The following is a 260,437-nucleotide window of genomic DNA, read 5'->3' as shown; positions in this document are numbered from 1 at the left end:
TATTAAGAATTCAGTTATATTAAACAGCTTGTCTTCAGAAAGCATACATCCAAGAACATAGAAACATTTTGTGAGTCATAAGGAATATATATATATATAATGTTATTAAGTCCGAGGCCAACACGTTTATTAGATTAAGGTATTTATGTTTTTATCACTAGACTTGGTATATGACTTCATATTGGAATATGATAACTTCTTTAATGAAAAGGTGTCAGTCAAGATTCTAATAGAGGAAAGGCAGTGATGGGACATATCTACATATTCTAGTTTATGAAGGTTTGTCTCAGATACAGTCAGACAGACAGACAGACAGACATGTTTATTAAGTAAAAGGCCAATGGCCCAAAATACAGACATGTGAGCATGACATTTACAGGGCACAGAATTTACCATCATTATTTTGTGAGCATAATATAAGAATTTACAAACTAGAAATAATGTTTGCTCATTATAATTACTAAGAATATTTATTACATGAGAATTACGGTAATGAGTAGGCATAGGAAGATTAACAAGGTATTTTTGTCTTAGGGCATAATATAAATTACAATTAAAGAGTACATGGAATTCATCCTCAATGACATTTACTCCCTTACTACTACAATAGTTACAGAATCTGAGTGAACGGTCTGTTTTACTATATCTGCCAGTTTCTAAAGCTATTTCAAAATTTGAACATCTGAATTTAGTAAAAACAATTCTTAAATGGGTAGGGAGTGGACATGACAAGTACCTTTCAACATTTAACATGGATTTAAAATGCTTATAAAGATCACATTTTGGAGAAGAGTTTACAGAAGCACTCCAGAATTGCTGTTAATTATCTTTGAGCCTTTGCTTAAAATGGAGAATAAAAGCTTTAGAGTCACCCACCTCTTGATTGAGCCATACAAAACCAACCCCAAATTGGAATAATATATTTCTAACTTTAGTCGCCCAAGTTACCCGCCCAACATCATCTAAAGATGATCAAACTGTTACATTAACACCATGTTAATAACTGTTAAAGAACATAATCGATAATCCTTAATACTATCAAGGAAGGACTTCCTTTCTATTAACAGAAAGTATTTGAGGCACGTGGAATTAATACAATGTGGATTCTCAAAAACTCAAGAATCAAGAATGTTTGCAACCTCAGAAAAGAACCAAGAATTAGCATGTTATTAACTGTTAATCAACACCATGCCACCAAGATGTGTTGCATGTACATACATGTTGTACATGTATGTACAATATCCTCAAACTGTGTGTCGATGTTTGTTACCATATTTTGGTTATGTTAATAAAATGCATCAACATCTAAGGTTTATCCTTTGTAAAACCTTTTGAAGAAGTCATAAACAGAATCTCTGTTGAAACAACAAGTGTATATGTAGCGTAAATGTTATTGTACAGTATTTTTACAGTTATTAACCGCAAGTAACACATTATTACGTCATCCAGTGATTGGATGTGTGGCAGCTGGCTATCTCTTCCACCTCCATAAGTATTTGACTTTCGTTTCATTGATAGATTCGTTTATTCACAAGGTATCCCTCGTGCTTAGTATCGCAAAGTTGAGCAAACTGTACTTTCTGTATATACATGTAGTCTTTTAGTTCATTCCCATATTCTTTGTTTCTTATGCTACATGTTATTAGTTTCTTTTTGTTCTTAAATAAATTTGTTCCCGTTATCTTTTCATAGTAAGGTTTTCCTGTACATTTACAAACAGTTATATTGAAAAATTCCGAAGAACAACTGTTTATTGTTCAAGCTATTTATATAATTACCTTACAGAATACAACCATTTTTTTCTTTAATGTACTATAGGTACAATACAAAAAAGTAACACTCTCTACAGTACTATCATCTTTGACTTGACTTAACTTCAAGACCTGAAGACATGTCCATTCCTCTTTGGTACTGGATTTCAAAACGCCATAACACCTAATACAAAGAGAGATATATTGCTGGATCCAGCTAATGTACCACCAAATCCCAGTCTCAAAGATTAACCATAATCCTTAATACTATCAAGGAAGGACTTCCTTTCTATTAACAGAACGTATTTGAGGCACGTGGAATTAATACAATGTGGATTCTCAAAAACTCAAGAATCAAGAATGTTTGCAATCTCAGAAAAGAACCAAGAATTAGCATGTTATTAACTGTTAATCAACACCATGCCACCAAGATGTGTTGCATGTACATACATGTTGTACATGTATGTACAATATCCTCAAACTGTGTGTCGATGTTTGTCACCATATTTTGGTTATGTTAATAAAATGCTTCAACATCCAAGGTTTATCCTTTGTAAAACCTTTTGAAGAAGTCATAAACAGAATCTGTGTTGAAACAACAAGTGTATATGTAGCGTAAATGTTATTGTACAGTATTTTTACAGTTATTAACCGCAAGTAACACCAGATATTGATCTTCACGCCCGAAATTAATTTTTCAGACATTTTCACAATTATTTCTTCAGTTCCCTTATTTTATGTCGGAAGTAAAGCTTTTGGTTATTATTTGCAAGCGACATGTGTTATTTCTACTTACAGAATAAACGAGAATGTGTCCCACTCAAAGCAACAGTGCATGCAATGGTAGCCTTCAATATTTGGTCGCAATTAAATATCAAAGTTAATTTATATCTCACTGTTCTTTTCATTTGCCTTGTGTTTTTTTCAGTCTAAAGACAAGAGCACTATGTTAACGCAACAGTGTCCTATTACATTTGTCAGACCCCCGTGGAGATTTCAGGTTAGAATATTGTCCCCAGGAACATATACTTGGTGGCCAAATGGAACAATCGTTATTTGTTGATTGTGTGGGCCTTTGCTAAAAATATCGCAGTGTCCCAGTATTTCAGTGTTAGCCTGATGATGGGGGAAAACCAAAAGATGCAGGGTGAAGCCAATGAAACCGAGTAACGAGTAATAAGCATTTTCAATTATGATTATCTTTTCCAAAGAAACAGTTCTTCTGTGTCAAGGAACTAACGTTACCGGTGCCAAAAAGATATTTGTATTGCATCAATAATATCCTCTGTATTACTATGGAAAGCTACGATATTCAGATTGTTCCTCAGTAAGGTTTTGCTCAATGACGTCAGTTGTGCTTGATGTAGATGGAACAGTGTACCGTAGTTCAAGGATTTGTACCACTGACAAGAGCTCATGACTGTCTATGGATCGTAATAGTCTATTTCCCCTTCAAGAGCAAGATTCTTTATCGTAAGGATTCGACCATTTTATATTCGGGGATAGGGGATGTTTTTTCGAAAAAATACATTGTACCATAAAATTCTCGATAAAAATATTTATGCCTCCGACTGCTAAAAAGTAATTTTCTGCCATAAAAAATACATTTTTTCAATTTAGTTATCAAATGTGGTTTTGCAGCTGAAGCGGGGGAAGATCTAGTCTCCATACAAATCCCATGCAGCATGCTGGTATTACATGTTGAAGACGTCAATTTTGATTCTTTCAATCCCTCTTTGCAAATACATTTTCAGGATAAGTATCATGACATTCAGAATAAGCTCATTTTTAAACCCCTTTGTACTAGATATTCTCAAAATATCGACAGTAAGAATTTCACAATTATGATAAAAATGACGTTATTAGAAATAATCTTTTGAAGAGTATACTCCTATGAACTGTTTGTTTGTTCGAGTCTTCTTTTAGCCGATATTATGTCAGCCACAGAAACTTCTTGTCCTGTAGTACATCTGCCAAATCCCGATTGTATCTGCCGTAAAAAGTGTCCAGTAAGACACGGGTTTTTTCAAGCATGGGTTCTATACTTCTCTTCTTCTTACTGACATTGCGTTTAGGCGCACTGGCGATGTAAGACAACCACTCTTCAGTTTAATCTGAAATACAATGTGCCTTTGTATGAGTTATCCTAAAGTCGGAATATGTGTATGTCAGTAGCTGAGTTGGTCTGGGGAATTATGTTGACATATCCCAAACACGTAATTATGACAATGTTATCTTTCCTTTCATACTTGTATATATTTCATGAAACTGAGCATCGTTCATCTGCGTCACTAATCGAAAGGAAACTTACGCAGCCGGAAAGAAAAAGATAAAAACTCACTTAGTTTCAAATAGTTGTACACTTTTCTCAGCCGAGCTTTTGGGTCTTGATCGTGGTCCTCTGTTCGCAAGATAAGGAATTGCTCTCTTGGAAAAACCTTCAGCCATTCTCGCATGTAAACTGAATAGCACCCTAAGAAAATCCGAGTCTGTGAAAGAAGAATAGACATTGTAATATGCGATAACATTTCGTCAGTTGTGAGAATGTGCTTCAGACTTATGTAATAACAAACTTTTCCTACCCGAAGTGTTCGTGCTATGTCCAGGCTGTACAGACATTGTTCCACCGTGTGGTTCTTCATGCAGGTCTCCTCGGTCTGAATATCTCTTGTCACGGCTTCATGGAAATCCTCCGCTGATCTTCCGGCCCGCATAATATAGTCAGAATATAACCTGAAATTATGTCATCTGGCATACACGCAAACGTAAATAATTTATATATATATGTCATGTTTAGATAGTTAGCCAAATCTGTTTTACTGTCTCAATTCTTAAGTTATAATATAATACTTATTTAAATTTCAAAGGACTGATATTTGTTGAATAAATACAAACATGTCTATGTATATTGATTGCACTTGGTATGTTCATGCAATGCAAAGTTATTTAAGTATGTTTAGGAAATGTACAGGTACCTTCAAAGTAGTAATAATTTGAAAAATAGTCAATATTTGTTTGTAGCCTTCAAATCAAAACAAGATCAAATGTTGAATTTCCACAAAATGAGGTAAGTTTTCAATAGTGAGTGAGTGAGTTTAGATTTATAGTCACATCGGCAATATTTCAGCCATATCGTGACTAAATCAAGTTGTTGAGTAATAATACATATTTATCGATTATAAAATCTGTCGATAAAGGAGAGTAAAAGTACTAGATTATCACAGGTATAGACTTTAAACTAGTATGTAACCATAAAAATTAACTATTTCAAACGATACATCATAAAAATGGGCTCGAGATCACCAGCAACCAAAGTTAGGCCACCATACTAGGGACAATGGGGACGTACGGTACATCTGCTTCCTGCATGGAACCCAAGCAGGATTAACACTATCCCCCAGGCCACTTGGGATTGTTAGAAAGTTTAAGCCCAAACATTTACAACCTACAATCATTCTACGATTAAAACTATGGATAATGAAAAATACTTTGAATGAAAAGGGACTCATAGGGGACACAATTAATTTACGTTACTTCAACCCCCTTTGAAGATTCTGTCAAAATACCATTGGATACGACCCGTGATTATCCGGATAGTTAAGGTCTTCAGCAACCCATGCTTGCCTTAAAAGGCGACTATGCTTGTCGTAAGAGGCGACTAACGGGATCGGGTGGTCAGGCTTGCTGATTTGGTTGATACATGTCAAAGATCCCAATTGTGTGGATCGATGCTCATGATGTCAATCACTGGCTTGTCTGGTGTAGTCTCGATAAGTTACAGACCGTGCGGCGTTAAACAACAAACAAACAAACAACCATTGTATAGCCCTTCTTAGAGGTCATGTATGCCTACAGATTATGCTGTAATAAGCTGTTTGTGTGCTAATTTCATACGTAGTGACCATGTCCTTTAAAGTCTTTAGATCATATGCCTAAGGGTCACCGTTATTCACACACCCTTTTTCAAATAAGTATAAATCCAGCCATTTCTCAAATAAAAGCGAAAAAAAGCAATTTTTTTAAAGATCTGAAATTTCTGCTTAAACAATCCTTTCTGTGATTCCGACCATATCATAAGCATGTGTTTATGAATCACTATCATATAGCGATATACCTTAACATTATTTACAATCTTTACAGAGGCCTTGAATTGTGTAAACCTGATAAGAACGGTTTTAACAAAATGATATGACGCACTGAAATTTTGGTATAAAGAGCATGCTCGATTGAATCTGAAAAGTTGTGAAATGTGGGCTGGAGCTGTTAGAATACTGCTCGAAATAAAGGAAAAGTTGACAATTGGAAGGTCGAAGTCATCTCTTGCATACAGTCTCACGAAGAGGTTTTTTGTCACTTTGAATCTAAGCATAGATCTAACTATGAAACATACGAGGCGTTCTCACTTTTCTCTTTTGTTTCTTGTTCATGTTGGTAAGTCAGTGGAAGGGAACTGGCTGTTTGAAGGTTATTGAACGACGTGCATATCAGATCATCACTATAACTGACTAAAGTTAAACGTCTTGGCCAGAATACCTTGTTTTGAAATTCAGATTCATGTGCATAAAGAAACAGATCAGCAGGAAGGGGAGCACAATTGATGCCTATTTCTGGTCAAGATGCCTAACCCCCAAATTTTACCAGATTTTATCAATGAGGAAGTCTCAACATTTCATATATATTTTTTCTCAGTAAACTTTCATTTTTGACAAATTGTCCTGAACCTTTGGAGATAGAGATTTCACTAGATCTATGGTCACCACGTATTGGAGCCTCATGGATCAAGAAATTATGCGTTTCCTTAAGTTTCTCGTTTGGTGTGCATAAAGTTGAAACATCAAATATTTTGACAAAATTGAATTGTCTAAAACACATTCTGTGATTATACAGAAAACCCCTCATACATTGTATTTAAGAATATGGTTAATCTTCGAGACAGGTGTGAGTGAGTGAGTTTGGTTTTACGCCGCTTTTAGCAATATTCCAGCAATATCACGGCGGGGGACACCAGAAATGGGCTTCACACATTGTACCCATGTCGGGATTCGAACCCGGGTCCTCGGCGTGACGAGCGAAAGCTTTAACCACTAGGCTACCCGACCGCCCCTCGAGACGGGTGGTACAGTTGATGGACCCATCAATACATATATCTATGTGCTAATATTTTTAGCTTTGGAATCAAGTACAAAAGTGGACTTTTCTTTGGAATTCAGCATCGGGCCAAAAGTACTAATTGTACTGATGCGTTGTTTTTGCAGATATTTCTTTCTCAGTAAACATACTGGTCTTATTTGACATGTCATTTATACCAAGTTCTCTGATCAAACAATTAATGCTGTGATGCTTAACTATAATGGTTATATTACTTGAAGCCTTGTCAAAGCTAAAATCTAACGTCCTTATAAAGAAAGGTGTTATGAACAGTTTCTTAACATGTGAAAACGACACAGTGGAGATTGAGATAGCAATTATAGCTATCAAACCCTTACAAAAAAATGTAATATTATTATTCATTTTATTTGACCAATAACATACATATCTGCAGCGTAATGTATACACAACAAGAAAAAAAGACATGCATATGTTCACATTTCAATATTCCTTTTCCTAAAAGACACAATCTCTGCTTGCAGGGATCAGTACACTAGTAGGTCAGTCCCTGTAACTAAGCTGTTTTGAAGGCACGGCATGCATATTTGATCTGGGGATAAGTTAGTCCCTACATGAGGCTTACTTCTTTTAGAGGCATTTAGAAGTTGGAGTATTAGTAAGGATAAGATACAAGGATGAACAACGTCTTTGTTACAGTTAGGAGCTACGTTTCGGTGTAGGTTCTAACACCGTTATCAAGCAACTGGTGTACAGAGTATGGTTGACAAATATATATACAGTTATGAGGGAAGTGGTTAAAAGCGTTCGCTCGTCACGCCGAAGACCCGGGTTCGATTCCCCACATGGGTACAGTGTGTGAAGCCCATTTCTGGTGTCCTCCGCCGTGATATTGCTGGAATATTGCTAAAAGCGGCGTAAAACCATACTCACTCACTCACTCACTCACTCCAGGTAGGAGGCAGCGTTTAGAGAGTAGAGATATTACTGACTTCAGCATTAAACGTCATACTCTAACTCATTTACCTTACAGTATGCGAGTGTTAAAAAAATAACCATATGTCTCCAAACACAAAACATGTACCTACCTATTAGTTGGATTTCTGAAGAGGACAATGAACTTCGGATCTGTATACACTCGTCTCATGAGATGGGGTGTCATAACCACTGGTTTCTCTAAACCTGCATTTTGTGGTATTTTGGGCCATCCTCGGAAATCACTAAAATCTGAAGGACTTGCATCACCTAGACGAATAGGGAGAGTGATGGAGTGAGTGATGGAGTGAGGGAGTTTGTTTTAACGCCGCTGAGCACAATATTTCAGTTATATTACGGCGTGTTAGCTTCATGTTGGAGGACGCCTGAAGCTTAAATGATGCAAGTCTTAGACATTTGCCAGTTTGTTGAAACCCATGTATATAATGCAGACAAACCTAGAAATATAACCGTACTGCGAACAGGGAATGTTTAAATATGTCAAAATATTCATGCGTGAGTGAGTTAAAATTTACCGTCGCATCGGCATTATTTCAGCCATATAACGACTCAAATTATTCATAAAATATATTCATCAGGTATATTTACCTGTAATCATGTTGTGGTAGCCTGTGTCTGTAGTTGTATGTTTTATCCGGAGCGCAGCAGTATCGAACTTTTGTTGAAAGCAGCTGAAGTTGCATGGTGTCTGTGCTCGCATGCTATGGTCATAACCTGTGTAAATGTCAGATGATTTATACTCTACTGTTCATGGGCTGCAACGAAATCTTTCGTCATGAACAAACATGTTCTACCTTTTTTTTTTATATTGGGTCAATAACTTTGACGGTACTGTTCCCACTTTTTCCTGTATATACCTTTTCTAATAAATTATAGCAAATCAAATTAACAAAGATAACACGATAGGTGTTAGGGTACAGACAAATACATTATTCACGGGCTCCAACTCCCTCAACACCATGCTTACTACTTACTTACTTACTTTGGAGATTTAACGTGCGCTTTCCGACTGATGCGTATTTCGCACACGGGCCCGGCCAGGCCATTTAATGTGTTTCCGAAAGGGGCGAAAGTGGTCTGTGCAACCCAAGAGGGGGGTTTTAGGGGTTGCTTATATAGAATTTGGGAATTTTGAGATTTGGAATAGATGCCGATGAAATTGGGGAGGAAAACTAAGGGAGCTGGGTATGGTGGATGTTTGTTTGTTTATGTGATTTTGATTTGGTAGGTTATTGTGTTTTTAGATGCGTTTTATTAGTTCCGTTTTGATTAAGAATACGCCTAAGGCCTTGAAGTTTTCTAGTTTATTTTGTGGGTTTAGTATTGCTTCTAGAGTTAGAGCCTTGTTTAGATTGAGGGTGGTTTGTAATGCGGTTCGATGTGTTAGGTAGTGTGTGCAGTGGATGAGTGCGTGTTCTGGGGTTTCTGGTTGTTTGCAGTGTGGGCAGTTACCTGTAGTGTGGTTTTTTTAAAAATTTAAGTGGTTATTTAGGTTGGTGTGTCCTGTTTGGAGTTTAGTGATTACTCTGTCGATTGTTTTGGATGGATGGATAATTTTTGGTTTGGTTAGTGGTTTGCTGAGCACTTTTTTGATTTGGCTATTTGAGTTTAGATATAGGTTATGCCATTTTTTTGTGATTTTTTGCTTGTTTACACTTTTAATTTCTGGGATTTTGAGGGATAGTTTAGCTGCTTTATCGGCGTTTTCATTACCGTATATTCCTACGTGGGCAGGTATCCACAAGAAGGTTATTTGTTTGCCTGCCTTAGTTAGGTCGTTGGAGCTTTTAAGTATTTGATTTATTAATTTAGGTCGGTTTTTTGGTATTTTTGTTTTGGAGGGCTTGCAGTCCACTTAGGGAGTCGGTAAGTATTAGGATTTTTTTTGTGTTTTTTGGATTCTTGATTATGGAGGGCTGAGGCCATGCCCATTAGTTCTGCCGTGAATATTGATTGGTTGTTTGGGAGTCGGAAGGATTGTGTGGTTTTAGTTGGTTGTGTGGTATGGACTCCGGAACCTGTGTGTTTGGAGGTCGGATCTGAGGATCCGTCCGTGTAAATGTGACACCAATTTGGCCAATTTTCGTGTATGTATGCTAGTGTGGTAGTTTTAGCTATGTTTGGGTCGGTTTGTTTATTTATTTGGCTAGCTAGTGTTGTGTCTATTTTGGGTATTTTAAGTTTAGGAGTGAAGATATTTGATTGTTTGCAGTTTTGTTTAAGATTTTTAATTTGGTGTTCATTTAGGTAGTTTGTTATTCTTTGGGATATTGGGGTAAGTAAGGGGTGTTTACGAGCTAGAGCTTGGTTTTGGGGGCTGATGTTTTGGTTTATTAAGTTTTGGATGAGAGGGTTTGATTGGGACGCGGCCCAGAAATTTAAGCTTAGCTGTTCCCTGCGTAGACTTAGTGGCATTTCTCCTGTTAAGGCCTGAAGTGAGGTGTAGGAGGTGCCATGTTGGGTGCGTGTAATTAGTTTGAGAGCCTGATATTGTATTGAGTCAAGTTTTTTAGATAGAGAGTTGTTTAGGGTGTTGTATATGGCGCAGCCGTAGTCTAGTTTTGATCTAATTAGTGATATGTAGAGAGAGAGGAGGGTATCTTTGGATGCTCCCCAGTTAGAGCCAGTTAGGCATCTTAGGGTGTTTAGGTCTTTACTGCATTTAGTTGTTAGGTTTTGGATGTGAGCATCCCAGGTGAGATGTTCATCGATTTTGAAATTTGATTGTTTGATTGTTTAGCTGGAGGATTGGGGAGGCGGGTTTCATGTTTTTATGTTTGAATACTATTCCTGTTGTTTTTTCTGAGTTAAGGGAGAAGCCCCATTTGTCAGCCCATTGTTGTATTTTATTAAGAGATTTTTGGAGTAAATTTTGGACCATGTTCATGCTTTTAGTGCGGATCCAGATGGCTCCATCATCCGCGAGGTTTGATGTGTTTACTTTAGGGGATAGGCCCTCGAATAGATCGTTTATCATTATATTGAAGAGGGTGGGGCTGAGGATACTGCCCTGTGGAGTGCCATTTTCTAGGGGACATTGGTCCGATAGAGTTTGGTCTGTACCCACGGTTATTTTACGATTGTTTAGGAAGTTCTGGATGTAGTTTATTATCTGACCTTTGAGTCCTATTTTTTTAAGTTTTTGAATTAGCCCATCGTGCCATACCATGTCGAAAGCTTTAGAGAAGTCTAAGAAGATGCCTGTGGTATATTGTTTATTTAGTTGTCCTGTCTTAATATCTTGTTCTAGTCGGGCGAGGTTATCTAGGGTTGAGCGGCCAGGAGTGAAACCGCTTTGATCTGGGTTTATGATGTTATTTTGGGTTAAGTAATGTTGTAATCTATTTTAAGCCATTGATTCCATTACTTTACATAAGTTTGAAGTTAGGGATATTGGTCTATATGAGTTAGCTTGATTAGCTGGTTTATTAGGTTTAGGGATTGGTATGACTAGGGCCTGTTTCCAGGGAGTAGGAACCTGTCCGTTTAGGTAGATGAGATTGTATAGTTTGAGTAGTGCTTGGAGTAGTTTTAGGGGGAGTTTTTTAATTATTTGGTAAGAAGTTAGGTCTAATCCTGGGGCTGTGCCCTTTTTCCTGTTTTGGATTACGTAGAGGAGCTCCTTCATTGTGTAGGGTTGATTTATTTCTAGATTGATATTGTTTGGTTCTTTTGTGGGTTTGTTTTCTGTTTTAAGTTTATCTTGGAATTTTTTACTGAAGTTGGTGTTACTGCTAACGGCCGAAAAGTGGTTGGCGAGATTATTTGCATTTTGGGCGGGGTTGGTTGAGTTGTCAATGTTAAGGTTTTTTATGTCGTTTTAAGCCTCTGATGGCGTGTATTTTGCGCCAGACCATTCTGGCATCTGTACGGTTTTTTATACCTTCGCAGAATTTTTTCCAGTCTCTACTTTTGGCTATTTGGACTAGTTTTTGAACCTGGTGGTTTAGTTCGTGGGCTATGTTTAAATATTTGTAGTCGCGTTTTGCTTTATTGAAGGCTGATTTACGTTTTCGTCTAGTCTGTTCTATTTCCTCATTCCACCATGGTACCGTCGGTTTGCCTGTCTTAGATGTTTTGAAGGGGATGGAGGTTTTGGCTGCGTTTATTATATAGTCTGTTAGGTTTTTACAATAGGTTTCTGGATCATTATTTTCTATTTCGTTTAAGTTAGCTTCGTTGCAGATATCTTGGAATTGGTCCCAGTTACTTTGTTGTAATGGAATTTTGGTTCTTGGTTTTCTGTTTGGATTGGTACGTTTGTATTTCCTATGGTTATGTTTATGGGGAAGTGGTCACTACCTAGCGGGACGTCGTGCACTTCCCATTGAGTACTTTGGGCTAGATCTGCGGTGCATATGGTTAGGTCGATAGCCGACATTTTTGGGTTTATCTTATCGTACCTCGTGGGTTGGTTGCTATTAAGGAGTACTAGGTCGTTTGTTTCTATCCATTCGGAGATTAATTTGCCATCATTATCTATTTTATCATCTATGCTCCATGTAGGATGGTGAGCATATAGGAATATAGTAGATTTATCGCTTATTTGGAGTAGTTTGTTTAGATCCTCAGGTTGGACTTTTTGTTCCGCCCAGTGGTAAATATTTATGATGTTTATGTTTCGGTTATTTAATGTGATTTTAATGCCGTTGGCTTCTAGGTTTGGCGTGTCTATTTTTATTTCTTCGTAATTTATATCTTCCCTGATAAATATGATTAGTCCTCTTGCGGCTCTTCTTGTTTTCGGTTTAGCTCTGTCAGTTCTAACTGAGTTGTTGTTAGGTAGTGTGAATTTGGATTTTTTTAAGAATTTGGTTTCCTGTATACAAGCAATGTGAGGGCCTTTATTTAGTTTAAATTTAGTTTTTAGTTCATGGCCGTGGGAGGTGAGTCCGTTGGCGTTCCACTGAAAAATGTTTAGTCCTTCGAATATTGGGTTCGGGTGATTGGTGATTTAGTTTTTAGTTTTTAGTATATTCGGTGAGTTCTTTTAGAGTGAGGTTAAAGAGGAAGAAGGGAAGATCGGTTAATTTTAGATTGAAAGCTACTTTTATGGAAGGATTTCATGCTAGCTTTTGCTGAGTTTTGACTATGCATGTATGCTAGGAGTAAGGTGAGGTTATTTAGGTTTTGGGTGTTGGCTGGTTGGGGAGATTGGTTTGTTTTAGTTTGAGTAGTGTCTATTGTTTCCTCAGTAGTGGAGAAATCTTCGTCATCGGTTAGATTAGGTTTAGCTGATTGAGTTTCCATGGGGGAGGCATGTGATGTGGAGGATTGTGAAGGTGTTTGCGGGATGGGTGTAGCTGATGATTCCTTAGTGTTTGTGTTTTGTTGTTGTGCTTGCTTGTGGGAGAGTGTTGTTGCCATATGGGCTGTAGGGTGCTTGGATGAGGGTCGTGTTGTGGTGGTCATTTTGAGGTTTGTTTTGCATGCGGGGGTTGATGTTTTGGCTATGTGAGATGTGGGAGGGTTCGTGGTTGGTTGTGTGGCTGCTTGTGTGTGTGAGGTGGGTGCGGTTTCTCGGTAGGGGGCCCAGACAGAGCTGTCGGTTATGGGTGTGGTGTTTGTTTGTGGGATGGTGTTTGGGTGTGGTGTAGGGAGGAGTGGTTAAGATGCAGGTGTAGCAAATTTTCGTGTTTTAGCCGTGTCTATGTTTATGTGTTTGTTGGCCTGCTGGGTGAGTGTGTGTCTGTATGGGCATTGGTTTGAAAGTGAAGTGTGTTGGGTGGATTTGCAGTGGATGCACCAGGGTGTGCATGTGCCTGGGCAGTCTGTTTGTGCGCATTTTTTACATTTAGTTTTACGGTATGTGCATTGGGAAGCAGTGTGGTTGTATTTGAGGCACTTTGTACATTGCTTAACCTGCTTTATATAGGGTTTGACTTCTAAGTTGGTGTGGGCTCCGAAGGATATGTGTTTGGGGGCTTCAGGGAATTTAGCGGTCTTTTTGAAGTTGATTATGACAATGGAGGTTGGGACCGTTTTTCCGTTTCTAGTTGAGGTTTTTCTACTCGTGCTGGTGATTAGGGGTTGAGGGTTTTGGTCTTGGTTTATGTTAGCTTCTAGAGAGTATAATTGTAAGTCCTCAGTTGTTTCCCTTGGGTTAACCCTAATTACGCCTCGTGTATATTGTTGCCAATTAGGTGTTTGTTTGATTACCGTGACGTGGAATATTTGAGTTATTTTATTTGCTGCGTTGTAAGATTCTCCGTTAGGGAAGATTATCTGGTATCCTTTGTTGGCTTTTTTAATATTGTTGTAATTTATTTTTTCTCTTTTAAACCAAAGTCCTATTTTATCTGCCGAAAGTTCTAGTGAGAGAGTGGTGCCTGAGCCTGCTGAGAAGAAGTAGAGGGCGAAGGTGGTGAGGAAGGCGGCCGGGGAGGGTGTGGGCGATGGAGGTGGAGTGGATGTGTCGAGTTTGCGTTTTTTGGTATCCCTGCTTACTTTGGAGATTTAACGTGCGCTTTCCTACTGATGCGTATTTCGCACACGGGCCCGGCCAGGCCATTTAATGGGTTTCCGAAAGAGGCGAAGGTGGTCTGTGCAACCCAAGAGGGGGGTTTTAGGGGTTGCTTATATAGAATTTGGGAATTTTGAGATTTGGAATAGATGCCGATGGGATTGGGGAGGAGAACTAAGGGAGCTGGGTATGGTGGATGTTTGTTTGTTTATGTGATTTTGATTTGGTGAGTTATTGTGTTTTTAGATGCGTTTTATTAGTTCCGTTTTGATTAAGAATACGCCTAAGGCCTTGAAGTTTTCTAGTTTATTTTGTGGGTTTAGTATTGCTTCTAGAGTTAGAGCCTTGTTTAGATTGAGGGTGGTTTGTAATGCGGTTCGATGTGTTAGGTAGTGTGTGCAGTGGATGAGTGCGTGTTCTGGGGTTTCTGGTTGTTTGCAGTGTGGGAAGTTACCTGTAGTGTGGGTTTTTTTAAATTTTTTAGGTGGTTATTTAGGTTGGTGTGTCCTGTTTGGAGTTTAGTGATTACTCTGTCGATTGTTTTGGATGGATGGAGAATTTTTGGTTTGGTTAGTGGTTTGCTGAGCACTTTTTGATTTGGCTATTTGAGTTTAGATATAGGTTATGCCATTTTTTTGTGATTTTTTGCTTGTTTACACTTTAAATTTCTGATTTTGAGATGGGTAAGTTTAAGCTTATTTCTGGGATTTTGAGGGATAGTTTAGCTGCTTTATCGGCGTTTTCATTACCGTATATTCCTACGTGGGCGGGTATCCACAAGAAGGTTATTTGTTTGCCTGCCTTAGTTAGGTCGTTGGAGCTTTTAACTATTTGATTTATTAATTTAGGTCGGTTTTTGGTATTTTTGTTTTGGTATCCCTGCTGACTGACTGATATAGAAGAATTAACGTGCGCTTTCCGACTGCAGCGTATTTCGCACACGGGCCTGGCCAGACCATTTAGTGTATTCCGAGAAGGGTGAAAGTGGTGTGTGCAACACAAGAGGGGGCTTTTAGGGGTTGCTTACATCGATTTTTTGAAATTTTAAAATTTGGAATAAATGCCGAGGTGGGTGGAGGAGGGAACTAAGGGAGCCGGGTGAGGTGGGTGTATGTATGTTTATTGGATTTTGGATTGGTAGATTAATTAGTTTTTAGATGCGCTTGATTAGGCCTGTTTTAATTAGGAATACGCCTAGGGCCTTGAAGTTTTCTAGTTTATTTTGAGGGTTTAGTATTTCATCTAGAGTAGGAACCTTATTTAGATTGAGGTTGGTTTGTAGTGTGGTTCTGTGTGTTTGGTAGTGGGTGCAGTGGATGAGTGCGTGTTCTGTGGTTTCGGGTTGTTTGCAGTGGGGGCAGTTGCCTGTGGTGTGTCTTTTAAGTTGTTTTAGGTGGTTATTTAGGTTCGTGTGTCCTGTTTGGAGTTTTGTAATTAATCTGTCAATTTTTTTTGAGGGGTGTAGGATTTTAGGTTTCGCTAGTGGTTTTCTGAGCACTTTTTGGATTTGGCTATTTGAGTTTTGATATTGATTATGCCATTTTTTGGTTATTTTTTGTTTGTTTACACTTTTAATTTCTGGTTTTGAGATGGGTAGGTTTAGGCTTATTTCTGGTATTTTGAGAGATAATTTAGCTGCTTTATCGGCGCTTTCGTTGCCGTAAATTCCTACGTGGGCGGGGATCCACAAGAAGGTTATTTGTTTGCCTGCTTTTGTTAGGTCGTTGGAGCTTTTAAGTATTTGGTTTATTAATTTAGGTCGTTTTTTGGTATTTTTGTTTTGGAGGGCTTGTAGCCCACTAAGCGAGTCAGTGAGAATTAGGATTTTTTTGTTGTTTTTTGATTGTTGGTTATGCAGGGCTGAGGCCATGCCCATAAGTTCGGCCGTGAATATAGATTGGTTGTTAGGGAGTCGGTAAGATTGGGTGGATATAACTGGTTGTGTGGTATGGACTCCGAAACCTGTGTGGTTGGAGATCGGGTCTGAAGATCCGTCAGTGTATATGTGACACCAATTTGGCCAATTTTCGTGTATGTATGAAAGTGTGGTGGTTTTAGCTATGTTTGGGTCGGTTTGTTTATTTATTTGGTTAGTTAGCGTTGTGTCTATTTGGGGTATTTTGAGTTTAGGGGTGAAGATATTTGATTTTTTGCAGTTTTGTTTAAGATTTTGAGTTTGGTGTTCATTGAGGTAGTTAGTTATTCTTTGGGATATTGGGGTGAGTAAGGGGTGTTTGCGAGCTAGAGCTTGGTTTCTTGGGCTAATGTTTTGGTTAATTAGGTTTTGGATGAGAGGGTTTGTTTGGGACGCGGCCCAGAAATTAAGGCTTAGATGTTCCCTGCGTAGATTTAGTGGCATTTCTCCTGTAAGGGCCTGAAGTGAGGTGTAGGAGGTGCCATGTTGGGTGCGTGTAATTAGTTTAAGGGCTTGGTATTGTATTGAGTCAAGTTTTTTAGTTAGAGAGTTGTTTAGGGTATTGTATATGGCGCAGCCGTAGTCTAGTTTTGATCTAATTAGTGTTGTATATAGTGAGAGGAGGGTATCTTTGGAGGCTCCCCAGTTGGAGCCGGTGAGACATCTTAATGTGTTAAGGTCTTTGCTGCATCTAGTTTTTAGGTTTTGGACGTGAGCCTCCCAGGTGAGGTGTTGATCGAACATAAGTCCTAAGAATTTGGTTTGTTTTTGGAATTTGATTGTTTGGTTGTTTAGCTGGAGGATTGGGTAGGCAGGTTTCATGTTTTTATGTTTGAATACTACTCCTGTTGTTTTATCTGAGTTAAGGGAGAAGCCCCATTTGTCTGCCCATTGTTGTATTTTATTTAGAGATTTTTGGATTAAGTTGTCTGCCATTTTAATGCTTTTAGTGCGGATCCATAGGGCTCCATCATCCGCGAATTTTGAAGTGTTTAGTTTAGGGGATAAGCCCTCGAATAGATCATTTATCATTATATTGAAGAGGGTTGGGCTGAGAATGCTGCCCTGGGGAGTGCCATTTTCTAGGGGACACTGGTCCGATAGCGTATGGTCTATACCCACGGTAATTTTGCGATTGTTTAGGAAATCTTGGATGAAGTTTATTATTTGGCCTTTTGGTCCTATTTTTTTTAGTTTTTGTATTAGCCCGTGGTGCCATACCATATCGAAAGCTTTAGAGAAGTCGAGGAATATGCCTATGGTGTATTGCTTGTTTAGCTGTCCTGTTTTTATATCCTGTTCTAGTCGGGCAAGGTTATCGAGAGTTGATCGGCCAGGAGTGAAGCCGCTTTGGTCGGGGTTTATGATGTTGGTTTGGTCTAGGTAGTGCTGTAGCCTATTTTTAGTCATAAGTTCCATTATTTTGCAGAGATTTGAGGTTAGGGATATGGGCCTATAGGAGTTTGCCTGATCTGCTGGTTTATTTGGTTTAGGTATTGGGATTACTAGAGCTTCCTTCCATGAGGATGGGACCTGTCCGTTTAGGTAAACTAGGTTGTATAGTTTAAGTAAAGTTTGGAGTAGTTTGGAGTAGTTTGGTAGGTAAGTGTTTGATTATTTGGTAAGAGGTGAGGTCCAGGCCAGGGGCTGTTCCTTTTTTTTCTATTGTTTAGTACGTGATTTAGTTCTTCTATGGTGTAAGGTTGATTTATTTCTAGGTTGTCTTGTCTGATTTCTTTGGAGAATTTTATTTCTTTATTTAGTTTATCCCTGCTAATAGTACAGAATATATATAGTAGGTGGAGAATTAACAGTAACAACAATTGCATACATGAGTGAGATAACATGAGTAAGTGTTGACAACAGAAGGATAATACTGTCACAACACCATGGACAGATAGCACATAGGTGGAAGCCAATGGGACACGAAGCCAATAAAACAGAATAATTGGTTGTTGTTTGATGAGTTCATAGTAGGCAGATGGGATGAAATCGCCTTGATCTCTGTTGATTGATGGCTTGTGGCGGTGAATGTGGACTACTTCTGTTGTCAACACCCTGCTAAGAGCCAACGGCAGAACACCACCAAACCCCAAGAACCTAAAGGTGTAGTTTATAAAATTGACTGCAACTGTGGACAATCTTACGTAGGTGAAACATCCCGCCCAATCAACACCAGAAGGAAAGAGCACAAAACCTCCACCATTAAATCCGACAGCAAATCAGCCATCTCGGACCATATCAGTAACTGTCCCAATCACAACATCAACTGGGACAACGTCCAAATCCTCGCCAACAACCTCCATGATTTCACTAAAAGAAAACTAAGAGAAGCACAGAAGCCACCAGCCATCAATCAACAGAGATCAAGGCTATTTCATCTCACCCGCCTACTATGGACTCAACAAACAATAATCACTTATCCTGTTTATTGACTTCATGTCCCTATTGGCTTCCACCTATGTGTTCTCTGTCCATCGTGTTGTGACAGCATTATCCCTTTGTTGTCAACACCTACCAATGTTATCCCACTCATGTATGCAATTTGTGTTACTGTTAATCCTCTACTGTTAATCCTCCACCTACTATATATATTCTGTACTATGTCCCTCATCCAATATTTTGGAGTATTTTTCAAACAAGTCTATGTCACAGTTTCAGTGTCACAGGAGCTTTCGTTGTTCAGTATATTTTCAAATTGAGTCGTCGTAACTGTGACCCTTTGGGCACTACACTATACCAACATTTGTCTGAGAGGTATGTCTAAAGTGAAACAAATAAATTGTAAAGACCGATCCTACTGGTGTATATGTACTAATACACTTTGATGGTCAGTGTTCTTAAAACCCTTGTCAATCACTCACCATTCCATACACAGAAGTATTAATATAATGCTTGCATTACCATATCTTCTACGGCACCAGTAAAAGATTTCCTTCTGATTGAAACAATCATTGCATCCGAGGACGTCTTCATGGGCCCTTATGCGGTAGGCGAGGTCGGTGGTTCCCGCCTTGCACACGCCCAGAATAGGTAGTAAGGCATGCACTTGAGACGTAACTTCCCATCCGCCTTTGTGTACCAGCAGGGGTTCTTAAATTCCGGCAGGTATTTGGGTCTCTCCTATGATTTAAAACAGAGTATTACAAAACGGTGATCATTCATGTGTTTATTTTCAATTGGTAACTTTAAAGTCATCATGGATGCTATCAAACCATATGCCAGAAAATGGGCCAAAATAGAAGAGGAGCCTGTTGAATGTCTTCAAGTGTGGGTTAAGTAAATGGTAGAATGATCTTGTAAATGTTAGAATGCACAAACTGAAAAAGAAGAAACAGAATTGGAATAAACCCATTCTGTCCCAGCTAGCTGTTATACAAAGTCTGGCTGCCCTACACGGAATCTTGGTAGTTGTTGCCACTGACAAGAACTCAAATAGCATGACCATCATATGTAAACATCACAACATGAATCGTTTGATCAAACAACTCGACATACGTGACATATCAAACAAGCATGAAATATTCATACTAGTATCCCCCGCCAATATGACATGCAATGCATTAGCTCCTGTAAACTATGTTCACTGGGCCTTTTTTGTAAATGGCCTAATTACAGCGCTAAAAAAAGTTATTACTGGTGTTGTTTTGCCATCTGCAGTTTATGATAGAATATGTATTTGTAATGAGTAAGGATGAGACATATGGACGAACGACTTCTTTATTACAATTAGGAGCGATGGTTTCGGTGTAGGTTCTAACACCGTTATCAAGCAAGTACAGAGTATAGTTGACAAGAATATATACAGGATAGGAGGTAGTGTTAATACAGTTGAGTAGGTTTAAGATCAGTTACACTGTTGTATTTGTAATTAGTTGTGTTTCTGCATGAAGTTAGTCAGTGAATGCAACAACCGTGTCCATGACACTTTTGGAGGAACATACGCACAAGCGATGCAGAATTCGAACTTACCAACAAGAAAGGAAATGTATTCACTACTGCGAGATGACATTATGTTCCACGTTTGGTGAAGAAATTATTTTTTTCAAATCCCAAACTATCAAAAGGTCCGGTTCACCACTAGACCTATCTATGTGCCAAGTTTGGTGAAGAAATATGGTACGGTTTTCAAGATCTGCTCCGGAAACGAGGACTATCACCATTTTCAGTCCAAGTCAAAGTCGTTGCCATGGAAACTCGCAAAAAAAAATGTTTAAATCCAAAACTATCAAAAGGCACCAATTCACCACTAGACCTATCTATGTGCCAAGTTTGGTGAAGAAATGTGGTACTGTTTTCAAGATCTGCTCCGGAAACGAGGACCACCGCCATTTTCAGTCTAAGTCAAAGTCGTTGCCATGGAAACTCGAAATGTGTTTTTTTAAATCCCAAACTATCAAAAGGCACCAGCTCACCACTAGACCTATCTATGTGCCAAGTTTGGTGAAGAAATATGGTACTGTTTTCGAAATCTGCTCCGGAAACGAAATTTGACGGACGGACGGTACCCATTCCTATTTCCCCCTTCCACTTCGTGGCGGGGGATAATAATGTCACATTTAAGGCCTGCATCTTAACTGAGAGAGAAACCTGACAAAACCATGCATCAGTACTATAATCGTTTGCTTGACTCCAAACCCTGAAGATAAGTCCATTCCTCTTTTGTACTGGATTCCAAAGCTCTACAAAAACACACACGCATATGTACCAACTCCCTGTCTCAAAGGAAGGACAAAGGAAGTGGAATTAATACCATATGGAGTCTCAAAAGCTCCCAGGATTTGCTTTAATTTAATTAAACGCCTGAGTTTCATCTTTGTACACCACTATCCCACATAACACACTTAAGGAAACAATCCATGCCTTGATCCATGGGGCAGTTGTTACTAAACATGGGGATGATAGATATAGTTACATATCTCTCTTCAAGGGTTCAGGACAATTTGTCAGGAATTAAAGCAAATGTCATCAGGAAGTTTACTGAGAAAACAATATGTGAAATGTTGAACTTTCTCATTGATAACATCTGTGTCATGATTTGGGAGCAAGACATTCAGGCAATAAGTTGGCATCTGCATGGGCACCAACTAGGATCCCCTTCGTGGAGACAAGAGGGGTCACTTCTTCTTTCCAATAGTCAACTATCCCTATATATATTTCATTAATCAAGCAGTCTAGCCTAACATACGATTTCTGATGAATTTGAAAAGAATTGTGTATGGTAACAAATATGTGAAACCATCATTGCATTTGTTTTATATTTCATTTAGACAATAACAGCCAAAGCGAACGAGGTAAGTTTTAGCTTGATCACTGTGATTTTCTTTAGACACGGACATTCTTTTCAGTTATAGGAAAAAAAGATGAAGATTTTAAATCTAAATGTCGTTTTGAAAATTTAAGATAGTAATTATCATGGTAAAAAGCATAAAGCACCTCTTGTAAAATACTAGATAGCGTTTGATTAGTGAACACACAATTCTTTGTCATGAATCTCCTCAATAGAAACTTATGATATATTTTCTCCAGGTGGTTGTAGCAACGAAGCAAACTCTTTACATACCATAAAGAACAGATCTTCTGCCTCATGTGGCCCTGCTCCCAAACACTGAATGTCAAGTTTCACTGATGTGCCGTTTACTCTGTTTGCTTCTGGTACATATCCATGTGAAAGCATGTGTGGGCTGATTACACGGTCCATTCGACTGCCATACCGTGTCACAAGATACAATGAAACACACAGACCCAGCATCAATAACACGGTTCGTTTTGATTCCAACCTCATCGTGACTTGCTGGAAAGAGATACATGTTGTGAATTTACTAATATGTTGAAATATGTTTCCCCACCTACGATACTAGTACTAGGGGGCAACGTTAATATTATATAACCGGATACAGACGTTGTGGGTAAAGGTTCACTTTAGGCAACATTTCCGACCGGATGGTTAACACATGTTTGTATTATCACTATTTGTTAGTGATAGCTAAATGAGGCGAACAGGGTCATTTACTCAATATTTATATTACACAGCATGTACAGAGCTAAATGAGGCGAACAGGGTCATTTACTCAACATTTATATTACACAGCATGTACAAAGCTAAATGAGGCGAACCGGATCGTTCACTCAACATTTATATTTCACAGTATGTACAAAGCTAAATGAGGCGAACAAGGTCATTTACTCAACATTTATATTACATAGCATGTACAGAGCTAAATGAGACGAACAGGGTCATTTACTCAACATTTATATTACACAGCATGTACAGAGCTAAATGAGGCGAACAGGGTCATTTACTCAACATTTATATTACACAGCATTTACAGAGCTAAATGAGGCGAACAGGGTCATTTACTCAACATTTATATTACACAGCATGTACAAAGCTAAATGAGGCGAACCGGATCGTTCACTCAACATTCATATTTCACAGCATGTACAAAGCTAAATAAGGGGAACCGGATCATTCACTCAACATTCATATTACACAGTGTACAAAGCTAAATGAGGCGAACAGGGTCATTTACTCAACATTTATATTACACAGCATGTACAGAGCTAAATGAGGCGAACAGGGTCATTTACTCAACATTTATATTACACAGCATGTACAAAGCTAAATGAGGCGAACCGGATCGTTCACTCAACATTCATATTTCACAGCATGTACAAAGCTAAATGAGGCGAACCGGATCATTCACTCAACATTCATATTACACAGCGTGTACAAAGCTAAATGAGGCGAACAGGATCATTTACTCAACATTTATATTACACAGCATTTACAGAGCTAAATGAGGCGAACAGGGTCGTTCACTCAACATTCATATTTCACAGCATGTACAAAGCTAAATGAGGCGAACCGGATCATTCACTCAACATTCCTATTACACAGCGTGTATATAGCTAAATGAGGCGAACAGGGTCATTTACTCAACATTCATATTACACAGCGTGTACAGAGCTAAATGAGGCGAACAGGGTCATTTACTCAATATTCATATTACACAGCATTTACAGAGCTAAATGAGGCGAACAGGGTCATTTACTCAACATTTATATTACACAGCATTTACAGAGCTAAATGAGGCCAACAGGGTCATTTACTCAACATTTATATTACACAGCATTTACAGAGCTAAATGAGGCGAACAGGGTCATTTACTCAACATTTATGTTTCACAGCATGTACAAAGCTAAATGAGGCGAACCGGATCATTCACTTAACATTCATATTACACAGCGTGTACAAAGCTAAATGAGGCGAACCGGATCATTCACTCAACATTCCTATTACACAGCGTGTTTATAGCTAAATGAGGCGAACAGGGTCATTTACTCAACATTCATATTACACAGCGTGTACAGAGCTAAATGAGGCGAACAGGGTCATTTACTCAACATTCATATTACACAGCGTGTATATAGCTAAATGAGGCGAACCGGATCATTCACTCAACATTCCTATTACACAGCGTGTATATAGCTAAATGAGGCGAACCGGATCATTCACTCAACATTCATATTACACAGCGTGTATATAGCTAAATGAGGCGAACCAGAACATTCACTGATCATGCAGATTGTGTAGTCGTTTAAGTAAAAATATAATAAGAGAGTGATGTACATACTTCCAAATAACAATGTGACATGGAACTTTTTATTTATGGTTTTAATACACATTGTGTTGTTCTTGTGTTACCCATTCCACGCGCATGCTGAAATGTTAACTAGCTAGATAGTGATCAATATGATGTGAACTCCAATGTCAGCATTCAATAACGGATTTTCAAAAGGTGAAGTTATGAATCACTAACTGTCAAGAACATCGTCTGATGTGAATGATAGAGATGCATGATCGACACAGGTCATCGGATGTCTTGGCGTTCCAAGCAGTGCTTGTCAATACATCTATTACATGGAACATGTTATATTGACAGATTTATCAATATGATTTGAACTGAAATGTCAGCATTAATAGTGAGTGAGTGAGTTGGGTTTAACGCCGCTTTTAACAGGATTCCAGTTATATCGCGGCGTGTCAGCTTCATGTGGGAGGAACGCCCGAAGTGATGCAGGTCTCAGACGTTTACCACTTCGGTGAAACCCACGAGCACGGTTATGGTGCTGACAAACCTAGAAACATAATTGGGGCGAACCGGCATTCGAACCCACAATCATAGGTTTCTGGCGTGCCCAAGGGACGCAACTCTGCACAGCGAATCGCGGCGCCTAAGACGACTGGGCCACCCGTGCCCCCGTCAGCATTAATAAAGGAGCACTGATCTAAAGCAATTCCCCGGGACTGGTTGTTGCCTTTGTTATTGTTTTTTTTCCCGTGAGTACCCGGATGATACGCAACGCAACTGAGCGTGACAAGAGTCTGGGCTACCGTCTGCAAGGACAGCTAAATAAACTTGGAGGCAATATTTGTTTTACGCATTTTGGATCACTGATTGGTTGACCGTGATCTATAAAGATTTCGAAAAAGGGCGCATGTTAATTAATTTCTTCAGCCTTAACAAACAGACAAAAAGAACGGCGGAGCTCATCGGTTGTCGTCATTTGGAAATACCCCTGATTGTTCTAGTTTAAAAAAAGTATCAATGCAGTGAAAGCATTTTCGGATTTCGGATTGCGTCGACAATACGATTACTACTCCCTTGTTGTCATCCATGTTTTCTGGTATAACCTTACACTTGTGTATTTGTCGTCATTCACTTGATGCTCAGTTAATGAATTTATTACAGGTATAATTAGTGGTAGCACCACTCCGAATACCTGACGAAGGTTCCCATTTAGGATTTATTGTGTCTGGTGTAATTATTCAATCTAAATCCAGGTTTGAAGTGAGGTGAAATGTGTGTTATGTAATATGCACGTGGCAACCCAGCAAGAGTGAATGATCAGTTGATTTACTTTTTTTGTAAATCAGCGGATCATTCGTAGTCATCAAAGGATTAACAGAAAATACATTGATTGATTAATCACTGTTATCTTGCACTGTTATCTTGCACGGTGGATATGTGAGTGTTTACATGTCTAGGTTTACTAAAACAAAGGGAATACACTCATGTCCTTGCGTGAGGTGCCGATGTAAAAACAACATACTTTGTTCAAATACGTTGATTGATTGCTCATTGTTATCTAACTCAATGGATTTTTTTAGGAACCGTGGACGTTATGAAAACAGTCGTCACGTGGGCTTTCTCAGCCGACCTTTGAGACTTGACACCTATGTGAAACAGCTGAAACAATCTAAGTGATCAGTTGAGAAACGAACACGGGTGATAATATCCCGAAACGATATATATATTTAAAAATATTTGATTGTTACAGAGACACGTGACATCGAATACGTTTCTTTGTACAGCTACAGACGTTTGGGATATTGTTCCTTTGTGTGGATATTCACGGATATATTCCTCGAACAAGGAAGCCGCCTAAAATTATACACATACATTTGGTAGGTTGTAATTATGATATTCGCATTTTGTTTTCCTTCATTTGCAGTAGTTTTGTTCGTTAAGAGTTGGCGAGTTGCCATTGATGGTAAATTTAGGTAGAGGATGCGGTATAGAGTACTGTAATAGGCAATGCAGATTTTGTAATTTACAGGAAATTGAAGATGAGTTTCATTTTATGCTTGTCTGCCCATGATACAGATATTTAAGAAATAAGTATTTACCTATTTATTACTCTTCCAATCCTACTTTATTTAAATATAATACACTATTATCTTGTAACCGCACTAGTATTGTAACTAATTGTGTTAAGTATATACTGGAAGCACTTGCAATCCGAAATACTGTCACTTAACACCCTCTGTCATCTGCCTCATACTGTAGTTTTCAATGAGTATTTGTACGTGGGCCTATGGCCTTTATACTGAAATAAAGAATTGAATTTGCAGTAGTATGGGACAGATTCATTCTTGTTCCTCTACGTCTTGGTTGGGAAATTCTTCAATGCGCGATAGACGTTGTTTTCACAAGTCTTTTTGGGGGGGAAGCGTGTATATATTACAGTCAATTTGTAAAATGTGATTCTCTCAGGCAATTTATAAAAATGTGTAAATATTTCAGTCATTTTGACTGAAAAATCTGTCCATTTCTCTAACAGATTGACCAAAATTGATTAAGACGATAAATGGGACCTAAAAACATCACATTAGATTATGTAGGATTAGAAGCCAAACAATATAGAAATGTACTTTTCATCGTAACATTTTCAGTCTCTTGGTGATGATATTAACCATAAAAATGTTTTGAATTCGTTGTCATAATAATACAGTTTGACATATTTTTCAGTCAATTTGTAAAATAATTGAATATTCAGGCGTTTAATTAATTTCCTAAGTGAACATTTTGCGCATTTTAACTGTAAAAATATAAACACGATAAAATAAGCAATGCTCAGGAGAAATATTTACTTTATTTTGCAAGTCAAAATAGTGTAAACGAAAATCGCACAATTACCAAGCAAGTGACTTCGTCACCATTACCGATGCTACCCACAAAGATACCTACATTCCTCATTATCTCCAAAACTGTATTTCATTTTGTTGTTCAATGTGACAATACGCCCTTATACTATCAATAAAAATGACAAATGCGCTTACAAATTGCGCAGCACGGGTTGCTAACTTGTCTACGGTTCTGCTACATCATCCGGGTACTCACGGGAAAAACAATAACAAAGGCAACAACCATGTGCCCCTTTAAGTATTGGTTTTTAAAATGCTTAACAACGAATATCAGTGTACCCCGGGTATACAGGAGGGTACCCTGTTATTGCAGTAAGTCACTAGAATACCATTGTGACAGTCTTGTGTACAGGAGGGTACCTAGTTAATACAATACGCCACTAGAGTAACATGGTGACAGTATTGTGTATAGGAGGGTACCTAGTTAATACAATATGTCACTAGAGTAACATGGTGAGAGTCTTTTGTACAGGAGGGTACCTAGTTAATACAATACGTCACTAGAGTAACATGGTGACAGTCTTTTGTACAGGAGGGTACCTAGTTAATACGATACGTCACTAGAGTAACATTGTGACAGTCTTGTAAACAGGAGGGTACCTAGTTAATACAATACGTCACTAGAGTACCATGGTGAGAGTCTTTTGTACAGGAGGGTACCTAGTTAATACAATACGTCACTAGAGTAACATGGTGACAGTCTTGTGTTCAGGAGGGTCCCTAGTTAATACAATACGTCACTAGAGTACCCCGGGGACGGTTCTATATGCATGAAGTGACTTGTTAACGGCGTTGGTATCTGCACCGAAACGTCGCATTCGTTGTAAAAAAAGAAGTCGTATATCCATAGAACTATCTCCCTTCTTCATCTTTAACAGGAGCCTATAAAAACTATTCAAATACATACCCATGAAATCCGAAGTGAACAATTAAAAAGTGTTTCTCCGCCTAAGAAAATGCTCATATTTCAAACCTTACGGAAAGCCGTAACAAATTTTCGAACATATCACAAAAAAACTGCATTTGAAATACGCTTTGAGTAAGTATTTACTTGGGTTCTAACTTCGGAAGCCATGCTTGGATTTCTTTTGTAAATACGATCACAGCATTCATGACAATAGTGTTTATGAATACGACCATTCACGACGATAATATGTCTCATAGGTCAAGCTTCCGACCAAGACCGACAACTGCAGCTGAACTGCGTCAGGCGTTCCTCAGAGTGTGGGCTCAAGTGCCTATGGCCTTCACCAACCGCCTCATCAATTCCATGTATCGACCTTGCACGGCAGTCATCAATGCACGTGGCGGACACACGAGATACTGACTTGTAATGCCATTTTCCCAGAGACTAGTGTTGTGTTTCACTTTAAGTACATTTGACATTATAATTTCAACCTTGATGATCAGCTCTGCCAAGCTTCATCTTTTTAATATGTCTCAAAGTATGTTTACAGTGTTTGGACAAATAAGGTTTCTCATATATCTATCCATGCTGACGTTTCTTTCGCGGTTCAGTATATAAATCGTGTATCTGCAAACATTTTGCAAATACTCCCAGACTTTAATTTTTCAACTTGAAAATGTATACACCTTATCTTGTGCTACAAAGTACCTTTACCAGATTGAATGAAAAGCTTTACTTAATTTAAAGCATTGAATAGATATTGAAACTTACCTGTCAGTCAGCACGCATGAAATGCAACAAGTGTCCGTGAACAGGATGTGTCTGTGTTGCTCCAAGACGGTGTCCTCCCATTAGTTAGACGTCCCAATAGTTAGACAGCTTATAACAACACTTTAAACGGTTGAGTTGAGTTGAGTCTTGACGACACATCTCAAATGTAAATATATCCATCTAATATCAACAGCTCACTTACTTACTTACTTACTTACTTTGGAGATTTAACGTGCGCTTTCCGACTGATGCGTATTTCGCACACGGGCCCGGCCAGGCCATTTAATGTGTTTCCGAAAGGGGCGAAAGTGGTCTGTGCAACCCAAGAGGGGGGTTTTAGGGGTTGCTTATATAGAATTTGGGAATTTTGAGATTTGGAATAGATGCCGATGGGATTGGGGAGGAGAACTAAGGGAGCTGGGTATGGTGGATGTTTGTTTGTTTATGTGATTTTGATTTGGTAGGTTATAGTGTTTTTAGATGCGTTTTATTAGTTCCGTTTTTATTAAGAATACGCCTAAGGCCTTGAAGTTTTCTAGTTTATTTTGTGGGTTTAGTATTGCTTCTAGAGTTAGAGCCTTGTTTAGATTGAGGGTGGTTTGTAATGCGGTTCGATGCGTTAGGTAGTGTGTTTAGTGGATGAGTGCGTGTTCTGGGGTTTCTGGTTGTTTGCAGTGTGGGCAGTTACCTGTAGTGTGTTTTTTAAATTTTTTAGGTGGTTATTTAGGTTGGTGTGTCCTGTTTGGAGTTTAGTGATTACTCTGTCGATATTTTTGAATGGATGGAGAATTTTTGGTTTGGTTAGTGGTTTGCTGAGCACTTTTTTGATTTGGCTATTTGAGTTTAGATATAGGTTATGCCATTTTTTGGTGATTTTTTGCTTGTTTACACTTTTAATTTCTGATTTTGAGATGGGTAAGTTTAAGCTTATTTCTGGGATTTTGAGGGATAGTTTAGCTGCTTTATCGGCGTTTTCATTACCGTATATTCCTACGTTGGCGGGTATCCACAAGAAGGTTATTTGTATGCCTGCCTTAGTTAGGTCGTTGGAGCTTTTAAGTAAACAGCTCACTTCCATGCCGAGAGGTGATGTACTCTACTTTCCTTAAACCAGCCATACCGATACTGATAATGATAAAGACCCCAAGATCATTTTTATTTGTTTGATGAGTAGATAATCTAAACTCAACTCCTTCAACTAATCATACAGTAAGACAATTAAGCTACTCCATAGATTACATTGTTAATCTCATGCCTATTGAACCTGTGCTGAGAGTAAGGTAATTTAGGTTAATTTAACGAAATTATAACATATAAACTCCCTAAACTGTGAGTCCCCTATCCCTACTCAGTACTTTAATCTAATTAGGACTGATCCATTACACCTGTAGGTACATTCCCTCTTTGCCAAAATAAACATGTCTAACAATTGGGACGTCTAACTAATGGGACGTCTAACTAATGGGATATAACCTCCAAGACTTTATCACTTCATGATCACTTGGTGACAGATTGACTGTATGCTGCTGTACAAGGTAGCGGCATTCAGATCAGCTAGAGTCTTGGTCTTCCCCTGCTGTTGCCACATCTCTGACAACTAAATATGTGCATAACTCTGATTGAACGTTTTAGTTATTGTCGCTCGATGCACAAAGTACAGGGGGCAAACCCAGAGCACAAATATCAGCAGGGACAGTCAGGGATGAGAAAAGACATAAATCGTGCTTAAGATATATTATTTATTTCAGGAAATAACAGTGTCAGAAACACCTTCAGTCGAACCTTTTGATGGTCGATGATGCGGCTCTTGGAATAGATAGGGAAAATTAGGGAAGTGTTTTTATTATAAGCAAACAAATGAGTCTGTGTGTATATTATTGCTTCGTCGTTCTTTGAGAGTTCAACAAGAACCCCTGAATACGTGTTTTGCATGCTTACAATTGTAACTTTGATTTCTGCGATAATGACAGGCATTAAAACAAATTCCCCTACAAATTTTCAAAGTTTTTTTGAGAAATAACGAAAGGACTGGCACCAGAAAATGTCATTTAAAAGGGTAACCATGGCCAAAGATTTATCTGTTGCGCTTACCGAGAAATTGGCGGTATTGTGCACCTTGTTAAAAAAAATTAAGGGCCATAACTCTGTATTCCATTAATCTTTATTACTGTAGGGATATTCGAACTCGATCAACATATTTATCCCTTTATGATGTGTGCTTAATGCCATCTTTGTGTCCATAGCTGTTTTCGCTTTTGATTGTGCTTGTGTGTTTTTTGGAAAAATACCACTCCACTCCACTCCACTCCACTCCACTCCACTCCACAAATCGGCCGTCATCAATCCATCAAGCAACAGAAATGGTTTGGCGTTATAGTTCCATATACATGTATACGGCTAACATGATCTTCTCGCAAACCATTTAGGTACTTTGAACTACATCAAGGCAATATTCAAAACAATCAAAGAAGCAGGCCTCACTTCACAGCAGGCCTAAACCCGCACATGTACAGATCCTTCAAACATAGATACAGTCAATCAAATCCCATTCCCTGAACAGGTCCATGATGGGCTTCATTGCTTAGGTTTAGCAACTTATTATCTCAAATTTGGGAATACTTTTGTGGCATCGCCCACCCTTCTACACAACATGTTAAAACAAGACGCATCTTCCGAAGGGTCTGACATTTGTGAACAGGTATTAGAAAACCTAAAGCAAGTCATTACAATTTCCCCCACTCTTGTATAGCCTGACCAAAACAAACCCTTCATCCTCACAACCGATGCATCTCAAACTGCACTATTGTGTAATTTAGGCCAACCAAATTCGTATCATTTAAACAAATGGATTGCTTATTCAGAATGCAAATTTGAAAGTCCATGACCTTCTGGTCCTCATGTCCTAACATAGGTAAGATTTATCCAGTATCCAATGTTTACACTGCAAAATTGATATGTACATGTACGTTACGTAATTAAATTGTCCCTCAAAATGTATCTTTTCAAACAAGTCAATACCCAAAGGTTTTGCCTATACCCAAGTGAATGTGTTTTTAAATATTCGAGGAGATTGTAAAATACTTGAAGCGTTTTTGAAATGCATGTAAAAGAATAACCTTCAATCATCTGCTGGCCTGAGCAAATGAAATTTTTATTTATTTTGTTCTGGGCCGAAGCTTAATCAATAAACTTGATTGGTTAAATGAACAATGTTCCAAGTGGCCTCAGGATACTCCAGTAGGTCACTGTCTTTGCTGCATCATCATCCACGCAAGCTGCTGGTAGGTGGACTGTTTCAAGTACGCCCCTAACGGAGAGGCTAAGATATCCTGTTGTGAATACCAGATTACCAGGCCCGGGTCCGTTTGCTTGTATTGGCTGTAAAAATGTTTATTCCACCATTACGATAAAACGAATTAGTAATAATTGTTTTACGGGTGTATTCCTTTGAACTGCTTTTTTGAATGTTATATCATTTAAACTATGTCAACCACAGAAATCTCTTATCCTGTAGCAGATTTGCCAAATCCTGCTTGTATCTGCTGTAAAAATTGTCCAGCAAGACACGGGTCTTTTCAAGCATAGGTCCTTCACTAATGCTCTTCGAACTGACCCGCATATGGGGCATATTGGCGATGGACGTCAGCCAGTCTTCTGTATAATCTGAAATACAATGGCTCTTTGAATGAGTTGTCCTGACGAAGGGATATGTGTATGATAGTATTGATAGAGTTGATCCGCCGATCCAGGATGTTGATGTATCCGAAACATAAAATGAAGATTGTGTTATCATGAAACTCAGCATCGCCCTTCTGGGTCAATAGTTGGAAAGATTTTACTTACGGAAAGGGAAAAAAAAGATAAAAACTCACTCAGTTTCAAATAGTTATACACTTTTCTCAGCTGAGCTTTTGGATCTTCATCGTGGTCCTCTGTTCGCAAGATAAGGAATTGCTCTCTAGGAAAAACCTTCAGCCATTCTCGCATGTAAACTGAATAGAACCCTAAGAAAATCCGAGTCTGTGAAAGAAGAATAGACATTGTAATATGCGATAACATTTCGTCAGTTGTGAGAATGTGCTTCAGACTTATGTAATACCAAACTTGTCCTACCCGAAGTGTTCGTGCTATGTCCAGGCTGTACAGACATTGTTCCACCGTGTGGTTCTTCATGCAGGTCTCCTCGGTCTGAATATCTTTTCTCACAGTTTTGTCGAAATCCTCAGCTGATCTTCCGCCCATCATCATGTAGTCAGAATATAACCTGCAATCATATCACATGGCACACGCGTACGTAAACGATCAATACGGAAGCCGACTTGAGAGGTCAGGATGTTATGAACAAGTATTTTTGGTGTTCAAACCATTCTTCCAGAAACATAAATATCGTATTTCATTGACATTTTTAAGGTCATATTTTACGCATTTGAACATATGAAGTATTTGAACAGATATATTGTGTATTCGTATTAATGCCATCATATTTACAATTTCCTTTTCGCATTCTGTCACAGTACAGTAATTATACCCGTGTATATCGTTTTTGGCATATGGCCTATGAAATAAACGTTTGTCATATTCAAGCCTAAGAGGTCATGTTTTCCTTCTGACTAAACTTTAATGAAATCTCGAGTGTGCTTATTTCATCAGTAATTGTCGTGACCTGGAAAGTACAGTTAGTACCTCATATGCCACCTTGATTTCACAAACCCGATTTCAGGAAGCTATCGATGCAGCCGCCGCAATTTTGATTTCTCTTTAAACTTAACACTTGCTTCTTTGTTATGATAAAGAAAGGTGTAATGGCCATTCTCTAAACATGTTAAAACGATGCAGGAAAAGGCATTGGCGATGTCAAGGTTGGTTCAAATTGTATCTATCAATATGTACAAGGTTTTTTTTAAAGTGAGTGTGTGAGTGAGTATGGCTTTGCGCCGCTTTTCGCAATATTCCAGGAATATCACGGCGGGGGGCACCAGAAATGGGCTTCACACATTGTACTCATGTCGGGAATCAAACCCGGGTCTTCGGCGTGACGAGCGAACGCTTTAACCACAAGGCTACCCGACCGCCTCGTTTATGAATATAAGGAATATAAATTGTCTTTGTTCCATGACAGGTAAGTTATAGTTACAGTCTCAACGCATACGTCACAAGAAAAATAGGCATGCTTAGGTCACATTTCAATATTTGTTTCCAATGTTTGCATACAGTTTCCCTTTGTGGATTCCGGTTCAGAATAAATCCTGATGCTTGTAAGAGTCAACTCAAATCAGGATCAGATACCTGATTAGAAGTCATGGCGTGCATATTTCCTCTGAGGGCCAGTCCCTGTGACTTGGCTAATTAGAAATCTTGGCGTGCATATTTGCACTGGGGGTCAGTTTGTCAGTCCCTGTGACTTCGCAGATTAGAAGCCATGGCTTGTATATTTGCTCTGAGAGTCAGTCCCTGTGACTTCGCTGATTAGAAGCCATGGCGTGTATATTTGCTCTGAGAGTCAGTCCCTGTGACTTCTCTGATTAGAAGCCATGGCGTGTATATTTGCTCTGAGAGTCAGTCCCTATGAGTTCACTGATTGGATGTCTATGTATATTTGCTCTGGGAGTCAGTCCCTATGAGTTCACTGATTAGAAGCCTATGTATACGTTTTTGCTCTGGGAGTCAGTCCCTGTTGAGTTCACTGATAAGAGGTCATATTTGCTCTGAGAGGCAGTCCCGGTGAGTTCACTGATTAGAAGCCATGGCGTGTATATTTGCTCTGGGAGTCAGTCCCTGTTGAGATCACTGATTAGAAGTCATATTTGCTCTGAGAGTCAGTCCCTGTGACTTCGCTGATTAGAAGCCATGGCGTGTATATTTGCTCTGAGAGTCAGTCCCGGTGAGTTCTCTGATTAGATGTCTATGTATACGTATTTGCTCTGGGAGTCAGTCCCTGTTGAGTTCACTGATTCGAAGTCATTGCGTGCATATTTGCTCTGAGAGGCAGTCCCTGTGAGTTGTCTGATTAGAAGCCATGGCTTGTATATTTGCTCTGAGAGGCAGTCCCGGTGAGTTCACTGATTAGATGACTTGGTATGCGTATTTGCTATGAGAGGCAGTCCCGGTGAGTTCACTGATTAGAAGTCATGGCGTGCGTATTTGCTCTGGGGTTCATGTGGTGAGTCTCTGTGACTTCGCTGATTAGAAGCCATGGCTGGCTTGCATATTTGCTCATGCTTCCGGACACTAGTTAGCCTTGCCGTGATTCGATTATTAAACAACCCATTCCTGCCGTAAAGGCGACTATGCTTGTCGTAACAGGCGACTAACGGGATAGGATGGTCAGCCTCGCTGACTTGCTCAATTCATGTCATCGATCCCATTTGCGTGGATCGATGCTCATGATATTAATCACTGGATTGTCTTGTCCAGACTCGATTATTTACAGACCGCCGTCATATAGCTGGAATATTGCTGAGTGCGACGTTGAACAACAAACCAACCAACCAATCGATTATTAACAGGTAATCGCATTTCAACAGAGAATATTACTAACTTCAGCATTAAACATCATACACTAACTCATTTACACTACAGTATGCGACTGTACAAAATAGACCTGTGTCTGCAAACAAAAAACAGGTACCTACCTATCAGTTGGATTTCTGAAGATGAGAATAAACTTCGGATCTGTATACACGTGTCTCATAAGATGGGGTGTCAAAACCGCTGGTTTCTCTAAACCTGCATTTTGTGGTATTTTTGGCCATCCTCGGAAATCACTAAAATCTGAAGGAGTTGCATCACCTAGACGAATAGGGAGAGTGATGGAGTGAGTGATGGAGTGAGTGAGTTTGTTTTAACGCCGCTGAGCACAATATTTTAGTTATATTATGGCGTGTTAGCTACATGTTGGAGGCCGCCCGATCTTAGTGCGATGCAAGTCCAAGGCATTTACGAGTTTGTTGAAATCAAGTTATATCACAGCGTGTCAGTTTGTCAGTTTTGATTGGGGGGGGGGGGGGGGGGGGGCTAAAGTGATGCAAGTCTTAGACTTTTACCACTAAACCACTTAACCCAGGTGAACAATGCTGACAAACGGAGAAACATAATCGTCACAAGAACCGGGATTCGATCCTGGAACCATAGGTTTCTGGCATGCGATTTCCGTAGCTGTCGACGACTGGACCCCGATCAGAGACAACAAAAGGTGAAAAATAACGCTTTTTTAAAAACATCTTTACCTTTGACAGACGTACATGGCTTTGATAAGTACAATATTGATACAACAGATTTTTTTCGCAAACAACTGGTGTCATCACTCAGCTCTTTCAGTCATCCATTCATAAGATTTTCACCGCTGATTTTATATTCCGTTGGTTAATCGAAACTTGTTATTCTCTGGAGTTGACGCTTTATGTTTATTTGAACTGGGTCGATTTTTTTGCTGGTGGTCTAACCCTGAGCATTTATCAGTTATGCTGAGACAACTATAAAAGAAATGTTTCGGCCGACACTTTAAAACTTCTCTATCGTGTGACTGGAGTGTGGGTCCATCACTTGATTATCGGGTTTGTTTACCTGCCACCGTCGCATGGCTTGAGTACTGCGGTGCGGTGTCGGGCAGCACGCATATACTTTTTAGAGCAAATTTGGAGAATGGCGGGAGCTAATGGTAGGGCGGGGTAGGCTTACCCTTTTCGCGAACACCTGGTGTCATCACGTATTTTAAGTGATCCGCTTATATAAGTTTGACCGCTGTATTTTCCCTTTAATTTATTCCAAATTTAAAAATTCCAAAAATTCAATGTAAGCAACCCCTAAAAGCCCCCTCTTGAGTTGCACACACCACTTTCACCCTTTTCGCAATACACTAAATGGTCCGGCCAGGCCCGTGTGCGAAATAAGCTACAGTCGGAAAGCGCACGTTAAATCTCCTATATCAGTCAGTCAGTCATTTTCCCTTTACGCCCAATTGATTTTTTGTTCAGATATCTGAGACTGGTTATTCTCTGGCCTTGACGTTATAAATTTATATGTATCAAGTTAAATGTAGAAGAATATATAATCGATGGGATGTGGAATTCTATACATAAGCAGAATGGTTTCAGACCGTCTTTGGTGTCCTCTGTCAAATGTCTTGATTATGGGAGAATTTTCAAAGTGTCAAATAATTCGGAAATATATTCAGGGGCACCTACCTGTAATCATATTGTGATAGCCTGTTTCCGTAGTTGTCTGTTCTATCTTTTGCGCAGCGTCAGCAAACATATGTTGAAAGCAGCTGAAGTTGCAGGGTATCCTCTCTTTCATGGAAAATTCATAACCTGTGGAAACGTCAGCGATTTGAAATATCGATGGTTTGTACCATGTTAGTACATTGTTTAATAAATAGAGGATTCATCACGAGTGTTTTTTAATATGGGAAATATCAACCGAGTCTTAGTTAATCGGTATTTGCCGAGCCTTTGGCGAGGCAAATACCGATAAACGGGACGAGGTTGATATTTCCAATATTAAAAAACACGAGTGGTGAATTCTATTTATCATTTTCACATTTTTGCTTCCAAATTAAGGAATAATTGCATTAAACATTAACATCAGCAACTTGTCGAAATCTTACGTATAGATCGTGCGTAGTGAAACATGTTTTCCATAGCCATGTAAACCAAAATAAACAATTCGCTGAGAAAAAAAGGTTCCTCGGACTATTTTAAACAAAATACTTGAACAGACTTTTGCAGAATAATTGAAACTTTAATAACCGTAACAACAACGATTCTGTGTAATCTGATTATATCTCTGGTGTAACTTCACTTATAATATATAGTTTCAAATCAAACCGCTCGCTCTTCCGGTTATCTAATTTGCATATCTAATTTGCATACTTATGTCATTGGGGTATGACATACATGTTTTTATGTCATAAGCTTATGTCATGGATAAATGCTTAAGTTAAATGATAAATATTTGTTTGTGCTGCAATGACATATTTTTCTCATGACAAACATGTCCGCTGCATTTTCGAGGTGGGGGTAGGGGTGTGGGTGTTGCAACGCAACGAAGGCCGCCATCGTGGTCAAGTGGTAGAGCGTCCGCCCGGAGAGCGGAAGGTCCGGGGTTCGATCCCCGGCCGCGTCATACCAAAAGACGTTAAAAGATGGTACTTGTTGTTACCCTGTCTGGCGCTCGGCATTAAGGAGCTAAAACAAGGACTGGTCGGCTCGGAGTCAGTATACTGTGTCTGAGTGGGGTATTCATGTTAAACTGCTGCATGGTATCTCAGTGAGCTAGCACTATAAATCGGCATCAGTCCGGACTAGTACAAGCAGCCACACAAACACACACACGTACATGCACGTCGCTATATAAGTGCAACCCCATTTCACCTCACCTCCAACGCAACGGTTTATATTAGTTGTTTTGCCCTTCTTAATGTCTGGGCAATTCAGTTTGACGTCATATGTTTTCTAACGGGTGTTCTGTGAAACTCCTTATCCCCAAGACTTGTAATCGTACAGTATTGCAATGGTTTCAGTACTGTTCCAACTTTTTCCTGGACACCTACAACCTTTTCTAACACACATTTCCGCGAACACTTAATATCATCATTAATTGATAGTGATTCATAAAACTTATAGGGGCGGTCGGGTAGCCTAGTGGTTAAAGCGTTCGCTTGTCACGCCGAAGACCCGGGTTCGATTCCCGACATGGGTACATTGTGTGAAGCCCATTTCTGGTGTCCCCCGCCGTGATATTGCTGGAATATTGCTAAAAGCGGCGTAAAACCATACTCACTCACTCATAAAACTTATACGTATCTTAGAGTCGGAATGTTTTAACAGATTCTGCTTTGAGCAAATAATTCATATGGTTCTGGGGAAAGCTTGTCACTTATATTTATGTTATTCCAGATAAAGTAACCGTTACTGTTACTATTTGTGCACTACCAACATTTGCCGGAGAGGTATGTTTATTGTGAAACAACCTGTTCTGGCATGGGGGGGCATGGGGGGCCCAGTCGTCTAAGGCGCCGCGATTCGATGTGCAGAGTTGCGTCCCTTGAACACGCCCAAAACCTATGATTGTGGGTTCGAATCCCGGTTCGCCCCGATTATGTTTCTAGGTTTGTCAGCACCATACCCGTGCTCGTGGGTTTCACCGAAGTGGTAATCGTCTGAGACTTGCATCACTTCGGGCTTTCCTCCCACATTGAGCTGACACGCCGTGATATAACTGGAATACTGTTAAAAGCGGCGTTAAACCCAACTCACTCACTCACTCAATGTTCTGGCATATATGCTCCAATACACTTTGAAAATCAATGTGCTTAAAATCCTTTCCAGTCATACACCCGTCTATACATCTATACACAGCCGTATTAATGTAATGATAGAATTACCATATCTTCTACGGCACCAGTAAAAACTTTCCTTCTTTCCGAGACAATTATTGCATCCGAGGACGTCTTCATGGGCCCTTATGCGGTAGGCGAGGTCGGTGGTCCCCGATTTGCACACACCCAGAATATGGTAGTAAGGGATGCACTTGAGACGTAACTTTCCCTCCTCCTTTGTGTACCAGCAGGGGTTCTTAAAGTCCGGCAGATGTCGTGGTCTTTCCTATGATATAAGACAGTATTACCAAAAACATATCATTAATGGTATTTATATGGCATGATTCGTAAAGGAGGCATCCACTTCATGGACGCTTAGGGCCCGTGAAGATCCGGGGTAGAATAGGTCTTCAGCAACCCATGCTTGCCGTTAAAGGCGACTTTGCTTGTCGTAAGAGGCGACTAACGGGATCGGGTGGTCAGGCTCGCTGACTTGCTTGAGGCATGTCATAGATCCCAATTGCGTGGATCGATGCTGATGTTGTCAATCAGTGGATTGTCTGGTCCAGACTCGATTATTTACAGACCGCCGTCATATAGCTGGAATATTGCTGAGTGCGGCGTTAAACATCAAACAAACAAACAAACACACATGGACGCTTAGCATATAACAATTTTGGTTCCAGGTGAAAATTGAAAACATCACAACGCTGTAAATCTGAAAACACATGCTGTTCTTATTCTTCGGAGGTTTAACAAGTGTGCAACACACTTCTTCTAAATTACCAACTTATCTTTAGTCTAGGTACAAAAAAATGAACAAAGAATATGTACTCTTACAACCACAAACAGCGATTTGATGACCGCAATTAAATGTCCTCTATATGTGTATCTACCTCACCTCTTCAGTTAGTGTTCTGTGTTTGTGCAGTCATGGTCCGGAAACAAAGATCGTGATGTTTTCTGAGGCTCTTTTACAAACCTGGTTAATTTGATGTGGTCGTTAAATCTTAATTGAGTTAATTGAGTGTCTAATGTGGACTGTGTGGTGTGAGAGACAGTATGGTCTCAATGTAATATCCTTGACGAAAGTGTATGCTCACAAAAATTCATGTGAAACATCACCGCATTTGATAAAGTAGATCTAGTTTCTAATGAACAATATTTCATTATTTCGGTAAGTATTGCCAATAATAGCGAATGTGCACAGAGTGGTGTCAAACACAACTCAAAGAATCTTAGGCGTTTAACACAACTTATTATTATTGTTATAATTATTATAATTATAATTATTATTATCTACACAAAGTTTCAGCGTGATCACTGTTCTATTGTTCACAGCCTACGTGGTCTAATGGTAGAGCGTCCGCCCGGAGAACCGAAAGTCGGGGATTCGATCCCCAACCGCGTCATTCCAAAAAGATGGTACTTGTTTTTACCTTGCATGGCGCTCGGCATTAATTGGCCAAAACAAGAACTGGTCAGTATACTGTGTCTGAGTGGGGTTTTCATACTAAACTGCGGCATGGTATCTTGGTGGGCTAGCACTATAAAATCGGCATTAGTCCAGACTAGTACAAGCATCCACACTTACGCTATAAAAAATGCATTAAGCCCAATTTCACCTCACCTAACATGTTATATTGTTGGAAATCGGACTCGATTATAAAAAAATCAAATAGAAGCTTATTTCTAAATCTGAATGAAATGATTAAAACAATATTGGCCTTTTAAATAAAGTGTGAAAAGCATAAAGCACTTTTAGAGCAAGTGATAGATATATTTGCAAAGTTTAATGAATATATTATTAGGGGTTTTGAACAATTCTTTGGAATGGAATCGCTATCAGCCATCAATCTCCTTAAAGGGGAAGTGTACACGCAAAAGTTACTTTCTTTCTTTTTCTAAACAAAACGCAATTTTAGAATTAGTTAGTATCTGTGTTTGAAAATATGCACTCATTGTTTCACAATGAAAGTAGGAAGCTCACAATAGTGTGAAAATGATATGCCGTTATGAGTCCTTCGTTTTTCGAGCTAAACAGGCCTGAGTTATCCCCCTTAGATTATGACGTAATTGGTGCCAATTCAACTGGGTCCCTGTCTATTCTCAACGCAAAAGAAATCAAGTACCAGTTTGCGGTAAAACAACATGGCCTACGACACACTCCGGCGCAATGGTGACTCAGCAAAACACTATGCTGGCTGGCATCTGAGACGCAAGAATCACACACATGTACCTACACCACGTGAAGCGGCTCTAACAAAGCATGATGACGTCATTATGTTTATCAATTGGCACCAATGACGTCATATTGCAAGGGGCATAAGTCATGGTGTTTTTGTTATGGAAATAGAACACTTGGTAAATGTGAAAAATATAAATAGCTTTAATGCGAAAAATATGTTGATTAATTATGATATTTTTATATTTTTGTCTATGACACTTCTAGGTTAACACTTTTAATGTGGAAAAAGTACAAGAAAAATAGGTTCATTTCCGTGTGAACTTGCCCTTTAATAGAAAGTGTAGACTTTCTTCCCCGATATGATTGCAGAAATAAACCAAACCCTTTACATACCATACAGAACAGATCTTCTACCTCATGTGGTCCTGCTCCCACACACCGAATGCCAAGTTTCGCTGTATTGGATCCCGACACGTATCCATGTGAACGCATGCTAATTTCATAATGGTCCGTTCGACTGCCATACCGTGTCACAAGCCAAAGGCACACACACAGACCCAGCATCAATAACACCAATCGTCCTGATGCCAACCTCATACTGACTTGCTGGAAAGAGATCCATGTTAGAGTGAGTGAGTGAGTGAATGAGTTGGGTTTAACGTCGCTTTTAACATTATTCCAGCTATATCGCGGCGTGTCAGCTTGATGTGGGAGGAAAGCCCGAAGTGATGCAGTGTAGGCTACCACTTGTGAGGATAAGTCATTTTAGTTCTTTTATGAGAGCTTCATTTAAGTTCTCTAATTTTTTGGTTTGTCCTGGTTAATCATCCGGGTTATAGTCAGTGCATGGACAAGCACGTGGACGTAAGCAGAATGACATGAACTTGTGTAGGGTGTAAATGGCCCATAAAATTTGTAAGTATTAACAATATATATAAGGAACAACATGTAAATCATAACTAGCAATGCTATAACAAATGTAAATGGTGTAAAAGGGTAAATTGCATGTTGAGAAGGTTGAAGTGTGTATCACAGATGTTTCGTTTAAAATCCGGAAAATAATGTTGAAAATAACATAACATGTACTTACTACCTTAGTTACAAGTTGTAATATTTCCCATTTGTTTTTATTATAGCTTGTACCTGTCAACAATAGGCCTTACAATTAAAGGGCCAGTAAAGGAATTTGAAGGAAAGACATAATACAAAATATCTGTCAATGATTCAAGACTGAATCAAAATGTATTCATCAATCTATGCTGAAGTTATAAAATAAACCATTCAAGACAGTGTACTGGATTATGTGTCAATGGCCAAAGCGTATCACCTACATGCAGGTCTCAGACGTTTACCACTTCGGTGAAACCCACGAGCACGGGTATGGTGCTGACAAACCTAGAAACATAATCGGGGCGAATCGGGATTCGAACCAACAATCATAGGTTTCTGGCGTGCCCAAGGGACGCAACTCTGCACATCGAATCGCGGCGCCTTAGGCGACTGGGCCACCCATGCCCCCTTCACAATTATTGAAACATCCCGGTCTGTGATTGGAAATGCGTCAAGTAAGCAATCTTCTTTCATTCCCAAAGTGTGGTGGACCAATGAAGTTGAAAATGCAATCAAAACGAGGAAACAAGACTGTAACGGGGGTTTTCATACTTCTCTTCCTTGTGGCTGTTGCAACATTTCAAGTCGAAATAGATTTACTCCTCTATCTCCTATTTGGTCCAGAATTAAAAGTATCAGCGGTACTTATATCCGGTGTCCTATACCCGTTATAGGCGTAGACGGCAGCATAGTGACCAACTTTCAAAAGGCTAAAAGAATAGTCGAACAATTAAAACAGTTAGTTGCTCTGACAACTTCCTGGGGGATTTCAAAGAACTCAAAGAATCTTATAAAACCACGTTTGTACCTGACTGACTGAAACTCTCATTTAAACACCACTTTCTCATACGATAAATTTAAAGGTGCCAAGTCGAAAACAAACAATTCCTCTCCTGGTGCAGATGATCTATGTTACGAGTATGATCTATGTTTTAATAAAAGCGACGAAACCCTTTCAATATTCAATTAAAAAGATTCGATTGTACAATTCGGACTAAATCATGATCATGTGGTTATAAATCACTATCAAATAGTAATGATACCAGGTGTTCGCGAAAAGGTGAGTGTATCCTGCCCCCTCTGTTGCACCCGTCACAAACACTTGGCGGATATTAAAGCTATTGAATCTGGTATCAATAGTTCACAAAATGTTTGAAATTTTTTCATGAGTTTGTTAAGATTGATAACAGGTTGAAGTATATTATTTATGATAGTGTCTGAGTTCCAGCTCACGTTGGGCTGCCTGGAATGAGGCAACAGATTTCAGCTTCATTTTATCAATATCATTCACCGCAAGCTGTCAACAGTCGTGGGATGCTGGGACAACTGGCCGGCATATGAATTCGATTTGTCATTCTGTAAAAACCAATAGGACAATTCGTCGACGAAAGAAACGTGAGGACGTCCCAATAGCATCAAGGTACACAAGCATATTAAAGGCTTTTGGGGCCAAACGATATCCAGGCATACATAATAGCATCAGCCAGAAGCGTAGTCATCTAGTATAACAAAGTATGGTGTAAACCTCACACTTTCACCATAAACCATAGTATTGGAGTTGACATGCCCACAGTAAGAAATATTTTACAGGCGAACAGTTGAACCTTTCAACACAATAACACTTTCGACAGCCCCAAATGTATGCCTCATGCAATAAGATCGGTTGTATTTGACAATCAAAAGGTTTAAAGAAAATGTGAAATGTAACAACCCCATGTTAACGCAAAAGAGACTGCAATTGACAGAAAACTTGCTTTGCTCCTTTTGATAAATTTATTTATATATTTATTAAATTGATTATGTAACCCTGATCTGGTGCCTGACATAAGAATTACATCATCCGCAAACAGCAACATCAATAGTTCTGTTATGTCAGAAATTAATTGGAATTCATGTGTTCCAAAAAGTGCAATGCCATTGAATAGTTTAATGATGAAGAATGAAAATAGTATAAGACTCAATACACAACCTTGGATTATGTTGATTGGACAGTCGAAAAGGTCAGTCACAGCGTCGTCACAACTAACACATGGTTTAACATTTTGGTAAACTGATTTCAGTATTCTATACATTTTTCCATCCACGTTGTGTTTTTGTAAACATTTCCAAAATCGCTGTCTGTCTACAGAATAGGTTGCCTTTTTCAATTGAAGTCCACAAAGGCAACATATAATTTACGCTCATTATATGCTAGGTATTTTTCAATAACTGCTTACCTTGCCTGAACTAGTAGTTAGAGAAATACCTCGATAGCTGTTTGGGTTAGGGTTAAACATTTCCATCTTTAAATATGGGGACGATAATTGATTTCGTCCACGTGGAAGGCAAAGCACCCACATCAAATATTTGGTTGAAACATCTCACAAGAAGTTAGGTAGAGAATATTTGATCATTTCAAATATAATTTGGTCGACACAAGCAGTTGTCTCAGTCTTAAGATGGAAATTGCATCTTGAATTTCTGTAGCTGTGATAGGTAATTCTAGAATAAAAATGTCTACATCTTCTTTGGTGGAAGGCTGGTTGTCAACATCTTCAGAATATAAGCAGTCAGAATCACATGGTGCTTCAACAGATGAAAATATAGCCTCAAAATGTGCTTGCCTCAATTTGCCTCTATTTGTACACTATTAGATTTATATATTCTATGTTGTCAACATCTTCAGAATATAAGCAGTCAGAATCACATGGTGCTTCAACAGATGAAAATATAGCCTCAAAATGTGCTTGCCTCAATTTGCCTCTATTTGTACACTATTAGATTGATATATTCTATGCTGTCAAGATCTTCAGAATATAAGCAGTCAGAATCACATGGTGCTTCAACAGATGAAAATATAGCCTCAAAATGTGCTTGCCTCAATTTGCCTCTATTTGTACACTACTAGATTTATATATTCTATCTAAATATTAACTGAATATTTTCTGCGTATACTCTAGCTATGTAGATGTATTTGTTGCAGATTAAATTAAATACGAGATATGTCGTTTTACAATTCACAGAGATACTTAACAAGCAATATATCCAATTAGGACGCAAAATAACACATTTTTTGTCATTCTTAATTTCCACACAATTTCTCAAAATCAGGAAAATAAAATGGCGGATTGTTAAGACGGTGGCATAAGTGTGAAAATTATAAACCAATTGTTTAGCCGACATGTGTACAAACGCGTAAACGTTGATTCACATGGTACTTTTGTGCAGCGGTAAAACTCTTCACCTACAAGAACCGATAAAACTTACACGTACCTTAACAGTTTTAGTGAAAACCTGTAAAAGAATTTTGCAAAGAATGCCGGTGTCCCGGTATAAACTCTCCCCCGTACAAATTCTCCCCCCGGAGATTTTATACCGGTACAGATTCTCCCCCGGCGAATCTGTTCTGAAATAAAATCTCCCCCGGGCGGATATATTTCGCGCCCCCCTCAGTATAAAGTCTCCCCCCTGATTATTCGGTTTGTTGCAATGTCTTTAAGTACTATATTCTTTAAATAGTTATCTTTAATGTAAGGAGGGTTACTTTAAAAAATAGATTATGAAATATGGTCATAATGAATTGATATTTCAGAATATTTTATTTGGTAACTGTACCTTCCATCCTAAAATAATTATAAGACATAATCATACCAAACAAAGGATGGGAGACATGAGTCTCTACAGAACTTGTTGTTTCTAATACAGTTGTTGTTGTCTGTATACATTTTTTTAATATACCAGTTTGAGTCTACATGTGAACACAATCGATGGTTGAAATGTTAGTCTAAGAACAAAACATGAACTAATTCTAAAGAACTCTGATGTATAAAGTTACCTTCATCTTTGATTGACTGATGTATTTTCAATCTTTATTCAGCACTGAAGAGGCCACAGGCCTATAGTACGAAGCATTAAGTTTATGAATAAACTGTTATAAAGTATTCATAAAGTATCAGGGGTCATTTCAACTTGCAAAATGATTGACATAGTCCTTTATAGAGCGAGGATTGGGCTGTTTTCTCACCCGATTGACTGACATACAACATTCACATGGTTTAGAATGGTACAATGAATGGTAAAGCATGCAAATTACTCTAATACGCGATATTTCATAAGAAAATATCATATCTCCGTTAAAACATAAAACCAATATTTATGAGTCTACATATTGATATAAGACTTTATCACTGTATCCAATTCCAACATTTTAGATATAAACTTTCGGACAGTTCAGTTCAAAATTCTTCAACCTTTAATACATCACAGGGATTTGTAGCTAGACGACGGGAATCTACAGTCTTGACTGTGTGTGTGTTTTTTTATGAGAATGTTTCTCACCGACCTTAGCGTGTAGGGGTGTGATGTCCTGGGCAGGAAATGACAGTGTTTTGACTACTCGTCTTTCATTAATTAACGTTATGGGCATCCCTAATTAACATTTACTAATTCATGTTAAACCAACACAGGATGTTTTCTGGAAGTGGACAATCGCGAATGTAATAGGGCTGACACGACATGTGTTAATAACTGTCCTAGAACTTCTTAAGTTACTAAACATTCTTTATATCTAACGACTAATATTATATCCACCTATATACCACTTTATTGTCTCATACTGCGGTAGTAAAGAAAACACAGTGCTCAAAGTGAAGCCCTTTTCACTCCACATTCTCAACATCGTCTCTATCAGAAGTGTTTGGCAACTATTGAACTGCATGGCAAGTATTTATAAAACGACCGGACTCCAAGTAAAGAATGATTTGACAAGTCTAGATTGCCTAAGTTCTGGTCCTGAAATCAAGCATCGTTCTGGGACCCATTTGTATTCTATTGAGTAGATTTATAATTTTAACTACGTGAAATTGTATTTCAGGGATGTTGGTTGATTTTAGATGTGGGTATTTATAGATAACAAAAAAATATGAAATATATATTATTTATGATGTTGCTAAGGTATGTGCACGTGTAAAAACTGTAGTTTGCAGTCAACCAAAGAAGATAATCAACACTTCAGATTGTATATTGTTTTGAAATGTCTCGCCTCATGAACACGTTCCTTATTTCAATATTGTATTCAATTCCACCCATGACTGTACACAACATTTATATATTTACATGTATACGACGGCTACATGGGCAAGTATAACGGTAAACACAAACGTGTGTTTGTTTAACATTTTTGTGTGTTGAAACACTGTTATATTAAAGGGAAATATAACCATTTAGTCTGTTCGGGTAACCAATTCTAGCTATTATTTCCTGAATAAAATATTATCTACTTCAGGCATACACATATTGTTTTGTGTCATGTGACACCAGATGTTGTTATGAACCAATACTCATAACGTAAACAACCATAGAAATGTGAAACATCAATAATAGAGAATAACCAAGTTCGATTTTCCAACGAAAAAATTCCTTTTGGCGTGAACGTTGACAATAGCGGTACAAATATATTAATGGATCACTGAAAATCTGTTGCCTCCGATGAAAAGATGAAGTTATGCCGCAACAGTAAGCTCTTAGAAGTCTTGTTTGCCAGCTGGGACCATGTCAATATATATATCAGGTATGAAATGCATTTACACGTTGAACGCATTTGACAGAGAGTATTAGTTATCTTGAACGGTTGGTGAAACCGCGCAAATCGAAACAGTTCATTTATGGTGTAGTATTTCCATTGGCAAATCGAAACAGTTCATTTATGGTGTAGTGTTGTCCACATGTTGATATAAGACTTTATCACTGTCTTCAATTCAAAAATGTTAGATATAAACTTTCGGACCCAACACAAGCCAGATTTTATTTCGTAGGGTGGGGGAGAGTTTATTTCGAGAGGGGCTGAACTGTACCGGTATAAATTCGCCGGGAGGGGTGGGGGGGGTGGGGGGGGTGGGGGGGTGGGGGGGGGGGGTGGGGGGGGGGGGGGGAGTATTCTGGGGGCGAATATATTTCGTGACACCGGAACTACTGATGTAACTGATTTCAGAGATCTTATTAATCCTCGCAAACATTCGGTTTTAACACTAACTACGTAAAAACTGTCAACATATCCACGCCGTTATACTCTGATTAAAGATCTAAAATATATTCCTTAATACAGGCTACCATTTGAAAATGGTATCAGTGTAATACCAGGGGCTAGAATATCATGGTGCAACCAGGTTTCTGTTAAACATACAACATCATAACTATCTAATTCAGCATTGATTAAATCTACTTTAAAATCTACTAAGACTGCGTACGTTTACATGTTTAATCTTTATAAGCAAAGTAACCCAAAATATAGATAATGTGTATCATCTTCCCGAAATGATTAGCATGTAGAATAGATTCAAAAACACCTGTATTGAACAACATCAACCGGCATCGTCAAAGCAAAGTGTACATGTAATTGTTACAATGGGGCTGGCGGTGAATATTAATGAAGAACATCTTGTTAAAAAGACACACCGAAACTGATTTGCATAACTGATGACCACAACATATTGCAAAATATCAAAATAGTAAAAATGATACAGTTTAACCTCACACTGAAGAGAAAACAAGAACGACACAGAAAAGTAAAATAGTACGTCATATAGAACTGAGATAAAGTAATCTGAGAAGGGATTCATACGTTATATACAACTTAAAAATATAATATTATGAAAAACGAAAGGAAAGGTGGGACACCCCCCACCCCCCACCACACACCCCACACCCCACACAAGTAACTAAATGTATAATTCAGAAAAAATAAAGGAGATAAAAAAAAATGAATAAAAAAACACATAAACAAATTAACATTAAAACTATTGGCAACTGCATGGCAAGTATTTATAAAACGACCGGGGGAGGAAATATTCTGGGGGGAGATTTTATTTCGTAGGGTGGGGGAGAGTTTATTTCGAGAGGGGCGGAACTGTACCGGTATAAATTCGCCGGGGGGAGATTTTATTCTGGGGGCGAATATATTTCGTGACACCGGAATCAAGATCCCACCTTAAAAAAGCACATGTGCTAAAAATTAGCTCAACAGTTTTAGTGAAAACCTGTAAAAGCATAAACATTTTGCAAAGAATGCCGGAATCAAGATCCCACCTTAAAAAAGCACATGTGCTAAAATTTAGCTCAACAGTTTTAGTGAAAACCTGTAAAAGCATAAACATTTTGCAAAGAATGCCGGAATCAAGATCCAACCTTAAAAATGCACATCTGCTAAACATTAGCTCAACAGTTTTAGTGAAAACCTGTAAAAGCATAAACATTTTGCAAAGAATGCCGGAATCAAGATCCCACCTTAAAAATGCACATGTGCTAAAAATTAGCTCAACGGTTTTAGTGAAAACCTGTAAAAGCATAAACATTTTGCAAAATTCCGGAATCAAGATCGTACTTTACATGTACATAGGCTAAAAATTACCTGAACAGTTTACGTGAAAATAGATAGATGTTGAATTTTACCTGGCCGAACGTCTGAAATAGTATAACTGTCTGTGATGTGGATGTGTCAGTGATGCTCAATACAACCTTGGGCATAATCAATTGCTGACAGATTGCCGCAGTTTATATACACGCCTGTATCGGGCAGCAGCATCCAGATGAAGGAGAGTCACGATGTGACTCTGCCCCTTTAACACTATAAGTCTCTCGCATGTTGTCAAAGTAAATTCGCCTGGAGCCGATGTAAATAAGTTAATGATGTCCATTTTAATAGGCTACTACTCGCGCTCGTTTTAACTGCGGTTCAAGTATGTCCAGAAATAAATAGTTGACATTTCAGCCAACTTTTATGTCAATTATAGCATTGCCAGTTTTAATAGCTGCTGTCACTCCCGAAAGTTCACAGCCAAGATAGAAAGATAGATAGATAGGTGAAGTGAAATTGGGTTTTACGTCGCGTCCAAGATTATTGCACTTATATTGCGACGTGCATGCACGTGTGTGTGGCTGCTTGTGCTAGTCCGGACTGATGCCGATTTATAGTGCTAGCCCACTGAGATACCATGCCGCAGTTTAACATGAATACCCCACTCAAACACAGTATACTGACTCCGAGCCGACCAGTCCTTGTTTTAGCCCCTTAATGCCGAGCGCCAGACAAGGTAACAACAAGTACCATCTTTAATTTTAACGTCTTTTGGTATGACGCGGCCGGGGATCGAACCCCGGACCTTGCGCTCTCCGGGCGGAGGCTCTACCTCTAGACCACGGAGGCGGTCATAGATAGATAGACAGACAGACAGACAGACAGACAGATAGACCCCGTGCTGCTGGCCATGCATATAATATCAAAGCTGTTGTTGTAACTTTTATTGGGCAGCACTGTGACTATTTATATATACCTTTAACTCAGCGAATAGATAAGACGTACTTAAACTCCCTGTTAAAACCTATACCCTTGGCAAACCGCCTACCATAATTGCGTGGTCCTTTCTGTGTTTGTATAACCTTAGTCAATGTTTGAGCTTTTCGTGTTCGGTGCACAAGGTACTGCGGAGGAACAAACCCAGAGCACGAATATCAACAGTGTCAGACAGTCAGTCAGTAATTAATATATCATATATTTTAGGTGAGGTGAGATTAAATTGGGTTTAACTTCGCGTCCAAGATTATTGCTATTATATAGTGACGTGCATGCGCACGTGTGTGTGCGTGTATGTGTGGCTGCTTGTACTTGTCCGGACTGTATTTCCGGGTTCTGGTCTTCTTTGACGTAGAAAACATGAACTGGTTGAGTGACTTTCCGCCATTAACGTGAGAGGATTACCCACACATATACCCATAATCCTTTGACAAAGAGAAAGAAAGGATATAAATCCTACAGATATCATATCTACCTGGTACTAAAAGTTCACTATCAATCTCCTCTGATAACAAACTGTTACATTTTATATCCCCAAGCACCAATACTCAGTATGCTTATGGAGTAATTGTCAAAATCAGAAACCCAAATGAAATCCTGTCTACATGATCACACCAGGTGATAGATACATACATATTATAAAACATAAAACATATATATATTAAACAGAACACAAACGAGTGGCCAACAGTTTGGTGCGGTTGATGGAAAGGTATTCAATTATTAAGAAAAGCTATTTAACTCTTTAATACTTAATACATATCTTAAAATATGAATTAATTCTTAAGAACGTAGGATGTACATATGGACTAAATTCAAAATAGCTAAATTGACAGATTTTGTTTCCCATAAAGCACTGAATTCAAACTCTAACCTTTAGAATAGAAAGATTAATCTTTTCTTAAAATATTGTAATTAGGTCATGTGAAAAAAAATGCAGTATATGGGTCATTCTCTAAAAAAGTAACATTTCCTGTCCAAATGAATTTTCTTGAAAACAACTCATAATTCTGTTTTCAGATTACTTGACAATGAAGATACCTATCAGATGTATACAATGTTTTGATAAAATTACTGCTATAACCTTATGTTAGCCGGCAAAATACCTTAAATGTGCAGAAATGTGCAGAAACTTGTTGTCCACAAATAAAAAATCAAACTTTCTCAAATTATCTTAAGTCTCTGGGAATAAATACTTTCCAAAGCCCTGGTGATTTATGTAGCATGACATCATGAAAGGCTGATAACAGCAGAAAAGCTGTTGGTTTTCCACTTGGATTCATTATTTTTGGAAACAGTGATCTTGTCCAGAGTAAAAGTCTTTGCAGGTCTCTTCCTTTCCAGTACTATCATGGCACCATATGCTCAAGCAATTTATATTGGTGCAGTGTCTTCAAAATAAGTGGTAAATGTTGTCTTTTGATGTGTACTTTTTGTAGGTGCCTGTGCTGTCACCATGCATTTTGGGTTCCGAAATTGTTATTAAAAAAATCAAATATAATGAGTATATTTGACTGTCAGAATGGAACTCAACCAGTGTGCTTTTTTTCAGTGCAAGAGAGAAGCTATTGTCCTAAGCTGGCATTATGTCATAGTTTGTCTCTCCTGTTATTGTCTCTGCTGTCACCTTAAAAAAAGTGACAGGACAGACATATTTAGGCGACAGCACAGACATATAGTGTTCAATAAATGTTTCAACATATATATATTAAAAGACAAAGAAAACATGAATGGTAATGTATTTTGTATGTTTGCTTGTTGCATGGAAATCTGAATATTATTAACATTTGGGTCAATAAACACTGATTACACTGCACAGTAGATCTTTGGTAACAGCACAGACTTTTAATAGTGACAGCACAGACACATTTCAGTGACAGCAAAGCCATTTTAGGATTTTTTTTATCATGTTGACACAAATAATGAATAATTATTCATTTACTCGCATTACTGTTGTACATGATTAAGAAATGTAACATATTTAGCAAATTTAAATGAAAGTAATGTTACCTGATCACTTCAAACACCGTGTCTATGAGTGACTGTGACAGCACAGACACTTAACAGTAACAGCACAGACATTTAGTGTTTAATAGAGATTTTGAGAAAGTTTTGTTCAATGTTTCAGTGTCTTTAAAACTCTATCTCTTAGGCTTTTGTTAGTTACAGGAAAAATTGAATTTCCATTAATATTTGGGTCAATAAACACTAATTACACTGCACAGTAGAACTTTGGTAACAGCACAGACATTTAATAGTAACAGCACAGACACTTTTCAGTGACAGCAAAGACATTTTAGGATTTTTTTACCAAGTTGACACAAATAATGAACAATTATTCAATTTGCTCGCCCTACTGTTGTACATAATTAAGAAATGTAACATATTTAGCAACTTTAAATTAAAGTAATTTTACATGATCACTTCAAACACCGTGTCTATGCGTGAGGGAAAGAGAGAAGTGGAGGTGTTTGCTGACAGAATGGAGTGTATGAGTCGGGAAAAGAGAGAAGTGGAGGTGTGTGCTGACAGAATGGAGTGTATGAGTCGGGAAAAGAGAGAAGTGGAGGTGTGTGCTGACAGAATGGAGTGTATGAGTGGGGGAAAGGGAGAAGTGGAGGTGTGTGCTGACAGAATGGAGTGTATGAGTGGGGGAAAGAGAGAAGTGGAGGTGTGTGCTGACAGAATGGAGTGTATGAGTGGGGGAAAGGGAGAAGTGGAGGTGTGTGCTGACAGAATGGAGTGTATGAGTGGGGAAAAGAGAGAAGTGGAGGTGTGTGCTGACAGAATGGAGTGTATGAGTGGGGGAAAGAGAGAAGTGGAGGTGTGTGCTGACAGAATGGAGTGTATGATTGGGGGAAAGGGAGAAGTGGAGGTGTGTGCTGACAGAATGGAGTGTATGAGTGGGGAAAAGAGAGAAGTGGAGGTGTGTGCTGACAGAATGGAGTGTATGAGTGGGGGAAGAGAGAAGTGGAGGTGTGTGCTGACAGAATGAAGTGTATGAGTGGGGGAATGAGAGAAGTGGAGGTGTGTGCTGACAGAATGGAGTGTTTGAGTGGGGGAACATATCCTGGTTATGTTGAAGATATAGAGCTAGGTGAAGTTTTTGTGGAATATATGCATAAAGCGGGAAAGCACGGGAATGCAAATTGTTTCTTCTGGCCACGCAAACTTAAAGACAAATGATGGTACCAATTTGAGGACATAGTTAGCTTTGTACCAGAGCCTTCCAAAATATCACTGTCCTCCGACTATTGTGTTGAGTCTTCTTTGTGGGAAGATATGTTGGTAATAATTCATGGCAAACAATAACCTGTGTTTATATGTGCACGTGAATGAGGTCAAGAATGATTTACTGAATGTTATCTCAAATGCTATCATTTGGTAAAAGTGCAAATATGTTATCAGACTTTGTCTGTGCTGTTACTGTTGAAGTTTTGAAAGTTGACTATTCTCGTTTCCTTACAGCTTTTTGCTTGGAATAAGCAGCAATAACCTCAAAAAGTGCCATTAAGGTTGTTGGTAGAGTTTCTGATCAAGTTCTGTTTTTGAGATGAGCAATTCCACATAAGATTGGTTTATGAATTTTTGCTTGTCTGTGCTGTTACCAAACCTCACATTTTTATCTAATTAATGTCACATACAAAATACACCTAGCACTTTGATATGCACATTCATTGAGTTTCCCTTTTTTTTGACTACCTTTACTTCTGAAACACAGAACACAGAAATAGTTATTATAGTTTTGGCAATTGCAAAATATTTTGTCTTTCCTGTTACCGTGTTGTCTGTCCTGTTACCATGAATGTCTTTCCTGCCACCAGATTTCTGCCATCTCAAAAGTTATAATTGGTTCAACTCTGCAGACAAAAATATATATAATTCATAAAATGAGTGTAATAACTATTATTACCTTATAGAATAATGGTAGTTCCTTTTCAGTGTAAGCAGTAGACAAGTTTATCGTACATCTTTTTGCAAATAATTCCATTGTATGCATATATTTACAGTCTAATAATTTATTAAAGCCAATAAATGAAATTTTAAAGCTGTTGGTATTTGAACTATGCCAAAATGCAACAAAATGCAACAACCATATCATAAAATTAATTACTTGTATTCAGTATTTGTTATGTTGTTTATCTGCTCAACAAAAACATTTCAAAAATGAATTCTGATTTGTTGATTTTTCATAGGCCAAAATGTTACTTTTTTAGAGAATGACCCATATGGGATAGCAACAAGAGCATGCATGATGCGTTATCTGAGATGTGTCTTTCAAGCCGATGGAAGTTTATCACTACAACCGAGTCCGGGGCGATAAAAGATTATGTGACAAAATCTGGTATAACTGAATATTAGTAACATTGTCCAATTATAATAATAGTTTAATAATCCTCTATATCAGGTGACTATTCCAATTATTCATGGTATCAGAAAGGGATGACTTGGCATAGCATTCTGTTCAGCAACTTGTAGCCTGTAAATTGGTTCGATTTCTTTAAAAACTAACAGAAGAGATGTTTTCAATCTTGTGAAATAGTGTTTTCTTTTGGCGATGTTAGTTTCTCTATAAAGTTCCTCATGACTTGTACCCCTTGTCGCCCCACAAATAGTCCGTAATGAATCTAAGTGTAAACTTTCTAGGATTGATTCTTCTTCTTTGATACAATTATCCCAGATATGGGAGCAAATATATGGGCAATATATGCTTGTACATTATATGCTTGTTTGTTGGCTCGACATGCTAAGCTCCATAGTTTTAGTTATAATGTAAAAATAATAGTGATTTTGAATTATATTAAAACATTTTTATACATTTATGTATTTGACGTGAGAGGGGTAGCGACACACATATATAAACATGCTGCATTTTATAATAATGATTGTACAATTTGGATTGCTTTAAACCTATTTCATCAAACAAACATATATGTTGTCATATCGTGAATCAATTTGTTTAATATTCACAAAATGACTTTGTTGTGTACTAGTCTTGTAAGTAAATTTCATTTCTTCCAAATGTTCTATTGCGAACACATATAGAGCCAGCGCACATGATTGCCATATCTATTGCACGAATGAATGAACATATCATCATTAATAAACTTACCTGAGCTCACTTTGTGTTCTGAAGTCAAATCTCTGTAAGGCATCCTGCACGGCTTCGTTCACGTTTACCCCCAAATGTACGATAGAAAAATCTGCGAATTTGTGATAGGTGTTCGTTCATTTATTTAAATTACACAAATTCATAAATCACATTGAGTTGCTTGCCTCTTCTCCAGTTGCTCACACTCTCCACTGATGCTAACTGTCTTGGTTAACTGGAGTCCGCATATAACTAAGTACAAACCCTGTTCTAATTATGCTCATCGAGGAAGTGAATTATACCAGATGACAAACTTAGTTATCCTGTCACACTAATCCTTGTTTTCAATGAACGCATGTCAATTGACTAACCAAACATCCTTCTTTATATACTTAAGTAGAAGTATCACGATGGACAGTGCATACAACTGTTTGTCCAACAATATCAAGCAATATTTTAGATTCAGAATCACCATACCATGACATAACAGAAAAATATATATTAAAATGTATATATTCATATTTGCCGCTATTCACGATAAATCTATTTTACCGTCACTGTTTAAAACTTCTCTGAACTACTTGTATGTATAGATCATCTTATTTGTAAACAGTATGCAAACGTATTATATATCTAACTGTTACAAACGTTTGCTGAAATCTTCTATTTCTTTATTATGTAAAATGCTGTCAACATGAATAAATGCCAATTATTTCATAACACTCCAAAAATAGTTGTCATAATGAACATAGTTTTAAAGTATATTTGTCACATGCAATAATACTGTCCGGTATTATTAGTAATATTTTCAATATCAACCACATATTGTGAGAATCCTGTAAGGAGAACCTGAGTGAAGCAGTGGTAAAATCTATCCATATATACAAAATTGTATATTTTTGGATATACCATATACACAAATTGTATATTTTGTATATATTGGAATTTTCCCTTGTGTCACTGTCGCAGTTGTACTAGCATATATATATATCATTATGCAAAACAATATGTAACGCGCCCCAAATTACTGGCATTAGTCTGTTATATTCTGATTTCTAAAAAGCACGTATGTTTACAAACAAGAGAAAAGTCCGGTCACGTGATATGCTAATTAGCCTGTGGCAGTGGTGTTATGCTAACTCGTGTTCAAGATGTCGTGTATAGCTTCCTAAACTGCTAACAAAGGAAATTTATGAATTCCGGTGGGACGATAAATTAATATCGAATTTAGTAACACACACGCCAGAAAAACAAGAATAGAATTCTCCGTTCGTTTTCGATACTTGAGTTTGCATTAAAGAGGCGAGTAATATGATACAAAACGACCCTCTGTGTAATACTATGTATTATTAACCTCGCGAAACATTGAGTTGATACCAAACTGTTCACTCGTTTCCTAAAAATGGTACGACACGGGAGGTCATTCAGTATTCTAAACTAAGCGGCAAAAGAAAGTATAGGTTGGCAATTTGTAATTTTCCTAAAAACAGCGATAACTAGTGGAAATTGGGTATTGGGAATATGACTGCCCAGGAAAAGGTACCAAAAACACCTCACCCGAACGCGCCACCTTTGACGGTGCTCGAGAGAGAGGGAGCGAGAGAGATAGAGAGAGAAAGAGAGAGAGAGAGAGAGAGAGAGAGAGAGAGAGAGAGAGAGCCATCGGTATGGCCGAAATGGGGGCAACACAGGTCCAAATTGCCAGAAGGTTTGGTTGTACACCATTGTCAGTAGCCAGGCTGATTCAATGGTACAGGCAGACAGGGAGGACATGGGATAGGCCTAGAACCGGACGACCCCGAGTGACAACACCACTGGAACAAGGTCAGATAAGGCTCATTCACCTGCGAAACAGATTCGTAACGGCGACGGCAGCAACAGCGTTCCGAGGAATGGTACTGACTGCTCAACATCGACGCCTGAGACTGCGATGGACGAGGCAGGTTCGACGCTGGCAAGTGAGAAATTGGCGTCGAGTGCTGTTTACTGATGAAAGTCGGTTTAACTTGTTTCGAAATGACGGCAGAGAACGAGTTTATCGACACAGAGATCAAGTGTTGCAGCCAGTTGTGCTTCCGTTCTCACAAAACCAACAGCAGGGGACATTGTTTCAACACGACAATGCCAGGCCCTATGCCGCAAGACTGACTCGGAACTTTCTAAACCAGCAGAACGTTGTCGTTTTTCCCTGGCCTGCAGGCCTATTGAATATGAATCCTATTGAACATCTGTGGGACCATCTTGACAGACAGATTAGAGCACGCCATCAGCCGTCAACATCCCGTCAATAGACAAGAAGTGCAGCAGGCCCTGAGAGACGAGTGGCAACGGATTCCAGTCCACGTCATCAGAAGACAGACGTCATCAATGAGGCGGCGTATCACAGCATGCATTGAGGCAGCTGGAGGTCATACACGCTATTGAAGGCAACTGTGTCGATAATGAACTTGTAGTGTGTCTGACAATTTGTTGGGGACATTTCAGACAACTTTTGAAAATGAAATTTCTTACCCCACCATTGTTTACCTTGAGCTTACATTACCTGTGATTGCACAATTTCATTCAAACTGTGGTTGATCAATCATTTGTTATCCCTCCCTAGATTATATTATAGATCACAACAAAACGTCTTCTTGTTATTTTTCTATCGATCATGGAACTCGACCTATACTTTCTTTTGCCGCCCAGTTTATATATGCACGAAATGAGCGACACTGTTCTCTCATATATTTTAATCGTATACAATATATCTCATTCAATATCTTGATGCTGCCAATGAAAGCATGAACTCAATTACTGTGCAAATTTAACAATTCCTTAGTATGAGTAGGAAGTTTTTGATCTTCAAATACCACGATGTGCCAACTGACATCGTCGTTATGTTGACAAACAGCCTGATTTTTAACGACTATCAGTTGCGACATATCATATGATTGCTTTGTATAAAATTGGGTCAGTTTTAATGTTTTTGATCCCATACTGTTCCCTTTGATTAGTACTGGATTCTTCTTTGCGCAATAAACAGTGTATCTCACTAGAGTGATTGAATATTTGTTTTACTTTTAAGCAAGTTTTGTTCCTTGTGGAGTTGTAGATAAGGAAACACAAAACAACAATCTGCATAAGTAAATAAATATCAGTAACATCTTAATACGTCAATGTGTCAATTTCTTGTTCTGAAAGTGTCCATGTACAGGTTTGTTTGTTTGTTGTTTTCGGCCGCACTCAGCAATATTCCAGCTATATGACGGCGGTCTGTAAATAATCGAGTCTGGACCAGACAATCCAGTGATTAATATCATGAGCATCGATCCACGCAATTGGAACGATGACATGCATCAACTATGTCAGCGAGCCTGACCACCCGATCCCGTTAGTCGCCTCTTACGACAAGCATAGTCGCCTTTTACGGCAAGCATGGGTGGCTGTTACGACGTAAATTGTAATAAAAATGTAAATTGTAATACTTGCAGCAAATTGTAATAATTTTGACGTAAATTGTAATAACAACGTAAATTGTAATACAATTTGACGTAAATTGTAATACGCAAATTGTAATAAAAATTGACGTAAATTGTAATAATCTCAACTTGCGGTAAAATGTAATAACTTTTTACGTAAATTGTAATAACCTTATGAGTTTAGTGTCAAAGGCGTTAAATGACTAGAACCTATCCTTGTCAGGGTTGGTACAGGGTTTATCGTACAATCGTCATTAAAGTATGGGTGTGGGGGAGGATTGAGGTCGTTATCGTACATAGTTGTATAATTATTTGTATATATAAACGCATTGGAATTTCATTTCTATAGTTGTCCAGAAGAGGATTAATTACTAGAATGAACTTAGTTTTCTTATTTATTTGAGAAATACTCTGTGTGTTTTGTACTTAAATGTAATATATCCTATTGACGATTTTCATCATAATTGTTCATATTTAATCTAATGGAATCATATTTCAATTGGTAAAGTAGGTAGTAATATACACAATGGAATAATTATAACGTAACAGACTTACACAAATATATTGATGTGTAAATGTGGAAAGTCTGACATTTATTGACTGAAGCAAATTTATTTATTTTGCAACTGTATATTTGTACATATCTTATGCGGAGAGGGGTTTACTAAGTTGCAAGAACTTGTCCCCAATACAATTCTCATTTTGTTCTGTGAATAAAATATGTTTAAACTAAACTAAACTAGCAAATGAATGACATGTCATTCTGCAGTAGTCTGTGTGCAAGCTGATTTATACATGTTCATATACATAATATCAATTTATTTAAACTTGAATAAAGTTTCAATTTTTTAACGTTGCTCGGAGGATGTAAAGCAAATAATGACAATGTCCAGGGCGATGTACATGTAGGTATGTGAACCCGCAAGGACTACCTTTATCAATTATTTTACGTGCAGCTTGTGTCATGTCTGTATTGTTAGAATGATACTCTAACAACTGTACACATCGAAATTTATGTCTGAAAGATCCATCCTCGGGTTAAAAATGATGGATTACATTAGGTACGTCTATTCGACAAATAGGTTAATTGATTTATCATCCAATAGTAGCTTAGCTAGGAGTCCATTGCAATAACATTGAGTTACGAGTTACCGAAGAGAGCTCTGTGCAACCGGACCCTGAAATTATGTCGATTTGCATTGGAGGTTTACTTAATTTGATAAGGAGCACATGACCGTTTCCTTGAAACAAACGAGACAATTCAATCGTATTTATACATTATATTTTGACGAAGAATTCAAATACATTGTACAACAAATGAGTGACAGATCTCCTGTGCAATGTCAAAGGAAAAAAAACAGTCGTCAGCAAATGCAGCATAGATTTCCCATGCATGGGAAAGGAGAATACTTAATACATAACATTATATACAATGTTTTTATTAATATCAAAAGAGGGGCGTGGATATTCTTTACCTACATTGCATATACTATTAAATGAAATAAATGAATAAATGTAACTGTCTGGATTCCTTTCATATGTCATGAAGAACTAACAACAACTTACTGACAACTTTTGCTGGGATAATAACTCCTTGCCCCAACAACAAAAACAGAATCCATCATGATAACGGCACGAAATCATAATTCAAAGCATACACAATAATATCCGGTATCTTCGGGCATGTCTTGTTGAGTTTCAAAGAGCATCAGAATGTATAATAAATTTGTTGCAATCAATTATTGCTGAAATATATCTGTTTTTATCAAAATTGAAAGGATGGAAAATCTATAATGAAAAGGGTTTTGTCACTAACGTAAATATTCTCTTTGACCTTATACGAAGAGTATTCTAAAATCATTAAACTCGGCAATCGTTGGTGGATTGCGCTAAGCAACCTTGATACCAAATTTGGTACCTCACGTATAATGTGGTTCATAATTTTCGAAACAGATAATTACGTTTTTCATAAGTTATCACTAATTTGTGACATATATACGGACAAAAATTACCTCAGAGGATAATCTTCTCTGGGGGTTTAAGAGGATTAAAATAATTCCAGCTAACATAAGGCACTGTAATAAAATATTGAAATTATAGCATACCTTCTTAACATTCCAATGAAAAGAATAGTGACTAACTAAGAAACCAAATTATATTTATCTCCGATACTATGCCCTCATCAGTATACACACACACACACACACACATACATACACATACACACAAACACACATATACACACCAACACACACACATACATACATACAAACACATACACACATAGGTATGTATGTGTGTGTGTGTGTGTGTGTGTGTGTGTGTGTGTGTGTGTGTGTGTGTGTGTGTGTGTGTGTGTGTGTGTGTGTGTGTGTGTGTGTGTGTGTGTATGTATGTGTGTGTGTGCGCGCATGTAGGTGTGTATGTAATGACAGTAAATATGAGCTCTATGTCATTGGTATAATAATCAGAAAGAAAAGCATTTTGCACTGGTGAACACATAAAAGCAAACATTCAACTGACTTGACATGTCCCCAACAAGTAACGGATTAAGTAAAGATGTATATATCAAAGTTTACTATTCAAGGTCCCTTTACATATCAATAGTTGTATAAGGATTACTGTTCACAAATATAATAACTGTGTGTGTCAAACATGCATGTTTTCTCACTGCATGACAAAAGTATCTCGAGCTATATTCGTACCGAACAATTATATATATAATTTTACGGTACGAATATAGCTCGATATATATAATTTTTCGGTACGAATATAGCATTTATCGTACAATCGTCATTAAATATGACTTAGTGGGGGGTGTGAGAACTTGAAACTTGATATATCGAACATTGTTGTATATATATAAACTCACTGGAATGTTATTTCTGTAGGTTAAGTACGTGGTTATCAACACAATGTATTTATATATAAAAATATATGTTTGGGATGCTTTCCTTGCATTTAAAGTGTGTTAGCAGTAGTTGAAAAGAGCGATTCAGCATGAAACCAAATTTGAACTGGGGTAAAACAGTTGTTAGATAGTGTATGAAATACCCTCTGAAGACATATATTGCAGTCTCAAATTTAGAAGTTTTACCTCAATTTCAGAAAAAAAAGTGATAAGGGTAGGCAATTAGAACTAGGTAAAAAAAAAATCGGAGCAAAATATAATTTGACTTTTTGGTAAGTCACCAGTCATTTTATTGGAAGTTTAAGAGGGTATGTTATTACAGTGCTTGATGTTAGCCCAAATTACTTTAATCCTCTTAATCTTTCAGAGGAGGTTATGTTTTCAGGGGATTATTGTACGTATATATTTCGTATCAAGGTTTCTTGGCGCAATCCACCAACGATTTACGAGTTTAATGATCTTCAAGTACGTTTCAAGGTCAAAGAGAAAATTTACTTTAGTGACAAACATATTTTCATTATAAATTTTCAATTCCTTTCTATTTGGATACAAGCAGATATATTTCAGCAATTGATTGCAAGAAATTTATGATAATTCGTATACTCTTTGAAACTGTACAAGAGTTATCCGAAGATACCGAATGTTATTTGTGTATGCACGGGATCTGTCAACTCATTTGTTGTATTTGAATTCTTCGTCAAAATAAAATGAATTGTATAAATATGATGAAATTCCCTCGTTGTTTCAAGAAAAGGATCATGTACTCCTTATCAACTTGTATAGCATTTCTACTGCAAATCGACACACTGGTTGACCAGCCTGTGTTTGTACCCTTCGTCATCACTCGTTCAGCCGTGTCGAACTGGTCAACGTACTGTTGAAGCAAGTCATGCAAAAAACATCTTGAATAGCCTTATAAGAGTATTGAACAATATGTCACAATTAAGTTATTTGTCGAATATACGGTTGTGTAACCCATCATTTTGAACCCGTGGATGGACCTTTCAGTCATTTAAATTTATCGATGTAGACACCACCCTTTAATGACGATTGTACGATAAAGCCTATACCAACCATCCCTAACTTAACAGTTTTGTACGTTTGTCATCATACACAGTATTTCTCGAATTGTACATGTGAAACGCAAGCTCAACTAGCAAGGATCATTTCTAGTCAATTGGCGTCTTGGACACTACGGTAGTAAGGTTTTTACCATTTACGTAATAATTTATTACATTTTACCGCAAGTAGAGATTATTACAATTTACGTCAATTTTTATTACAATTTGCGTATTACGATTTACGTCAAATATTATTACAATTAACGTTGTTATTACAATTTACGTCAAAATTATTACAATTTGCTGCAAGTATTACAATTTTCCTTTTTATTACAATTTACGTCGTAACAGTGGCTGAAGACCTATTCTACCCCGGATCTTCACGGGCCCTATGTACAGGTATAATTAGGATTCATATTCTCCTTGTTAATCATTTGTATTTGTAGCATTTGTTAAATTTCTTGCGTCTGTTGTACAATGCATTTACAGTCGTAGTTTGTTGACTTTGTAAACGATATTAAGTTGGGTTCAACTTGCACTTAATATAGTTAAGAATAAGCAAAATTTCACCATGATGACCACATGCAATGTATACCGTACAAATTAAACCGACAGCTCAGCACAAATCTGTTTCAACACTTTCAAGTGATCATAATATAGAAGTCACCGTCAATGCAATCACCTCCGACTGCTAATCCGCTGTGTGCATTTGACCATAATGTCAACTCACATACCAAGCACCGCGCCAGGAAAGGTACCAGACGCCTCAATCTCTTACCTGTCAATATCATTGCAAGGAGATTACGTACTCCCATTAACAGTGTGGAGTACTAATTAAACATTACAGTAATGTTACACGCCACTATATCAGTTTTATTTGAAACTTGCTAATAATATTAATCGACTTAAAAACACTGCATTTTGCACATACAGAACAATTCTATAACAATACATATTAATTATCCCACTTTACCAACACATACAAAGAAACACAGTGATCAACTTAACACTGAAGTTTGCACAAACATAATAATTATAAACGAATACATAACAGTTATCTCCCTTTACCAATGTTTACAAAGAAAAACAATTTAGGATATATCATATATACAAAATTGTATATTTCTGGATATAGCATATATCCAAAATTGTATATTTTTGGATATATCATCTATCCAAAATTGTTTAGGCTTTGGATATATTATCTATCAAAATTGTTTAGGCTTTGAATATATAATCTATCCAAAACTGTTTAGGCTTTGGCTATATCATCTATCCAAAGCATATACAAGCTTGTATATCTGGATTTTATTTTTGCAGTGTAAACACGGAGTGACTATGGTTTTACACCGCTTTTAGCAATATTCCAGCAATACCACTGATCAGGTAACCAAATCATTTTCTGTGTTTCATTGTTGGTTTCATAATCCATGAAGTAGACGACACCGGCTCCATAGCTCCACATGAAGACTTCACCCTGGCTCCCAACACCGCGTGGTGGGAGGTCGTTGTCAGGAGAGAGACAGAAGATTGAGTGAGTTTGATTTTCCGCCATTTTTAGCAATATTCCAGCAATATCACGGCGGGGGACACCAGAAATGGGCTTCACACATTGTACCCATGTCGTTCGCTCGTCACGCCGAAAACCCGGGTTCGATTCCTGACATTGGTACAATGTGTGAAGCCCATTTCTGGTGTCCCTCGCCGTGATATTGCTGGAATATTGCTAAAAGCCATACTCACTCACTACACGGCTGATGACATATTGTTCCAGTGACACCTGAGTGCCGCATGCTACCCTCGAGTATCTCTAAAAGCAGTATATCCAAACGATAAAATTGCTTTCTTAAGCTTGGTTTTAAACAGTTATTCCATGACATTGTGTGACCATGGCACGAAGGCGATTATCAAACGCCACAAGATGGCAAATGATCGGCATGCATAACGCAGGAATGTCTTGTAATGCCATTGGTCGGAATTCGGGGTATCATCACACTGTTGTAAACCGTTTAGTCGAGAAACATGCTCAGACCGGTGATATACAGGACCGTCCCAGATCCGAAAGACCTTCTTTGACGACACATCGCGAAGTCAGGGACTTTCTTCGTCTCACACGCCGAGAACCCTTTTTAACAAGTACTCGTCTGAAACAGCTGTAGTTGCCCAATCGTCGTTTCAGCACCAGAACCGTCAGCAACACTAAGGGCTAGACGAGTCATTAAGCGTCCCTTGTTGAGAGATCACCGCAAAGCTGCTAGTTTAGCATGGTGTATTGCGCGACAGAACTGGAATCTGAGAACTTGCAGACGGATCCATTGGTCAGGCGATAGTCGCTTTCTGCTCCACGTCACTGATAGAAGAACGAGAGTTTGGAGGCACCGGAACACGGCATTCGTGACCAACTCGTGTTATTCCGAGGCAAGCCGAATAGCGACTCGAGCCCCTCTCGTGGCCATTTTTGCGGGCATACCTAAAACAATTGTCAACTCGTTGCGTAATGGTTCACATATATTTTCCCCATATATTATATATATTTCAGATGCAATTTAAAGCACATCGGGACGTGCGGAATGACACAGTATGATTGAACACATTTAACTGTGTCTTGGGTATAATTTTAGATGCAGGACATATGTAAAATCAAAAATTATTTCTGAGGGATTATTTGACAAAGAACTCAAAATCATACGCGCATTCTGATTGGTTTGTCGTATTTTCGCACATAACATTCATCGATAGGGGGACGAGTCTTCTTGCAGGTCACGGAAAGGGGCGAGTGGTTACGAATGCGGAACACGGCCTACACCCCCAGGAACATTAAACCGACTATTGAATACGGCGGGGGCTCGGTAATGGTTTGGGGATGTATCTCTCATGATTGCAGGTTGGATTTGGTCACCGTAGGGGGCAACTTAACAGGGGCACAGTCGATCCTGGACGTTTTGAGGCCAAGTCGTTCCTCATTTTGACAACCACCCTCTTGCTACTCGATCTCAGTGCCAGGCCTCATCGTTCGCACGCATTCGTGGATTACATGATTGCCAATGCAATAACGACTCTACCCTGGCCAGCAATGAGCCAAGATTTGAACCCCCTTGAACATGTTTGGGATATTCTGGGGCGGCGCATACAGGCAGGAGATCCTCCTGTACAAGATTTACGCCAATTGGAAGCAGCATTGCATCAGGAGTGGTTGTTGTTGACCCATCAACAGATCCAACGTCTGACTGGAGGCATGAGGTTAGGGTGGTCAACTTGCAATATGACAGAAGTCATTTAGGTGTTCATTCATTCAGACCTCCATTCCACCAAGCTATCTCAACGCTTGGACTGTCGTAACTATATGTTAAAATATCAAACAATAGTTATCATTGTGAATAATTCTAAGAATACCACCTCTATCACATCAGTGCCATAAATTCCTGTTTATGCTGAGAACCACACTATAAATTTTTTATAAATTTTCAACAGACGTCCACTACACTGCCAACATATCCATAGTTGTGAGGGAAACCCTATCCCTTGCCAGAGGCGCCACTGCGCATGCGCAAGGCGGGAATCTAGTCACTTCTTTCAACCCATACTCTCATCAACTAGATGCAGATATTTGGGGAGGTGGGAGGGATTAATTCCTGATGTGATAGAGGTGGTATTCTTAGAATTATTCACAATGATAACTATTGTTTGATAATTCTTGTGAATACCTCACCTCTATCACATCAGTGCCCGTATACACCAGAGGGACCGGCGGGTTCTGGTATCTAGCATCCCATAGATATTTGGCTAGTGAAGTGGTAAAACCAAGGATAATATGCCAAAAGGGGTCTTAAACGGATGTGTCTAATAGTCTACTTACAAGACTTAGACGTATAGAATTTTCAAGGCGTCATGTGAAGGGTATATGTATATTCCCTTGTGATACTTAGACTTTTTAGTGACGTCGTTTCCTGTGATGACGTCATCTGTGGCGTCACTTCCGGTGATGACGTCATCTGTGACGTCACTTCCGGTGTCACTATTCTCCCGTATCACTTATGACGTGGTTTACCGTTATGCCCTTTTGGATAGTGATATTTAACGTATCTTAACGTTTCTCCGGTGTGATGACTCCTATGACGTCACTTCCGGTGGTAGTACATCAACCTTCCTATCATGTAGATTACCGTATATCACTTAATCCTTCGATCTCTCATTTCAGTGTTGACATTTGCCCTGTTTTACTAACTCAATAGCGCAGTCCAGTAACAAAGTACAACTTACCCTGAGTTCCTGAGGTACTTCTGAAATCTTCACACACACCCCCCCCCCCCTCTTTTTTCCCTTTCCTGGAAGAGGGAGGGAACAGGTTACTTTACTTGGTAACTATCACCTGGGCGGCCACCAAAGGCCCCCCCCCCCCCCCCCCCCCCCCCCCACCCCTCTTTTTTCCCTTTCCTGGAAGAGGGAGGGAACAGGTTACTTTACTTGGTAACTATCACCTGGGCGGCCACCAAAGGCCCCAGAGTGTATAGTCCATTTAGATCGGTCTGTATGTCTCGTAAGTAAAAGTTTGAAAAAGTGTTGTGGGACTTCCACTGGCAGCTGGCCACGATTTGTTCGATGGATGCAGTATTCCATGTGGCTAGGCTTGTTGCCAGTGTTCTGATTTCGTGGGGTCTGCAGCTACCCCAAATCGGAGTGGAGATTTGTGCCGTTTTATAGCTATCTGTGATAACTGTTTTTAGCCATCCCGCTACAGTGCCCTTTGCGATGTCCTTTTCTGACGAGGGCTTGCAAGAGATAAATAGGGGTTTTCTCTGCTTTCTGTGGGGTTGAGTCGCTGTGATAAAATATCTCAAGGCTCTTATGGGGCAAAGCAATCTATCCGGGAAGTCCACACTTTTACTTAGAGCTGGTATTGTGTATTGCCGATGTCCGAGTGGGCCGAAGGTTGACGACTGGTTTTTGGCAATAAATTCAGGGAGCGATCTGAACGACACTGCTTTCCATTCTTTGGTATGGGTTATAGTGGAGATATCAATAGCGTGTAGTTCTGACACGCGAGCCGCCGTAGCCATGGCTAAGAGAAAAGCAGTTTTCTTGGAGACTGATAGTAATGTCGCACTACTCATGGGTTCATACGGTGCTTTCATCAATGCCGACAATACTATAGATAGATCCCATTTAGGAAAAGTACGTGGTACTTTTATATCTTCCAGGGCAAAAGACTTCATAAGTCGATTTAGTACTGGATGGGTACCTATAGATAGGTCATCGTGTTGTAATACTGATGACAGGGCTGATCTATATCCTTCGATAGTGCCGTGTCGTAATTTCTTGTCGTTTCTGAGATGGGTCAAGAATTCGGCTACCATAGGTATCGTTATATCTCCAGGTAACTGTTTCCCTCTTCTCCATTCGACGAACTTGTCCCATCTGTTATTATATAAGGCAGATGAGGCTGGTCTCCATGAGCTAGCCACTCTTCGTGCAGCTGATTTAGAGTAACCGGCGGCTTGCATCTTATGCGAGATAATTTCCAAGCGTGAAGATGGAGGTTGTCGAGGCGGCCGTAAAATATGTCCGTCTTTGGTTGTCTCAATAGGTCGGGACGTACTGGGAGTTTCAGAGGTACTTCTAGCAGGAGTTGTAGAAGTCTCGGAAACCAAGCCCTTTTGGGCCAAGCCGGGGCTATGAGGATTATGACACAATCCGTTTCCTCTATTTTCTTCAGTACTCTGTCTAGGAGAGCCCATGGGGGAATGCATAAGCAAACATTCCCTTCCATTCCATGGAGAGCGCATCGACTTGGAGTGCTAGTGGGTCTGGTACTGGGCTGACGTAGACTGGTAGTTTGTTGTTGAGACATGTGGCGAATAGATCTATGTTTGGAGTGTCCCATATCTGGGTTATCCACTTGAACACCTCGGGATGTAGTGACCATTCTGTGGGTACTATCTTGTTTTTCCGGGATAGGTAATCTGCTAGTATATTTAGCTTCCCCGGAATGTGTCTTACTTCGATCTTGCAACTCACTGAGTCCACCAAGGCATATAAACATGTAACCTCCTTCAGTAAAGGCTGAGACCTTGTGCCTCTGTAGGTTAAATCTTGGATAGATGTGAGCGGGCATAGGCGAGACATCCACCAGCGTCTCGACTTGACGGCCTGATCGAGTGGGCTTTGTTATCATGTGCTCTACTCTTGCATATCTGTCCTCTGGGGGTGCTGCTATGCCCTTGTTGAGTAGAATCTTGCGCCTATGTAGGTGATGCCTGTGTGGGTACTAGCTCTGTTTTAGAGGGTGAACCAGGAAACCTAAGAGTGTTAGTAGTGAGGCAAACTGTGTTTAAACTAATTGCGCTTGTCCTGATCGGCCAATAGGAAATCGTCTATATACAAGAAGCCTTATGAGCTTATATGGGCGCAAACCGATGATGGGATTGGTGATCCTGGTGAATAACCATGGGGCTAAGGATATGCCGAATGGTAGTACCCTGAACTGGTATCTCTGACCGTTGACTGCAAAGCGTAGGTACCTGGAATACTGGGGAGTAGAACCCGTGAGTGGTCTCTGACTCTTTTAAGGTGCTGATAGCCCCTTGCTGAACTTGTGTAATCTTGGGTCGATGTCTGTGAGATCGGCTAGTTCGACTGGATTCGATGTGGTCGTATCTTTGATCTTCTGTAGTTCTAAATCGTTGTCCATTGGGCAAGCGATGTCGGTAGGTTCTGAAGGCATTTCCGGTGGTATCCCCTTCGGGGACTGCTTCTGCTTCCTCCTCTGCGAAGTGGGATGATCATCTTTAGCAGGAACTGTGCTTCTTGACGTTAGTCCGGTTGCTGATTGAAGATCTTCCTGCATCTTCAGTATGTGTTCCAGTGAGCTGTTGATGAATCCGGTCTGCTGTAGTGTCATCTCCGTGGGGTGTCTAAGTGTAGGCCTACGTTCTGATTGTTCGGGGTATGACGTTAGTAGAAAAGTTCAACGATGCTCGGCTGTCGGCAACTTGTGTAATCACTCTTATTAATGGCAGGCATACCCAGTCTAACATTAAGTGCCGAAAGTAGCATTTAATGAATATTCGATTCTTGATGACGTCATCAATATATGACGAACAGGGGAGGGTAATGAATTCTAGAATCAACTGACCGGTACCTCCTACCCGTCACGTTCTAACAAGGTCATCTTGGCATTTTGTCCTTGTATCTGTTTTAAAGGGCGGGCATTAGATTTATAGAGTTCTGCAATGATATGTTAATGGCATAATTATTTGGTCTATAATTAACCTCCGTAGTAGAATCCCCACTGTATAAAAAACAGTATTAGCAATAGATCCGCACCCCCTACTCGGGCTGTGCTGAGACTGGGTCATATGGCTGAGGGTAGCGTAATCCCGGTCGTCTGATCTACGGCTGGCCGTGCGGGAATTACGTGTTCTATAACTGTGTGATAGTGACGTAACATCTCCCTCGCTTCTCCGCCCGTGTAACTGGACTGTGTTGCAGTATGAGATGGCGCATGCTTAGGAATTCTATCCTGATTAGCACGAGCTTTGTCAGTTCGTCTATCTTATGGCTAGAGGGTGAATGGTGTGTATTTCTGAGCATACTGCGATGCAATGTCCGTGATTCACTATGGTGTACGTGGTAGGGAGGTAATCTATCTATTTTTGTTCTCCTGTGTCCTCATAATAATCAGATACAGCGTTGGCTTGCATTGTCTGCTGTATGAGGAAGTACTGCCATATTCAGCCTTATATCTCACTTAATCTCGTGCTTATCAATCCCCGTTTGGTCATGCCGGGTTTGTGCAATCAATTCTTTTAGAGTTTATTCCTGAGCCCTTGATTGCGTGTGCTTTTATCAATTATTACAACACTGAGTTGGTTAATTTCTCCGAATCCCTTTAGTTAAAAACCTGTGAGGTACATCTGCTCCTCAACATAATTGGGAGATCCTTAGGTCTCTTGAATCTCGTGATCGACCCCTGTTGGCCAAGCCCGGGTTGTGCGACAGATTCTTTTGGATATGAGATTTCCGGAGACATTGATTGCATGCGCTTTTATCAATCTGATCGACCCCTGTATGGCCAAGCTGGGTCATAGATTGCATGCGTGCGTCAATCATAACAGACATTGAATTTTGTTATTCTTTCCGTGAACTCATTTAAGTTAAATGGGGAACGCGGCAGAGGGTGAAAATCGTTAGTTTCTGTCCAAACTCGATGATCGACCGTACCAGACGTTGCCGGATGCAAGTTAGAGGCACTTTCTGTTTGACCGGTAAAATGCATCTGCTCCTCAACATTATTGGGAGAGTGGGATGAGCGACGGGGTCTCTTCTCCTCATAAGGTGAGACGGCGCCCTCGCGCGACACTCGCGCATTTACGCTTTATACATCATTACAGACATTGAATTCCGAACTCAATTAAGTTAAAAGGGGGAACGCGGCAGAGGGTGAAGATCGTTAGTTTCTGGACAAACTCGATGATCGACCGTACCATACGTTGCCGGATGCAAGTTAGAGGCACTTTCTTTTTGACCGGTAAAATGCATCTGCTCCTCAACTTTTGGGAGAGTGGGATGAGCGACGGGTTCTCTTCTCCTCATAAGGTGAGACGGCGCCCTCGCGCGACACTCGCTTGTAACCCACGTGATTAATATGGCCACCAAGAGCTTAATCACTTGTTTTTACTTGATGCGCTAGTAATCTTTGTAATCAGGATTGTTGATACATGCCTTGTAGAGCTTGTCAATTTTCTCCGTTGACAGAGGCTCGCAATAGCTGCACCTTGACTTTTGTGTGCAGTTGCTTGCATGATAGACATCTAGGGTGAGGGTCATCAGGTATCTGGTGTTGCCCACAGCCTGAACAGACGGGTGTCTGTCCTTGAGATGAAGATCTCATCCCACAAAACGTTTCTAACTAATTACTTACTAGAACTTCCGATCTTCTTATACCCCCGTTCTCTGCTTGTAGACTGCTCACTGCTTGTAGCCTATGAAGCTTGAGAAGATCTAATGTGCTTTGTAAGTGTGGAACTCAATCACGTGTACGGATGTGCAACAAAATATTTTCCTTGTTGTCATCTGGACACACAGGAAAGAAGTGACTAGATTCCCGCCTTGCGCATGCGCAGTGGCGCCTCTGGCAAGGGATAGGGTTTCCCTCACAACTATGGATATGTTGGCAGTGTAGTGGACGTCTGTTGAAAATTTATAAAAAAATTATAGTGTGGTTCTCAGCATAAACAGGAATTTATGGCACTGATGTGATAGAGGTGAGGTATTCACAAGAATTATGGAAGTTACGATAACCTTGGGGATACATTCGCTTTGTGGAACAGGCCCCTGGTTTACTCCATGTACAGGAGATATATTGCAGTTGTGCATGCAAATGGTAGCCACACGAGGAACTGATGTGGATTTGCTGGGGATATAACAAACACAAACACCTAATATAAATGAACTCTGCACAGCGAATTGCAGCGCCTTTGACTACAGGGCCACTCGTGGCCCCCATACCTCCCCTGCCAAGTGAATGTTGGAAAGTGGAATCACCAATTTTTCAGATACAATGGAAGTCGATGTATATTTTGTGGACCAGCTAAGCAAGTGACTATAGAAGCCATATGCCGTCAGGATATAATGACACCCAATGGACAAAATCACAGAGCTTGGCCACCCAGTCAATTTAGTTGCCTCGTTGTATTTCTTTGAACAAATTCTCTCCTGGAATTCCAAGGGCGTTTGATGTAAGTGGAGTAAACCCACAAAAGTAATTCTCAGGCACTCCTCATTTCGGGCACGGGTGGCCCAGTCGTCTAAGCCGCCATGATTCGCTGTGCAGAGTTGTGTCCCTTGGGTACGCCGGAAACCTATGATTATGGGTTCGAATCCTGGTTCCCCCCGATTATGTTTCAAGGTTTGTCAGCTCCATACCTGTGCTCATGGGTTTCACCGAAGTGGAGACCTACATCACTTCGGGCTTTCCTCCCAGATTTAACTGACACACCGCGATGTAACTGGAATACTGTTAAAAGCAGCGTTAAACCAAACTCACTCATACATTTCATGTCAATTCTTCATGTTTGTTGTTTGTTTAATGCCGCACACAGTAATATGACGGCAATCTGTTGATGACAGAGTCAGGACCAGACAATCCAATGATGGTCATCATGACATCAATAAGCAATGGGAATACAATGACATCAACCAAGTCAGACAGTCTGAACACCTGTTCTCGTTCGTCACTTCTTACAAGCAAGGTTGCTGCAGACCAATTCTCATCCAGACACCATGATGAAATCAAGATAACAATAATCACTACAAGACACACTTTTAAGTTCAAATTGTTTATTGTGTGATATTTTTCTACAGCTTTGTACATATTATGTTTAAGGTATTATTTTCAATTGTGACACAATCAAACACAATAGCACTGGACAGAAGGAAGAAAATCACAAGGGTTAAAGCATCTAGACTGGACAGTTAAAGTGAAAGGGGTTAACACTAGCAGTCACTGTCCATCACTTGCAGCCTTAACCCTTTAACACTTGCTACAAGTGCAATGGTTTTAATGTCAAACATGTAATACCAGTCAGCAGCAGAAGGGTTAAGGTGGGTGACGACACGAGTCCAGCATCGAAGAGCTTCAACATTTTCAGGATTTCCATTAAATACCTATTCTCATCTCACAGAAACGGTCATTAAAGAGACTGATCCAGGATTTGTAAGGTGGAATTAAAATTTTAAATAACTTCAGTTTCAGATTTGTTTGAAGGGGTTTCACATTTTCTAAATTTTACCTTCAATTCAGTGAGTGAAGGGCACGTCACAAGATAATTATTCAAAAAGAACAAAAATATTTTCTTTTGTCATAAGGGTCCATGATATTATTACGTGTTATTTTCAAAAGAAGGCTTCAATTCAAACCCCTTGACCATCTTTCAATCCACCACTGTTAAATACATTATCCTTGATAAGTGGTCTTGTTAATTGGCCCTGCTTAGGAAAATAACATAAAGCCTGTTACTCATTAAAAGAAACTGTGGGTCATTTAAAGTTACAAGTTCGTTCTGATTTGCTCTCTGTTCTGGCTTCCTATTGCAATTTCTTTCAGTCCCGGACAGCTGGTCATATACTACAATAGTCAACCACTGACACCATGCTATGTATTTATCTAAACCTCCGTTATTTTCTCCAATAAAAACAACATAATGCTTGAGAGAGAAAATGTTAATGAAATATCAACCTTTTTATCTCCATATAAAGAAAGTTTCATCCAAAGTTTGAAACCATTAGCTGCTGTCCTGTGTCCTCAAAATCAGTACATAATATGCAAAAGTGCAATACTGACTTCAACACGTGACTACATTAAACCCCTAGAATTTTGTTTGGACTCTCCCATGAAAACATCTCAAAGAATCCATTTTGAAAATATAGGGTTGAAAGAATTCATGAATATGACAAAGCCAGTGCAAAGTTCAAAAGTCCATCACAATTTTGAATTCATTGGAAATATATTACACAGTGTCCCTTGCTAAAGTGATACAGACAAAAAACAAACCAATTGCCTTGTCTTGGACTTGGTGATCTATGTACAGTTGACCATTCACTTATAACAAGCCATTGTCTCTCAGTAATGTCCAGTCTCAATCTTATCTTTGGGATTCGAATACATACATTTTTTTTACATACAGCTACAGATATTCTAACAAACTTTCAGGGCATAATTTCTTTAAAGACCAACACTTCCTAAGTCTTCGTAAATTCTGACATCATAAAGGCTCACTTAACAGTCATGAATTTCACTCCACTGATGCAAATTGTATAGAAAATTTATTTTTCAGACATGTGAAATAATCCATATAATATATTCATAATACTGTGGGTTCCTCTGCATCCTAGTGTTTTCATGAAAAATGGCAGAAAATCTTTTAATAACATTGATGCCATATGACGTCTTCAGTTAAATCATTTAGAAAATTTAACACTCAACATATATTGATAAGAATTTGTATGAATTAATCAACATGCAACATGGAAATTAGTCACTTTACATACAATTACATACTAATTTTCATTTAATCAAATTGAACTTGAACAATTAAACTTCATTCATGCCAGATTTTCAAGACAGCATTACCCTAGCCAGAACAGCGATACCAGGATCCATGTCAAAGTTCAGTTGCTAGTCTACAGAAACGCTATAAAAACATACAAAAGGTATCACATTCCGTTATGGTGTCCAAGGTAATTATAAGAAGAATTATGCAATAAAATGGACCATAGTATGTTGGTAACAATTCATTAACATCCCAATAATCAATAACAATAAGGAAACAATACAGAAACAAGGAAACAAAACCATTCCACACATAGGACGTTGGTGTCAACATTTGCATTCAAGTTGCTGAGATGAATCGAAGACTTGCGATTGATGGACGTGAAACTGACGTGACGCGTCGATATTGACGTCGTCAGTATCAGTGTCGATTTCATCAAGTGCTTGTCACTCTTTGCAATTGATTGACGTGAAACTGACGTGACATGTCGATATTGACTTCGTCAGTGTCAGTGCCGATTTCATCAAGTGCTTGTCACTCTTCTACAGCTGAAACAGCTCAGCTTGACTACGTCATGACTCAAATAGGTAATAAAATATCTAATTCTATTACTACCCCAGCCATTTATTGATGATTATGCAAATCTAACATCCAAACTTTAGAAAGTTTCTCATAAACATAACATGAATTTTCAACATTTCAATATATTATCTGGACAATAAAATAAATAAATCTTGCTGCATGGTTTAATGCACTAAACAACAGACAAAACAACAACACGTTCATTGTTTAACAGTCTCACTCGTAAGTACCCCTTAGGTCTGTATTTGTAATTACTTGGTTTACATATTTTTCCAAAGCTACATGGTTGATTGTTGAAATATAGGAAGTTAATAAACAAAATTTAAAACATATTTCAAGAAACTATTGGACACTCGGAACAAAAAAAGACTTGAAAAAGATGTTTTTCTTCCTATTTTGATCAACTCCTGTTAAATATTAAAGAAACTTGTTAAATGAATATGGAAGTAGAAAAATTATCATCATTTGTGAAATTTTGGATCAGAGGATCCGTAAACCAAATATATACAAAAAGACTTAAGCAAATTAGGTTTCTCACAGGTACATAAATAATGATCGCATCAATTATGCTACCGCACTGTTTAAAGGATTGTCAAAATACCCAAGTATAAATCGACTTCATGTTATGTCATAAATATAAATGACTTTTCAACTGGACTGCCAAAAGATCATTTCTATCTTTGGAATGTATAAACTTGACCGAGAATGTTCAAGACACAATTACACATGATAATACATCAAAATTCTTTTCAGTGTAAAATGACTCATAGAATTTTTCCAAGAACATTTCCCCAGATGCATTATTGCTGTTGAGATTACAATGAGAAAGCAGTGTATGAAGTAAAACTTTAAAATAAGAAATAAAGTTGACACTAACAAAATAACTAAATAATTAATAAGATTTTTTTTTTTAATTAACTTAATAAACTCTAAAGAATTATAAATATTGCATCCATATGACAATATGTGACATCACAAGTAACACTTCCAACAGTACCATGAGGATTCAAACACAGACCCTGAGTGATCAAACTAACAACAGGGTTAGATATATATGATCCAATATTTGATACCTCTTGTTCCGTTTGAAACCTAACACTAACATGCTTTTCAAACTAGTTTCAAAACAATAAAATTGAACTCACTGGCAATATTCATAAACCAAGGTTCACAAAACTTAAATAACAAATCAAATCCTTCAATGTCAGTTCACTATGATACAAATAACAGATAAAATCCACAGCCTGCTTTCTCAGTGAATGCCAACATCTCAATTAATCCCTCTGGCCATTATCAATTCATGCAGACAAATGTATCCACGCAACATGATTTGGAGAAATCTCAGCATAGTTTTTCGACACATGAAAATTAAAAAGATAATGCAATCACTGATTTGTTAGCAAACAAACAAATCAAATATTTAATGAATAAAGAAATCATAAATATGTAGGTATTATTCCGCAAATCGAATATTCACATCTGTTACTTTATCAGCAGTGCTTTATTGTCAAATTGCTATACTGGAGTTTAAAGCCTAAGAGCTGCTAAAATGTACAAACATCTAGCTCTGTCCTATTGTAACTGCACAGATAACAGCTCACACCTACTGCCCAAGCCCTGAGATTACACATAACAGACACATACCCTGTCAAAGACCTATATTCAACACATTATATTTTCTCAGAAACCTCTTTTGTAATTGAACTGCAATTTGTTTCATATTACATAATATATTACCTTATTTACCTTGAAGACAGGCCAGTTAATGTTTAGTTCTATACATAATCGCTTACAGATCAGTATGTCAATGGCTCTTGAATTCCAGTCCAAACTCAGCTTCATTTAATGTTTTTTTGTGATATCCTTTCGACAATATTTGTTCCTAGTACCATAAGTCTCCCTGATCAAAAAGAAAATCACATAAGACTGTTTCTAAAATCACCATGTTATGTTCCTGTTTTATCTCTCAGATGGCAGAAATTTCTCCGATTCCATCAGCAGCCATACACATGGCAAGAGAAGTATCAAAGATAAGTCTGTCCACTCTTGAAATTCACACAACTTCTATTAAAATACGATTTTTTTTACCAGAAAAAAAATCACGAAAATGATTGATCGCCTGATAAAAATTCATTCAACATGATGATAAGAAACATACAAAACAAATATCATAGCTTAACATTATTTATGTTTTTATTAAACACTTAAGGTTGTGTAGTATATATTATGTATACAATAAGTGTAAATCACCTGAAAGGTCCCTCGAGTCAAATGGCTAAATTACAAAATGGCTTTACAAGACCACACAACATTTCACCACAGCCATGTACAACCCTAGACAAATGGTATATGCAAACTGAAATTTATTAACAATTAAAACAAAGTCAAAATTTCACGCTCTTGCTTCTACATCCCAACAAATAAACCACTCATCTAACATTACAACTACTTCCTAAGTTTAGCCCTGAAATACTGTGCAAGTCAATAGATTATTGTTTTTACTCCCAGGACAAAATATCTGCAAAGGCAAACAATTCTTAAGTAGTTTCAGAGATAAAGCCAACTTACTATTCATACTGTTATTTTTCCCAAATATGTAAATAAACACACTTGAAATGCCAAGTATGGCCTACCCATTATATGAACCAGCGTTCGAAATTGGCACTAGTCCTGCAGTCCTTGCCAATCTGCCCAATAGTTAAGGTATCATAAGGACTAGTAAAAATTTGCCATTTTTAAGGGTTTCTGTGTATGTTATCATTTTTTAGGACTAGTGGACTAAAAATGTTAGTTTCCACCCATGTGAACAATAGAATATACTCCTTAAGTGAACATGTCCACATGTGCTGATAGAGTACCATCCTCAACAGCCGAGGGAAAGGTGTCTTCACTGTTCCAATACCCCTGGACAAGAGATTGTCGATGAAGAATGAAAAACTTGGCCATATGTTGCAAAGTTTCAGAGGCTACCAAAATAATAATCTTGGTTCTCAGGCACTGCCCACATCATCACAAAGTTTTTATTTCAATTTTATTTTAAATAAAAAAAAATCCTCAAATATTCCAACAAACAAGTCCAACAGCAGTCAAATACTGTATTCCAGTATTTTACTCATCAAGGAATACATTTCCCAGGTTGATTGTACACACCTTTTTATTTGGTTACACAACTGTTTATTTGGTTACATACTATTTTGAACAACCAAAAAAAGGAAAGAAAGAAAGACACCGCCCACCCACACATTATTTTTCAAAAACCATTGCCTGAGAACCAATTCTTTTATTTTATTAAGCCTCATAAATCAGTGAAAGCATTTCCATCTTTTCACAGATTACAGTGTATGAGTGATTTTGTTTGTACTGCCAATGATTCATCTAAACAAGGCCAGACTTTATTTCAAACTTGGTTTACAAAACCCACTCCAAAAAATTGGAATGAGGAAAAAAATAGAGTTATGTTTTCTTTATGTCAAACAGAAATAAGTCAAACGTAAAAAAACCACATTTACTGTTACGATAAATATTATATTATTTCAAATACTATAATTAAATACTGTTGAAAATTTACTTCAAAACTTCAAAACACCACAAATTATGAAGAATCAGTATTCCTAGTGCTACACTACCTATTAAGCATTTTGGGGAAATCCAAACAAATATTAGAAATTGGAAATTTTATTTTCGTATTTTTTCAACCTACTAGCTGAGTGTTTGGGTAAAAAATCCATAAACCAAAAAAAAAAGAGCCTGGCCTAATTTAATGCTTGGACTTAGTGGGCAAATGGTTGAGAGTGCATGTAATGATTTCTACAGTACTGCGGTATGGGTCAGATGCTACACTCATCAAACAGCTACTACAATTGGTCTTCAATTTTTCTCTTTTTTTTCATACATACCCTGGTTCTACTGTAGCCACCCCATCCTCATTTGAGGTACCTCTTATTAAAAGCATGGCAGATTCAGGGAACAGTTTTTAAGTATCTTCCATCGAAAACATGCAATGAGTATGATAGATTGTCATTCTTGTGTATGTACAGTCCATGGGTGTTATAAAACAACATGGAGACTTGACTACCACATGTAATCTAAGAGTAATCAGGTAATATGAAAGAACTCTTTTAATATTATTTAATATGCTTTGGATTGGGAATGTGAGTACAGTGTTCAACCAAGGAATGAAACACCATTGGAAAGGTTTTGTAAATATGCATACATTCAGATAATGTGAACTTACTTTCTTGGAAGGAAAAAATAAGTAAACATCCACTTTGATTCCAATCCCATTGAACTCTGACAAAGTTCCCTTTAAAAGTGACACCATCTTCTGACATACAGACTATGATCTCACAGATTCCACGCCATAGAATGTCAAAAGTATTGCCGAAAAAACATGATAGAGAAAGATGAAAAGACATGTCATCCATAGGCAATCCCTTTCCTCATAATGGAATGTCTTCCACAACAGAATTTACAAAACTAGAAGCATCTATATACAACATAAATAATTTAAATCAGCTCCATAAGTTATGTCATTGCTGTACATGTGGCAAATTATACATATTTAAATAGAGAACAGCGTTCCCTGCCAAGGTCATGGCTACCTGGGTCACTGCGACCCAGGTCTTGGCTACACAGGTCATCGCGACCTTTCTCTCCTTCCTAATATTGCACTGACGTGTTCACCCTTCACCTTAGAACAACCAAACACCAGGATTTCTAGGGCCACTATCGGATGATGGAGGCAAATGAGCACACAACCAATTCATGTAATACAACACAGTAGAGTTACGTCCCTTGCCAGGGTAATATTAATACTACGTCTACACCTACTATTGCACTGGGGATGCAAACCGAGATAGAAATATAGTATTATAAAAGTAAACTTAACATATGGTACATAGTTTACATCTGTGTTGATTAGGGAATGGAATAAATAAGTCAAAAATAGGTCAGCAAGGTGTACGACCGAATCACATTGTGCCGATTCCGTGGTCTCAACATACTCCAACCAGAACTCCGAACTGACGAGTGTGAAATGTTGAGCAGCATTGGGCCCAGATCCTAGAGGTATTTGTCCATAGACAGCCTGCAAGCATGCCGTCACACTACTCCAAGCTCATCAACACATGCAGCTCTCCCAATCGTTAATCAATCGTTATCCAATCATTGATCAATCATTGCACAAGGGCTGTCCTGTATCTCCCGTATCTTCGACTGCCACAGCTCTGACAGTGGCAGTGTGGCATGTGTATGTGCTTGACTGCAGCCTACGAATTAATGTACGGGGTACCACAGTGCCCGTTTCCATGGTAACATGGTGCGAGTATCCACAGTAACAATCTCTAGCCTGGGTTGGCGGGCGGGGCAAGGTCTGTGTCACTCTGTCTAGAACTGGTACCACTTTTTGTCCTTGTATCTGCTCATGATCTGGTGTGCTGCTTGAGCGAAACTCTCCGCCTGGGACAACATTTGGGCTGACTTGTCATCTAAGTCGCCAATCTTCTCTCCTCTCTCCACCAAAGCCTGTACAGATAAATATAGTTTGGTTCAGAACAAAATGTTGGACAAAAAAAGGAATCATGGTGTTCTTGAAGTGTTCAGCTATTGCAGCTGAATCAAGGAACAAACCAAGACTGATCCTCCTATTTATTTAATGACCCCTGAATCGCGATATCTTTGTATGTCTGAAAGTGAAAACCCATCCTCATAGTTCCAGTAGTTGAACTTCAAAAACAGCCTATCGGTAATGACACTTCTAAATTCTCAGTACGATTGAGTGCGAGTGAAATAATTAGAAAAGCATACAATATCTGATTTCTGAATCTTGAAGAAAATGAATGTAAACAGGCAGTTCAGAGGGTTGAATGGTTGGTTTGTTGTTTTACGCCGCAGCCAGCAATATTCCAGCTATATGACGGCGGTCTGTAAATAATTGAATCTGGACCAGACAATCCAGTGATTAATATCATGAGCATCGATCCACGCAATTGGGATTGATGACATTCATCAACCAAGTCAGCAAGTCTGACCACCCTATCCCTTTAGTCTCCTCTTGCGACAGGCATAGCATAGTCGTAAGAGGCGACTAATGGGATCGGGAATCATGGGGGTCACCAAAGTAATACACATATTATTGGAGGAAGGTCACAAAAATAAATAAACAGCCGATGCCTAATGTAGACTCACCATCCTGGCCCGAGCGATCTCTCCCCCGATGGCCCCACTCTGTGCCTGCAGGTGCTGCAGCCCACTCCCAGGCACATGCTTAGCCAGGCCCTTCGATGCCTTCCCACTGTTCTCCCCGACTGAAACACAAACACAGCTTGGTCATCCACAGATTTATCTAGACCTGCTCAGAGGCAGGTTTTCTGCAGCAAATGTCATTAAATAATAATGTTTTAAGATTTAGTTTTAAAAATCCGAGTTTTGAACAAAATAATGATTTTTCCCCCAATTTTCCTGCCTCGGGCAGCTTAGCAAGTTGGATAAATCCATGTTCTCAAACAACTGGGGTCATGTGGAGTACACGTCCATTTAGATCATAAGTCATCCTAAGCCTTCGAAATTCATGCTAGTCAGTTAGCCCAAGACTATGTCCACGTCATCCTGGAAGCGTCTTCCATGTAGGGCAGATTTCATTTGCCAGAACAGGAAATAGACACTGGGGGCTAAGTCTGGGCTGTACAGTTAAATCACCCACCCTACAGCCCAAACTTAGCCGCCAGTGACTATTTCCTCTTCCGGCCAATCTGCGGATTTCTATAAAAGTGGTATTAAAAGCTTGAAAGACAAAGGGAGTAAGTGTATTGAAGTGAATGGAGATTATATTGAAAAATAAAATTCCAAAGGATATTCTGCGACTTGGTCTTATATTTAAGTTGAAAAACTTAATGAACGCCCCTCGTATATCGTGACACCTACATAGCTCCTCCCTGTCTAGTGTCGAAGGCCCTCCACTGAACAGGTTCTTGAAGAACCCCTGCTTCGGTGCATCAGGAGTCTCACAGGCCAGGAACAAGTCCCCGAGCATGTCATTTAATGTTTCACTGAAAGAAGAAATACACACTCAGGTCAAAGAGGGTAAACAACAATAACATTATTTTTTTTAAACAACTCACATTTAACTTTCTCATGTTAGACTTGAGACAAACATACTGTGCTTTCAATGTACAACTGTGAGTTCGGTTCTACAGATAACTTAACCTAGCTGAACACTGAGACAGAATCCTTATTTCCTAATCAATCCAAACAGCACTCTCGGCTTAAGATATAAGGCTAAGCAGATGTGGTCAGATGGAGCTCAAAAGTGATGGTGATGTACAATGTCAAGTGCTAGAAAAAGACCCTTTTATGGATTTCAAACGACAGGTTCAAATACCGTATTCGACGTAATAAGCGCCCCGCTCTAATAAGCGCCCATGGCGATATTTGCTAATATATTGGCAAGTGAACAATCCCAATTAGCACCCCTTCCGATTGATCAATGTACACAAGACTTATTTATTCGTTTATAATACGCACTCGTGTGTTACATGCACCCTTAATTATGGGCAATTATACAGTATATATACAGTTCAGGCTGTCAGCATAAACCACAAAATTTAACTTTCCACTCTTTTTTTTCCTACCAAAATAATATTCTAATAAGAGCCCCTTATTTCTAATTTTGAGAGCGCCATGGGCGCTTATTACGTCGAATACGGTACGTGTAATTTATTCACTCTGGACAGGGAAACCGGTGACTGAAAACATGAACCATGATCTACACCATCTGCACACAATGACACAGTGAGCAAAGCGTGACGACCCAAACCTATTTAGTCGCCTCCTATGATCAGTGATTCCATGTGCTAGGACCCATTCTAACTTGGACCTCCTTAACATAATATATCCCAGGAATGGGCTTCCCTCCTGTCATGTTCTGTTCATTTGGTTTATCACAACAGTTTAGTATCTTCTGCAAAACTTATATTCCCTCATCAGGATTTTACACAACGCAGAAATGTGCATTCTGTATGCACAAATGTATATTGCATCCTTGTGGAATTGCACAATAATATTCACTGTACCCAATTCTTGACAAGAGTGAGTGAGTTGGGTTTAACGCTGCTTTTAACAGTATTCCAGTTATATCACGGCATGTCAGCTTCATGTGGGAGGAAAGCCCGAAGTGATGCAAGTCTCAGACATTTACCACTTCGGTGAAAGGAAAGGTTTGATCTTAGCTTTTGCAAAATGTATTTAGAAACACGAATAAAACAATCTGGTCATGCATACACTGAAGTTGCCTGAAGTTTCATCTTCATTCAAACATGTAAAAGTCAGAAGAAATGGGTGCATAGTCAGAAAGAAATGCGAACATTAATTACTTGAAGTGTAACCATGGAGTCCTAGATAATTTTTGTCATTAAGCAATATATCAAGTGATTAACCACAGGTCCTCTGTACCCACCCGACCCGATTACCCGTCCCAGCCCTAAACTATGTACTGTCCACACAGAAAGTCAATGCGATCATAGAAATCAATTCGAAATATGCAAAATTCAAACACTACTCTACTGAAGTCGAGTGTTACCTAATATCAGCAGAATAGGTTATTTTCTGAACCTCCGTGGGGGAACACAGATACAAGGCATGACCACTGTTGCTAAAGCAGAATGTTCTGGCTACCCTGAAAACAAACAAAAACACATGAGAACCATATCATAAGACTGGTCAGGGTTAGAAACTAACAGTTTTTGTCCACTAGTCCTTATAATGATAACATATAGCAAAACCCTTAAAACAGGCCAATTTCTACTTGTCCTTAGGATACCTTTACTATTGGGCAGTTTGGTAAGGACTATAGGACAAGTGCCAATTTCTAACACTGCTGGTGGTGTCACAAGTGTTACAACTATTTATGTCCATGACACGATGGCAATATTGAAGGCAGGTCAGACAGTTAACAGTTAACATCAATGCTATCCAGAGCCAAGTCCTGGGAACCTTGAGATTAGCTGTTCTAGTATTAGAATATTGCCAGCATTTAAATCTTACTTTGTAACATTAAGGTTATGGTGAGGTGAGGTGAAATGGGGTTTAACGACTCGTGCAAGATTATTGCATTTATAGTGCGTGCGTGCACTTTCCGGACTAATGCCGATTTTATAGTGCTAGCCAACAGAGATACCATGCCACGGTTTCACATGAATACCCCACTCAGACACAGTATACTGACTCCGAGCCAACCAGCCTTTGTTTTAGCACTTAATGCAGGGCGCCAGGCAGGGTAACAACAAGTTCCATCTTTTAAAGTTTGTTCACGCTCTCAGGCAAGATGTTCTAGCCACTAGGCCATGGAGGGGGTCACAATTAAATTATGACATGGAACCTCAACTGTGAACTGAACCACACTCTCTCTCAACATCCAGTGAAGTAAATGTAATGTATCGAGTTATACAATGGAGTTAAAACAATCAAGTTTAAGGAATGGTGTTTATGTAGTGGACTGTGTGAAATGGTTCAATGGAGGTTATGTAGTGGACTGTGTGCAATGGTTCAATGGAGGTTATGTAGTGGAGGTTGCATAGTGGACTGTGTGAAATGGTTCAATGGAGGCTATGCAGTGGAGGTTGCATAGTGGACTGTGTGCGATGGTTCAATGGAGGCTATGCAGTGGAGGTTGCATAGTGGACTGTGTGAAATGGTTCAATGGAGGTTATGTATTGGAGGTTGCATAGTGGACTGTGTGCGATGGTTCAATGGTGTTTATGTAGTGGACTGTGTGAAATGGTTAAATGGAGGTTATGTAGTGGACTGTGTGAAATGGTTCAATGGAGGTTATGTATTGGAGGTTGCATAGTGGACTGTGTGCAATGGTTCAATGGAGGTTATGTAGTGGAGGTTTCACAGTGTACTGTATGCAATTGTTCGATGGAGGTTAGGCAGTGGACTGTGTGCAATGGTTCAATGGAGGTTATGTAGTGGAGGTTTCACAGTGTACTGTATGCAATTGTTCGATGGAGGTTAGGCAGTGGACTGTGTGCAATGGTTCAATGGAGGTTATGTATCGGAGGTTGCGTAGTGGACTGTATGCAATGGTTCAATGGTGGCTATGCAGTGGAGGTTGCATAGTAGACTGTGTGCAATGGTTCAATTGAGGCTATGTAGTGGAGGTTTCACAGTGGACTGTATGAAATGGTTCAATGTAAGTTATGCAGTGGACTGTATGCAATGGTTCAATGGAGGTTATGTAGTGGAGGTTTTCACAGTGGACTGTATGCAATGGTTCAATGGAGGCAATGTAGTGGAGGTTTCACAGTGTACTGTATGCAATGGTTCAATGGAGGTTATGTAGTGGAGGTTGCATAGTGGACTGTATGCAATGGTTCAATGGAGGTTATGTAGTGGAGGTTTCACAGTGTACTGTATGCATTGGTTCAATGGAGGTTATGTAGTGGAGGTTTTCACAGTGGACTGTATGCAATGGTTCAATGGAGGTTATGTAGTGGAGGTTTCACAGTGGACTGTATGCAATGGTTCAATGGAGGTTATGTAGTGGAGGTTTCACAGTGTACTGTATGCAATGGTTCAATGGAGGTTATGTAGTGGAGGTTTCACAGTGTACTGTATGCAATGGTTCAGTGGAGGTTATGTAGTGGAGGTTTTCACAGTGGACTGTATGCAATGGTTCAATGGAGGCTATGTAGTGTAGGTTTCACAGTGTACTGTATGCAATGGTTCAATGGAGGTTATGTAGTGGAGGTTGCATAGTGGACTGTGTGCAATGGTTCAATGGAGGTTATGTATTGGAGGTTGCATAATGGACTGTGTGCAATGGTTCAATGGAGGTTGCACAGTGGACTTCATGCAATGGTTCAATGGAGGTTATGTAGTGGAGGTTTCACAGTGTACTGTATGCAATTGTTCGATGGAGGTTAGGCAGTGGACTGTGCGCAATGGTTCAATGGAGGTTATGTAGTGGAAGTTTCACAGTGTACTGTATGCAATTGTTCGATGGAGGTTAGGCAGTGGACTGTGTGCAATGGTTCAATGGAGGCTATGTAGTGGAGGTTTCACAGTGGACTGTATGCAATTGTTCAATGTAAGTTATGCAGTGGACTGTATGCAATGGTTCAATGGAGGCTATGTAGTGGAGGATTTCACAGTGGACTGTATGCAATGGTTCAATGGAGGCTATGTAGTGGAGGTTTCACAGTGTACTGTATGCAGTGGTTCAATGGAGGTTATGTAGTGGAGGTTTCACAGTGTACTGTATGCAATGGTTCAATGGAGGCTATGTAGTGGAGGTTTCACAGTGTACTGTATGCAACGGTTCAATGGAGGCTATGTAGTGGAGGTTTCACAGTGTACTGTGTGCAATGGTTCAATGGAGGCTATGTAGTGGAGGTTATTAGCAAGGTGTACCTGTAGTCTGTGAGGGGCAGGAAGTCCACGTCTAGGATCGGCTTCAGACTTGGGAGACTGAATGCCATAATATGACCATTTGCTACATAACACATCAGGCACACGCTATCTGTAACACAGGATAACATGCAATGTACATTCTGTCCAGTTCATACATTAATATTTAAAGTCACAAATAAACAAACTCTTAAAATAAAGCTTACAAGAGACAATTCCCACAAATGATGATTACGTCTGCACTTCTGAAGAAGGTAATGGACAGAGACAGGTTTGTTCCAGTAATCAGGGAGAGAATGTCTTTGCATTTGTAATGAATTATCTCGCATCCATTGCTGCTTTTGGCTTGAAATGTAATGCAGGTGGTCTTTTTTTTAATTCAACTTCCTTATTTAGAATATTCCATATAAATAAATAAATCCACCCCACTTTTAGTTTTAGATATTCTTCACATATTTTGCAAGTTTGATTATGAACTAACATCTTGTCTCTGGAACGAAAATATTTTACAACAAATAACAGTTGTTCAATTATCTTAATAAAATATAATGAAAAAAGGAGCCCACAGACACTCTTCATTTTCAGAAGTGCAGTAATCTACAAATACAAACTACAAATAATATAGACTTGCATGGTTTCTATTGGATATATTTGTTTTAGTTTCAATATGACTAAATATGAACCATAGGAGGATGACTCAACTGTGAAGTCCATAATGAGGAGACATGTATACACAATGCTCAATAAGTATGTGGGTCCAGATTTGGGGTATTGGTCACGGACATGGGGAGGCGCACCCACTTTTTGAAACAAACATAACAAAAAACAAACACAAAACACAATCATTTCATGAATGATTAGCATTCTTCTGGCATGATTAATGTTAAGTGCAATCCCTATGAACAAAATGCTGTATCTCCACTTAATAGTTTCTGTTCTCTGACCCATAATTAGCCCCTGATCTCGACAAATTTAAAAACCTATCAAAATTGCACTTAATTTGACAAAGCACTGTCAGGGCACCAAACTTGGTAAAAATCCATCACAAGTTGTTCCAGATACTATCTGGTTGGTTGGTTTGTTGTTTAACGCCGCACTCAGCAATATTCCAGGTATATGACAGCAGTCTGTAAATAATCGAGTCTGGACCAGACAATCAAGTGATTGATTTCATAAGCATCGAACCACGTAATTGGGATCGATGACATGCATCAACCAAGTCAGTGAGCCTGACCATCCGATCCCTTTAGTCGCCTTTTACGACAAGCATAATCACCTTTTATGGCAAGCATGGGTTGCTAAAGACCTATTCTACGCCGGAATCTTCACGGGTCCGCGATACTGTCTCGAAACTACAAATGACTATAACTGCTACTTTCAAAACAACTGATTCCAGCATACTAGGACAATATACAAAGCATACCTCTAACAGCCACCACTTCAGCTCGCACAACAAAAGAAGTCTCTGTAATTTTCACTTTGTAAGCACATGTTTGTGATGGAAGGGACATAACTCTTCCCTGCTTCTCAGAACAGATGATGACAAACTGGCGATCGCTCATCTCTGTTGATGATGTTGGAGATATTCGTGGTTTATTTGATAATGACATTTGCCCTGGAAATAAAAAATGTTTGATTATTTATTTGAAAATTCCAAAGTACCTGGGAAGAAAACTTATATTTTGTCACAAATCACTATATGGTTGATTTATTTCTTTAAGTTCAACTCTAACATACATGCTGATAAAGCAACAATGAAAAAAGCAACTGATAACCAACCCTCAATCTAAGATGGGGTGAGTGAGTGACTATGGTTTTACGCCGCTTTTAGCAATTTTCCAGCAATATCACGGCGGGGGACACCAGAAATGGGCTTCACACATTGTACCCATGTTGGGAATCGAACCCGGGTCTTCGGCATGACGAGCAGCGCTTTAACCTATAGGATACCCGACCGCCCCAATCTAAGATGGAACAGAAACGAAGCACCTAGGGCAGTGCCCAGACGAAAATAGGGCACTCAAGGAGGCTTGTTTTGTTTGTCAGTTTATTGTTTAACGCCGCACTCAGCAATATTCCAGCTATATGAAGGAGGTCTGTAAATAACCAAGTCAGAACCAGACAATTCAGTGACTGACATCATGAGCATCGATCCACACAATCAGGTCGATGACATGCATCAACCAAGTTAGCAAGCCTGGCCAACCGATCCCGTTAGTCGCCTCTTATGACAAATATAATCGCCTTTAATTGCAAGCCTGGGTTGCTGAAAACCTATTCTACCCCGGATCTTCACGGGTCGGATTTGAGTAATATAAATGTAAATTTGAGCATCATATTAGTGCTGAGTAATACAAATCACACACACACAAAAAAATTTGGGAAGTGTAAATTTGGAATTATTTTTGTTCCAAGTTTTGTTGAAAATAGGATCACTGGATCCAGGATAAAATAAATTAAAATAATGGACTTGGCAGTTTAAATTGTGATTGGTACCAATTCTAAGCAAGCATGGAGCCCGTTTAATGAGGCTCAACACCTACAGATCATTATTTCAGTAACATGACAACACAAAGATTTTAATTTGGGAGGAATTTCAATAATATTCCCAGTATAGACATCTACCAACAAGCATGGGTATAGTGTTGACAGAACATGGTTCATAATCACGGATTCAAACCCGCAACCAGCGGATCCTGGAACACAACTCTGCCAAGCGAAACGCCATGCCTCAGACCACTGGGCCCCTAGTGTCTCCCTAACGGGGGACATAGCAGGACATCAAATTTACTATAAACTAAAAGACAGCAACATAAGTTACTTTGTATGCCAATATTACTATTTTTGAGAGCCTTCTCATTGCTATCTCGGTTCTCTCTCTGCGGTGACTCTTTCCAGGTCTCGGACACTGATGGTATCAACACGCCATTACAGTCCAGAAACGACATCGCTAATATTGCTCCTTTTAAGCGGAAGATTGTCCCTGAAATGATCAAATAAGTTTAAGTATTATGTGTCACTACAACATTATACAGTGACAAGATTGAAGTACTGTCAACCCATTTTTCAACGTATGCTTAATTCTCAGAAAGTTGTTATATCATCATCAATTCTTCATGGTTCATTGTTTGGACAAGACAATCTAGTGATTGATATCAAGAGCATCATTCAACACAATTAGTATATGATGACATGCATCAACAGAGTCAGCACCTACTCCAAGACTAGACACTCGGTATGCACTATCACTAGACGGGACAGTCAGTATGCTCCACCCTAGACCAGACAGTCAGTATGCCCCACGCTAGACCATACAGTCAGTATGCCCCACGCTAGACCAGACAGTCAGTATGCTCAACCCTAGACCAGACAGTCAGTATGCCCCACGCTAGACCAGACAGTCAGTAAGACCCACGCTAGACCAGACAGTCAGTATGCCCCACCCTAGACCAGACAGTCAGTATGCACCACCCTAGACTAGACAGTCAGTAAGACCCACGCTAGACCAGACAGTCAGTAAGACCCACGCTAGACCAGACAGTCAGTATGCCCCACCCTAGACCAGACAGTCAGTATGCACCACCCTAGACCAGACAGTCAGTAAGACCCACGCTAGACCAGACAGTCAGTATGCCCCACGCTAGACCAGACAGTCAGTAAGACCCACGCTAGACCAGACAGTCAGTATGCTCCATCCTAGACCAGACAGTCAGTATGCTCCACCCTAGACCAGACAGTCAGTATGCCCCATGCTAGACCAGACAGTCAGTAAGACCCACGCTAGACCAGACAGTCAGTATGCCCCACCCTAGACCAGACAGTCAGTATGCCCCACCCTAGACTAGACAGTCAGTATGCCCAACCCTAGACCAGACAGTCAGTATGCTCCACCCTAGACCAGACAGTCAGTATGCTCCACCCTAGACCAGACAGTTAGTATGCTCCACCCTAGACTAGACAGTCAGTATGCCTCACCCTAGGCCAGACAGTCAGTTTGACCCACGCTAGACTAGACAGTAAGTATGACCCACGCTAGACCAGACAGTCAGTATGCACCACTCTAGACCAGACAGTCAGTATGCCCGACCCTAGAGTAGACAGTCAGTATGCCCCACCCTAGGCCAGACAGTCAGTATGACCCACGCTAGACCAGACAGTCAGTATGCCCCACCCTAGACTAGACAGTCAGTATGCCCCACCCTAGGCCAGACAGTCAGTATGACCCACGCTAGACTAGACAGTAAGTATGACCCACGCTAGACCAGACAGTCAGTATGCCCCACCCTAGACTAGACAGTCAGTATGCCCCACCCTTGGCCAGACAGTCAGTATGACCCACGCTAGACCAGACAGTAAGTATGACCCACGCTAGACCAGACAGCCAGTATGCTCGACCCTAGACCAGACAGTCAGTATGCCCCACCCTAGACCAGACAGTCAGTATGCCCCACCCTAGACCAGACAGTCAGTATGCCCCAGCCTAGACCAGACAGTCAGTATGCCCCACCCTAGACCAGACAGTCAGTATGCCCCAACCTAGAATATACAGTCAGTATGCCCCAGCCTAGACCAGACAGTCAGTATGCCCCACCCTAGAATATACAGTCAGTATGCACTCTCACTAGACCAGTCAGTATCACTATCACTAGACTAGATCAATAGTATGCCCCATCCTAGACTAGACAGTCAGTATGCACTATCACGAGACCAGATAGTCAGTATGAACTATCACGAGACCAGATAGTCAGTATTCACTATCACGAGACCAGATAGTCAGTATGCACTATCACGAGACCAGAGAGTCAGTATGCACTATCACGAGACCAGATAGTCAGTATGCACTATCACGAGACCAGATAGTCAGTATTCACTATCACGAGACCAGATAGTCAGTATGCACTATCACGAGACCAGATAGTCAGTATGCACTATCACGAGACCAGATAGTCAGTATGCACCTACCACTTGGGGACACAATGACTGGCTGTGTCAGCCTCTGTTCCCCTGTGGGGGGCAGATTCAACACTATCACAATGACTGAGCCCAGGCTTGTTCCCACCCACAGGCATGGGCACGTGAAGTTGTCTGCAAGAAACACATACATGTGAAACAAAATGTCAAACACATCCAATTCATTTCTATGAACCTAAACCAAGAGCAAGTAACTAAAGATTCATAGTTACTCAAAGAAATCATTTAGTTTCATTGGTAAACAAAACGTTAAAAGAAGGCTTTATTGAAACCAAAGTCATATTTATTTTATAAAGTGTACAGAAAGAGACACCTTATCAAACAAATCAATCTTCAGTTGAATTTCTTTTGCTTTGAGAAAATAAACAATACCAACAATTACAAATATACTTTTGAATTATGAAAAAAATTCAGAGCTGCAGAAACAACATGGAATGTAGTGAGAAAATAAGGAAATTGGAGTATCCAAAATGGTTTGTTTTCTTTGTTTGTTGTTTAACGCCGCACTCAGCAATATCCCAGCTATAAGACGGCGGTCTGTAAATAATCGAGTCTGGACTAGACAATCCACTGATTGATATCATGAGCATCGATCCACGTAATTGGGATACGATGATGTGCATCAAACAAGTCAGGAGCCTGATCACCCAATCCCGAAAATCTCCTCTTACCACAAGTATAGTCACCTTTTACGGCAAGCATGGGTTGCTGAAGACCTATTCCACCCCGGATCTTCATGGGTCATTTTGACAAAATTGAGAGGTGCAGAAACAACATGTAGGACGTAGTGAGGAAATTGAGGAAATTTGAGTATCCAAAATGATAATCACTTCCATGCTTTCAAATAGACAAAATAGAACTTAAAACAACACACAAAGCTTTAGATATGTATGGCAACACAAAATATTAGCTCACAATCATTCAAGCACCGAAAAAAGGAAATAATCCCAAACTAGGGCTGCAGGCCACCTGTGAATCTTCTCCCTCAGCTCATAGTTGAACCATTAAAGAGTTCAGTCAGCTAATCACATAAGGAATCAGAACCCTGACAGTATTAAGTCGAGAAGATATCCATTGTAGATGAAGTAGGTAAAAAGAGAATTTGTACAGTGACAGTCTCCACACACAAGGCACTGTCTTGTGTCAACCAGATTTCAACAGCCAGTGAGCGATCAAATGTTATTTTAAGCAAAACGGTATTATTCCAGCTGTATCGTGTACAATCACAATAAAATACTGGGGACCGGTTATACTCTGGGCACCACATAGGGGTGACAAGCATGGGGTACTGGGGATTGGTTATTCTCTGGGCCCCACATAGGGGTGACAAGCATGGGGCACTGGGGACCAGTTATACTCTGGGCACCACATAGGGGTGACAAGCATGGGGCACTGGGGACCGGTTATACTCTGGTGCACCACATAGGGGTGACAAGCTTTGGGTACTTGGGACAGGATATACTCTGGGCACCACATAGGGGTGACAAGCATGGGGCACTGGGGACAGGTTATACTCTGGGCACCACATAGGGGTGACAAGCATGGGGTAATGGGGACCAGTTATACTCTGGGCACCACATAGGGGTGACAAGCATGGGGCACTGGGGACCGGATATACTCTGGGCACCACATAGGGGTGACAAGCATGGGGCACTGGGGACCGGATATACTCTGGGCACCACATAGTGGTGACAAGCATGGGGCACTGGGGACAGGTTATACTCTGGGCACCACATAGGGGTGACAAGCATGGGGTATTTGGGACCAGTTATACTCTGGGCACCACATAGGGGTGACAAGCATGGGGCACTGGGGACCGGATATACTCTGGGCACCACATAGGGGTGACAAGCATGGGGCACTGGGGACCGGATATACTCTGGGCACCACATAGGGTAGACAAGCATGGGGCACTGGGGACCGGATATCCTCTGGGCACCACATAGGGGTGACAAGCATGGGGCACTGGGGACCGGATATACTCTGGGCACCACATAGGGGTGACAAGCATGGGGTACTGGGGACTGGTAATACTCTCGGTACGACATAGGGGTGACAAACATGGGGCACTTGGGACAGATTCTACCTGAAATGTCCACGGATTAAGTATTTGATCAGAGACTATAAGGCAGTCATGACATCAAAAGAAATTTAACCAATCCATAAAACCTCTCTCAGTTCCTGAAGTCAGGATGGTGTTTCTGCAGTTGATCACGCCACTGCTCAACCTACAGTACCCGTAATCCTTGAAATTCAAAGTTGTTACATCAGCCCATTTGCTCACCAAACCCACCGAGCTCCACTGGCATGGCGATAACATTGAAAGATCTAAAACTCAAAATGATAATTTCCAAAGATGCAAATCAGCCACAACTTTGATAGTTTCCGTGTGGAGACTGACATACAATACCTGAAGCCGAGCCCAACACATACAGCCACACAAGCAGTGAGCGACACAGGCACCAGCCACAGAACACATTCAGATTAGTAATCCTGATAGCGACCTTCTCTACCTGTTTTCCGGGTATACGAGTCAGCAAACATCAAGGACTGGATGGCTTCTTTCGAAACATTCTCTAGGCTAGACATGCTGGAACTCCGAGATCGTGAAAACGAAACGCCGTCCGATTTATCTGTCGAACAAAATCAACATGGTGATGCATAGAGGAAATTGGTTTTAAGAATGCGTATTTCAGCTGGAAGGGGTCTCAAAGTTGTAGCATTTATTAAGCAAGTCAATGTGATTATATTGTCATATTACAAGTAATAGTATTTGTGGTAGTGTTTAAAATAGAAGATCACCAGCTTAAAATTGCCATCGAAAGACATTCAAGAGCTGATATTTTTGTAAATGTTACTGAATGAATATATTGACAGATTATGCATTAGGGAAGCAGTTTACACTAATTTGAAGATGCTGGTATTGAAGTGCAAAGATGAAAATGGAGAAAAAATCAACACATCACAACATTTTCAAAATGTGGACATAGGACAAATATTTTGAAACCCCTTGTCATATACATGTCACACAAAAATCAGCCACATAAAATTAATTCCACCAACTTGCAGTAATTTCATAATCCCATAAGTAACACAATTTCAAAAAGAATTTAAAGGATGTTTTTAATCAAATTTGCATTGCAAATGGAATGAGAATATATTTCACTTTAAAGTAATTTAAAGTGACATTTTAAATCAAGTTTGCATTGCAAATGGAAATAGAATACTTACAAAAGATTTAAAGATTTTATCAGCCAAAAATACATTTTAAAACCATAATATTATAAATTTCATTTGAATTATATGGAACATTAAACGAGACATATTTCAGTACTAAGTAGAAAGCAGTATCTTGGATGACACTGACATGTTGAAACTAGGTGTACAAATTGATAAACAGGATATGACCCTCCAAGTGTAGTGTTGATCAGAATATGTTGGCTGGATTTCCATCTTATAGACACTGTTGTCTGAGAAACATCTTCATTTAATTGCTGCAGTTTCATAATGTATTTTTGTGAGGGGAGAAAACAATTGGTTTTAACCACTGACTTTGAAAGAACCAGTTGTACTCAATTAATTAGTGGGTTCCCAGTATACACAAGTGACAGAGTTATCCCCCTTTGACAAGTTTGGCTCCTGATTTTAAATTGTGGTTGCTTCAAATGAACACCACACTGAAGATCATTTCTGGAATGAAAGGTTTCTAATTGTTGCCTTGTTTAGTGACCATGTCTTAAATTGGGCAATACAGCTGTTTTGTTTACACGCCATGTTGGATTTGATCCCACTGTTCTGTAGGCTATCATTACAGGGTTAGAAAGAAGGCATGGAAACCAATGATTTCCTGTCATTACCCTCATGCTAAGTCTCCAGATTCAAACACCTTAGCAGCAAATCAGGGTAGTGAAGGTTTTCATTCTATCTTATATTTCTTTAGTATGTTACAATTAACATACTATAAAGGTAAACTTAATCGGATATGCCACATGCCCATGGCTTGAAGTATGCAAAGATGGGGCGGAGGCCATGGGGACAGGGGGTAGGTTCTGTGAACCTATCACTGATTGACTTTCATCTGATAGTGAAGTTAACAAATCCAAACAATTACTTTTCAAAAGGCAAGTGAGTGAGTGAGTGAGTGAGTTTGGTTTTACACCGCTTTTAGCAATATCTCAGCAATATCACGACAGGGGACACTAGAAATGGGCTTCACACATTTGTAACCATGTCGGGAATCGAACCCGGGCCTTCGGCATGATGAGCAAACGCTTTAACCACAAAGCTACCCGACCGCCCCTCAAAGGCAAGTATGATGCACATGGAAGAACTTGCATATAAACTTCCTGTCGTGTAAATACTATCGGAACAATATTTTAAGACAAAAACAATTTTTAAAGATGGTTTCAAACGCAACAACTGAACAAAATTCTAAAAATAGGTAAATTTGGTAGAAATGATTAAAATTTGCACAAATTTAATTCAGTGTATTAGAAGTATCTCACAATTTAGGAAATGCTAAAATAATGAACAAAGCTTGAATTAGTGAGGAGAGAGCTTTACTTTATTGACCTGCTGTACTTTACTTTATGACGTACCCTCTTCAGCTTAACTTGGACATACCAACTATCAGTTCATCCCACATAATTCTGGCCAATTGCATACATAAATGCCCCCAAAACAAGTATATTTATTTTTTTCAGCCATAATTATTAATGCTGGTAATTTCATGAGTGTCTTCCAAAGTCAATACACTTATGAGAACATTTCCTGAAATTAGAATCTTTTGTATTATGAAACTGCAGCATAACAACCATATATAATGACACATCACCTCTATGAAACGACAAGTGCCATTGCATCACACCTGTAATCAACAGGTGCATCCAGGTAAACAACAGGTAATGAGAGCTATCAACATGCTTGGAGGAGGTGATATGAGTTTTACAACTTCTGGTGGTCCATCAAGTTCATTCCACTTTCTTGTCAACAATATCAAGAGGATCTGTTAGGGTTTTTCCAGATGACTGGGCCTGGATGTACTGCGATTTACCAAATGACATTAATGAGCACCCTAACAGGTCCTCGAAACTACCACGTGCAACTTTAAGAGATTTTAGTATGCACAAATGCAACAGAGAATTGTTTTCAGGAGAAAAACAAATTGTACTGTACAGGTAGGCAAATTTCAATTTCTTTTTTCTATTTTTCTAGTCTGTACCGTACCTAGACATACAACATGAAATACATGCAATGAAAACAAGAATTCTACCCTGGTTAAATCTATAGGTTACATCTATGATCGATGACTGAAGTGATGGGGAGGGGAATGACTTTTCTTCGATCTTTTAACCCAAATACAGAGTACCTTTTAAGAGTTTATTCATCTGATGAATTTAAAGATTCAAATATTCAAATATATATCCTAATCTCTAAAACTGGAGTTGACTGATATTATTTATTAAATAACATATTCAACCAATCGCCCTATTATTGATTCTTTAGTTCGACTAATGATGTCTCTGCCCAATGACTCACAGCATTATGATTTGTGTGTTTGTTGTTTAACGCCACACTCAGCAATATTTCAGCTCTGTGACGGCGGTCTGTATATAATCAAGTCTGGGCCAGACAATCCAGTGATTAATATCCTGAGCAACTGACCATGCAATTGGAATCGGTGACCTGCATCAACCAAGTCAGCGAGCCTGACCTCCCGATCCCGTTAGTCGCCTCTTACAACAAGCATTGTTGCCTTTTACAGCAAGCATTGGTTGCTGAAGACCTACTGTACCCAGGATCTTCACGGGTCCAGTTAATCATGTGTTAGTGTACTACTATCAATGGGGGTCACCTATTTTAAATGGAATTTAGCAGGGTTTTACGTGCCACACAAATGTACCAAATGGACGCAGAAAAAGAATATACTGCATCCCGGGGGACACACAATAATATTCATTGTACCTACAGTGCATCAAGAACAGTAATGGGTGTCTGTCATTTCATACATCAGTTATGACCACTGTCCACATGATCATTGATTCATTCCAGGCTCCCAAGTAATTTTCTAAACGTACAGTACACTACACCATTTCATCAGCTTACAGGACCCTCGTGTTACCTGCAAAGACCCTTAAAATTAATTATTGGGGGTCCTAGTTCCCTGGACCCCTAGTTTTGTGAGCCAAGGCAAAAACCTGATTCAGTATACAAGAAGCTTATCACTAAAGTATATGAACATTATTGGTTGCTGGGAACCAAGTCTAACCTGGAATTCACATGGGTGTGTGTGTGTGTGTGTGTGTGTGTGTGTGTGTGTGTGTGTGTGTGTGTGTGTGTGTGTGTGTGTGTGTGTGTGTGTGTGTGTGTGTGTGTGGAAGGGGGGGGGGGGGGGGGGGGGCAAGAATATGATCTTCAACTGGAGACCAAGAAGTGATATGATCTTGTTATGTGTGATCATATAATAATGTTGCTCTTGCAACAAGATCGCTATCAGATGACAGATTACTTGAAGACAGAAGCCTGCAATAATGACTGATATAAATTCTTTTTAATAGAAATGACTGTCACTCCATCAAGTTTGTAAATTAATACATCTTATTCTACATTTAAATGCTGTAATAGTGTTGTCCTCATTGTTTATTAACATATTGTATTTATAATGACATTGTTTCTCATTTGTTTTGTTATTATTGTTTGTCATCACTGTTTGTCATTGCAGTACATGATTGTTCTCTGTCATTAATGTTGGTCATTATAGTTTATCACCGTTTGTTATTGCTGGTCATTACTGGTCATCACTGTTTGTAATTATTGTTGTACATATTATGTCATTGTTTATCATTATTGTTTGTCATTAAAGTTTATTATTGTTGTTTGTCATTGTGTCATCATTGTTTGTCATTATTGTTTGTCATTGTGTGTCATCATTGTTTGTCATTGTGTGTCATCATTGTTTGTCATTGTGAGTCATTACTGTTTGTAATCATTGTTGTACATATTATGTCATTGTTCATCATTATTGTTTGTCATTAAAGTATATTATTGTTGTTTGTCATTGTGTCATTATTGTTTGACATTGTGTGTCATCATTGTTTGTCATTGTGTCATTATTGTTTGTCATTGTGTGTAATCATTGTTTGTCATTATTGTTTGTCATTATTGTTTGTCATTGTGTGTCATCATTGTTTGTCAATGTGTGTCATCATTGTTTGTCATTGTGTGTCATCATTGTTTGTCATTGTGTGTCATTACTGTTTGTCATTATAGTTCATCACTGTAATTTGTCACGATTGTTTGCCATCCTCTCTTAATGTTTGTCATTATTGTTTGTAATTGTTCATTGTCATCGCCATCATAATTTCTCATCTTTTTTCATCCTTATTTGTCATGTTTGTTAGCTAAAAATGTTTGTCACAATAATTAGCATAATGAGATCATTTTTCATTAATGTTTATAATTGTTATGTTCACCAATGGAAATCATTGAATGTATGAGGCTAGGGGACACTAACACTGGCTCTCAATCTAGAACTCTTCCAACAGGGCAATCATACTCCAGGGTACAATTTCGGTTGAATATGTCTATTTCTTTTCATTAAAACCAACCCTTCAACAATGTTAACGAAGGTTCAACAGACGTAGGGAGATGACAGTTGTGCGTGTGAAGAGATTGTGATGACAAGGCAATGCCTGGAGATGTGAGGAGAGCATACGCAGACTGAATGTGTTAGTGACATTTCCGGGCTTTGGGCCACACGCAGGTGAGGAGGAGGAGGCTACATATTAAAACCAAAACATGAACCGAACATGGAGCTAGTTTACATATCAATCACCATTTCACCAATAATCCAAAAATACTGAAGTGCTCAAATAGACCATTTGTAACATGTTTGTGTTCAAAAGAGTGAAAAGTTTCATGGAGTTGTTCCATACATATTTTTTTATACAAAATACATAGCCTTTTTTTAAAATAGTTTTATGCACAATGCAGGAATGGCACAAAATTTCATAAAATCTTTTCCGAGAGCATGAGCTATTTGATTTCATGATTAACGATAAATGTGCGATGAATATGTAAATATCAATTTTCCATGCTCAATGAAATTATGAGGAATGCTAACTTGATAAATCCACTGATAGATATGTCACTGCAAAACCAATGGAGTTATTATCAAACAAAAGTCATCAAAACTGTGTATCTCAGTGATAGAAATCTATTAAGCATCTAGAAATGTACAAATAAATACTAGAGGTGGCTTAACATCTGAAACCAAATAAATGTGATTTGCAGAATATTAACTAACTGGTCTGTTGTATTGTTAATGATAAATTAATATTAAAATAGTTAGAGTTCTAATCATGATCTACAATGTGCATGCTTTAACAATAAACATCACGTCTTGATAACAACCACACACATAAAATTGATTGGCAATTAACAAATGGTAAAAATGGTAAAGATATCTTCAATATTTGTTATTGCTTGTTTCGTATAATTTCTCTCAAACAACAGACATGTGACAAACATTAAGAACAAATTCAAAGATATGATATGAACTACCATTTCAAACAATGAAACTGTTGTCATGTAGTGTTGTCAACACAGAAAAGTAGAAACTCAAAATATAAATAGAAAATTAAATATTCATTATCAATCAATTTGTATATCAAAACATCTTTGTATAAGTTACTTATACAATGTATAATTTTAAAACATTTTTCAAAACTTTGATTCCGTTTTTATTTACCGTATTCGACGTAATAAGCACCCCGCTCTAATAAGCGCCCACAGCGATATTTGCTAATATACTGGCTAGTGAACAATCCCAATAAGCACCCCTTCGGATCGTTCAATGTACACAAGACTTATTTATTCGTGTATAATACGCACTCGTGTGTCATATGCACCCTTAATTATAGTCAATAAAATTCTGGAAAAATATATATGTCGTATATAAACATTTCAGGCGGTCAGCATAAACCACCAAATTTATTGTTCAACTCTGTTTTTTCCACTGAAATAATATTCTAATAAGAGCCTCATGTTTCTAATTTTGAGAGCGCCCTGGGCACTTATTACGTCGAATACGGTAATTCTAAATTCTGTTTTATGTATCTTCATTGTTTGAAACCATGTAGTTAACATAGAAATAATTCTAGTCTACTCAAGCACCACGTACAATTGTGTCACCTCTTTATGTGATATCAAACTATCTAAGACACAGATGAAGTCAGTCACCCAGTGAGAATGCTAAGCATGGACACGCCTACCCCGATACCTGACCAATTTCCAACTTTAAGAGTGAAACAAAATGTTTAGAATATTGTCAATTTTGTTAATTTCCAAGCTGGGTTCATCAACAGTATGTTGATGGTTCATATTTAATATCCTTTTCAAATTTTCAGCTGAAAAAGACGTTCATGTTTGGAATCATGATATTTTACACAATAAAAGTGACTTGTTCATTTTACTTGGGGATCATCAAACTTTCAAAGGCAAAATTTCAAAATTTTGAAACATCAGTCAAAATCTACTATCATATGTCAGACTAAAAGGACCTATGGCCATAACAGTCACTTGTTTAGGCATGTACATGCACCCAAAACAGTGTTACGCCAGGCTTTTTTTATTTTTAGGATTACGGATTTTTCAGGGTCCAGGGTTGGAGGAGGGGAAAAAAAGAAAAGAAAAGCCAGATGCATTTTTTTTTAATGCAGAATGCCTCTGGTATATGTTATGAACATATTCTGTAATCAAAATACTGCCATTTGTGACAAGAAAGCCCCTTGTAACAATAAAAATTCTACCACTTACAACACGGGACAACTGTCAAGGGAGGCTATTCATGTTCGGCTTCGAGATCAACAAAGATTGATTATGTATCTCTTTACAACGGTAAATTCATGTTTTTCTTTTAAAAGGTGATGATAACATATAAAATAACTGACTATGTGGCACCGGGGGGGGGGGGGGGGGGGGAAATGGAAATCTGATTTTTTTTTTTTTTTACATTTTCTCAAAAATAAGGGTCGGCGGGTCCGTAATCCGAAAAACATAAAACGCCTGGCCTTACATAAGAAAATTGAATTTTCCATTTTGTTTTTTCAGTGTACAAGAAGGTTCATTCCAACCATTTAAATCACAATGAAAACTGAATTTTTTTAAATGTTACGGCTAAAAATAGGTACATATTCATTTTTAAAAACAAATAATTAGCAAGGGAGATCACTCTTTAAGAAGTGTTCGTAGGTGTTGTCAAATTCTATATAGGTTAAACACTCACCCCCGCACAGACAGGCATGCAAACTCAACATATCTACTCTAAACACATATTTAGTCTACTGATTTAGTGGAATAAACCGGGTTTTTGTGGCCAGGTCATGACGCAACACAATAGGGGAAATTCTGTGGGATGACTCCATTTAGCTGATAATTTGATGTTCTTGTGCTCAAACACCGACCGGACAACAGCATGTTAAAAATTGTCTTCAGTGTTAGCAAAGTCCCAAGATGAAGAAAACACAACCAGAAATATTAAGACTACAATGTGCATATTTGGTGCAAATATATATTTCGATGTGGTTATTGAAAGTGCAAATGTTTAATAAAAGATGCCATGGTTAATGAAGATCAACAAGCCTTCAAAATGCAGATAAAATTCACTGTTACATAGCATTCTTAGAGTGAACAAAAAGTGTTGTATTAAATAAATGGAAACTGCCAAACACAACTACAACACAATTTTCTTCTCAATAATAATATTAAAGAATTATAAAATGCAAAAATTCAGAAAATTAACAATAAAAACTTCATGATGCATCAAGGAAAAGAATGTATTCCAAATGGTACCACTCTATCTTACATATTAAACTCAATACTTCTGTCGCATTGAAACAGATTGTCCACAGTATTGACAAAATATGTAATTAATGTCCAAAATACTAATCTAAATTCTAGGCATTCGATAAATTGCAATCATAAAACTCTCAAAATCCATAAATCAACACCATGCACAGAACAAACAAAAAAATCACTAATTCATTTTGTTTCCACTTCTATCTAAAACAATTATCAATCAAAAAAGATTCTTCCTTTTTTTTTCGCTACGGTCTACATCCAACTGAATGTTCAAAAGAAAAAATTGTACAAATCCTAGTACAGTTAAGACATTCATCTTGGGAACGTTTGCAGAGACTGAAAGAGTTAGTTCATTTAGCACCTCCTCCATTTGCGTGTTCCTCCATTGACGCGAAGCTCTGCGCCTTCTGTATTTTGGCCCTAGTGGTACCTTGTGACTTGGTCCGTTTCAACTCGGGATGAGGTTTCTTTTGCTTTAAGCTTGTAGGACTCATACAAACACCATTAATCTAGAAATTAATTAAAAACCAGGCACTAGTTATTCTTGGTGGCTTTTGCTCCCATTTGGAATAAAAGAAACCACAAAATTGTAAAAACTACAGAAACAAAACAACTTAAGTTCATCAACATGGCAAAACCGGAATTTGGGTTGTTTTTGCCAAGCATGACAAACCTTTGAATAAAAATCAAACAAATTGAAGGAAAACCTCATGCAGTTACAACAACACATGCTATTGCAAAACGAAACAAATCAGGCCGAAAAAATAACATTGTTAAACCTATATGGTCAAGGATTTGCTTGTATGCTTTCAGTACAAGTAGTCTTGTGCAACACTTTTCAAATTTTTAGACAAATTGAAAAAATTAATTGAACTCTATTAAAGCAAAATATCTGGTTTTACTACTAGACAAGTTAATTTAACTCAATGTTATATCTAAGTTTCGGTTGGAATCTCTACAGACAATCAGTCTTAATCCTTATTTACTTCAAATAATTAAAACTTAAAATTACATTCGTATTCCTTGGGATACAATTCTTGTCACGAGTCGAAAAGTTGCCATAGACAGAAAAGGTCTCCATAGCTTCCAAGTATATCCTTGACCACTCAATAACTTGTGCAGTGTTGTAAAAAGCCAAAGCAAGAAAGAGTGGAAGCCACTTATCACTGGCCATGAGCGCCTCAGTGCAGTTACGAAGCTAACAATAGTGGTCATACCCTGAAAAGGCAGGAGAGGGAGAAATCACGTCAAGGTTAGCAGACAATGTGATGAGACGACAAAATCATCAGGTCAAAACAGTGCATTTATCAATCTCCTCCAGAAAACTTCTAGTGAATAAAAATTCTCAAAATGAACAAAAGGCGTAAAAACATGACAAAACTCGCTCAAAAAAAAAAATCAGTCACAGAGTTACCTAATTTTTTGCCTTGGAAAAGGTCTACTAAGCTTATTCGCCGGGAAAGGGGCTTTTTTCCGTTTTCCCGTAAGTCAATGACATCTGCTCTAGCCTGGTCTCTCCATCCCCTTGTCCTATCCCGCTCCACATGAAAAGCGTCGTCATCACCGTCAGCTTCACTGGAGCGTGGTTTGGCACCCATTGAACGTATTTTGGTACTCATTTTCCGCAAGAAACCCTTCCCGCTGGCATCCACAGAATCACATTCCTTCCCCTCCGCCGTCGGTGACTGTTCCACACCCAAACTCATCTCAGTCTCATCTGCCAAAAACACTGTGACCTGATTCTCATGACTATCAGCGACCTCCAAACGTACAGTTTCTCGTGGACTGTCACTATCAGATTTGTTATGATGACTACAAGAATCCTTTTCCTTCGTCCCCCTTCCTTTGTAGGAATTCCGGATCCTTTTGATAAATGACTTCTTATTTCCTTGGTTGCTAGGCAAAGCACTAAGGTCAGGGTCTGAAGATGACCTTCGGACCAGTTTGCGGGTTTTTAATAATACTTGATCATCTCGAATTTTCGTTGTGTCTGACATACACTTCTTCATAGCTGGTTTCTGACTTTCCAGCAGTGGATCAGGGCCACTTGAATCAGGGTCATGAATTGGTGGTGTCGTGTCACCATCATCTAAACCTTCAGAAGCCGAGGTGTTACTGACAACGTTTTGAGATGGTTCCTGTTTAGGCTCTCTCCTACCAGACTGACTGTGTGCTTTAGGTCTGAATGGGGCAAGAGTGGCCCCTGTTTTATCAGAATTCAAACTATTGTTAAACAGCGGGTCGCCTGGTTGGACAACAATTTCATACGGAGAAAATGGCTCATTTTGTAACGGAAACACATTTGAGTCGATTGAACACTCCGAGATGACCTTAAGGTCGCCTGAAGTTGCTCGATGTTTGGGTGGAGGGGGTCGTGGGGGAGGGGGGTTGGCCCCTCCTTTAGAATCATCTTTTTTCTTTGATCTCGGAGCTGGTACTGGGGAGGTTACAAACATCGAGGGAGGCGAGGACTGAAATTAACATCACAACGAAAACACAATAAAATTAAACAAAAGAACAAGGAAAACGATGTTCATGCAAAAGAAACAATAACCAAAGCTCTGCCGATTCAACCTATGTGCTGGTCACAACTGTTTACATGACAAAGTGAACACGAAAGAGAATTCACCATCAAGTATTCAAATTGTTAAATCATAAGTGTTAAAACACAAACGTCTAGGAACAACATATAACTATAACATATTATTAATGAATTAAAATATTCTCTAAAATTAAAATTATTTTCATTCAGCTTTATCGAAATAATTTTATTCTCTAAAACATGCCAATTTGACAAAAGAATTTGTTTTGATATAGAACCAGCATTTAAAGGCTGAAATTTAACAAAAGTGTTCATATCGACTTTCAAAATATCTAAAGAGTCAAATTGAAGCTCAAAAAAATCCAATTTTCCATATTTGAAAGTTTTTGTATGAAACAGTTAAAACAGCACAAGGCTGCAAAGGCAATTAACCCTGCCTCCAAAATAATAATAAGCTACAGCAGACTGTTAGGACATAGAAAGATGGGAACTGAAACTAACAAATTAAAATCAGCCTTACACTAGGAATCACAACATAGTCAGTGAGTGCAAAAGCATGAAATGACTATCAATTAATTTCATAAACAATACAAACTCATCATAGGAAAAAACCAAAACAAGTCTGCAAAACTAAGAATCAAATACTGTCATTAGTAGCAACATTACTAAATTATTCATCAACTAAACAATATTCCAAATCAATGTCTCTTCCATAAATGGAATTATTATAATATATATATATAGTAAAAATCAGTATCCATTCATCAAGCAGATAAACTTACAAATGTAAAACTATGATTTCAGAAAAAATTCAATATGCAACTTCATGAAGGAGACTTTCTGTTCTTAAGATGTTATTCAGAATTATGATATTAATATTGAGAAGAATGTTCAGACATTTCTTTTACAATAATGCTTCATATATCTAACATCCATAAGCGTACCGTTCTACAAGTACTGCCATTCGCTGTGAGAGTTTGTTAGTTCTTAAGCATTTTAGCAATGCTGATGTAATGTTTTGCAAATCCAGAAAAAGATGAAATATTAAATTAGATATTAAAAATTAAAATTTAAAATTAGATCCAGTTTGGTCCTTCTCGATGACACACCTGATCTGTTGTTGGCGATTTTGATTCCTCAGAATTCTGACCAACACCTTCAGCATTCTGTGGCTTTTTTCCACGTGGAGATCGAGGCGCCCTCTGGTAGGGGTCCATGGAACCTGGAGAAAATATTACATTTTCATCACCACCTTTGTCAAAAGTACTTAGTTCATGGCAACTAGGTGCTACTGTCATCCATAATGTTTAACACTATCATGACATTAGGTAATATCTCACAGCATTAACTAATAAAGTCTAAAATACCTCACACATTGATTTTTCTAGATTTCTACATTTATTATCACATGTGTGAGTGTGCAATCAACACTAAATTTTAATTTCAATTTTTTAATGGTATTGCCGAGTCAAAATTGTTTGGTCGCTTCTTTCACATACATGTATACTGCACACAGTGAAAATGCATAATCGACTCGAAATCAGAAAGATGTTTTTCTGCTAATATCCATCTCCAAATACATCAAATATGATACAAACCCATATGACTTAGTTGTGTTTAATTCAGAAAACTTAATTTGACATTTTGCCAAATATTACAAAAAATCGAATATGCATTTTCAAAATGTTTCAGATTATCTATTAAAAAAATGTTATCTCTAAGCTATTTACTTATATTTATAATACAACTTAACAAAAATAGAAAACAAAACACATGCAATTAAGTAAACAGTGTGCTCCCATCATCTCGAAGTTTGAAGAAATCTTTAGCATGACTACGAATGAGAGGGTGTTTTACACAGACTTGGTGACATCCCGGCTATATCACCGCAGCCTATACATAAACAAGTCAGGGCCAGACAAATCAGTGGTTGATACCACGATCATCAGTCAGTTCCTCCCTGGTACTGTTACACACAGCCAGCAAGGGAAGAGTGAGTGAGAGAGTTGGGTTTAACGCCGCTTTAACAGTATTCCAGTTATATCACGGCGTGTCAGCTTAACGTTTACCACTTCGGTGAAACCCACGAGCATGGGTATGGTGCTGACAAACCTAGAAACATAATTGGGCCGAACCGGGATTCGAACCCACAATCATAGGTTTCTGGCGTGCCCAAGGGACGCAACTCTGCACAGCGAATCGCGGCGCCTTAGACGACTGGGCCACCCGTGCCCCCAGCAAGGGAAGACATTGTGGTCAACAAATTCCCATGTCAGAGCCAGGTGCCTGTTTCATTAAGTGACTGTAGTGCTACAACTGCCATCAGTGTATGATACAAGTAGAGCTGGTATGATAGTCTTAGCACTAAGATCGCTTTGTGACACGTGACTCTGGGTCTACTCTGCCCCATGATCTCCTGCAGGATTACAGTTTGGAGACTGAGGGGTCAGTATGAATGTGTGACTCTAGGAATTTTCTGACATGGGCCCTTTATGCGAAAATTTCAAATATTCCAGAGGTAAATCCACACTTGCCCACACACCACAATGTTAAAATATCCCAGTGTATTTGAAAATGTCAGCCTTTTTTCAAATTTAGCGTCTTAAAGCACAAGGCCCCAGCCTAGTATTATCCCTGGTGATGTATCAATGGGACAATCAGTTAATTCCAATGAACATTTCTAGATGAGGCTGCATAGGATCACCCTAACAGAAAAGCACAAACTGGTTTTTTTGCACAAATATTCAGATTCATATTGAGAACTGTACAAAAGAAACAAGATCATGGGTCCCCCCCAAACCACTTCGAGATGAAAGGTCATCTGCCATGAAAATGCTACTATTAAATATTGATTATGATATGTCAAGATGAGTGGATGAATGACCCTAACCTTTGAGTGAGTGAAAGTAGGGAACTGGCTTGTGAGAGGGGTAGAGACGGAAGGGAGGTACTGACAGACAGTTGGAAAGACAGATGGACACCAGACTGGACATACATACAGAAGGGTCAAGCAAGCGATTAGTTCTAGGCATACGACCTGGGGAGGAAATATGGAAAAGATTCAGCATCAACCGAATCTTGTATGTTACAGCTTCAAACAGCTGCCATCTTATTTATCTCATGTTCATCACAACAGACATACAAGAATATTTGTCATTTCAAGTTATCGCAGCTTACACATAAGTGTTCAAAATTAAGCATGAAAGAGGGGTTCTTGTCATTACCTGAAGGTAGAAAAGTACAGATAGAGGCATTCCTACATTCAAATATAGCATTCCTACATTCCTACAGCAAACCTCAAGGACTCCAGGACCTCCCTAAATTTAAACACTGCATATATAGAGGTGGATCAAGGATTTCAAAAAGGATTGGTACACACTATACCCAAGTCAGGAAGTCAACATAAGATGTCTATCCACCAGCGGTTTACATGTCCCAAGCTGTTCAAAGATGGAAATTGGGCAGAGTCTTGTTTTGATCCTTACATAATGAAAATTATCTGAATAATTGTTCACTAAATGTTTACAGCCTAAAAATGTTTGAATCCCAAGTCTAACAAAATTTCTTACTGTCTAGTAAGACAGTACATTGGTAAACCTTTAGTTGATCGCAAAATGATGCCAGATATGTTTGGGCTACGAGACCCAAAAGTCTTTTTGCACAGACAAGTTTTATGTATTTTCAAGTCAGATGTGTACCATACACAAAGTATAACACTAGACTGAATGAATTAGGATTAACATTGCTGTGAACAGCATTTCAGTTACAAAACAGCAGAACAACTTCCCTTCGAAAACTATTTTGGTCAAATTTATAAGTGAGGAGTATGGTTTTACGCCGCTTTTAGCAATATTCCAGCAATATCACGGCGGGGGACACCAGAAATGGGCTTCACACATTGTACCCATGTCGGGAATTGAACCCGGGTCTTCGGCGTGACGAGCGAACGCTTTAACCACCAGGCTACCCGACCGCTCCATCAAATTCATGAGCACAGTTTGGTGCTGACCGACCAAGGACATTATTTGGGATTAGAATCCACGATCATGGCATGGCTTAAGGATGCATCTCATACACACAAATGTCCGCTCCATGGGCCACTGGACTCCCAAGATCTACAAGAGGTAGGAAGGGTTATTTGAGTCTCACACAGAGGGTAAGATAGGATCACAGGGAATGTGCAATACCATTGCTGATCTTACAAGGGAAACAATAACACCAAAGAGTACATAGACATGTTTGCCTTAATGGATGTTGTTAGATGACTGTAAAACTGGTATTCAGAAACATTATAAACTGTAAGATGATAGGATGTGAGTAATATTTGAAAATATGAATATGATGACAAATCTTAACGTTGATAGTGCAATAATGTAAGAGAATATCGATAGAATAAACACGATGACATTTCTAAAACTCTAGTGTAATGTTAGCTGTCAATAACAAAATATTATCATAAAATTTCTTTTACTGCAAATGATATGAATTCTAAATCAAAATTATTATTATACTTCTCTAGCATTGTAGATGATATTATTTTATATGTGAGGGAAAGTATCTAAAAAAGCCAGAGGGATCAAGCAGCAAATATTTATTTTTCAAATTTCTTGTTCCTATTCAGACTTCATTAGTCAAATGTTTTCAAGAATATCTGGCGATTTTTCACTGGCTGCTTTCACCTACAACATGTCTGAATGTGAATTTTCAATGTTTCAAAATGCTAATGTTTTTTGTTCTAAGGTCAAGGTCAAGCATGACATCAAGGTAAAATTTGAGAACAAGGTCAAACTTGATAATGTGGTCAGGTATGATATAAAGATTAGACTTGAAATCAAGGTCTGACTTGAGATCAAGGTCAGACATGAGGTCCAGATCAGATCTGAAATCAAGGTTTGACTTGAGATCAAGGTCAGATTTGACATATAGGTCAGTTATGAGGTCGAGATCAGATCTGAAATCAAGGTCTGACTTGAGATCAGGGTCATATTTGACATATAGGTCAGACATGAGGTCGAGATCAGATTTGAGATCAAGGTAAAGAAATGTCATCATACCATGCAGTATTTCATGCAGAAGTAATGGTAAATTTTGTTATAGATTATTATGCCACTACTCTCAGCAACTACCCAAGAGAGGACCTTGATCATGACCTTGACCTTCCTCCATGGAGGACTCACCATAGAGATCAGGGGTGCCCAGGTTCAGGAGACACGTCCTCTGCATGAAGTCGATGATTGCCAGGCCAGACTCATTCCCGAAGGCCATCCTGAAGAATAAGCATGAGTAAGTGAATTTGCACGAGTAGGTGAAACACATTTTGGTCTTTAAACATGTAGGTCTTTACACATTGCAACTATGAGGCCAATCAAATCCGGGCCTTCAGCCATAAGAGAAAACCACAACTCTACCCCACTGCCCAAAAGACTCCTGTTGCAGAGTGAGTGAGTGAGTATGGTTTTACGCCGCTTTTAGCAATATTCCAGCAATATCACGGCGGGTGACACAGAAAATGGGCTTCACACATTGTACCCATGTCGGGTATCGAACCCGTGTCTTCAGCATGACGAGCGAACGCTTTACCACTAGGCTACCCATATCTAAATACATTTTGTCCAGGGCTACGGTCAAACTATTCCCAATCAGACATTTTGTACCTATCTCTTGAGTGAGTGAGTTTGGTTTAACGCCGCTTTTAACAGTATTCCAGATATATCAAGGCGTGTCAGCTCAATGTGGGAGGAAAGCCCGAAGTGATGCAGGTCTCAGACGTTTACCACTTCGGTGAAACCTACGAGCACAGGTATGGTACTGACAAACCTAGAAACATAATTGGGGCGAACTGGGATTTGAACCCACAATCATAGGTTTCTGGCATGCCCAAGGGACGCAACTCTGCATTGTGTATGCTCAACGTAAAAATTAACTCATCAAGTTTAAGTTTATCATACTGTGATTTATTAGAAGCATGTAATTAAAATTTTCTTGAACCTTGAAGATGTTACGTGTGCAGTTTAATTGGACTCGATTGAATCCAAATATTAAGGCCATAATAATAAGGTAGTACTTGTTTGATTGGGGGTAATGGATTTTTGGCCCAAAACTTCAGGTTGGTAGGTCAAACAATTTTTTTGGTAAATTGCAATTTCAAATATATTTTTTTATTTTCTCCCACTGTTTGTCATCAATAATTGTGCTTTGAAGTTTTTAAGAGATAAATTTTCAGCATTGATTTATTTATATTAAAAGCAACTGTAAATGAGGTTGGGTTTTTTAACATTTTACTGAGCTCTGGTTGGTGGAATAAAAACAAATTGCTTTTCCTTTCCTTCTTTTTTCACATTTCAAAATTTGGGGAATCTGCATATTCATAAACCAAATTCTAATAAAGGTCTGGCAACAAATAAAAAAAATTAAAAGTAAAATTCTGACAGAAGCAATTGTGTTCTTTCCACAAGCTAAGGTGAAATGTCTTGGTATTTTCATTAACAGTAGCTTGAAAGTAAAGAATTTGTGGTGTGACTTTCTTTTGACCTAACATGCACCAAAACGGCCTCAAGCTGCATGACAAGTAGGTAGCATACAGTAAGAAAATGAATCATCTGTAAAGCCATTTAGTCCATATCATTGTAAGTAGTATCAATTTCAGTTATCAATAAACCTTCTGATCACAGTTACTTCGCCTTTGTGTATACATGTGGCCCCATGAAATCAGTGAGGGCAATGTTAGTGTTGATGCATGGGTCTCCCCAGGCAGGTCCACTCAGCATCTGGAACATGCTCCCAGGGAACGAGAGGAAGCACGTTTTTTTACAGCCCTTGCCCATCTTGACGTGTTAACATAGTGCTGTAGGTTACAAGTGAGACTGCCCAAGTGTGGACCAGCAGTCTCCTGGCAGTACACAATTAGTATGGACCGTGACCAAGCAGAGCCTCAGGGGGCTGGCCTGGTTGTGAGTACAGTGAACTTACAAGCCGTATGTGGAGTTGACGAGAATGCTGGTGATGTTGCCCGGGGGCTCGCCATCCACCCACGTCAGAACGCAGACCAGGTCAGGCTGGTAGCCTGCACTCCACTTCCTACTGCCGGTCTTCACCTTCACGGACGTCGTGTGGTCGGACTGCTGGAACATACGGTCTCATGCAATACACTGAAATGGTCCCTACATCTAGTGGTGTGTCTTGTGGTTTATCTGTTATTACTAGTCCAAGATATGGTCAGTACTAACCCATGGTTGAGGTATTACTAGTCCAAGAGTCACTCAGTACTAGTCCTTGACGGAGGTATTACTAGTCCATGGGGGAGGTATTACTAGTTCATGGTTGAGGTATTACTAGTTCATGGGGGAGGTATTACTAGTCCAAGAGTCACTCAGTACTAGTCCTTGACGGAGGTATTACTAGTCCATGGGGGAGGTATTACTAGTTCATGGTTGAGGTATTACTAGTTCATGGGGGAGGTATTACTAGTCTATGACGGAGGTATTACTAGTTCATGGTTGAGGTATTACTAGTTCATGGGTGAGGTATTACCAGTCCATGGTTGAGGCATTACTAGTCCATGGGTGAGGTATTACTAGTCCATGGGTGAGGTATTACTTGTTTAAGACTGGGACAATACTCTCCTTGATTGAGGTATTATAATTTAACTGTCCCAGACTGGGACACTACTGGTCCAAGATTGAGGTATTGCTAATCCAAGACTGTGATAGTACTGGTCCAAGATTGCAGTATTACTTGTCTCATGACAAAGGTATTACTAGTCCAAACTTTGGTCAGAACTAGTCCACAATTGAGGTATTACAGGTCAAGGAGTGGGACAGTACTAGTCCAAGGGTCAGACAGTACGAGTGGTACCTGACAGAGTTCCACGTCCATAAGTGGGTATTTTACTCAAGGGTTTGACTAGGGCCATGTTTTCTTAAAAATCTGTCCAGCAATGCCGTGACAAATTGTTTGATAGGCATTTCTAAGAAGTTGATGGATGACAACTAGATAAAAAATGTCTTCCTTGACAACAGTATAACTAGTTATCCATATTTTTTGTCTACTTTGTAATGTTATTTCTGGCTATCGGTACCTATGTCCAGTAGATATAATAGGGTACATCTATGAAATGCCTGCAGTATCTCACCCCTCAGTATATGTATTCCACTTGATGTTGAGTGGCATCACAAAAGTAACCATGGGAAAGTGAAATAACAGGTTAGGACTTCCATTCTACAAATAACCATCAGTCAGACCGATGAAAAATATTATTTGTTTGAAGGAATGCAACTTGGTACTAGCATCAGCGCTTTTAGTCCACTAGTCCTTATAATGATAACATATAGCAAAACCCTTAAAAATGGCAAATTTCTACTAGTCCTTATGATACCTTAACTATTGGGCAGATTGACAAGGACTACAGGACAAGGGCCAATTTCTGACACTGAGCATGCTAGCCAGACACAGTCTGTCTCATGTTAATGGTGTGCTGAGGACTGGTGTACGTTTAGGCTTTCCAATAGTGTCCTCGCATATCTCTTTTTGGATCGTAAATCTTTCAGATTAAGCTGAATTCCTGTACATGTGACAATGCTCGCAGCGAGGTCAATAACAATAAAAAACAACTGTAATAAATTTCCCTTAATTATATTGAAATCGGTTAAAAATATCAATATCATTCTGACAAAATCCTAATAGTGTGCAACTCAGCAGATATGAAATCCAGGGGAATCCCTGGTCGGCACCCACCTTGGCACTGTCGGAGGTATTACTGGAGTAGGAGCCCATGCTACCACTGGTCTGTGTCACCAGGCCCAAACTCGGCTTGGGGTAGTCATACTCAGGAGAATCAAGGTCATCATAGATTTCATATACAATAGACGTCTCTAAAAACTGAAAAAGATGAAGCAGTGAATGAGTGAGTGAATTGGACGTGATGCCTCTTTGAACATTATATCTGTTATCACACAAAACAAATGTCAAATTTGGGATATCACTTTCTTAGTCATTTCTGGTCATCTTGTTGGAAAGTTCGAAGTGATGCATGTCTCAGATGTTTACCACTTTGGTGAAACCCACAGGCACAGGTTGGTGCTGACAAACCTTGAAGCATACACTGAGATTCGAACCCACAATCAGGTCTCTGGCATGCCAATTCTGCATAGCGAATTAAGGCACCTAAGACAACTGGGCCACCTGTGACCCCAAAAGAACAAGCAATTCAAAATGAACCAAGTCCCAGAACAAGCTATTTCTATCTATCAATTCAGTAACACCAGTTTAAGGAAATTTCCAAGCAAGTTATAGACAATGATGTGCTAGGAAGTCTCAAATTGGTCTGCAAATTAAGTTTACTTACGAGCTGTGCTAAAACAGGGCTCGATTTAGCTCTATAAATTATGCACAAAGTGCAACCTACTATTGAAAAATACCACCTAATATTTATGTCTACATGCCGAAAGTACATACAAAAAAATTCAAATAACCCTTAAGAACCCTTCCTTGTCCACACAAATTATATCTTTGAACACACTCAATACTTCAAATTTTAATTGACCATACTACATCACTAATCCCTGCGTTACGTGTAATTTGTCAAGCTTTCTTTGGCGTAACATCATCAAACTGGGGGAACTTCAAGATTAAGTGTACTTGCTCCTGTTAACTGTTTTACAGCAATGCGTCATTAATTCATGTGACACTGGCAGCAGACCTGCCTATGTTTCAACTCTGAGTGTTAGTGAGTTTGGTTTTAGGCTGGTTTTATGCCACTTTTACTAGTTTTAGCAATATTCCAGCAGTATCACAGAGGGGAAAACCAGAAATTTGCTTCACATGTTTTAACTTTGATAATTTATGGGACTGAGGGCAGGCTGGTTTTGTTTGGTGCAACTTGGTTTTCATGTCAACATGCACCTGGTACAAGTTAAATCAAGTTCCTTAAATCGAGCCCCGTAAAAACAGAAAATTGTCACCTGAAGTCTGGTAACTTTTCAGAATGTTTTCCAATATTTTCAAAACATTAGCTTTCTACCATTAATCATAAGAAGGCTTCATCAAGGCTGATTACAGATTTACAAAATGATACGAGGCCATCCATAAATGAAGTCACCAGTACTGGATTCGCCTTGATCTCAAAACAACTCGGAACCTCTTTTCCCTCCTCTAAATACTCAAAAAAAATAATATTTTCCAGCTAAATTCATAACATCTAGGGTCCACAGGATTTTCATTTCATATCGGAGATGTAGTACCTCGGATCATCAACGCTGCTAACAATACAGAGCACTAGGAATCTATTCTATCAAATCATTGGGCTGGGAGAATTTATGGCGATTAAACTTACAGGGATATCGAGATTTGCCTCTTGTTTGCTGAACTTGAAGAGCATGCAATGACTTGCACCTGCCACACACAGCAGACGACTCTCACTGCACATGTAGATCATCTGGATTGCAAAAGGGTCATCGTCTTGACTTTCCGGCGTCTTTTTTGGTTTTTCGAAGATTTTGGCAGTTTTTAGCTTGTACAACACTTGCAATGTCACTGAAATGTGGAAAATGATTGGCATGAAAAAACTGAAAGCATTGATTCTATATGGTGTTTATTTGTTGTTTAATGCTGCATTCAGCAATATTCCAGCTGAAAGACATCAGTCTGTAAATAATCAAGTCTAGATCAGACAATCCTGTGTTTGACATCATGAGCATCAATCTATACAATTGAGACAATTATCAACAAAGTCAGCAAGCCTGATCACCTAATCCATGCAGTCACCTCTTACGACAAGCATGGCTTTCTGAAGACCAGTTCTAACCAGCATCTTATCTGGAAACATTTCAATTCTGCAATAAGGACTTGGATGTTTTTTGTGTTGGAATCGTCCTCGAATACCGACTGTGATGTACTGGGAACATTCAACCCAAAACAAGGTCTTCCTCAAAAAATGATGAGTGAGTGAGTGATGGAGTTGGTTTAAGGCTGACAGAATACCTTAGCACATCAGCTTACGGCAGGCATAATGAGAGCATTAGGAAATTACTGTGCCCTGCAATTTGCCTGATAACTTGCTAGCTGTTTTATGATAATTGTTTCCATTTCAGCAGAAATGCTGTTTGAATGTGACTCACCAGCAGATGCGTCCCAGAACTTGAGCGATCCATCAGCATGTCTAAAAAGACAATAACAAACTTGCAATCAATCAGTCAGTTATTCACTCAGTCGGTGAGCAAGTGCTCGTTATTTAACATTGCTGCCTGCAATAGTCCAGCTATATCAAAGCAGAATTTAAATAATCAAACCAGTGGTTGATAGCATGAACATGACCCTTGCTACCCTAAAACTGAGTCAATCCTAGGCTTGAAAAAAGGGTTATGTCTCTGGTCTTTTGGTTGGCCAAAAATGATGAGATGCAAATCAAACTTTTCTTCTTCTTTCTATTTAAGATCATTATGTATTATAATTTGTTTTTCAAACGAAACCATAGTTTCATGATTCATGTGTCAGTATCTCATAAGAGTGGAAAAATGGAATTCATCCACTCAAGCTATTCCATGTTTTATCTGCCTTCTTCATCATCAAATCAACATCCAGAATTGTGTGCAGAAGACGCAATTATCTAAAAATAAAATCAAGACACAGCTATGTCTTTGAATAAACATTAACAGGTTTCTCCTCGACTAAAAGCCTATAGCCACATCCCAAAGGATGCTCTCTTCATATTGGCCATGGAATTGACACTTTCAAGTACATACTTCATAAAAGATTGATTACTTCAAACTCTTTGTTTTAAATCATCACAACACAACCTGTAAAGGTTAAGCATGTCCCATGTGCATCTACCAGAAACACTTAACACATGGGTTGCCCACTTTCCGACTGCATGGCTTAACCCTTTATTGTGTCTAGTGCCTATGGTTATATTTTTTAACCATTATTTTAGTTATAATGTTAGTGGCCTCATAAGTTTGTTTGTTTGTTTGTTGTTTAACACCTCACTCAGCAATATTCCAGCTATATGACGGCGGTCTGTAAAAAAGATCAAGTCTGGACCAGACAATCCAGTGATTGACATCATCAGCATCAATCTATGCAATTGGAATACAATGTCATGTATCAACCTAGTCAGCGAGTCTGACCACGTGATCTCGTTCGTCACCTCTTACTACAAGCTGAGTCGCCTTTTAGGGCAAGCATGGGTGGCTGAAGACCTATTCTATTCCAGATCTTCACGAGTAGAAACAATAACGGAACTTGCTATAAGAAACATTATGTGCGCATAGTGCTTGAGGCAAATGTCTTGTGATCAGATATACTTATTTTTTTCGAATTGTTCATCTACTCATTTTCTATCAACTGGATGAGTGGGTTTTAAAAAGCTTTCACACGAATATTCCACACATATCACAGCAACTCCAAGAATGTTTGTTTGTTTGTTGTTTAACGCCGCACTCAGCAATATTCCAGCTATATGACAGTGATCTGTAAATAATTGAGTCCACGCAATTTGGATAAAATGACATGCATCAACCCAGTCAGCGAACCTGACCACCCGATCTCGTTATTTGCCTCTTACAAAAAGCATGGGTTGCTGAAGACCTATTCTACCACGGATCTTCACGGGTCCACACCAAGAATGGAATTGACACATTGTGGGAAATTGAACCCAGGTCTATGGGTGAAATAAGACAACCACTTGGCTACCCAACTGTCAAGATCAGCATCATGGAAACATTATTAAAACATCAAGAATTTGTTATCAGCCACATAATTTTACTTCCCATTTCAAGTCGAATATTGTTTTTGATTCAACATGTACATGTTCACATCTCTGTACTGTACTTACCCGGTGATGATGATTTCTGGATAACTGCAAGCCAGTGTGGGCCACTCTCCTCCCTGTACTGGCCAGCCCTGCTGAAACATCACCAACACACACACTGTCACCACCAGTCCTCAGACACAGACATGACCACACGGGAAGATCCATCAATGACTGCCCAGACTAGCGGTCAGAGAGTAACAGACATGCCACACTACTCTAGGAGATCCATCAATGATTGACCAGACTAGCGGTCAGAGAGTAACAGACATGCCACACTACTCTAGGAGATCCATCAATGATTGCCCAGACTAGCGGTCAGAGAGTAACAGACAGGCCACACTACTCTAGGAGATCCATCAATGATTGCCCAGACTAGCGGTCAGAGAGTAACAGACAGGCCACACTACTCTAGGAGATCCATCAATGATTGACCAGACATATGGTCAGACAGTAACAGACATAACCACACCTCTGGGAGATCCATCAATGATTGCTCAGACACATGGTCAGACAGTAACAGACATGCCACACTGCTCTAGGAGATCCATCAATGATTGCCCAGACTAGCGGTCAGAGAGTAACAGACATGCCACACTACTCTAGGAGATCCATCAATGATTGCCCAGACTAGCGGTCAGAGAGTAACAGACAGGCCACACTACTCTAGGAGATCCATCAATGATTGCCCAGACTAGCGGTCAGAGAGTAACAGACAGGCCACACTACTCTAGGAGATCCATCAATGATTGACCAGATATATGGTCAGACAGTAACAGACATAACCACACCTCTGGGAGATCCATCAATGATTGCTCAGACACATGGTCAGACAGTAACAGACATGCCACACTGCTCTAGGAGATCCATCAATGATTGACCAGACATGTGGTCAGACAGTAACAGACATAACCACACCTCTGGGAGATCCATCAATGATTGCTCAGACACATGGTCAGACAGTAACAGACATGCCACACTACTCTAGGAGATCCATCAATGATTGACAAGACATATGGTCAGACAGTAACAGACATGACGCCCACCTCTGGGAGATCCATCAATGATTGATCCCAAACAAAACATGCCACCACAAATGTGATTCCCCCCGGTGGGGTTAAAACGCCTTCCCGCTGCTTGACGTGCTGAGTAATTTCAACGATCGGGCCGGGACAAGGCCGGCTACCTTGTGTCTACCAGTGTAGCTATTGTTATGGGTACAGATTCACCCAAGCATGGGGATGGGTAAGACAACAGGGGGTGGGGGGGGGTGGGGGTGGGGGGGGGGAGAGATATCACGTAAGACAAGTAATTGGTGAATATCTCACAAAATATAATGGCACAACTAACTGGTTAGCTCTATTCACATGAGTACTGTAACTGTACTGAGTGAAAATGTTTAAAATATATCCTGACATAGCCTATTTTCGAACAGTTAAGATGGCATTGCTGATATTTGAAGGGATGAGTGAATCAAAACTCAAATTCTGCTTCATACCAGTAGGTATGATGTCCTCAACAATAGATTTCAGCTACATTCCAAAAGAAAAAAACTCCTCAATAAAAGGTGCGCCCTCCAAACCGTCTGTAAACTTCTGCTGTACTCAAGTGACGTCACCTATTGTCAAACACCTGATTGGTTTCGTACTTAACGGGTTTTCTTAAAGAGACATGTTTTGGCGCACGGTTCTCAACATAATACTTGCAGGTCTGCATTTATACTCAATAAGTAATTGATAGTTTGAAACCTATTCACAAAATATGAACATTTGTCACATTATAGTGTCCCCACTAATTTACTCTTCCTTTTCATCATGACACAGGCACCAAAAGCCTGCATGACGACGGAGTTTTCTGACAGGTGTTCAGTACTTCACATGAACTCAATGTTGACAGGCCGAATGCATGCATTCTCAAGTTGGCAGCTTTGATGAAATCACACCTCTCCCTATAATGCCACAAATCAATATCAAACACGGCTGTTCGAAAATAGGGTACTCGACGATATATCAATGACTGTGTGAAGATATTAATCATTCAGTACGATTTGGGCTATAAAAGGGATTACAGACAAGAAACAGAATTCCACAGAGGCAAATGTGCAGGCTGATTTACAGTTTATTCCCAATTCTAAGAGGGATCGGCACTTGTTTTTTGCCAGATAAAAGTTCACGAACAAGACCAGACATCAAACTGCCATTCATTGAAAACATTCCCAAAAAGGATGCTCAACCAACATTAACACAAAGATGGCTTTGTCAGGAAGCACAATGATATGTCTCTGAGCAGTGGGACGATGCCAGAAATGATCTTGAGGGATGGCATCCAAATATGTACAAATTCACTGAGATACTACAGGTGGAGCTGGATAATACTGCGACACATCCAGTTAGTTTGATGCCACCCAAGAAGAAGTATCAAAACCTAGACATGCCCATAAGAGGGAGAAGAGACAACCAGAAACCAGAGAACATTATCACAATGCTGTTTCACCTCTTGACTGTGAATTATGGAAATGAAAAATTCAGCGATGGAAACTGACCGTTTTAGCCCTCTAGTCCTTATAATGATAACATATAGCAAAACACCTAAAAAGTGAGGTGAGGAGAGGAGAGGAGAGGAGAGGAGAGGAGAGGAGAGGAGAGGAGAGGTGAGGTGAGGTGAGGTGAGGTGAGGAGAGGAGAGGAGAGGAGAGGAGAGGAGAGGAGAGGAGAGGAGAGGAGAGGTGAGGTGAGGAGAGGAGAGGAGAGGAGAGGAGAGGAGAGGAGAGGAGAGGTGAGGTGAGGTGAGGTGAGGTGCAATGAGTGAGTGAGTGAGTGAATATGGTTTTACGCCGCTTTTAGCAATATTCCAGCAATATCACGGCGGGGGACACCAGAAATGGGCTTCACACATTGTACCCATGTCGGGAATCGAACCCGGGTCTTCGGCGTGACGAGCGAACGCCTTAACCACTAGGCTACCCGACCGCCCCTGAGGTGCAATGGAGTTTAACGCTGTGTCCAAGATTATTGCACTTATATGCACATGTGTTTATGTGAGGCTGCTTGTGCTAGTCCTAACTAATGCCTATCTTATAGTGATAGCCCACTGAGATACCATGCCCCAGTTTAATGTTAATACCCCACTCAGACACAGTATATTGACTCCGAGCCGACCAGTCCTTGTTTTAGGCCCTTAATGCCAAGCACCAAGCAGGGGAACATCTTTTGGTTTTTCGTGGCCAGGGATCGAACCCCAGGCCTTCCGCTCTCTAGGGGGACACTCTACCACTAGACCATGGAGGCAGTCACTCTTAAAGAGAGATAATTTAGTCCTTAGGATACCTTAACCATTGGACTTGTTTCGAACACTGGAAATATTAAATGTGAAATTGGACAAATAAGACAAATAATACAGTGCTCAGTCTTTTTATCACAATGGGGATTATCCCTTGGCCAGCTGCTGGACAAGTAAGAAGTCACCGTTTATGGTACCCAAACAGGTTGTTAGTCATGAAAAGCTTCTGACAGACATTAATTGTTATTTTAATTATTCACAATGTAAAGATCGAAGGGCGTTTCACAAAATCAGCAATATATGCAATGTTATTTTTGTAGGATTAACAGAAATAGCAACACTTTTACATTGACCGCTTCCTGACGTATCCGTACATAAATAGCTGCCAAGCAACACAAAACATTGTCATGCATCGCTGCACCATTGCCCTGGTAGTTTTAGTCCTCTCCCCAAAATATTTTGTCTTGTAATCCAATTGTGGGGCATGTGATTTCAGCACTGTCACTTGGACATTGAAATACTTTCAAAGAAGAATATGATACTTTTTCTCTTGGGAATTGACTTTATATATCTGGGACAATTTATATGCGCAACTAAATGGCAATCATTTTTTTAACTTTACTTGCCCATTAAAACAGATCTTTCCATTTATGCCCTCATTCCACAAAACTGTCTTAGCACTATGACTTCTTAGAGTCGTTGTTTAAATATGAGACTTGCAGCTATAGAAGCAATCAGATCCTTTCTGTGGAATGAGCGAGTTGGGTTTAACGCCGCTTTTAACAGTATTCCAGTTATATCACAGCATTTCAGCTTAATGTGGGAGGAAAGCCCGAAGTGATGCAGGTCTGAGACATTTACCACTTTGGTGAAACCCACGAGCATGAGTATGGTGCTGACAAACCTAGAAACATAATCGTGGCAAACCGGGATTCGAACCCACTATCACAGGTTTCTGGCATGCCAAAGGGACACAACTCTGCACAGCCAATCGCAGCGCCTTGGACGACTGGGCCACCCGTGTCCCCCTTTCTGTGGATCAGGGTCCAGATCCTATACACTGCCAACTGCATGGGTCACTGAATTCAATTTGTTTTCAATACATGCATCCCAATTTCAAAACCAGCCTTGGTAGTTTTATACCCACCTTTTCTGTGAAGCCAGTTTTCTTCTGTTTTGAGCCGACAGAGTAGAACGCAGGTATGAGGTCTGGGGGACAGTCAGCGTAATACTGACAGGCCGTCACCGGAGACTCATGGAGGTCCATTGGGTATGGGTTCTCGAAACATGGGTATCTGCAACAGGGTGTACGGTGTCACTTGAACACATTGAAAATTGATATATTTTCTTTCCTTGATCACATGCTGATTTACGCTACAGCCAACACACCTCTAGCTGTAAATAATCAAGTCTCTGTATGAGAAAGCTGTGCCAAATATTTTTCGGTCTACACGCCCAAACTTGTATTTTGACATTATCGTCAGCGGATATTAACCATAGTGCATGTATAGGGTAAAACACTCCTTGGGGGTTTTGGTTTAAAAGGGATTCAAATTAAGCGTGCGAGAGAAAAGATATGTGCAGCATGGATCAGTCGGAGTCATGACATGTAAAACTGAACAAGTTTTCATCGCCTGCCCCAGTGGCTCAGTGGGAAAACAGTGGGTTTACTAAAGATAACACGATACATGAGGTTGCAGGTTTGATTCACATCATGTGAAAACAATTGTGACATTTAACCAATCAAAACAGAATCTTGTGTTCATATCAAGAGGCCAGTTTATAAAACCTCAATTGTAAAACCGTGCAGGTTTAGAAGTGACCCATTTCAAATCCTGGTTTGGAAGAGAACCGCTTTAAAACCGTGGTTTGGAAGATGGGCTGGTTACTAGGTGAAACCGAGGTTGTCAGGAACCTAATGCATTATATGGGGTAACTCGGGCATAGGTTACAAGTACACACTGATGAAACAAGACCAAAAGAAAATTTACCAGATAGGGGCTTAGGACGATAAAGTCGCAGTCTAGTTGTGGCTTAATACACACATACTTCTCAAAACTAGTTAAAGAACATCCACAATTAGAAGGCTGTGTGGTGCAATACCCACCCGCTATGACAGATTAACAGGAGTCATTTGAAAAATTCGGGTCTTGTTTAACTTCTTATGAGTAATCTACAATAATCAAGAGCTATTAAATAGTCAAGTCAGGCACACCAGTGCTTTCACTGAACGAGCATGATCTACACAGTCAGGTCACAATGACACAACATCAGCTTCAGGTTCCAACCATAACCACCTGGGTGCCGTTGTACAAAGCGATCTTACCGCTAAGGTGATCGTAACTCCCATACCTTAACATAGACTTATGACAGTCGTAGTGCTAAGGTTGCTTTGAACAACCAGGTTCTTACTCGTTAGCGCTTACATCAAGCACTGGACCTATTCTGCAGCACATAAGGTAAGGTAGGGTGAAATGGGGTTTAACGTTGTGTTCTACATGTAAAGCGATGTGTATGCATGTGCTTGTCTGCTAGTCCTAGTCCTGATGTATGCTGGTTTTATAGTGTCAGCCCACTGAGATGCCATGACACAGTTTAACATGGATCAGAGCTCCAGATAAGCTGCGTATCTGCGTAAAATATGCATCAGAAATGCAGAAATACGCAGTAAAATAAAATCCGCAACGGACATTACATATACGCTACAAAAATAAAACTTGTGCATATCATCAAAATATTGTGAAGTAACCCTGCGTATTCGATTAGCAAATCAGCAACTTATTTTGAAATTATAAACGGGCATTACGACAACCTTGCCAAACTCCACGATGACAGTTACATCATGATCATTTGCCATCACACTTTCTTATGGAAGTATTGTGGTATTTTTGAGTTCTATAAAGCTCTCGAACACACACGACACCAGTTTGCAGGGACAAGATGAATAGTGTTTTTAAATATTTAACTTAAATACCCACGTGTGAAAAAACTAGTGGGTAACAGAAATTTGAATACCCAGATAGAATTACTGATACCCAATGATTTTAAAATGCATGGGTAAAATGCCCACAACACCAAAAGCTTATCTGGAGCTCTGATGGATACCCCACTCTGACACATCATACTGACTCTGTGCCTGTTTTATCCCTTAATGTCGAGCACCATGACAAGAAGTAACAACAAGTACCACCCTTTAATGTCTTTTGATATGACATGGGCAGGCCATACTGAGCAATATTCCAGCAAGATCTGGCATCTGGCATCTGTGAAACATGGTGTAACGCCATTGGCGCTCAACGCATCACTAGTGCCAAGCCCACCCCAATCTTTGTAGCCTATGGTAAGCTGTAGACATGTCTGAAAATAATCGAGTATGGCCAGACAATCCAATGACTGACAACATGAGCATCGATCGACACAATTGGGATGTGATATATTGAGTAGAACCTTCCACTATTTCAACACGTTCAAAAAGTTACACTTCATTGCATGATGAATTGGTAACCTTGTAATTTATATACAGACGTGTCTTTATTAGTTGGTGAGTCTGTTAATGTTGTTTTATGCCACAGTCAGCAATATTCCACCTTATATTTCAATACACCAATGTGACCATGATGACAAAGAGATTATTAGCACTATCCATGATATGATATATTCAACTACATGTATATGATCTTACCCGGGCGACGTAAGATCCACAACAACAAGATCATTTTGCAGCAGCACGACAATAGCATAGGGGTCTTGGAAATCTGGAACAAACATATACAATAGCCATCAGTCTAGAAGTGTCTTTTACCTGCCTAAAGATCACAAATAATGCAACTATTTGACAATTTCAAGCAGTTTTTTCAAGGAGGACGGAAGGGGTTTGGGGATAGAGGCTCAGTGTCGAACGATGTCATTCACACGCTAATAAACATTAGTTTCAGTTTACGATACTGAATCCTCATTCAATGATAAAGCCAAATCTTAGATCAGACCTCTAAGTAGCGACCAAAGGTGGCCAAATGCAACTTAGATCTATGATTGGCAACCTAAATTTATCTACTGCTCGCCACTTGACTACCTTAAAGTTAACATAACTGGCAACAATATCTGTTTAAGATATCTGTTGGCTCCTAAAAACTTTGGTTTGGCTCCTTACATATTCATGTTAGGAGCCGCTTGGCTCCCTAATAAATAAACGAACTGAAGATGACATTCATTTGTGTGAGTGAGTGGATGCTATTAAAGCCACAGCAATCAATATTGCAATATATCTCATATCAGCCTGTTAATATGTAAATCTGGCCAAAGTGGTTAACAGCATGAGCAATGATCAGGTCACAACCTAAAACCATCCAACCCTAATTTGTTGGCTCTAATGGTTTACTGGAGATATAGTCTGCCCCAGGCTTCCCATAGAAGACAAGCAAAGGAGGACTGGGGACCTATTCTTCATCAGACTTCCCTTCAGGAGACAAGCATGGGGTACTTGGGACCTATTCTTCATCGGGATTCCCACAGAAGATAAGCAAAGGAGGACTGGGGACCTATTCTTCATCAGACTTCCCTTCAGGAGACAAGCATGGGGTACTTGGGACCTATTCTTCATCGGGATTCCCACAGAAGACAAGCAAAGGAGGACTGGGGACCTATTCTTCATCAGACTTCCCTTCAGGAGACAAGCATGGGGTACTTGGGACCTATTGTTCATCGGGATTCCCACAGAAGACAAGCAAAGGAGGACTGGGGACCTATTCTTCATCAGACTTCCCTTCAGGAGACAAGCATGGGGTACTTGGGACCTATTCTTCATCGGAATTCCAACAGGAGACAAGCATGGGGTACTTGGGACCTATTCTTCATCGGAATTCCCACAGGAGACAAGCAAAGGAAGACTGGGGACCTATTCTTCATCAGACTTCCCTTCAGGAGACAAGCATGGGGTACTTGGGACCTGTTCTTCATCGGAAATCCCACAGAAGAAAAGCAAGGAGCACTGCAGATCTATTCCGCCCAAGAATTCCCTTCAGGAGATAATCAAGGAGTACTTGGGACCTATTCCTCCCCTTCAGGAAACAAGCAAGGAGTGCTGAGATCCTATTCTGCCCCAGAATTTCCACGGGAGACAATCAAGGAATACTGGGGACCTATTCTGCCCAAGACTTCCCACAAAGTAAAGACTGTCACCCTCACCATTTGACCATGGAGTCTCACAAAGCACCACAAAGTCCACCACGTTGTGCTCCATCTCTAACACTGTGGTGCTCCTTCCATTCATCACTGTAATACTTGGAGTCCGGCCAGCTCGGTCGTATGACATCCCACCTGAGAAGATCACTAGCGGCTCACTGAAACAAACAATCAGGGTGATTATCTCACATGTGCATGTGGACCACTCAGACCTGACAAGCACTTTGAGGTAGGTACAGGCAGTACACAAAGACATACGTAAGATACAGCAAAACCTTGTTAATCTGGAACCTGTTAATCCAGAATCATAGCCTACTGGATAAGTACTGCTAGGACCATATACAATGGAACATCACGCCATACTCATGCAGGGATTCACCAAGGACTTTAGACCAAGTCCTGGCATTATTTTGTCTGATATGGGATTTTTTACAGTTCTATTTTGTTTCATTCAGAGGTAGGCCAATCTTAACATTGTATTTTGAGATTGCATTCATAATAATATATAACTAAGGCTTAAAAAAATAAAAGAATTTGTTCTCAGGCAATGTTTTTTGAAAATATAGTGCGGGCGGGTGGTGTCTTTTTGGGGGGGGTTGTTCAAACTAGTATGCAACCAATAAACAGTTGTGTAATCAATAAACAATTGTGTACAATCAACCCGGGAAAGGGCCTCCCTACATAAATGTATTCCTTGATAGTAAAATACTGGAATACAGTATTTTTCCACCATTGGACTTGAAGTATTTGAGGATTTTTTTGATTTTTTTTTAAATGGAAATAAAAACAAAACGTGCGGCGCACTTTATCATGATGTGGGCGGTGCCTGAGAACCAAGACTATTTTTTTTTTAGCCTAAGCATAACAACCACTTCCTAAAGCTATTTGAAATATATCCACATGTTATGGGTTTTCGGACGCTTAAGAAACAGTCGTAGTTTTCTCTCTAATTGCATGAACAACTGTAAAACATCTCATTCGCTGATAAAAGACTTTCTCTTTCAAACAATCCATCATCTGAGTATTTACAATGTCTGTGTGATGCTACACCCCCCGTGATAGCAGGAGTAAAAGGATCAAAGGATGTATGCATACCATAAATTAAAGTTATACTATTTGGTCATTTTTAACCGAATCACGGTAGGTTGCGAGAAACGTGTGCACAGTTGATGGTTGCTTCCAGTTTAATTTACAAAACATACACATGGTAATCTTAATCTCTGCATATAAAACAATGCCCAGCAGAACAGGAAATACAATTTAATTGCTAAGCCATCGTGTCTAGTGATGTTTTATCTCAAATTTCAAATTATTGACCGAGTTTAATTGTTATAATCTGTTTGTTTCCCTGAATTGCAAATATAGGGATTGTGTATGAGCTGGTGACATGTTTCATTCCGATTCGCTTTATAGACGGGGTATATAAATTAACATCGATTTTGAAGGCTTGAACAGCGGGGGTCACCTTACACATGGGGTCGCTTTATAGATGGCGACATACGGTACCAGTACACATGATTTTATTAGGTAGGCCTCATTGTATGTTTACACTGACAGCCATATAACAACCAGCTGTATGGCAGAAAAAATAGTTCCTCAAGATGAAAAGATGCCATGAGCGTATGTATGACAGTATTCTCAAATTGCTTGACAGTAACATATTTAAAGTTTGGTCACAACAATTAGATTTAAATAATATCATCATTAGATGAGAAATATCTGTTAAGAACTACTGTAAATCTTGCATTGATTTTGAGTCGGATTTTTGGCTAGGGGTCAGCAGTCATATTTATTTGGAGATTTACAGTACCTGAGTAAATCATTAAGTCGGTCACTGTGACCTTTACATTTACTTTAAGAGCAGAACATCAAAATGGCCAACGGGATCAACGTGACGGGCGATATATATCCATAGTTGACATTGAACCTGTGGCCATTAGTTCCACTGACCAATTAATCAAAGGTGATTATAACAATTTGCCAAATAGATACTTAAAGTATTTCATGGATAGAAATTCATCTTTTTGACTGCTACTGTCAATCTAGGCACAGATCGAGTTCATATTTCGATCTGCATTTCTTCGAAAGGTCAAAAAATGGATATTGGATTACAAACAGTTTTTACAAAGTATGCAAAAACTCAGAGTTCAAGGTTAAAGTATTTGAATGATCAAAAGTTTTAAATCCATAAACATTAAAATGTATCATTCATACACCTATGAATGTCAGTTTCGTGTTCATTCAACCAGCCTCAGGTCTAACCAGCCATATCTCCTGTAATCTTCACATTCCAGTGTTTGCCTTTACGGCGTCCCATAAAAACAAATACGCACTGAAAAAAACTGGGATGCAAAAAAAGAAACCTACATGCATTCCCTTATGCATTTCTCAGTTTGATAAAACTTTACTTCATGCATAACTTATCATTTTGTTTTGAGTTCTTTTCGCCCAACAAGAACCATGATACACACATAAAAAAAGACACAAATTTTATTTGTGCTCAAGAATGGCCTAAAACACATCATTTCAGGTCTACATTTGAAAAATGTACATGAATGGGGTCATGCACCCAAACCCCCGCAAGATAGATTCGCACCTGCGCCTGTGCCTCTTGCAGCTAACGCATCCAAGTCGACCCCATTTTTTCAAAGACCAATGCAAACACTGCATTCTAAATAATAATGAAATGGGGAGTGAGTGAGTATGGTTTTACGCCATCCGTAATTCTCTTCCTTGTGAACTATAAAGTTTCTAAAAACTATTGTTTTTTTAATCAAGATTAGACAATTTTAAACTTTCCAATTCTGTGTAGCAGTGGGTTTTTTCTGTACAAACATTATGGTGAAATATCTGGTCAACTTCTTTATATTGAGGAACACTACAGAGTTTATTTTATCTTCACACAAATTAAACCAGTCAAATGAAAAGAGTCTTTAGTTTTGAGGCTTCTTAAAAATAACAATGCAATGAATAAGAACATGACCACAGTTACCATTTCATTAAAAAAAAACAATACCTGTTCTACCCAAAATAATTTTTTTTAAACAAAACAAAAAACACACAATATTCATGGCTCTCCAGCACCGACCTTTCGCTCCCACTCATTCTTCAAGTGTCTTCCAACACTTTTTGTCCGTGAAGCAATTATTTTTTTAAAAATAGGCTTTATCCGAGTGAAAGCAAGAAGTGAACATCACTCATGGCAATATTGACCAAGATGCATATTATACCACACACTAACCTTCCTTGAAGGAGGTAAAATGTATGTAAAAAATATATCAGAACCAGGGATTTAAGTGTTTGTGATGACAATTTGTTGGAGGATGAAAACTGAACAATGTGCCAAAAATATAACATAATTTATTAAGTATTAGAAAACATAATATCTAAATATCTCACTTAAATGAAATGACATGTTATGCCAGAGCCACGTTCCACAAAGCGATCTTAGTGCTAAGTTGGTCGTAACTCCCATACTTTATCATAGGCTTACGATCAACGTAGCACTAAGATCGCTTTGTGGAACGGGGCCCAGAACTACTTTCAGAAGGCCTCAGTGCCGCTATGTATATCAGAGATGGATCATGAACATCAGTTAGTGAAAATTAGTAAGAAAATACATAATAAATAGACCATGTGTCTTTTCTGGTTAAATAAAACATTCATCTCATCTAGTGAACAGACAAGGCTGAATCTGCCACAAATGAAAATATCAGCTTTGTCTGATCACTCAATGAGATAGAAATGTTATCTGACAAGCAAATACAGGTATCTTCTATATCAATGTCACTATACAATATTTACAACAAACTTTAAAAATGTCTCCCAAATACGAATTAGGCATGTATACCAAATGAGTTCATCACACAGACTCATATTAAATTCTATATTTTAATATATGCATCACCAAGAGCATCATATTCTTTTTCATAAAATTCCAAATAATTCTTCCCTCCTCAAGCCATACTGAGTAGACTGACATTCTGAAACCTAGCCAGCTAATATGAACAACTCTATTAAGTCTGTGAAAGTAATAAACAGAGACTGACAAACAGCTTACCCATTTCGGATTGATTTCCAGTCGACCTTGGTTATAGGCTTGCACGGGTCTGGTTTGCCATCCTTGCCAAGTTTGGCTGAAACAAAAAGCATCACTGAAATATATGAAGGCACACTGGGAATTTGGGTTTTTAAGAGGTCCCCAGCACTCCTGCATGTCACGTGGTGCCTACTTAGGCAAGTGACTTTGTTCAAAATATGCCTCGGTTCACCCAGCTGTGAATGGGTACCCTTCGGATGAGATGGTTACGTGACTGTTAATCTTCCAGCGCCTCAGTGGTAGCTTAGGGTGTACCCTCCTAATGGGAGCTTAGAATGATAACTGCAAGAGACTAGTGTAGCGGCCATAAAATTTCTGAGTCCCGTGATGGGATTCGAACCACGGACCTTCTGATCAGAGGACGGACGCCTTGTCCATATGACCAAAGAGGTTAACCCTGTCAGCAATCTGACAAGGTAAGGATGTCATCTGTGGGATGACCCCTCGCCCTGCTACATACTCCCCCGTCAACAGAAGGCACGTCCCGGGCCGCATAGTAGGGTACTGAGGCTTATTTTGCTCAAATTCAATATGAACGTGCTCAGACCCACGTTGGGCGCCAATGTAGGGGCCATAAAATTTCCGAATTTTTCCATAGACTAAATTGTCCACCTCACCATCACAAATAAAATAAAAGATTTAGTCATTCAGAAGTATTTTATAAAAACATCAGAAGTGGTTGGTATAATTACCTTATTTATTAAACTTAATGTAATGGAATTTCCTATAAAATAGATTTGGTACAAGACAATGAATAAACATTGTGGCTGACATTGGAAGAAAAAGAGGAAATTCCATATCTGTCTATCTTTTCTTGCAGAAAGGAGCAAGAGTACTACACAAAGTTCCTGTGAAACAACGTGAGTTGGCTAGGACTGCCTTGTGCCGTGGGCCTGCTGTGTAAGATTACCATGGGGGAACATGCTGTTCATGGGTTTGGGCGTCGGCTTGAGTCCCCATGTTGTCAGGCTTCCGTCTGAATGACTGCACATGAACTGCTTCCCTTCGTGGTGCCAGGCGATTGACCGTAGAGCCTGCAACAAACACCAGGTCACACGGGTAGATTTCAGGAATGTAGTATGTATTCTCTCATGCAGTCTCTCATGCAGTCATGCATTCTCGTATGTATTCTTTCTCATATTAATCCATGATTTTGCACAAAACTACAGAAGATTAACGCAGGTGTTTAGTTGGTACTAAGACATTCATCGGCAACACTTTTAGTTTATAACAACAAGCAATTGATCATTCAGATCAAGAAGTCAACAAATTCATACATGAAGGTATCTAGATAATAAAGCATGTAACATGTAAAATGACCAATTTTTAATTATTAATTGTTTTCAATATCAGCATGTTTAGAGTTGTTTCTAACTATAATTGCAATATGCATTATCATCAGAAAGATATGTATTCATAACCTCAATGAGAATATTAATGAGAAGGAAATGCCAAACAAAACATAATTTTGTATCAGGTGACATGGACCCAACAGGTATGGGTTGGTAGGTTGAATTCTTTTTTCAAATTTAGTAATATGGCTAGCATAGGACAGAAGTTACTTGCAATATTTCTCGAAATTGTTGGTCAAAATAGCTACAGCAACAATAATATATGAAACATCTGATGATTTTTTTTCAAAATGTTAAATATGGGCTTCTTGATGACTGCTTTCAGGTGTGATAAAAAACATTTGGGTTGAAGTAAAACAATGGGACAGTCCTGAAAACACAACCATTATATTTTGTGCCTAATATATCCTTGTCTAATCCCATCAACATCAAAGTGAAAACCTTATGTCAGCACCACATAAACCAACAGACAAATACAACAAAGATTCTTTACGCAACATCCAAAATTAAATTTTACATCAAAAACATTTCAATAAATATCTGTTTGTGTTTAAAATTTGTACAAACTGTGAAAAATAATTTAACTAGGAAAAGAAATGTGAAGTTTCAATTGAATTAGATCTACTTTTTTAATAAATGTACATAAGTATTTTGCAGGCAGCTGTTCATTTGATGCACAAGCTTGAGTCTCACCTCCGGGGAGCTGTATCTTGTCTCAGCTATCTTGTTCTTAAGATCCCAGAGCACAATGGTACCAGATTCAAAACCTATTAAAAGCTGCGAAAAGACAGTGAGAAAGTAGAAATCAATGCACTCGTACACTCGGACAGTCAGTGAAATGGCTTGTAGACCTTAACAACATGTAATGCCTTCCAGCCTGGCAAAATCTCCACATTTAAGTCACTCTCATGTTGATGAGGCTGTTGTAAGGCTTCCTTGTTAAAACTGATGGCATGGATCTCAAGGTTTTTGTAAAGCAGATTTTTTTGCAGTACAAAAAGCCTCCAGCATATCTTTCCTTGGAAATGAGGACTGCTTCACCAGTTACAATTTTTTGGGCAAGATCATGCATTTTTAGATAGTTATGTTACGTGGGAATATACATATATATAATGTGAAATATTGTAAATGAAAACGCCTTCAGTGATTATTTAGAATCAGTGTTTAACACTGTGTTTTGAAAAGATATTGCTGGTATATTGTTTCAAGCAACAAACCAGGCCTCAAAGTTTAAATTTTTAACAAGTAGCCATATGGCTACGAGCATTTGTTTCCCGGAAGCCAGTGGTAAAATCAAGAAGTAAAGTCAATATTGTAGGTAGCCAAAAGCATTTGAAATTATCTTTTATCAAATAACTATTCTAATATGTACAAGTCATAGCACTAGTCTTGAAATTGTATATTAGTGGATACTGTACTTGATGTTTGTTATCTGTGACTCAAACAATGATGCAATTTATGTTACTAGATTATTTAGGTATATCCTTGCTTATCCAATGAGCATTGTCAACTGAAATAAAATAATTACATTAATATTTATGTATTTCCGTTCATTGTCAACTTTAGGATGCATTATACGCAAGTACAATTATTAGCAGACATGTTTTCGACAATCAGCTATTATTGATTTTTGTGTCTTCAAATGTGAAGCAATTGAATTTAGTTGCCACAAGATATTTTTCAAGGTAGTCATTTGGCTACCTCTGAATTTTAGACAGTAGACAAATTGAAATTTAAGTCGAATTGGCAACCGTTTAGTCACAACTTTGAGGCCTGCAGACCTGTTGAACAACGTTTGAAATAGCCTGCCTTCTAATCCATGGCAGTTTATATTTTTGACAAGAAATCCTTTAACTTATACTGGTCTGCTGAAATGTTTCAAGAATTAAACATTGTTGAACTGTCAAAGGCATAAAAACAAATATACTAAAGTAAAGAAAGATTTCTTCCCATTTTAATCATTGACAACCTTGGGCGACAAGTAATTAATTAATTGGGGAGTGCACATATTCGAGTTGCAAACATAAAAAAGCAGTTAATAATCTTTTTCCTGTTTTTGCCTGACCGGGCTGTCAGTCCGATGATTATAATCAGGGTGAATCTAGAAATCAAACCCACGATCATAGGATTCAGGGACACCAAAGGGAAGCAACTCTGCACAGTGAATTACTGCACCTAAGACTAGTAGTGGGTCAACTGTGACCTTACTAGTCTACTGTGTTACAGTGATAATGCAGAGCTACTGTTCTATCGGGTCAGTTACAGATTCTATTTATCTCACACACTGAATGAAAATTGATGTTAGTAATAAATTGCTGAAATTTGAAATGACTAATCCATTGTCAATATTAAAGAGAACACACCCTTTGTACTGTTTGAATCATTACATGCTGGTGCAAACAACTGGATAAAACAAAATCTTACTAAACAAGAGTCATCAGGAGATGACAAGTCCCCCAGTCTGGTGCAATTCTGAAATGGAGTTTGGCTACTTTTACCCCACTTATGGTTCATTGCCATTGGATACTTTCAGTTCAGTGACAAAAACAATATCGCTGTTCAGTAATTTTCAAAATCCCAAATTATCAAAAGGCACCAGTTCACCACTAGACTAATCTGTACACCAAGTTTCATCCAGAAATATTCAACGGTTTTGGAGTTCTGCTCTGGAAACAAACACTACCCTCATTTTGTCGTCATGAAAAGAAACAAAAAAAATATATCTGAAATCATCAAAAGGCACCAGTTAACACCTAGACTGATCTGAATAGCAAGTTTCAAAAAGAAATATACAACAGTTTAGGAGTTAAGGAAAAGGGACAGCATCCAGACAAATGGATGGACGGACAGATAGACGGACGGATGGATGGAAGGATGGATGGAAGGATGGACATGCTGATCTCCATATCCCCCCGGTTTGGGGGATAAAACTTTGAACAATTTACATCCATAGTTTTAGTAAAAGTCTTCAAAAGAGATTCTGAACCAACTTTGTCCTGGGTCACAATGACAACTGATATTTTCACTTCCAACAAAACCCGATAAGTCTTAGTTAACAGTGTACACAGTCTGTGTAATACAATACTCATTAACATATACAACAGTAGCATCTGGTGCAATGACAAATACACAGATAACATATAATCGATAGGATGCAACAGATATCAGTCAGCAAAATACAGGCAAATGTAACAAGCCGAGCGAAGTCTGCTCCATCAGCGATATTCACATCTGTATATAATGATACTGCAACAGACTCCAGACTTTTGAGCTGTTGAGTATTTACACAAGTTAATATTCACTGGGTATTGACAGTGTTCTTTGGGTAGTCATCCTATTTTAACTCTCTTGGGCCTAGTCAATAGGGTTTTGTAAACAGAATCTATTTGGAAAATATTTCTACTTCCATGCTGTTTCAGGTAACTTCTAAAATGCATGTCTAAATGCTGACCCAAGTGATTTGTATGTCACCCAAAGCAGGTCACATGTCACCCAAAGCAGGTCACATGTCGCCCCAAGCAGGTCACATGTCACCCGAAGTGGGTTATATATCACCCGAAGTGGGTTATATGTCACCTGAAGTGGGTTACATGTCGCCCCAAACAGGTCACATGTCACCCGAAGTGGGTTATATATCACTCGAAGTGGGTTATATGTCACCCCAAGCAGGTCACATGTCACCTGAAGTGGGTTATATATCACCCGAACTGGGTTATATGTCACCCCAAGTGGGTCACATGTCACCAGAAGTGGGTTATATGTCACCTGAAGTGGGTTACATGTCGCCCCAAGCAGGTCACATGTCACCCAAAGTGGGTTATATGTTGCCCCAAGTGGTTACATGTCACCCCAAGTGGGTTACATGTCGCACCAAGTGGGTTATATGTCGCCCCAAGCAGGTCACATGTCGCCGCAAGCAGGTCACATGTCGCCCAAAGCGGGTCATATGTCACCCCAAGCAGGTCACATGTCGCCCCAAGCAGGTCACATGTCACCCCAAGTGGGCCACATGTCGCTCCAATCGGGTCACATGTCGTATAACCTAACAACAGTGATACATGTCTGAGATACAATGTGCTAGATATTGAACATCTGTGCATTATTCACTGCACTCGAGTTCATGTACACGTGAAGCCTGCAATCATAACAAAAGATCAGTAGCGACATATGCGAAGGCAAGCTGAAAATGCTACATCGGATAAAATTACGCACAATGTTATACTAGTGGGTTATCAAATTTCCTCATGCGTACTTCAACTCAAAATTAATTGGGTTTTTGTGATTTACGTCTTAGTATGAAAAATCAATATCCCTAATGTAAACACACTATACTGACTCTGAGCCGACCAGTCCTTGTTTTAGACCCTTAATGGCGGGCACCAGGCAGGGTAACAACACACTGTACCATGTTTTAACGTTTTTTGGGAATTATGTGGCTGGGGATCAAACCCCCGCCCTTCGGCTTTACTACAAGCAGAGGCGGTTGATTGGGGGATGGTTGCCAGTGGTAGTGGAAGACACTGTGGCAATGTACTGGGTCAAAATAGATGTCATACATGTTGATACTTACATAAATTACTACAAAGTGAGGGAGTGAGTGATATGACAGTGGTCTGTAAATTATCAAGTCTAGACCAGACAATCCAGTAATTGACATCATGAGCATCAATCTACGCTATTGGGATACGATGACATGCGCCAACCAAGTCAGCGAGTCTGACCACCCGATCCTGTTAGTCGCCTCTTACGACAAGCAGTCACCTTTTACGACAAGCATGGGTTGCTGAAGACCCATTCTAACCCGAATCTTCACTGGTCGCTTGTCATAAGAGACGAGTGGTATTGATGTATGTCATTGTATCCCAATTGTGTAGATTGATGCTCATGATGTCAATCACTCGATTGTTGGGTCCAGAATCGATTAGTTACAGACCCCTGTCATCTAGCTGGAATATTGCTGAGTGTGGCGTTAATCAATAAACAAACAACTTGAACAGTATTTCAGCAATATTATCATGTGCCAGATTTAAGCAGGAAAGCCTGAAGTGAAGCAGGTCATAGCCATTTACCACTTGAGTAAAACCAACGAACATGGGTATTGTGCAGACAAACCAAGAAACAAACTTCCATACCACTACGTAAAATGGCTCAGTAATGGCACCAAATAACCAGATCGGTTTAAATTACATCACTCCTGCAAAGTCACAATCCAAGCTTCCCAGAGCGTGCAGTTAGGGATGAAATTAAAAATTTGCTATCTACACCTTAACAACATTTATTCATAAAAAGAACACAAGTGGTTTCTTGGGTAAAAGAGATATTACTAGCATGAAACTGTTGAAAAGAATTAAAAACATGTCCTCAATTTCACAAAGTTTTATCCACAAAGTTAAAATAATTACATTCAGATTATTACACCAAATATTCAAATTAATTCCCTTGTAGAAAACACCGAAAATATGTTTGCAGCAAGACCAAAAAACCCAGCTCAGCCCTGTCATAATCTGAGAAATCAAATTTGAAATTCTAACATTATTAAACAGCTTTTTCCCTTTTGAAACTGCGTTCCAAAGGAAAACCTGACCCATTACCACCAACAAAACACACATATTCTCCAAACGTAATTAAGTCGCTTTTTTGTTTCCCAAGCTCTTTCTAAGTCGTTTGAATAATTTCCACCACTAATACTCAGCTTGCAATCTCCTGAAGAGGTACGACAGAAAGCCTAGGAACGGCCCTACAAAAACATTGCCTCCATGCTTCATCTTGGTAATCTGATTTTAAGGTATGCTGGAGTCAAGTGAGAATATTTTTAGGTCTGTTAAGCTGTCCTGGAGAATTCCAACTGCGTAAACCGTCTCTAACTCGGACTTTTTTTCTTGACATGTGAGGGATATTCTGAGTTTTACATTTAGTGTCGTGACAGAAGTGGAGGTTTTCATCTGTTTGCCGGCTCAGAGACGATGTAATGCTCTCATCCTGTATAAAGGAATATTCTGAATAATGCAAACAAATATTCATGTTCCGCGGGAGAAAATTTGGAATTTGTTTCTGACATGCCAATGTATCAATGTCAAGAAAACACAAGATACTTTTTGCTCTGTTGTAAATGTATTGCCTTTGACTTTTGAAGATGGCTGAAAATGGAATATTCTCTTGGACTCTGACACCAATGTTCCAATGGCAGCTCAAGTTTCAGATACCACTACATGTGTGAGATGAAATGGGGTTTAACATAGCTTTCATGATTATTGCACTTACATTGTGACAGGACATGATGTGTGAGGTCTGGGGTTGGGAGAATTGGGGTATAATGTCGCAGTCCAAGATTATTGTTTTGTAGTGCCATGATGTGTGAGGTGTAGAGGAGTGAGGTGAAATGGGGATTAACGTCGCGTCCAAGATTATTGTTATATAGTGATCTGACAATGTGTGAGGTGTGGAGGAGTGAGGTGAAATGGGGATTAACGTCGCGTCCAAGATTATTGTTATATAGTGACGTGACAATGTGTGAGGTGTGGAGGAGTGAGGTGAAATGGGGATTAACGTCGCGTCCAAGATTATTGTTATATAGTGATCTGACAATGTGTGAGGTGTGGAGGAGTGAGGTGAAATGGGGATTAACGTCGCGTCCAAGATTATTGTTATATAGTGACGTGACAATGTGTGAGGTGTGGAGGAGTGAGGTGAAATGGGGATTAACGTAGTGTTCAAGATTATTGTTATATAGTGATCTGACAATGTGTGAGGTGTGGAGGAGTGAGGTGAAATGGGGATTAACGTCGCGTCCAAGATTATTGTTATATAGTGATCTGACAATGTGTGAGGTGTGGAGGAGTGAGGTGAAATGGGGATTAACGTCGCAGTCCAAGATTATTCAGTGTTCGCGGTGGGGTTTTGTACAGTGCGTGCAGAAATGAAATAATAAATTTTCAAATAAATATTTCGCGTGTGACGTTTTTATTTCAATAAAATCAATACTAGTACAGCTAATAATTATAAATAAGTTTTAACTTACGGTCCAGTTTTGATAAAATGAATGTTCAATCATTAATAAAATAAATATGACTGTTGTTAGCACATGCCCATGTGTGGAAGTTTTCTTCCGTCGCTCTGTTTATGATCGTTCGTATTACCGACTATTACTTGTAAGCTGGGCTCTGATTGGATGAAATGAACAACTTCCGGGGAATTCCATCGATAGTAACGAATGACGTCCTGTGTGTGAGATTAGTTATTCCGTTGCCCAAAGACCATATATGGAAATATAAAGGACGCGATTCAAAGCACCATCTGGCGACATTCTATTTTTAGCAATGGGAATTTCCAGGTTTTGATTTATTTTCGTCTGAACATCATGCAGGCTATCAGCTTTGAATAGTTTTTTTATTTTATGGTATTAATACAAAATTAAGTATATAACAATCTGTGTGTGCAAAACATGCATGCAAAATATTTTTTGCGTGTTTATATGATCTTAATGCGTGAAAAACGCAGGCTTCTGCATTAACGCGAATACTGTTATTATTATATAGTGACGTGACAATGTGTGAGGTGTGGAGGAGTGAGGTGAAATAGGGATTAACGTCGCGTCCAAGATTATTGTTATATAGTGACGTGACAATGTGTGAGGTGTGGAGAAGTGAGGTGAAACAGGGATTAACGTCACGTCTAAGATTATTGTTATATAGTGACGTGACAATGTGTGAGGTGTGGAGGAGTGAGGTGAAACAGGGATTAACGTAGTGTTCAAGATTATTGTTATATAGTGACGTGACAATGTGTGAGGTGTGGGGGAGTGAGGTGAAACAGGGATTAACGTCACGTTCAAGATTATTGTTATATAGTGACGTGACAATGTGTGAGGTGTGGAGGAGTGAGGTGAAACAGGGATTAATGTCACGTTCAAGATTATTGTTATATAGTGACGTGACAATGTGTAAGGTGTGGAGGAGTGAAGTGAAACAGGGATTAACGTCGCAGTCCAAGATTATTCTTATATAGTGGCGTGACAATGTGTGAGGTGTGGGGGAGTGAGGTGAAACAGGGATTAACGTCACGTTCAAGATTATTGTTATATAGTGACGTGACAATGTGTGAGGTGTGGGGGAGTGAGGTGAAACAGGGATTAACGTCACGTTCAAGATTATTGTTATATAGTGATGTGACAATGTGTGAGGTGTGGAGGAGTGAGGTGAAACAGGGATTAATGTCACGTTCAAGATTATTGTTATATAGTGACGTGACAATGTGTGACGTGTGGAGGAGTGAGGTGAAACAGGGATTAACGTAGTGTTCAAGATTATTGTTATATAGTGACGTGACAATGTGTGAGGTGTGGAGGAGTGAAGTGAAACAGGGATTAGCGTCGCGTCCAAGATTATTCTTATATAGTGACATGACAATGTGTGAGGTGTGGAGGAGTGAGGTGAAACAGGGATTAACGTAGTGTTCAAGATTATTGTTATATAGTGACGTGACAATGTGTGAGGTGTGGAGGAGTGAGGTGAAACAGGGATTAACGTAGTGTTCAAGATTATTGTTATATAGTGACGTGACAATGTGTAAGGTGTGGAGGAGTGAGGTAAAACAGGGATTAACGTCACGTCCAAGATTATTGTTATATAGTGACGTGACAATGTGTGAGGTGTGGAGGAGTGAAGTGAAACAGGGATTAGCGTCGCGTCTAAGATTATTGTTATATAGTGACGTGACAATGTGTGAGGTGTGGAGGAGTGAGGTGAAACAGGGATTAACGTCACGTTCAAGATTATTGTTATATAGTGACGTGACAATGTGTGATGTGTGGGGGAGTGAGGTAAAAGAGGGATTAACGTCACGTCCAAGATTATTGTTATATAGTGACGTGACAATGTGTGAGGTGTGGAGGAGTGAGGTGAAACAGGGATTAACGTCACGTTCAAGATTATTGTTATATAGTGACGTGACAATGTGTGATGTGTGGGGGAGTGAGGTAAAAGAGGGATTAACGTCACGTCCAAGATTATTGTTATATAGTGACGTGACAATGTGTGAGGTGTGGAGGAGTGAGGTGAAACAGGGATTAACGTAGTGTTCAAGATTATTGTTATATAGTGACATGACAATGTGTGAGGTGTGGAGGAGTGAGGTGAAACAGGGATTAACGTAGTGTTCAAGATTATTGTTATATAGTGACGTGACAATGTGTAAGGTGTGGAGGAGTGAAGTGAAACAGGGATTAGCGTCGCGTCTAAGATTATAGTTATATAGTGACGTGACAATGTGTGAGGTGTGGAGGAGTGAGGTGAAACAGGGATTAACATAGCATTCAAGATTGTTGTTATATAGTGACGTGACAATGTGTGAGGTGTGGAGGACTGAGGTGAAATGGGGATTAACATAGCATTCAAGATTATTGCATGCACATAGCAATGTGACATGATCTATGAACCATATGAACCTCATAAACAACTCTGTAGCACAAGGGCTAGTGTCTTGCAACTTTTGTATTCTTTAAGTTCTGAGCCAAATAAATTGAACCATGTATATACAAGAGTACAAATTTGAGAAAATAATTAATTTCAAATAATTTCCAATTTTAAAATAATAACTAAAAATGTGGAACTTTTAACATTCTTTATTTCAGAGCAACTTTAATGGCATTGCTCCAAAACCAGTTAAGCATGTTTCCGTTTTTCACAAAACTGATGCAGGTCGTCAGTTTCAACAAAGGGTGACAGACAGCTCAATTTTAGCGAATTCGAAGTGACAGAAGATGCTCGTTTCTAACCTCTGCATTATTGATTTGAATCCACAGACAGCTTACTGCTGCGGAGTGTTTATTCCGAGTGCTATTTTACCATTGTTAATCTGCTACAACATATCAAAGCCTTTCACTAGATTGATGTGACAGCTATTTGCTAATTTTTCTTCCAGCATGTCTCATCAAAGAAATGTTTTATTCTTCTAATATGAGAGTTCATTGAAAAGTAGGAGAAGGGTGGAATTATTTTGAGATTTATTCCCGGTCAACACAGCTGATGGCGTCCTCGCTCGACACGGTTTAGTCCATCAACATGTTATGAAGTTTTCTCAATGTTCCTGGACACAATAACTGTGATTAAATTGGAGTGTAAACAGTTCTTATCTGCAGATTATGTGTAAATTGGGACCATGTTGACAAAATAATAATCTCAAGGACTTGATACAAAGACAGTTTGGTGAGCTTCTTATGGAACACCATGGTCCCTTGGATGTCTTTAAGGTAATTGAGTTGCAAATGTCAGTTTTATATTTGCAGTGATGTTTTAGATACAAAAAATCCATAACGACCACTTTTAATCTACATAATAACTTTATTAAACTATGACCCTTTCGGAAATTAAACTTACCCCTTTGATTAAGTGAGTGAGCAATGTCTTACACCTGAGTCAGGAAATTGTCACAGTGGCTTCATTAGGACTGGGCCTGGGGACAGCCTGCTACTGTAATTAAATTTAACTGGGCCTGGGGTGGCCTGTTTTTTTCATCAGGGCAACAAGTCTGACCCTTTTGCTATCAAACCAAAACCTGATCTGGTAGATGTTTTGTCTCGTAAACTTAGCTACTGATAACCAATATATTGAAAAACTTAGACCCTCAGTGATGGACTAAAGACATTAAGTGTGGTGCAAATAAGGGTCTACTAAACTTGAATACTGGTCAATTTTAACAAGCTCTAGGCCACAGTACTGCTTCACATTTTCATTTCCTTATCTACAATACGGCTTCACATTCACATTTCCTTATCCACAGCAGTTTTCAAAGTGAAGCAAATGAAAGTCACTGGGTACTTGTCACAGCCCAAATGTTAAAACTTCAAGATTTAGGGGGTGCCTAGATTCAAAGACTAAAAGAGCAAGCATTAAGGGTCCCAGGAACGCCTTAACTTCAAACACTGCTCTCAGCTGCTTCCCAGGGCCATTATCAGTTCCTTATCAGTAATACTGCTTCCCATTTTCAGTTCCTCATCAGTAATACTGCTTCCCATTTTAGTTCCTCATCAGTAATACTGCTTCCCATTTTCAGTTCCTTAACAATAATACTGCTTCCCATTTTCAGTTCCTCATCAGTAATACTGCCTACCATTTTCAGTTCCTTAACAATAATACTGCTTCCCATTTTCAGTTCCTCATCAGTAATACTGCTTCCCATTTTAGTTCCTCATCAGTAATACTGCTTCCCATTTTCAGTTCCTTATCAGTAATACTGCTTCCCATTTTAGTTCCTCATCAGTAATAATACTGCTTCCCATTTTCAGTTCCTCATCAGTAATACTGCTTCCCATTTTCAGTTCCTTATCAGTAATACTGCTTCCAATTGTCAGTTCCTCATCAGTAATTCTGCTTCCCATTTTAGTTCCTCATCAGTAATACTGCTTACCATTTTCAGTTCCTTAACAATAATACTGCTTCCCATTTTCAGTTCCTCATCAGTAATACTGCTTCCTATTTTAGTTCCTCATCAGTAATACTGCTTCCCATTTTCAGTTCCTTATCAGTAATACTGCTTCCCATTTCCAGTTCCTTGTCAGTAATACTGCTTCCCATTTCCAGTTCCTTGTCAGTAACACTGCTTCCCATTTTCAGTTCCTCATCAGTAATACTGCTTCCCATTTTCAGTTCCTTGTCAGTAATACTGCTTCCCAGTTTTGATCCTCATCAGTAATACTGCTTCCAGTTTTTAGTTCCAATCCATATCTTTCTTCAATTTTCATTTCTTTTATCCACAATACTACTTGACATAATCATGCAAGAATGCAGAGACAGTCACATAAATCTTAGGCAAAAAAACTCCATACATGAAAAATCTTGCATACAAACTTCCAGACGAGGGCGATACCAGCTTTAAACATGATCTCAGCTAAAGAGTAACCTGCATGTACTTGCTGTAAAATCTGCGAGTGAGTCAGTCGGCCAGACTGTGACTCATGGTGATCTCCTACAAGTCTAGCCCATCACTGCACATCAATACCAAAGCAGCAAATGTCATCTTAAGCCATAAGCAAAATTACACCTTCCTAAAAGCAGGCTGTCCTGGACACACAAACCAGTGATTGATAGCGTGAGCATCAAACCAGGTGTTTGGGTCCTATTGAACACAAACAGCCTGGTCACACCTGTGAGTTTAAAGAGTTCTACTAAAAAGTAAAAAATATATTCAGAAGCAATTTTGACCACCCAAACCCCATTTCAAGTGGCTCTGAAACCAGGCATAGGGTGCCATTCTGATAACTATCAAACGGAAAATGTTATATGTGTTGTACACAACTTACCTTGCTAGCATCTATTGGGTTATCACTGAGATGCACTACTGGCCCTGGGTGTGTTTTTCGAGACCTGGAATGGTATGTGAATTGATCACTACAACTGTACATACAGGTTCTGATTTAACCATGTTTCAAATTTGAATATAGGGACAAATTAAGTATACTGCAATCTCAGTAAAATTAGATCTTAGTTCTCGCTTCCGCTTAACAAAGATCTGAGGACATACCATTATGGGTCACATCAGAACGACCGTAATGTGATGTCCTCAGATCTTTGTTTAGCGATAGCGAGGACTAAGATCTGATTTTAATGAGATTGAGTATACTGGTATTTTTTTGTATTTTTTTAAAAATGATAAAATCTGTGCAAGCACGAGACATGTGAGAAGTAAGTCAGCTGTTTCCCACCAATATATGAGGCACATGATTCAGTTTTAGCTAAGTCACAGATATATCACAGCTACATGTCAGCTATATCACAGATATATCACAGCTACATGTCAGCTATATCATAGATATATCACAGCTCCATGTCAGATATATCACAGATATATCACAGCTACATGTCAGCTATATCATAGATATATCACAGCTCCATGTCAGATATATCACAGATATATCACAGCTACATGTCAGATATATCACAGATATATCACAGCTACATGTCAGCTATATCATAGATATATCACAGCTCCATGTCAGCTATATCACAGCTCCATGTCAGATATATCACAGCTACATGTCAGCTATATCACAGATATATCACAGCTACATGTCAGCTATATCACAGATATATCACAGCTCCATGTCAGCTATATCAGATATATCACAGCTACATGTCAGCTATATCACAGATATATCACAGCTCCATGTCAGCTATATCATAGATATATCACAGCTCCATGTCAGCTATATCACAGATATATCACAGCTCCATGTCAGCTATATCACAGATATATCATAGCTCCATGTCAGCTATATCACAGATATATCATAGCTCCATGTCTGCTATATCACAGATATATCATAGCTCCATGTCAGATATATCACAGATATATCATAGCTCCATGTCAGATATATCACAGCTCCATGGTAGCTATATCCCAGATATAACACAGCTGCATCTCAGATATGTCATAGCTGCATCCCAGCCATTTGTCATCTTTTGAACAGTTACTTTTCAACAACTGAAACTTTACGTCACCTACTGACCAGTTACATGTAGGAAATAGATGAATAAGAAAATTGCATAAAAAATGATCACTTTAGCCACTAACCCCAATCAAGTACATTTTCCAATAGACTAGTATAAAAGAAACTAGTTCACTCAGGAAGACATGATCTCCCCTTCAAGAGAAAGTGAACATCCAACTTTCCAAACAACAAAAAATAGTGTCTCTTGAAAAAATAATGGAATTATCTTAAAATTTACCATCTTTAGTTTCTATCTGTTTCAACTTTCAGAAAGCTATCTGGATGTTGTTTTTCTTGACACGTTTTCTCTATCTCTCTTTTCTGTCTCTGAACAACAAGATTAGCTACAAGGAATCTCACATTTTAACTTGCTATAGAGTGACTGAGTGAGTATGGTTTTACGCCGCTTTTAGCAATATTCCAGCAATATCACGGCGGGGGAAACCAGGAAATGGGCTTCACACATTGTACCCATGTGGGGAATAGAACCCGTGCCTTCGGCATGACCAGAGAACAATATAACCACTAGGCTACCCGACCGCCGAGATACAAGCCATACACAAAAGGATTCTTCCTCAAATCATCCAATAACAGTACACCAACACACTCCTTTCACAAAGTCAGAAATTCAAAGAACTTCTGTTTATTCAAACCCATAAGAGAAGTCAAAGAAATGTCCACAGCTGTGACACACATGTCAGAAAAAGTCCAAATCAAGTCTTGAAATGAATTTTAGTAAAGGGCAAAGGTCTTTCAATTGGTTATTCTGAGCGAAATTTCCATTCAAAAGTCATCAGGAAGAGCCAAGCCAAGGCACATGACCAAGTTGCTCAGACACCGGTACTGATTGAAGAGATTGGAACTCTTGTGGTGTTTGTGAATAGGAAGAAGACAAAATATCATTAGCATGATCAATGTTTCCAATGACATGCTGAGACCAAAGAATATTTTCACAAATTCTGTTTTTCATTAGAGCCAATAATCCTAATCGAAAATGGTAGCAATGGGAACAGTCTTTTGGTGTCTTCACTTACACTGAATCTTGGCCATGAATGAAATAAGTGACGGTATTTAATCTAATGATGATCTTGCAGGTTTCTGATCGCCCCAAAGACCTATCCAGTCGTCATTTGCAAAGTGAAATCTACGATTAGGGAATAGGTTGCTAAATGAAATCTGCGATTAATGAATCGGAATTAGTCGCGTCTTATTCACACCGGGTTGTCAATTACCATGACTTATGATAGTAATTTCAGACAAAAATCTCATATGGATGAAATCTACAGTCGAAAAACTGATTACCAGAACCCATTATTGATGTCATTTTTCAGTGAATCGCTACTGAGGAATTCCTGTAGAAGACCGTGAACAATAATGCTTTCCGATCTGAACAATGACCTTGCCTAACTTGGGGAGATTTAGCTTCTCACAAATCAATCTCTACTATCATGTTAAAGGTATCCTTTGGTGGGGCAAGAAGCACTGGATACTTACACATGGAAAGCAATTTACTCTAGAAAATACTCTCAGGCATACAGCAATTACGCTGGATTGAAACAAAATTACGACATTTCCATATTTTAAACTATAGATCGAACATTCCTCTATGTCAGTATTATCACTACCAAATAGGAAATAAAAATGACAAAACCCTTTCCATATTTCACAAGAAACCTCTGCAAAACGAAGAGTCCATTGTATGATTCCGACTGCATCATGAGTATGTGTTTACCAATCACTATCAAATAGTGATGATACCAGGTGTTTCCGAAAACTGGAGAGCATAACCTGCCCCACCAGTGGCACCCATCACAAACACAAGCAAAGGCAAGTCTATTGTTCACCTTAAAAATACGGGAACAATCGTACTAGTCAAAATAAGGAATTGCATCAGACATAATTTTGGTCACTGATGCATCAAATTTGGAAATGTCCACCACATGTCTACCATATCTTCAGGACAGTATGGATAACAATCAGTCAATGTCCTAGAAAATGAACCGATCTGAAACATCTGAGGTAATTGGGTCTCACAAAACAGGTGTACACAACGATAACAGTGACAGAGATCATCTGTCCACTGATTACATGTCTCCCTGTTGCCCTCTAAGCAGAACAAATGGCCAGTTGTTCACTGGTCAAGGAGGCATCCACGTCCATCCTCTAGATCACTCAACTCATGACCTCAAGGATAAGCCACCCAAACAATACTTCTTCGGAAAATAAGCTGAACAAACAACACTTCCAACGTCAAAACACAGGCTAATGTTCGGAACGTCTGCTGCATACGAAGAAAATACCCTGTTGAACCAATCAGACACAGACACTAATTCGTTCGTCCAAGACGGTTAATAATCAAGACGGATTAGTTGTGTTGTCCCAAAATTCTAGTTATTTTACATAGACCACGAGTCTGAAATGGGCTGTGGACTATAGGATATGACTAATGGTGTCTACCCCTGCCCATAATTTTCAAAGCAAGATGGTGGTCATATTGTTCCAATATTAGTCTATTAGTGAACCAACTCTCTTCAAATTTTACTCCTAAGTGTCCTTAGTAAGTGTTATCCCATCAGTAATAATCTGGGCATGTCATCACTTAGCTCGGACTGTGTTATACCGGAATTGATGGGATCTTTAATGAGTGGATCTACATAAAAAAAGTTCCTTATGGATGACACTGGGATGTTTCAGAGGTTTCTGAGAAGCCATAATTCTTAAAGAACAAGATTGAATCATTGGATAAAAAACAAACATTAAAGGTACTCACAGTTCAATTGCTTTGTTCCAGTTAATAACATACCCCGAGAGAATGAAAGACTCAATATTAACTATATGCACATTGCCTCGCTCTGTGCCTATGTACAACCACTTGCTTTGGAAAGGCCGATGGCAAAAAGTAATCCTGAAAAAGAGAATAACCGAATTAGTACATCATCAAAAACAACATTACAAAACCGTGCTGCAAGTACATAACTAGTGAGAGTGAAAACCCTGCCTTGGAATTCAGCCTTGTGCAGGAGTACAAGTCACCCTCGTTAATTGGCAGCAATCCAGCAATATCACGATGGAGGTGTCCCCAAGAATCGGCTTCACATATTGTACCCATGTGGGAGAATCAAACCTGAGTCTGGGGCAATACAAGTGGACACCTTAACCCCTGTCCTTCAGCACTGATGGTGGCAAGCCATGGACTGGACTGGGGTTCTGATTAGGACTGGGTTTCTGTTTTGACACAGCAAACCATGGAGGATCACGATTGAGATAGGGATAGGGATTGAGAAAGGGATAGGGACAGATTAGGACTAGGACTGGGATAAAAACTGTGATTGCGATTGTGACTGGGATTCAGATTGGGATTGGGACTTGGACTGGGATTGAGATTGAGATTGGGATTGGGACAGATTGGGACTAGGACTGGGATTGAGACTGGGGTTGGGTCTGAGATTGGGATAGGGATAGGGATAGGGATTGGGACTGGGATTGAGTTTGAGATTGAGATTGAGATAGGGATAGGGACTGGGACTGGGATTGAGTTTGAGATTGAGATTGAGATAGGGATAGGGATAGAGATTGGGATAGGGACTGGGACTGGGACTGGGGTTGGGAAAGAGATTGAGATTGGGACTGATTTGGACTACGACTGGGATTTCTACTTGGACTGCGATTTGGAGTAGGATTGAGATTGGGATTGGGATTGGGATTGAGATTGAGATTAGGACTGGCTGCACGGTATTACCGGTATACCGCAATATGAAAATGAAACAATTACGTATCGCGATATGTTTGTGATGTACTGGAATATTAACAATGATTTTGTGTTTTCAAATTTAACACTGTAGGCCAGTATACTGGCCAAGAAGCATCAAGTCCCCAGAAACCGTAGGCCGGTAGACCAGACAAGAAGCATCAAGTCCCCAGACACCGTAGGCTGGTAGACCGGCCAAGCCGTAGTCGCGTCAAAATACTATATAAATTTTTAAACCTACCAGTCATATCATTCATTTATTAAATCTATCACATTTCACAATGTCGGAAATATGTATTCCATTTCAATTTATCATTTTTTATCAACAGATTAAGAAATTATTCACTATTTCCCATAATGTTATTGAAAATAAAATTCTCGGACATGCACTTCGAGAACGGGTCCACATCGAACATGTCAAAGAGCAAAATAAAGATGTTTCAGGCAAATCTTTAAATATAGTATACAAAGTAATAAATAAAATCAACAAAAATATAAATTTTAAAGTTGTCAAACTTACAGCTAAGTAATTATATCCATCTTTTCGTGCGATCGCTTGTAATGTAAATCAAATGACATCTCGCCATTCATCGCCTCAAATTCTCGGCTCGGACACGATGTTTAATGCCAAAATATATGCATGAAAAATCTTTGTCACAGCTCGTTACCTAGCCTGATACATCCACGAAGCACCATATTTTTAATATAAATCGCAATTTCCTGCTTTAAATGTTCAGAATAGCACGATTTAACAAAAATTTGGTCAAAATCTGAAATTCATACCATAGCTGTAATTTGATTGGCTGCCTTAGGTCACATGCTCAAATTTGACCAATCACGAACCTTGTAGCAGATTTCGGCAAGAAAGCGCCATTAGAAACCAATTTTTATCCAATGAAATCGCTTGTTATAACTACGAAAGATTCCAGGCAATGTTACGAGCATGTAGATGAAAGAATAAGCTTTCTAGCAATGGTCATATGCCAGTCTTTGACAAACGTGTTATTCATACGGCTGTTATCGGGAAATGCGTGATGACAGATACTATTTATAATTCTTTTTAAAATGCTTTTCCAATTATGTAAACAATAAAAATAAAAAAGAAATAGGTACTGTTTTTTTATGAAATCGTATATTTGCCGAAAATCATCAAATTTTCGCTTCCTTGGTCCTTAATCTAGACGTCATGAATGTGTTAGCTTACATCTTTTTATTTATAACGAACATAATTAAGTGGTAAATGCATTATTTAAATAATGTGATAAACATAACTCTGTGTCACAGCAGTAAACGCTTCTGGCTTCAACTCTGTTGAAAGAGTTTAAACAACTGATACTGTCCATCTTTTTACCTGCGATGTCATTGTGATGAAATTGCGCGAACAGCTCTTTGATAAACCATTACAAGCTTACGTTACCACAAACACTGGACCCATATACATAAATACCTCCAACATTTCTTCCTGAACCTATGAGCTAAACACACCCATGATGTCACTGAGTCTAGAGTAATGATGCCATTATTATTTACTGCATGTTGGACTTTACCATCATGGTGCCTTAAACATCTATTCTTGAGTCAAATAGCACAGCCAGTCAGACACAAATACAATTGTGAATTTTGTCAGAACGTTCTGGTTTTTCCTTTTTTTTATTCTGAATAAAGCTAAACTTTGTATGATTGGACTGTGATACAATTTGGAGGTAAAACAATCTTAAACAGTGGACAGACCTCAATAAGTTTTCTTCCACAATATATTGCAGTACGTATTGTAATACAGAGGAATGTATCGCACTATATCGCAATACGAAATTTGGGGCAATTCACAGCCTTACGTTATACAAAAACAAACTACAACTCTGACAGCAAAACCACCACCACCACCACAAGAGTAGCTGGCGACGCAAGCTCCCTGCCCTGTCACTGTAGTATGGAGCTTAACACAGATGAGAGCAGACCCACGATTCTGAGTCTAACCGCTCACCACTCATAGCAGTAACCTTGTTACGATCACGTTGATAGAGAATAGTCCTCTCCACTACAAACACCTAAAGGCCTTCAATTTTTTTTATTTGAGAGCAAGCTCATTGGTCAATTATCAACTTATTGGATTGAAGCAGTCTATTTTGGAGGCCCCATTGGGTGAGGATCATCCATCCCATGTCACATGCAGAGATGATTCTTATGGCTCGAGTTGGTCTTGCTGCCTCGGCGAGCTCTCTCGACCTGCCTACTTTCCTGCTACAGTAAATTTGATCAGCACAAGATGTATTGTTAATTGCCTCAAACTTTGGCGGGATCCAAATAACCAGCTAACAATGGAAGCGCATAAAGAATTTTGATTGTGACATGTCTGATAAGATGTGGTGTCAGTGGCGAGGTCAGAGCTGTGAGGTGATGGGAAGGGTTTGGTAGTGTGGAGTGTTTCAGCTGACAGTGTTGTCAGAACGACACACAACTTTGATAAAGGTATCCTGTTGGGAGAGATATTTTCTTAATTCTATTTAAACAGTGTGTCTATGTTATCTTTACTCACAAGTACAAAGTGAAGTAGAATCAGGAGCCAGTCAGCATGAAGTGTGTGTGTGTGTGTGTGTGTGTGTGTGTGTGTGTGTGTGTGTGTGTGTGTGTGTGTGTGTGTGTATGTGTGTATGTCTCTCTCTCTCTCAGGGTGGGGGGTAGGGTTGAGTGGTGTTTGGCTGAGCTTAAAAACAATTCCTCTGTTAACATTTTTTTTATATTCACAATACAAAACTTTTCAGTTTGCAATTTACAATTTAATGTTAAACCTGAGGAATTATTTTTTCAGCATTTACGGTAAACATACCAATCAGGCCTCCATCACCACCCACCTCACTCCCCTCCACACTACACCCCACCAAAAGGTCGGCAAGTAACAAGTCCTTTTCTCTGGTATCTCAAACCTCAAGGCAAAACTGACAACGCAAAAGAAATTCTGATTTCTTTTAGGTGACAAAAAAGAGACATCCAACATCACTTGATTCTGTGGTTCAAACAACTTCACCAACAAAAAGCAGCTTGGATTGATGGTTCACTCTTACCTTTCCCTCTGAAACTTTAAAGAATGTACAATTTCCGGACGCTTCTGCCGATAGTTCCATAGGTGAAGGCTGTCGTCTGAGCAAACTGTCACTAGAGCACCCTGGGAAAAACAAGAGCACAAAACCAGTTATTTGACTTACAAATTGTCTGACATGTCACGTGAAGGCAGTGTACCAATACATCTAACATGTCTAATGAAGTCCGGTTATCTTTTCAGATTCATAGAAAAAGATGAGAAATGCTTTAGAGAACTGGAACTGTCAGAGCAGTCTCACTCTGGGGAATGAGTGGTGGGATCTAGACATTACCCAAAATGAATGTTTAAACATTTAAACAGGAGGTAGATAATGAGAATAGGAACTGTAGTTGTCCCAGCTGATTCTGTTTCCTACACAATAAATTTCTAGACTTCATAAAAAGAATCCTTCCTTGGTGTGCAGTCATCATTATTCATGTTTGAAAGGGTCATCTCAACATGCAGCACTGCAACACATCATCAAGGTGATTTTGCTCTAATTTTCCTTGTCTCATAAAGCTCCTACGATTACAAGTGGGTTTCCTCTTGTGCTGAGTGAGTGAGTGAGTGAGTATGGTTTTACGCCGCTTTTAGCAATATTCCAGCAATATCACAGCGAGGGACACTAGGAATGGGCTTCACATATTGTACCCATTACGGGAATCGAACCCGGGTTTTCAGCTTGACGAGCGAATGCTTTAACCACTAGGCTACCCGACGGCCCCTCTTGTGCTGAAGAGATTTGAAAAATTCAACCATAATTGTACTGTTTTTATATAAACAGCAGCATTAGAAATTGGCACTAGTCCTGTAGTACTTGACAAACTTCCCCATAGTTAAGGCATTAAAAGGACTGGTAGAAATTTGCCATTTTTAGGGTTTTGCTATACATTATCATAAGAAGGACTAGCAGACTAAAAATGTTAGTTTCTACCACTGTAAACAGTGACACGCAAGTTTGTGATGGGTCAAAGGAATAGTTGTCTGGAAGTAAAGCAGTCCTGACCAACTTTTATTTGTTTTTGTGTCAGTCATGTAAATAATAGAGTCTGAACCAGACAATCCAGGGACTGACATCATGTGCATCATTCATGCAATTGGTATACGATGACATGCAATCGATTAATTCACTGTGCCCGACCACCTGATCCATTTAGCTGCCTCGTTTGACAAGCATCGGTTGCTGGAGACCTATATTCTTATGCAGACTCCCAACCTGTCCCCAATACATCCATGAATAAGTATTAGTGTTGAAATCAGGAATGAAATCAAGGGACCCTGGTCATAACACTAACATAAAAAGTTAAAATTCATGGGAGGTGAGGTAAGGTGAGATGAATTGGGGTTTAACGCTGCGTTCAAGATTATTGCACTTATATAGCAACGTGCATGCATGTGCGTGGGTGGCTGCTTGCAGTAATGCCGGTTTTATAGTGCTAGCCCACTAAGATACCATGCTGCAGTTTAACATGAATACCCCACTCAGGACACAGTATACTGACTCCGAGCAAACCAGTCCTTATATTAGCCCCTTAATGCCGAGCACCAGACAGGATAACAACAAATACCCTGGTTTGGTGTCTTTTGGTCTGACCCGGCTGGGGATCAAATCCCCAACCTTCCACTCTCCGGGTGGATGCTCTCCCACTAGACCATGGAGGCTTTCTAAAATACTTTCAACTATTACAGGAGCAAACGTGATAGACCCCAGGACCATTTCTATTTCTAAAAACGTAGTACATGATTAAATGAAACACAATGGCATTGCAGCTAGTGCCCTTATCAACAGCCAGTATCTTGCTGTCACTCTGCCTAAAACATGGTGCTTATTAGGGAATGTCTCAATAGATGTTCATTTCTATATTCATGCTTCCATGCTTCCATCCATCCAACTCCATCAGGACAAGGAATGGACTTCTTGGTAGAACTCCTTGAATCTAGTCACTCCTGAGTTTTAATTCCATAGAGGAGATTTTCTCATTTACAGGCCAAGGGGCAAGTCTGTGCTTCAATAAAGCAATTGACTGATTAAAATATTTCCAAAATAACGTCAGAGAAGACTTGGGTCTTCACAGAATCACCGGACAAATGACCAAAGGTTGAAGTCTCTTGTGCTTTTTTATCTCTTGTGGGACAATAAAAACATCGGAAAAAAGGAAATTAAGGACATCAAACATCACTGATTGAATTCACAAGATCCAGGCAGTCAGACCTAAATCAAATCATTCCTGCATTGCTGTGGAAAATAGTCATCTTGGCACAAAAGATTAATGGAAAAACAGGCTGATGAAATCTAATGACAATGACGATGAAACTTCCCACTTACCTCATTAACAAGGAAAAGGATCTGGATGATGGCAGCGTCGCTGTCGTGGACACAATGGCAGTCAACACCTGGCCGACCAAGTCTGGTTGTGTGTTAAGGAAACAATTGGTTTTTTTTCGTTGTTGACAAAACACTGGTATTGATACAATTAGATATTACAACAATTAAATATTCACTAAATCTATGACGATCTTAATGTTTCCATAAGGTATTATTAATAACATACAGTTGTAAGTTATATACAAGCAAAACGTGTACAACATGAAAAGGTCAAATGGTATTATCAAGAAATTATTATACCAACAACCAAATTATTTCAAGATACATGATCACATTTTTTTTAATCTTCAAGAATGTTTCAGGTCTGTGTAAACCCTGATGTGCTGATCAATACACTTAACTTTGCTTGTGCATGTACCCAAAACCAAAAGCTCAATTGTCTTATCCTCAACTAATACTGAATCCTGACAACATTCATCAAGCATCTTACCAAACACACAAATCTCAAAAGCCAATGAGCCAACATTTACACAAAACCACCATTTCCCCTTCCGTATCTTTTGTTTTGTTTCTACGTCATCGCGATGGTAGCTCTGGTCGGCAAGACAAATCTCCTACTTCCTGAAGTATTTTTGTCCCCCTTACCAGGAGCAGATTTTGTTCCCAAGATGCAATTTCTTTCAAGATGATGACATCAGATGCGTCGGCTTGTCTCAGGAACGTGTCACACCAGCAGTAACCTGGCACCACACACTCAACTGACGTCCAAATTAAGATGCCGGTTTGACCATAAATCAATTGTCTCAATCATATAAAGAAGTATGCGAATCAGCCGAAGCAGGTGACATATCTGCACCATCATGAGTAGCGACATTGGCGACGTCGGTGCAGATGACGATGACATGTTCGCACAAGTCGCCAAAGATGGCCACCTGACCCAAGACATTGGGGAATATTTCCCGACAAACAGCTTAGCGTCATGACAACCCTTGATGGCGGAATGACTTCTGATTTTTAAAAACATCTGACAAGTTTGTATTTGTGACTTGGACAACTATAAAGAGGTCGCATGTGGTGTTTATATCCCGATCAGAAGCTGACAACTGAGACAGTCTATAATGACACCTCAAGGGGATTCTGTTGTGTTGGATGATTTTAATGACATTCCTTGGTGATCCCTAAAGGTTGGCGTAAGCATGTGGTTCAAATCTGACTACAATTTAAGAAATTGGCAGCAATGAATTAGCGGAATTTAAATCAATTCTTGTCTGTGCGTTTATATCTCAAGAAGCTTGGAGACAGCTGTGATAGAAATCTTCTTTATTAGATTTCAAATCATGGCATAATTTCCCCAGTGAGTTTCCACAATTTCATGGAAAAACTATTTTGGATCAGTTCAGGACAGGCCTTAAAAAAGAACTGTCAGAAAAAGATTTATTCTTCTTATAGGTTAACACTGAGGAAATTGTCAGGACACAGAAGTCTTACAGTTTAGCCAGCAATATAACAGCAATATAACAGCAATATCATAGCAATTGCAACAGTTACACGGGCCTCGATCAATTGATGTGAGGTGAAATGGGTTTAATCCACTTGCATTCAAGATTGTTCCACTCAGACAGGGACGTGCATGCACGTGTGTTCCTGCTTGTACCAGACTGGATTTATGTTTTTTAACCTGTAGTCCATCGAGATACCATGCCGCAGTTTAACATGATACCCCACTCAGACACAATATACCAACTCTTCTTTTTCACCAACCTCCTCCCTACAAGACTTTATCAGTTCACCAACTCTATGCATCCTTTATCGTTACAAAAACATGTTGAGTCTTACATTCAGGGTCCTGGCTCTGAATACCAGGCAGGGTGACAACAATTCCCATTTATTGACATCTTTAGGTATGATGCAGCCACTGTATCAAAGAAGACGCCAATGGTCAATGCCCCATCCTGGGCCTGGTGCCACAAACTGTTCCTGGCACTATGACCTTCGTAACCCCAATAGTCTAACATAGTCTAAAATCATGTTACCGAGCATGGTCCTGCTCGACAAACTGTTTAGCATTAGAAATACAACTACGTTAAATTGTTTGATAGGCATTACTTTGAAGTTGACGGGTGACAAAGGAAACACAACTTATGGATCAACAACCTCTTTAATTACTGTAAAGGCGACATTTCAGTATAGATCCCGCTTGTTATCCATAAATTGTATCTACTTTGTTAACTACTGTAAACCCCATTCTTCACACAGATCTAAGTTACTATTAGCGCTATGGGCCTCATTCCACAGTAATCTCAGTGCTATGACTTTCTTAAAGGGGAAGTGTACACGCAAAAATCACTTTCTTTCTTTTTCTAAACAAAACGCAATTTTAGAATTAATTAGTATCTGTGTTTGAAAATATACACTCATTTTTTTCACAGTGAACGTAGGAAGCTCACAATAGTGTGAAATGATATGCCGTTATGAGGCCTTCGTTTTTCGAGCTAAACAGGCCTGAGTTATCCCCCTTAGATTATGACGTAATTGGTGCCAATTCAACTGGGTCCCTGTCTATTCTCAACGCAAAAGATATCAAGTACCAGTTTGCGGTAAAACAACATGGCCTACGACACACTCCGGCGCAGTGGTGACTCAGCATAACACTATGCTGGCTGGCATCTGAGACGCTAGAATCACACACCTGGACCTACACCACGTGAAGCGGCTCTAACAAAGCATGATGACGTCATAATGTTTATCAATTGGCACCAATGACGTCATATTGCAAGGGGCATAAGCCATGGTGTTTTTGTTGTGGAAATAGAACACTTGGTAAATGTGAAAAATATAAATCGTTTTAATGCGAAAAATATGTTAATTAATTGTGATATTTTTATATTTTTTTCTATGACACTTCTATGTTAACACTTTTAATGTGGAAAAAGTACAAGAAAAATAGGTTCATTTCCGTGTGAACTTGCCCATTAAGTAAATATAAAAGTATGGGAGTTGATTCTAAAATTGTAAGTCAATATTCAAGTATTGTAGTTGGTGGTTTTAAAGCTAAGATCACTTTGAGCAAGTAGGCCTCGGTAAGGTAAAATGCAGTACAATCAATTTCTGCACACTAACAGCCTGGCCTCAAGAAACAACAATAACCATATCACTATTATCAAACAGCCAAATCCATTCATTATTTCTAATCATGAATCGGTATTAAACAAATATGTGAATTAATTAAATTTAGAAAATGGGCGTACGTAAATAAATGGCTCATAACTTGAAATATGTTGTTATGTTATTACTTCATAAATGAATTTTATTTTACGGGCACCAATTTGGTGTTGCACCGTGTAAACACAAAATGGCGACATGTGCTGGAGTTACACACGCGACCAGTCATCGTAGAAAAAAAACAACGCAAGATAAACATATTTTTTTTATTATTAAGGTTTGTGCGCGCACTTGTGATGTGTTTCATTCCAGGTCGCCTTATACACGGAGTATAGGATTTTGGGTTGATTTCGAAGGCCTGTACAGGGGGGTCGTCTTATACGTGGGGTCGCCTTATACACGGCGATATACGGTAACTAAAAAAGTATGGGAGTTGATTCTAAAATTGTAAGTCTATATTCAAGTATCGTAGTTGGTGGTTTTAAAGCTAAGATCACTTTGAGCAAGTAGGCCTCGGTAAGGTAAAATGCAGTACAATCAATTTCTGCACACGAACAGCCTGGCTCAAGAAACAACAATAACCATATCACTATTATCAAACAGCGAAATCCATTCATTATTTCTAAAAAAAATAATCTTCGAAAACAGCAGAAGACTGAACATGCACAAGCTACATTAAAAGCAAGCACTCAAACAACCACAAAGATAGTTTAACTGCAGACATTACGACAATAATTTCATCCCTGTACCAGTCTACCCTTCCAAGCTGAACGCAATCAAAGGCTCCTGCAACCTGTATCGTCTTCCCACTGGCTCAATTACCAATTACAAATCGATCTCGCTGCAGATAAAGTTCAGGATTTCAGGGTACCCAAACAAACCAGAAGCACAAACTGAACACACACCAAACGACCAAAGGTCAGGAAGGTAGAGAGTTTGTCAAGGTGTAGTTAGTCTGTTTGTTTTTGTAATGAGAAACAACACTGGTGTTGAGGTGGCTGAGCATCAGCCTCATGTCGGTTCTGTAGGCGATCAGTCCTTCAGAGCAATCTCATTAAAATCAGATCTTAGTTCTCGCTATCGCTAAACAAAGATCTGTAGACATCCCATTACGGGTGACAGAACGACCTTTCATCTGACCAATCAAAGCATCGCTTACCAGATCATGAAAGTGACAGTCGGAATGTGTTTTCTAATCATGCAACCTCGAAAACGTTAACAGGGGGTATTCCAAACAACAGTTACGGCTCATACGACTGGTTCCGTCAAATTCATTGTCTATCTCTCGCTTACACAGCATAAACATTTGAACGGAAGAGGCGTTGCATGGTACGTGGGAAGCACTGCCATAAAATCTCAACCATTTATTAGACATTCCAGAATGTTCGTTTGTTCAGTTTTCAAATTTTAATCGATAACTGTGTCAGCATATTTTTCAAGAATAGTCTGAAATGGAAGTCACCTGGTTGAAACAAGTTGTGTAAAGCTCGAGAAAGCTACTTTCTATTTGGTGATGTCGACTTCTTGTTAGTCATTTCAGTGGTTGGTCAAAGTTTGCAGAAGGTCGTTCTGACATGACCCGTAATAGGATGTCCTCAGATCTTTGTTTAGCAGCAGCGAGAACTTAGATCTGATTTTAATGAGATTGTCCTTCAGACATGTCCCCTCCTTACTGGGCTGCAACAGTTGACCAAATTCATGCAACTTTACTCTTCCAACAACAAAAATAAAGGGGTACTAGGTTCCCTGAAGTATGCTACTCCAGTACTTGAATCAGGAACCTATTATATTGTCAACCTTTAACATGTAGGTGTTTGGTCTTTTAACCAATCCCCTCCTTACTTCCTCTCATTTCACCAAATCCATGCATCTCTTTTCCTTAAACAACAATGTGCAGAGTTCAAATGAAGAGTCCTCAGTTCCCCGAGGTATTTTACACACTCATCTCCTCCTTACGAAACTGTAACCGTTCGCCAAATCCAGAGTTCAAAATTACAGATGAAAGTCAAGGGATCCTTGTCAGCACCCTGATGCTAATGTTTAGGGGACCTTTAACTCAAAAGTCTTAGAGTGAGTGAGTGAGTATGGTTTTACGCCGCTTTTAGCAATATTCCAGCAATATCACGGCAGGGGTCACCAGAAATGGGCTTCACACATTGTACCCATGTCGTCAAAAGTCTTAGAGAATACCTCAAGGACAAAGAGACCCCCTTCCCCACCCAATTTTGAAAACTGAAATTTATGCATTTTTATACTGTAACTACACGATGCACTGTTTAAATTAAGGGTCCTGGTCCTTGCTACTATATGTATAGTACTTCATTGAAGGATCCCCTAAATGTACAACCTTTTTAACATCAGGGTTACGACAAGGACCCTCTGACTTTCATGCTAAGTTTTGAACTCTGTGTACCAGTTTTGTGATGATTTATCAATATCCAAATGATTGTCCTCACAAAGGCATGTATCTATTATTGATTATAATTATAGATTGTAAATACCATCTTTGTGTGATAATGGACAATGATGTCATTTTCATGGAGTGTTGACTCAACATCAAAACATGCTCTGATGGCTTTGCCAATCGAATTTAGGCTACTCTGTTTATTTGTTGTTTAACGCCTCAGCAATATTTCAGCTACAAGACGGCAGCCTCCAAATAATCGAAATATGGACCAAACAGTCAAGGGCTAAATATTGTGAGCAACATTTCTTGCCATCGGGAGTACAAAGCCAAACAAGCTGAGCCTGACCAACCGAGGGGCCGTCTGGTAGCCTAGTGGTTAAAGCGTTCGCTCGTCACGCTGAAGACCCAGGTTCAAATTCCCGACATGGGTACAATGTGTGAAGCCCATTTCTGGTGTCCCTCGCTGTGATATTGCTGGAATATTGCTAAAAGCAGCGTAAAACCATACTCACTCACTTACCACCCGACCGATTGACAGAGGCCCTTAAGGCCAGCAAAAGGCTGCTGGGGACCTGTTCTATCCCAGCAATATTCCAGCAATATCACAGTGGGGGCACACTGGAAAATGGGCTTCACACATTGTACCCATGTCGGGAATCGAACCTGGGTCTTACTTGACTAATGCTAAAGCACCAAATCCCCCCAAAGTACTAGCATTCTTTCCTATCTGATATCCCAAGTACTCAAAGAAAACCTTTCAGAATTCTTGATGGGCAACTCCTAAATAGTCCGGTCTGCAAGATCTCCAGCACTTCTCACAGTTGCTAATATCATGACGTGTGACATACTATCCGGCTAGGAACATTGCAACCTGTCTGCACAATGCTAGACTCCCATCTGTCAATAGGCAGCTGGTTATTAGGGGATGTAGACTTTCTGTACTTATCTAGATGTCTCCATGACTTACCAGGTACTGAGGGTACAAATATGTATCTATGAGTTTGACAGCAGGCATTTAGTCCTTCAGCATATCCCTTGTCGAGTGATAACCACATGGAATAGAAAATCCAGTTTTATAGCCTGGTCCTGATGCTGTACGCCAGTAACTGGAAACAGTTGATGTCATGATTGGTTGCCTATTCAAGAATACAACAAATGTGGTTCATAAAAGACCCGTGAAAATCCGGGGTAGAATAGGTCTTCAGCAACACATGCTTGCCGTAAAAGGCGACTATGCATGTCGTAAGAGGCGACTATGCTTGTCATAAGAAGCCACTAACAGGATCGGTGGTCAGACTCGCTGACTTGATTGATGCATGTCATCGATCCCAATCACTTGGATCGATGCTCATGATGCCAATCACTGGATTGTCTGGTCCATATTGGATTATTTACAGACCGCCGTCATATAGCTGGAATATTTGCTGAGTGCGACTTTAAACAAACAAACATAAAAGTGAAATATAGGCAATTGTGATTTGACCACAAGCCTGGATACCATATTGTATCTGAAAGAAAACTGACCACTGCATAAGGGCCAACAGACTCTTTGTGAAGAAGGGGCAAATGTCAGCTGACCACAATGTTCCTTGTTCTTGTAGTCCCAGGGGCATGGGTGGCCCAGTCGTCTAAGGTGCCGCGATTCGCTGTGCAGAGTTGCGTCCCTAGGGCCAGAAACCTATGATTGTTGGTTCGAATCCTGATTCGCCCCGATTATGTTTCTAGGTTTGTCAGCACCATACCCGTGCTCGTGGCTTTCACGGAAGAGGTAAAAGTCTGTGACCTGCATCACTTTGAGCTTTCCTCCCACATTAAGCTGACACGCCGCGATATAACTGGAATACTGTCAAAAGCGGCGCTAAACCCAACTCACTCACTCTTGTCGTCCCCTATTATGCATCTCCTCTGTGGTCCAGTGGACAGAATGCCCTGAGAATTGAAGGTTAGTGGTTCAGACCAAAAGGTGGTCAAAGATTGTAAAAGATGGTACTTGTTACCTTGACTTGCACTAGGCATAAACGGGAAAACAAGGTCTGGTCGCTTTGGAGTCAGTATAATGTGTCTGAGTGGGATATCCATGATAAATTGTGCCATGGTGTCTCTATGGGCTTGCACCATAAAACTATGGATTAGTACAAGCAGCCACACATGTGCATGCAGGCCGCTAAATATGCACAATAATCTTGAATGTGATGTTAAACCTCATTTCACCCACATCTGATACAAACATTGAATTAAACTCAGAGTAGTAGCTTGTCAAACTTCTGTATTTTCACCCTCCCAGATTGTCATCAAGTGTTGCTAGGAAATACTCGGTCTTTTGTGTAATTAGCATGAGCAATGATTTATTTGCAGAAATCACATTCCTCTTAAAGTAGCACTGGTTACAATAAAGTTGCCTTTAGCATTGCTTGTCCTCTGAACACAGTGTTGACATTTTTTCCACAACATAATCTAACTGTTGTGTTACCCACTTGTGCCTTACTTTAGCTCTGGTGACCAAAACTTCATTAACTAAAAGTGTTAAAGAATGAAATGCATGCATATTTTGTTTGTTTGTTGTTTAACGCCGCAATCAGCAATATTACAGCTATATGACGCGGTCTGTAAATAATCCAGTCTGGACCAGACACTCCAGTGATTGACATCATGAGCATTGATCCTTGCAATTGAGATATGATGACATGTATCAACCAAGTCAGCGAGCCTGACCACCGGATCCCATTAACGGGTAGTCGCTTCTTATGACAAGGATAGTCACCATTTACGGCAAGCATGGGTTGCTGAAGACCTATTCTACCCCGGATCTTCACGGGTCGAAATGCATGCATATATACTAGGCACCAAAAGAAACTGTGCATTTGAGTTATCATATACAAGTTTATTTTGGTGCCTAGCATATTTAGTCCAAACAATCAAAAATGGCTTCTGAAATTTATATTAGATGCAAAAAATGTTAACTTTGAGGCTGATTATGAAGTATACCAACCAACCTGTCAAGTCATCTATCCATAAAAACAGTCCTACTTTTTGTTCTATGGTAAAAAATAATCAGTAATATTTTACCTCAAAAGTTATGTCACTTTTTATTTCTCCTCCTGTTTTCATTTTTTTCTTAAGGCTTGACAACAAACTTATTAAGAAGTTAAATGTAACAAGTATTCACGAGTAGCAGTCAGGCTAAAAAATAATCCAAGCTGAAATGCTTTTTGAAATGGAATTTTGTAAGTTTATTTTTTTATATACTGTTTGAGAAACTCATCTGCTCTTCAAAGTTGAGGAAGAGTTTTTACGTCTATTTTTTCTTCTCAACCTTCGTGGTTTCAGCTTTACAGTATATTCATTGCCAACATCCCTAACAAGCCAATACTGAGTATGACCGTAGGCTAGAATGACATCACTCTCCTGACCCGGTTCCAACAAGCTGGCAGCTGACACTGACGTAGGTACAAGTCCCAGACTAACGCTTCCAGTCATATTCAGCAGCAAATAATTTGGCACAGTCTCCTGGACCTTTCCAGGAGGAAAAATATGTTTATGGGAGATAATAGGATGAAAAGTTGGAAAGGTTAAAAAATACTCTTTTCTTATCCCCAAACGTGATAAAGGTATATTTTCTTTGATATATGTTGACATGAATATTAAAATGCCAGTACATCTCCAAAGGAAAACGACTCCTATAATCCTCTTAGATCAATACATAACAACAGATGTGTATTTTACAACCGTCTTTGAACACCAAATGTCACAGTAAATCTGTTTGATTTGTTCAGGTTTTTAGGGACTGGTAATCTATCAACTCTGGATTCCTGTATCAGATGGTCACTTTGATGTCTGCCTTCAATGACACTGAAAGTTAAGCTACAGTGTTGGGGAGTGAGGGGATATTGCCTGTCATATTCATTGCAGGTGACTTGTCTGAAATGCCCTCCAGTTCTATCAAACTAGCAAGACTCGGCTGGGATGAAAGCTTCAAACTGACAAAAGTTGCACCAGGAACCCATAAGGTCCGGCGAGAGGCCACTGGGAGATCCAGGATGGTGCAAAGGGTGCAAACCCCCTGTTTCTGACCCCTAACTTGTCAACTATGCTAATGCCTCCATGTGACCTCCTGATTTGGGTAGTGTGGGCATTGAGGTAGTGTGGGTGGAGGGGTAGCCTAGTGGTTAAAGCGTTCAATCGTCATATCGAAGGCAAGGTTTCCAGTGCCGTAGCCAGCCGGGGGGTGGGGGGGGGGGAGGGGGGGGGGGGGGGGGGGCAGGGAGGGCAGGGAGGGCAGGGAGGGCATTTTTATAGAAAACATTTTTACTTGTGAAAGTTAACTTGAATCAAAAATGAATAATCTTATTTGCCCACCCTGTCAAAAAAAGTTAACTACGGCCTTGGTTTCAATACCCCACTTGGGTACAATGTGTGAAGCCTATCTCTGGTGTCCTCTGCCGTGATATTGCTGGAATATTGCTAAAAGCGGCATAAAACCATACTCACTCACTTGGATAGTCTGCACTCATCTTCCCTGATTAAACATCATGAACCTCCCATCAAACTTTGCTAAAATTAAGTTAATTCCTAAACGACATTTGTCTCTGTCTGCATATCGGATCCTGATCTTTGTAAGTAAACAGTCAGCTAATGTCATTTAATTTAATCAATAGATCAACCAGATTTTAACCAAACATTATTCCAACCAGCACAAAATGACAGCCTAAAGTGCAAGTGCTCATTCAATTCATTCCTAATGACAGCCATGTTACAAAATACACAAACAGGAATAAAAGTCCATTCTGAGCAAAGGAGCAATCCTCATTTCATTCGATTCCTAAGCCCTCAATAACAAGCCAAATACCCCAATCTCTGCAACCCCAACTGGCTGCAAGTGTGAACTAATCTGAACTAATGACCATACACAAGTGTATTAGTTCTCTGAACTAACACAGCCTAGGTGTAGGAGCATTAGCATAGTTTAGCTGTCCTGCCGTCTGCTCTCACCTGTAGAAATGGACACCATCACCAGAGCAGACGGTATTGCTATTTCAAGGGTAGGGGTCTCAAGGGAGATTTGCAATAATTACGTCTGCCATTCCAAATGTGAGACAGCCATATTAGCTATTTCTATTGTTATTGTTAGCTGTTTAGCAAAGGGCTTACGTCATGGCATCATCTTCAGTGTCTTGTCAGACAAAGACGACGACATCAGGCAAGGGGATTGACAAATATGACGACCATCAGTACATAAAGCCGATTCAAATAAGTAACTTTGACTTCATAGTTGCCATTAGCGACGCCATCATTATTACACTTCACATTCAGCACTGAAGCTTGAAACCAATGTTGCCAGATTGCGGCATACTATCTAATGTATAGTCAGGCCTATAAAGTTTATAAATATCCTCTAAATAATAATCTGAACAGCAAGAGGCACAAAAACTCCATACTCTATTTGATCCTAATCGATTTCCAAATGTACACTTTTGTTCCACAAGCCATGATGGAACTGAAAATATCCTGCTTCAACACAAAGGCCACACACTCATCTTCCTAATGAATGTTTTCTTGGATGGTTTTAATGGTATGTTTACGTACAACATGGGATCTTAAACAGCAAATGCTAAATGACATGCATCATTGTGAGGTGAGTGAGTAAGTTGGGTTTAATGCCACTTTTAACAGTATTCCAGTTATATCACGGCGTGTCAGCTTAAAGTGGGAGGAAAAGCAGAAGTGATGCAGGTCTCAGACGTTTACCACTTCGGTGAAACCCATGAGCACGGGTATGGTGCTGACAAACCTAGAAACATAACCAGGGCAAACCAGGATTTGAACCCTCAATCATAGGTTTCTGGCGTGCCCAAGGTAGGCAACTCTGCACAGCGAATCACAGCGCCTTAGACGACTGGGCCACCCGTGCCCCCCATGGTGAGGTGAGGTGGGGTGAGGTGCCGCAGTTTAACATGGATACCCCACTCAGACACAGCATACTGACTTGACAACCAGTCCATGTTTTATACCCTTGATGCAGAGCACCAGGCAGGGTAACACCAAGTACCATCTTTTAAAGTCCTTTGGTATGACGACTTGCATCATGAGCCCCTATTATATGTACAAGCCTTAAGCTACCCTCCTTAGCAGTTACTATGGCTACCAGTTCTGGGTCTCCACAAGTGTTTCTACCCAGGTGACCCATCCAATGCTTGCCTTTCAACATCCACTTCTACTGATCCACAGGTCAAAACTACCTCACAGCAAAAGTCCTGCTTTTGTTTGTGTGTTTGATTGTTGTTTAACGCCACACTCTGCAATATTCCAGCTATATGACAGGGGTCTGTAAATAATTGAGTCTGGACCAGACAATCCAGTGATTGACATCATGAACATCAATCCACGCAATTGGGATATGATGACATGCATCAACCAAGCCAGCAAGCCACCCAATCCTGTTAGTTGCCTCTTACGACAAGCATAGTCGCCTTTTATGGCGAGCATGGGTACCTGAAGACCTATTCTACTCCGGATCTTCTGGGGTGAGTCCTGCAACCCTTCTTCAGACATCCAACACTTTCTTCCATGTATGGTGTGTACTTTCCCATAACCTCCCTGTGGCCCACAACCCTACAAGATATTTCAATCAACATAAACATCAGGACAATTCCTTGACACCCTCAATGCACCAAGATACCATTTTTTTTCTTTCCTCCCCTGATTAAATAACATAATCCAGTTGATCAGCCATAACTCTCCTGACAAGCCTGTGATAAATGTTCCTGTCTGAAGCTGGGCCTGCGGTGTTGTGGAAGAGGGAGAGATATTGATATTGTGATCATCAACATGTGTTGAATACAGTCGACTTATGTCGGACATCGAAATGTGCAGAAGAATGACTTTGCTGTCAACCCGAGGTCTTGGCAAGGAGTGGAAACCCCTGGACTCCAGCTCAGACCTTGAGGGGTTCAAGTTGGCGACGCCTGAAACATTTTGGGAGTGGCCTGAAACATTTAGGGGGAAGTTCTGAAGGAAAGAAATGCTATTATTTCGGCACTTGTTTGTTGCTTCATGCCTGACTCAGCAATATTCCAGCTGAGGATTGCATGTAAATAACAAACAAATAATGCAGAGAGTTGCCAAAAGCCTTACAATGAGTTTAGTTTTAACATTAAGCCACTTTTAGTTATATTCTGGTCGTATCAACACAAGAAGTGAGCTTCATACATCGATCCATATGGGGAATAGAACCGGGGCTTTGGTGTTGCCAGCAACATCCTAAACCAAAAGTCTATCCCATGGCTTTACAAGAACTAATAAGTTTTCTGCAATAACAAATATTCAGCTTCACGTATTCCAATACTGACAGTTCCTACATTTCCTTGCCAATGATGAATGAGTTTTATGGGCCAATGCCATGTTCCACCAATATCATAGGACACATCTATGGGTGGGCGAGTGAGTTAGGTTTAACGTCACTTTTAACAGTATTCCAGTTATATCACGGAGTGTCAGCTTATTGTGGGAGGAAAGCCCAAAGTGATGCAGGTCTCAGACGTTTACCACTTTGGTGAAACCACGAGCACGGGTATGGTGCTGACAAACCTAGAAACATAATCGGGGCAAACCGGGATTCGAACCCACAATCATAGGTTTCTGGCGTGCCCAAGAGACGCAACTCTGCACAGCGAATCTCGGCGCCTTAGACGACTGGGCCGCCCGTGCCCCGACACATCTATGGGCATCACTGACCCAGCACAAGGACTCAAACTCATCTGGATAAGCAAGCACCAACCCCATCACCCTCCTTGTAATCACTTCAGTTGACACTGCATCAACAACACGAAATGTAGTGAAATAATTAGGGGTGTGCAAAATAACTGTTACACCGGTGTATTGCAATACGACCATCAGCACAACACTTATCGCAATACCAACTTTGTGTGTCAATATTTTCCAACACTGCCACAGAAGAATTAATATATGAGCATGTAAAACATATCTACTATCTTGAGACATTTGTATCGACTGGGTTGCTATCTAAACAGCATCTGCTTTGTTTCTATTTACATTACCATACCATATTGATGAAGTAATATGTTGTCTAATATATCCATACTTTCAAACCCATCTTGCAATCCAACATCTGTACTATTGAGTGAAGCAGTACCATTTGAACAGTATATATACATGATTTAAGGGCCCCAAAACGTATTGCAATATGTATCATAATACAGATCTCCATATTACGATATATTGCAATATGATTTATGCGCCACTATGCCAACCCTAGTAATAATGTCCCAATTTCCAATACTCAAGGGTAATCTACATGTGGCAATTTACACACTTCAATGTGCACATGTATCAATAATTTGCTGTTCTTTTAGAAAATGGAAAAACAAAGCTAGCATGAGTCAGTCATTACATGCCAAAGCTCATGGGACAGCGATAAAGTGCAACTGGCATCACAAACCTCAACAGTGATGGCATTCCAATGTGACATTTTAAAATTTGCATGCTTCATTATCTAGCTTTCAAACCTTGATTACACATAGGGACAAAAGTCTGGATGTGATGGCATTTGTTAATTATTTGTCAACACTACCAACACATGACACAACTAATGCTGAGACGAGACCCATTAGCTTGCCAACAAGGAACGGGCTTCAACACGACACAACCAACACATGACACAACCAACACATCACACAACCGACACATCACACAACCATCACATGACACAACCAACACATGACACAACCATCACATCACACAACCAACACATCACACAACCATCACATCACACAACCATCACATCACACAACCATCACATCACACAACCAACACATCACACAACCAACACATCACACAACCAACATATCACACAACCAAGACATCACACAACCATCACATCACACAACCAACACATCACACAACCATCACATCACACAACCATCACATCACACAACCAACACATCACACAACCAACACATCACACAACCATCACATCACACAACCATCACATCACACAACCATCACATCACACAACCAACACATCACACAACCAACACATGACAGAACTAATGTTGAGACGAGACCCATTAGCTTGGCAACAACGGGCTTCAACACGACACAACCAACACATCACACAATCAACACATCACACAACCAACACATCACACGACCAACACATCATACAACCAACACATCACACAACCAACACATGACAGAACTAATGTTGAGACGAGACCCATTAGCTTGCCAACAACGGGCTTCAACACGACACAACCAACACATCACACAATCAACACATCACACAACCAACACATCACACAACAAACACATCGCACAACAAACACATCACACAACTAATGTTGAGACGAGACCCATCTGCTCACCGACAACAGGCTTCAACACATGACACAACCAGCACATGACACAACCAACATATGCAACATATGACACAACTAACATTAAGGCGGCATGGTTGTTTAAATATGAATATATATTTGCTTTACCACAATAATGTTGCACATACTGTGTGTAGTGAGTATGGTTTACATCAATTTTAGCAATATTCCAGCAGTATCAAGGAGATGGACACAAGAGGCTTCACACATTGTACCCAATGGAAATCAAACCCTGGGCAGACACTAAACCCTAAAACAATATACAAAATAATTCAAATCTGGAAACATTTTTTTTCATTTCACCTAATGGAAGCCTCGAGGAGACAAAGAAATCAGTGGTTGACAGAATGAACAACAATAAACCAGGGTACCGTTATACAAAACAACTTTTGCGCTACGACTCGTAAATCTATGATAAGGTAAGGGAGTTACGATCACCTGTGTTCCCAGGTCGCACATTATGACCACCCAATGCCATTACTATCTTAGAACCTATACAGCACCAAAATCCAGAGGATTAGAAACAGCAAAGGCCTGTGAAGATCCGGGGTAAAATAGGTCTTCAGCAACTCATGCTTGCCGTAAAAGGCGACTATGCTTGTCGTAAAAGGCGACTAACGGGATTGGGTGGTCAGGCTCGCTGACTTGGTTGATGCATGTCATCGATCCCAATTGCGTGGATCGATGCTCATGTTATCAATCACTGGATTGTCTGGTCCAGACTGGATTATTTACAGACCGCCGTCATATAGCTGCAATATTGCTGAGTGCGGCGTTAAACAACAAACAAACAAACAAACAAACATTAACAGCAAAATTGTGAACCAAAGAGTAATCTGAAAAAAAAAATAACTGCATGTGGCAAAGCATATAGAAGAAAGTTGTCTTGGGGGTTTTCACTTCACACAAGTTTACAGAAGCCCTGACTTCATTAGTGTAACTCTAAAACTTGTCAGGTCCAATGAGCTGTACGGAGATTAAGACCATCTCTCCTTGCCTGCAATCATGATTTTCATATCAAATTAAATCCTGTTGACATACGAGAGCTTGTTGTCAGACCAAGCCATCAGAGCTCTGTCAAGCATGACAACACTGCTGAGTAAACTGCTGGATCTGCAGATCCCCTGTCCTCCGTCTAGATCATTGTGGTCCAGAGCCGCTGGCGATAGCGTGTTGAAACAGAGCTTAGTATGGATTTAGGCTTAATCATGATGTTTTACTTCATATGTGGACAGTCTTTCAACTAGAAAAAGATTTCGAAAAGATTTGACAGTGGGTGAACTGTTCCTTAAGTCTCCATCAGTGGGTGGGTGAGTGAGTGAGTGAGTTAACGCCGCTTTTAACTGTATTCCACTTATATCACGGCGTGTCAGCTTGAGGTGGGAGGAAAGCCCGAAGTGATGCAGGTCTCAGACGATTACCACTTTGGTGAAACCCACGAGCACAGGTATGGTGCTGACAAACATAGACACATAACCGCGGCGAACCAGGATTCGAACCCACAATCATAGGTTTCTGGCGTGCCCAAGGGACACAATTCTGCACAGCGAATCGCGGCGCCTTAGACAACCCGTGTCCCTACAAAACCATCAAGAAAAACATATACCATGGATGGATGGATGAATGGAAAGAGGGATGGTTGGATGACTGGAGTGAGTGAGTGAGTGAGTGAGTGAGTGAGTGAGTGAGGATTTAAAGCCGCTTGGCACAGTATAGTCATATCAGTGTGTCAGCATAATGTGGGAGGAAAGCCCCCACGGTGCAGGCTTGTGAAATCACTCCATCAAAGTGATTGAAAAAGGTCAGTTATGAAAGTTTTATAGAAGTTTAAGATATTGATCAGTATTTGTCATAAAACACTGTGTGAATAGTCCTGATCTGAAGGATGTAGTGTTTCAACAGGGAGGATGGATCAACCCTACCACTCATGGCTACGTATAACATCTTGCATCTCAAATAAATCACGCTTACACTCAGTCGGAATCAAACCGATAGTGAATCAAATCTCTTTACAGCACTTGTGTTTGGCTGCAACATCGACATCCACAGATGACCGGGGATGCTGCCCAAAGCAACACGAGAGCCGGGGGTCGTTATGAAGGTGAACCTGGCCAGGGGAAGAACGGTCCCGTCTCTTGACATTTGAAAACGTAAATCGGCAGTCCGACCCTGAGAGGTGAAGCAGCTGATCAATACTGATATCCCTTTACTTCACTAAGAATAAAACCTTCGCCTCTCAGCACAAACATGTGACAATAGGCATGAATAGGCCTCTAGTTCCATGCCAAATAATTTGTATGCCTATTGGCCAGCGTCGTCAATAGTCTGCCATCAGCAGTGCCATAGTGCTCATATGCAGAAGTGATGGGGAAACAGTCCTTCTCGTTCATCTTCATTGCCTGCAAATGTTGGGAAGGAATTGTCCCCTGGTCTTATTGCGGGTTTATGCCATCAGATGCAATGTTCTTTGGAGGGGGTTTCTGTAAAGTGGGGGCTGAGGTCGATTTGGGAATAATCGGATAAGTGTTTTAACATTACCAGAAGATGCAAACACATTGGCACAGTGAGATGATGAATAGCACAGAACATATCACCTAAAACACACATTTTCTTCCTTTTTTATCAGCAATCTGAAAACATATAGTCTTCATGGTTCAACTAGGCTACAATTTGATTATTTATTCAAAATCTAAAGCAAAATAAAAATTAGTTTCATACATGGATCAAAAAGTAGAACAGAAATTGTTTCTCAATCATTCCTTATTCCAACTGAAGGGCACTTCCTTTTCCAAGCTGTACTCACAGTTACTCATAGAACTGGTGTTTGTTGGCAGTTTGATACTACACTCAATGTCCCAACCTGTCAGGGAACAATGACATGCAAGTCGGTGAGCCTCATCATCTGGTCCATTATGTCGCTTCTTACAACCAGCAGATATAGCTGGGGAGCAAATCCTGACAGAGCTATTGACTATCAAAAGTTGACAATTGGCTAAAATTAAGACAAAATCTACAAGTACTCATATTGCCATGTTTGATCCATTAACAATGCTTACAGTGAATCATGGTCGACCTCCAACCAAAGCTTACACTGAATCATGGTCGACCTCCAACCAAAGCTTACACTGAATCATGGTCGACCTCCAACCAAAGCTTACACTGAATCATGGTCGACCTCCAACCAAAGCTTACACTGAATCATGGTCGACCTCCAACCAAAGCTTACAGTGAATCATGGTCAACCTCCAACCAAAGCTTACAGTGAATCATGGTCGACCCCCTACAAAAGCTTACACTGAATCATGGTCGACCTCCAACCAAAGCTTACACTGAATCATGGTCGACCCCCTACAAAAGCTTACACTGAATCATGGTCCAAGCATAAGTAAGCAGACTAACAAAGCTTGAAGTACTTGAACATGTTGCAAGGACCATGCCAGGACTGCCAATCTCCTCAAGCCTAGTTCCCTTGATCAAAACTATTGCTTAATACTGGAGGGATTCAACACTGAATTCTGACAGGCAAGGGTAATTGAAGGATCTGTGGGGTGCTCGTATTTAAGCATTGTGGTAATGAGATGTGCTTGTTAGGTGAGAGGCGCTAATTACCTCGATTACAGCACAAATGAAAAAATTCTGTAGCGTCACACACAACCTAGAGACTTTCATTTTGAGTCATTACATAAATAGAGTAAAATACACATGAATTCTAAGCAAGCAAAATACAGTCGATATTTTTTAATTTTATAGCAAATATTGGACACCAGACCATCATAAACTACAAATAATGAGTCGGATATACACTTCAACTTGCATTGATCAATAATTCTCATTAACTCATATCATTCTCCAAACAAATGTTTCTCAGTCCATGGTGTAAACTACATTCAGACATTTTTCTACACCTATTCACCAATGAGTCCGTTTATTAACGAACTTCCATTTGCTTATGTCATTTCGCCATCCAAATTCTGAACCATATTCCCATTGGTCAATCAATAGGCAAGAGAAAGTTTGGCTTAAAATGAAAGATCTGTCATTTTTCCCTTCTGTTTGATCACGAAACCTGTGCAACGGTTTCACTTTCTATCGTGTGACTGTGAATCCATCCGTTGCAAGTGCTGTACAAATACCAAGGGTCACGCTGGCGATCAATCACCTATTTTCAATTGTAAATTATCAAAAATGGCAGACACAAACTCACGGCTGCATGGTGCTTGTCTTTGATTGCATCAACATATGTATTTGCATCCTGCTATAAAAAGGCAAGCATTTTACCAAAAGTTATTTTGGCATTAGAAATTAAGGAATCTTCAGACAGGCCGTCACTGTGCGGCTTCCCAGGAGTGAGGAGAACATGGCTGAATCATGTAACACCATGAGTATATTGACACAAGGAATAACGCAAATATCTGTTAAAACCATTAACCCTTTCAAGCTGAATGCCGCGACATTAAAAAAGACGTTGTCCTCCTGATCAGTAGTGTAGGTGGATTTAATGGCCAAACGAAGGAGAATCATCTAGGATTAGTTTGCGAAGCTTTGATGACTTATGGTTTGATATCTTTTACAAAGTAACTAACTGCATTTATTCATATCCATTCTGAGAGGTGAGTGGGTGCATGTAGTCACGAAATGGTTTGTTACCATATTTGAACTTAGTAAACGTTTCAACTTGCAATGGATACTTTGTCCTTACTGCAAGCTGATAGTAAAAATATTGATAAAAAACCACAAAAATTCCATGATCCATTAACAGAGTTGAATCCTGTTCGCCTGCAACTAATGATGGCTGAAAAGATACTGATCACTATGGTTACACTGTATTCTAGTTCATCTTACCAATTACATTTTTTCAATGTTCAACATGCTCAATGTTTCCAATGACAGATATCTGATCTGGACCAATTACAATGTTTACAGCCAAAGCTCCAAAACTGTTATATACAGTCTACATGAAGAAGGTTTCTTATACCCAACTGATTGAACAGCTGCTGTTGCAAGTCTGGGATGGGCAAACCCCATTACTGTAATTAGACTCGCACCGGATACCAAATGTCAAAACAAACAAGGAATAGAAACAAATCAGCTCAACACAATACAAAATTTAATATTTCAAAGTTCAAGTAACATTGCTATCAATTATCCACAGCAGCTTTTCCATGTTAACACGTTTGATACAGAAATGTTACAATAACTAAGTGTCCTTGACCTTTCAAACGATCTCACTAATTCAACCAATCCTGTTCCCATCCAGGCGGCTTGTAAATATTTCACCGCGTTAAATACCTATGAGCTGTTGAGTCAAAATATGGTAATGACATGCAGGCCAAGTTAAAAGCCTAAGAGATTGCCAATTAGGCGGTAAAGTTCAGAATTCTTCAATAAACTCCAATCCAAGAGAAGGAATAGTTTAAGTGAGTGCAATATGTTTGTCTGGTAGTGGAATATAGCGCCAACACATGAATCAATAACACTGTGCATTAAATCGCTCCGTTTGACACTGTTTTCTTTCAGCATGACTAATCAATGCAATCAAGCCATTTTGAAAGTAAACTTGACGCCTCTCTTTGATGTCCTGGGTAGATAGCAGCATTGACATATAAACAAACATGGACTTCTCTGCACAACCATTACCCAAACAACAACGAATATTGGCTGGAAAAAAAAAGCCCCATGCAGCACAACATATGGACCGGATCATACACCAGGCTGACTTTTATTCTCGCCATTGATTCCCTGAAAGCATGGCAGCTACCCAATATGTGTTCATCGTCTTCATTTTCCTTTAGCTTAAATGCCATGGTGAAGTGTATTGTTTAACAATGCTGGCAGCTCGTAATTCAGACGCTAAGATGTCGGAAATTGCAAGATGGCTGAGAGACGCGTTTCCACATGGGCCTTCTCAAAGACTCCTGCAAGATCAAATGTACACATGCCATGTTGGCCTCCCTGCTTTGCTAATGCGGAGCCTATTGTATCTGAGGGAACCTATTGATAATGTTTAACTAATACCCATCTCATCTAGATTATCACAAGCTCTGTCCACTAACTGCAGCTCACTCAAGTCCTATTTGAACCGAAGCAGTCCATCCACTAAAAATCAATGGTAAGGTTACAATAAACAAGATACAGGTCTAAAAGATGACTGCTTCTAAAGAGGAAAATTATACAGATGCACTTACTATTGGTTGTGCCCAGCATGGGGGTAAGTATGTCAATGTTGGAACCAGTGCTGAGGATGTTATAAGACTATTAGCACAGTACGTCAATACCATTTTGAAGCCCTGTCAGTGTTAGATTGTGGGTAATCCACTTGTCTATCTACATGCTATCTGAATGTCCAAATGCTGTATGAGTCTCACTAACTATTATTGAAAAGTCTCCTCGACAAGTTTGTTTCTCACCCCTGTGATTGATTTGCCAACGCCATTGAGACATTGGGCTCCCAGTGACACTGAAACATTGGGCTCCCAGTGACACTGAAACACTGGGCTCCCAATGACACTGAAACTTGGACTCCCAGTAACACTGAAACATTGGAGTCCCAGTAACACTGAAACATTGGACTCCCAAAGTCAGTGAAACATTGGGCTCCCAGTGACACTGAAACATTGGGCTCCCAGTGACACTGAAACACTGGGCTCCCAGTAACAATGAAACATTGGGCTCCCAGTGACACTGAAACACTGGGCTCCCAATGACACTGAAACATTGGGCTCCCAGTGACACTGAAACACTGGGCTCCCAATGACACTGAAACACTGGGCTCCCAGTGACACTGAAACATTGGACTCCCAGTGACACTGAAACATTGGGCTCCCAAAGCCAGTGAAACATTGGGCTCCCAGTGACACTGAAACACTGGGCTCCCAGTGACACTGAAACACTGGGCTCCAAGTTACACTGCAACAATGGACTCCCAGTGACACTGAAACACTGTTTCACAAAGTTTCAACCTGTGTCAATCCCAAGTTTCACAAGGGCACCGGTTCATTGGGCCGCCAGTGCCCATAAGGCACTGGAACATGACTCCAAATTGTTTACACCCATTTTTCTTCAGACACCAAAAGTATCAACCTGTGTCCATCCATCCATCGAGTGTGTTTGTTCACTTCTTGACTTGGCTAGAGTGTACCCATCCTTCTTCAAAACCCAGATGGCCTCTGAACTGCATCTAGTGAGATATGTACAAATGTCTTCTCTTGGCAAAATACTTTACGTTCCAAAAAATATCCTCATGTATCTGGCAGACAAAACAATACTTCTCACAATTACAATGTTTCCCTAGGTGCTGTCAACATCCAATCTGATGTGTCAAGAATGTTTTTTTCTGAACATGAAAACTGCACATCAAACTGACCTGGAAAGTTTCCAGAACGAACGGTGAAAACAACCAAACAATTAACCCATCCTCCAAACAAAAACTGGTTCACCTTCAAATCCATATTCTCGTACTTGAAAAATCTACCAGCAGAATTATTTGGGCTAAATTACAGCAACACATACTACAGACAATGCTTGAACACATCCACGACGGAAGGAAATGTGTTCACTGGAGCATGCAAACCATGGTCAGCTGAATGAACTAACGTGAGCGCTCTACCCTTTACAGACTCCGATTACCATGATTAATGTGTCTGCACTTACACCGAGAATGCCCATTATTGAATCAACTGATGACTTAATGTGAAGTCAATGTCCAAGCACTAATGCTGCCAAGAACCTTCATGGCAATACACTGAGTGGAGTCTTCAGTGTTTCACAGACAGTAGATCTGATTCAACTCCAAAAACTAAATACTGTATTCGACGTAATGAGCGCCCAGGGCGCTCTCAAAATTAGAAATAGGAGGCTCTTATTAGAATATCATTTTAGTGAGAAAAAAAACAGAGTTAAAAGATAAATTTCGTGGTTTATGCTGACAGCCTGAAATGTTTATGTACGACAGATATATTTTCAACAATTTAATTGCCCATAATTAAGTGTGCAAATAACACAAGAGTGAGTATTTTACGCGAATATATAAGTCTTGTGTACATTGATCAATTGGAAGGGGTGCTAATTAGGATTGTTCACTGGCCAATATATTAGCAAATATCGCGGCAGGCGCTTATTAGAGTGGGGCACTTATTACGTTGAATACGGTATGTCTACAGCATCAGAGAAATGGAGATGAGAGTATGGGGCTTCAAGACTACATAACCTCCAGCATTGTAACAATTTCATTGATGCTCATAATTGATTAGCTATACTTCTTATGACGAGGATGGGGTTAGTGAGTGAGTGAGCTTTACTCCCACAGTCAGCCGACACACCATGCTATAACTTAAATACAGCGATAGAAACTAACAGTTTTTGTCCACTAGTCCTTATAATGATAGCATATCGCCAACCCCTTAAAAATGGCAAATTTCTACTTGTCCTTATGATTTCTTAACTATTGGGCAGTTTGGCAAGGCGACAGGAAAAGTGCCAATTTCTAATGCTGAAATACTGTTCAAAGTGACTTTAAACCACCCACTCACTCATTTTACAGGAATACATCCATCTGAAAACTATATTCAAGCACATGTGACCCCAATGTACACATATTGGTTCACAAAACGTCAATGTAAATTCCCTTATTAACCTTAATACAGAACTGACCTACTAATCCCGTCACTCTATCAATCTTAATCCACCTCCAGCAATCCAATAAACTGCACATCTTGATTCTTATCAGCACAATTAATTATTAATGAAGCGGCATAACCACCAGAGCATGCAAAAAATGATTCATTATAATATCCTTTTCACATAAGTGATGCCAAGTATGACAACAATTTTTTTTTACCAAAATCGATATTCAACAACAAGCGCACCTCTCTCCCCCACTTTCCCTGATATGAACATGTCTGTTGTCAAGATCTAGAAGATTCCATTAAGAAAATTAGAGGGGTTGTGAGCGAGGGCTGGCACAGACAGAGCTCCCACATAACTAAGTATTGATTGATCCAAGGACTGCGGCATTAGTTGTAGTACAAAGTATAGCCAGTAGGTGAGGTATTCTATGGCAGTATGTCCATTGGTGCAAGGCGTACTGACGGACATGGGAATTAATGGTAGCGACTGTCCTTGTGGTTGGTCATGTCTGTCAGTGCAAATGTTCAGGTTTCAAACAGCGCTGACTGTGTTTTGGTCGAAATGTGTTTGACTGCTAAAATCAGTCTTTTAGAATGATTGGTATTAATAATCTATTTCTCCTGTTTGGTTGAGAAAAACACTATTTTTAACTCAGCATATTTTGTTTGGATAATACAAGATTTTGTCACTATGGAATTGGTTGAGGCATTGAGTGCAATACAGTGTTCGACAATGATATAAACCCTGAATGTCAAGGGGTCTTTGTCAAAACATGATTGCCAAAAGTTATAGTTATGTCTTCTTTTGAATTTGCTTAGAGTGAGTGGGTTAGTGGGTGAGTGAGGGAGGGAGCGGAGTGCTACTATTTTATCAAAGAGGATATCAGTTGTATCAAGGAGAGTCAGCATCATGTGGGATGAAAGCCCAAAGTGAAGCAGGTCTTAGCATTTACCACATTGGTGAAACCCACGAGCATGGGTATGGTGCTGACAAACCTAGAAAATTATGATGTCGGACCAGTATTTATACCCACGATCTTGGGGTTCTGACATGCCAGAGCAAATCGCGGCACCTTAGATGACTGGGCCACCCATGTCGCCTGTATTAACTAAGGCTTCTGTTCTGATCATCTGATCTTGAAACATCAGCTCTGCTCATTATCACACATTTGAAGAGTTGAATGTCATTCATGCGGATGCAATAGCATTAACAACACAATAGAACACATTGTTGATGTTGTTCGAGAAGAAGTAATCAGCCCTCTCCATCCCCACTTCACCTCAACATTCAAAATTAAGCAGCTTCATGGACAAGAGGTTTGACATCTGTACAAATGCATCAAAATCCGATCAATACTTCTAAACCTGAGTTGCAGTGAATAACGTTAACGATTAGATTCTTCCATTACAGCATACCGAGACATCACCTTCTGAAACATTGCTCGACAAGATGGCATAGGCGACTGACAACCATTGCAGAAGTGAGTTTGTTAAGCCACAGCTTGTTTTTTTAACAGTCTTGCACTGTGTTTTACTCCATCATGTTTTCCAGCAACGAGGAAGAACACATCTTCAGACTCTAACGGCACCTCCTCCCAATGTTAGAATCATTAATCAAGTCAGTGAGGTTATATGAACCTTGAATCCTTTTGGACTCAGACTCAATTGACGCTCACTGTCATATGTGCTGAGCAAGACGAGATGTTCGAGTGACATTGTTTGAAATTGTAGGTGCAGAGTTCAGTTTCTCACATGATTGATGAATTGATGACACTGATACCCATATATTTCCCTAACCCGTAAGCCACCTACATCAAAATGTAAACAATAAAAGAATTTGTTTGATAGGCTTTACTTAGAAGTTGACGGATGACAAAGTACACAGGGTATATGACAATGGTATAAGGATCTATACCAAAACGTCGCCTTTACAGTATTAAAGAAGTTGTTATCCATAAATTTTGTCTACTTTGTTCATAAAAGAATTGCTAAGATATGTAAGAAATCTTCACATAATTCAACTTTGGCATGATAATTTTTCTTAATTTTAGTTTCATATTTTCATGAAAAAGGCAAAGAAGCAGGCCAGGCAACACCTGACACTGATGAGGACACACTAGACATAGACAATAGATACAGAAGATGGCACATCACTAGATTCAGGGTGCCAGTGTACAAAACAACCTTGGCACTACGATGATGGTAAGTCTTGGGATCACCTTAGCGTTAAGATCCCTTTGTACAACGGCACCAAGACATAGACAACAGATATAGAAGAGCCACACCAGACATGGACAATACATACAGAAGAGCCACACCAGACATGGACAATACATATAGAAGAGCCACACCAGACACGGACAATACATATAGAAGAGCCACACCAGACATGGACAATACATATAGAAGAGCCACACCAGACATGGACAATACATATAGAAGAGCCACACCAGACATGGATAATACATATAGAAGAGCCACACCAGACATGGACAATACATATAGAAGAGCCACACTAGACATGGACAATAGATATAGAAGAGGCCACATCAGACATGGACAATAGATATAGAAGAGCCACATCAGACATAGGCAATAGATATAGAAGAGGCCACATCAGACATAGGCAATAGATATAGAAGAGCCCCCCCAGACATGGACAATAGATATAGAAGAGGCCACACCAGACAAGGAGCAGTCAGGTGCCTCACGCAGAGTGAGAAACTCAACAACAGGCTGACTGTTTCAGATGACAATACCATAAAGAAACCTCTTGTCCATGGATTCAAATTTGCTTGGTCAAAATCTAGCTGAAAAATCCTGTTGTTGTCAATTTTATAGTCATTAACAATTGCTAACCCTAGTTTACAACAAACTGACACAAACATTCTTGTGCAACATGGCCAATGTTGTAATTCTTCCTGTTTTCATGGCAACCCTCACTAGCATCTCTTTAGGTGACTTCTGCATCAATAGGCCCTCATTTGTTTCTCTTTGTCCAACTGGATGGGATTACAGAGAAACAGTTCCAAGCTTTTTGACACTTGTTTACCTACTGCTTCTCTCATGCTTTTTCCACAAAGGAAAAACTCCTACTGGGCAGGTTCTCCACTGATGTCAACTGACAGTTTCTTGCTTTTCCTCAGGCAAGAATTTTAATTCTCTTCAAATCAAGCTTATTAAGTTAACCCTTATATACTCTCATATTCTAAAGTCTTGTGAAAATGTTTCTTTGCATTTCACAGTTTTTGATGACTTCTTGATCAAAAAGGACACATCTGGAAACAGTGGCATAGAAGAGGATCATATTTCATGGTTCCAAGGGTATCATTCTTCAAGGAAATTTCACACAAAGATTGTTGCAGAAAACAAAACAAGACCTCTCAAACTTTTTTTATCTGGAATAATATGTTTTGTAAAAAACCATCCCTGCAGGCAGCAGACATCTCTTGTTAAGTTAAAACTCGGCTCAGAATGAGAAATATGCCTTTGATAACAATTTATACTGATTTTAGGTTAAAGTTTACTCACATCTTTTGAATAAGCCTGATGCTATCCTGGTCCTGCTTGTGAATACACTTTTATGTCTCCAATCTTGATTAGCTAATGGGAATTAAATGAGTTTGTGTTTGAAAAATTTAAACACAAATCTCACTGAGAGACGATTCAGGACAAATGATAAATTTCCTATCTGAATTAATAGAATTGATCCCAAGATTTAAATTTCCCATTTTACAAATTTCATTTCGAATCAAGTACCAATCACAAGCAAATTGAAAGGCTGTTGATCAGACCAATCCTATTCAGCTCATTCAAACCAACAGAAGACTCTCAACCAAAATCTGTTTGCCTTTTCTCAACAAATTGAAACACTGGCAGTACGGCCATCGCGATTATGATCAAAACATTGTAAAGGAATCCCTTCACTATCTTTCCTCCTCTTCACGACCAGCAATGTGGTTAATTCAGCACAGAGGATTACCCTTCCTCATATGGTTTGGTTTGTTTTTTGAGTGAGTGAGTGAGTTAGGTTTAACGCCGCTTTTAACAGTATTCCAGTTATATCACGGCGTGTCAGCTTTATGTGGGAGGAAAGCCCGAAGTGATGCAGGTCTCAGACGTTTACCACTTTGGTGAAACCCACGAGCACAGGTATGGTGCTGACAAACCTAGAAACATAATCGGGGCGAACCGGGATTTCGAACCCACGATCATAGGTTTCTGGCGTGCCCAAGGGAAGCAACTCTGCACAGCGAATCACGGCGCCTTAGACGACTGGGCCACCCGTGCCCCCGGTTTGTTTTTTGTTATGTTTTACGCCGCACTCAGCACTATTTCAGCTACATGACAGCGGTCGGTAAATAATCGTGTTTTAACCAGAGAATCAGGTGATTGATATCATGAGCATCGATCCACGCAATTGGGATACGATGACATGCATCAACCAAGTCAGTGAGTCAGACCACCTGATCCTGTTAGTCGCCTCTTACGGCAATCATAGGTAGCTGAAGACCTATTTGACCTCAGATCTTCACGAGTCCCATTCCTCGTAAGATACTGGACAATCACTTCATATGTAAATCATAATTGAAACATTTCCAACACCCTGTACATAAAATAGTCAATCAGACAAATGGTTATATGTCTTAACAGTTCATGAATACCACTGGAAAGACGTTAAGGACCACCCAATTCTTTCATATCTGTATAGTTTATACGTCATGCCACAAACACTTGATCCTTTCGTATTGCTATAGCTATATATGAAAGAATCAAGTGTTCTTTAACTTCCTTGGACTGGTATATATTCAAATTCATTGTCATCCATCTCAACACCTTGCCCAGCAGAGATGGCCAGTAAGGATAAAGTAATTAACAATGCATGCATTGTCATAACTGCTAACGGTGACAGAGTCGAAGGAGATTTAGTAAACATAGCTGTGCTAGAGTCTTTGTATGACCAGCCTCCTGGGTATTGATCCAAACAAGCCTATTGTAAAGTCAAAGAAGTATTGTTTTGGAGTTATGGATTTTTAGACACAAAAGAAGAAATCATGTTCATAGAAATAAAACCTGAATAACAAAATATAGGACAGGAATCTGCTGATAGGCAATGGCTGCTGGTGCTGTAAATATTATTGAATTTTGAAACCAGGCGACCAGGTTTATCTCACAAGACAAAAGATCCCACTGAAAAGGCTTGTGCATGATAGATAATGATAATGGTTAGTATGAAATGGCTGGTTTGATAAAAATCAGAAATAGATTGAAATGGTTCTGGGTGAAGGTATGATAAAAATTATTCATTTCCCCGTTAAATGATGCGAATGGCATAGAACCAGAACCAGAGAATAAGCTGAACAGAGCATAAACCAGAACGAGGGCATGAACCAAAACAAAGCACAAACCAAAGCCAGAGCATAAACCAGAACCAGAGAATACAGCATAACTGAGCATAAACCAGCACCAGAGCATGAACTAGAACCAGAGCATAAACCAGCACCAGAGCATATACCAGCACCAGAGCATGAACCAGCACCAGAGCATGAACCAGAACATAAACCAGCACCAGAGCATGAACCAGCACCAGAGCATGAACCAGAACATAAACCAGCACCAGAGCATGAACCAGCACCAGAGCATGAACCAGAACATAAACCAGCACCAGAGCATAAACCAGCACCAGAGCATGAACCAGAACAAGATCATAAACCAGCACCAGAGCATGAACCAACACCAGAGCATGAACCAGCACCTGAGCATAAACCAGAACCTGAGCATAAACCAGCACCAGAGCATGAACCAGAGCATAAACCAGCACCAGAGCATGAACCAGAACCAGAGCATAAACCAGAACCAGAGAATACACCATAACAGAGCACAAACCAGCACCAGAGCATGAACCAGAACAAAGCACAAACCAAAGTCAGCATGAACCATAACAGAGCATGAACCAGAACCAGAGAATAAGCTGAACAGAGCATAAACCAGGGTCCTAGCATAAACCAGAACCAGGGCATGAACCAGAACAAAGCACAAACCATAGTCAGAGCATGAACCAGTACAGAACATAAATCAGAACCATGTGATTAACCTAATACTATTACTAATACCACTACTAAGTGCTGATGTCCACAGTTGAATCACCTTTTGTACATTGTAGTGTGTAAAAACATCATGAATAAGAAACAGTTATTCCTCAGCTCGGAACAGTTATGTCCAGACCTGTATTAAAAGTGTTGCCTGTCAAGTAGACCAAACTGGATCCTCTTAACAAACCAATGTGTAAAGGACTGGTGCTGACAAACCTGTAAAGAACCATAATGAGGGATGCAAATTGACAAAAACCCAAGCCAGTTTGGATAATGTTAAAGGAATCCTGAGGGACTGTGGAATTTTAAGCCTTATCAAGGAGTGTCCTCATATGTTACACTATACCGGTAAACGTTTCTGGCTAACATGGTGAAGCTGCATCCAAGAAAATCCTGGCAAATCTGGGATTCACAAGCCAACGGTTATAGGATTATGTCAGACATAACAGCAATAGAAACTAACATGTTTAGTCCACTAGCCCTTATAATGACAAAAAAATAGCAAAACCCTTTAAAATGGTAAATTTCTGTTACTTGTTATGATACCTTAACTATTGGGCAAGGTATATAAGACTAGTGCCAATTTCTGTCACTGAATAAAGGATGCAACTTGCAGAGTGAATGAGTGAGTATGGTTTTACGCCGCTTTTAGCAATATTCCAGCAATATCAGGGCAGGGGACACCAGAAATGGGCTTCACACATTGTACCCATGTCAGGAATCGAACCCAGGTCTTCGGCGTGACAAGCGAACGCTTTAACCATTAGGCTACCCGCCCGCCCCTGCAGAGCCCTAGATGACATGCCACTAAGCCCCCTCCTAGCATTAAATTTAAGTGTACCTGTTGTAAGACAAAACAAACCAATTTGATCGCTTTTTCAGTCAAGGCCAGACTCCCATAATCAACTGCAAAGTCACAATGCTTGAAATTTCCTGACAAACCTATTAACTTTCCAGGCACCTTTAATTCCAAAGATATCATACGAAGGTGTAGGTGGCAGGCAAATCAACATTCAGCTTTTGGGTAAGCTGAAGAAAGCCAAGTAATCTAAATATTTTGACCTTCTTTAAGCAACCTTCAGAAGACAAGACTTGCAGGGTTAGAACTTAACACTTGCCCAGGGCTGGATAAAATATCTGATGGTTTGTAAAAATTTCCAAATTTCCCTTGTTTTAACATTCCAAGGGCATTTTATCTCTAGGCTCCCAGGCAGTAAAGGTAAAGCCTTTGAGTTTAAGTCTGACTTTGACTTGTTACAAGGTGTGACAAATGATTACCGTATTTTCTTGAGTTTAGTGCACACCCGAGTATAATGCACACTCCCATCTAGCAGATTCAGTATTTTTGGAAAAAAAATAATTAAATATTATGCGCAGAAAAAACTTACACCGTACCCCTTCAGCGAATTCCGTTAAACGAACGGGTGATGAGAAACTTGGTCAGTACAAATTTGAAATAAGAGATCTCTATTAAAAAATCACCAGACATGTTGATTTACCGTTTAAATTGTATTTTTTGTTCTGTTAGGCATTGTTTTACATACAGGGATTTAGATTACCTTGTGTATTTTCTTCGTAAACTGAGCCGGAAACAGCAATCAGCTGTACACACGTTTTCTTTGAATCTACCGGTGATTCTGTCAAGACACACCCAATGATATAACTTTACAGGATTTTATCCAAGGATCGTCAAAAATTGTATCTGAAACTATTTTTTTTATCAGGAATAATATATTCCAATATCTTGTTATTTTAGTTGCAGCTTTTACTAAATATATTTAAAATGATTACAACCCTAATTGAAGCAGCTGATCGCTATTACCGGTTATTATTTTTCAAAAGGAACTAGTTTCACCAGTCACCGTCGAGGCTCCCGTGCACGTGATCGCAGGGTACGTGTTGACATAGAATCGTCAAACTATAACAAATATGACTTTTAACGAATCAAAGTATGGCATTTATGATATATGTATCCATTCTCTGTCAACTAAAGTTCGTTACAAGGCGTCAATAGCAGTAATCTGACCTTGGTTGCTGTTAATAACGGTGAGTTGTGCGATCTTCCGATCGCTTCACACATGATTTCGCCGAAATTAATTAAAACAATATTAAAAGGAATCTTTTATAAAATTTATGAAATAAGTTACAAACATAAGTCCAGATATACAAAGAACACTTTTTAATAGCCTGTGTAATTACATGATTAATTTGCATACTTCAGCATGTTCAGTATGGATTTGTTGACATGGTATTTCCGGTGTTACATGCTCACGGTAATGTCTTTGCGTTGGGGGAAAAAAACAACTCATTATTGCGGGTATAATGCGCACCCCCATCTACACAGCTGTGTTTTTTTGAAAAAAATGTGCACTATACTCAAGAAAATACGGTAAGCTGAAAAAATGTCAGCTCAATGTTGGAGGAAAAGCCCCAAGTAATGATTGGTTGGTTGGTTGGTTTGTTGTTTAACGCCGCACTAAGCAATATTGCAGCTATGTGACGGCGGTCTGTAAATAATCGAGTCTGGACCAGACAATCCAGTGATTGATATCATGAGCATCGATCCACGCAAGTGAGATACGATGACATGCATCAACCAAGTCAGTGAGCCTGACCACCCGATCCCGTTAGTCGCCTTTTACGACAAGCATAGTCGCCCAAGTAATGAAGGTCTCAGACGTTACCCATCAGCACAGTCATCATGCTGACAAACCTGGAAAGATCATCAGAGTGAACCAGGATTCGAACCCACAACCGCAGGTTTCTTGCATGACCAAGGAATGCAACTCTGCACAGCAAATTGCAGAACCTCGGAAGACTGTGCCCATAGTAGGCTTCAGAACAAAGAGGTATCCTCAAACTTGACCATGGGAAAGACAAGCACTTTAACCACTGCCTCCCCCTCATTCAACTCCTGAATCTCAAGTCTTTTATTTTTCCAATGATGTTAATATTAAGGGTAAAATATTTGGTCCGTATTAGAAATCAATCTTGGCACTTTCCAAATTCAGAATCATTTTTTGGAGTTTCTTCAGTTAACAGGATATATATTCAGTGGTTGTGGTTGGTGACTTTGTTCTACGTTTTACTTTAGTCTATCCCTACAACATGAAGAAGAAACACCAGCAATTAAAGCAACTGCGATACAAACATACTATACTCCACAATTCATCGACCGATCAATCGCTAACCTAAATTAAGCCAAAGCTCATTTACGAGATCTCAAGACCGGGAGAATGAGGTCTAATTTAGTTGGAAGGTGCATACACAACAGCAAATTGAGACTTCAGCTTTTTCCAATCACCGGCTCCACCTCAACCATCATGTTCAGTCATTAAGGTTTTCTGACAAACAGTCATTTGACGGAGGACAACACAGTGTAAAGCAATAACCAACAGCCGTGTACTTAAATGTTATGTTTCAATATCAATCATAACTGAATGTTTTCGGACTAATGTTCCTGGCTATGTTGTCATAAAGTTCATGCTGGCTTTATTGCAGAAATTCTGTGAAGTGGCTTTGAGGGAAATGTTTGCAGCTTGGTGTTTCTGTGAGAGGTTATGTATCTTGAACTGTCAATTTTCCATGAGAAGTTTTGTTACTTGATGTGTCATGTCTCTGTAAGAGGTTAAGGTGTATTGATGTGTCATGTTTAAGTAAAAGGTTATGTAGCATGATGTGTCATGTTTCTGTAAGAGGTTTTGTTTTGATGCGTCATGTTTCTGTAAGAGGTTTTGTAGCATGATGTGTCATGTTTCTGTAAGAGGTTTTGTTTTGATGCGTCATGTTTCTGTAAGAGGTTTTGTAGCATGATGTGTCATGTTTCTGTAAGAGGTTTTGTCTTGATGTGTCATGTTTCTGTAAGAGGTTTTGTCTTGATATGTCATGTTTCTGTAAGATTTTGTCTTGATGTGTCATGTTTCTGTTAGAGGTTTTGTATCATTATGTGTCATGTTTCTCTAAGAGGCAAGTAGACACAAACAATCTTGACTCAGACTTGTGTGATGGATGAAATTTGTGGTTACTCTTTCCCTCTTAACCACAGCAACATCCAATACTAATTTTAACTATGCACGTCAGCTACGCCCATACATAATGAATACACCAACAATCAGAACAACTTGCACATAATTACCCCAGTAGAGTTATTTCAACAAATAGTTTGAGCAATCTTCTTGAATTCAGCTACTAATTGTAACAATTATAGAGGAAATGTCATACAGATGCAACAATAACAAGCGGTAATTATCATAGCGACACCCAAAGGTCACTTGTCATTAGGCCATAGTTCAGGTCCTGCTAGGGTCAAGATAGCACAGCGTACCTACAATATCAGCAGCGATCTTGTGGACAAATTCCCAACACAACTAACTCCCACACCCACCACCCCCTCTAAACTGTTGGGATAAGAAGCGTTATCTCATTACAACACCCACATTCACTAAAAGTGTACAAAACATTGCTATCGCACCCACTCTAATTCCAAACCCTGTAATCAAATTAGTTTCAAAATGTTGACTTATTGATTAAACCGAAATCACTCCATTTGTGAGCGTTAAAAACTAAATTACCTTACAATTACAGATGAACAAAACATTACTCATACCACAACAGTGTGAAAATGATTAATCCTATGAACAGAACTATGGATCCAATCACTGTCCACTCACTGCTCATGCTTGACTAGACCCTAGTATCAGCTATCTCAATATGTTCAGGCTTGACTAGACCCTAGTATCAGCTATCTCAATACCATGCATGGTTGGTTGGTTGGTTGGTTGCTTTGATGTTTAACGCCGCACTCAGCAATATTCAAGCTATATGATGGCGGTCTGTAAATAATCGAGTCTGGACCAGACAATCCAGTGATTGACATCATGAGCATCGATCCACGCATTTGGGACATGATGACATGCATCAACCAAGTCAGCGAGCCTGACCACCCAATCCCGTTAGTCGCCTCAATACCATGCATGGGAACAAACAATATGACATTCCCTTTCAAAAAAAGGTTTCACTACTACTTCAAAATTTCAAAATATTTTTTGAAAATTATTTCAAAATGAACATTAAAATTTCACAGTTCTTCAACTTAGCAATTTAATCAAAATTATGTTTTTACCATTGCTCAGCTTCCTCAAAACTGCTCTAACCTAACGAAAACTATCAAATCGACACAATCACAGCAAAGGACACCAAAAGCATAAACTTTCCACAAATGTTGCCAAAGTCTCTCCAGCACAGATCCTTTCATCAATAATTCAGAAGCAATTATTTCACGTGCCCTTCTTAATTTTTTCCAATCATGAACAAGACATTCCAAGAAGGTGCAACAACTGTCCCCACTGGTGGCTAATTAGGCCTTACACAAACAAGGCTACATGCAAGCGAAGTACTTCTTGGTTTCCTATCTCGGGAACTTCCGACTCGCATGCTGAGTGGTTGAGACTGGGGTAAATTTCATCTCCACAGGTCGTCGTAAACTTATATGTCAAGTGACAATTACGGCACCACCAAATATTGGTGGGCACAAATATCACGACTTTGGCAATAGGTCAAAGGCTAAGCTTTGATAGCGCCAAGCAGTTCTGATCATCGACTTGAGGATGTCTGTGCAAATACGATTTGATTACAAAACAGAGTAAGTGGCTGGAATGCGGTGTACCGATGTAACATTTGACACAAGGAAATGGCCAAAGTTTGTTCGTAATTATAGGAATGGATGTGTGAAATTGTTCCTGAAATGGAAAATTAAAGGTGTATGTCGAAGTTAGATGGGAAAATCTAAAAAGCAATGACCTTTAGCAATTTAGCCAATGTCTGAGAGAAAAATGTCATTGCACAAATGTTATCACTGACACTTTATTAAAATTGTTCTTGGTTAACATAGTAACAATAAATTAATCCTAATATTAAACCTGTTTCTAATGATAATAGAAAGTGGCAATTACAACAACAAAAACACTCTATTATCTTTCCTTTTCTCTCTCTCTCTCTCTCTCTCTCGCTCTCTCTCTTGCTATCTTCCTCTTGTTCTCTCTTGCTATCTTCCTCTCTTTCTCTCTCTCTTGCTCTCTCTCTTGCTATCTTCCTCTCTCTCGCCCTTGCTCTTTCTCTTGCTATCTTCCTCTCTCTCTCTCCTGCTCTCTCTCTTGCTATCTTCCTCTCTCTCTCTCTCTCTCTTGCTATCTTCTTCTCTCTCTTTTGCTCTTTCTCTTGCTATCTTCCTCTCTCTCTTGCTCTCTCTCTCTTGCTCTTTCTCTTGCTATCTTCCTCTCTCTTGCTCTCTCGTGCTATCTTCCTCTCTCTTTCTCTCGCTCTCTCTTGCTATCTTCCTCTCTCTCTTGCTCTTTCTCTTGCTATCTTCCTCTCTCTCTCTCTTGCTCTTTCTCTTGCTATCTTCCTCTCTCTCTCTTGCTCTCTCTCTCTTGCTCTCTCTCTCGCTCTCTTGCTCTTTCTCTTGCTATCTTCCTCTCTCTCTCTCTTGCCCTCTCTTGCTCTTTCTCTCTTGCCCTCTCTTGCTCTTTCTCTCTTGCTATCATCCTCTCTCCCTCTCTCTCTCTCTCTCTCTCTGTCTCTCTCTCTCTCAGTTTATCAAGATTATATAAATGGTATTTTAAGAATACTACTTAACAGTAACCATTACTCCTCCTTGCCAACAAAGAAAAGAGTATTCCGTCTCATCATCATTAGCTCTCAAATAACTCTGGGAGACATTACTAGTCTGGCTGTACTTTACCGATCTCCTATTTCTAGACACAGACTGAACTTTTGCACCCTGCGCAGAATGATGGAATAGCTACATAAACTCCATGTGATTCTTCAACTTAAACTCAAGGGTAGAGAGAAAATTCAAGAAGCATTGTAAAAAGCTGCAACAGCAGCCCAGGTCCCACAAGAAGCACATCAGCCTCCAGGATCTGAAATTTCAACCCTGAATGTATTTTGCTGCTTCCAGGAAGTCTGATGCCCCCCCCCCCCCCCCAAAAGACAACCCAGAAAATACTCACACAACCCATTCGGTGAAGGAAGGAATTCTGTCAACACAAATTTGAACTGATAGAGCAACCCATGCTTGCTGTAAGAGGTGACTATGATTGTCATAATAGGCGCCTAACGGGATTGGGTTGTCAGGCTTGCTGACTTGGTTGATGCATGCCATCGATCCCAGTCGCGTGGATCGATGTTCATGATGTCAATCACTGGATTGTCTGGTCAAGACTTGATTATTTACAGACCACCATCATATTGCTGTAATATTGCTGAGTGCGGCGTTAAACAATAAAACAACCAACCAACATATTGCAACATGATTAGGATCATGACATGACATGATCGATAAGTGACATGCGGTTGGGGTATCACAACACCAAATAATGATTATTATAACAATTATCTAATGACCATATGATTATCATTAATATGGTTCTCATCATGTCAAAAAAAGATCACCCAAGAAACGAATATTTCTTTAATTATTCGTGACAGGAAAACAGTCATATGCTGTAATATGCTGTCTTTCTGACAGCAAATTGATGATTAAATCTAAGTCTGGAAGCCAATGGCAGATATTCTCACAATTCAAACACCCACATGACAAATGCAAGTCAGGGGTGCAGAAAATAGTCCCTCCCAAAATATACTCTACCACAGCCATAATATTCATTCTTTCTCACATGATTCATCCAGCCAATTATTTGATCAAAGGCAACTTGATTAATTTGCGTAATCAAAGCCAGACAGGTTTTCACCAGTGTTAATGGCATTTTGATATAGTGTCTTTGACAGAGACTAGCAGCCAACTGTAGAGAAACTCTAATTGGAAGCAAGTTACACGATCCTGTGTTAACACAGAGACGTACCTGAGTCTCTGCTACGGAGCCAGTGTTGATGCAGGCCACCCAGTACCCCCAAAGGACATCCCCATCTCGGCACCCCCTCAATTGGCTATATACAGAGCATGATCCATCAGTGCTTTATTAGCCACAGATGCTCCCATCAGATGAAGGGCCTAGCTAGTTTCTTTGGCAACCATGGCTTTGAGGACACATTTACAATCTGCTGGTTTAATCAAGCATCAAAATTCAATGTGGCCAAACAGAAAACCATACTGAAAAACTAATGAAAAGTGTTTGCATTACATTCAAAAACCGAAGTACTCCCATTTTCACCATTTCCTGAATGCCCCTAAAACTTGCCCATTGGAAACATGTATCATGAACAATCATGACTTGACCTTGACCTTCAAGTCATCCAACTACATTCAGGAAACATTACTTGTTGCTTACTATGGCTGTTACAAATATGAAGTCTTGATACCATATAAAGAATACTTTCTGCCCCAAACTATTTACAAGTCATTATTTCATTATACCACAGCACACTGGCTGGACACCAAGAACACCACACCACAGGCTGGACACCAAGAACACCACCCCACCTGGCTGGACACCAAGAACACCACACCTCAGGCTGGACACCAAGAATACCACACCACACGCTGGACACCAAGAACACCACACTGGCTGGACACCAAGAACACCACCCCACTTAGCTGGACACCAAGAACACCACACCACAGGCTGGACACCAAGAACACCACCCCACTTGGCTGGACACCAAGAACACCACACCACCTGGCTGGACACCAAGAACACCACCCCACCTGGCTGGACACCAAGAACACCACACCACAGGCTGGACACCAAGAACACCATCCCTGCTGGCTGGACACCAAAAACAGCACACCACAGGCTGGACACCAAGAACACCACCCCACCTGGCTGGACACCAAGAACACCACACCACAGGCTGGACACCAAGAACACCACCCCTGCTGGCTGGACACCAAGAACACCACACCTCAGGCTGGACACCAAGAATACCACACCACACGCTGGACATCAAGAACACCACCGCACCTGGCTGGACACCAAGAACACCACACCACCTGGCTGGACACCAAGAACACCACACCACAGGCTGGACACCAAGAACACCACCCCACTTGGCTGGACACCAAGAACACCACACCACCTGGCTGGCCACCAAGAACACCATCCCACCTGGCTGGACACCAAGAACACCACCCCACCTGGCTGGACACCAAGAACACCAACCCACTTGGCTGGACACCAAGAACACCACACCACTGGCTAGACACCAAGAACACCACACCACAGGCTGGACACTAAGAACACCACAGCACACTGGCTGGACACCAAGAACACCATCCCACCTGGCTGGACACCAAGAACACCACCCCACTTGGCTGGACACCAAGAACACCACACCACTGACTGGACACCAAGAACATAACTCCACCTGGCTGGACACCAAGAAAACCACCCCACCTGGCTGGACACCAAGAACACCACCCCACCTGGCTGGACACCAAGAACACCACCCCTGCTGGCTGGACACCAAGAACACCACCCCTGCTGGCTGGACACCAAGAACACCACCCCACTTGGCTGGACACCAAGAACACCACACCACAGGCTGGACACCAAGAACACCACCCCACCTGGCTGGACACCAAGAACACCACACCACAGGCTGGACACCAAGAACACCACAACACAGGCTGGACACCAAGAACGCCACCCCACATGGCTGGACACCAAGAACACCACCCCACCTGGCTGGACACCAAGAACACCACCCCACCTGGCTGGATACCAAGAACACCACACCACAGGCTGGACACCAAGAACACCACACCACAGGCTGGACACCAAGAACACCACACCACACCACACTGGCTGGACACCAAGAACACCACACCACCTGGCTGGACACCAAGAACACCACACCACACTGGCTGGACACCAAGAACACCACACCACACTGGCTGGACACCAAGAACACCACCCCACCTGGCTGGACACCAAGAACACCACCCCTGCTGGCTGGACACCAAGAACACCACCCCTGCTGGCTGGACACCAAGAACACCACCCCACCTGGCTGGACACCAAGAACACCACCCCACCTGGCTTGACACCAAGAACACCACCCCACAGGCTGGACACCAAGAACACCACACCTGCTGGCTGGACACCAAGAACACCACCCCACAGGCTGGACACCAAGAACACCACAGCACACTGGCTGGACACCAAGAACACCACCCCACCTTGCTGGACACCAAGAACACCACACCACCTGGCTGGACACCAAGAACACCACACCACCTGGCTGGACACCAAGAACACCACCCCACCTGGCTTGACACCAAGAACACCACCCCACCTGGCTGGACACAAGAACACCACCCCACCTGGCTGGACACCAAGAACACCACACCACCTGGCTGGACACCAAGAACACTTCAGGACCTGACACTACATTCCAAGCAGTTGCACAACTGCCTACCCCAAAGACAAAACATAACAAAACTGCCTAGTCATTACAGATGGGGGGTTTTCAAAGCAAAAGGAAGACAATACATCAAAATTAGTCAATTTTACTGACACAAGATGAGCAGATAATTCCACTTGAGAAGTCAGACATTACTAATACCAAGACCACAGACAGTGGTGCATTTGTACAATCTGTCTTCCCTTGTCTTTAAATACTATAGCCACTTACAACCATCTTGCACTTAAACAGCAAACACAGATAACAAACAAACACAACAGCAATTTCCTGAAAGCTGGTGCGGGCCGGCCTTCAATCTTTGTGGGCAAGATGGTGCTTCCTACTGGAGTCAGCCGTCTTTGGACACCAGCAGAATCAATAGGCAAATGGAAACACTATTCTTGGTGTGACAGAAGGAGGAGGGACAACCTCAACACAATTTCATTCAATCGTCAAATGACCTTTCATCAAGATGGTTAGCACCAATCTAATCTGCTTCTCTGGGCAGTCTTTATGACAAAGTGACTTACTGTCCCACTGCATCTCAATGCCTCCATCCAGGCCAATTATTAACCCTTTGCTGAAAGATTGGGAGCCATGTTTTGTTACCTAAAGAGGTGTAAAAGTCGGTAGAATGTCTAACAGGATTGAAAGTTGATTCTTCAGTATTTGAGGCAGTTTCGCAATGTCATAAAATTAAATTTTGTGATGTGTCGGGTGAAAGAAGTTATTTTCGGGGCATAGTTGACCCGAGACTTACATAAACAAATTGGCGTGCAATGTAACCATAATCATTGGAAAGTCGTCCATGTCTACAGGTTCTTGAATACTGTTGGATGCTAATGTAAGAAGAGCATGTTTAGAAAGTTTTTGAGCCATTGTCAGGTACCATTGTGAAATAACATGGATTTATTGGTATACATTCCTTGAACATAAAATGTCCTTGGCAACCTATAATCCTCAACATCCATATTCAATAACACACAATCAACAAAGTTACAGAATCATTATATTTGGCTCCTTCAACAAGCTATTACCCATCACTGGGGACCAAGTCTGTGCATGATAAAGTCTCTTGCTACCATTTTCAGTAGATGTACTATTAATGGATAGACTTTCTTAGCTGGGCGTACTCGACCAAAGTTTTACTTGACAACATCGGACTTGTGGTTAATGCATAGCCACAAGACCTTTTATGACCGGGAATGCAAGCTGGGCAAATGTCAATGAGTGAGTAAATGTGTGGGTGGGTGTTTGGGTGAATGAATGAAAGAGTGGGTGAGTGGGTGGGTTAAGTAGTGGGCGGGGTTAAACACTATTGTAAGCAATATCACATCTGCATCACAGAGATATCAAGTCATGTCTAAACTAGACTTACCAGCAGGTGACATTAAGTCATGCCTAAATTAGACTTACCAGCAGGTGACAAGGATAGCAACAAATCATGCCTCTTTCTTACAAAATAAAGCACAAGACAGGGTAAGAGGAAGCCATATCTGGGGGTGTGGAGCTCGGATTTTGTTTGGTGGAGCTGGACTTGTGACTTCAGACTTAAAAACTCTCGCTGGGATCTTCTTGGGTAAGGGAACGCAAGCTGGGATTTGGGGACTTTGACCTCAAGATGGGATCTCGGGACTGCAAGCTTGAAACTTGGGAGTGGAGACTCGGGGCATGTGACCTTGCGCCGAGAAACTAGCTGGGATCTTGGGTCTTGGACCTTGCGCTTGAACTTTGTGAGTTGGAGCTCATGGCTGCCTGGACGGGGATCTCGGCTCTGAGAGCTCAGGGCATGTAATTTTGGCTGTGAACATTGACAGGGATCTCGGCTCTGAGAGCTCAGGGCATGTAATTCTTGGCTGTGAACATTGACAGGGATCTCGGCTCTGAGAGCTCAGGGCATGTAATTCTTGGCTGTGAACATTGACAGGGATCTCGGCTCTGAGAGCTCAGGGCATGAAATTCTTGGCTGTGAACACTGACAGGGATCTCGGCTCTAAGAGCTCAGGGCATGAAATTCTTGGCTGTGAACATGGACACGGATCTCGGCTCTGAGAGCTCAGGGCATGTAATTCTTGGCTGTGAACATGGACAGGGATCTCGGGGCTGGGGACTTTGGGGCAGGGGACTCTTGGTTGTGAACTGGTTCTGGGAACCCTGGGCTGAGGATCTGGTTTTGGGAGCTTGAAACTTGGTACTGTGAACTGAGGAGTCAGGACTGGAAACTGAGAAAATGGAATTTAGACCTGGGAACTTTGGGTCTGAGTACCCAGGGCAGTTCTAAATTCTATGAATGGTCCAACTGATATGACACTAATACTGCTGATCAAGCACAAAATGTGACTATCGTGTAAATCATACATGAAGTCTTTTCCTCTATCACTAACATATTGCACTGACCTGATGGACTCACCAGACTATGAAATTATATATGGCATTACAACACGGCGGTTAAGTGCACACTCTAAATACATCCGCAGACAGTGCGGGAAGGTTTTTCACGATGTTCCTTGTTTTGCCTGTCAAATGAATATCGCAAATAAATACCAACCACACTATTTGTTTTCTGCATGATCTATTATTCATAATCATTCAATACATGGAACTATTTCCATCAGATGAATGGCTACTATACCACCTACATCAGCCCTCAATCAAATTTGATAATGGGCCTAACTGAAAGGAATGATGAAGACATCAGTGCTACGTATTAGTGTGCAATGATGGGAATCTGTTGGAATATGGAAGACCACCATTGGCTCATCACGGTTCAACTCCATCAATCAATCATTAAATCAAATCAGCCAGCATCGCGTTTGTGTCTTGACGCTTGGTGATCAAAATTTTCTAACACTAGTGGTCAGAAACCCCTCTTACCCTTCTGAGTGAGTGAGGGTGGTTTAATGATACAGTCAGCAATATTCCAGCTATACCACAGTGCCCTGTAAATAATCAAGTCTGGGCCATCAGTGGTTACATAGACTGAATTCAAGTCAGCAATATTCAAGCTATACCACAGTGCCCTGTAAATAATTAAGTCTGGGCCATCAGTGGTTACATAGACTGAATTCAAGTCAGCAATATTCAAGCTATACCACAGTGCCCGGTGAATAATTAAGTCTGGGCCATCAGTGGCTACATAGACTGAATTCAAGTCAGCAATATTCCAGCTATACCACAGTGCCCTGTAAATAATCAAGTCTGGGCCATCAGCGGTTACATGGACTAAACTCTAGCAAATAAGTGAGTGAATGTTGTTAAATGTTTGTTTGTTTATTCTTGAACGCTGCACTCAGCATTATTACAGCTATATGATGGCGGTCTGTAAATAATTGAGTCTGGACCAGACAATCCAGTGACCAATATCATAATCATTTATCCATGCAAATGGGATACTATGACATGCATCAACCAAGTCAGCGAGCCTGACCACCCAATCTGTTCGGCGCCTTTTATGACAAGCATAGTCACCTCCTACAGCAAGCATGGGTTGCTGAAGACCTATTTTACCCTGGATCTTCACGGGTCTATTGCGATATGTAATTTGGGCTGTTTCACTGTGAAACGGTTTCACTGTGACAAGTGTTGTTAAATGCCAGTCAGCCATATTATACTGGCCTGTACTGGGTATATGCCAAGCACACAAGTGTTAACATAATGAATTTGAGTGACTTAGTGAGTGAATGTTGTTGACGCCGCAGTGTTGAGTGAGTGAGGGGATTATGACACAATCTGCAATATTCCAGCCACACTACAACAGCCTGTAAATATCCCCTGTCAAACTCTGATCAACTAGCCCTCAGGTTATCTTTATTGTAAATGGCAGATGGTAAAGTGAGTTTTCTGAGCCGTGGGACAAGTAGTCAATAAATACAATATTGGATGAATCATAAATAATGCTATGGATTTACTGAAGAAAGTGAGTGAGTGAATGTTACAGACATTCTGGACTAGACAAACCAGTGACTGAAAGCATGTGTAGTGACTGAGTTGGGTTTAACGCCACTTTTAAGAGTATTCCAGTTATATCGCAGCGTGTCAACTTAATGTGGGAGTAAAGCACGAAGTGATGCAGTTCTCAGACATTTACCACTTTGGTGAAACCACAAGCACAGGTAAGGTGCTGACAAACCTAGAAACATAATCGGGGCAAACCGGGATTCGAACCCTTAATCCCATGTTTCTGGCGTGCCCAAGGGATGCAAATCTGCACAGCAAATTGCAGTGCCTTAGACGATTGGTCCACCCGTGCCCCCAAAAGTATGTGTAACTTTCCATGCCATCAGAGTATTATCTTACACCACTGGCCAAGTCACACATCCCGACCACCAGATCCTAATATTAGTGACTTTTTACAAGCTTGAAGAAGGGGACCGATTCTGACCAAGGATCAGAGAGGACATACCAAAAGCACTTTGCCTCTGTAGGCCATCTGATTTTGTAGTCAACAAATTTACAAAAATGTCATTAGAAAGTATATGTCCGCAGATTTCAAACATCTGACTAGAATGATATTGAAGACAAAGTGACACATATGGAACAAGTAACTGAACTTCAAAAATGTTTCTCAATGTGCAGTTATGAATGTAACGAACTTATTTCAAATGTCGGTGAGACAAACACATTTTTGATAATAGCAACAAGGCAATTATATATATATCCCTTTTACAAGAATACTAAAAGATTGGTTTAGAAGTCAATCAAGGGTTACTTTATGAAGAAAGTACTTAATACAAGATGTTCTTTTGGAAACGATTATCAAAATTAATAATGATTAATAATTAGCTCAATAATAAAGGTTTGGATTTTCTGATCAGTTAGACCAGACAAAGGCTACAGGCAAGTGGTTAAAGTCACAGACTAAATCCCCTATTAAAATCAGCTTGGGTCAGACATTTTGACAGACTGATACACTAATATTTAGAGTTACCTCCCCTTTGGCTATGAATTAAGCAGAGGACAGCCCAACCTAGTCCCACACAAAACTGTACCACATTATTCATATGAATTACTGCATTGACGCTAAATTTGGTTCATGATAGAATCTAGAACACTATGGTAATAAATTTGCATGCTTGTCGGGCTATAGCATTTTTTCATCATGAACTATGATGCGTTGGCCAAATATTACAAGTGGTGTCAAAATTGTTCCAACTCTCTTGGGAGCATGCTATTTCATTGCGGCCCAAATACATCATGCTTAAACAGCAAGTGAAGAAATTATCATTTCTGCAGCAATGTTATACGGCCCGAGAAAGGATGCTAACTTTTCAATCTGCAGCACCACACAAATCAATACATATCACCAATAACCAATTTTCAATCCTGCCTGCAATTGCAAACTTCGCCAACACCGCCATTATAATCTTGCGTCATACAATTTGGTATTGCCTAAGGCTAAACTCACGGAGATACTACAGCACTATCCAAGATGCCAATGTCGTACATTGATGAGGAACTAGCTACTCAACCATGGTTCAAAACTGGAGCCAAACGTCAGGAAAATGAGCATGTCTCTTGTAACCATGGCAATGATATGATTTGAGTTGCCAATGTAAGTGAAATACCCTTTCATCCAATTCTCCAAGTTAGTTGTTAAACAAGTTGAATATTCTTAGTTGTAACTGAAGACATTTTGACTGTATTTGAACCAATTTGGCCTCACTGTTTTGAAGAAGGAAAACAAATTTGCAAGATTAGTATCTTGTAGGTTACTAAAAAAGGAACATATGCTTGTTGTTAAAATACAGTCTGTATCAAAATATTTCACTTTAATAACACAGTCCCAGACGCAATCTGCGTAAAATTATCAAACTTTTGTGGTAGAATTACCAAAATTGCAAAAATGCCCGATTTGAAACTGCAAACTGGAAATTTTAAAATTTGCCAACCAGACATTTTCGAGAAAGTACTTGCCAGACACTACAACCTGAACCCAGACATCATAATAAAGGACATAATATAAAGAGATGCAGCCAGACTGAGCATTTTTTTGTTGTTGATCAGTGTCGACACGACTTGCAAGGCTGACCGAGTACTATCGGTCAATGTCATATGCGCGGTAAAAAAAACTACATCATCCTTCAGGAAATTCAGGTGATAACTTAAATTGGTCAATAAAAATGTGAAATTTTAGATAAAGTATCATTCAAATTGTACTTCCTGCTCTGCTAGGCATTGTTTTCTATGCAGAAATAAAGATTACATTGAAATTTTAAACCAAGCCTGAAATATCAGTCACATGTGCACACATTTTCTTCTCATCTACCAGTGATTCTGTTAAAAAATACCCAATAACATAACTTCATAGACTTTTGATGCAACGATCGGAAAAAGTCTATTTGAAACTATTATTCCAATATCATGTTATTTTGGTTGTGGCTTTAACATGTTTAACCATATATACTTTATATTTCAAATAATAACACTTTGGATCAGCTGATTGCTATTGCTGGATATAAGGAAGAGAATATACGATATCCACTTCTTTATTATGAGGAACACAACATTTTGGAGTATATGCTTACTCCTTCATCAGGTGAATTCACCAAGAAGTGGACATCCATATATTCTCTTCCTTATGTGTATCACTTCTAAATGACTTTCAAAGACCTATTGCTGGATATTTTTTACATATGGAACAATCAAACCCTTCAACGTTGACACTTCTAGCAGACTTGCAAAAACATAACATTGATACATAATAGTCAAACTACAAAACATATGACTATGAACAAGTCAAATTGTGGCATTTATGATACATGTACAGTGATCGCTCACTACAACGCTACCTTCAGGGTCCAAATAATTGATGAGCGTTAGAGATGATCAGCGGTTTTAACTAAGATCAAATCATAGGTGGTAGATGACCAACAAAATAGTATACATGCTCTGCCTACCTAACACGATCTCAGTGCACGTTTCAGAGTTTAAAAAAAGAAAAGAAGTTGTTTATGATTCATAGTGTAAAAAAAGATCCATTTTCTGTCAACTATAGTTTATATCAAGTATCAATATTTGTAATCTGACCGTGGTTGCTGTAAATATAGGTGAGTCACTTAACATATGATTTCGGCAAAAAATTGAATGAAATTTGAAGAAATTTAATGAAATAGATTAGAAACATAAGTCCATATATACAATGAACACTTTTTTAATAACCAGAGCATTGTGTGCCAATTTCATTGCCACAATAGTGAGTGAGTGAGTATGGTTTTACGCCGCTTTTAGCAATATTCCAGGCGGGGGACACCAGAAATGGGCTTCACACATTGTACCCATGTCAGGAATCAAACCCGGGTCTTTGGCGTGACGGGCAATTTAACCACTAGGCTACCCGACCACCCTCATTGCCACAATATCTCCAAGGAGACCTCAATTAAGACATATCACCGGTGGGATCACGTGGATGCTAAACCAATTTTGAAAGTTATGCAAAACAAGCCACCTGACCAGCTATATGTTTGTGGCCAGCTTGTAACACAAACAAAAGACATAATTGGTTTTCAGTTTGTGAGAGTGTCACATATTTGCCCCAAACATTAACAGAATTTTATTTCTGAAAATGGCAAATACGTTTTGGGTTATATTCCAGCAATATCACCGCAGGGACACAAGAAACAAGCTTCATACATTGTACCCATTGCTGTAAAAGGCAACCATGCTTGTCGTAAGAGGCAACCCACGGGATCGGGTGGTCAGGCTCGCTGACTTGGTTGATACATGGCATCGTATCTCAATTGCGTGGATCGATGTTCATGATGTCAATCACTGGACTGTCTGGTTCAGACTTGATTATTTACGGACTGCCGTCATATAGCTGTAATATTGCTGAGTGCGGCGTTAAATACACAAACAAACAAACAAACCCATTTGGGGAATCGTATCGTATCTTTGGCGTGACGAATGAACGCTTAAACCACAAGGCTACCCAAACCGCCTCTCGTGTTACCAGAACTTAAAACTAACCCAGCATTAAGTTCACTGTCGCCAGTTTGCAAGCTAGTACTTATTTCATTCTTATCCATCTCTGATCAGATCTTGTACACAGTTGTGGGCTGACTAGGTAATCAATATAACAAAACTAACTCCCAAGTATAGAGTGTGCAACCTAAAATACATTGTTATCAAGGAGACCTCTTTGTTTTTGTTAAGGCTGAAATCAAGCATATGAAAACTCATTTCAATCGTTCTGACACACACGGCGAAAGACATGCATGATTGACATGCTTGCACTTGAAACTTACAAACAACCTGCAAACACCTGCCAATCAATGGTGAAATCTACACACATCAAGGAAATCTACAACACACATGCATGCAAGCACGAAACGTGTCTACTTTCCAATAAATCTGACCTTTGCATTACTTGAAATAAAAGCGCCTACACATGAAACTATGGGTTTAAATCATATCAGGAATATTTTAAATATTCCAATGGTTTTTAAAGTAATCTTAAAGATTCATGAAGTTGATGTTTTCTGTGTCACAAGAAAATCTCATCACATGAGCTGAGGTTTGGATGACAGATGTGGAAGAAGAAGGCCCTGGTCACACCACAAACTGATGACAGAAGACTGTCTTAATGGGATGGTGACTCGAAGAGCCCAGCACCCAACCCTTAACTTGTTCACGTAAACCAAAGAAAATTACAACACTTTCAAAGCCAAGGTTGAGGGAGATGACTGTCATGGACTTAGTGTCCCGAGAACTTGGGTGACATTATTTGCCAGCCATCAATAAGAGGTACATGTTATTCCACCTCAGTCCCAGAGAGTGAGTGAGTGAGTGAGTGAGTGAGTGAAGGAGTCAGTGAGTGAAGGAGTGAGTCAGTGAGTGAAGGAGTGAGTCAGTGAGTGAAGGAGTGAGTCAGTGAGTGAAGGAGTGAGTTAAGGAGTGAAGGAGTAAAAGTGTGAATGAGTGAGTTAAGGAATGAAGGAGTGAAAGTAAAGGAGTGAGTGAAGCAGTGGGTGTGAAAGAGCAAGTGAATGAGTGAAAGTGAGAATGAGTGAGTGAAGGGGTGAACGAGTGAAAGTAAAGGAGTGAAGGAGTGAGTGAAGGGGTGAATGAGTGAAAGTGAAGGGGTGAGTGAAAGGGTGAAGGAGTGAAAGTGAAAGTGAAGGAGTGAATGAAGTAGTGAAGCAGTGAATGAAGGAGTGAAGGCTTATATTGGACACACATTCGTGAAGCATTTGGAGAATCATATCTGGTTCCTGTATCCAAAACACCAAACATCGACAGGCAGTTCTGAATGGAGAATAACAAAGTCAATGCCATGTTCAAGGTGGAACCATAGCATCTCCACCCAATCTGGTGTTACAAGGAAACTCTGGTGTTTGGTGTTAAGTTGGCGAGTTTAACCCTGCTTTTAACAGTATTCTAGTTATATCACGGTGTGTCAGCTTAATGTGGGAGGGAAGCCCGAAGTTATGCAAGTCTCAGACGTTTACCACTTTGGTGAAACCCACGAACACGGGTATGGTGCTGACAAACCTAGAAACATGATCGGGGCGAACCGAGATTCAAACCCACAATCATAGGTTTCCTCCCCCCCCCCCCCCCCCCCCCATACACAATCGTCATGTAGGACTATTCACGCAAAACCCTGTGACAGACTGCTAACAAAAGAATCTCAGACAATGCATCTGATTTCCCTGCCTGGAAGTGACACTGCTGCCCAAGGTGCTGGCATACAGATCATGATACCGCCTCATTAACCTGTCCAAGGTGACCATGCTAATAACTGTTCAATAATCAATATGGCAACCATTCATTGTACAATGTATGTCTGTCCAGAAACAAATCTCGACAACCTCTCGGACAAGAACACTATGTGAGAGCCTGTGCACACAGCTCGATGTCCTCTGTTCCCTGGGATGAAAGAAGTGGGTCAGTTCGTGGCCGTATTACTTTTAATCACTCACAATAACATCAGCCTGGTCAGTGTGTCTTTAGCCATTTTCTGATTAATATATATGGACAGTAACATCAGCCATCTTAAATTAATATATCTGATAGCAATGCCATTATGGCTATTATTCTCAGACATCTAAAATCTGAAGGCGAGTGGAATGGGGAATAACTTCGAGTTCATGATTATTGCACTTATAGTGACATATCTGTGTGTCTGTGTGTCTTGTACAAGTCTAGACTTTTACCGATTTTATAGTGCTGGCCCACCGACATACCATGCTGCAGTTTATCATGGATACTCAACTCAGACACATTATACCGACACAAGGTCGACCGGTCCTTTTATAATCCCCTTAATGCCAAGCACCAGGCAGGTAAGAACAATTTTGTTTTGTTGGTTTGCTGTCTAAAATCCAGTGACTGACATCATGAGCATCGATCCACACATTCGGGATCGATGACATGCATCAACCAAGTCAGCAATCCGGACACCCGATCCCATTAGTCGCCTCTTACGACAAACACAAGTACCATCTGGTAACGACCTTTGGTATGTCACGCCCAGGAATCAAACCTTCGACCTTCCGCACATCGGTGGTCCAAAAATTATTCCATCTGAAGGCAATGTTCTCTCCCATCATCACCATTGACCAAATACCTTGCCAGTATTCAATGGCATAAAGATACAACCAATTAGAAAAATTCTTTCAGGACATTTTTGTAAGTAGTGGGGACAGTAGTGAGTGAATATAGTTTTACGCTGCTTTTAGCAATATTCCAGAAATATCATGGCAGGGGACACCAGAAATGAGCTTCACACAATGTACCCATGTCGGGAATCGAACCCGGGTCATCGGTGTGATGAGCAAATGCTTTAACCACTAGGCTACCCGACACCCCCTGCTTGACAGTAAGTGAAAGTCCTAAAGAGGGAAACCTGATATTTTGAAGTACTGCAAGTCTCTTCAGCCATATTAGATAACTAGGTCTGATAGCAATGCCTTTGTTCTCTGCTAATACTGCCAGTGATCTCTACTATAGGCACCTGATAGTACCCATTGATCTCAGCCATCGGAACATTACTACATTTGGTCATCAGTGATTCTTATTTACAACATCCGACAGCAATGTCATTGCTAATGTACTATCTCTGATGGTAAAGTCGCTGTCCTCAGCTATTAATATATAAAACTATAGATATCTTCAACTAACTACACGTATACATAGGGGATGTCTAGACAGTAAGATCAGTGTGATAGTCAGTGATCACGTGCCAAAATGATCACCTATTCTGATATACTTGGATTTGTTCTCAGTATGAAAACAGTTCCTGGTACAATTGGAAAATGGTAGACAATATAGTTTTTGTTTGTTTGTTTGTTTGTTGTTTAACGCCGCACTCAGCAATATTCCAGCTATATGACGGTGGTCTGTAAAAAATCGAGTCTGGACCAGACAATCCAGTGATTGACATCATGAGCATCGATCCGCGCAATTGGGATACAATGACATGTATCAACCAAGTCAGCGAGCCTGACCACCCGATCCCGTTAGTCGCGTCTTACGACAAGCATAGTCGCCTTTTACGTCAAGTATGGGTTGCCGAAGGCCTATTCTACCCCGGATCTTCACGGGTAGACAATATAGTAAACTGACTTCATGTACCCTGACTCATATCCTGCCATGGGGACCATTTTGATTTTATCAAATTAAGGATTTGAAAGTAAGGCCACATTACTTTTTTCTACCTGCTTTACAGATTTTTTTGCAGCGATTAAATACCTGCCTGTAGGTGGGAAAAAAATAATAATAAGCACTTCAGTGTCAGAAACGGGCACTAGTCCTGTAACTAAATTGACTAATAGTTAATGTATCATAAGGACTTGTAGAAATTTGCCAATTTTTAGGGGTTTTGCTATATGTTATCATTATAAGGACTAGTGGACTAAAAATGTTAGTTTCTATCGCTGCACTTCAATTTTTTTCTGTTCTCTGCTCCACTACAGGACGGCTGATTTAAGACCATAAAAATGGTTTAATGTGGGAGGAGAGCCTACAACACAGCTGTTGCTTTAAGCAATGCAAACCTGTCGAATCAAGCGGGAACACTGTTGTTCATCTATGCATCCTGTCAATAATCAATTTCAGGAAAAACAACAAACTTTATTTTGATTCCAATGTCAAAATATGTCAACTTCAGAAGGTCCTTGTTTAGAGAATATATTTGGGTACAATATGCTGTCAGCTTATCAGCAGGGAGAAAAAAAGAGATAATTCTGAATTATCTTTTTTCCATTTCAACAAAATTTACAGTCGGCAGATCCGTGAAGCAAATAAAAAAATAAAGTGTGGCCCAATATACACTAAACTGTTTTACAGCACCATTTTGAATTGCATGTCACGGAGATATGATATAAACATGTTCAGTAGTTTTGACAGGTGGACAGATGTATGTACAACGGACGAAGACCCATAGCAAAACCTAACTTTGACAATGTCAAGGTGAGCTAAAAAGTGTTTCCTCAGTATTCAGTGACCAAATAGACAATTCCACAGTACAAGAGCAGGAGTGCACCGCGGTCCGATGTCCATTTTCACTGTAGAGCCAGATATTGTACTCAGTTCTCTGTGTGAATGAGTGAGCATGGTATATGCTGCTTTTACACTAATCCAGCAATATCACAGAGAGGCACACCAGAAATGGGTTTCAAACACGAACCCAGGCCTTCGTCATGACGAGTGAATACTTTAACCACTTGGCTACCACCGCTCCAGTGCTCTGTGTACAACTAAGACACTGTCTATTTATAATTCGCACTTGGTGCTCCACTGATCTACATTAAAAAAAACAGTTTGCAAAGTGACAACACACTTCCCTATATCTGATCCTTCATTAGAACCTAAAACATAGACATGGACCTTAAAGACTTCAGAAGTTTCCAAAGCAAACACCAGTTCTTCGAAGCATCAAGAGTCTTTAATTATGGGGTCTGGAATCCCCAACACTACATTTCAAATCAAGAAAAACCAGACAGATCCAATAAATCACAATTTCGGTTCCACCATGATGAACTGGAAACCAGATCTACCGAAAAGGGTAAGACACAAGGATGTAGGAACATCCTCCAAACTTAACTGAATCCCAAGGCATCTGTAAACTAGAATTAACTGAAGAGAAGGAGATTGGCCTGAAGTACCCCCAGTCCACAAACTGACTTCACAGGAAGGGGATTTAACAGTAAGTGCAAAGATCTTGCATTCCTGCTCACTGAACGACACACAGGATAGTAAAGTGATCATAAAACTTTGGACGACTAAGTCTGACTTGCCAATCAATTCTGTTATTTGGGGTAGAGGTTATTGAGGTCCGGAGGATATGTCCGTTGAGAGGATGATAATAAAATTAAGCAAGTACCACTCTCATCCCACCCCTAAAGTTTCCTCACAATTCCCACCGGACATAAACAATCAGCTGGTAATACCTCAAGCCAACACAAGAGGCCATAAGACTGCAATCAGGATCTTAGCTAAACAATATACTATATTCATGTCTCACAATGCTGAATACTTAGCCGTGTCAACTTGTACTTCCAAAGTGTTTTTTCACTAACTTCTGAAAGAGGCAATTAACTTAAAAGAGATAAATCGAGGAAACAGTAAAGGAAATAAAATTCAAATTCAGGCTTTGTAATGCGACTAATGTGAAGTAACTTCACTACAAAAGATCAACAGTTCTTTGAAATGCATATTTCATGGTGTTATTACGCCAGCAACTATTTCAAGAATATGTGAGGTTGGGTAAAATGGGATTTGTGATCATCGCAGTTGTATAGTCTGTGTGTGTGTGTGTGTGTGTGTGTGTGTGTGTGTGTGTGTGTGTGTGTGTGTGTGTGTGTGTGTGTGTGTGTGTGTGTGTGTGTGTGTGTGTGTGTGTGTGTGTGTGTGTGTGTGTGTGTGCGTGTGGGTGGGTGTGGGTGTGTGGGTGTGGGTGTCCTCCTACCAGGTAATTATTTGTATGCCAGTTTTATAATGCTAGCCCACTGAGATACCATGCCACAGTTTGACATGCATACTTCACTCAGACGTATTACATAGACTCTGAACTGACCTGTCCTTGTTTTATCCTGCGTTATTGATGAATGCCAGGCAGAGTAACAACAAGTACCATATTTTAACACCTATTGGTGTGACACAGCCAGGGGGTCAAACCACCGACCTTCTGCAGCTTTAGTTATAAACATTTCGTGCCGCTAAATGAGAACAAATATTGGGGTATACTATAAGGGTAATGCTATTTTTCTAGCTAGACTTCCATTAACTGCCCGACGAAGGAGAGCAGTTGAAAAGACCGAGGGCTGAAAAATAGCGTTACCGTTATTATAGCTAAAATGGATGGAAATTGTTATCAAATAAAAAGAAACAACAATATCGGTTTTGAAACATACTTACTGCAATCAACACAAATGTCACTGACCAACTTTTACAAATATAGAAACGTCAGAGAACAAACCAGATGACGTCACTATTAAACGTGATGCACTATCCCTACCCTATGACTTCACCTAACAACAGGCGTGATAATGGCCAGTCGTCAAGCAATATGAGGGTATTATCAAGTTACAGTGGCCTGCCGATTTCTGATGACATATCCGTTTTAGCTATGAACTTAGATATGGGTCTGGATACAAAATGACACAGCAACGAACATCTGGGTACAACTCGATATAATGTTTATTACCCAGGGTACATTTGGTAAACCGATCACGAGTGGGCCTATCAGCTCCACCCGGCCACCAATTGTCCTATCAACAATAGGCCAGGAGCATGGGGACAATGAACAGAATACTTCAAATCAATAATCATTAATCAGAATATCCTAATGTTCTTCTCCCCAGCTATCAGTTGTCAGGACATTTACGTTCACACCCTTCAAATCTAAACAGATCTCCTAGCTGATCCTGACAAACCAGGTCTGATCTTTGGATTATCTGATTAAGGGACCTACTCAGGGATACACTTGGGGGTTAGAATTTTTTTGGGGTCATTGCTTTAAAAACAACAACAGAGGAGCAATGTTTTTTTAGGACATAAAGCAAACATTTTTTGTGGGCTGGTAAATCCTTAGGAAAAAAATCAGGTGTCTTATAGGACATATTTTTTTTAAAGATTCTAATCTCAGGCATCGTTCCACACGCCGAGAACAGAATATCAAGCATCTTTTCGCGAATTAATGTGGGGCTACATAGAGCTGTAGTTATAAGGTGTCATTGTGGTAATCAGATCATGGTTGCTGTCAATAACGGTGATCAGTTCACACACGATTTTTACAAAATTTATGCAAACAATATTGAACGAAACTTCGAACAAAATTCATAAAATAGATTTCAAGCCTAAAACCAGATATACAATGAACACTTTTTTTATAACCAGCCTAAAACCAGATATATATTCGGACCCCGTGGTACCGCGGCATTCATCTTATCGCGGCATTTGTGATTTCCGATAGTTCACGCGGGACACACCTCTTAGCGGCTGTCTATTAATGCAAATCAGTAACCAGGAAGTGCTCACTTCGTAAACAATTTCAATTTCCTCGGAATGTTCCGTCAGCTGCAAGTAAGGAGTTATTAATGCGTTGATACTTACTTCTGGCATCATTTTTAATATTGCCTTACCCCCATCTATCAATGACCAACGTTATAACCCGCAGTTCCCCAAGAAAACTTTCTCTATCGACCTGAGCTAGATCATCTGCATATTCATGGCGACTAATAAGGTAACGGAAGTTACGTAGTCCGCACATTTTTTCCCACTCTGTGCCCAGAATCTATTGGCAGATCATATGGCCATAATGCCAAACTTAGAAATACTTTCTTCACTAGTAGCCAAAAGATAAATACATACTTTCGGCATACTAGGAGTGCTTTTTATATATTTATTGTTGACTTTTAACATTTTTCCATTTTGTGACAAATTATTGTCATCCAATTTTTTTTATAAACCCCATCTTAGAATATCATTTCTGATAATTTGTTGTTGACTTATAAAAATATTTTTCTCTTACTTTTCGAAAAATATGCATTGAATACCTATTACTGATAACACATTTAGAATTTTACTTGTGCTGTCTTTGCACTTGTCTAGACAAATCACTGACGTCTGGCATGATCATACCAAGTGGTTGGTAGAATTATGTCCTCTTTTTGTCCAATTCGGACCTCCATACACAACTTTTCTCTGTACCGCGATAAGATGGAGTTCTCTCCCTTGTCAAACAAAGCGCAAGGCCCGGCTTTTACTCGGAGCTACTAATGTAAATAATGAACTTTTATCAGTAAAATATGCATTGTTTGATAAAAAAAACAATATCTGATATAGAGAACACGAATAATCATAAAGGGTAATGAGTGCATTTTGTTCCGTTTAGCGTACATGACAAGTACCGCGATACCCCGAGGTTGCAGGCTACAATTAACACTTTTTTATAACCAGGCTAAAACCAGATATACAATGAACACTTTTTTTATAACCAGCCTAAAACCAGATATACAATGAACACTTTTTTTATAACCAGATAAGTGTAATAACAGGATGAAATTGCGTACTTCAGTATTCCAGTTATATCACGGAGTATCAGCTTGATGTAGGAGGAAGCCCAATTTGATGCAGGTCTTAAACGTTTATCACTTTGGTGGGTTTGGTGCTGACAAACCTAGAAACATAATCAGGGCAAACTGGGATTGGAACCCACAATCATAGGTTTCTGGCGTGCCAAAGAGACGCAAGTCTGCACAACGAATTGCAACGCTTCAATGACTGGGCACCCATTACCCCTATTCCCTCAGTAAGTATTTGTTTGTTTGTTGTTTAACACGCACTCAGCAATATTCCATCTATATGACGGCAGTTTGTAAATAATCAAGTCTGAACCAGACAATCCAGTGATTGACATCATGAGCATCTATAGGGATATGATGACATGCATCAACCAGGTCAGCAAACCTGACCACCCGATCCCTTGTTGCCTCTTACGACAAGCATAGTTGCCTTTTACGGCAAGCATGGTTTGCTGAAGACCTTTTCTACCCCGGATCTTCACGGGTGCAGTAAGTAACTGAGTAAATACACGCATACCTCAACAAACACAACAAAAGTTTCTTAACTCAAAGCAATAGGACCCTACAACAAGGATTCAAAGGTCAACATGATGAAAACAAGAAAGACACAACGCCTCATACCAGTACATGTATTGTAGCACAACACACAACTCACAGCAGTCACTGACAACATAATCTGTAGATTCCTGCCTTGGGATTATATTGTTAAGATCAAAGCATCACAACCTCCACAATTAAACATCAAAGAAGAAAGTTAATTTGAAACCCCATGATGTCATCTGTCAATTTGATATATATTTGCAGACCTGAACCAAACAACCCAAAACAGTGAAATTATATTCAGGTCTTGTGGGACATTTGCTGCCATGAAACTCCCGCCTGGCTATTTTGAAACAATGTATGGGCACTTCTGATTATATAATCAAATCAATAAACTTAGCAAATTTTTAAATTCTCAATCTCATGGTCTAACATAACCAGATGAATGAGAGGAATTTTACAATATTCATATAAGGTCATTCATATTTTTTTAGTGTTTCTCATCTCCAACACGTCCACCCTCAACCAACAAGAGAGTGGGCGGGTGAAAAAGAATTTTAAAAATAAAATGATTCACGAATTGCGTAACATATTTTATGACATTTTAAAGTTGAGAACACTTGTTACCAGTCTTTAAGTTAATTTATGATGTAGACTGAGTCACTCTGCTTTGGAAACAAACAAATCTTTAATAAACATGATATATATAGCTGAAGTAAAATCAAGGTGACCAGTAGTTTTTATGACTGCACTGTAGGAGTATTTTTTTTTATCACAGCAGGGTATAAATTTTCACAGTGGCAGGAAAATTGATATTATTCCACGTCGGAATAAAAATTTAGAGCAGGCAGGAGATGGGAAGCACAGGAACAAATATGGACAGCCGAAGGTCAATGTTGTATTGAGTGTCACTTAGACTTGGTTTGTTAAGTACACCAACCCGAACCCAAATCCAAGATCAGAAAGGGAAAAAAAAAGGTTCATACTATATTTATTTGCTCGATTGCACCATTCTTCAATGATAAGACAAAATATAAAGATAAGTGGTGCAGGTCTTGGGTGTTTACCACTTCGGTGAAACCCACAAGCATGGGTATGGTGTTGACAAACCTAGAAACGTAATCGGGGCGAATCGGGATTCAAACCCACAATCATAGGTTTCTTTTGTGCCCAAGGGACACAATTCTGCACAGCGAATTGCGGCCCCTTAGACGACTGGGCCACCCATGCCAACTCAACTACAAAAATCATGTAAAATGGAAGTAACTGTTAATTAACATTATTGACTTTCATATAATAATTGATCAAATGCTCTTAAGTAATCTCTTCACAAAGCTTTTTAAAATACATACAAATACATGCTACCTGAAACATCCTAATCATCTAGCATTCTAACCAATACATGTATTAGCATTATTTTTCCCAACGTACCTTCCAACCCAAACAAGTTTATGCCAAATAAAACAAAACAAATATTGTGCTTCACAAATTAATTTATATTTTTATTGAGACTGACCCCCATCTAATAACTTATGAAAAATCTGTAAACATAAAACCCAAACGCTGTAGCCATAAATATCACTTGTGTATTGACCTCCTCAAACAGCTTTCTACGTGGTCACAAATACAGGTAGCTCTGAGAAATATGGAGTGTCACGCTTAGCGAAAGATTAGGTATGGTCTGGGCTGATTGAAGAGACGCTTAATTGGCAACTAAAATGTTTTTAACAGGATAAAACCAAGATGTAATCAGTCTTGTTTGAAATACCCCTTCAGTTTGTTTGAAGGAGGTTTCTAAGAGGTTTGGCTGCTTTGACAAATCTAAACTATTAAATGATCTCATCCCAGAATCTCTGTAGCAGAGCAGTTGATGTTGCCGGGGTAGTGTTGTCAAACCTAATATTTTCAAAGAAGAAAAACAAGGTAATATTGATCAATGATTATCTGGCCAACTCAAACCATTTTTATGGCCTAAAGAGGCTTTGGATGTGTTTGAGACTTTATAACTTTGATAAGTGGTATTTTCAGATGAAGTAACATGAGTGACACTTGTTTGTTTGGTTTATAGGGCCAACCAACCTGAGCCCAAATCCAGGATAAAAAAGTAAAATATATATAGTTTATATCTATATTTATTTGCTCAAGCAGACCACCTTAGATGGATCCATCTTCCTGAGGCAAGGGGGGTACTGCTAACTGACAATGAAAGTCAAGTTTCCATCCTTGCCGAACTAGGCTGGAATTCTGGAGTTATATTTTGGCTGGACAAATGAGTCTATGCATAGTCAATCAAAATCGTGTACGTAAACAACATGAATTTCGGTCGACTAGAGGATTTGCAAAGTACCGTCAACTGGCACCACTAGATATTTTGCAAATCTTTTCATGTTTTTAATCAAGGTGCTCAAGTGATCTGATGCACTTCAGACCCGTTATATTACAATATAGATCTTGATTATCGATCAGATCGTCTTGACTGGGTGCCACCATTTTGTTTGAAGCAAATGCAATTGATATGAGAAGTGGAATCTGATTGGTCAATAGGAGGGACAAAGAAAGGACGCAACTTGCAACACCCACTGGTGGCAATACAATCGAGCCTGGAAATTCCAGCCTAGTTCGGCAAGGGAAACTGGACTTATTTAGTCAGTTAACGCCCTTGCCATGGGAAAAGAAAACAGATCCGAAAAATAAAAAAAAGATACAAGTCTATCAATCATGTAAAATGAAAGTAACCATGAATTAACATGATTAACTTTTATATAATAATTGATCAAATGCATATATATCTTTTGTCGCTTTTAGAAGTGCATGTTTGTAGTCCCTAGCCACCGCAAACCTCAGATAAAGCTTTTCAAAAACAAAACAATACACATGCTACATTAAACACCCTAATCATATATTATTAAGGCAGTTTAGCCATAATGCCATTTTATACCATTTTGCATCATTTTTTATAGATGATTACACATTTATCATTTGTGGTGTATTTCTGCGAGGTAACTTTCCAAATACAGCATTCAAACACCCATATTCAGCGGTAGAAACTAACAATTTCAGTCCACTAGTCCTTATAATGATAGCATATAGCAAAACCTTTAATTATTTCAAAATTCTACTAGTCCTTAGGATACCTTTACTATTGGGCAGTTTGGTAAGGACTATCATGACTATAGGACTAGTGCCAATTTCTAACCCTGATATTACATGTCTTTAAAGGAAAAAAAACCTCCTTTTTTGATTGCATTATACCCTGATCATGAAAATAAATAAATACATCAGATGATACATAAGTTTAGAAATACAACAACAGTCTATGCCAAGCTCCTTTCTGCGATAGCCCGTTCACGGAGCTCTATACTATTGCTGCCACCAGTCAAAGCTCCCCACTGGTACAGGTGGCTACAACCATGCTTGGAGTTGAACTCGCAACCGACCGACTGTTATGTTTACAGACAAGTTTTGACAGTTGCGACGAATACTCTTACCCCAGCTTAATTATTTTCTTTGTTGGTCAATTTCTATTTCTATTTCATTTCAATTATCATGTCTATACCGAAACGTCGCCTTTAGTATACAATATTAAAGAAGCTGTTATCCATAAATTGTGTTTACTTTTAACTACCATGTAATTGGTACAGTAAGAATGTAAAGGGAAATTGGGTGATTTTCTGTTCATCTGCAATCTTGAACCGATCTGATTCAACAAACAAAAGTGAGTGAGTGAGTATGGTTTTACGCATTGTATTCCAGCAATATCACAGCAGGGGACACCAGAAATGGGCTTCACACATTGTACCTATGTCGGGAATCGAACCCAGGTGACGAGCGAACGCTTTAACCACTAGGCTACCCGACCGCCCCCAACAAACAAAAGAGAAAATACATCTTGGAAATTTGGTCAGTCATAAACCTTTTCAAAATTCACTATGATGGCATCCCCAGATATAAACAAAAGTATAAACGTGACTACATTTGTGGAGAGACAGCAAATTTCAAGATTCTTGTAATGGCTGCTTCCACACTGAAGGCAGCAATGCTATCAAGAATGTAACGAAGGTGTCACGCACTGGGAAGGAGGGAGCTTGAGTCTATTCCTCAAGATAACGGAGATAGCTAATTGTTAATTTAAGTGTTGAAAAGTGACTAGGCTTGTACACATTGGCAGTCTTGGCAAGTTTGATTTACCATAAGTCATGTGAAGCCACTTTGGTTTGTCTACTTGTTCAGATTTGGTGATGTGTGTATCAACCAAGCTGTTCATGAATACTGAATTAATACACCAAAACAGTGGCTCGTTTTCATAAAGAGGCACTAATTACAAAGTCTAGACATAGACTGCAAATAGACTCTCTTTAGGTGATAACTATTTTAAAAGACCACTAGAATGAAACAACTTTTAGAATTTAGATTTAAAATTAAAAGCTCAATCGAACAAGGAATGAGAACAAGGTTTATACAGATATGGAACACTAAACTTCAAGGCTTTTCAAGGCTTCTTTAGTTGGATTATAAGCCTTAGTCTGTCAATATTTTATTAAACCCAGCATACTATATCCTGCTATATATTAGTTGTAAGACCTAAAAATCAGTATGACCATCATGCATTTTCCGACAAAAAAAATAAATTAAGTCTGTTATGAATTCTTCGGGGTCTTTTGCACACAAATCTATCCCCGTGATAAATCTAACTTAAAAAAAATCTTTGGTATATATTTTTGTGTGCTTTAATACTTTGATTAATAAGTATTATCTCATTATGTACAAATTCAAGGCTTTTCAAGCTATTTTGGTTATTTTCAAGGCTTTAAATTTATACGGGAACCAAATCATGGAAATGACTCAAACGGAAGAAGAAATATACTGAGGACATACTCAGAGAAAAAAACAATGAAAGCTCTGTCATATGTGATATCATCTGTGGGACTTTATAGCCTAATACTAACCTCATGACATGTCATACACAAACAGTCCATGCATTAATCATAAAATTCACGCCACTCAATCCTAAAACCCTCTTTAAGGTTAAGTAAGGATAAGAATTTATGGATGAACAACTTCTTTATTACAAATTAAGAGCAAACAAAGGCTCTGTTCTTAATTGTAATAAAGAAGTCATTCATCCATAAATTCTTATCCTTACTTAGCTCTCAATTGTAATAAAGAAGTCGTTCATCCATAAATTCTTATCCTTACCTAGCTCTTAATTGTAATAAAGAAGTCATTCATCCATAAATTCTTATCCTTACTTAGGACTCCAACTTCAAAATGCCTATCAAAGAAGTCACTCAAAGGTTGTTTACAGTAAATAACATCATTCTTAAACACCCTACCATATCAATATATGTGCCCTACAACCCAATCAACTCTTAGCATGTTTTATGTATACACATCTAAAAACAAAAACCTACCACATCAATATATGTGATGGACATGACATTATTTGCATCCAGTACACAAAATGTCTGCATATTTATGTGGATGACTAAACATCTCCATTAATTTGCAGTGTCATTGCAGTATGCTAATTGCCCATGTTAATTCTAAGCCAGGGGCAGACATATTTAGAGTTACCTCCCTTGAATGCAACTTGCCAACACTGCTGGATATTGATTGGGGATGTTTTTCTTGTGATTCTAACCCTGTTTATTCATGAATTGCTTCTTTATAAAATTACAGCCTAGCTTCAGTAAACATAGAAACACCACATCTGAACAAAATAGCACAACACTTTAAAAATGTCTTCTTCAACATTTTTAGTTGGCAAATCAAAATGGTAACTTGATACAAACAATTTCTTCTGTGAAAACAGACAATAACTATCAAAGACACAAAAATAACCCTTATGATTCAGAAAACATAGGGTGGAAGGGTAATCTAGTGGTGCAAGCATTTGCTCGTCACGTCAAAGACTCGTTTCCAACATGGTTACAATGTGTGGAGCCTATTTCTAGTGTCTTCTGTCGTGATATTGCTAAATATACAATTATGTAAAAAAATACTAACTCACTCACTCAGTAGACATGGTAGAATTAAGTATTTTTTAATGAAAAAAAATCAGTAAACATATCAAATATATTTTGTATATACAATTACTTTATTACACGAGTATCAGAATGTGACATCAGCCATTAGTATGAAGCCTGAGTCTACTTAAATTTCAGTTGTTCTAGTAAGCTCTGTTAATAAAGCATTGTGTTCGTTAGATATTCATTTTAAAATGATTATAGGCACCTGTTAATATTAACTGTTTGGTAGGACAATGTTAATGGTGTACGGAAAGAAGAGAACACACATACCATTTTCGATGTTATTAGCGCCCCAGGTGCTTAGAAAATTGACAGTGGTGCCTTTAAAAAACATACACAATTTAAATGTGTTTTCAGAGATCGAGCGGTAATGGACAACTCAGTTCAGACGTTGATGAAACTAACACTTTCTGGTAATTGGGCAATAATATACCCCTTCTGCCCTTCCGTTTTCTGTACAAAAAAGTCTTTAATCATGTTAATATGCACAAGTAAATATGAACAGTCATGTTACTTTTCAGTCTTAGTATGGGGTGCTTATAAAGATTAAGATTAATACAGCTCTGTCAAGAAGCTGGAGCTGGGTCACAGGAGCAATTTCCCCTGGTACCAGTAACCTGATTATGTTAGGTTATGTTCGGTAATGAGACGGATGGGGATGAAAATCTGAGACCTATATGTATCAGCTAGGGCTGGGACGATACACCATCTGTGCGATCCCATATGTATCACAATACTTTGCTCACTATCCGATATGTATCACGATACTTTGCTCACTATCCGATATGTATCATAATACTTTGCTCACTATCCGATATGTATCACGATACTTTGCTCACTATCCAATATGTATCACGATACTTTGCTCACTATCCGATATGTATCACAATACTTTGCTCACTATCCGATACGTATCACGATACTTTGTTCACTATCTGATACGTATCACGATACTTTGCTCACTATCCGATACGTATCACGATACTTTGCTCACTATCCGATATGTATCACGATACTTTGCTCACTATCCGATATGTATTACGATACTTTGCTCACTATCCGATACGTATCACTATCCGATATGTATCACGATACTTTGCTCACTATCCGATATGTATCACAATACTTTGCTCACTATCCGATATGTATCACGATACTTTGCTCACTATCCGATATGTATTACGATACTTTGTTCACTATCCGATATGTATCACGATACTTTGTTCACTATCCGATACGTATTACGATACTTTGCTCACTATCCGATACGTATCACAATACTTGCCTGTGCTCGCCTGTGCTTAAGCCATCTTTTTCATAGACAGGATGGTCATATACCTGGCACCCAGCCGAATTACAGTTGGTATTGCCAGGTATGGTGAAAGGATGAAAATATTTATGTTTTCACTACTATTGAAGCAAACAGTTCAGGTAATAATCAATATTTTTTACTCAGTGTGCCACTGTGATCGATACTTCTATCAAGAGGTTAAAAATCACAATCCACCAATTCAGTGGACTGTCACCCCACTACTAATACACATATCAAAAGTAGTTCTTATCTAAAACACAATCAGATATCCAATACCATTCCACTTTGGGGGAATGATGACAATTTGCGCTCTCCACTCTCACAAGCAAGGACAGTAATATCCGTTATTTGATGGAGTCTTTAAATCTGTTGCCACTGCACAGAATGGAATTATAATCAATAATCAAGTAATTCCTCTTAACGACTCCCCACGGACTCGTCTTATGTAAGACAATAGAAATATAGATGCAGATCATTTAATCAATATAAACCCAATTCCGACCATCTTTACAAGCTTCTTAACAAATTGTACAGACTCCTATAGATCAAGTTTTAACGAGAGCTGCAGCAAGAAATGCTATATTATAGTAATTATGCAGGCCTCCAGGTAATCTTTCAAGACATTTAGCATTTGCTCACAAGTCATCACTCACCTTGGGTATTGACAGTTTTCTGTGGGCATTCAGTTTATTTTTACCTTCCATCCAGTCTACTGGGTATTTTTGACACTAACGAGTAGACATTTTTCTTAAATATTTCACCTTTAAATGCTGTTTCAGGTAACTTCTCAATTATATCCATTTGTCGTCTGCCCCAAGCGTGTTTGTTTAAATAATCGAATCTGGACCAGACAATCCAATGATTGACATCATGAGCATCAATCCACGCAATTGGGATACAATGACATGCATCAACCAAGTCAACGAGCCATACCACCCGATTCCCTTAGTTGCCTCTTATAACAAGCATAGTCACCTTTCACGGCAAGCATTGGTTGCTGAAGACCTATTCCACCCGGGTATCTACACAGGTTGATCCAAGTGTAACGTGATGCATAAACAAACAGCTATATACCTGTCTGAATAACAATAAGCATGACAAGTGAAGCGTTGCGCCTTTTTATGCATTATTCACAGCGTAGAGACCATAATGTGTGATGCCTGCATCCAATCAGTAAAAATCTGTGAAGATACAGGCATGCAAGTTGAAAACAATAAAATGGGTAATCAAACTGTTTGGTATTACTATTTTTTTTTTTATAAATTTTTCATGTGTATTTGTATGCAAGCAAATCCAATATAATTGAGTAATGGTGATATTTTTTGCATCTTTTACACAACTAAACAGCTTATCTGAAGCTCTGTATTGATAATATTTGCTTGTTGTTTAACACTGCACTCAGTAATATTCCAGCTATGACGCGGTCTGTAAATAATCAAGTCTGGAGTGAGTGAGTGAGTGAGTGAGTTTCGTTTTACGCCGCTTTTAGCAATATTCCAGCAATATCACGGCGGGGGACACCAGAAATGGGCTTCACACATTGTACCCATGTCGGGATTCGAACCCGGGTCTTCGGCGTGACGAGCGAACGCTTTAACCACTAGGCTACCCGACCGCCCTAATCAAGTCTGGAGCAGACAATCCAGAGATTGACATCATGAGCACCGATCCACGCAATTGGGATACAATGATGTGTATCAACCATGTTGGCGAGTCTCACGACCCGATCCCATATGTCGCCACATACGGTATTGATAATAAATATGAGGTCTAGATACTAAGTGATCATTCCTGAACTGCTCATCTGTCACAAATTTTAAATTCTTCAATCACAAAAATTATCATCAGGTTATCCGTGATATTGTCAGCACTCAATTATACTTTGAAAGTTATTATCTCCCATCAAACTTTCTTAATTTCAAATATGGGAAAAGAAGGTATCCATGTGTATTTGCATACTGCGTCTCCATTTTCAATCAAGACAATCAGTGTAGTACATGTTGAATGCAAGAACATGGTTGGTTGGTTGGTTTGTTGTTTTACGCCGCACTCAGCAATATTCCAGCTATATGACGGCGGTCTGTAAAAAATCGAGTCTGGACGAGACAATCCAGTGATTGATATCATGAGCATCGATTGAGGTAATTGGGATCGATGACATGCATCAAACCAAGTCAGCGAGCCTGACCACCCGATCCTGTTAGTCGCCTTTTACGACAAGCATAGTCACCTTTTACAGCAAGCATGGGTTGCTGAAGACCTATTCTACACCGGAATCTTCAAGAACATGGACATTTTCTCTGATTTGGTCGACATTATTCAATGAAAGTTACCTGCTATACAGAGTCTCTTTCATGTATAATATTGAAAATACCTTCTTAATTTTACAGAGTGCCATTCATTTTTATTTTGCAAAAGTTCAGAATATAACTAAAGGTTTGCTAAATTTGGGATCCCTTCTAGGTCCAAAAAACAGAATCTGTGGAGTACTAGTTTCCCCTATTCCTACCCCTAATCTGGAGATCCTGACCCTGAACCTTTTCCTCCTTTGCCTCAAGTCCCCGTTTTGTCTGTATTTCATGCCATGAGCATGTGATGGGGGCGGTCTGCAACGTTAGTCCAAAGCCTGAGTCGAGTCAAATTCTGTTCAGTGCAGTAAGATCAGCAAATATAATACCATACGCAAACAGTAAACTTTACTAAAAATGATGCTAAGAACCAAGTTTGGGCCAGTAGACTCAAACGTTTGGGGCACAGATGACATAGTAGTTGAAACTTGCTGTGCTTCTCTATAAGCAAACCTGTCATCTTAATTTGAAAGCAGGTTTACTCACAAAGTAATGTACTCTCACACTCATAGTCTTTCTGCTGCAAACGTTACAACATTTATCAAAAACTGGTGTTTCATCATCTCCACATATTTATTAAAACACTGGGTCAGTGAATAAAAGGAAAAATACATTTTTTTAACAGAATTACATTCAAGAGCTCTTAAAATTATCTTGTGGCAAAAACTTTTATCATTTTGGAATGATGAAAAGTAACAGTGTACTTCACTTCCCATATTGAGCTTCTGAAGTTAGAAAAAATACTTAAAATCATATTTTCCATCATAATGAATTATGGGAGAGTGGATCTGTAAACAAAACGTTCCATAAATCCTGCCTAACCTTGTGTACAGTTATTTGCTGAGAAAATAGCCACAGCGACCTACGTCTTAACTCTCCAGGCAAGGAAGTTCCACCACACTGAGTCATGTGAACATGGTGAACCTGATGTTTCCTCTCCAAGGGTCAGAGTCTAGCATCATGTGAAAGTCATGCATCACGTGCGAGTTAGTGTTAGTGTTCTCATAGGCCAAAAACAAAACTACTTGTGTTTCACTTTCAGGTAACACGACCAACCCATTGTTTCACTTGCATCCCCAAATGTATTTATCCCAGCTGGTAACAGCCATCAAGAAACATATATTTTACACTGACACAAAAATTACATGTTTTTGCATGTTATCATTGCTGTATCTGTTTTGACCTACAACAGTGAGAAACACTGTGATTAACATAACTTCAAAACAAGCCATCTGTGTCAAACATTATTAAATGAAATACTAATTAAAACAAACCTCTATCTAATGACCGATACTTGTCATTGTAAATGTTTTTTCTTGGTCTTATCTATTTGCAGCAACACCCAACCTGTGCCAGAAAGTGCTGGCCCCGAATGAATGTTCTGTGGGCACCCAAAGCCATCAAATAAAATCATTCTCATCATGTTCATCAGTAGTCTATTTTCAAAATGATCAGGTCACCAGGGTCCACTTGCACAAAATGACCTTAGCACTACGAATATACTAGAAGGGTAACGCTATTTTTCAGGGCATTATCATTTGCAGAAGCCCGAGGTCTTCCATTAAATGCCCGACGAAGGAGGACAGTTAAAAAGACCGAGGGCTTCTGCAAATGATAATGCCCTGAAAAAGAGCGTTACCGTTATTATAGCTAAAATGGATGGAATTTGTTATCAAATAAAAAGAAACAACATCGGTTTTGAAACACTTACTGCAATCTACACGAATGTCACTGACCACATTTTACAAATATGGAAACGTCATAGAACAAACCAGATGACGTCACTATAATACGTGACGTCATTTTCTCTACCCTATGACGTCACCTAACAACGGGCTTGATAATGGCCCGTCATCAAGCAATATGAGGGCATTATCATGATAATTCTATCCATTTTAGCTATAAAAATAAATATAACATACAAATACCACAAAGTCACAGCGCTAAGTGAGTGAGTATAGTTTTACGCCGCTTTTAGCAATATTCCAGCAATATCATGGCAGAGGACACCAGAGGACACCAGAAATGTGCTTCACACATTGTACCCATGTCGGGAATCGAACACGGGTCTTTGGCGTGACGAGTGAACGCTTTAACCACTAGGCTACCCGACGACAGCGCTAAGATCACTCTGGGCAAACTTAACAGAAATCTCTTTTGACATTGAGAGCTAATATCCAAAACGTGTACATCAAGTAACTGTCCAAATATCAATTTATGTACCATAATAACCTACGACCATTTAGTATAATAATTACATCATATTTTGTGCTGCCTTTCACCAACCACTGTCATAAATGTGTTATTATTTACACAGACAAGTGGGTGAGTGAGTTGGGTGTAACGCCACTTTTAACAGTATTCCAGTCATATCATGGCGTGTCAGCTTAATGTGGGAGGAAAGCCCAAAGTGATGCAGGTCTCAGACGTTTACTACTTCGGTGAAACCCACGAGCACAGGTATCGTGCTGACAAACCTTGAAACATAATCTGGACAAAACCATAGGTTTCTGGTGTGCCCAAGGCACGCAGTGCCTTAGACGACTGGGCCACCTGTGTGGCCCCCTACACAGACACGAACCACATAGACATGTATATCATCTTGATATTAGCCACTTGTCCAAAGCCAGTGTCTAGTAAAATTCTATTTGGTCTAGTAAGCTCAGCCAATTATAGTCCATATATTAATACTAAAATCTACAAGATGAAGGTGAGGTGAAAATTGGGTTTAATGTCCCGTCCAAGATTATTGCACTTATATAGCGAGCATCCAAACAGAGTAACAACAAGTACCAACTTTTAACATTTTTTGTTGGCGCGGCCGGGGATCACATCCCGGAACTTCCGCTCTCCAGGCGGACGCTCTACCACTAGACCATGGAGGCGGTCTCTACAAGATGATGCCACAAGACAGGTTTGACCTACCAGACTCAAACGATTTTGGCCCAGATCACTGCAGAAACATGACACTAACGATATTAAGTTCTCATATACAATTGTATACATGGTATATATGGTATGAGTATGCTGATAGTCTACGCTGTCAAAACATGGTATTCTTTACTGATAGAATGCATAAGCTAGGAATCAGCTGTTGCTTAAAATCAAAGGTATACTGTCTTTCTACCACATATGGGGAACACCAGTCCTTAATTTACCAGTCTAATCCTAACCATATTTCACTTGTTTCGTTTATTTGTTGTTTAACAACGCACTCAGCAATATTCCAGCTACATGACGGCGGTCTGTAAATGATCGAGTCTGGACCAGACAATCCAGTGATTGACATCATGAGCATCGATCCATGCAATTGGGATACAATGACATGCATCAACCAAGTCAACGAGCCTGACCCCCCGTAAATCGCCTCTAACCACAAGCATAGTCACCGTAAGCATGGGTTGCTGAAGACCTATTCTACCATGGATCTTCACAAGTCATATTTCACTTTTAAAAATCCAGTACTGTTTTATCATAAGAAGCGTCCTGGGCTCTTCGAAAATGGACACATGAAAATAATGACTGTAATGTAAGTCTTTCTTTGTAGGTGAATCTAATAAATATTACTTACAGATTGGTCTAGAAGCTAGTCGGGTTGGAGCTGGGGGTGATGGTTTATTGGAGCAGACAGCTTAATACAGATAATATGGTATATACCAAAAGCAGAGAATGGACTCTGATCTAGAGATACAACATGGATTTGAACCATCAGTTTCATTATTGCTAGTGCTACTGACAACTTAATTATTGTTTGAATACAATGTCTCAAACACAGAGCTCCAGATAAGCTGCGTATCTGCGTGAAATACGCATCAGAAATGCAGAAATACGCAGTAAAATATAATCCAAGCGTATCAAATACGCAACAAACATTACAGATACGCTACAAAAATAAAATTTGTGCGTATAATCAAAATATTGTGAAGTAACCCTGCGTATTCGATTAGCAAATCAGCAACTTATTTTGAAATTATAAACGGGCATTCCGTCAACCTTGCCAAACTCCACGATGACAGTTACATCATGATCATTTGCCATCACACTTTCGTGTGGAAGTATCGTGGTATTTTTGAGTCCTATAAAGCTCTCGAACCTACACGACACCAGTTTGCAGGGACTAGATGAATAGTGTTTTTATATATTTAACTTAAATACCCACATGTGTAAAAACTAGTGGGTAACAGAAATTTGAATACGCAGATAGAATTACTGATACCCAATGATTTTAAAATGCATGGGTAAAATACCCACAACACCAAAAGCTTATCTGGAGCTCTGCAAACAGGATACAATCAAAATAACCTCCTGCCAAGGATCACTAGTTCTCAGATCTTAAAATCATCACAGGTTGTTAAAAAATAGACCCCAGAAAACATTGATCATACATAACAGACATTTTCACTCCGTCCTACAAATATGATGTCTATTTCTGATATTTTATAATTTGTATAAGTTTAGATATGTCTTCAATATAGTCATTGTAATAAATATCAAAAACATTATTAAGAAAGACAATTTAACAAACAATACTGATTACTGGGCCGTGTAAGTCACAATACATGATAACTTTATATATCATCATTTGATCATAATACACGGAAATATACACTATAATCTAAATTGTAGAGCAGAGAAGTACTAGTTCTTGTAAATGATGCACAGTGCTTATTAACCAACATTCGCTCATAAATAGAAGACAATTTTCAAAGAAAATTATTAACTGTCATTTCCATTGAAGATGATTATGATCACAAAACTATCTTCATGAAGAAGCCACAAGTTTCAAGCAAAATAATTATCCCCCAAACAAACCGTCACAATTCATGAGTGCGGAGCAAAATAATCCAATCGAATCAACTCTTTCAATACAGCCAGCAATTCTCTATGTACCCAAATTGTGTACAATTTAATTAATACACCAAGCAGCTGATCAAATATGCCTATCTACTTTAAGCGTCAAAAACAAAGACTGAAAATAAGAACATTATATACCCATTGCTTGTCTGATTTCTATGGTTTAATTATTACAATAATTCATTAACATACAAAATCAAAATAAATGTCCTGTAATACCACAGTTCATGGCGAGCAAAATAAATCAAATTATGCTGAGTAAATAAAAGGTTCCAACACTGTTATCATTCTGACACTTGAAATGTATCACGTTACAACATTATGCAAATGAGGTATATTTACACACATATCAGCTGTTTCAAGGTTATATATTCTGTTTGTTACATAATAATATTCAGTTCTCAAACTTCTCTGAAATTATTCCATCCATGATAAATCATAACCAACAATACATAGTAAAGTAGAAATTATTAATGTGTAAACAAACAGATAAATCCTTCTTTCCATAAAATGCATTGATTAAAATGCACATTATGTTTCAGAGAGAATCTCATAACTTTCCTATCAGGACAGTGATTTTGTCCACTTGAAAACAGATGTCACCCTATGTTTTAGTAAATTAAGGGTGTAATAATATCTTATATCACTCGTATATATATGTTCACTTCCTCAAAGATTTATGCATATTTGATGATGTCATGGATGTGTTTATTTGCAACACCGTAATAAATTAAAGCTCTCGGGAGATAAATATTTTGACACCGTTCACTTATTTACTGAAATACACACAACAAACCCTCCCCTTTAAATCCGATTTCGTTTCATAAGAAATCCATGACATGACAAGCCTACTTGTCAGATCGCAGAAATGAAATGGCAGTCTGCTCGACAATTATCCTCGAAAAATGTCAAAACAACGTAGATTTTGAGGGGATCGGGGCAAGCGAGTGTGTGAATGTACCCATATTTTGACACAACGTGTAACTGACATGTAAATAAATGACACTGAAACATGAATTGGTCGAAAATACATTGACAACAAACAATTATTCAAAGGATACATTCGGAGTGACCCAGATTTTGTTCCGATTGCTAAAATATGTTGAACAGGATCAAACGCAACGGCAGTTGGTTGGAATGGGAAACCGTGTCTAACAGTCTGCAAAATAAAACAGCATCGTGACATACCATATTTGAGATTATTCTCAAATGCACGTCCGCGAAATTGAAAATACTCAATCGATTTCAACAGTATGAGACCCACCTTGCAGACTTGAAAATGCTCGGACCGTAGCGATTCCTCAATCTCCATCTCGGCCTTCGGGGGTGTGCTCACGGACGATCTAAGCCCGTCAAGCACACCCTTCAAGGTAAATCGTTTTCCTTTAACTGTCGACATATTTGTAATAATCGTCAAATATCCTCATGTTTACGAATTTCCACCCTCCAAATCGCCATTTCTAGGCTACTGCTAGCCTCAATATATCCTGACACGGCTGTGGAAGCCCGGATGTAGACCCAGCAATCCTCTACACGGAAAGGGCTGCGGTGCTGATGTGGACTCGCACATAGATTATTCCAAGACAAAAACAGCAGGCGACGGAAAAATCACTTTTCACATTTTAAGGACAAGTATGTTGAAAACAGATTCAGCCAAACCTGTCCCTAATATATATCAGGCAGGGCGATGACAGCGAGGCGAGAGAGTGAAAATTAACATGAGCTTTCACTGTGTTTCTGCCAAGATTCGGAGCTTGCAATATTCTCGTTCCAACGCCTGGAAACCGATCAATCAGTAGTATCTGGCGTAATCGCTATTTTTTTTCTTTGTGCGTATATTGAATCCAACGTTCTTATTTAATGCTAATATCTTCCAAATTAGGAGAATATTTTACATTAACGAGTTTCTTTTCGTCAGTTTGCTACAATTTATTCTGGTAATTTCCGTATGAATCAGTAATTAGTTCATAACGGGATTAAATGGGATAGCGTTAAACGTACCATAAGATACAGTGTTATGTATATTGTTGCAAAATGAATTCTAAGTAGATCTACAAGCTATATATTGAATGAATGTTTAGCTTTTTGTAATTGAAATCCTCACGAGAAAATTAAGTCGATGTTCACTTATTGTATTTGTTTGGGTTTTTTTTGTTTTTTTGTTGTTGTTTGTTTTGTTTTTTTGGGGGGTGTATATGTTTATATTATGATATACTGTAACAAGACTATTTAACCCATCATCAGATCCATTAAGTATTATGTAGTATTGTAGATATACTTTTTGTTAGGCAGTATCCATAACCGCTCTGAACCAACCAGGTAAGGGCGCAATTCTTCCATTTAGAGTGGGCCTCTATTAGGTTTTGTTTGTTTGTTGTTTAACACCGCACTTAGCTATTTATTCCAGCTATTTGACGGCGGTAGGTAAATGATCGCGTCTGGGCCAGACAACCCAGTGATTAGCATCACAAGCCACGCAACTGGGATACAATGAGAAGCAATGAACCAGGTCACCGAATATGAGCACCCGATCCATTAAGTCGCCTCTAATGACAAGCATAGGTTTCTGGGGACCTTTATTTTTACCCTAAACCTCACGGGCCCGTCTTGTAAAAGGATTCTAAGAGACGGGTCTGTGTGTGAGGTTTTGAAAAAAGGGCCGGGTCAGCTATATTTACTGATTTAATCCCGTTCGATGTTCACACCATAGAGTGTTCTATACTCAACGAGACCCGTGAAGATCCGGGCTAGAATAGGTCTTCAGCAACCCATGCTTGCCGTAAAAGGTGACTATGCTTGTCGTAAAAGGCGACTAACGGGATCGGGTGGTCAGGCTCGCTGACTTGGTTGATGCATGTCATCGATCCCAATTGCGTGGATCGATGCTCATGATATTAATCACTGGATTGTCTCGTCCAGACTCGATTATTTACAGACCGCCGTCATATACCTGGAATATTGTTGAGTGCGGCGTTAAACAACAAACCAACCAACAAACTATACTCAACGATTACTTGTTGGATCCATACAAATTAAGGTCCGGTCTGTAAGCCGACCTCTGGGTCTACAGTGGTTCGAAATTAAGTTGGTTGGTTTGTTGTTTAACGCCGCACTCAGCAATATTCCAGCTATATGACGGCGGTCTGTAAATAATCGAGTCTGGACCAGACAATCCAGTCATTAGTATCATAAGCATCGATCCACGCCATTGGGGTCGATGACATGCATCAACCAAGTCAGAGAGCCTAACCACCCGGTCCCGTTAGTCGCCTGTTACGACAAGCATTGTCACCTTTTACGGTAAGCATTGATTGCTGAAGACCTATTCTACCCCGGAATCTTTACTATACTGTACCTTTACGAAACACTTCGTCATCTTTGCAGATTATTCAAAATAGATTACAATTCTGTTTTCTAAAACAAAACAAACGAGACTGAGAGAGTTGCGTTTTGTCACCTCACCAGAGAGCATGTCGCTCTCTATAGTCTTTCTCTCGGACCCTATAGAAAATACATTAAAAAGAAATCCAACTCAAGTCTAAAAAGATTGGGCATGAAATTAAGCATTGTTCTGGCCTCCATTTGTTATGTTTTTTTAATTTTTTAGATATATTTATTAATAAGATAGAACAGCCTCCGTGATCTAGTGGAAGAGCGTCCGCCCGGAGAGCGGAAGGTCCGGGGTTCGATCCCCGACCGCGTCATACCAAAAGACGTTAATAGATGGTACTTGTTGTTAACCTGTCTGTCGCTCGGCATTAAGGGGCTAAAACAAGGACTGGTCTGCTCGGAGTCAGTATACTGTGTCTGAGTGGGGTATTCATGTTAAACTGCGGCATGGTATCTCAGTGAGCTAGCACTATACATCGGCATCACTCAGGACTAGTACAAGCAGCCACACACATACATACACGTGCATGCACGTCGCTATATAAGTGCAATAATCTTGGACGCGACGTTAAACCCCATTTCACCTCACCTATTAATAAGATAACTTTATTTCTGGGACTGAGTGTCAGTCAAGTGGCTCTCGCAGAACATGGCTTTACTGCATGGTGTCTATAGCTATCTTGAATCTATTATGCAGGATCATATATTTTTTTCGTTTACAACAGCCGGTGATGTCATCTATCTTTTATGCAGGATCATATTTTTTTCATTTGCAATAGCCGGTGATCTTAAAACTAGTAAGAGATCGGTCGTATTTTCTCTACCGCGTATCTTCACTGATCTTTCCTTAGTTAAACTTGTCACCTATAACAAATGAAATACGGTAGCCCAAACAATTGCATGAATTGTATACCCTTTTCTGGTAGTAAATGCAGAAGGTAAAAATAATCATCACAGCTTGTTACTGTTGACACAAGGTGAAAATCACGGAAACGCAGATTGAGTGCGACCTGAAGCCGGTCAAAGGGAGATAACCGAAGGAGGAGAAGTGTAGAAATTAACTCTTGCGTTGCTTTGCTCCCACCATTGCGGGATAATTAAAAAACAAGCACTCATGCATTTATAACCAACGTGATTTTTTTATGTCTGTTGTCTCATTACATTATTGTGAATTGTTTATGTTGTGCAAATCCACCGGGGCAGATGGAATAACGTCAACATAGTGAAAGACAATACTGCGTGCCTTAATGCTACTGTGTTAATTTCCTTTGAAAGCATGCGACGGATGCAGCGCAAGAAAAGAATATTTATTATGCTGAAACAATAAGGATTAGTCACTCACTCACTCACTCCATGGCAGGAATTCCCAAAGAGGTGAGGTGAGGTGAAATTGGGTTTGACGTCGCGTCCAAGATTATAGCGACGTGCATGCACGTGTATGTGTGTGCCGATTTATAGTGCTAGCTCACTGAGATACCATGCCGCAGTTTAACATGAATTCCCCACTCAGACACAGTATACTGACTCCGAGCCGACCAGTCCTTGTTTTAGCCCCTTAATGCCGAGCGCCAGACAGGGTAACAACAGGTACCATCTTTTAACGTCTTTTGGTATGACGCGGCCGGGGATGGAAACCCGGACCTTCCGCTCTCCGGGCGGACGCGCTACCACTAGACCACGGAGGCGGCAGAATTCCCAAAGAACAAAGTCTCCGAGGACGCATGATACATTACATGTCATCGTATCTTAATTGCGTGGATCGATGCTCATGATGTCAGTCACTGGATTGTCTGGTCCAGACTCGATTATTTGCAGACCGCCGTCATATAGCTAGAATAATGATGAGTCCGATGTTAAACAACAAACAAACAAACAAACAAAGCAAAGAACAATGAAGAACGAAGCGTTGTTTATTTCACGTTAAAACATTGTTCTATCATTACGTCATTTCTGGACATTCGAACATGCACTCGCAAGTTGATGACGTAGTACATTGGACGACGTTATTTTTGAGAGGAAAGTGTCTGGTAACTTGTTCACAATAGATGTATCTTGGCGACGCAGACAAACGCAGTGGCCAAATGATCGCATCCAAAGGTGGGAGAGATATGACAATCGGTATTAGGAGAAAAGGTACAAATGATCGACGTGATGATTGTGAGAATATACCAAAACCTTACTAACCTGTTCGTAAGCTTGGGAGATCCCTTTTTAGATGATATTTTACATCTCTGCAAAAACATTTTAGTTATTAATATTAACTGTATAAAAAAAATCCAGTGTTAAAACTCTATCTATCCACGTCAAAGCGTCAAAGCCAAAAACATCATACCACTAAACGGATCATTATAAGTAGGCGATGTCATTGTCGCTGTCGTCGTCGTTGTCATCATTATCATCATCATCATCATCATCATCCACGTCGTGCTGCTATTGTATATCAATGTATTGGTATTTCATTGTCATTTCCTGGTATCGTCATTCATCATCATCATCATCATCATCATCATCATCATCATCATCACCTTCGTGCATTGGTACTGTTGGTGCAATTAAAGCAATAAGAACTTACTCATCCATCGATTAATCTCATCATCATCATGAATTGGTGCGTCTTCTGTAATTGCATTGTTGTCATCGTAAACGTTAACAATATCATCGCCAACGCACTAACATGTGATTACTTGTGTAATATTTGAATTACAAATTCATCAAATGTCAAAATAATGTTGAGCTTACATCAAACAAACCCTTCATCTTCATCATTGAGTAATATACAGGCAGATAACAGCCGACGGAAACCTACATGCCCCCCCCCCCCCCCCAAACCCTCCCCGGTACCCACTGCTCCATTCCCCCTGGACATGATTGATCCATCACTCGGATCTGAGGACGGAGGAATACGTCAGTGTTCCTCGGGGGGCCAATCTTGTCTCAGCAGGAAGGTTGGCCTGACAATAACATGCTCGCCTAATGAACTTTCACAGATAGTCGGCTCCTTATCATCTGTCTATTATATTGTCATATAGTAATTCTGTTTATATGCGTACTGTCTGCGACTTCGCTTACTTGGGACATGCACGGGCCACAAGGACATACTATAATAATCATAATTCATGTTGTCTCCTACTCGCGCCAGACACGTACCAGGGTTGTGTGTTTTGAAGGACACTTACTTACTTACTTTGGAGATTAAACGTGCGCTTTCCGACTGATGCGTATTTCGCACACGGGCCCGGCCAGGCCATTTAATGTGTTTCCGAAAGGGGCGAAAGTGGTCTGTGCAACCCAAGAGGGGGGTTTAGGGGTTGCTTATATAGAATTTGGGAATTTTGAGATTTGGAATAGATGCCGATGGGGTTGGGGAGGAGAACTAAGGGAGCTGGGTATGGTGGATGTTTGTTTGTTTATGTGATTTTGATTTGGTAGGTTATTGTGTTTTTAGATGCGTTTTATTAGTTCCGTTTTTATTAAGAATACGCCTAAGGCCTTGAAGTTTTCTAGTTTATTTTGTGGGTTTAGTATTGCTTATAGAGTGAGAGCCTTTTTTAGATTGAGGGTGGTTTGTAATGCGGTTCGATGTGTTAGGTAGTGTGTGCAGTGGATGAGTGCGTGTTCTGGGGTTTTTGGTTGTTTGCAGTGTGGGCAGTTACCTGTAGTGGGTTTTTTTATTTTTTTTAGGTGGTTATTTAGGTTGGTGTGTCCTGTTTGGAGTTTAGTGATTACTCTGTCGATTTTTTTGGATGGATGGAGAATTTTTGGTTTGGTTAGTGGTTTGCTGAGCACTTTTTTGATTTGGCTATTTGAGTTTAGATATAGGTTATGCCATTTTTTGTGATTTTTTGCTTGTTTACACTTTTAATTTCTGATTTTGAGATGGGTAAGTTTAAGCTTATTTCTGGGATTTTGAGGGATAGTTTAGCTGCTTTATCGGCGTTTTCATTACCGTATATTCCTACGTGGGCGGGTATCCACAAGAAGGTTATTTGTTTGCCTGCCTTAGTTAGGTCGTTGGAGCTTTTAAGTATTTGATTTATTAATTTAGGTCGGGTTTGGGTATTTTTGTTTTGGAGGGCTTGCAGTCCACTTAGGGAGTCGGTAAGTATTAGGATTTTTTTGGTGGTTTTTGGATTCTTGATTATGGAGGGCTGAGGCCATGCCCATTAGTTCTGCCGTGAATATTGTTTGGAGGTCGGATCTGAGGATCCGTCCGTGTAAATGTGACACCAATTTGACCAATTTTCGTGTATGTATGCTAGTGTGGTAGTTTTAGCTATGTTTGGGTCGGTTTGTTTATTTATTTGGCTAGCTAGTGTTGTGTCTATTTGGGGTATTTTAAGTTTAGGGGTGAAGATATTTGATTGTTTGCAGTTTTGTTTAAGATTTTTAATTTGGTGTTCATTTAGGTAGTTTGTTATTCTTTGGGATATTGGGGTGAGTAAGGGGTGTTTACTGCTAGAGCTTGGTTTTTGGGGCTGATGTTTTGGTTTATTAAGTTTTGGATGAGAGGGTTTGATTGGGACGCGGCCCAGAAATTTAAGCTTAGCTGTTCCCTGCGGAGACTTAGTGGCATTTCTCCTGTTAAGGCCTGAAGTGGGGTGTAGGAGGTGCCATGTTGGGTGCGTGTAATTAGTTTGAGAGCCTGATATTGTATTGAGTCAAGTTTTTTAGATAGAGAGTTGTTTAGGGTGTTGTATATGACGCAGCCGTAATCTAGTTTTGATCTAATTAGTGATATGTAGAGAGAGAGGAGGGTATCTTTGGAGGCTCCCCAGTTAGAGCCAGTTAGGCATCTTAGGGTGTTTAGGTCTTTACTGCATTTAGTTGTTAGGTTTTGGATGTGAGCATCCCAGGTGAGATGTTCATCGAAAATAAGTCCTAAGAATTTGGTTTGTTTTTGAAATTTGATTGTTTGATTGTTTAGCTGGAGGATTGGGGAGGCGGGTTTCATGTTTTTATGTTTGAATACTATTCCTGTTGTTTTTTTCTGAGTTAAGGGAGAAGCCCCATTTGTCAGCCCATTGTTGTATTTTATTAAGAGATTTTTGGAGTAGATTTTGGACCATGTTCATGCTTTTAGTGCGGATCCAGATGGCTCCATCATCCGCGAATTTTGATGTGTTTACTTTAGGGGATAGGCCCTCGAATAGATCGTTTATCACAGTGTTCGAAATACCTGCATGCCCGACCGTCCGAGACGGGTTAATTTCAACTCGGGCTGCCAGATTTTCAAATCCCCCTGCCCGACGGTCGGGTTATATTTCATATGTGACAATATTCTATATATTTCCCGATGATAATAATTAATTCACATGTAAAGATGAATGATAAAATGTAACCAAAAAGAGTGAGTGAGTGAGTATGGTTTTACGCCGCTTTTAGCAATATTCCAGCAATATCACGGCGGGGGACACCAGAAATGTGCTTCATACATTGTACCCATGTCGGGAATCGAACCCGGGTCTTCGGCGTGACGAGCGAACGCTTTAACCTCAGGCTACCCGACCGCCCGTAACCAAAAAGAAACCCCGTTAGCTTATCCTGAGAAACATATGATAGTTGGCAGGCGGGTTTTGGTCAGGGCTGGCAAGTATTTCAGCTAGCCAGTCCTGTGGTCTGGCTGAAATTTTTGGGAGTTTCATACCCTGTTTATCATTATATTGAAGAGGGTGGGGCTGAGGATACTGCCCTGTGGAGTGCCATTTTCTAGGGGACATTGGTCCGATAGAGTTTGGTCTATACCCACGGTTATCTTACGATTGTTTAGGAAGTCCTGGATGTAGTTTATTATCTGACCTTTGAGTCCTATTTTTTAAAGTTTTTGTATTAGCCCATCGTGCCATACCATGTCGAAAGCTTTAGAGAAGTCTAAGAAGATGCCTGTGGTATATTGATTATTTAGTTGTCCTGTCTTAATATCTTGTTCTAGTCGGGCGAGGTTATCTAGGGTTGAGCGGCCAGGAGTGAAACCGCTTTGATCTTGGTTTATGATGTTATTTGAAGGACACCTGCATATATGAATGTATATACAGCGCCAGACACGCACCAGGGTTGTGTGTTTTGAAGGACACCTGCATATATGAATATATATACAGCGCCAGACACGCACCAGGGTTGTGTACACTTGCATATATGAATGCATATACAGCGCCAGACACGCACCAGGGTTGTGTGTTTTGAAGGACACTTGCATGTATGAATGTATATACAGCGCCAGACACGCACCAGGGTTGTGTGTTTTGAAGGACACTTGCATATATGAATGTATATACAGCGCCAGACACGCACCAGGGTTGTGTGTTTTGAAGGACACTTGCATATATGAATGTATATACAGCGCCAGACACGTACCAGGGTTGTGTGTTTTGAAGGACACTTGCATATATGAATGTATATACAGCGCCAGACACGCACCAGGGTTGTGTGTTTTGAAGGACACTTGCATGTATGAATGTATATACAGCGCCAGACACGCACCAGGGTTGTGTGTTTTGAAGGACACTTGCATGTATGAATGTATATACAGCGCCAGACACGCACCAGGGTTGTGTGTTTTGAAGGACACTTGCATATATGAATGTATATACAGCGCCAGACACGTACTCGGGTTGTGTGTTTTGAAGGACACTTGCATGTATGAATGTATATACAGCGCCAGACACGCACCAGGGTTGTGTGTTTTGAAGGACACTTGCATATATGAATGTATATACAGCGCCAGACACGTACCAGGGTTGTGTGTTTTGAAGGACACTTGCATATATGAATGTATATACAGCGCCAGACACGTACCAGGGTTGTGTGTTTTGAAGGACACTTGCATATATGAATGTTTAAACAGCGCCAGACACGTACTCGGGTTGTGTGTTTTGAAGGACACTTTCATTTATGAATGTATATACAGCGCGTAACCATCCTAATCCTTAACACGTTAAAGTGTAATGATATCATTTTGGGATTCTTACTCATTGATTCCAAGTGTGACTCTCTCCAATTTTATGTGAGTCGTACGTTTGTGACTCTCTCCAACTTTATGTGAGTCGTACGTTTGTGACTCTCCAACTATCTGTGAGTCGTACGTTTGTGACTATCTCCAATTTTATGTGAGTCGTACCTTTGTGACTCTCCAACTATCTGTGAGTCGTACGTTTGTGACTCTCTCTAACTATCTGTGAGTCGTACGTTTGTGACTCTCTTCAACTATCTGTGAGTCGTACCTTTGTGTCTCTCCAACTATCCGTGAGTCGTACGTTTGTGACTCTCCAACTATCTGTGAGTCGTACGTTTGTAACTCTCTCCAACTATATGTGAGTCGTACCTTTGTGACTCTCTCCAACAATATGTGAGTCGTACGTTTGTGACTCTCTCCAACTATATGTGAGTCCTACGTTTGTGACTCTCTCCTAGTATATGTGAGTCATACGTTTGTGACTCTACAAATATATGCGAGGTATACCTTTGCGACTCTCCAAATATACAAAAAAAAGTCATGCGTTTGTGACTCTTCGATGTATGCGATGTACCTTTGTGACTCTCCAAATATATGTGCGTCCAACGTTTGTATCTCTCCAAACATATGTGAGTCATATGCTTGTGACTCTCCAAATATACAAAAAAGTCATGCGTTTGTGACTCTTCGGTGTATTCGAGTCGTACCTTTGCGACTCTCAAAATATATGACTGTGCGTCCAACGTTTGTGACTCTACAAATATATGTGAGTCATATGTTTGTGACTCTCCAAATGTATGATGCATATGTTTGTGATCCTCTCCAAATATACATATGAGTCATGCGTTTGTGACTCTACAAATATATTCGCCTGCAAAATGGATATTTATTGAAAAGAGTACTTTGGAATTTTTGTCAATACTGTAACATTCATGCCGCCGGGATGACTTATTTTTACCTAATTAGTATTTGCACACGAGCAACTGTCTTCATTAATTTGTCATTGCGACGTTTCGTGATTCTATTTCAAGTGGCAAGGACCCTTAGTCAGCGTTAAGTACAGGTGCTACGATTGGTATTGTTAACTTCGGATGGGTCTGTCGCATCATGACTCACTAACTGGGAGTGGGATTGCAGGGGTTCTAATTAAACCGTCCATATTTCAACAATTCAACTGTATTTTATTTCGGTTCATGGAATTGGTCTCCTTACGCTCCCGTTTTCCCACACAAGGCTGCCACGATGTTACAAAAGAAATACTGTTAAAATCGGCGTTAAGCCAAGCTGTTAAATATTTCTTTAACTTAATGATTTTGTCGATGGCGAGACAAGACTCTCTTTTCAATATGCTTGGCTGTTTTCTTTCCTTCCATCTAATAAAATCATTTCATAATGTCTTTGGTTTCACTGAAGAGACAGTTATCAAAATCTTAAAGAACACCTTAGTTTCATAAAAAATGGATGCATAAGATTGTAGCAACCATTTGAAATACGTCAAATGCATTAATATTCATCCGAAAAATAAATATTTGAGGAATACATCTCCTAACGAGCACAACAGTTGTGAGTGAGTGAGTGAGTAAGTGAGTTGGGTTTAACGCCGCTTTTAACAGGATTCCAGTTATATCGCGGCGTGTCAGCTTAATGTGGGAGGAAAGCCCGAAGTGATGCAGGTCTCAGACATTTACCACTTCGGTGAAACCCACGAGCACGGGTATCGTGCTGACAAACCTAGAAACATAATCTGGGCGAACCGGGATTCGAACCCACAATCATAGGTTTCTGGCGTGCCCAAGGGACGCAACTCTGCACAGCGAATCGCGGCACCTTAGACGACTGGGCCACCCGTGCCCCCCAACAAATGTGAGGAATCATGAAAGATGAAAGATGACAAAATGTCAGACGAAAGATTTCAAGCGAGTCAACAGACTGAGTCCACAATCAGTGTTTGGGTGAGGCAGTTATATTTTATTCCAAGCATGATTTATTTATGTACGAGTGGCTCTGACATACTTCTTTCAATTATAAACCTACTGCTATATTTAAAGACAAAATAAAGCATGGAAACGGTTAACCGAAACATTCAAAATACATTTGATCATTTAGTGTGTTGCTTCATTATATTAGCGATCGACTAATTTTTAAGATTGTGTGCTGGATATGATAAAAAATAATAAGTGAGTGCGTGCGTGAGTGAGACAGAAATGGGGTGCACACATTGTACCTATATGGGAAAATCGAACCTTGCATAGTTGAGACGTTGTTTAGTGAGTGAGTATGGTTTTACACCGCTTTTAGCAATATCACGAGGGGGAACAACAGAAATGGGCTTCACAATTGTACCCATGTGGGGAATCGAGCCCGGGTCTTCGGCGTTACGACCGAACGCTTTAACCACTACCACTACCCGACCGCCCCTAGACGTTGTATGCTGTCTAACGAGGTATAGTGCAGTCCAAGACTGTGTTTCAATTTTACGACACGTGAAGCGGTGCTGGGGACCCAATACGACCTTAAAGCATGGCTGACACGTGCAAGGTCAGCTTTGCCCTCGATATGATGGTACGACAAAGTTTCATTTGCATATATTTCAATAACATTTGAAATATGTTGCAAACGTGCAGCTTTATAGATACTGTTATAACGTTTTTCACTGGCGCCTGCTACCGATTGTCAGTGTGCACACTGATTCCCCCCAGCTCCATACATCGATATCGCTCCATACACAAAGCGTATCGAATGTGGAAGGCTGCATAATAGCCCTTGTAGACATGTCCCCATCTGTCCGTGGACAGCTGATTGGTCATCAGATAGCAACATCTACATCATTTGTACATATGGTTTGTAATTATGTTACAGTAAACTACGGTTATAACGAACGTAAAGGGCCTACTAAGTTTAGTTCGTTTTTACCGCAGTTCATTATAAACATATATACAGGATATATACAGCAAATGCTCGGGACCAAAAAAAAGTACGTTATATCCGTCAGTTCGTTATAAGCGTGTTCGTTATAATCGTAGTTTACTGTATTTTAGTCCCTACCCGAGTAGGGAAGTCCAAATTGTTTTTTAATACCGATATTTCCAAAATTGTGCATTGTGAAAAGTGCATTTTTGGATTTGTTTTTAATAACATTTGTATGACCTCGTCAATCGAGAAACTCTAATGCGGGGATGCCGTTATATAGAGATGTCGGGGGTGCTCGACGTGGAGATGCGTGATACGAGGAGGCTGGGAATGTGGGATGGAGGGATGCTGGGATGTGGGATGCGGGGATGCTGGGATGCGGGATGCGGGGATGCTGGGATGCTGGGATGCCGAAAGTGCTGCGCTGCGGAAATGTGGGATGCGGGAGAGGGGAATACCTGGGTAATGGGATGCCAAAAGTGCTGCGCTGCGGAGATGTGGGATGCGGTAGGGGGGAATACCTGGGTGATGGGATACCGAAAGTGCTGCGCTGCGGAGATGTGGGATGCGGTAGGGGGGAATACCTGGGTGATGGGATGCTGAAAGTGCTGCGCTGCGGAGATGTGGGATGCGGTAGGGGGGAATACCTGGGTGATGGGATACCGAAAGTGCTGCGCTGCGGAGATGTGGGATGCGGGAGAGGGGAATACCTGGGTAATGGGATGCCAAAAGTGCTGCGCTGCGGAGATGTGGGATGCGGTAGGGGGGAATACCTGGGTGATGGGATACAGAAAGTGCTGCGCTGCGGAGATGTGGGATGCGGGAGAGGGGAATACCTGTGTGATGGGATGCTGAAAGTGCTGCGCTGCGGAGATGTTGGATGCGGGAGAGGGGAATACCTGTGTGATGGGATGCTGAAAGTGCTGCGCTGCGGAGATGTTGGATGCGGGAGAGGGGAATACCTGTGTGATGGGATGCTGAAAGTGTCGCGCTGCGGAGATGTTGGATGCGGGAGAGGGGAATACTGGGATGCTGGGATGCCGAAAGTGTTGCGCTGCGGAGATGTTTGATGCGGGAGAGGGGAATACTGGGATGCTGGGATGCCGAAAGTGTTGCGCTGCGGAGATGTGGGATGCGGGAGAGGGGAATACTGGGATGCTGGGATGCCGAAAGAGCTGCGCTGCGGAGATGTGGGATGCGGGAAAGGGGAATACCGGATGCTGGGGTGAGGGGAAACCGGGTTGTGTCGATGGCTGGGTGAGTGTTGTAACATAATATCGATGATGGAATATCAATATTACAACCCATACAGATGCTCATCCTCTGTCACAAATTACAAACAAGCATTCCACAACGCCACTGAATATTTCACATTTGATCACATCTTCGAATCGATCAATCGTCGATAGTCATACACAATCAGCCGCTCCGTTTCCCACTATCTATTCCAAAACGCCTTAGCTTTCGTTTAGCATCCTTCAATAAACGGTTCTAGTCGATCAACAAATAATCCACTAAAACGTGAGAAGCCCAAGATTGTCAGAAACCAGGGAACCCATCTCGTCTCGGATGCTAGTTTCCGGCAACTGACTGTGATCAATCCCTTACTGCGATGATTGTGTTATAGGATGCGGCTACACGCCTCACAACTGTTTTCATATGTTATTGGTTCAAGTTGGAAAACAGGGGCCACAGAGGGGACTTGAAGGGGCCTCAGTTTGGACAGTATTACCGACTCCTAGATCAATACACAAGGTTCAACACTTCACTTTTTGCAAATCTGATTTTGTATTGACGAAGACTAGCCTTGATTTCGGGGTCAAAATCCCTTTAACGACGTTTCCGAAAGTGTCTGTTCATTAATATTTCTGATTACGTTGGTGTATTTTGGCGTTCTGAAGGGCCGATTGTGTGGATGTTATACATCTGTGGTGAAACAACATGGCTTGCGAGGCCAACATGGCAGAGACTCTTTTATCTTTGGAAAGGAATTTGGCCCACATTTTACCCCCATCAGGGTTAAAACTGACGCCGTCACGTCCATGGTGCTCAGAAACCAAATTTGGATTTCGAAAAGCACGTGAACTTATCCTTGCACGGATAACGGATGCAACTCGGGGCGTCACGCGTGAAGAAGTACGTTTGTTTAACGCCGCACTCAGCAATAGTTCAGCTTACGACGGCGGTCTATAAACAATCGAGTCTGGACCAGGCAGTAGTAGCAGCAGTGGTAGTAGTAGTAGTAGTAGTAGTAGTAGTAGCAGCAGTTGTAGGACGGGTAATTTGGATACTCGGGTCCAATGGGTATTTAGAAGGACCCGGGTACCCACAGGACTACCCGGACCCGTGGTTAGTCATGTGATATATTGTTTAATGACAAAAAATGATCTCGAACTATATGGTTACACTGCAAGTCACTACGATGCTCATGATTTCAATCACTGGATTGTCTGGTCCAGACTCGATTTTTTACAGACCGCCGTCATATATCTGGAATATTGCTGAGTGCGACGTTACACAACAAACAAACAAACAAACTAATATTCGCATTTCGTTATGACTATCCACCCATTCCTCCATGTTTTCATGTTTGAATAAAGATAAAACTTCAGTCAATTTCAGTATGTGCATGACCAGATCGTTTTATACGTGTATCTAAATACATTGTGCCAGGGCTAAGGTCAAACTATTAACAATCGGACATTTTGTACGTATCCCTTGAGACTTACAGCGGGTGTTCTTGTAAAGCAAGTTGAGCATACATACTCTCACGTCACCTCTCCTTTTTTTTATCTATTTTATTCCGCGATACAGCTGGTTGTTATATGTCTGCCAGTGCTAGCATTAAGCCACACGTGTGGACCTAGCGCTCCCTCGAGGTATAAAATAGTGATATAAAAATTGTAAGAATTGACTTTGACTTTGTGTGAGTGTGAGGGTCAAACATTGTATGTAGATACAGTTTGGCCCTCACTCCCTGAAGATTCATACTCCAATGAACTAACACAAAGTGAAAGTTAATTCTTGAACAAATTAAGGTTTCACTTGTGTAGCGTAGCAAAACGGAGTACATTTTGTAGTAAATTTGAATGTAAATTTCACATAAGGACACTTGGAACAAATTGCAACAGAATTTATTTCACCACAATGCATTTCTATAAGGTCCCCAAAACAACATACTAAAAGTCCCAAGCAATCCCAGTTTGGGAAATATGTCTAATTTGCATAATCCAATATGGCCACCAATTATCAATATATCTTCAAAATTTCAGATGAGGTTCAATGTTTTGATGAAAAAGACCATGTGTTGTATTGCGAAATAGCCATATTATGTTTCTTTTCTTAAAAGATATAAACAACCACTGAATATTTTCGACTATTGACAAATCTGCAATGTTTATTGTAAAAAAAAAAAAAAATGTTCTACAGTGTGTGCGTGAGTGAGTTGGGTTTAACGCCGCTTTTAACAGTATTACAGTTATATCGCGGCGTGTCAGCTTAATGTGGGAGGAAAGCCCGAAGTGATGCAGGTCTCAGACGTTTACCACTTCGGTGAAACCCATGAACACGGGTATGGTGCTGACAAACCTAGAAACATAATCGGGGCGAACCGGGATTCGAACCCACAAACATAGGTTTCTGGCGTGCCCAAGGGACGCAACCCTGCACAGCGAATCGCGGCGCCTTAGACGACTGGGCCACCCTGTTCTACAGACTTAACAAAAATACAAAAATATAAGCTGGGATTTTTATCGAAAATAAAGTGTCCAAGAAAACGCATAATACAAATGCGTATGCCTCGGAATGTTGACGAGGAAAGAATTCAGGAGTTTACACCAACATTAAGACCTCAGAAGGTGTTGCTTTGTAGATCTATTTATAGGTAACATCACCGCGAAGTGACAGACAAACATCATTGTTTTTTAACCCCGAGAGCATGACTTATAACAGCTATTTTAACAAACAAATTTAAACATGTGATTCTGAGGTGAGGTGTGGGGAAATTGGGTTTAACGTCGCGTCCAAGATTATTGCACTTATATAGCGAGTGAGTGAGTGAGAATGGTTTTACGCCGCTTTTAGCGATATTCCAGCAATATCACGGCGGGGGACACCACAAATGGGCTTCCCACATTGTACCCATGTCGGGAATCGAACCCGGGTCTTCAGCGTGACGAGCGGACGCTTAAACCACTTGGCTACCCGACCGCCCCATATATAGCGACGTGCATGCACGTGTGTGTGTGTGGCTGCTTGTACTAGTCCGGACTGATGCCGATTTAAAGTGCTAGCCCACTGAGATACCATGCCGCAGTTTAACTCAGACACAGTATACTGATTCCGAGCCTACGAGTCCTTGTTTTAGCCCCTTAATGCCGAGCGCCTGACAGGGTAACAATAAGTACCATCTTTTAACGTCTTTTGGTATGACGCGGCCGGGGATCGAACCCCGGACCTTCCGCTCTCCGGGCGGACACTAGACCACGGAGACGGTCTGTGATTCTGAGTGTCGAGAGAGTTATTAACGTGTGTAGTGTTTGTTTGTTTGTTCGTTTGTTGCTTAATGTCGCACTCAGCAATATTCCAGCTATATGACGGCGGGCTGTAAATAAGCGAATCTGGACCAGACAATCCAGTGATTGATATCATGAGCATCGATCAACGCAATTGAGATACGATGACATGCATCTACCAAGCCAGCGAGCCTGACCACCCGATCCCACAATAAACAAACAAACTAAATACCAAGGTTTTTCTTTAATCGTTGTAATTGAGTTGTATTGAATGTCGCTATCGAGTGATACTGAAAGGCCTAAAGTAACACGTGATCTGATATAACCTAAGAACAATTTTCAACCAGTCACAAATCGTATTTTCAGAATCAGCCAATAGAGTATTTACGTTTGAAGTGATACCCCAACACGAGCGAAAGGTTGATGTTCTGACTTCCGGATATATTTTTCGCAACGTTCTATGTAGTATGCGCAATGTAATTCGATTTCCAAAATAGGAACGATATCACATAAGAGGAACCTTTAGTTCACAGATAAATATTTCTGGTGAAATTATATGTAATATGCAAATGACAGTTCAGTGACTCATGCCGATGCGCATTGATTCAAGCGCCCGTAAAATGCTCACGAACATACTGTTCGTGCACGCTACACTGTAGTACAATGTATATTCACTTTGAGTTAGTATTGTTTTACGCCGCCAATAATACAGCAATATCACGGCGGGGGACACCGGAAATAAGTTTCACACATTGTTATATACAGATACACAATAGAAATGAACAAATTAAGACAAGAAAATGAGAAATGTTATAATTTTTATTCATAATAATCTACGACCTGTGAAGATTCCGGGGTAGAATAGGTCTTCAGCAACCCATGCTTGCCGTAAAAGGTGACTATCCTTGTCGTAAAAGGCGACTAACGGGATCGGTTGTCAGGCTTGCTGACTTGGTTGATGCATGTCATCGATCCCAATTGCGTGGATCGATGCTCATGATATTAATCACGGGATTGTCTGGTCCAGACTCGATTATTTACATACCGTCGTCATTTAGCTGGAATATCGCTGAGTGCGGCGTTAAACAACAAACCAACCAACCATAATAATCTACAGTAAACTAAGATTATAACGAACTCAAAGGGACCACAAATTCAGTTCGTTATACCCGTAATTCGTTATACACATATATACAGCATATCTACAACAAATTGCTGGGACCAAAAAAACAGTTTGTTATATCCGCCAGTTCGTTATAAGCGTGTTCGTTATGAACGTAGTTTACTGTATCTACAAACCACCATGTTGGAATATTTATGCATAATTTAGCAATACAATTAACGTGAAATGATGTTCATTAGCAATGGTATAATATAGTTACAATGTATACGTACTGTTTACAATACAGTCCATGCTATCACACGGAGACATAAATACATGGTCCTGTGTCGAAACGTTATCGGGAACATCCATCACACAACTTCGTATTACAGTAAACTACGGTTATAACGGACTCAAAGGGACCACTAGTTTTAGTTCGTTGTAGCCGTGGTTCGTTATATGCATATATACAGCATAACTACAGCAAAAAGTCGGGACAAAAAAGTAAGTTCGTCATATCCGTCAGTTCGTTATAAGCGTGTTCGTTATAACCGTAGTTTACTGTACTTATTTTGTAAAACAAATTATGTATGGTTTTATCCCACTTCAAATTACAAACAGTTATGGCTAGTACACAACCTACAATATTACATCATAGACATTTACCTTTTATCATAATTATATATTTAATATTTTCATAACAATATAGCCATTATACATACATCCGCCCCTCTCATAACTTCCTGAAAGTTACGCAGTATGCTGTCTGAATCATACTTGGCATCTCTTGACTCGGCATCCCGTTCTGCCTGACCCCAGTTCCACAAATCAAACTCCCCCGACCCAAAATCAACGACCTTTATCAGACCAATCAGAGCGTCGCTTACCAGATGAGGAAAGTGACAATCGGAATGTGTTTTCAAATCAGGCAGCCTCGAAAAAGTTAACACTGGGTATTCCGAATGACAGTTAAGGGCTGTGCGACTGATTCCGTCAAATTCATCGTCTATCTCTCGCTTCAATTGGATAAACATTTAAACGGAGGAGGCACAGCACGCGTGAAGTACTGCCATACAATCTCAACCATGTATTAGACATTCCAGAACGTTCTTTTGTTCAATTATCAAAGTTTTATCAAAATATTTTTCAAGCGTAGTCTGAAATGGAAGTCGCCAGTTCGAAACTAGAGCCCTTAATCTCGAGAAAGCAGCTTTCTGATTGAGCTATTTCCGACTTCTTCTTAGTCATTTCATTGGCTGGTCAAAGTTCGCGAAAGGTCGTCCTGACGTGACCCGTAATTTGTCCTGACATCTTTGTTTAGCGGAAGCGAGAACTAAGATGTGATTTAAATGAGATTGCGTCAATATCCACCAAACACTACAAGAGAGGTGACGTCAGGTAAAGCTTTTAATTAGCCAATCAGCATGGAGGCTGCTAATTGTCGGTAGGAACATAGGAACAAGCGAACCATTCTCGGCAACATATCTGAATTATATTTCTCGTAAACGGCCAGTTCGGAATGGAGAAAAATAAACCCCAGACTTCAGACCATTGCGTTCCTGAGCGTCATGACATATACACAACTGAAAGTTCCGAATCCGGACCTGATCGTCAGCAAATTTGCCATACAGGAAGCTGAATCGTTGTAGAGAGCGGACGCCTGATTGGCAAAAACGTCGTGCATCCTTTTGATCGGGCGCTCGTTCCTGGGGTCGGTTTGTCAGAACATGATGGAGAGGTATCGAATGGGAGTAAAAGATCTGACGATAATGAGAATCAAACCGCTACAGCCCGAAGTCACCACATCCCTAAACACCATTCACAATGAACAAATATATTAGTAAATAATATGTAAATATATAGCTAATAACGAAGATTCAATCAAAGATACGATGATTACAGATACATATAGTCCTATCGATTTCTATTACTCATCCAAGACATATTTTTCGCATGCCTCAAAATACATATCATATTCAAAATCGTCATCATCATCAACAGCAGCAGCTGAAGCAGGTACGTGGTCGTTTACATCTTCGGTCTTCTTTTCTTCCTCGGCAAGTGTCAAACATTTTGAGTCCAAGGGAACATCAGACACAGATTCATAGAGGTCACTAGATGACCTTGCCATTGACCCATCAGATCCACGTGACCTGTTACTCCAGGCAGGAATGACGTATGGCTGGAGCACTCTCTTCCACAGCAGGTGGGCACCGGCAGATGTTGCTGAAAATATAGAAGAAACATTTATCTTTCCACATTTGGAAAGTTGAGCGGGACAGTTATGCTGTCAATTATTGCCTGTACCCCATGCATCTGTCTAATTTCGAACCCAATCGTATCCTGGTGCGATTAAGGGCCGCAACTCTGCAAAAGCGAATTGTGGTGCCGTAGACAATAGGAGTGCTCTGTGTGAGACACTGTTTCTGTGAAATTCAGATTACCGAATTCGACGTAACAAGCGCCCGGGGCGCTCTCAAAATTAGAAATATTATTTTGGTGGAAAAAAACATAGTTGAAAGATAAATTTCGTTGTTTATGCTGACAGCCTGAAATGTTTATGTACGACAGATATATTTTTCCAGATTTTAATTGCCCATAAATAAGGGTACATATAACACACGTGTGCGTATTATATCGAATAAATAAGTCTTGTGTACATTGATCAATCGGAAGGGATGCAAATTGGGCTTGTTCACTAGCCAATATATCAGCAAATATCGCCGTGGGCGCGGGGCGCTTATTACGTCGAATTCGGGAATTATTCATATACATCACTGAATTTATTTATCAGACGAGTGGATTAATGGACTTGAATAGATTAAAACTTGCTATTAGCGCCTATTGCAGAAGCCTAGTCCCTATTCAATTACAAAGGTTGAAAGATAAAAACATGAATCTAAACCATTTCTACAAGACCTACCCATTCCGGCAACAAATGTAGCACAGAAGAGGATCTTGTTTTCCCGAACGGTGGAGGCCAGTGCTGCAATACAGATATCACACATAACCATCGCAATGGAGAGTTGGTTTTGGGATACAATGACATGCATCAACCAAGTCAGCGAGCCTGACAACCGGACCCCGTCAGTCGCCTCTTTCGGCAAGCATAGTCGCCTTTAACGGCAAGCATGGGTTGCTGAAGACCCGTTCTACCCCGGATCTTCACGGGTCCCACGCAATTGGGATACGATGACATGCATCAACCAAGTCAGCGAGTCTGACCACCGGATCCCGTTAATCGCCTCTTACGGCAAGCATAGTCAGTCGACTTTAACGGCAAGCATGGGTTGCTGAAGACCCGTTCTACCCCGGATCTTCACGAGTCCCACGCAATTGGGATACGATGACATGCATCAACCAAGTCAGCGAGTCTGACCACCGGATCCCGTTAATCGCCTCTTACGGCAAGCATAGTCAGTCGACTTTAACGGCAAGCATGGGTTGCTGAAGACCCGTTCTACCCCGGATCTTCACGAGTCCCACGCAATTGGGATACGATGACATGCATCAACCAAGTCAGCGAGTCTGACCACCGGATCCCGTTAATCGCCTCTTACGGCAAGCATAGTCAGTCGACTTTAACGGCAAGCATGGGTTGCTGAAGACCCGTTCTACCCCGGATCTTCACGGGTCCCACGCAATTGGGATACGATATGACATGTATAAACCAAGTCAGCGAGCCTGACCACCGGATCCCGTTAGTCGCCTCTTACGGCAAGCATGGGTTGCCTGTTCTCAACCCGGATCTTCATGGGTCCCATTGAGAGACACACACACTACGACACCGAATTAAAACAAAGTGTTATTACACATAGAATCTACAGGCAGCCTGTGATTGCGCTCGTGGGTTATCAAATAAGACCTTGAGGGTGTCGCTCACCTTTTAAAGATGTCCAGGCTGCCGTCGAGGCTGGTGTGTGGCCAGTTGATTGAGCACTAGAACCAGTAATTGGGACATATCATACAATATGACTGCAAGTCAATCCTTACAATTTGGAGGATAACTAAGAAATAATCACAAGGAATTAATTTGTAATACAGTAAAGTACGGTTATAACGAACTCAAAGGGACTACTAATTTTAGTTCGTTATAACCGTAGTTCGTTATAAGCATATATACAGCATAACTACAGCAAATAGTCGGGACCCAAAAAGTAAGTTCGTTATATCCGTCAGTTCGTTATAAGCGTGTTCGTTATAACCGTAGTTTAATGTAACAGGACCATACCCGTTAAGTTGAACTAGAGTTGATGCGACAGTAGTTGTTGAAGTTGTCACGAACGACGACATCCTGAACGTTCTCCAACGTTGCGATGACTTGTTAGGGTATGACTTCACCTGGATGTCTGTGACGTCACATCACCAGGAGAAGGCCGCCATGTCGTCAGGGCTCATTACCTGAAAGTGGCGCATTTGACTTCGCGACGACTTGGTGCATGTAACATAACAATGACGTCATGCTAATTATCCGCTTCTAAATCACAGATTGAGAGTAATATCTGCCAGTACATACAGCTAGTATACCAGGATGTCCTCGAATCCAGCCGCCGCGATTTTCTGTGCAGAGTTGCGTCCCTTGGGCACGCCAGAAACCTATGATTGTGGATTCGAATCCCGGTTCGCCCCGATTATGTTTCTAGGTTTGTCAGCACCATACCCGTGCTCGTGGGTTTCACCGAAGTGGTAAACGTCTGAGACCTGCATCACTTTGGGCTTTCCTCCCACATTATGCTGACATGCCGCGACATAACTGGAACACTGTTAAAAGCGGCGTTAAACCCAACTCAGTCACACGAAATCCAGCTGGTACCGTTTCACAAAGCCATTTTAGCGTTACTACTGTCATAAAGTTATTCTGTAACAGAAGATTGTCTGTTTGATGTTTGACGCCGCTCTCAGCAATACTCCAGCTAAAAGACGGCGGTCTGTAAATAAAGGAGTCTGGACCAGACAATCCAGTGAACATTGGGGCACAATGGCATTCATCAAACAGGACCACCCGATCCTGTTACGACAAGCATAATGGCCTCTTACGACAAACATAGTCGCCTCTTACGGCAAGCATGGGCTGCTGAAGACATATTCTAACATGGATCTCCACGGAGTAACTGAAGACTGATTTGTACGACATTCGCTAAGCTTTGTTGAAGGGGCGGAAATGAAAAAAAAGGACTAATACATTCGTTAGCAACTCGTGTTATTCCGGCAGGTTACGGAAAGGTGCGAGTTGTGACGAAGTGGACTAATAATGGGTAAATGACTAAGCAAAGTGCAATAGTCTGGGTTGATCGGACTTATATTAAAACCACGATCAATATGACCCAATTTCATGACCTGCAACATCTGGGGGAAAAACCTGCACTGGGTGAGTGAGTGAATATGGTTTTACGCCGTTTTATTTTAGCAAAACCCAGTGGACTGATGATGTTGACACTGCATGCCAGCTGCCGCATGTTTGTAGTGATATGTACGGTACTTTATTTTGTCATGTCGTAGCGTTTACATCTGGACCATATCCTCAACTTATCTCCCAATGCACTTCTTATGTAATTTTTGGAAATGATGAAGCGTGTGTGAATTAGTAAGTTGGGTTGGTAAGAACCCAGCAGGCACGCAACGTTGGATCAACGTTTAAAATTGGTTGCGTTAAGGTTGTGACGTTGATCAACCAAAATGCAACGTTGTATCAACGTAAATCTTAAACGTTGAGCCATGGTTGTGATACTGACGTCACAACAACGTTGAATTTAAGACGTACGTACATCATTTCAATTTGACGTACGCCTATTGGAAAATCGACAAATCACCCTACTTTTCCACTCCGTTTCACCTGTTTTAACACTGCGTTGAAACCCAAGCATGATCAGTTAGCCTGCCCATTCAAACAGTTAACAGTATTCCAGTTGTGTCACGGTGTGTTAGTTCAACATGAGAGATAAGCTCAAAGTGATGCAGGTCTTAGACGTTACCGCTTTGGCGAAACCCACGAACACCGTACGGTGCTGACAAAGCCAGAAAGATACTCACGGCGATTCTGAAAATTAAACTTCCGATCGAACATTTCTGGTACTCCCAAGGAACGCAACTCTGCACAGCGAATAGGATCATTCGTCACCACTCGCCCCTTTCCGTAACCTGCAAGAAGAAGAGCTATTCGGCTTGTCCCGGAATAACACGAGTTGGACACGAATGCGAATAGGATGTGTCGATGTGACGTATAATTTAACAATTGTCAAGAATGTGTGAGTTTGGCTTATCGCCGCTTTTAACAGTAATTCTGTTTAAATACATCACAGCATGTCACCTTGATATGGGAGGACAGCGAAGTGATGCAGGTCTTCGACATTTACAACTTTGGTGAAACCCACAAGCATGGGTGTATATGTATAGCAGACAAACTTTGAAACATAATATGGACTAAACTGGGAGTCGAAACCACGGCCCTAGGTTTTTAACACGCCTAACGAATTACGAGGCGACTGGACCACTCGTGCCTCCGAAATTTAGAAGTATGTATATTAGCGTAATGTATATCAGAATGGAGGCCTCTGGCCCATACACGGTACCCGATCATCCAGACCGTCAATCCAGATTATCGGGTTTGTTTACGTTTGAAGCACAGGATGTCGTAGCTGTAAATAAAATAACAAGTTTCACGTTAACCAATGTATCCTTAAGGAGTCGTAGCCATCGGTCTACTAGGACCAAGGAGAAATCCCTATCCTACACATTTAACAAGATCGAAAGTTTGACGTATTGCAGACCTACTTTGTCACATAACGAATCTGAACTAACAGACTAGATTGAATGTTTGAAGCTATCTCTTTGAAAAAGGACATTGCTTGCTGATTGAAGCGCCCGTAATGTATTCATGGGCAATAGGTTCTGAAGTTTCCACAGGTGAGGTGAAATGGGGTTTAACGTCGCGTTCAAGATTATTGCACTTATATAGCGACGTGCATGCACGTGTATGTGTGTGGCTGCTTGTACTAGTCCGGACTGGTGCCGATTTATAGTGCTAGCACACTGAGATGCCATGCCGCAGTTTAACATGAATACCCCACTTAGACACAGTATACTGACTCCGAGCCGACCAGTCCTTGTTTTAGCCCCTTAATGCCGAGCGCCAGACAGGGCAACAACAAGTACCATCTTTTAACGTCTTTTGGTATGACGCGGCCGGGGATCGAACCCCGGACCTTCCTCTCTGCGGGCGGACGCTCTACCATTAGACCACGGAGGCGGTCCACAGACAGAAGAAACGCCATAATCATTAAAATAGTCTCTGATGGTACATATTTAATGAAATATGAATAAATAATTATAATAATTTTTTTCTGACTTTTAAAAGTGGTGTTTTCCCATGTGAAGTTTTGGTGCGGGTGCTGGTACCATTATCAGCCAAGTGTACACATTGAAAGAATATAGAAATTGAACTTCATATCAACTCTCTTCATTGACAAATATGTCGTCATAGACTCCCTTTATCACATACTCAAAGTAACCCGTGAAGATCCGGGGTAGAATAGGTCTTCACCAACCAATGCTTACCGTAGAAGGCGATTATGCTTGTCGTAAGATGCGACTAACGGGATCGGGTGGTCAGGCTCGCTGGTTGATGCATGTCATCGTATCCCAATTGCGTAGATCAATGATCATAATGTCAGTCACTGGATTGTCTGGTCCAGACTCGATTATGTATACAGACCGCCGTATAGATCGAATTGCGTTAAACAGCTTACAAACAAACAAAACATACTCAAAGTCATGTTCTATCAGAAATCATCGCTAAACAGTCCCGTGTTTGTACGCACATTTCGTTTCTATGTCACCCGTGAATTATAGGAAGCTTGCGAAGGCCCGTGCGAAATCAGCATAGAATCGTAGCTATGTAATAGCGACCAGTAGATATCGGATTGTGGTAACGGAGCGGGGCACAGCCACGATTTCGCAGGTAGACAAACATATACACCCATATGCTCCGAGCTCCCGTTATACAGCCACTGTGTTCAATCCAATTGAAGTCATCAAGGGAAACTTACCCGTGAAGATCCGGGTAAGAATAGGTCTTCAGCAACCTATGTTTGCGCTAAAAGGCGACCATGCTTGTCGTAAGAGGCGATTAACGGGATCGGGTGGTCATGCTTGGTTGACTTTGGTTGATGCACGTCATTGTATCCAAATTGCGTGGATCGATGCTCATGATGTCAATCACTGGATTGTCTGGTCCAGACTCTGACGGCGGCATTAAACAACAAACAAACAAACAAACAACATCCAGTGAAACTACATTGGTGAGGTTGTGAAGTGAAATGGGATTTAACCTCGAGTCCAAGATTATTGTGCTTATATACAAACTAGCATGCAAGTGTGTGTGTGTGTATGTGTGTGTGTGTGTGTGTGTGTGTGTGTGTGTGTTTTGTAGGGCTAGCCCACTTAGTTATCATGCCACAGTTTTAACTTGGATACCCTGACACTGTACACTGACTTTGAGCCGACCAGTCCTTGATTTATCCCCTAACCCTCTTGGTGCCACGGGACCATATATAGTCCCTCACTTTTCACACCCACATAGTGCCAAGGGACCATATATTTTCCCGAAAAAATGCCCTTTTTAAACCGTTTTTGAAACAGCGACGTCATCACAGTGCGGCACTGAGCGGTATGCAGGCTGACTGACGTCCAGGGCCGGTATTCATAAAATGAGGGTTAACGCCAAGCGCCAGGCATGGTCACACGTATAATATTTCAGCGTCTTTTGATATGTCGGGGATCGAACCACTGACCTGCGGCTATCCAGGCAGACCAAAGTCAAGTACAAAGGACCAATTGCCTCAACAATACAACATTAAAGTGTCAGATGTCAAGCAGTTGGTCTATACTTCCTTTGTTTGAATGAGTGAGAGAGTGAGTATGGTTTTACGCCGCTTTTAGTAATATTCCAGCAATATCACGGCGGGGGACACAAGAAATGGGCTTAACGCAATGTATCCATGTCGGGAATCGAACCCGGTTCTTCGGCGTGACGAGCGAACTTTTAAACCACTAGGCTACCCGACCGCCCCATTTGTTTGAAGTACCCAAGAAGAATGAATAACGAATCAAGGTGGTGTTCAAGAGTGGACGTACCGCCGACGTGCTGGTGTTAACATCAGTCGCGTTGCATCGTTGCGTCATCCCCACTCGGTGACATCCAGTGATTGTGTGTGGGGGGCACGGGTGGCCCAGTCGTCTGGGTTTAACGCAGCTATTAACAGTATTCCAGTTATATCACGGGGTGTCAGCTTAATGTGGGAGGAAAGCCCGAAATGATGCAGGTCTCAGACGTTTACCACTTCGGTGAAACCCACCAGCACGGGTATAGTGCTGACAAACCTAGAAACATAATCGGAGCGAACCGTGATTCGGACCCACAATCATAGGTTTCTGGCGTGTCCAAGGGACGCAACTCTGCACAGCGAATCGCGGCGCCTTAGACGACCTGGCCAACCTGGCCCCCCGCCTGGCTTGATCTCTTGTGTGTGTATATCTTCACACGGCAGGGCTCGCATGGGAGTAAAAGATCTGATTTAATGAGACTGAATTCTGACATTTCTCATATTTCAAGAATTATATTGGGATATACACAAAAATATATGGGAAATGGCCAATTAAATACAAGAGATAAGGAACACCTATCAATTTTATTCAAGATAAACAGATACAAAGATTAAGCCAATATGTGGAAATATCTATATAATACTGAGTCGTGAATCTTTGATATATTTACAATGTACGGTATACAACATAGATCATAACAGCACAAATGTGACCCCATATTGCTCGTTGCTGGGGCAACTCTTACACTGCCCCGTAAAAATTGTTTTGTAAACCTTTTTGTGCATATTTACTCTCTCCCCAAAATGTCAAAATACCTATAAATATGGATAATGACTAGCCAAACAGCAACTCATCTAATCATATATTTATTTTAACTACAGTAAACTACGGTTATAACGAACTCAAAGGGACCACTAATTTTAGTTCGTGGTAGCCGTGGTTCGTTATATGCATATATACAACATAACTACAGCAAATAGTCGGGACAAAAAAGTCAGTTCGTTATATCCGTCAGTTCGTTATAAGCGTGTTCGTTATAACCGTAGTTAACTGTATTCGACATTATCCATCTATCCTTCGCCTGTTGTTACACAGAAACATGCAGACAATGCGGAATCACACAATCAGGCCTCGCCTGTCTCCACTAGGACCAGAGCCCCACCCTACCCGACGAAAACGAACTCTACCTCACTCCACCTTCCTTATCGACCGCCTCCGTGGTCTAGTGGTAGAGCGTCCGCCCGGAGAGCGGAAGGTCCGGGGTTCGATCCCCGACTGCGTCATACCAAAAGACGTTAAAAGATGGTACTTGTTGTTACCCTGTCTGGCGCTCGGCATTAAGGGGCTAAAACAAGGACTGGTCGGCTCGGAGTCAGTATACTGAGTGGGGTATTCATGTTAAACTGTGGCATGGTATCTCAGTGAGCTAGCACTATAAATCGGGATCAGTCCGGACTAGTACAAGCAGCCACACACACACACGTGCATGCACGTCACTATATAAGTGCAATAATCTTGGACGCGACGTTAAACCCCATTTCACCTCACCTCACCTATCACGCCCCCAATATCCCATCCCACCCTACCGGCCTGAAGGAAAGCTATCCCACCCACACTCCATGTCACGCAACGCAATCAGCAGCTGCACCAGGTTCGAGGTCGTCCACATCTTTGGTCTTTTCTTCCTCGGTTAGTATTGAACATTTTGAGAACGAGTGCAAATCAGACAAAGATTCATAGACGTCATTAGATGACCTTGAACTTGACACATCTAAATCAGACCCACGTGACCAATGACTCAGTGTCTGCAAGGCTGGAATGGCATAAGACTGGATCACCCTCTTCCACAGCAGGTAGGCACCGGCAGATGTTGCTAAAAAAGGAGCAACATTATTTTATTTTGTCATTAAAAATTATTTATCTTTGCTCCGTGTATCTGCCCTTTTAAGTTGGTGTAAACACTAATTCCAAAACATACAATTACGGTAAAGTAAGGGTTAAAATAAAAATTTATGACTGTCAGATTAACATGTCAGGAAAGCCGGAAGTTGTGCAGGTCGTAGACATTATTTCTCAAGTGAGACCCGAACTCGGTGTTAATGAAACGGTGTAAATAAACATTTCAAATGTGGGATTCGAACCCATGGATAATTGGATCCAGGCACCACTAAGGGACGCAACTCTCCAAAAGACAATTATGGTGCCTTAGATCACTGGGCCTCCGGGTGGTTTTAATTTTTTTGAATAGAATAAAACCCGTTGTATTGCATAAACTTAAAGAGAGGATAACCCGGCAAATCAAACACGACCTACCTATTCCTGCAACAAATGAAGCACCGACGAGGAACCTGTTTTCCTGAACAGTGGAGGCCAGGGCTGCAATACAGATATCACACATAACCATCGCCGTGGAGCGACATGCACATCACGACTCTGATCCAGTTATATGGCCTGACTGGCATCTTAATGATGCTTTAATTTTAGATTTTTTTAGAATTTGGTCGTTTCAGATACAACGAAAAAATCATGACCTGAGAGTTTCTAGGGCTTCGGTCCTGCACATGTAGCACATGTGGGGTCTCCTAAAGCAAATGACTTTGGTCGAAATATATTTATGCCTCTCTTCACCCAGCAGTAAATAAATATGTACTCGGTAGGATGAGATTGCAATGTGAGTGTTAATCTTTTAGCGCCTGACAAGGCAGCTTGGATTGTATACTCCACAGGGAGCTGAGAATGAAAATCGTGTGCATACTGATCACTGACATTGGGAATAATGTTAGCGCTCTGAGGATGCACTGAGTGCATGGAGGCTAATGCAATAGGTATAAGTACACACGTTTTTCACAGGTCAACATTATTTTGAAAACAAAACCTTATTTCACACCTGTAACTGCTCTCGGGTGTTACCAAAAAGACCTCGTGTCGCTCACCTTTAAATGATGTCCAGGCTGTCGTTGAGGCTGGTGTGTGGCCAGCTGCTTGGACACTAGAAACAGAAAGGGGCCATATTGGATCCTTCGTTGAGCCTAATCTCGACATTTTTGAGAATGTAAAACTTTATTTACACAACTATACCCGTTTAGTTGAACTACAGTTGATGCGGCAGTAGTCGCTGTTGTTGTCATGAACGACGACATCCTGAACGTTCCTCCACGTTGCGATGTCTTGTTTGGGGTATGACACATGGATGTCCGTGACGTCACGTCACTCGAGAGGCCATTACCGGAAAGTGGTCGAAGCAAAACTTGTCGTAAAGTTTACGACATTCAATTATACATATTGATGACAAGACCACCACGTCATCCTCCTTATTCGCTTCTTAAATCGCATATTCAGAGTAATATCTGATAGTATGTACAGCTAGTATACCAGGACATCCGTGAAACCCATCTGGGAAAGTCTTTTTTCCATTCCTAAATACTTGTGATAGTTGCTTTGTCGAACGGGGAGAAACGAACTACAATTTAAGTGATTGTTAAAAAAGGGATTAAGTGATTTATGTTTTGGGTGGACCAGGCATAAATTACAAACACAGTCTTAGTGATAATCTTCGTCTATAGGCATCTCGGAAAAATAGTCCAGCCAACATTTAACAGATGGTTTAAATATTAGAAGTTTGCAGTGCGACGAGACATGTATGTTACTTAAAAATTCTACATGTGGGCCTTTTGCATTTTGACCATATACTCAAATTACCCCCAATTTACTCTTAACTTCTTTTAAATTATAAAGAGGGATTTTGGTTAAACGCCGGCCCCCTTTGATCAGATTTTTAGTTACATCAAGGCGTGTGAGCTTAGAGTGGAGGAGAGGCAGCTTATAAATCTAAGAATAGCTCTGCGTGAACGTCACTGTTAAGTTCATACAAATTTAAGGAGATTGAAAGTTTGAGGCTCTTTACGTCAGGCGATTACATATCATTGATCAAATTAACGAATCTGAACTCGTCTGCAAGTGTTAGATGTTAAGGGCCCATTGAAGCGCCCGTAAAATATTCATGACCATGCTTGATGTCAGGGGAGAACCCTTTTTAATTGTATGGTGTAACCAACTTGTTAAAATTTCTATACACCATTAAAGTCTTTAAAAACTAAATCTATTACAGTATGTATGCTCGTGTGATATCTGCAATGCACTGTATGTGACATAGACGGTATTGGTCATTGGGAATAACCCTTACACTCCCCATTAAACGCTTTTGCATGCATTTTTTTTTCACATTCAAAAGGAGACATGAATAAATTGCACGACCCGTGAAGATCCGGGGGAAAATAGGTCTTCAGCAACCCATGTTTGCCGTAAGAGGCGACTAACGGAATCTGGTGGTCAGGCTCGCTGACTTGGTTGATGCATGTCATCGTATCCCATAACGTGGATGGATGCCCTTGATGTCAATCACTGGATTGTCTGGTCCAGACTAGTTTACAGACCGCCGTCATATAGCTGGAATATTGCTGAGTGCGGCGTTAAACAATAAACAAAACAAACAAACAAATAAATGGCACAACCAGACAAATACCAACACATCTTGATGTACGGGTTTCTATTTGACAATGCAGAATATTTGTGTTCTGTTTGAATCACACTTCGCTTCTCTCGACATGGCACAGGACCTCATGTCATTCACACACCACACCACACCACACCACACCACACCACACCATGCACAACTGACCACATGCCACACCACACACAACTGACCACGCCACACGCCAAGCCACACCACGCCACACCACACCACACACAAATGACCACGCCACACCACACACAACTGACCACACGCCACAACACACACAACTGACCACTCCACACGCCACACCACACGCAACTGACCACGCCACACCACACACAACTGACCACGCCACACCACACACAACTGACCACGCCACACCACACCACATACAACTGACCACACCACACCACACCACACCACACCACACCACTCACAACTGACCACACGCCATACGCCACGCCACGCCAGACCACACCACACCACACACAACTTACCACACGCCACGCCACACCACACCACACACAACTCACCACACGCCACACGCCACCACACCAACCCCATTCCATCCCACGTCATCTTAAAAGCCTAACCAAGTGTCCTATCCCACCGCGCATTATTTATTTACAGAGAGCAACACCAAACAATCTATTCATTTTCACTTTTAAAACAAAACTGTTGACGTGTGGGTATTTGTCACAAAACATTTTTTTTCATTTTCTTCATCACTGCCAACAAACTATTCATTTTGGGCATATTTCTGAACAAACTATTCATTTACAACATCCCCCACCACTACCACTATTTTGGACCCCTCCCTTTTAAAAATGGTTGACCAACCGCCCTTGCATCAAATAATGAGCAAGCAGAACTACTCGTTTTGAATAATCAGAGTTTTAACAATAATGTTTTAACTAAGAAATCGCCGGAACCGGAAATAAATGCTGTTTTATGCGGGGTATTCAGATGCCGGTTAAGACCTTTCAGTGCTCTTTAGAGATATCCACTGCACTCTCTTACCCAGAGTTCCTTGCTGTCAAGGGGCGGTCGGGTAGCCTAGTGGTTAAAGCGTTCGCTCGTCACGCCGAAGACCCGGGTTCGATTCCCGACATGGGTACAATGTGTGAAGCCCATTTCTGGTGTCCCCTGCCGTGATATTGCTGGAATATTGCTAAAAGCGGCGTAAAACCATACTCACTCACTCCTTGCGGTCAACCTAGTACTTCTGCCACAGGCCAGCGAGATGCGGCAATTTGTGTTTCAGTCCATTCAGCAAATTACAATGTGGTTTTTATCTGTTTCATTTTTAAAAAGTTTACATATTAAGATAAACATATGTCCTGAAATGCTTAAGTTTCATTGAGAAAATATCTTAAAACTTTAAAAAACTATTTGCATTTGATTATTTATCCTTTGTTTACACTGGTTGTAGGTTCCATGTGCTGTCATGGAAGTCCTACGGAGAGCTGATGATCGCAAGCGATACGGTCACTTTGATGGGTAAAATACATTGCCACAAGCCTCGCTGTAGCAGTTGTAGTAGCTCATCTTTATAATTATGCGCAACAATATGTAAATAGCACTTAAAGCGTCTGTCTACAATATTACAAACATGAGAAAAGTCCGGTCACGTGATATGCCAATTAGCTTGGGTCAGTGGCCGAATACTAAGTTATCA

At 39.9% G+C, this 260,437-nt stretch overlaps 5 protein-coding genes across 13 annotated transcripts; 1 reads left to right on the top strand and 4 right to left on the bottom strand.

Moving 5' to 3' along the window:
* Positions 1–3,279: 3,279 nt before the first annotated feature.
* On the bottom strand, positions 3,280–8,639 carry LOC124122999 (carbohydrate sulfotransferase 15-like). The gene is made up of 5 exons (XM_046486228.2): positions 8,442–8,639; positions 7,946–8,102; positions 4,334–4,484; positions 4,093–4,240; positions 3,280–3,865 (listed from the first exon to the last, which is right to left on the bottom strand). Exons 1-5 carry the CDS (start codon positions 8,551–8,553, stop codon positions 3,861–3,863), a joined length of 573 nt encoding a protein of 190 aa, XP_046342184.2. The 5' UTR covers positions 8,554–8,639; the 3' UTR covers positions 3,280–3,860.
* A 21,487-nt stretch (positions 8,640–30,126) lies between these two features.
* LOC124122998 (carbohydrate sulfotransferase 15-like) lies at positions 30,127–49,559 on the bottom strand. Of its 3 annotated transcripts, none has more exons than XM_046486225.2 (8): positions 49,443–49,559; positions 41,301–41,513; positions 38,786–39,005; positions 36,585–36,710; positions 35,034–35,190; positions 32,515–32,665; positions 32,274–32,421; positions 30,127–32,064 (listed from the first exon to the last, which is right to left on the bottom strand). In XM_046486225.2, exons 1-8 carry the CDS (start codon positions 49,515–49,517, stop codon positions 31,883–31,885), a joined length of 1,272 nt encoding a protein of 423 aa, XP_046342181.1. In that variant the 5' UTR covers positions 49,518–49,559; the 3' UTR covers positions 30,127–31,882. The 3 variants fall into 3 exon arrangements, with proteins under 3 accessions (XP_046342181.1, XP_046342182.1, XP_046342183.1); XM_046486226.2 differs by having other exon boundaries at positions 49,402–49,508; XM_046486227.2 differs by lacking the exon at positions 41,301–41,513 and having other exon boundaries at positions 49,443–49,554.
* Positions 49,560–73,189: 23,630 nt separating this feature from the next.
* LOC124123000 (syntaxin-binding protein 5-like) lies at positions 73,190–228,024 on the bottom strand. Of its 7 annotated transcripts, none has more exons than XM_046486229.2 (29): positions 227,544–228,024; positions 227,341–227,438; positions 154,632–154,713; positions 152,289–152,389; positions 148,249–148,383; positions 144,291–144,354; positions 132,689–132,772; positions 131,554–131,677; positions 130,605–130,680; positions 126,548–126,702; positions 125,046–125,118; positions 122,511–122,658; positions 118,109–118,179; positions 116,394–116,434; positions 115,610–115,809; positions 114,013–114,156; positions 112,249–112,400; positions 110,457–110,545; positions 106,389–106,501; positions 104,152–105,208; positions 94,382–94,510; positions 91,869–91,991; positions 89,728–89,889; positions 88,330–88,521; positions 86,910–87,018; positions 84,076–84,171; positions 82,422–82,546; positions 81,687–81,805; positions 73,190–81,023 (listed from the first exon to the last, which is right to left on the bottom strand). In XM_046486229.2, the coding sequence occupies exons 1-29, from the start codon at positions 227,676–227,678 to the stop codon at positions 80,886–80,888; spliced, it is 4,335 nt and encodes a 1,444-aa protein (XP_046342185.1). In that variant the 5' UTR covers positions 227,679–228,024; the 3' UTR covers positions 73,190–80,885. The 7 variants fall into 7 exon arrangements, with proteins under 7 accessions (XP_046342185.1, XP_046342191.1, XP_046342189.1 ...); XM_046486235.2 differs by having other exon boundaries at positions 89,746–89,889; XM_046486233.2 differs by having other exon boundaries at positions 94,391–94,510.
* Positions 228,025–239,881: 11,857 nt separating this feature from the next.
* Positions 239,882–240,598, top strand: LOC125373230 (chorion class high-cysteine HCB protein 13-like). Its single transcript, XM_048384227.1, has one exon. The coding sequence runs from the start codon at positions 239,882–239,884 to the stop codon at positions 240,596–240,598; it is 717 nt and encodes a 238-aa protein (XP_048240184.1).
* Positions 240,599–255,764: 15,166 nt separating this feature from the next.
* LOC124126948 lies at positions 255,765–257,461 on the bottom strand. The gene is made up of 4 exons (XM_046490471.2): positions 257,325–257,461; positions 257,180–257,235; positions 256,560–256,622; positions 255,765–256,119 (listed from the first exon to the last, which is right to left on the bottom strand). Exons 1-4 carry the CDS (start codon positions 257,432–257,434, stop codon positions 255,869–255,871), a joined length of 480 nt encoding a protein of 159 aa, XP_046346427.2. The 5' UTR covers positions 257,435–257,461; the 3' UTR covers positions 255,765–255,868.
* Between the last annotated feature and the right edge of the window lie 2,976 nt (positions 257,462–260,437).

Source organism: Haliotis rufescens, unplaced genomic scaffold (genome assembly GCF_023055435.1).
Source record: "Haliotis rufescens isolate VD_foot unplaced genomic scaffold, xgHalRufe1.0.p SCAF_5, whole genome shotgun sequence".
NCBI lineage: Eukaryota > Metazoa > Mollusca > Gastropoda > Lepetellida > Haliotidae > Haliotis > Haliotis rufescens.
Note: the sequence above shows the minus strand (reverse complement) of the source record. Positions and strands in the feature narration are given on the sequence as shown.

What these genes read in the sequence shown, in the direction of transcription:
- LOC124122999 (XM_046486228.2), bottom strand. Translation starts at nt 8,553, where the DNA reads ATGCGAGCACAGACACCATGCAACTTCAGCTGCTTTCAACAAAAGTTC. An exon ending in CTACCACAACATGATTACAG is followed by an intron (nt 8,103 to 8,441) that starts GTAAATATACCT and finishes CTATTCGTCTAG; the next exon opens with GTGATGCAAGTCCTTCAGAT. An exon ending in ACATAGCACGAACACTTCGG is followed by an intron (nt 4,241 to 4,333) that starts GTAGGAAAAGTT and finishes CTTCTTTCACAG; the next exon opens with ACTCGGATTTTCTTAGGGTG.
- LOC124122998 (XM_046486225.2), bottom strand. Translation starts at nt 49,517, where the DNA reads ATGCCCAAGGTTGTATTGAGCATCACTGACACATCCACATCACAGACA. An exon ending in TAGAAGATCTGTTCTGTATG is followed by an intron (nt 39,006 to 41,300) that starts GTATGTAAAGGG and finishes CTTATATCATAG; the next exon opens with GAAAGACCACGACATCTGCC. An exon ending in CTGGTGCCGTAGAAGATATG is followed by an intron (nt 36,711 to 38,785) that starts GTAATTCTATCA and finishes ACGTTTCCACAG; the next exon opens with GTTATGAATTTTCCATGAAA.
- LOC124123000 (XM_046486229.2), bottom strand. Translation starts at nt 227,678, where the DNA reads ATGTCGACAGTTAAAGGAAAACGATTTACCTTGAAGGGTGTGCTTGAC. An exon ending in AGCATTTTCAAGTCTGCAAG is followed by an intron (nt 227,439 to 227,543) that starts GTGGGTCTCATA and finishes TTTATTTTGCAG; the next exon opens with ACTGTTAGACACGGTTTCCC. An exon ending in AGGCAAATCTCGATATCCCT is followed by an intron (nt 114,157 to 115,609) that starts GTAAGTTTAATC and finishes CATCTTTTTCAG; the next exon opens with TTTTTAGAGACGTCTATTGT.
- LOC125373230 (XM_048384227.1), top strand. Translation starts at nt 239,882, where the DNA reads ATGTGGGATGCGGGGATGCTGGGATGCGGGATGCGGGGATGCTGGGAT.
- LOC124126948 (XM_046490471.2), bottom strand. Translation starts at nt 257,434, where the DNA reads ATGTGTCATACCCCAAACAAGACATCGCAACGTGGAGGAACGTTCAGG. An exon ending in ACTGTAGTTCAACTAAACGG is followed by an intron (nt 257,236 to 257,324) that starts GTATAGTTGTGT and finishes TTCTGTTTCTAG; the next exon opens with TGTCCAAGCAGCTGGCCACA. An exon ending in TTCATTTGTTGCAGGAATAG is followed by an intron (nt 256,120 to 256,559) that starts GTAGGTCGTGTT and finishes CTCCTTTTTTAG; the next exon opens with CAACATCTGCCGGTGCCTAC.